Below are 288,358 nucleotides of genomic sequence, written 5' to 3' on the forward strand. Positions count from 1 at the left end.
TGCTATTTTCACCCATAGATGCTTGTGATGGATACCCTGTAATACCCAGCTGAATACTTGGTATAGTTGCTGGTTGTACATTAGGTCTTTCCTGCAAAATTATCTCAGCAGCACGATTAATACCAAAACATCAGGCAAGGATGGAAAACAAACTGAATTCTAGATGCAAGCTTTTAAAAGGAAAGGCAGGCCAAAGGTTGTGTGTCTCTGCATTTGAAAAGGTTAGACCATCACAAATACAAGTGTATACACATGCACACCCTGTAAGGTTACTTCTTGATTGCTGGTTCTTCATGGAATTAAGGTCTACATATTACAGATCACATGTAATTATTCTTCAAGGGCACTTAAACACCTGTGCTACTCATTTGTTCCAGACTTCATTTATAAGCAGTTAACCAATGCAAACCTTCAGAAGTACATTTTGAGGAGTTCATTAGGATTTGTTTGCTGGGACATTTGTAATTGTTTGCAGCCTAATTTTTTTTACTAATATTCATATATTTTCAGTGAAAGTAAAATGGGTGGCCAATTAGTATTTATAACGTTGCTGCAATTATGAGGTATTAACATAAAATCACACTAAACACTTGTACTGCTTGTTTTTTGTTTTTTGTTTTGCTTTGATTTTCAGTATACTCTAGTATGAATCTTTAGGACAGGTGAGAGTCCTGTGTTCTTGTAACCACATTTATTCCTCAGCCCCTTCAATGAAAGCTGAGATCAATTGTGGTGTTGTGAAGGAGCCAAGAGATACTGCAGGTTTTAATTGTCTAGAAGAGTGTTTTTCCACCCCACCTACTTTAAGAGATATGGACTTCAACTCCCAGAATTCCTCAGCTAGAATCCTTGGTTGAGGGTAAGAAACACTGGTCTAAAAGCCTACATTTCACAGATATACATATACATGGGTGGGTTTCTTGGAGCATCTGCAAAACTGAGAGGCCTAACATTTTTACAAGCTTTTCAAAAAGCCATTAAAATACATCCTTTTGTACAGGTTTTAACTGTGTCTTGCAATTATTAATTTTATCTATTTTGCATGTTTTAATTTCTATTTTAACTGTTCTATTGTCTCAATGTTCTTTTTTTTAATTATGGTATAACTAATTATAAATTAAAATAATACATTAGCAAGTTTGAGATATAAAATAATATTTAAATAACAATAAATGAGATAATGTCTTATGATATGACTGTCCTCCCTTCCCAAATTCTTCAAAGATATTGTGAAAAACAAAGTCATTAGGATTGGGCCATAAGATACATGAAACCGTTTTGTTCATATATTGTACATCTCCCTTTCTATCTACTTACCTACAGAATGTATTGCATACAGTACTTATATATTTGAAGGCTTTCAAGTAATACCTCATAACTCAACTCTTATTTATCATAAAACGTCCAAGAATTGTATATATGTATATGCAAGAAAAAAAGTTTCACTATAGGTTGTATGTATTTTAACACAGGATGCCTTTTATATAAAAGGACAGTGATATTTAGTATTTTATAATCCTATAGAAGTTTGTGGTGTTTTTTTTTTCCCCATTAAGATTTGTGCAGCTTTCATAAACAGACAAAAGAACCGATGTGGTGGATTGGAGTCTCTTCTAGACACAGCACAAGACTGAAGACACTAAACCAATGTGCCATGACTATTCCATCAAGAATTTCACAGCTTCTTCAGTACATGAAAATTGTCTCTCCTGCTTGTTATTCAACCAACTTTGCAAAGCAAGACGGGTTTTTTTTCTGTTCACCTCTAAAATGGAGGATTTCTGTCTTTTCATCAAATGTATTCTCTCAGTGTCCTGCAGGAGAATGCCTTCTCCTTTTATTTATATTTATTCTAATACCTGCCTGGTGGAGAAGAACAGCTGTTAACTATCCCTGACCTCTCCACGCTTCCTTTTTCACTGATGAAAGAACTTAGGGAATTACCTCAACAGAAGGTTTGGGGAGCTATTCCTTTAACCTTTCCGCACGCCTTCTTTTCTATTGCAAGAGCTACATAAAGCTATGCAAGTTTTAAATATGGCAAAGTCCTTTTATCAAAATTTGATTTGATTTGATTTGCTGTAAGGCCCCCTTTTATTTTATTTTTTTATATATAAATTTTATTAAATAACAAAAAAAGAAAAAGTTTAAAAACATTGAACATGGTAAATCAGACTTGACGAACATCTCAGTTCATTCCTATTCATAATTAATTAAACTCTATACAATAACATCACTCTAAACTCAATCTTAACTTATCTCATCACAGTGACCTCCACATTTTTTCCCCCACCATTTAGAAAATTTATTCCATATTTGGTAAAAATCCATAACATCCTGATTTTTTGAGTCTTTTAGTTAACCTACCTAATTCTGCACAATGCATAATTTTATAAATTAAAATTTCCTCACTAGGTACAACTGTATTTTTCCAATTCTGAGCGAATACTATTCTTGCCGCTGTAACCACATGAATAAATAAATACATATCCTCTTTACTAACATTTTCTTCAACAATTCCTAACAAAAATGTCTCAGGCTTATACTGAATATTTTGTATGCTCATTTCTGTTACCCATTTCCAAACCATACGCCAATAATCCTGTGTCTCCTTACATGACCACCACACATAAAAAAAGTGTCCCTTTCTTTTTTACATTTCCAACATAAAGCTGAGTATCCTTTATACATTTTGGCTAGTCTTGCTGGAGGGAGATGCCATCTATAAATCATCTTATACGAATTTTCTTTATAGTATGACGCCAATGTAATTTTATTGTTTCGCATCCACTGTAAGGCCCCCTTTTAGAGGCTCTGACATTGATACCAATGTCTCCTCTTCCTGGAGCTGGGAGGACCTGGCATACATAGAGAGGTGGGGTTACAGGTCCAAAAGTAGGCAAGGGAAGAATGCCTGTTTGATGCAGTCACTACCAGAGCCTATTCAACAGGTAACAATATCAAACCTTTCTGTTTCTGAAAATGCCTATTTGACATTTACTAAGCAATTATACAATGACGAATAATTCAGGTCTTGAAAGAGAGAATTTCACATTCACAATCTGAAGTTTACATCTTACGTTCTGCATTCAATATTCCATTTGGGGAAAGCAGATGTTTTAAGTATTTAAGAATCATCTCTAACTGGAGTGGATTACTATTAGGCTGCACCAGTGTGTGGATTGCAAAAAAAGGACATCAAACAAAGAGCTTCTTCTTCTCTAGCTTCTTCTTCCAAGAATGTCAAATCTGTGGCCGCAGACCCATCTGAATCACGTACAATAACCTTCCAGTCATCTCACAGAATGCAGACTTTATATTTTTATGTAACCTTTTAAGCCACTGAAATATTTGATAGCTTTCATATTTACTCCTTGATGAAAAACACAACTGGGGGAAATTGTAAAAAATAGCATGCTCTGTTTTGCAAAGTGATACATTTTGCAGTAAATAATGTATTTGGATAATTTGCTACTTTTTGTTCAGGAATTACCTTTTGTGGAAAGTTAAGGGCATTCATGTTACATAGAGAAAAATGCATGTTCATTTCATAATGCACTGGTATCTTCATAATATATAGTAGTATTTTACATTCTGTTAAATTATTGATTATACACTAATATCAAATCCTAGAACAAAAATAAATTGAAAAATAAAGGACAGGCAATAATTAATAATAATTTGGTTGACAATAAAGGTGAGAGAATCAGCCAAGATCTGATTTGCAATTGCAATTTAATTCAAGCAATTGATTTAATTCTATTTGTTTTTGTTTCTATAGGAGGATTCTATTCAATCCATTAAAAGTATGTGCACGCATTGAATAGTTAAATCAATTTGAAGCCACCTATTTTTTTGTATGCATTAATGTGAAAATAAGGACCTTCTTTATTTACAAATCTCTACCTCTACAATAAGGACTCTTGCTCAGAAAATGGATAGAAAATCACAGAGGCTCCCATACTATGCGTACTCTGATATATTCCTTTTAGAGAGTTAAATGCCACAGATTCCTTTTCTTTTGTCTTTCAGCAGAAGGACAGTAACTGCAACATTTTGGAATAAAAGGTGGATTTTGTTTTCAACTTAACTTTATGCTTACAGAATTGCTGGAGATGCATCTTATCAACGAGAATGTGAAAAGTACACACATACTCATAAACCCCCTATTAAAAATGCAGCCTCTTGGTATGCAAAAGATATAGAAAAGGTTTAGGTTTTAATTCTACAGTAATGTTCACCATTTCTGAAATCATGCCACGTTCCATTCCAGGTTTTCCTACCTTAATCTCTCTTCTTTTCTTTGCCTTTTCAATATGGTTGGAAAAGAGTCACACAGGGCCATGTCAACCAGGTGTGCAATCAGTACACTGCACAAAAGCACCATGACCAGTCATGAGTCATATGTGTGTGTGTGTGCACATGCCAAATGATGGGGATGGTTGTAGCCCAGTGCTACATTGAAGGCCATCAGATTGTGGATTACCTCTGTTTCTGTGTCTGTATATCTACTGTAGAAGAAAAGGGAGAACAAAGTGCTGGGAAGATGCAGATGCCTTGCAGCATGGCTTAACAATGTGGGTGGCAAAGAACATTTTGCAGAAAGGCACATTACAGGTAAGCAGTGGTCCTGGATCCTATTTATTAGCTTAAATGGTAGTGAACTTCAACAAGCAAATATTGTGGTGGCGCAGTGGTTAGAATGCAGTATTGCAGACTACGTCTGCTGCCTGCCAGCTGCCAGCAGTTTGCCAGTTCAAATCTCACCAGTTCCAGGTTGAGTCAGCCTTCCATCCTTCCCAAGTCTGTAAAATGAGGACCCAGATTGTTGGGAGCAATATGCTGACTCTATAAACCTCTTAGAGAGGGCTGTAAAGCACTGTGAAGCAGTATATATGTCTAAGTGCTATCGCTATTGCTATTAAACCAAAAGCAAAGCGCACATACCCACTATGGAGCTGAGGATTGCATTAAGACCCTAGGTTATCTAGTATATCTGTAAAAGTGTCCTGAATACCAACCTTTTTTGATCCTCTTGATACAACTAGCAGTAAGGGCTTGGTCAGGTAGGATACCCCCCACCACCACAACACTACACAAACAAGGGTGCTCATTGAAATATGTAATAACTCAGCTGGGTATCTCTCCTTCCTACCACAAAAGTAAGTCGGCTTAGGTTTGGCTTCATTTACTTAACAATGAAAAAATGTTTCCAAAGACGACAAATAATCCTCGGCTTATAACTGTTGGTTTATTGACTGTTCAGATTTACAGCAGCATTGAAAAACCTATCTCCCATTCTCACCCGCATAACCATTGCAGCATCCCCACAGTCGTGAGGTCCAACTTTGGGTGCTTGGCAACCGCCATGTATCTACAATGGTTGCAGCATCCCACGGTCCTTGGATTGCCATTTGCAACCTCCCAGGGAGCTTCTGACAAGCAAAGTCAACGGGGGAAGCCAGATTCACTTAACACTGAATCACAATAGAGCTGGAAAGGACCTTGGAGGTCTTCTAGTCCAGCCCCCTGCTCAAGCAGGAGATCCTATACCATTTCAGACAAGTGGCTTTCCAGTTTCTTCTGAAAAACCTCCAGTGGTGAAGCAGCTACAATGTCGGAAGGCAAACTATTACACTGGTTAATTGTCCTCGCTGTTAGGAAGTTTCTCTTGAATTGCTTCTCTCTCTGATCAGTTTCCAACCATTCTTTCTTGTTCTGCCCTCTGGTGCTTTAGTGAATAAAGTGACCCCCTCTTCTTTGTGGCAGCCCCTCAAATACTGGACTACTGCTATCATGTCTCCCCTATTTCTTCTTTTCTTTAGACTAGCCACACCCAAATCCTGCAATCGTTCTTCATATGTTTTAGTCTCCAGGCCTTTGATCATCTTAGTTGCTCTTCTTAGTACTTTTTCCAAAGTCTCAACATGTTTTTTGTAATGTGATGAAGACCCAAACTGGATGCGGTATTTCAAGAGTGTTCTTACTAAGGTTTTCTAAAGCAGTATTAATACTTCATGTGATTTTGATTGTATGATTCTGTTTATACAACCAAGGATTGTATTAGCTTTTTGGGCTGCTGCCGCACACTGCTAACTCATGCTTAAGTGATCATCCACTAGGGCTCCAAGGTCCTTCTCACAGTTACTGTTTTTGAGCCAGGTTTCATCTAATCCAGTGCTTCTCAACGTTTGTGTGACGGCGACCCCCGTCACACAAACGTTCTGTGCATGCGCGGCGCCGTGAAAAATGGCGGATCGCCACCTTTGGCGACCGCCGAAAAATGGTCGATCGACCCCAAATGGGGTCGCGACCCATAGGTTGAGAACTGCTGATCTAATCTGTACTTGTACCTTTGGTTTTTCCTGCCAGGTGTAAAACCTTGCTTTTCTCTACATTAAATTTCATGTTGTCGGATAGGGCCCATTGTTCAAGTCTATCAAGATCTTTTTGGATCCCGAGCTTGTCTTCTGGGCTGTTGGCTATTCCTGCCAGTTTAGTGTCATCTTCAAATTTGATGAGTTCCCCTTCTATCCCCTCATATAAATCATTTATGAAGGTATTGAAGAGTACTGGGCCTAAGACAGAACCTTGTGGTATCCCATTGCTTACTTCCCTTCATGTAGATGTAATACTATTAAGGACTACTTGTTGAGTACGGTTTGTCAGCCAGTTACAAATCCATCTGGTGGTGATGCTGTCTATCCCACATTTTTCTAGCTTACCAAGAAATAGGTTGTGGTCTATTTTGTCAAATGCTTTGCTGAAGTCTAAATATACTATGTCTACAGCATTTCTCTGGTCTACTAATTTAGTCACTTTGTCAAAGAATGAAATAAGATTGATTTGGCATGATCTTTTTTTAAGAAACCCATGTTAGCTACTAGTTATAACTTTATTTGTTTCTAGATGTTCACAGATCTGTTTTTTGATTATTTTTTCCAGGATCTTCCCAGATATTTATGTTAGCTGATCGGCTGTTAGCTGTAGTTTCCTGGGTCTGTTTCCCCCCCCCCCTTTTTTTTTTTTTTTGAAGATGGGAACCACATCAGCTCTTTTCCAATCCTCTGGTAGTTCCCCAGTGCTCCAAGATTTTTTAAAGATATGACACAATGGTTCTAAGATAACATCTGTCAGCTTTTTCAGACCTCTGGAATGTAATCCATCAGGTCCCGGTGATTTATATTCATCAAGATCAGACAGGTGTTCTTTTACCATTTGCTTGCTTATTTTAATTTTAATTTCTAGTCTGTCTTTTATAGTTACGTTTTTGGTATGTTGGGCTATAGTTTCTTTTTGCATGAAGACTGATGCAAAGAATGAGTTAAACAGCTCTGCTTTTTCTCTAATGCCTGTTACTTCTTTGCTATCCTCTCTCTTTAGTGGACTGACTGTTTCCTTGACTTTTTTCTTGTTATTCATATGTTGAAAGAAACTTTTTTAATTATTATCTTTGATTTTTGTTGCAAGTCTTTATTCATTCTGAGCCTTTGCTTTCCTGACCATCTTTGCAAATTCGAGCTATCTGCCTTAGTTATGTGTCCTTCTTTCCATTTTTTGTACTTATCTTTTTGTCTTTCAGTTTATCAGAGAAATCTTCATGCAACCACGGTGGTTTCTTCTTGGATTTCTGGTTTTTCTTTTTTTAGTGGTATTGTGTTGGACTGGGGTTTTATGATCATATTTTTTAGAGTTTCCCATGCTTCTTGAGTTGTTTTCCCCTTTAGGACTTTTATCCATGAAATTTTGCTTAGACTCTCTCTGAGTTTGTTAAAATTAGCTCTTTTAAAGTATAAGACACTTGTTGGATTATATTCTATTGCTTGTGTTTGCATTATATTGAATTCCAGTATGACGTGGTCACTCTCCCCCAAGGTTCCAACAATTTCAACTCCTTCTATCACTTCTTCTCTATTAGTAAGAATTAGGTCCAGTATAGTTTTTCCTCTAGTTCCGTCCTCTTCCTTTTGGATGACAAAGTTGTCAGCTAAATTGGCTAGGAATCTGTTCAATCTCTCACTTGCTGCAGATTTTGCCTCCCAGTTGATATCAAGGTAGTTAAAGTCTCCAGTTACCACTCCAGTTTCCTACATACATTTGTTAATTGATTAGCAAAGAGTTCATGTATTTCTTCTGTTTGGTTGGGTGGCCTGTAGTATACACCTATGATAATGTCATTTTTTCCCCTTTTATATTGACCCATATGGATTCTAGGACATTTTCATCCTTGGTTTTGTGGATTTCTGTAGAGATGTAGTGATCTTTTATTTATAATGCAACTCCACCTCCTCTTTTGTTAGATCTGTTTCTTTTAAATAGTTGTATCCTTCCTTCAGTACATTCCAGGCTTGAGATTCATTCAAGTTTCAGTAGGCAACTATCTCATATCTGGATTCATGTATTAATACTTCAGGTTCATCCTGTTTCTTCCCTAAACTTTGCAAGTGCCTTGCTTAGCAACTGAAATGTTGGTCTCAGTTGTGGTCATAAGTCAAGGACTACTGTATAGATCAGATGATAAACCCATCATCTCTAGAGGTCAGAAGAATTTTGAAAAATGCTGTGGGTAGAAAAGTAGCACTTCCAAAAATATGACCCAGTAACTGATACCTCCTTTCACCCTACAAAATTAGTGGGACTCAGTGAAGAATGCACTTTGAATTCTTCCCTGAATCCTGGTAATTTTGTAGGGTGAAAGGAGCCCCTAAGATCCCCTTTTCAAAGCTCAGACAACCCCACAATTAGCTGGGAACTGAAACAATATTTTACTTTTCTAAACTTATGTAGTCCATTTCATGGAACTCAGTTCCAGTTCTCTGTATTTCCACTTCTGTCTGGACATGAACTAAGATATGTGTTTAAAGGCCAGAAACAGCTACATCAAGAGTATAGAACTTCTACCAGCCTTTGGAAAGCATATTGAGGCTTCAGGCTTCTCTCTTGAGACAACTTTTAAGGAGCTTTAAGATGTGTCTCATTTTAGAACATGAAACATCTGTAAATGTCTGTAAACCTTTGCTGTAAACGTCTGCAAGATGTTAAAAAATGAAAACAAGGAGGATCCAACTTTTGATCTCACTCTGTTTTGGATGTTACAAGAATTGCTATTGGTCTCTGGTTTTTAGTTTTTCATCCTTTGAGATGGATAAAAGAATGTGAGGTAAACTTCACGAGAAAGCATGCTCCTCTAGTCCATTCTTTTAATTTAGCTAATTTGCTGAAAGCAAACGGAGAACTAATGCAAACTCTACACCTATCAGTACAAGTAACAATAAGCTGGAGCTCCTTGGATGAGAATACTGTAAATGCAGTATTTTGAGCTGGCTAGTTCAAAATCCAGAGCCAGCCAGAAGAAAGGCATAAGTACTGGAATAGTCACAATGAACATCAGCAGAAATAATAGCAGGAAAATCTTAATCAGTCCTATGAGGCTCCTTTCTCCTGGTGGTTCCACTGTAAACACTCTTTGTACCAATGTCCCCTGGACAACTCATCAAAATCCTGGATACTACCTGCTGTTTGGCTTCCAACCGGAATTCCTTCTGCCCAAAATCAACTACTAACTTTCCTTCATAAAAATAAATCCATCCTCTGTGCCCTAAAACTTTGATTGAGCATCAATATTTAACCATAATCTAGCATAAGGCTGGTAATAAGTCAAAGCCAAGTTGCCCTATGACTTCCTGAAATGGCTACAGCACAATCACTGCCAAACACCCATCTGCCTTTGCCTTAGGGACCCATCTTCTCAAGAGAAAGACTCTTGACATTCCAGAAAAGGAAGTGAAAAGGGCAAGAGTTCTTGAAATCCTGAAAGTCTGGAGAAATATACTGCATTGCTTCTGCAATCTTCTATAAACCTTACACAGTTTAGAACAGGGGTCTCCAACCTTGGCCACTAAGATTTATGGACTTCACTTCCTGGTTGGGGAATTCTGGGACTTGAACTCCACAAGTCTTAAAGTGGCCAGAGTTGGAGACTTCTGCTTTAGAATCATTGTAACATCCTTTTCTTAGTTTTGCAATTTCGGCTTTCCTAGAGGTCCAGAAAGAATATTTTAAATATATATTGCAGGGAAATCCTTGAAGGCAGCTAGCTGAAACTTGGCTAAATGTCAAGTTAATTCAGCGTAAATATGGTTGGTAGCATCCAAAGGATCTATTATCTCTACTATTTTCATCCTATTTGTCAAAAAGTAAAAAATAAAATAAAAATAAAACAGCTTCCTGGGTTTTGGAGTTTCCCTAATATGGCATTTGGACCAATCTCCTTTTGACCTCAGATCAAATTGGATTGATTTGACCACACACCTAGATAAAGCCCATTTTAAATATCAGATCTCCAATATGAACTGAATCAAGACCTAGGTTCCAACTCTTCAATGGCTCTTCAAGGAGTGAATTATTCCTCCATCAAATGATTCCTCATGTAAGAGGAATTCCTCATGTACAGTTTTTTCATGTTCATACAGGTTCATCTAAGGCAGGGGTTCTCAACCTTGGCAACTTTAAGACTTGTGGACTTCAACTCCCAGAATTCCTCAGCCAGCAAAGCTGGCTGAGGAATTCTGGGAGTTGAAGTCCACAAGTCTTAAAGTTGCCAAGGTTGAGAACCTCTGATTAAGGAGCACACTACAAAAGATTCTTCTCCGATATAAGGAATCCTATATTTCAATTAGTACAAGGATAATTAGCATTATCTCATTAAGGTAAGACCATGACACCAATCTCAACACTGTGTTTGGTGTCACTTCAAGGCTCCCAGAACCTTCTGATATGAGTTGCAGGTGTGCATCAACCTTTTTCAGTGTTTTCAGTAGCTGATCACAAGTGACTTCTTCTAGCCCTCTGCAACTACTACCCAAAGAGGTCTTCTAAGCAAGACAAGCAGAGCAACTTTCTTTTTTCAAGCAGGGGGCAATTATCTCACAGATCTGTATTGATTCAATCAAATCATTTTTGAATCTAACCACCCCACCAGTCCTAACAATGTAGTTCTTAACATCTGTCCTACTTAGCAGGAAGTTCCACTTGATTTTGCCCTGCACTCACTGAGTTCTCAAACAGCAAGTGATTTTGTTTATCAATCAGCTTGCTGCAGAGATGCTGAGAGAAAATGTTTGATTCAAGGTGACCCAGATGGCTTCTGTGTCTAAGGGGAGATTAGAACTGGTTCCCCCCCATTCCTATGCAGCACCTTAATCAGTACACCAGATTGGCTCTTTCGCACAGACCTACTAAATACGTTAAAAGTTGAAATGATCATGTATGACCTCTATTTTTAGACTGTCCCTGATACTAATTTTCATCTCTTTACTTGGGTTAACTTTTCATTTCTTGAATAGTATTAGTAATGTGAATATAGGGCAGTGATGGAGAACCTTTTAGAAACTGAGTGCCCAAAAACTGGCCCCACCCCTGCTCCACCCCCTGCCCCACCCATGCCCCACTCCCATTGCACCCTGTCACCCACCCCGCCTGTTTGCAGGGCCACTCACCGCCTCCAGGGCCCACCACAGATCGGCCAGGCAGCCCAGCAGTGCCATGGCAGCCATGCCCCCTGCCCATGCCCCACAGCATCAACTGTGCGGGATGGGGTGTGAGGGCAGAGTCTTGTCTACACTGCCTAGCTGCCATGTCCTTGGCTGCGCTGCTCCGTGTGGGCCACGCTCGGGGGCGACACTCCTCTAGGGCGGCTGCTGGTGAGAAGGAGGTCATGGGGGGAGGCAAGGCGGGGGCAATAGCATGTGTGCCCACAGAGAGGGCTCTGAGTGCCACCTCTGGCACGCATGCCATAGGTTCGCCACCACTGATATAGGGAAACCTTTATTTACCAAATTTCATTGTAATAGACTTTTCAAGAATGGATCAATTTTCTGCACCAATTAATGTCATCTGGACTATGGTGTCATTAGGCAAACAATGTAAATGTAAATGGATAATGATATTGTATGCACATGATAAAAATGGATACAAATGATGTTATTTGATGTCATTTCTGTAATGATGTCATTACACAAACGACATACATCGTTTCAAATCAAATGAGTGTAATGATAGCATTATGCAAATTGCTGTAGGTGAGTGCTATCTCAGCTTAATGGACATTCACTAATAGTCAACATGCCTTCCCTCCAATTGGTCTATTAAAACAAGGTTCACTGTACATCAGGAGCATCACACTATAGTGGATTGTGTGGAGTGGCTAAAGAAAAGTTTTCTTCCATATGGAGGAAACCATCCCATAAGAACAATTAGCTTCCAGCCTCAATAGCAAGTCAATGAGAAACATCCTGTGTAAACCAAGTTGCTGCATGAAAGAGGATCAAAGGCAACCCAGTCTTTCAGGAGTCATGAATAAGAGGCCCAAGAAAGCGTTTGAGGTGGAGATGGAGGGCAGGAAGGCCTTCGTCTAGCTTGAGTTAGTTGTCAGTTATGGTCCTATCTAAAACAGGACTTTCTGGAAACATCTACTTCATACCTTTGTTACCTTGTTACTGGATCACCGCAATAAACTGCACATGAGTCAGCCTGTGAAGAGCACCCAGAAACTTCAACAGATGCAATTGTTTGTGTGCATATTTGCAATCATCATATTGTTATGTGACACTGCTGTTATAACTACATTAAATGTGATGAATTTCCAAGTGTAATTCAAAGTGTAGTCATCAATAAAGTCCTATACATCTTGGGGCCTGAGAATATTACATACCACCTGCCTCAACTTCATTCTGCCTTTTGAGCCCAGGTGAATAAGGTCCCCTCATATCAAGACATCATAATGCAAGAACTAAAATTAGTTTGAGGAAAAACTGCAGCATTCTGAATGAATGCAATCCAGGAAAAATATTATTCTGCAGGATAGGATGAATGGATGGGTTAGAACGAGATGGGAGAGGGTAGTAAAGTTGGTCTATTCAGATAGCCAGAAATGAACGAGAATGGTGATTGATGACTGTCAGCTTAGAAAATGGCTTGTTGGCCATAAATAAGTACTTTAAGTGTATGCCTACTTATACACATAGATAACAAAGGAATCGGTATTAATCTAAAAGCATGACTGATTTTATTATTAAAATTCAGAAGAATCAATGAAGGATGTTATCATTTATGGCTTGGGACCAGGTTATCTGAGGGACCGTTTCTTGCCGTTTACACCCACCCGAGCCACTAAAGTGGGGATGAAAGGACTGTTGCAGGTCCAACAAACCTTGATTCACAGCTAAACTCAAGCAACTATGTTGTGTCAAAGAGGAAGCCTCCTGTACAATCAGGCCAGGAATGTATTAACAAGGGAGATTAGAGCAGCAAAAATAAGCTACTCTGAAAAGGTGAGGAACCAGCTCTCAACAAATGAACCAGCAAATGTGTAGAAAACCCTTAAAAATATCACTGGCTACAGCAAACCTCCTTCCCATGACGAAGGGAATCAACAACTGACAGATGATCTGAATCTGTTTCATTGTAGGCTTGAGAGGAAACCACTGTCAACTATCACCACTCTCTCCATCTCAAATATACCAACAACAGCCAAATCTCCTACAATTGACTCCATCCCTCTAGGCCTCCCACCACTGGTGATCACAGTGCCTAGGAAACCCTCCATCAAGGAGCTGAATGACTGCAGACTGGTTGCTCTGACATCTGTAATTATGAACACCTGTGAAGGGCTAGTGCTGGCCCGCCTGAAAACCACTACAGATCCTGTTAGACTCCTTGCAATTTGCCTACCGAGCAAATAGGTCAGCAAATGATGCTATTAATATAGCACTGCACTACATCTTACAACATCTTGAATTTGCAAGGACCTATGCAAGGGTCCTTTTTGTAGACTTCAGCTTGGTGTGCAATACCATCATTCCAGATATTCTTCTCACTAAACTCATTCAGCTAGCTGTGTCTGACCATACTTGTAAGTGGTTCATCAGCTTTCTAACAGATAGGAAGCAGCAGATGAAGCTAGGCAAAATCACATCAGATGCCTGTACAATTAGCACAGGTGTCCCCCCCCCCCAGGGTTGTGTGCTCTCTCTGTTGCTCTTTTCTCTCTATTTCAACAACTGCATCTCAAAAGATCCCTCCGTTGAAGTATTGAAGTTTGCGGATGATACAACAGTGATTGGTCTCATTCAAGACAACAATGAATCTGCATACATACAGAAAGTTGAACAACTGGCCTTGTGGTGCGGCTGGAACAATCTTGAACGAAACACATTCAAAACTATAGAGATGATAGTAGATTTTAGTAGAAGCCCTTCTATTCTACCACCTCTTACAATACTAGACAACACAGTAGCAACAGTTGAGACCTTCCATTTTCTAGGTTCTATAATATCTCAGGACTTAAAATGGATTCCTAACATCAAAAATGTCATCAAAAAAACACAACAAAGAATGTTCTTCCTGCGCCAACTCAGAAAGCTCAGGCTGCCCAGGGAGCTGCTGATACAGTTCTACAAAGGAATTATTGAGTCTGTCATTTGCACCTCTACAACTGTCTGGTTTGGCACAGCAACCAAACAAGACAGACAAAGACTTCAACGGAGAGTTAAGACTGCAGGAAAAATAATTGCAGCCAGCCTGCTTTCCATTGAGAACCTGTATACTTGCACGAGCCAGAAAGAGGGCTGTGAAAATATCTACAGACCCCTCACATCCTGGGCATAAACTGTTTCAACTTCTTCCCTCAAGACGACGCTATAGAGCATTTCATGCCAAAACAACCAGAAATAAAGACAGTTTCCCCCCCCCTGTGCTATCACTCTTCTGAACAACTGAAGAACAGATTTTGAGAAAAATGGTCATGGAATAAAGAAATAAAAGTAACAGTAGAATGACCACGGAAAGTATAAATCTTCCATAAAAATATATTATAAAAAAGATTGCTTATGAAGTTGCTATGTAAATTGTTTAAAATGTATGGTTGGTTAGTTAAGTAATGTATTAATAGATAAATATATAAGGAAGGCTTGTAGTGACGTTATAGGTATGTTGGCGGGGAATGTGAATATGTAAGTATTTCTGCATCAAGACAGTTCTGTCATATGAAATGAGACCCTGAATATTTGCATTGAATGTTACGTAAATTTCATGATGTACAGTAATGAGGAGACTGGATCTGAAAATTAATGAAGGATCAAGATTATTGACAAGAAAAAATAGAATAAATTATCACAAGTTAAGCATGAATGGTGAAAAACTAGAAGCTTGGGAAACAGAATATTTACTGAAGATGGAAAAATAGAAATTACAAGATTGCAAAAGTTGACAGTGAATAAAAGAAATAAAACTGGCTGAGTATAAAGGAATTTCTTATTTTCTTACAATAGAAGTAAAGTTTGGGTATGTCAGAAGAAAATAAAAATGGGTTGAATGAAGCAAGGAGTGGGTGTATTAAGACGTACCATGTGTGCATTAAAACAAAAGGCAGGATCAACAGTGAATGGATGCTGAATAAATGTGCCCAGAATACAAAAGTAAAAGTATAACTGTATGAAAAAAACCCACATTGAAATGATTTGGTCTTACAAAGAGAATGAATTAGCAATGGATTGAACTGCTAAATATATATACATATGTGAAATATAGAAATGTACATATATAAATGATGAAAAAAGTAAGGTTCTACATTTAGGCAAGAAAAACCAAATGCACAGGTATAGTTTAGGAGGTACCTTGCTCAATAGTAGTAACTGTGAGAGGGATCTCAGAGTCCTAGTGCAGGGCTTTTCAACCAGTGGTATGGGTACCACCTGTGGTACATTGGCACCTGACAGGTGGTACGCGACCATCCTAGAAAAATGGTAGCGGGGGAGGGGAATGAGCTGAACCGGTGGCAGCACCGCACAAGCCTGAGCGAGAGATGGCTGGAGCTGCTGTGTTGTCAGGGCTCAGCGGAAGGGCCAGGATCAGTGCCAGGATCCAGCTGGAGCTCTGCGCTGATCCTGGCACTTCTGCTGAGCCCAGAAGCGCCGATCAGCTGGAATGTTGCAGCATCTCCAGGGTCTTGTGATTTACATTCAGATGCTTGGCAACTGATTCATATTTATGACAGTCACAGTATCCTAGGGTCATGTGAAGTGACCAAAACCTGCTGCAACCATCCAGCAGACAGGGGGAATAAAAACCAAACAGCCCACCACCCCACCCCCGCTGCTCACAACAATGAAAACCTCGGACAGAAGGAAGAGTGCCACTGAGTGGGCAAGCAGGTGTCTTGCTCAGCTGTGGCTTGGGAGGCACTTTTTTCAGTGCCATTGTAATTTCGAACAGTCACTAAGCGAACTGTTGTAAGTTGAGGACTACCTGTACTTTATCGCTTTTTTCTTTTTTTTTTTTGGGTCATCAAGTTTTTGACACCTTGCTAGGCGACTGGTGGTACTTGGATGTTGCCATATCCTAAAAGTGGTACAATGGGTGAAAAGGTTGAAAAGCCCTATCCTAGTGGACAATCACTTAAATATGAGCCAGCAGTGTGCTGCAGCTGGCAAAAAAGCCAACACAGTGCTAGGCTGCATTAACAGAGGGATAGAATCAAGATCACGTGAAGTGTTAATACCACTTTACAATGCCTTGGTAAGGCCACACTTGGAATACTGCATCCAGTTTTGGTCACCACGATGTAAAAAAGATGTTGAGACTCTAGAAAGAGTACAGAGAAGAGCAACAAAGATGATTAGGGGACTGGAGGTTAAAACATATAAGGAACAGTTGCTGGAAGTGGGTATGTCTAGTTTAACGAAGAGAAGGATGAGGGGAAACATGATAGCAGTGTTCCCATATCTCAGGGGTTGCCACAAAGAAGAGTGAATCAAGCTATTCTCCAAAGCACCTGAAGGCAGGACAAGAAGCCATGGATGGAAACTAACCAAAGGGAGAAGCAACCAAGAACTAAGGAGAAACTTCCTGACAGTTAGAACAATTAATCAGTGGAACAACCTGCCTCCAGAAGCTGTGAATGCTCCAACACTGGAAGTCTTTAAGAAGAGATTAGACAGTCATTTGTCTGAAATGGTATAAGTTTTCCTGCCTGAGCAGGGAGTTGGACTAGATGACCTCCAAGGTCCCTTCCAACTTTATTATTATTATTATTATTATTATTATTGTTGTTGTTGTTGTTGCTATTAAATAAACATATAAATATTAAGGTGAATGAATGGAACAAGAAAAAAAGTTGTGGTTGATCAAATTACTCAGATTGTGAAAAGAGAGGTGAGAAAGAAGTAAAGTGATGATTATTATAGTATAGGGAGCAAGGTAAGAATGGTGTGTCAGGATAGAGCAGGGGTATCAAACCGCAACGTCACATGACGTGTTGCGATGTATCATGACTTTTTTTCCATTGCCAGCAATGGGGTGGGTGCGGTTTCGGCATGACACATCAGGCTCGTGGGCTGGCAGTTTGATACCCCTGGGATAGAGAAATGGGAAACTAGGTTTAGCTAATTTTTGTCTTTATCTCGTGCCTTTCATTTCTTTGGCTTACTATTTCTGATGCCTTTTCTGTGTTCTGCATAATATTAGTTATCTCAAAAGGGAACAGGGAGATGACTAATATATGTGACTGTTATGTACAAATACTATAGAGTAGCAGCTGTTTAGAATAATGAGAATTGTATCAAAATAGATTAGTCAGGCATTACGGCTTCAAAATCTGTAACAGAATATCAAGCTCAGTAAAGCTTTTAAAGGTTATATTGACCAGGTGTTAAGCACTTACTTAATTTCCAATTTGCTGGTTTTCTGGAGCATGGATGAAAATTGGAATGTGCTTGCTACTCTCACCTGACTTTGAAGGACTTCTTTTATTGTGGAATTTGGATGCATTTTATCATGACAATATTTTATCAATTCACACATACCAAAAGAACTGTTTTTCCTAGATACCAAAACACACAAGTAACATGGAATTTTATTGAGAATGTAACTTTCCCTGTACAAAAATGATCTGTGAATCAATATTAACACTTCAAAGATTAGATCCCAGTGGTATCTGTGGGGGTGGAGTTTAAGCTGGTAAGATGGCAGTCACAGCATCACAACTGAAGTATTGTTCTTTGCCCATGCCTGCATCATTGAAGAACATAGAAAAGAGTTGGGGCTTCCATCTCAGTGCTGTGACCATCATCTTATCTGTTTTGACGCCCAGTGGATGCTGCTACAACATTTTTTTCACCCAGAAGATTCCTGAGCCCACATTTTGGACAGGCATTTGGAAGAGGTTCTGACCATGATAACTCTTCTAATAAATTATAGAATGGATCCCTGAGCCTATTTTCATTTACAATCCTAAAATAAATCAAGAGGATAATTCTGCAATGCTACACACACTTAGCTGCAAATTATAATTTACACAGTACAATTTCCTTCTGAGTAAACATGCATTTGTAGTTCACCATATCTGTTACCATCCTAAATCTATTCAGCAGATACAGATAGTTCTCAAATTACAACCACTCATTCAGTGACAAAGTTATAATGGCAATGAATGAATGTTTCTTGTGACAGGTCCTTGGAATTCCAGCTGTTGCAGAATCCCCACATCCACATGCTCACCATTTGTGACCTGCTGGCTTCCCTGCTGGGCAAAGTCAATGGAGAAGTTGGCAGGAAAAGTCACAATTTGCTTTCATAAATCACTCGTACTGCTTTTTATCCTGAGGAGCCCTGCAACAGAGTACAAGATTCCAGGATCTTTTATTCTGTAGCACTTCCATGCCCACCTGTCCACAGCACCACCACCCCACTCACTTGTGCTTTGTAGTGCCTGCCTGTGATGATGATCCATAGCACCTGCTCACACTCTTGCATTCCATAGCACTTGCCTGAGACTCCTGCCAGTTCCTATTTAATGACTCATGTGGTCCTGGAGCTACAATGGCAACCAGGACTTCTAGAATTGCTGTCACTAAGAGATGCAGTCATGTGATATTGTGCTTTGCAACCACATTGCATAGCAATGGAAGTTCCAGTCCCAGCTGTGATGAAGAGTTCAGGAGACTTACTTGTAAGTATGCACAGGTCATAAGTACCAAAGCCCATGAAGTCCAGTTAGAGTTACTGCTCATTAGGCTGGAAATCATGTCCAGTTCCAGGCATTAGTTATCATTAAGATTAATACTATCTCTCATCCAAAAGTACATTTGAATGGGGTTGAAATCATGAGCATTATCCAGATATACGTGGAGCTGGATTCATGGAATCCATTATTATATTGGTATCAATACTAGCTTTTTCGGGCTAAATTATGCAGGGAAAGAAGCTGATCTTTACAGCATTTTAATGGGGTGCATGTACTATTTTTTTCCCCAAGCATCCCAATAGCAAGCAGAATAACATAAATTCCTGAAGAAAATTTATCTCAATTGCACAAGCATTCTCCATACCTACCTCTGCATCCGTAGTATTTCATTGTACTTTGAGCCATCAAAAATTATAACACTTGCCTGATAAAGTGCTTTAATTCCAATAGCACTTTCGGAGTCATTCAGCAGTTAATACTCCTCTTCAGATGCCCTTATTGCTTTTATGAGCTCTTTCAGTTTCTCAGTTACCAGGAACTGCCTGAAGTACACTTGGTGAGCTTTAGGTTCATGTCCCTTTCACACTGACTCATGTAATAAGTGTAGGCACAGAGAGACGGACAGTGCACTTGGAAAAGGTCGTGCTAGGACATTTTCATCCTGAGAAGCAAGAGAGGAAGGCATCTTCCCCAGACTGGCCCATTTCTTTCTCTTCCATATAAAATAAAAATTGTGATTTAAATCTTTTCCTTTCTTTTTTTCATAAGCGATGTTAATCGTGGTACTTGAGTGAATTACTCAGTATAAAGAAGTTCATAATAATTAATCCATTATTAGGACAGAAAAAGACAACCTTTCTGCTCTCTTTGAATGGTCCAGCATGTGCAGAGATATCAGCTCAACTCTGTTTGGTTCACCTAGCAAAGTAAAGTGACTGAAGAACACTTTCCTGCTTTTCTTTTCTTCCTTGGCCTCTCTTTTTCCTCACACATTTCCAGTGATTAAATAGGATGAATAACCCCATGCAACTATTTTGAAAGGGTCATGGGGAATCGACTGCCTTCCTGAAAGGGTGGTGGATTGTGACCTCCCCTTGTCTTCTTTTCATGCTTACAACCCTGTACAGCAATCTTCGAGGCGACAATAGCGTTTTTGACATCATATTCCCCTTCCAAGGTCAGAGCTTTCTCCTCCCTCTTGGAGCTAGGAGCCCAAAGAATCAACAGCCCTGAGGATGCTAACCTGAGGACCTGAGAGCTATGGCTACAGAGCTCAGCAGACTTTTCTAATTCAGGAGAAATCACCGCTGAATGGAAGATGGATCTGTTGTTTCAGCTTGAGTTACTGGCCCTTTTCCAGCTTCTTTTTTCAACCCTCTTATTAATTATGAACAAAATTACAGAAAAACATTGCTGGTTAGTTGAAAAAAAACAATCAATTACTATATGATAATAAACTCTAAATGGACGTGTGTGGCAGACTTTGATCCTAAGGAAGTTACCATCAAGTACCTTTTGAATGCAAAAACTGTAAAACATTCTGGCCACAAATGCCAAAAATTAGTTTTAGCTTTGCATTTAGAACATTAGGTCAATATCAGTCTTGTAGTTCGTTACTTTGGTTTCCTATTCCATAGTGCAGTGTTTCCCAAACTTGACAATTTTAAGGCATGTGGACTTCAACTCCCAGAATTCCACAGCCAGCGTTGCTGGCTGTGGAATTCTGGGAGTTGAAGTCCTCATGCCTTAAAATTGTCAAGTTTGGGAAACACTGCCATAGTGCATCATTCTGAAAAGCAGAAATCTGATGGATGGTGATTTATTACAGAATGGCAAGCTGTTTTCTGCAATATGGGTCCACAGAGTTCAAAGAAGGAACCAACTGGTAACTGAACTGTTGGTCTGCCCAGTAGGCTGAGCGAACACTAGTTTTTAACCTGAGAGTCGCATCTTCCTATGCCATGACATTGTCCTGATTGCCAAAGTTCACTTGGTTTTCTTGCTGATTTCTAGAGCAGTTTTCTATTTCCTTTCCCAGGACTGATTTGATCTCACATCTGTGACTTGCCAGTCATAGACTTTCTGGGCATGCACGCCCAAGTTTTGAACCTTCCCTTTTGATTCTTTTAAAATCTAGCATTAGTTTTAAACATTCCATCTATTAATCTCAATGTGCACTTCTATCTAAAGAAGAATTTGATTCTTTCTGCTGAAAATTCCATATTTACTAATGGTCAACTCCAATGCCAATTTATGCCCAGATGTTTTATGGCTCATTATTACAACTGATTTTTTTCTCTGGATGCAAACATTGATATTCAAATATTAAAGATGGCCACATAGTCTTTTGAATATCAAAAATTAGCAGAATAGTCTCTGAATCTTAGTTAGCAGTATTTTATATCCAATTTTAATATATCTCGTTCCTACTTTGTTACAATAAAATCTATCAATATTTTTAAAACAAATAAGAGAAGTTAATAAATGAACTATGACTACTATTACAAAGGACTGTGTCACTGTAACTTACAATGTCAGTGGATCAAACACCTTACTGAACAAATGCTAGTAAAGCAGAAGTAAAGGAGGAACAGTATTTTCCTTCTCATTCTTAGTTGGGAAGGGAGAAAAACTCAGTTTCCTTACTATTTGGGAAGGATTTACACAGCTGCTGCATAAAGTTCTCTTTCCCATTGTGGGGCCTCATTTTTCTGGTGATAAGTTTACAAACTGTTAGCATGATAATATTTTCATTTAATTGTGCAGAAACTTAATTACTTTTTTCAGGATTTAAGAACTGAATGTGTAGATCCAAAGTTAATCTCTGTGTTTTAGCATTTGAGTATTATATTAGAGGTATAAATGTCAATGGGCTGATGTATTATAATGTGTAATTTACACTAAAGGAAATGAGTAGGAAAAGGTAATGCAGGTGCTGCATACAGTGTCACCACCATCATCATGACTTGCTTCTACTGCATCAGGAGAAAATACAGTAGAATAAGGAATATGGATGAAAGTTTCTTCCTTGCATTGGAAAATTTATCCTCATGCTTTCTTACCAGCTATAATCATTTCATAAAACCTATTTCTATAATCTTAGAGAGAAAGGGAGAAAAGAAGAGAGGTTGATTTTGAAAGCAACATACCATTCCAGGTCCACAAAACTGAAGAGCAACAGTTTGAAAATAACAATTGTTCTTCATTCATTCATTCTCTGGCAGCTGGAAGAAAAAGAAATTTTAAAAAAATCTAGCACAGGAAACAGTCAAAGATGAGTATATTCATTGCAGACTTCCAGTGATAAAAATTAGACAAGGAATCTCAGATACCTAGCAGTCAAAATTATTTTAACTGATCTCAAAAAAAATAGAAAATGCAGTATCAGACTTGCCAACACACGGATGAGAGAACAGTATCAAGAAACATTTAATTAGATGTTTCTAACTAAAGATTAGGAAGAAAAAAGAAGGCCTAGAACAGTGGTTCTCAACCTTTTTAATGCTGCGACCCACAACCGGTCGTACATCGAGGACTACTCAACCGGTCGTAAGTCGAGGACTACTCAACTGGGGCAGCACCGTTTGCAGAATGGGGCTTTTGGCGGGCTCAGCAGGGCAGAGACAGCCTGGACAATTCCTATTGGCTTTTGAAAGCTAACAGAATTAGAGTCTATTCAAGAGAGTTTATTCTGTTGGCTTTCAAAAGCCAATAGAATAAAAGGGAGTAGCACAGCTAAGGAAAAGGGGGGAAAAAATGGCGGACTGCGTTGTTTGGCGACCCCCTGTGAAATGGTCGTTCGACCCCAAATGGGGTCCCGACCCACAGGTTGAGAACCACTGGCCTAGAAGCATGGAATGGCAAATCCAGTCTTTACTGTTGTCAAGAAAACTCCGTGGAGAGATGCATGAAACCACCAGCAATTATCTTAAGGGAGTCTTTACCATTTTTAATGCAACTGTATAAAAACAGAAAAATACAACATAGAATGAATTGAACATCCATCTCCTCTTTATTGCCAAAGCAGAGTCAATGTGGCTAATATTAAAATTAATAAAATACAATATGATTTAATTAAAAACACCATCCATATCATTGTAATTACTGGTAACAGTTAAATCTTTATCCCTATGAAGCAACCGTTGCCGCTCTCAGTTCTCCTGTTGCCCCTGTGATTGGAGCTATTGTAACTCCCTTTCAAGGAAACAAGTAAGACTCATTTTTGTTTGTTTTCTTCCCCATTTTTTCATCTGCTTCAAATAGAATATACATACAAAATCCATCACCCCAGACAGCTGTCTCATTTTCCCTCATGGGTAAGTAACTATCAGTTAGGGGCAATTTGAACAGGATTAAATGCCTGGCCTCTGTCTGTAGTGATCCATTTTAAGTGTACATGCCCAAGAAAAACTTATTTGATTTGTTGTAATTTAATGGTGAAGAAGTTGTTGCCTTGATTTCTGAATAAGGTTCAAGTATAAGCTGATTTCTTTATTCCTACCAACATTCCTGAAGCATTTACTGTTATATGAGTGTTTATTGTGTTGGCAACAGGAGACTTTATTCAAAGATGTTGTAATTGATGAGGTAGATATATTAACGAAGACCCTCTTTGATTCTTTTTTATTTCAGTAAAATGTCAACTCTATTACTGGTATGTCAACTCCATTACTACAGCATCGTATCTATAATCATAAACCTTTTCAGTGCAACAAACCAAACACGCACTTCAGTTGATTATGAGACATCAGCAATAGACAGAGAAGACAATGCTCTACATGTTTGCCTCTATTAGCACTTTTCTTCTTATGTCCTTTTCAGTACAACTGTATAAAGCTATTTTCCTCACATTGTACTATGAGTGCTCTAAGACACAGCCACAAAGATTTAGCTTTTCTTTGTGAACAGAGCAATAATGTTTGCTTATTGTGCATATGTATAATAAATTGTGACACATCTCTCACTTGTTTAAGTGAAAAAAATCTATTTAGAAATTCATAGGCCAGTGGTTACGAACCTATGGCACGGGTGCCAGAGGCAGCACTCAGAGCCCTCTCTGTGGGCACACGCACCGTCGCCCCAGTCCTAGGCCTTCAGCTGGCTTTTATAAAACCTTTTCACTTTAGGCCTCCGCTGCCGTGCGCAAAAAAAAAAAAAGGGTTCAATCAGTCAATTTCAACTTCTTGAGGGAAAAAAAAGATCTTGCAAAGTTGGAATTGATTGATTGAACTTTTTAGTCCCACCCAGTCTGCCGTTACCACTGCAGCCACACCCACCCAATGGGCCACACCCACCTGGCACCTGACGATGCATAAGAGGCTTTTGGGTTGCAGTTTGGGCACTCGGTCTCTAAAAGATTTGCCATCACCGTCATAGGCCATGATTAATCAATCAAAAATCTTGAATTTGTCATAGTGTGTTGTATGTGCATGTGATACATTCAGGGTTGTTTAAATTTGACTAACAGAGACATAAAAAAACTATTAAATAACACATGATCTTAAAAGTTAACATATTTTTGTGATCCAAAAATCGCACCTATAAAAGAAGTCTGTAAAGGGAATATTTATATATCTTTCTTTCATAGATCATATTTTGGGTAGTTAACATATTCCTACTACATCCAAAAGATTGAAAAGTATGGCACACTATAATCAAGGTTCACTGCTGGGAAAATGGGATATGAATTGTTTTTATATACTGCAATCAAAATCTTGGGCATCAACAAACTGAAATGCAGCTGCAAAGATGACTTGCAGTTTTAGACAGTTTGCAGTGCCCCTCCCACCTTTGAAATTGGATCAGTTTTGACATCAGCCTGCTAATACCCAGGAACATGAATCATACCCAGGCCATTGAAGGAACCTCTCCACTGATGCAAACAAATTATACCGTGCAAATCAGCAGTGCTTATAACCATCTAACGTTTAATCTGTTTTCCAGATGAGGCCCTATAAGCATTACGCACCTTCCATTTCATTTTTAGCACTTTGTGTTTGTGGAATCTGTGGAATAACTCACTGTCATCTGAAGGAAGTGGATAGCTGAAAGAGTTGCATTTGTTTCTAATATAGGTCTAGCAAGCTTTATGTTATTCATTCATTCATTCATTTGCTTGCTGCTTGCATTGAGTGAGACACGTTTGGATGGCTTCTGGGATACAGAAAACGTAAGAGTCACTTTCTGCTCATTTATCAAAGCCCTCACACTTATCCTCTTCCAATTAGAAAGAATGATAAGGTAATATTGATTTTTCCAAACTCTTTACAAAAACAATACCCAAGAACTGATGCCTAGTACATGGAGGAGCTGCCTCCTTCTGATTCATAGCCAAGGGATGGTAGCAGTAGGATCAAGGAACTTGCAGCAGACCTGCCATCATACTGAAACTGATCCCACAAGCAAATTCAAATGTGACCCACTGAGATTTTTGCTATGTTGTCTGCCTCTATTGCAAAGCAAGGAATCACAAAGGCTAGATCAGACATTTTTCAGTCTAAGGCAGGGGTGTCAAACTCAATTTCATTGAGGGCCGCATCAGCATTGCGGTTGCCCTCAGGGGGCAGGGGGCGGCCTACTGGGTGGGTGTGGATGGAGTGGGTGTGGCCTACTGGGTGGGCATGGACAGCTCTACATTATTTGCGTAAAGGGTGCCTGTGGGGGCCTGGGCAGGAGTGGGATAGATCTGAGGGTCTCTGGCAGAAAGGGGTGGGACCAGGGCAGAGCCCATCAAGCCGGATATGTGAAGTAGGCAAGGGCCATTTGCTGGCCACTTCCAGGTGATGGTGCATTTCTTCATTCCTCACAAAGGGTGACACCTCCCCAGCATGCACCCAGGGGGTGGGGCCGATGCGGCACGGGCTGGTTCCTCGCTGTTTCCAGACAGCCTTGTGGAGCTAAGACTGAATGCGTTTCAGCATACATGGCCACCACAAAATTGTACATTGGCTCCCGGCCAGCTGGGCCAGACCAAGGCAGCAGGGGCCGTTCCCTCACTGTTTCCAGGATGGCTTCGTGGACCACATGAAACCACTTTGTGGGCCGCATCTGGGCCCCGGCCCTTGTGTTTGACATGTCTGAGGTAAGGGTTGCTGAGGCATCTGCCCCGGAATCATTCAAGCAGCCCTACAAATAGAGGAACAACTGTCACCAACTAGCACCAAAGCTCCTTAGTTGCTGAAATGCAAAAAATCGCTTCAGCAGTGGTTGAAATAGCAAATGCAGTTGGGTATCAGGCAAGCTATCATTCAGAGGACAACTATTCAGTAACATGGAGGATGTAGGTGTCTAGCACATCCTAACATCTAGCACAAACTAACCACTCCTCCAGGACATATCTGTATGCCTCCATCTGTATATCAATGCTGACCATAGTTGAGACAACTAAAGGATGTCTTAAGGTGCTATGGTCTGAAAGGGCAAACTCACACAGCATGGCATCTGTATATGGTTGGACAGTCTGATGAATTCTCATTCTAATGCATCTCCAATATCTTTAGGGAAACCATTAATCTGGTCAATCAACTTATTTGTTTAAGAGAAAAGAAAAAGGGCTCCAGGAACTAGGATTTGGCTTGCCTTTACAACAAAAAGAATACAAAGGAGCAAACATTAGGGACCAGATGGGAGGGGCATTCTCACAGCAGATCAGTATACTCACCTGCTCCTGTGTGGTCAGGAGCACAACATGTTAAAGAGCCAGTGCACATGGATACATATCTTCCATAAGCCAAGAGAACCAGCAGTCACAGCCAATGCACATTAAAGCTATATAGACACCAGCACACCATAAACCCATCCTAAAAGTAGAACAAGGGCCAGCTCTAGGGGCTGCAAGATTTAGGAGTGCCTGATTTCTTGTTAGCTGGGATGGGAGGGAAGAAAAGCAAAGCATCCCTGTGGAGGTAACCTAGAGGACAGCATTTCATTTTCAACAGGAAGGAATGCATGGAGAAAGTGCCGGGGCTGGTGAAAGTATCAGAGTAAACATCATAGCTCTATACTTCAAGCTAGATATTGCTTCAGTAGACAAGGAGCAGACCAGCATAGTTACAACATTATTTATTGATTCAAACTAGAACTGGAGAACTGCAGGCTATTGCCTGTAATTTATACTCTGAGCCCACAGGGCCTTAATCAATCACAATACTTGAAAAACCCACCCAAATATGAATGTTCAAAGTTTCTCTCCAAAACAGTTGGAGTTAACAGTCAGGGTCATCTAAAGGTTAGCTTCATTTTAGCTTCACAAGCAGTTGGAGTTAAGTTAGTCTCACTTTAGCAGGGATTAACACAACTTTATATATATTCAATATGCAACACCTCTTTCCCCTAGGATAGTTATCATCCTCAGTCTGTTCAATATTCATAGTCCTTGAGATAGTCCGGGGGCCCACGTATCCTGGTGGAGTGCCGCTATGTTATTGGAGAGTCCTGTTCAAGTGGAGTATTATCCATCTCCAGTTGAACAGAGCCGTGATGGCCATTTAGGTCGCCTGTGAGTGGCGGAGGCTCTACAGCCCTTCGTACCTCTGTTTCCCTGAAGGCGGCCATGGGTGATATAGGCAGGCTCAGAGGAAAACAGTTCTCTTGTGTGTCTGATAAAACCTCTGGATCCTCACCTGGGAATGGCCCAACCTGCCGATGCCGTAACTGATCAATGTGGTATCTGATCATATGATCATTTTCCAGAATAACCTCATATGACAAGGGTCCCATTATCTTAGTTATTCTAGCTGCCATCCAAGGTGCCCCACTTCTATAGTTCCTGGCCCAGACCAATTCACCCAGCTATAAGTTCCTGGGGGGCTTTGGTTGCCGCTACTTTGTCTGGGTGAAGTCGGTCGAGCTTTATGGTGAGCTGGCGGCCCCACCTCAGCTCCATTGGGCTGCAACCTGTTGCTGTACTGGAGTTGTGTGTTGACACAGGAGGAGGTTTGCCAGGTGGTGATTCCAGTCCCCCGTCTTCATCCGCTTGAGCACCTTCTTTGTGCTCCTGACCATTCGTTCAGCCTGACCATTGGTCGCGGGGTGGAATGGAGCAGAGGTTACATGCTGAATCATGTTGGCGTTGAGGAAAGATTGAACTCTCCTGCCATGAATTGTGCTCCGTTGTTGGACACGATTACCATGTGTGGCGAACAGCCGGTGCAACTCTTGGATGACCCTGGTTGTTGTCATCGATGAGACTGGTGCCACTTCCAGTAGTAGAATAACTGTCTACTACAATTAGGAGCACCTGCCCTTGGAAGGGGTCCGCAAAGTCAATGGGCATGCGAGACCACGGGGGCATGCGTGGTCTCCCAGTGGTGCAATGGTACTTGTGGCATCTCCGGTCGGATTTCTTGGCAGGCCTGGCAACTCCTTACTTGATTCTCAATGTCCTTGCTCAGGCCTGGCCACCACAAGTAGCTCCTGGCTAGAGCCTTTATTCGAACAATTTCTGGGTGCCCCTCGTATAAGGAATCCAGCACCCTGCAGCAAAGACTGGGTGGAATGATGACCCTGCTGCTCCACAGCACATATCCCTTGTGGACTGACAGTTCATTTTTCCAAGAAGCATAGTGATGGAACTCAGGGCCTAGCCATCCCCTTAATACCCAGTTGAGAATGCAGCTAAGTGTTCTGTCCGTGGTGGTTTCAGCTGCAATATCCCCTGCATGTAGGGGTGCTTCAGGCAGGTCCTGGATCACCAGGATACAACAAGCTGGGGCTGGGTGCAGATCAGTCTGCAGTAGAGGCAGTCGGCTTAGAGCATCAGTGTGGCCCATTTCCTCACCCAGCTTGGGGACTAGCCGGTATGCATATGCAGCCATGAAAATGGACCATCGTAGCATTTGCGGCAACAGGATCTGCAGTGTCTGTTTGTTTGCAGTGAAGAGACCAAGCAGAGGTTTGTGGTCTGTAAAGATGGTGAAGGTTCGTCCATATAAGAAATTGTGGAACTTCTTAATACCAGCCACCACGGCGAGGGCTTCCTTGTCTATCTGGGCATAGTTTCTTTCAGCCGATGATAACGTTCTAGAATAGTATGTGATGAGGGCCTTTCTACAATCTGGCATCCTGTGGCTTAGTACTGCCCCAATGCCGTATGGTGAAGCATCACAGGCTAGTGTTACTGGTAGGTTTCCAATATATATTTATAAGTAAGATCTAAGCAGGTTTCCTCCATTTCTATAATATTTGAAGTCATTGTCCTTTTGGCGGAGACTATATTTAAAAGAAATCAGTCAATATCTGCCTCCACCCAGCTGTACAGCTTCTTTATCTTTTTCCTTTGTAATGGTTTGAAGACCAAAGTCAAACTCCAAAAGAAAGAAATAACAGTTGCAATGAGTAGTTTCACCAGAAGATGTCCCCAGAAGAGTAATCAAAGTGATTCAGTTATTCAATCTTTCCAGACACCATAAGAATAAAGGAAAATAGTATTCTCCGAATAGTTAGCATGTTAAATCTCTATAACAAAATCAACGATTAAAAAATATAAATTTAATTTCCTTTTATTCAAAGCAGCGGTTCTCAACCTATGGGTCGCGACCCCATTTGGGGTCGATCGACCATTTTTCGGGGGTCACCAAAGGTGGCGATCTGCCATTTTCCGTGGCACCGTGCACACGCGCCGCGCATGGGGGAGGTGCCGTGCACGCGTGCTGCGCATGGGGGGCGGCGCCGTGCACACGCATCACGCATGGGGCACCACGCATGCGCATCGCGCATGGGGGTGGCGCCGTGCATGCGCATCGTGCATGGGGGCCCCGCCCCCATGCGCGCGCCACCGCACATGCGCAGAACGTTTGTGTGACGGGGGTCGCCGTCACACAAACGTTGAGAAGCACTGATTCAAAGCTTCTCTTTCCCCATCAAAAACGCCGCTTTAACAAAATAGGGAAATGGTTCAAAAAAAAATTTCACAGGAAAGATAAAAAGTAGAGGTAAAAAGAAGTCTCACCAAATCTTCCACGGTGGGTCTATTTGCTTAGATGATCTTATGGCTTATGGTTGGCACAGCTAAATGATTGGTCATTTTACTGACCGATGTTTACTCCGTCGGCCCAAAGGAGTTCACTCAGACTCAGAAGATGACGACACCCTTCTGTAGTCATACGAGGAGCCTCCTCAATGGTAGTCGCTCCTCCAGAGCGACTTTTCAACCCACTCGGGGTCTACCAGTGGAGGAAACTCGGCTGGCAAAGAGACGACTCTCTCCGCTCGACCACACCACTGCGACCCAGACCTGGAAGCCTCTGGTAGGTTTTCATTGAAATGAGCTAGGATGGACTCCGAGAATAACAATGATTTTACCACCTTGAATGCTTTGTCTTGGGTGTGTGACCAGACCCAGGGCGTTTTTTGTCCAGTAGGCAGTGTAGCGGTTCTGCCAGGGCAGCCTTATGCAGTAAGAATGAATGGTAAAAATTGAGCAAGCCCAGGAATGCTTGCAGCTCCCCCTTAGATTTTGGTGTGGGGGCTTGTTGAATTGCCTTTACCTTTGCATCAGATGGGTGGATTCCAGCAACATCGATGTGGAAACCCAGGAGTTCTGTGGATTCCATGCCGATCTGGCACTTTTCCTTCTTGAGTTTTAGGCCTGCCTCACGGAAACACTGGAGTACTGCATGGAGATGTTCCACCAGGACTGCTGCTGATTCCCCCGCGATTATGAGTCATCAAAATACGGGCAGACGCTGGAAATGTTCTTCAGTGTTTGTTCCATAATACTTTGGAACAATCCTGGTGCTACGCTTACCCCAAACTGCAAGCGGCACACTCAGAATGCACCTCTGTGTCTGACGATTGTTTGTGCTTCTGCAGTAGCATCGTCTACCAGTAGCTGCTAGTAAGCCTGGGCGAGGTCTAACTTAGCAAAGATTTGGCCTCTCTGGAGCGAAGCGAGGATGTGGCTCACTACTGGTACAGGGTAAGCATGCTGCTGTAGTGCCTTGTTTATGGTGCACTTGTAGTCTGCACAGATGCATACGCCCCCATTAGGCTTAACTGGGGTCACTATTGAAGTCTTCCACTGGCTACAGTCCACAATTTGGAGTACTCCCTACTGTACCAGCTAGCTTGTCTAGTTCCACATCAATTTTAGGCTTCAACACAAAGGGAACCCTGCACGGTTTTAATTGGATTGGAGTTACTGCTGGATCGAGGTTGAGTGAAATGGGTGCCCTTTTGTATTGTCCCAACTCTGTGCTGAATACGTCAGCATATTGTTGGCATACTGCTGCTAGATCAGCTATTTGTGTTCGATGGATGCCTGTCACCCTGATGCCCAGGGCCTCGAACCAGTCCAGTCCTATGAGGCTGGTGCATGATCCCTCTATGACCACTATGCTGAGGAGACCCTCGAACTCTCTGAATTGTACTCTAATGGTAGCTTCTCCCCTTACGGGAACATGGCAATTCTGGAAGTCCGTTAGCACTAAGCTCGATAATTTGAGCGGGATTCATCATCAGCAAATGTGGTTGAAAGTCATGGAGAAGATAATGGACAGGGCCGATCCAGTATCTAGCTCCATGGAGCATGAGACCTCTTGCAGTCTTAATTGGAGTCTTATCTTTTCTTTGATGGAACGTTGGCCCCCGTGCATTGGATGCTATGCCTTCTTGAGCAGTATTCAACTCTGTTCTGTCCTGGGGGCCATTTCCCCTTGTGCTGCTGTGTCACAAGTTTCGTTTCCCATTGACGACCTCTGCAAACTCTGGCAATGTGCCCTTGCTTTCCACAGGCATGGCATACTGCTGTGTGGAATCTGCACTCTGCTCTTTCATGCTGTCCCCCACAGCTTGTGCATGTCATGGTTCCAAAAAGAAGCAGCTTTTCAAAGAACTTTGAGGCTTATTTACCTTAAAGAATCCTTTTATTTCTGCATAGCTTCAGCCAAAGTTAAGCCAAAACTGAATCCTCCCTCTCCCAATCACCCATAATAAAGCATAACTCACTCCTTCATTTTACAGTCATCAATCACATTCTTCAATTAATGTGAATTGTCCCTCCCGTATGCCTCCTGTTACAGCTGACCTTGGCAATGCTGTGCTGAGATATTGTTATGGTTAGCTAGCATATTTTCCCATCCACTAGGCTAGTATTGTCTGCTTTAACTCTAGAAGTGATATGCAGGTTAAATAAAACATGTTTACTTCTTCATATATGGCAAGCAAGAACATCCCATGTTAGCAGTCTTGACATCCGGCCCCCCTTACAAAAAGGACAGATCCTGGAATGTAAACAAAAGCATAGGTTAAGGGTTATTTTTCAGTTTGTTGGGGTGTTTAACATGAAACCTTTTATCAATCTATCTATCAGCTTTCACTTCACTGGATTTCACCCAGGTGGCTTCAGACAATGGGTATCCCTTCCATTGTACTAGGTACTGCAATTTCCCTTTAAAAATTCTAGAGTCAAGAATACGTTTTACTTCATAGTGGGTCTGTCCCACAACTACAAGGGGCCTAGGTGTCTTCTTTGGAGGAGGTCTTAAAGTGGAGCCCCGATAAGACTTCAACAAACTACAATGGAAAACTGGGTGAATTTTCCCTAAAAGTCTAGAGAGTTTTAGTTCTACTGTGACCGGGTTGATGATCCTTACTACGGGGAAAGGCCCCAAGAATTTTGGTCCCAATTTCTTGCTGGGCAATTTGAGGCATAAATACTTAGTTGACAAGTAAACCTTTTCCCCAGCTTGGAATGTTCTTTGGGGAGCCCTCTTCCTATCAGCCTGCTTTTTATAGGTTTCAGAAGTCTTTTTTAAAGCAGTTTTTGTGTTTCTCCAAACTTCTTCCCATCCTCTCACCCACTGGTCAAGCGTCTGGGAAGCGGAGGGCACCTGAGGATATTTAGGTATTGGGATGAACTCTTTTCCTGTGGCCACTCTGAAAGGTGTGTAGCCGGTGCTGCTGTGCACAGAATTATTGTACGCCACCTCCGCAAAAGGGAGGAGATCGGTCCAGTTCGTCTGTCGGTAAGAAACGTAGCATCTAAGATATTGCTCCACCATCTTGTTAGCGGATTCTGCAGCCCCATTGGTGGCCGGATGAAAAGCAGAGGATAACCCTTGAGATGATCCAGTTGGATTTTCCTCTCGGTGGCTGCTGATCAGATTTCTTTTTCGCTACAGGTCTCGGTCTGCTCTGCTGTTGAGGGTAGGGAACTGGGCAGTTCGCTGCTTGATGTCCCTGTTGTCCACATCAGAAGCACGCAAGTGGCGGCCCTGCAGGTGGTCTGGGTCTTTCGGTAGATGTAGTTGTTGGCGGTCTCCAGGGGGTTGGTTGTCATCTGGGTTGTTCTGGTTTTGGTTCAATTTCAGGAAAGGGAGGCTTCTTATAGCGAGAGAGCTTAACATCCAGCTTCACCGCTGTCTGGTACCACTCCTTTAGCCAATCAGGTACTTCTCGATAGATGCAGGCCTGAGAGAGGTGATTGTCTAACCCCTCGATGAAGTGATGGATTAGGGACTGCTCAGGCCACCCCTCTATTCGACCTGCTATCTTGCGGAATTCTTGCATGTACTCCAGGGCAGGCTTGCCGGCTTGTTTTATTTTGTGGATCTGTCCGGCTGCTTTGAGACCGATGGATGGGTCCTCAAATTGTTCTATCAGACTTAAGAGAAAGAGGTGGGGATTTTCCAATTCGGGGGGTTGCTCACTATATAAATTATTCAGCCATTCAGCTGCTTCTCCCTCTAGGTTGGATGCAATAACATCAAACCATGGCACCTGGGTCCGGATAGTGGTAGGCCCAGTGGTTCAAGTGAGAGCACCCTTGGTTGAGGAAAAAAAATCAGCTTCTCTGGGTCCCCATCGAAGGTTGCTTTGAAGGGTGGTGCAAACACAGGCTGCTGCGGCCCCCACTGGGGCTGTTGCTGCTGGCCCCACCCTGGTTGCTGGTCTAGTCTCCGCGCTTGTGGTGCCTTCAGTTGCTGTTGGCCCCATCCTGCCTGCTGATCCAATGGCTGCTGGGCTCTCTGCTGTTGACATGATGCCCCCAGTTGCTGTTGGCCCCATCCTGCCTGCTGATCCAACAGTTGCTGGGCTCTCTGCTGCTGGCCAGCAGGGGCTGGTGGTGCCCCCTGCTGCTGCAGGCCTCCCAATGGTGGCTATGCAAGTGGGGGTTGTAGTGGTCTTCTCTCCTGTTGGACTGCAGGGGGTGGTGACACTCTCTGCTGCTGTAGGCCCCTCAATGGCTGCTGGACATGCTGGGCCTCCCTCATCTGCAAGGTCACTGGCTGTAGCTCTCCTGGCTTTTGCACCACCCCAAGCTGCTGCAAGGCCTCTATTAGTTGATGTAGGCTCAGAGATGGCTGATCACTCATCTGTGGGGGTTGCCCAATTTCACCTTGCTGTAGGGGCCCCAGGCTGGGGCTTCCTCTTTCTGTGGGGCTAGAGGCTCTGGCAGGGGACCCCAGGGGTTGAAAGCTAATTGATCTGTGAGGGAAGGCCTGGGGGCCTCTCTCAACAGGAGTTGCTCTTCGCTCTTCTAATTCTTCAAATCTCTCTGCCAGGTATTCTAGTGACCCACTGCGAGCTGCAGGTGGGCATTTCCACTCACCCGAGTCTTCAGCGACAGATGGCTGGGCAGCTCTCCACTGTTGGGGGGAAGGTGATATGTAAAAATCCCTTCGTCGTGACTCATGCTCATCTGTTGGCAGGGCTGTATGGAAACCTCCAGAGCAGTGGTTCTCAACCTGTGGGTCGCGACCCCATTTGGGGTCAAACAATCATTTCCCGGGGGTCACCAAACAAGGCTGTCCGCCATTTTTTTCCCCTTTTCTTTAGCTGTGCTACTCCCTCTTATTCTATTGGCTTTTGAAAGCCAATAGAAGAGACTCTATTCAAGAGACTCTATTATATTGGCCTTCGAAAGCAAATAGAATCTATTGGCTTTTGAAAGCCAATAGAATAGACTTTCTTGAATAGAGTCTAATTCTATTGGCTTTCAAAAGCCAATAGGAATTGTCCAGGCTGTCTCTGCCTTGCTGAGCCCACCAAAAGCCCCAGTCTGCAAACGGTGCTGCAAGGCAAACTTTCTGGAAAGCTTCCCTAACAGTTGAGAATCACTGCTCCAGAGCCTTTACTCAGCTTATCCCAGTCTGACGACCAAATCAGCTCTCCTGATAGTTTTGGCTTTGCTCCCAGCTGGGGAGTTTGCAAACTCTGGCAATGTGCCCTTGCTTTCCACAGGCACGGCATACTGCTGTGTGGAATCTGCACTCTGCTCTTTCATGCTGTCCCCCGCAGCTTGTGCATGTCATGGTTCCAAAAAGAAGCAGCTTTTCAAAGAACTTTGAGGCTTATTTACCTTAAAGAATCCTTTTATTTCTGCATAGCTTCAGCACATACAAAGTTAAGCCAAAAACTGAATCCTCCCTCCTCCAATCACCCGTAATAAAGCATAACTCACTCCTTCGTTTTTACAGTCATCGGTCACATTCTCCAATTAATGTGAAGTGTGAATTGTCCCTCCCGTATGCCTCCTGTTACAGCTGACCTTGGCAATGCTGTGCTGAGATATTGTTATGGTTGGCTAGCATATTTTCCCATCCACTAGGCAAGTATTATCTGCTTTAAATCTAGAAGTGATATGCAGGTTAAATAAAACATGTTTGCTTCTTCATATATGGCAAGCAAGAACATCCTATGTTAGCAGTCTTGACAGCGCAGCTCTGTGGGGAAGTTGCTTGCTCTGTGGAGCGTGGCTGTCTGGGTGGCTCTCTCTGCAAGCAAACAATTTCTTCACTCTCATTGGCCTCCCCCAATCCTTCTGCGGTCTTTTGGTGGATCGCTTTGGGGCTAGTGTCTGTTTTAGGTGGCTGGAGAGTCTTCATTACCCCTCCAGCAGCCTCTTCAGCCATGACTTCCTTCAATGCGTCTTGGAAAGTCAGTTTCTCCATGGCGAATAGGCGCTGCTGTAATTCTTTATTATGCAGGCCACAAACGAACCTGTCTCTGAGATGGTCTTCCAGGTCAGGGAACTCTCTTTGGCGTGAAGCTTGGAGAAGGGCTGCTGCAAACTCTACTGCAGATTCCCCGGATCTCTGCTCACATTGCTCGAATGCATAGCGCCAGGCGATTACTGAGAGTTTCGGTTCAAAATGTTCCCTTAATTTTTTCTTGAGGTCTGCGTAGGCCACAGTCTCTATACTTACTGGTGCTATCAGGTTTTCAGCGATATTAAACATGGCTTGTCCACAGACGCATAGTAAGGTTACCATCTTCAGGCCATCGTCTGTGATCTGGTTAGACCAGAGATAGTTGTCTACTCGGGAGATGTATGAGCTCCACTGTTCCGGATGAGTAATATCAAACTCGTTGAGCCTTCCCAATTTAGCCATTTGGGGAGGCCCCTGTGGTGCTGGTTAATGCCTGTACTGCTGTGGTTGGAGCTGTGCTGCACTTTGGGATCCTGGGGACAGATCCCTCAGGTATATTTGTGCCTCCAGTGTGTCTTACTGGTGGCAGGCAGGGCGGGGAGTATGGTCCCACCAGGGCTCTTTACCTGGTCTGACACCCAGTGATTTCAGCGTGTCTCCAGTGTGGCTTATTGGTAGGCGGGTGTGAGAACTAGGCCTGCCAGGGCTCTTTACCCATCCTATCACCCAATGATTTCAGTCTCTTGGTTAGCAGCAGCTGTCTCCTCTGCAGCATCCCATCTTCGTCACCACTTTTGTGTAGTGGGCTTCAGTAGGCAAGGAGCAGACCAGCATAGTTACAATGTTATTTATTGACTCAAACTAGAACTAGAGAACTGCAGGTAATTGCCTGTAATTTATACTCTGAGCCCACAGGGCCTTAACCAATCACAATACTTGAAAAACCTGCCCAAATATGAATGTTCAAAGTTTCCCTCCAAAACAGTTGGAGTTAACAATCAGGGTCATCTAAAGGTTAGTTTCATTTTAGCTTCATAAGCAGTTGGAGAAGTTAGTTTCACTTTAGCAGGGATTAACACAATTTATATTCAATACATAACACTAGACATCTAACCAGCTGTGGGTGATGTGCACATACTCCTTCCTTCTCCTTTACCATCCATACTGTGATGTGGGAAGCAGGAAACATGTGTCACACTTGCTAAAACCCATGTCGTATGAAGTACTATGTATTTAACAAACAATGGAAAAACAGTGCCATCCCCAGTTTACAGTTTTAGATTACTAATCCATATTTACTATAATAAACTGGTTCTTTGCACATGTAGGGGAAGGCTGATCATTGTTATTGTCAACTCTACAATGCTGTGTGAAGATTTAATGCTATATTTAAAAGCTGAGCTGTTTTCCTGTATATATTATATGTTTGTTTTTCCTCCTTTTTCTGTTACTTTTCCCATTTTGTTGTATCCCTTACTTAAATTATATATATTATAGTAAATACTATTTCATGTTTTCCACTCATTTGTTTAATTGGGTTCTCTTTGAATAGTTTTAGGATGTGGAGAACAGGTCATGCTTTACATAATATTTATGCAGAAATATTGAATTTCAAATGGGTTCGCAAACCTTTAAGCATCACTGCAATTTAGTGTTTCTAAACATATCTGCTATGGACTAAATTCCATATAAGGTAGAAACACTTTATTTCAAGAACACACATATATTGAAATTTGCTGTTTTAAAAGCTAGCACTTGTAGTAATATCTTTCTATTAATTCCATTTTGCTGAACAAAGAATATTTAAGCAAAAAAATCACCTTAGATATAAAGTATAATTATCTTTCTTCTTAAAGCTATTTACAGATTTATAGCTTACAAAATATAATTCTATTTATTTCATCAAAGACTAATCTTATGACTAACCTTATAAACTGAGATCCAGATTATGAGTTTGCAATCTGTTCATTCCTGAATTCATGACTATTAATAGTTAAAGAATAGTAAAATAATTCATTATTTATACAACTAAGAATTACTTGGTGTTCATATGTACAACAAATGAAAAAGATAGATGCCATTTTTTTCAGTTAGTAAGCTTAAATATGCAACTAAATAATATTAAAATTAGTTGATGAATAAAAAAATAAATTGATATTTTAAACTTCAGAAAAGAAAGTCAATTTTTACATTGGAGAGATGTGGAAAAAGTGTCCCCTGGGAATAGCATTGCATCCAACATAAAGGATAAGATGTCAGAATGGCCAGTGAATCTTTTCCTGAATGAGACTGCAGGTTCCCAGTGCCATAATGCTCCTTGAACACATTGGATTTGAAACTATGCACCATGTCCCTTCCTGAGCTGGCTGAATCACAACCATTGCAATATGCTTGTTTTCATTTATTTATTTGTTATTGTTGGAATAAAAAGGCAGAGTATATATTCAGTAATAAATAAACAAATCACTTCCTGCTTATGATCAGATAGTCCATCTCTGAGCCCCAACGTAATATTTCCAGAAATGTTGCATTCTGTAATGTATGTACTGTATTTAGACTGCAACTGAAGCCTCTCTATATCAATATGCCACACTCACATTCCTATTTTTATGTTTTGCAGAGTAGGACTATAACTGAAATCTAGCCTGTACAGCATTAAGACAGAAGTGGGAAGGAAAGCCTGGCTCACCTCCAGCTCTTCCTCCAAGGGTCTTCTGGTTTGTAATGAGGGTTTATATCAGTCTTGATCAGTTCTGACCTGAACTGGCCTCCAAACAACTATCACAATGACAAAGCCTTCATCTCCCAGTAATCCCCTAGTCTGCTGGGACTTTAGGTAGATTGTTGCACTATTTCACGTTTCTGGTTTGGGGCAAAGGCCATCATTTCTTTCAATATTGAGATAATTCTGCAGGAAATACATCTATGCTGATGACCCACAGTGCCATTTTTAGACTTATTCCAAAGGACCTTATGACTTTTTATTTGTTTTGTTCTGATGCACCTGCATAGGGAGAAGAAAGAATCCAATTATTTCATGACAATATGTATCAAGCGCCTTCTAAAAGAGTAAAGCCTTGAATAGGGGAGACAAGTACCATGAAGGCTGAGTTCTTTTAACTTTTTTTTTTAAAACACAGTATTATCTTCTTGTGAAGCTTCTGTTAAGGGCAACTGGTTCAGCCCTGGAGACTTTTGCTATCTTTAATGCTATTTTACTGAAATATCAATCCCCTATATTTACTTTCAAATGCATAATTACTGTACTACATTGTATAATGGCATATTTCAGGAAAATGACCTTCATAGTTACCTCAAGGCTTTCTGACTTAAGCATTGAATTATATACTATTCAGTTCTTTAACATCAATAATCCTGCCTGCTTTGACTTGTTAACTTAATAGCTTTACCCAACGAGCTTAGCACTTCTCGATTCTTTTGGCTTGCAATTGCTAACTAGAGATGTTTTGTGAGGATTAAACCTGAGAAAAGCATGTGCCTTCAATGTGTTTTGATAATAGCAAGGACTTGGGTTCCAATCCAGCGGAAAACTCTCTTGGGAAGCCCATGAAGTGAATGGAACTTTTCAGAATTTTGAATCACCTTCTATTATTTCTTCAGCTTCAAGCTCTGTGTGAGTCTGTCCCCTTTAGACAGTTGGCTTTACAATTCCTTTCAGATAAATGCAGTAGAAGGGAAGCAAAAAAATATGTCCAAATTGTGACTAATAGGTTATAATAAGAGGCATCTTTTAAGAGAGGTTGGCCAAAATCTTCTCCAATATAATTAACACGTTCCTTGTAAAAACAACAAGGTGATGAGTCCCAGTTAGGTGTAGGTAAGGCATCTGGCTAGAAACTGAAACACATGAATTCTAGTCCCACCTTAGGCACAAAGCCAGCTATGTGACCTTGGGCCAGTTACTTTCTCTAAGTCCTAGGAAGGAGGCAATGGCAAACAACTTCTAAAAAAAAGTTGTCAAGGAAACTGCAAGGAATTATCTTGGAGAACTGGACATGATTGAATAGGGGAAAAAAATGGGTCACCTTTCAGGAAATGGCCAGAATCTTCTCCTGCTATACTAGCATATTCCCTGTGCCTGTAAAAAGAAAAAAAGAGTTCTGAAATCTGCTTCCAGTGCCCAGCATTTGAGAAAGGGATTTATCCTAAAAATCCTGAGAAAGATGAGATACAAACATGTATTTATAATAAAATCCTAAAGATTTGTGTATTCTGACAGTCTCAATAAATAGTTGGTTTTCCACTGTGCCTAATCTATTCAGAAGCTTTTACTATGCAGGAAAGTGGAAGAGGTGGCCTACACACATCTGAGCTTCTATCTCATTCTCAAAGTAATATCAGTTAGAATAATTCCAGTAGCTTAAAACCATTATTTAAATAATTCCCCCATTGATGTAACTCTCAGGGAGGCTTGCGAATAGAGCAGCCACCCCCCTCCCAAGATAGACATCTATCTTTCTTATCCTGCAAAGTAGAATATGCCAGAAAATTCCCTTTGTTATTTACTTAATATTCACTGCTACTATCCACATGTTATTTTATCCTAGACTTAATATACCATAATCAGATGTATAATTTAGGTCTATCGAGAAGGATGGGTCGTCTTTCCAAGGCTTCTTTTGTTTTGTGTAAAAGTATTCCAAGCAGTCCAACTTGTATAACTACAGCCAAAAAATGTAACTGAACTACAACTTATTTCTCATTGAATATCAGCAAATGCAGGTAGTTTGTTCAATGGTTTTTACAATAAACTGAAACATGCAAAATGATTTCTGGCTTTGTGCTACCTCATGATGGCCAAATTCATAGACAATAGTATGTGTGTTGTATAATCATAATAGCTGATCTCACACATCATGCTAAGCCAAAAGAAAACAAATCACACTATGGCTTAGCATGAAGTATGAACCAGACCACTGACTTAACTAGTCAAGATTTTAAATCCTAAGAATTTAATCAAGGAATTTTCCAAAGAGGGCACCTGGACTTTGTGCCAAGAGACCCTCTAAAACTGGTTCCATGCTACTAACAGATAAAGGAGGATTTGACGAATAGATATTTCTGTAGGTTCGTCTACTCTAAGAGGAAGACAGATCAGTTAGAATTTACAATCTACAGCCTACTGGGAATCCTCAGATGATTCCTGTGTATGCTTATTAAATATTATTGAGTAATGGGGAGGAAAGCTGTATCACTGGATTGCTACATTCACAGGAAACTCTAAAGCACCTTTTGTTCTAGTGTGTTATGCAAACATAGATGGTATGGCTAGCTTATTGTTCAGTGTCCTGGATGAACTAGCAAAATTATCTAAATCTATCTACTATCTATTTATCCATCCATCCATCCAACCAACCAACCATCCAATTTGAAGATCACCTATCTTCCTCACAAAGCGACTCTTGCTAGAGTTTGAGTCAACCCTAATTTACCCATTACTGTGGGTAAGTATGTTTAATTGTAAAGACTAAAATCAGCAAGACACAATCTAACATTGCTTTGACTAGACAGAACCATTGAAATGTGGAGCAATAACATTCCAGTGACAAGGTTCAAAAAACAATGGCTTGAATTCTGTGTTCTGCAGTGTGCAGAGTGCTGCATATGGTATATCATGACGTCTTACTTGTCCAGGCTAAAGCAATTTATCTAGCACTATCAAGTCCTTGGTGACCTGCTGTTATTTAATTCCTGCACAGAGGATTGAATTTCTGGAAGAAGATAGATTTATCTTTCTTTTTGGTCTAAAATCTGATATTGTGCAGACCCCATAATTGCACAACATTATAGATATTTGATTTTGCTCATAAATGGGACAGATTTTGAAGGTGTGATGTTTCTTCTATGTCTTTCATCCAGGAATCTGCAATCATCAAAGGATGTGTCCCAGATCATAACACATATATTCTTTCCCATCCAACACTATAGACCTGTGCAGAGCCTTTGAAAGAGGTAGCCCCTTGGTGCAGGCATATTATTGGCAAGGTTCACAGAAGCTGTTTTCAACTGTGCATACTCACTTTATTCTACTCACATCTTTATTAATTGGAAAAGTGGTACATACGTCATAGGGCTTTTTCCTGCTTGAGCCTGGCCATGGTGCAAACATGCCCAATGTCTTTTTCTGTGCTATATCCTTGTGACAGGACCTTAATCTCATCCCTGTTCAAGCAACTGAAAATCAGGTCATTGAACTTGTCACACCATTATTATTGTTGTTGTTGCTGTTGCTGTTGTTATTGCAATGACTCAGCAGTTAAAGATGCTGAACTTGTCATCTGGAAAGCTGACAACTCAGGTTCAACACCCTGGCAGTGCACAACAACGTCTGCCCACCTAGCAGTTTGAAAGCATGCAAATGTGAGTAGATAAATAGGTACCACATTGGTGGAAAGGAAACAGCATTCCATGTACCTTCAGCATGACCATGGAAAATGCTTTCAGACAATGCTGACTCCTCGTTTCTCCCTCCAAGAAACAGAGGTGAACTCTGCGCTCTGGAGTTTGACACAGCTGGACTAGGAAATCTTTACGTTTTACCTATTATTTCTGACCACATAATTTCAAGCAACCAGCATCTATTTCTACTTAATTTGCATGTTTACTGTAACATGGACCAATCATTCCTTTTGTGTGTCCTTGCTATGAAACAATTAACTTATTCTTAATGGTGAGAAATGGTAAAAAGATATAAATTAAATGGGGGATATTCCTCATGAGAAAATGACAGTTTTTTAAAAACACTGTTGAAATATGATGGGAAATTGTAGAGCCAGCCCAAGATATTTCATTTTCAAAGAAAAATATCCTATCATCTAGGGTATCCATAAATTATGATTTTAAAAAAATGATGACCACAATGGTGCGATTAAAGTTCTACCTATTTTTATGTGCGACACAGATGTAATTCACATTAAAAAATTGGGGAAGAGCTTTGATTACAGTAGCATATTCCCCTCTTGACCTTTTTGATCACACCCATTGGATACTCTTGTTGTCATCAAACCCCATCATATAAGGTAAGATCGGTTATTCTAGTCCCAAAAGGGGAGATGGCATTGTGGATCTATCCACTGGAAGAATAACTTGTTTTGCTTTGTATGATGATGATTTGTTAATTGGACACTCTTCTTCAGGCAGCAAAATTTCTTGGGTTGACCTACAAAAGTAAGGCATCTAAAATTATTTATTGTCCTTCAGAGCATTCAGATCAGTTGCAAAAGGCCATTTTAACTCCTAAAACAATTACAGCTTATTCCTGTTTCTCAACATTTCCCTGGTTCTAGAACAGGTGTTCTCAACCTTGGCAACTTCAACAGTCCACAAGTCTTAAAGTTGCCAAGGTTGAGAACCCCTGTTCTAGATAGACAAAAATCTGCTTTCCCACTGGAGAGCTGCAACCAGAAAGGGCTGTTCAGCAAGGTTCCTGTGTAGTCTCCCTATCCCTGACTGCTTAGCCTTAGACCCTGACTTTCTCATTTTGAGAAGGCAACTGTGGAGGGTGCCAATATATATGCGTGGACAGAATCCTCCGCCCTTTCAGCAAATCTGTTTTCTCTGTGAGGATCTTCCTCGCATGAAAGTGAACAGAAAGCTTCTTCAGGCTTCCTTTTCTAACATGGGAACATTGGTGTGTGAAATGAGAGGCATACTGGGTTCCTGTCCCATTTTAGACTTTAGAGAAAAAGCTCAATACTTATACAGAGTTTCTGCCTTAGTAGTTTCGAAGGGTCAATAGACAATGTGCTGCCTATTCCTACGGTTCTCATTCTGTTGTGTGGGAGCTCATGTCTGGAGTTGTTTCCACCGAAAGAGGGGTAAGGCAAGGGTATATTCTAGCCCTCCCTTTTTCAGTTTGCACACGAATTCAATAATTCAGGACCTTTCGTCTTCTAATCATCACTCTCACGGTTAGCAGGTCATGTAATTCCAGGACTAGCACTGATGATGTTATCTAGTTTGGGTAAACAAATGTCTGCAAGGAATCAACCAAGCTCAGAGAGGATCAAGGACCCCACAATTCCAGCTTTGCTATATGTAGACAATGGAGTCATGTTTCCTGTCTTCCAAGTGGGAATGAGAAGGCATTGAGGGCACTGACTTCCTTTTGCCTAAAAGAACAACTTACAGTAAATTATCATGTGTTAGTGTTTGCACGACATAACAGTAAGTTATATACGTAAATGGCAAATCAGTGAATTTCCCCCCCTCCAGTAGAGCATGTATGTATTTATAAAAACCTGGGGTGTCCTAGGCTTCCTTATCCTGAAGTTCTCTTAACAGGTAAGTGTAACCCAATGTAGCTCCATAGTGTCTTAAGGTTCTTCTGTTGAAAGGAGGAAAGGAAATATTTTAATCTCACAAGGTTTTTCTTGCTAAGATCATCTCCCAGGTTCTTTGTGGTGTTCAATTTGCATTTTTACAAAGTTTAATATCCTGAAAGCTGTCCAGTCCAAATTAATAATAGCAATACTCACAGTTCCAAGATGCATCAAGAAGGCTGTTCTATGGATAGAGATAGTCTGGGATATTGATTTTCAAACCACTTTAAGCCTAGTATTCAACTACACAGTTTATGGATTCTTTTCAAATGGGCCTGTGGAACTGTCTTATCTTCAATTCTAATTCTGAAATTTCATTGTGCTTTCAGCTTGGCCAGTCTGGATGTACTCCGCAGGTGTGGGGACAGTATATAAATATCTCTTTTCAGCAGTGCTTATATCCATGTGGCTCTGGGGACTCCTTAAGTCATATGCTTCTTTGTTGTTCTCTCTACAAGGAATCAAGGAAGATATATATTTATTCCATTTTTAAAAAAATACCCTGATAGAGAGCACAATGTCTATCTGTCACTGCTTCTATTTAACCAGGGCCCTCACATATCTTTCCAGATCGTCTGATTTTGTGCTATAATTTCTTGCATCTCTCCTATTTAGGGTTTAGGTATAGCACAAATTTTGATGATTGCCACTGGCATCTGTACTACAGTTACTGTAATAATGTATTTTATATATTATTTTTAAATTTTATTGATAATTACAGCTGTATTTATTTTATTGTTATGCTTTCTGGCCCAAAGGCTCCCATCCCATTTTAGCCTTTAAAGAAAAAGTTAAATATTTACACACTTTTCATCTTAGTAGTTTGGAAGGGAGCAGATCATGTGTTCTTTATCGCCACTGTTCTCATTCCCATTGCAATCTGCAGAGCACCAACTACAAAGAGAGGGAGAGAAATATAAAGGCAACTGGTATAAATGTATGGGGAAAATTCATTTTATTTCCTAAATCAACCATAAAAATTCCTTTTGGTCCATAAGTTCTATCAATGTAAATGTAGCATTTAAGAACATGACAGAACCAATGCAAGGCCAATCATGTCCAATCTATCCAAGAAGCATAATCCCACCTGACCATATACTGGCATAAGGAGTATGGTCTTACATTCAATTAAAAAGCATAGAAAATAGATAAAAAAAATCATGAAAAACTAGAAGATATATTAAAAAGAAAGCATATATAAAAATAAGAGTCTAAAAGAATGTTCAGGAGCATTCGATTGGTGTAAGGGAGCATTAAGGTTAGTATGTGGAAGACTATATCAATTGTACTTATGAAACATTAACGCTGCAGTCTTACAGCTACTGATTTGAGAATACATTCCACTGAACTAAATGGGGATTAATACTGAGAAAGCATGGGTTTATTTTATTTGACTGGTAAGGCATTATCCAAAAACTATCATCTGAAGTATTTTTAGATAAAGATGAAGTCTCCAATTGAATTCATCTCCTGATGTCTTCATGAATTGTCTATGTAATTTTCTAGGCAGCAGTAAGGAAGCAGTTTGTCATTAACTTCTTCATGAGTTTAACATTTTTTTAAAATGTTCCAATCTGCTTTACAGTCCCAGCGATTGCCTAGTAGTCTCCCACCCAAGTCCTAATTAATACTGCTTAATTTATTCTAGGTGCGAGGAGGTAGACCTCAGCCAAGATTGGCTAACTATGTACTTATCTTTCTTTATAACAACAGGGCCTTATTTCCTTCCCAGTGTAGTCTGTGTTGTGATTTTCCCCATTGATTGAGGCAGCTCATGGGGACAGGGCAGCATTGCAATGCACAGCTAGCACAATTGATTATTAATCTGGAGTGTACCCTTCCTTGGATGAGGCCTGTTTGTGTCAAAAGTCCCAGACAAATATACCCAACATGCTTTCCTCATAATATAGTTGAACTGTTAAATATGTGAACAACTATGTTCTCTATGCTAAAGGCATCTCTTTTTAAGTGTTGTTTTCAGTTAAACGGGCTTTATGCCATTGGTATTAATAAATTGCAATATGTGATGAGATCTTTAAAAATATTATAGAATAGAATAGAAAATAATAGAATTGGGAGGGACCTTGGAAGTCTTTTAGTCCAACCTCCTGCTCAAGCAGGAGATCCTATATCATTCCAGACAAATGACTGTCCAATCTCTTCTTAGAAACCCCAGTGATGGAGGATTAAAACAAACCATTTTTTTCTCAAACTGATTGAGTATTAAATGTTTCCACTCCCCCCCCCCCCCGCAAAGCAAAGGAAGCTTTCAGATTAAGTGCAGATTTGTTGTAGGATTATGCCTCTAGTGCTCTAAACAAAGTAGAAGTGGAAGAAACAATAGGTAGCACTTTTAAGCTACCTCAGTTTTAATGAGAAATCAGCAGACTAAGGAAATATTTTGCTCTGCTTTTTTCAGGTGTAAATTATGAAAAGAAATCTGAAATATTGGAATAAGTAATGGAAAACCTGCCTTTAACAATCAATCTATGGGAAGGAATATGTGCACAGAAAACTCATTTGAGGACATTATGAGAAAGTTAAACTTGTGTATTTCATGGTCCTCTCCATTTCTGGAAAGCAAAACCCCCCTTCCACTTCCTCTTCTTTATCTAGGTGTCATTTGGCCTGTGACACCTTCCCCCAGACATTGACCAAATATGCAACAAATGTCAATACATTTTAAAGAAAAGCTTGACAAAATTGCTTATATAAGTTTGTATTCTAGAGTTTGAGTTTCAGCCAAAATTAAATAAGTTAAACAGTATTCATTCGTTTCAGCAAAATAGTTTTAATATGGGTTTAACACTCTTTTGAGGCGTCTTAAAATATTGGGGGGAGGGGGTGTTCCTGCTCCTCATCCTCAAAAGGACTTAACTCTTGATTTGAGCTCTGTATCAGTTAAGAGCCCTGAGAAAAATAGGCCTAAGTATATTGTTGTGGTGCATTTTTAAACAACAGAAACACCCCTGTCTAGGCTGTGCCACTTCAAACTGTAACAGTGAGAGAAAGCTCCCTTCCACGTCAAAAGATTCTGTCTCTCGGAAACGGAAACGGCACATCTTCTCCTGCCGGCTTTTCTTTTCGCCCACATGTTTTTCCCAGTCAAACGGATCAGTCAAGTGAGTCCCATCTGCAGTCTGAAGTACTGTTGGCCAAACAATAGTTGCAATCTAGGGTTTTTGGGATGTTGCAGAAAAGTTGTTTTAGTCAGAAAACGCCAACAGTTTATGGGTGAAACCCAATGCGGACCTGCATTCTAGGCGCCTCAGGCTGATTCGCCCCATTAGCTGGTCAGCCATTTTTTTTTTTTAACCGCGCACCTGGGCCCCCCGGGAATTCGGGATGGGGGGGTGATTGGAGAAAGCGCGCGAAAGGGGGAACGCGCGCGCTTGTTTTCCACGCGCCTCGCTCCCTCTCGGCCATTTTAGTGCCACCAACTCTTCCTATTTGGGGCCCTGCTCCTTTTCTATGAAATACCGTGAAGTATTAATATTCAGAGAGTTATCTTAAGCTTGGGGAAGGGAGGCTACTTCTTCACTTTTGCATAAGCGGAGACAAATTACAGCACACGGCTTGCTTTCAGAACGGAACGCGGCGCTTGCAGGGCGGCCTGACCTCCGCACCTCTCGTCTTGCAAGCTGAGCACTCTCTCGCCTCTCACGACCGCCAGCAGCGTGGGCATTGCCTTGGCAGAGTTTTCCCTAACCCAAGAGCTGTGACCTTACGGTGGGTCCTTGGTATCATCAGCGCTAGGTCTCCCTGCTTCGTTATCACTCAAGATTACTCCTTGGAATTCGGGAAGGAACTCATCTTCTTTGGTTCATCCTGATAAACGAGAGCAGGACAAGGGGAATCACTCGGTTTTGTTCTCTGCCTATGAATTGGTGTAAAACCCCTCAATCTACGAACGCTGAAGTAGCTCTCCGTGATCCCAGAAGCGGAGGGGACAAAACGGGAAAAAGCACTTTCCCCATTGAGCTTCAGCTCAAGCCAGGAGCCCAGGGTCCGCCTACCTTCACTTCAGGATTAACTTGTCAAACAAAAAGAAGCAAAAGGGGAGGTCCGCTTTAGGTCCGTCTGATTTAGATGCGTAGTTAAACATCTTTCCAGCCACTGGGTCTAGCTCAAGGAATCGTTGACTGTCTTCCCGCTCTTCGGCTGCAAGTTTCAGGAAGTCCAGCTATTTAAATGGAAACCCATTCTTTTTCTCCCAGGGCATTGTTCACCAGTTGTAGCTGGACTTCTGCCGTGAAAGGCAAAGCTGTTTTGCATCCTGTACCCGACTTTCTTCATCAGTGGTTTAATGCACCTCTCAACCTTTTCTCTTTAATAAAAAGAACCGTCTTGTCCAGATTATGGGCAACATTCTGAGTCTTGTAAAGCACGTGCCTTGAACTTCTGGTCGGGGGGGGGTCATTATCTTCAGACCAATGTTTGCTCAGTAACAAATTTATTGTTATTTGTTCATTTATTAAATTTATTTATTAAATTTGTTTTATTTATTATTTGTTTACTTATTAAACAAATTGTTATTGGCGCGATTGGGCGCTGAGTTGTGTGTGTGTGTGTGTGTGTGTGTCTTAGTCAGTCTGGTTCTACAAGGGAGAAAGAGGATTCTCAGGGACTTGGTACAATTATACAATTATCTGCGATGAGCAGAGGTCTCTTTCCACACTTAGAAACTTCAGCGACCGAGGACGTCTTTAGAGACAAGTAGCCCTCTCTTAAGGATAAGGCCAGAACAAAGCCTGTGTGTTACCATGGGATTTCCTCCCAAAGGACATCAGCACCACGAAGCTCGGAGATCAACTCTGTTGCAGACAAGAAGCAATACTGATCTTTGGCAGGATTCCCTGGGTGACAGTCTTGCTCCCTGCCCGGGAGTCTATTGCCTTGTCTCCATAAGCCGGGATCTGAGAGGCTGAGCCAGCGTTTCCTATACATTATTCTCTCGCCAGTGCCAGCCTTCGGTTTCGCAAGGCTGTGTCCGCATTCTTGGGTCTTCTTGGGGCAGTTACTATATACCAGTATCCCACTCTGAAGTTTTCCAGATGTGCGGAACGGCAGTTTCCATCTTACCGAGGTCGCTGGAGCGGAAAGGTCGCTCCTACTTTTAAAACATTTTTTTACCTACCTTCCCCCCTTTTCTTGAAAAAAAAGTCGGGATGGCTCCCCATCTTGTAATCAACTAGTTCAAGCGGGTCCTCGTAGTTCAGCACGTCGCACCCTTTACTTTGTGTGTGCGTGCAGTCTCCTTTTTTGAACGTTCAGCGCGTCAGCCACCACCACGAGAACCCTGTAAGGAAGGGCGGCCTTAGTACCCCAAACTATCATCACCCCTTCGGTTTGCAACGCTTTCCTTTTAACTGCCACGTTGTACTAAGGAGCAAAAAGGAGTGGCCCACCCCCTCCTCGGAGACACCGCCGACCTTCGAGACCAGAGTGGCCAACGCACCATCTTACTTGGCCAAATTCAGGATATTCTGTTGAATACCCTCTAAGCATCTCCCATCGGTGCGGGAGCTGGCAGAAAGACACCCTTCCAGTCGGGAGCCCGACCTAGCTGGGGAGGAAGGGAAGGCTGAAGCTAAAGCAACACTCGTCAACGGACGCGGCTGGAAAGCCCCCCACCCCCGCAAACACCTTGTGGGTCTGTCCTCTCGGCGTGGCGCGCGGGAATGAATGAAGAACTGTTGGGGGGGGGTGTCTGCCAATCTTTTCAGACTTTGAGAATGGAAATTCGGGAACCCCTTCCGCGCTGGAGAGGGCGCCAGGCAAGCAATCCCGGCGGAGGGAGCGCGCGCGGGGGGGGGGCTAGCGGCTGGGGGGCAGCGGTGTGGCTCCGCCCCCCGCGGTATCTGTCGTAAACCTGGCGCCGCCGGTCTAAAATAAACTGCTAGCTAGAGAGAAAGGGAAGGGAGGGCTGGCGCGACGCTGCCACCTCCCCCTCCACTTCGCCCCCTCTTCTTCCTCCTCCTCCTCCTCCTCCTCCTCCTCCTCCTCCTCCTGCCGGGTTCCCGCGCAGCCCCCTTTTTCTCTGGACTCGACAGCAGCGTCCGCCGGGCGATCGGGAAGGGAGCCCAGGGGCTGCCCGGCGAGCCATGTCGCTCAGCCCCAAGCACACGACTCCTTTCTCCGTCTCCGACATCCTGAGTCCCATGGAGGAGACCTACAAGAAGTTCGGCGCCATGGAGGGTAGTCTGGGTGCACCTTTGGGCGTGGGAGTGGGCGCCACCGCCTACCGCCAGACCTCAAGTTCAGCCCTCCCGTCCCAGCAGCAGCACTCCATGGCAGGCCACAACACTGCCGCCTACCACCCCATGGCCCACGCGGGGGTCTCGCAGTTCGCTCACGGTTCAATGGCTGGCTATTGCAACGGCGGGCTGGGCAACGTGGGCGACCTGGCGTCCTATCCAGACAGCGTGCGCAGCAGCACAGCAGCCTCCGGCTGGTATGGAGCCAACCCGGATCCCCGGTACCCCACGAGTAAGCGGGGAGGGGCGAGAGAGGGAGGGACTGGATCAGCTGGGGGGGGGTTCTCTTTGCCAGGGGTGGGGGTGTGCGCTCTGAAGGGCGTCCCATTTGAAGCTCTCTTTGGGGTAATGCTCTTCCTCAAGTGTCTTTTTCCCAGGCCTGGGTGAGAAAATCCCAAGTTTCACAGTGGGAAAACGGAGAATTGTTGGAGGTGCTCAGGGATCCTCTAGAATCCCAGGGTCGAATGGTGAAGGAAAGAGGGTCCTTTTCTGTCTTAGAGGGGAACCACTAATGTTAAAGTTGTTTTAAAATGCCACTGGTGATTATGACCTTCAGAGTGGCCTCTCCTCTGGTTTTTGGCCTTCATGACAACTTCTTTTAACTTGTGCCCCCCCGTGTGCTCAGTTTCCAGGCTGATGGGGCCCTCCGGGGCTATGAACATGGCCGGCATGGGAGCTCTGTCGGGAATCGCGGAGGCGGCCAAAGCCATGGGCCCCGGTCTTCACGCCACTCCGCGGAGGAAAAGAAGGGTGCTTTTTTCGCAAGCCCAGGTCTATGAACTGGAGAGGCGCTTCAAGCAGCAGAAGTACCTTTCGGCGCCCGAGAGGGAGCACCTCGCCAGCCTAATCCACCTCACGCCCACCCAGGTGAAGATCTGGTTCCAGAACCACCGCTACAAGATGAAGCGGCAAGCCAAAGACAAGGCGGCTCAGCAGCTGCAACAGCCACAGCCGCCGGAGGGACCCAGCCTGTGCCCGCCGCCGGCCCCAACGCAAGCGGCGTCTCCGAGACGCGTGGCGGTGCCTGTCTTGGTCAAGGACGGCAAGCCCTGTCCGCACAGCGCCGCCGCCGCCGCCCCCGGCCAAGCCCCCGGCGGCCAAGCTTCCGGCGCCGGTGGCAGCAACGGGGCAGGCGGGAGCGCTGCTCAGCACCAGCACCCGCAGACGCAAGGGACCTCGCTGGGCCAAGCCCCGGACCTGGAGGAGATGTCTCCGAGCCCGCCGTCCTTGCACGGCCAAGTGAGCTCCCTGGCGCAGATGGACGCGGCTGCCGTCGATTATAGCGGCGGCCTGGTCAATGCCAGCTTGCTGTATGGGCGGACATGGTAATAAGTCCTCCTCCCCAGCGAATCGCGAAGTGGCTCTTCTCCCCTCTAGTATTGGGTCCTGGATCGACAGCTCCCCTGGCTTCTTTCCTTCCCCTTCGGGGTTCAACCTCGGCAGAGAATCTTCCCTCCTAACTTGGGCATTGCGGAGGAAAAGGCGCCAGTCCGCCCGCCCGCCCGCCCGCCTCCTTCAGCTGCTCTGGCCACCCGAAGCCAGTAGACCCGGCGACCCACACGGGGCCTTCAATGGCCAAGAGTAAAAAAAAAAAACAAACAGGTGGGGGGACGTTCATAGGTGCTCTGTACAGTAAGCCCCTCTCGACAGCTTCAGGGAAGAGGGAAAGCCCCCGTTTCCTCCGAGGCCAGCCCCGAAGTGGTGAGGGTAACTCCAGATGTCGCTTGGAGCCAGGTTTCCCTGCGCACCTCAGCTGAAAAAAGGCAACGAAAGAAGATCAACCGCCGCCTTCTGAAGTGCAGCTTACTTCTGGCGAGCCAAACCGAACTACAAATAATGCCAATAATAATTTTATCTGGGAACCCCTTAAGTGCAATCTCATTATTACTGATTGAGAGCTGATTGAATTGTAACTCAAGGTCGACTAGCGAACATTATCCGCCATTTTCACAAAAGAGAAGGGGCGACGTTCGCAGAGAGGAGAAGGGAGGGGAGGAGACCTACTTGTATCGTTGTACCCGGTAATGATATTTTTTTTTTAAAAAAAAAAAACAACAACATTGAATCTCGGGTTCACCTTTAAGAGAGGAAAAAAATAACAAAGAGGCTGTTGTTAAATATTATCTAGTAGGGATTTGGTTATATTACTGGCAAACAACTGTATTGCAAACTACAATTCATTCCAATAAAAGGGAAATGGGCTAATGAAATGAAGATGAAATCCTCCGTAGCAAATATAATGTTGCCTCCCTGTGGATTTTTTTTTTATCAAAGGTACAATGCGGCAAGGAGTTTTCCTGAAAGAGCACGAACAAACTCCGGGAAAGGGTGTACCTACCTCTAATTATTTTAAACTTTAATGCTTGTAAAAATGACTGAGCTGCTAAGTGATTTCTTAATCGAAGGAAAAGATAGATGTTGACAGGATGCAGAATCAGTAAAAATCTTGGAATTATTTAACTGGAAGTGTAGAAAACAAATCAAGAAAAAAAAAAAAAAGGAGGAATTAGCCAAAATGCAAACTGCGTGAGAAACTGAAGAGGAAACGGAAAACACTTTTGCATGAGTTTTTCTCAGATTGCATTTCTAAGAAACAGATTCTATGAATATAAATATCATACCACAAAAAGCTCAGATGGTGAGAATAATTAGGCTGCTACCCTACACTCATTTATAGGAGAAATGAATCCTGAAAAGTTCACTTTGGGGTGGTTAGGAAGATTGCTTTTTGGGAAGGGCTGTTTAAAATCCCATTTAATTCTGTAGGGTACAAGCAGTCTCAATTATGTGCAAGATTGCAGCCACATTGCACCTTGATCTGGCCTCCAGCAATGTTGTCAGTCATTATATATTTTTATTATTGTTTATCCGGTTACTTTTTTTAAAAAAATGAAGGTATTTCCTAATCCAGTTTCTATGATTAATTTGGTCTTAATTGTCACAAAATTGGTGAATATAATAATAATTATTTGGTCTGGAACAACCAACAATATTTTTTCCTAGGGGAGGATGCAATTCCATTTGTTTTGAGATGTATATTTTAATACATGAAAAAAGGTTAGGCTGACCACTTTGACCACCTTGAAATGAATACAAATTGAATAAAGTAAAATCAGAATCAGAATCTACTCATGATTTAGTCGGGAAAGCAATTGGTGGAATTCATGCAAATATTAGGAGTATCAGGAATACTTTAACATTTTTAAACTTTAAAAACGACAGGGACAAGAAATTCTTCTATGAAATTTCAGTTAAGGGAGACACCAAAGATCAGAATTTCCTCCATTCCTGTGAAAGTCTCCGTTCCAGGTGTTTGGGGGCAGCCTGGTAATCCTTTAATATTTCAATTTGTGAATCCTAATGGGACCATTACCACATCCCAAAGTATTTTTGATGCTGATTTAAATAGATGTTTCTTCTAGGTAAAGCCATTCAGCATAGGAACTTAAAGAGAATAACTTCAGAACAGTTGTCCAGCTCCCATTTATTTCAAGTGAAGGAAAAATTCCCTTTGGAATGTGCCTTAGGGAACATGGAGTCCATGGAAACACAAGGCTAGAGGGTGCAGGTGGGAGGTTTGTTGAGACCCTGGTTCAGACGAGCTCAAAGTTGGGGATAAACATTTTAGTTCAGAGTAGTGATGTTTACTTCCAAATATGCAGACAGCAGGAACCAATTCCACTGAAATAACTTAGAAGAGGGCCACCAAAATGTTGGATGCATTTGTTTTATATTTTGTTTAAGTTTCTAAATAAAAGTATATGAGATAATATTCACCTGAGAGGAAGTTCCATTGTATTAAATGAGGTTTAACTTTGGAGTATATATGCTTAGGATTTCCCACTTAAAAATAGTGGATTTTAAAATATCACTCCCTGGATTGTGCTTTTTTTTTTTTTTTTTGAAGGAAATTGGATTGTTATCCTATTCAGAAGTAAAAGCAGTGGATCCCAGCAGAACTTCATTCCTTGTAATTATTTTCAGGGTTGTGTAAAACGGGTTTGCGAATTAGTACAATTAATGGGAATTGGTAGTAGAACCAAATTATTTTAAGTTGGACTAATTTTATTGGAAAAGTTTAGGGTCCACATACAAAGTGATCAAATGCCTTACATGTCTCAATATCTTGAAGTTGGATAATAGGAATACTGTTCATAGAATTGCACCGGATTATACACTTCGAGGTTTGTTTGAAATAAATATGGGGCTGCCCTATTATCTGGGTAAAACTTTCTTTGAAAGAGAATCGCAGGCATCAGTTCTAAATAGCTTTAGTCTATAGTTCCAAGCACTTCTAGGAGAAACTGATTGGACTTAGTGGAATTTACTTCCGAGTAATCATGCTAAGATTGTAATCTAAATTTAATCCTCTATTTCTATATACTAGGGAGATACCCTTACTGGGTGCAACAAGGTTTCTTTTCAACAGACACATGTAGGATTGTGCTGTAGTCCAATTATCTTCCATTGTCCTTATTTTGTTATTGTATTTATTATGTTGAATAAATGTTAGACAAAACAATTTAGCTATTTACTTAAGAACACCTCTGTATTTTCTTGTGTAGTAAGATAGTGCACATTTCCTTCGGATCAACTCATCTACTTAAGTTGTTGTGTTATGTGTTAAAGATGTGAGGTTTCCTCCCTCATCTACTTAAGTTGTTGTGTTATGTGTTAAAGATGTGAGGTCTCCTCCTTCCCGTCTTTTTCTAACTATACTGTTCTTTAATAAAGAATAAATACTATTAAAAGAGGAGAGAGAAGAATGTAGGTGAAAAGAAACAGCAGGGAACACATGCTAGGTGGTAAATATATAGGGCCTGGGCCATCGATTATTTTATCCATTAACTTCAAGACAGAAATTTGCAGAATTCAAGTTATTTGTCTACTTTTATGCTATTGCTTTGTATCATAACGGGTGCATTTGCCAAGAACTAAGTTCCTTGGAGATAGTTACTCCTGAGTAAGCACGAGGTTGCAGCATGGATTTTATTTCCTACATATGGCTTAGTTGGCTTCAAACTCAGCTGTCTGAAGAACTCATTTCTAAATACTGCAATGGGGGAATTGGATTGGGATACATATGAACCTGGGAGCCCGTTCCTTAGCATTTTACCAAGTCAGGTTCAGATTGTTTCCTTGGCAAAAACAGGTGAGAAGAGACAAGCAGATTAGTCTCTGCTAAGGGAATGTTGTTAAATTGTTCAAAGAGAAGTCCCATTGAACCCAAGTAATAGAAGAGGTGAGAATATAAATTGCAGCAGACCAAAGCTTGAAACAAGCCCCCTACCTCAGAAGAGACCTAAACTTAAGAAGGTGCGAGAAGTTTTCAATTGTAAGGTTTTCTCTGAAAGGAGTACTGTAACTCATTCACCCAATCTTATTGAAATAGATAGGCCAAAAATTATTGGAAATAAGAGTTTGCTTGGCAAGGAAGTGGTGCCGGTGGGCTAGAGCTGCTGGGCTCGGTGAACATTTGAGCAGCAAAATTTCACAACAGACAATAGAGTTTGAATGGTTTGAAGGTTTTTATGTAGAAATTTTTTTCAAGGCTTTTTCCATTTCGAGAAATGAAGGAACGGAGATGTCGAACAATTTTCTGGTGCCTAATATATTGCATCATGATGTAACATTTGGTAAACCCCCAAGCCATAAAAAAGCATCTTATTCCTACAATGTTTTTTTTTTTTAAAAAAAAATCGGAACAAGAAGAAGCTAGAATGTAGCTGCTAGATGGAAAGGTAAGAAAATGGCGAAACGGATGCTTTTAAAAACAAAATCTTAGTTTTAAACAAAATAATTTAAGTTTATTCAAAATGATAATGGCTATTAAAGTAGCCCCACAATAGCTTTACAGTTTACGTGGGGCCTAAAAGTTTAATTTTAATCCTAGCCCTTTTGTACATCTTACCCAAAGAACCTGGAAGGCTTCTTAATGCTCAAGACGTGGGCGATGGATTGGGGGGGGGGGGGAAGAGAGAGAGAGAGAGAGAGAGAGTGTGGGGAGAGAGAGAGAGAGAGAGAGAGAGAGAGAGAGAAGCGCTGTTTTGCACAAAGGCCCCCTCATGTCAGCAGCCCGGTATATGCCCGCCAATTTAACTTCACATCTGAAACCGATGAAGTTCAGAGGCAGAGTTTCTGGCGACTGGTAAAACCGGCATCAGAACCGAAGTCCCATCCCTTATAGCAGCAGTTAGGCTGCCACTACTGAAATTAGTTCTGGCGTTGCCTCCACGCCTTTCTGTGCGTGTGTGTGAGTAAGCAAGCAAGCAAGCAAGCGAAACCTCGATAGCTACCTCCCCTGAGCCTTTCTTCCTAATTTGCTTTCAAACGTAAAGGCCCTTCTAATGAAAAGCAAAGCCGGCCCGTTGCGGAGAGCTGCGAGTACTTCTTCTCACGAAGCCCAGGGAAAAGCTTTCCACCTATTCAGCTGCAGCATTTTTTCAGAACGTTTGAAAGAAATGGTTTTCTCCGGCAATTAGTGCTCGCCAGGCTTTTAAGGCGAAGACAAGCCGGGCAGCCTTCGCGGAGCTCATTATCTGAAGAGGGGGATAAGTGTCTTTGGAGCGGCCCGGCGAGGAAGGGGGTCTCAAGTGGGAACAAAGAAGCTCCCAAAGTTCCTCTGCAGCGATGGCCGCAAGTCCGCGGCAAATCTCGGGGCCACAGCGCGCGGGGGAGGGGAGGGGTGGGGAGACGAGACTCCCACAGGGGGAGGCGGCAGCCTTTCTTTATGGGAAGAGCTCGATGGTTGTCCAGCCACTCGAGGACCGGCAGCTCGGTCGGCAGAGGCCCCGTCTGCAGAATGGAGGCGGAGGGACCCCCAGAATTGGGCCCCTTCCCTTGCAAGCGATCTTGGTCTCGGCGGGGTTGCCGGGCCAATCGCGGCGGCGGGAAGCAGACAGCGCGCATCTCTGGAAGTGATCGGTTTTGGCGGGAAGATCCCGTCACCGCTGGCGATCGCAAATCAGGGTGTTAAGGAAGAACGACGGTGGGGGCTAGAGCCCATCCTGAGCCCGAAAGCGGCCAACCTCTGGGCCATTTGGGGGTCCTGGCGGCAGACTGAAGACGAGAAAGTCGGTTTTCCCCCGACGAAAGCCACTTCTTGATGAAAGATTATTTGGAAAACTCACAGCTAAAGGGTAACTCGTCTTAAGACGCGCTCTTCGGGGAGTGGCAGAACAGAATAACAGAGTTGGAAGGGACTTTGGAGATCTTCTATCTAGTCCAACCCTCTGTTCAAGGCAGGAAACCCTATACCAGTGATGGCGAACCTTGACCGAGTGCCCAAACTGCAACCCAAAACCCACTTATGTATAATCTGGTGCCAGGTGGGCGTGGTCCATTGGGTGAGCATAGCTGTGGTGGTAATGGCAGATTGGTGGGACTAAAAAGCTCAATCAATTCCAACTTTGCAGAGTTTTTTGGTTTTTTTTTGCACATAGCGACAGAGGCCTAAAGCGAAGATTTTATAAAACCCAGCTGAAGGCCTAGGACTGGGGCGATGGCACATGTGCCCACAGAGAAGGCTCTGCATGCCGCCTGTGGCACATGTGCCATAGGTTTGCCACCATAGCCCTAGACCATTTCAGACAAATGGAGGCAGGTTGTTCCACTGATTAATTTGGCTCCCTCTTCTTTGTGGCAACCTCTGAGATATCAGAAGACTGCTATCATATCCTCCCTTGTCTTTCTCTTCATTGAACTAGATATATCCAATTCCAGCAATTGTTTATGTTTTAGCCTCCAGGTGTGGCTGGTTGCTGCTTTCCATTGGCTGCACATGTATAGCAAACCATTTGCTGCCATAGCATCTTGAAATTGTCAATTCATGACACATTTAGTGTCATAATTTGTACTACTCATGTAGCTGCTCTGAACTAGAGTAACTAAAGATGGAGGACTTTGGTTCTTATTAGTTTATATGTGAATGCAAACATTTACTTGTTAGTCCAACTACATAAATGAGTATTATAGGAGTAAATATGCAGAACACTGCAGTTTTAGGCTTGCAATGTTATGATTTGGTTAAGATTCTCTTAAAGTTTTACCACAGAAAACGAAGTCTACTGGAGCTTACACCTTGCTTGCACAGGTCTCTTAGATTCTCTTAAAATTTGCCCCTAGGTTTCCTGGGCCAAAATTCCAGGATCAAAGAGGTTCCTTGCACTTTGAAATACTTTCTTGAATAGGCATCTCTCTCCCAGACAACCATGTAGGTTGGCAACAAGAAATTAAATAGTTGATGCCGGTCTTGTGAACTGCTGCTATCAATCTGCATTTTTATGGCAAGTGTTTTTGGCAGCTTGTGCTATTTTCACTCTATCCATTAGCCTTCACTGTAAACATTTAAGACTTCCAAGTTGTCTAAAAGGCTATCTTATTCCAGAATGATGTAACTCAGTAGTCATTTGTACACAATGGCCAGGACTCTAATAGCAAAGGTGAAGTGCTTATGTTATTACCTCAAAAATAGAAAAAACAAAGATAAAAAGAATCAATGATTGCTGGAATAGTGAAGGAAACGTTTGTTCACCTAAGTAGTCCATTTTTCTGAAGAACATAAATGTGTTTAGGATGCCTGTCCTGGGGATTTATCTGCCCCTGGCAGCATTCCATACTTTGAAAACTCTCTCCCCCCCCCCCCGTGTTAACTTTTCAGTGCAATAGCTCCCAACTAGTATTTAGGGTATTTTTATAGAATGCTATAAAAATGTAAACTATTTGTAAACAATAAAGATGTAAACTATTTTGGCATTTGTACAAATGAGAATTGATGAATATTTGAATCCAGCCCTGCTTCTATTATTTTGCATCAACCGGTAAGTACAATGTTAGAAATGTTGCCGTTTTTATTGGCTCATATCTTCCATGGCTTGCGTAAATATGCTATCCTGTGGTAAGAGCTGAAGGTACCAGTAGTAAACAATGATTGTGTATGTAAGTGCTTAGTCTCTACTCAAAGGCAAGCAATATGTTAGTCTACAAATTAGCATATAACCACATATGTATTTCACCCCTTTTCATCTCATGACAAAATTCACTGTTAATTAGGTTTCAAAGAGCAAGTATCTGCATTTCTAAGGTATTTCAGTGGAACTGTATATACTATACATCTCTCTGCTTCTCTTTAACAACTGCAATCAGTTCCAGCAATTTTGTTGTTAAGCAAAATGGTCGCTAAGAGAACAAGAGAGAGAGAAAGAGATGCTGTGAAGATTGCTGATTGCTGTCTCATTCAGATAAAATATAAAGTTCTCTTATGCAGTTATGCCAGCATTCACTCTGGCATGCATTGCCAGAAACAGAAATTTGATTTCAGTGTGTGTATTAGTCAGAAAATGATTTTCTTTTTACTCCTGACAAATTTGCAAATGGTCCCTGAAGTAGCAGTTGCTAAACAAGGAGTGACTGTATTTGCTTTCAAATGTTAAAAATTATGCCTACAGATGAAATCATTCCAATATTACAAATATGTCAGCAATTCCTATAACACAGAATGAGAATTTAATTCTAGTTCCATCCTAAATACATTTAAACTCTGAAATCAGTCAAGCAAGGGGAATAATGGAATCTAGAGATGCTAGAATGGAATTATTTTATCTAAATAGAGATTTTTTCTTAGCCCATTTTCTATATACAGATTAAAAAAAAAATCAGTAAAATTCATTGTACCATTCCATAAAACTATAAGAATTGAACCAAGGCCATTAAGTCCCAGGAATTGAGTTCAACTTGAAAGAACTCTACCCCTTTAGCCCTAGAAAAATATGAAGCATTATTGAAAATACGGAGAGTTCATTACCATTTCTGTCGGGACCTGGCTTAAAACCCTTTTTTTTTAAAAATTAAATCTGTGCTAAGAACTAGAAGGCAAAGTGCATGTTCATCATTCAATTTCTCAATAGCTAATTTAGATGGTTATCTAAAAATATATCTAAATATTACTGCACTTGGAAGTGACACCATAGTGCTCTCTTAATCCTGGATGTTTGACAGCTCATTTATAATGTAAGGAAAATTTTTTGAAAGGGAACATACAAATAACTCCAAAGCTATGCAATTTCTTCTAAATTTTAACAGTTTTAAATTGCAAGTTATTTTCAATGCTTTCTTGAAAAAATGTGGGATTCAACTCTGTTACTAGATCTATAGTATCTTTGTCTAATATGTCCCATATAGAATTATCTTGTGCTCCTCTCTGTATTCTGCCAAGAAACATTTTGTTAAAAGACAGTATGTGTAACTTATAGTGTACTTTGAGGCTGTGGACAATGTTTACTGGACAAACAGGAATTTCAGACATTTGCAGAAACAAAGTGTTCTTCAGTATTGGCCATGTAGCTATAGTTATTGGAATAGTAATCCAGCAATATATGGTCAACTACATATTATTCACCTTTGTATTTGTATATACATGCGGTATAAACATCATTAAGCTAGGATAAGTTCTAGATAAACGTAAGGCTCACACGCAGTGCTCTTGACAGGAGTAGAGACAAAAAAGTACATAAAATTATTCTGTATAAAATTCACCAATTCATATTTTTCATGTAAACTGATAAAATACAATCTTGATTGAACTAAAGCTACGAATTCCTATTCTTGTTAATGCTACAATATGAAATAAACAACATGATGCTATAAAAGCTGAAATATTTACTTGGGAATTTCAATAACCATATCTTAAAGGAAGAAATTAAAATGAAGCATTTTAAAAGAAATACTTATGAAGTCTTTAACTCTTGTGCTGAAGCTTTGCAAGACAAAGTCCACAATTACATAATTTGTATGTTTCCAACGCTATTTTTCTTAACAATGCATTCTCTGATGTGTGCACTAATGGCTATCTTGATGTGAACAGCATTGGCAATATAATGTAATAAAGCCTCTACTCTCAGTAAAGACAGACCTATACTCCTGCTTCATCAGATCAGAACATTTGCTCCTATTCTGAAGAACAATTGTAAATCAACACAGCCATAATATCAAATCTTACTAGTAAAAATGTACATATCTTAAAAAGAAAGCTTATCCATCCCAAAATTATGCAGGTGATCTAATGATTATAAAAACAAGAGTGGAAAGTGGCAGAAGCCTAATTCCAGTTGTATCTTCCGGATGAGGGTGGCAATGGGTAAGGCCTTCCATAACTCTGCAGAAACAAATAATACAGTATTATTTTATTATAATCACAGCTTTTACCATAAAAGTAACACCCCTTCAAATATTTATTTTTGTGTAACAAGCAACGACAAGGAAATACAGAAGGTCCTCAGTTAATGTCAATTATTGGGACCACAATTTCCATTGCTAAGTGAAAATTGGAATGCTATATATCATATGACTGCACTGCACTGCCTCGTGATGGCAATTCCAGCACTCCTGGTTGTGTTGTTAAACGAATCTCTGCAGATCAATAAGCCAGAATGTCCTGCAGTCACATGGTTGTCATTTGCAATTTCCTGCAAACTTTCCCACTGACTTTTTGTTCGTTGAAAGCTGGCAAAGAAATTTGCAAATGGTAACCCTGTGATTGCAGTATATTGTAATATAATTGTGAGGCATGAGCCAAGTGCCTGGATTGTGAACACATGACCACAGGTATGCTGCCAAGGCTGGAAGTCCAAGGACTGGTTGTAAGTACCATTCATTCGCCTTCGTTGCAAGTTCAAACAGTTGTTGAATGAGTTGTCATTAAGCAAGGACCACTTGTATCATAAATCTGTTGTTTATACAAGAAGTCTTTGATTTACAACCAAAACTGGAATTGGAGTTTGATTACATTGCGGTTGTAAGCCAAGGCAACCATGAGATTGAAGCTGATTTTTTTTAACATTGTTATGGTTGTTAAGTGAATCATGTCTTAAGTCCGAATTACATGGGTATGTGAATTCATTCTCTCAAATGGTTTTTTTTTTTTTTTTTGCTGGAAACTGGATTGTTTTTTTTTTAATGGGTTTTATGCTATGATTTTTAATGTAAGCTGCCTGGAATCACCTATGTGTTATAAATTTGTTTAATAAATAAATAATGAAATATATTCCAGATTCCCACAAGAAAATTCAACCGGAAACCAGCAAAAAAGTTTCAAACTGAAGTCATGTGACCATGGATGCTGCAACCAGTCATACAAGCCAGCTGCACTGCCTGAAATGTAATCATGTGATCTTGGGGGGGGGCACAGTTACCATTCCTGGAAGTACATAAAGCACCCTTTCCAAGGCTGCCATGACTTAATTTTATATTCACTGATCTTTGCTTATCTAGTCTCATTAAATCAATCACCTCCATGTTTGGAGCTCTTTTGTCATTTAATTAAAAATCTGTGGCAAATACAAATAAAAGCAGGATAAATAATTTATCTTATAGTGCATGTTTAAATGTAACATTCATAGTATTTAGTTAAAGTGCCAGAGATTTATTTGGAGTTTAGAATGAAAGTCTGATTCAAAATAAGCTTTTAAGAATGCAAAGCTGCATTGGACCAGTCCAATGTACTCTGGTATTCTGTTCTAAATGCATATGAAAAGTCTATGAATATCTTGTGAAAAGTCCAAAGGTTCTTACTAGTATCTTTTAGCAATACAATTATTAAGAAGTTTACATCATCTGGAGGCAACATTAGCATCACGATGAATAGCCAATAATAATCTTATCACCCTTGTAAAATTCAGATTTTAACCTGATTAACATCTACTGGTAGTGGATTCCACAGATTAATTAAATGCAATGTGAAGAAATACTTCTTGTACTCTAATTCTCTCAACATTTACCTTATATCCTCTCTTAGATATATTTTTCTAAGTCCAAGTACACCAAGTCTCACTGTTATATGCAGTCTCCACTAGTTTTTTTCTCATTGCTTCCAAAAGTTGCCATTACATTTCTGTAGAGATTCTCAGTCATCCAAGATCATGGTTGTCCCAACGGTGCTTTTTTCAAGAGGCAACTGGACTTTCTTGTTTTTCTTTGAAGACATTTCACTTCTCATCCAAGAAGCTTTTTCAGCTCTGACTGGATGGTGGGGAATGGAAAGATTCATATTCCTTGCAGACAGATGATCATTTGCATTATTTTAGTGCAGGGATTGCCAACCCCCGGTCCATGGACCGGTACTGGTCCTCAGCATGCCAGCAACTGGTCCACACAAACAAACAAAGCCCCATCAGTGGGATGCAGGCAGCATACAAAACCATGCACTCTCCAGTCCGTGGAAAAACCTTTCTCCATGGAACTGGTCTCTGGTGCCCAAAAGGTTGGGGACCTCTGTTTTAGTGTGGTTGAGGCCACTTGGAGGTTTATCTGTGTCCTCAAGTCACCTGGGTAATGCAAATGGGTATGCAAATGACCAGCTGTTTGCAAGGAATATAAATCCTTCTATTTCCCACCATCCAGTCAGAGCTGAAGAAGCCTCTTGGATGAGAAATGTCTTCAAAGAAAAACAAAAAAGTCCAGTTGCCTCTTGAAAAAGCACCTTTGGGATTGCCATTAAATCATAATTTTAGCTGTGACAGAAGAAATTATTAAATACTTGGAGAGTCATAATATTTAATTCTTATGAAAACAGGTTCATGGTAGCAAATATTTCTATAAATGCTAAGAAATTTGTTTTATAATTTCACACCATGATCATTAAATAATGTTTATATCTGTGAATAGAAGGTCTGGGAACTAAATCAATGAGCTTGCTGATGCAGCAACTACCTTCCCAAGAGGCAAGTAAATAGATTGTGGATCTACTAGTAAACTAAATGATACAGCTTCCTTTTTTATTTATAATTATGTTAATCATCTGAGCTTGACAGTTAATTTAAAACAGAGAGCATCCACAATATTTTAAAATGTTCCCTGTATCTGATTTCAGATTCAGATAGTTTTAGGATACAGTAGATAGCTTTAGAAACTGACATTCTTTGGGGGAAAAAATGAAATGAACAACATATGCCAGTAATAATCAGTATTATTCTGCATTTCCCACATCAATCAGGAAGCAACAGCTAATGATAGCCGATGACACAACATCAGCTATTCTAGATACTGGAAGAAGCTAGCATGCTGTAATTCAGGCATGTCAAACTGCCAGCCCCATGAGCTGGATGCATCATGCTGAAACCGAGCCCACCCCATTGCTGGCAATGGGGGAAAAGTCCCGATACGTCACATGACGTCATGAGTTTGACATGTCTGCTGTCATTTCTTCTCCACAACTTTGAGATGTACAGTATTTGTGTGCACAGGACTTCAGCTTTCATTATCAGCACCTTAACTGATATAGACAGCAGCTTTTGAACTATATCCCAGTGATTCTTGCTCTCCTTGTAACTGGTAAGAAATCTCTACTACATGCATGGATAGCTTGTCAACAGTTCGCTACAATTTCAATTGGTACTGTATTCAGTATGAGGTGTTCAAGGCAGAATCTATTGCTGATATACTTGTACTTCCACGTAGTCATCCTGGTAATGCACACATGCAAGGCAAAGATATCACTGGATTACTAAGTTTTGATGCTAGGAACGAAGTGTCAATGGATAAAGCAAGCAGAAAAAAAAAATCAAGATTAGGAATACATTTTTCTTTCAGACTGAGTCCAATTTTAAGATAATGATTACAAAATGGACTTTTGTAGATAGTCTACCTACAACTGGTAGTGGAAAGAATTTATCATCCTAAATTTAGCTACATGAATCCATATTAGGAAAATGTTATTCAAGAAACAAACGTTTAAGAACCAAATTCAGCAGGAAGGGAAAGGGTAGAGGCCTTTTATGATGCTATTAATTTCTGGTTGCCTGCTGTTACAAATGCTATTAAATTCAGTTTGAAGTGGAAGTAAAATGGTTTTCAGCTTTGGTAACAAAACTGGTAAACAGGTTTATGCGTTAATGCTGCTGCTGCTGCTGCCAACTCAGTCCAAATACTTTGCAAGATGAAGCTATCTTCATTGAAGATTATGGATCACAACCTACCACTTTGGTCCAGTACAGGTTGATAGATATTTTTCAACTTCCTAGTCTAGGAGTAATACAGAATGACAAACCCAAAATCACCCATCTGGTTTCCATGGCTAAGGGAGGACTAGACCTGGATTCTCCTCATTCTTAGTCCAGTACCTTAATTACCACACCACACTTAGCATTATTGAGATTTATACAATACTTTCCTCTAGGACACAGGTCGGCAACCCGTGGCTCCGGAGCTGCATGCGGCTCTTTGAGCCATATCCTGCGGCTCCGGAGCCTCCTCTGCCATTTGCAGAGAGAGACAGAGACAGAGAGAGGCACTTGCGCTTCCCCTCTCTGTCTCTCTCTCTCATGTGGACTTGCCCCCTCGCAGGGCTCCTGATTGGCCCTGCGCCCGGGTGCCCCGCTGCCTGGAAGAAGGGCGGCCAGGAAGTCCCTTTCCCGGGCTGGCCCCATCCGAGGCTTATGTGGCTGGGGAGATGCGCTGGGAAGCTCTGGGATCCCCGCTGGGAGCGGCCTGCCGGAGCCTCCACTGAGTGGACCAGCCCTCCCGCAAGCCGCAGCCCCAAGGGAGAGCAGCCCCTGCAATGCCCAGCCAGCACGACCGTTGGCCGAGCAGCAGCAGAGCTGGAGACGGATGGTCAGTGGCGGGGGGAGGGAGGGGGCTCCAAGTCCGCAGAGTGCTACTGTGAAGCGGCCGTGGGGCAGGTGGCGCCACCCGGCTTACCTGTATCAGGCGGCAGTCCCGGTGGGGGCATTGCTTCCTGGGCCATCCCCAGGCTACCGAGCCGGCCATGTGTTTACCCGGGCCGGGCGGCAACGTTGGCTGGGGCAGTGGGGGCATCACTTCGTGGGCTGCCGAGCCGGCCATGTGTTTCCCCGGGCTGGGTGGCAGTCTTGGCTCGGGTGGCAGAGGCATCGCTTCGCAGGCTGCCGAGCTAGCCATGTGTTTCCCCGGGCTGAGCGGCAGTGTCGACTGGGGTGGCAGGCAGCCGAGCCGGCCACGCATTTCCCTGGGCCGGTCCATGGTGCCCCGGGTGCCTTCTGCTTCCTCCTCCCCTCCATACTTGGCCTTCCCGGGACCTCTCCCCATTTTCCCATGCCCAGAGCAAGAGAGGAAGTGCTGCTTTCTGGGCATCGGAAGGGGCTTCCCCCTCCCAGCCCCCCGTCCACCGGGGCTGGGACGCTCCTCTGGACCGGGATCGGGGCTGTGCGAATCGCAGCGCGCCTCCTTTCCTGTCGCCCAGCCTAGCCCGGCTCACCCTCCTGCAGGATTTGGCCCTGGAAAGGCCGGGACAGCCGGCCGGCCGGGGAGGCTGAGCAGCCCCGGCGAGGGAGCTGCTCCTGCCCCATGGCCGGCTGGCCAGGAATCCCGTCTGGCTTGGGGAGCTCGGGGGCCACCTGACCGCCGCGGGAGTGTCCACATCAGCTGCCTCCTGGTGGGCCCGCTAATTGTGGGCTCCTGGCTGGCTTTCTCCGTGAGTCAGGTGCCCAGGACTCCGCGAAACCGCCCCTAATTGCGCCTCGCAAGGGTCAGACCGAGCCCTGTCCTCCGAAACATCGCTTGCCTGATTTCTTTCTGCCTCCTGGGGGAAGTTGCGCCTCATGGCCCAATTATTGTGGGCGTCATTATTGTGCGTCTAATCACCAAACACCTTTGAAACGCGGGCCAGGAGAAATCTCATCCATCCCGCCACTGAACTAAGTTGGGACCGAGGGAAAGGAGGAGAAAAAAGGAAAGCAGGCAGCACTTTGCTAGAATGGAGGGGTCGGAGGCTTTGGAGCAGGAGTGTCGACGGGGGGAAAGAGAGACTCTGCTTTTCAGGGACGCTGCCTTGCAAGCAGCCCAAATCTCGGCTCCGCGTTCGGCCGCCCCATGTGCGAAGGCTGCCGCTGTGGCTGCGTTCACACGTGCAATGCTTGGCTAGTTTTCTGTTGCGGCGTGAACTCAGCCGCGTCGGCTTCCTGGATGCCACCACCGGGAAGCTGTGCTCGATTCCCCTGGAGCTATTGCGGGGCGCAGCCAAGAGCGAGCCCCGCAGCCGCCTCGCCTGTCCCGCCCTGCCAGCAGTGCCCCGCCAAGCCTTCGCCGCGAAGCCGTCTCCCCCCTTTGCCCCACCTGAGGTCCCCCAAGCAGTGTCCAACCAAACAGCTAACAGAAGCACACGAGGCAGCCTCGTCACTCAATATATCGGTTTCTTTTAATATAAAAAGTGTCTATTAAAAATTCCTTCCTAAATACACAAAAAAACTAATTGGGATGCGGGAGAGGGAGCAGTAAAAGAAAAAAAAAGAGTGGTGAGGGGGGGACTCGGGGGCTGGACAAAGACGATTTTTTTGGGCCAGGGAGAGGAATCAAGCAAGCAGCAGCGGCTTAGATGGTGCCAATCCGGAGGATTTGAGTGTGTTTGTCTCCAAGCAACCACCAAGGCTGGTATATTTGCATAAATGGACAACACAAAATGGGGTGTTTTTTTTCCCTTTTTTTTTCTTTTCTGCACGATCCACAAAGCTGCACGGAAGTTTCCAAAACAGGAAAAGGAGGGAATAGAGAGCAGGACACAAGGTGGGCGGGGGGAGCGGGAAGTCGCACACATGTGTACACGTGCACGCACACACCCTGAGCTCAGCACTGGCATAAAGGGGCGCCCGCGGAGGAGGGAATACTGTACTCATTTGGGCTTACAGGTGGCCAATGAGAACTCAGAAAACTTCGCTCCCTTTCCCCCCTCCCTCTCCCCTTCTTCAGCAAAAGGGTGTATTAGCTTGTCTATTTTTTCCCTAGTTTTTTTTTTTAATATAAACTTGGGTCTTTGGGTGTGTCCTGTCAAAAAAAAACCCCAAACAAACCCAAAACAATTTTTTTAAACTCCCCCAAACAATAGAAAAGCAACTGAAAACCTCAATGAAACCCATGCTGAAATTTGCACATCACAAAACCACAGCAGATGTACAGATGCAATAATATACAATTCATGATTTATAATAAAACATTATATACAATAAATAAGTTCTTGTTACTTTTTTGTCAATCTGCAAATAGATTTCTCAGTGCATATCCAACACAATTAGCTTCTCTCTTGCTTTGACTCTCTCGTCTTCAAAACATTTCAGAATTTTGAATGTGTGTGTGTGTGTGTGTGTGTGTATGGGAGTATACATCTTGGTGTTTGCTCTTTTGTAATTTTTCTTTTTTTCTTTTTACATTTTTGAAAAGTATTTACAATTGCTGGTTTTGTGCAGACAGAAAAGGCCCGTTTCCCTCAGCCCTCCCTCCCTCCTTGCTTCCAATGGAGAAGACTTGTGAGCTTCTCCAGGTCAGATCCATCCAGCACTAAGGGAGCAGAGAGGGACAGTAACAGAGGAGCTCGGGGGTTGCTTGGGGGTTTTGTGGCTCCCAGTGTTTTGTTTTTGGTGGGAAACGGGTCCAAGTGGCTCTTTGAGTGTTTTGGGTTGCCTACCCCTGCTCTAGGACATTATGGTGGAGTACTTGGCACTACTCCATTTTCCCCCCACAATACCCTATGAAATAGGCTGGGCTAAGCACCAGTAGTGATCCCAAAGCCACCCAATCTGCTTCTCTGCCTGAAGATGGATTTTAATTTGGCTCTGCCTGATTCTAGGCCAGTGGTTCTCAACCTGTGGGTCGGGACCCCATTCGGGGTCGAATGACCATTTCATGGGGGTCACCAAACAAGGCTGTCCGCCATTTCCCCCCCTTTTCTTTGGCCACGCCCCTGGCACCCGGTGATGTATAAGTGGTTGGGGGTCACCACAACATGGGGAACTGTATTATGGAGTCGCGGCATTAGAAAGGTTGAGAACCACTGTTCTAGGCTAATACTCTACTTACTGCACCCTACTACATTTTGAGCCTGTAGGAATTGCTGTAATTAAAATGAATGTGCTACCCAAAATACTATTTTTGTTTCAATGCATACCGATCAAATTAGATAAGGAATTTTTTCGAAATTTTAACCAAATCATACTCAAATTTATTTGGCAAAGTAAAAAAGCAAGGATCAAATTAAAATTATTGCAAGATTCTAAGGAGAGGGGCGGATTCGGTCTTGGAATATTTAATTGCTTTATAATTAATAAGACATTTAGTATTATTGGGACAGACATTTTATAAAACAAAAGTGGCTAGATGTTTTTTTTTTTTCTATTTGATGTAGGTGGCCCCATATTTATGTACAGGTAGTCTTTGACTTATAACCACAACTGAGCCCAACATTTCTGTTGCTAAGCCAGACAGTTATTGAGTGAGTTTTGGCCCATTTTACGATCTTTCTTGTCACAGTTGTTAAGTGAATCACTGCAGTTGTTAAGTTAGTAACATAGTTGTTAATAAATGAATCTGGTTTCCCATTGACTTTTTCAGATGGTCACAAAAGGTGATCACATGACCTCAGGACACTGCAACTGCCATCAATATGAATCAGTTGCCAAGTATCCCAATTCTGATCACATGACCACGGGGATGTTGCAATGTAAAAAATGGTCATGTCACTTTTTTCAATGTCATTGTAACTTTGAACAGTCACTAAATGAATTATAAGTTGAGGACTATCTATATTTGTACAAAAAATCAGTTGATAAGATGAGAATGCATCAATATATAAAGCACAGCTGAAGTCATAAAAAACTGAAGTAAAATTACAATTCCAATGACCAAAATTAATTAGGACAGTCCTGTCATTAGCATTTAAATGCCTTGCAAAATAAAAAAAACCTCAAGTGTTAAAAAGTTGGGGAGCAACCTATATCTCAGTAGGCAAGGTACTTCAGAGTGTAGCATTGTAGGATATTTTGGAATATTCCAGAAGGAATATTTTTGAGTCTCCGACCCCTTAACACTACACAAGGTAAATAAAATAAATAAATCTAAATGCTGCACAAGGTTCTATTCATATTCTATAATTTCTAATTTTCCACTGATACTTCAACTTGGGTTGAAATAATCAGGAAACGTTTGGTTAACAAGAATGTTGTCTGACCTGTGGCAATATGTGTGTGTGATATATAACTGGATAATCATATTCCTTCCTTATCAAAGAGAAATACAAAGAAGTGTTATAGCAGTTATCATAGAGTTTGATTAATTAGCATTTGTCTTTTGAAGCTTAGAGTCCTATTGGTATTAATACATTTTAATATCAGAGTCCTCATTTTATCCATTTGCTTACTGAGGACTTGGCTGCACAGTTTTGATTTGGAGTTCCATCATCTATTTACATACTACTAAAACTCTCATTGTCATGACTTTTAACAGAGTGAAATGGTGCATCATAGGGCAACAATTTTACCTCAAATGGTCTAACTTGCAGAATGTGACCCATGACTTCTGAGGAGATGAAATTTGGGGAAGCTGTGGCTGCTTCAGTGTTACTGGCTGCTGCTGTGGTCATGTGATCTTCATTTTCAACTTTCAGTGACAGTTTCCCAGCCAGACATGCAATCCCTTGCTCCTTCCCCCACCCAGCAGCAAACACTTATCTACCTGCTGGAAAGGGAAAGAAAGGCTTCCGATGCTTCCTGCCAGATTCCCACAAGGAAACTCAATCGGAAAATCAGCAGGAAGTCAGAAGTTGTTCCTGCTTCCATTGCTTTTTTGCCCTCCCTTAGTCATTCTGTTTCTCTGTTTAGGTAAGAAATATCTTTGAAATGAGGAATCAACAGGACCTGTGCTGTCTTGTAGATCAGTGGTTCTCAACCTGTGGGTCGGGACCCCATTTGGGGTCGAACAACCATTTCACGGGGGTCGCCAAACAACGCAGTCCGCCATTTTTCCCCCCCTTTTCCTTAGCTGTGCTACTCCCTTTTATTCTATTGGCTTTTGAAAGCCAATAGAATAGACTCTCTTGAATAGAGTCTAATTCTATTGGCTTTCAAAAGCCAATAGGAATTGTCCAGGCTGTCTCTGCCCTGCTGAGCCCGCCAAAAGTCCCATTCTGCAAATGATGCTGCACCAGTTGAGTAGTCCTCGACTTACGACCGGTTGAGTAGTCCTCGACTTACGACCGGTTGGGGGTCGCGGCATTAAAAAGGTTGAGAACCACTGTTGTAAATAAATAAATAAGGCTAGCCTCAGAGGCATAATAGTTTTAACAAACATCGTAAGTGATTGAACAGATGAACAAGCTGAACACTGACACATCCTGTAATAGCTTCATCCCCATGCATGACAGCAATGGTAGGAATCAGGAAGCCAAGTCTAGAAAAATGGGGCCAAATTTATACCACTGCTCACCTTAACAGAACTGATATACCACAAGTGACCAAATTCTGCTAATAGTATTTTAAAGGCAAAGAAAAAAAAAGAGGTATCTTATTCATAACATCCAATGCTCCAGCATTTGTCTTTGGTATGAAGTGATTACTCCTCAAAATCAGACTGCCAGTTGTAAACTGGTTCTATCACCCAAGTTATTTTTCTAGTAGTTGATACTATATTTTGGAATGGCAGATGCATTCAAGTAGATTCTTAATTCATCAATCCAAAAATAATTATGACATTATAAAGATGAAATAGTTACAGTAACCATATCTCAGTAATTAATATGACTTATTAATGATAGTTCAAGTTTCTATGGCTTATTAAACCACTAATTCATTGGATTTTTGAAGCATCTTGTAAAATACTGAATGTTTAACATACCTAATATGGCCTTATATTATATAAAGGACAGTAACACCACATCCTATCACAATGAAGAATTGAGATGTTGCTTTTTGAAGTATTTCTTAACGTATTTCTTTAGGGGGCTACACAGAAATCACACTTTGTAAAAATGTACCTGTCTTCCACGTTCCATCTGATCACTGGGCCTTTGTGTGTAATTCATTGGTCCCCCTGGACCTTGGTACTGATTTTGCTGATATGGTGATCCCTGGGAATGGGGCATGCGGTTCCAGGCAAGAAGAGGAGTGGTTCCAGGATTTCTGAAAGGGGCAAAAATAGAGATGGAGATGATAGATGCTGTGCAGTGTAATTATTTTTATTTATTTGAAAACAATAGCTTTGCAAATAATTAAAGTTTGCTGCATTTTTCAGTGCTGATTAGCATACAGCTAATTTATACAATCATTTTGGAGCCTTTTTAGTTCATTAGAATAAGCTCACTCCTTCCTTATTAACAGAATGTGAAGTGAATTCAGAAAAAATAAATGTTCTATGATATTTTTCTACTTTCACATATCAATTAGCAACAAACACAAGGATTTAAAAATCTTTCATATATCAAGTTCTTAAAGACAATAGGAACTATCCATCACTGGCTTTATAACATGTGTCTGTACAATGATCTGAAGAATCGATTTAGGATAAATCACATTATCAGAAAATAACATATATCAAGAATAAGCAAGTGGAATAGTAAAGCTTTATTCTCTGGACATTCAGACCAGATGTGAGAATAAATTCTTTCTAATTAATTGCAGATTGCAAATGAATTCTTACAGCAGAGTAGTTTGAATCCAGGGTAGGAGCATTAGTGGTTATCTCCACGCATCTCTATTATTTTACTCGATATGTCAGTTCTGATCAAGAAGAAACCTTTTTAAGTTCTATTGATGTCAGTTTCAATTGACCAGTGACCTAGCAACGTAAGCACTAATTGGCATAGACGGATCAAATTTGCTGTACAGTTTATATGGGAACACAAATGCACTGTCTATTATCACTGAGAATACTATACTAAATTGCTAACAAGAAATGATTCAAGTGTCCAGATCAACAAGTGTATAAGCACAAATATGACTTATTAGAAAAACACACATAACACAAACCTCAGAAAAACAGATTAACACCAAGAGCAACCTGAGGTAGGAGTTAATCAGTGTGACCAAAAGCTCATTAAAAAAACCAAGCAAAATACTGGATCATTAAGAGTGATTAATAAAGTTGATTAATAAAATTGGCTAGCGAGGCAATTTCTTACAACTGCAGAGTGTATTGTAGATACCAATATACACAGTGCTTGGAGACTAGACATCAGACCGCATCTGAGAATACATTCAAACAATTGCTATTTGGGTCATTATTTAATCTGTAAGAAATTACCTGTATGTGGTATAAGAAAGCGTTAATATTTTTTAAAGTTCCTTGTGGACCTCTATAAAACTAGGTGACTAAGAATTCAAATAACTTTGAACTTTTTTCTTTGGTGAATCAAAGACAGCTTTACAACAGATTGAATCCAATGACATCACTCTATTAGTGAATGATCAATGAAATCGATAGAACAAATTCTAAATTCTGTCTCCTATTTATATACAAACCATCCTGGAAGGAGGTTTGAAATGTGGGAGGAAACATAATGTTAGCATGTAGCTTATGTTTCCATTAAACAGCAGCAAAATATTCTAAACTGTTCTATGCACTTTTGCTTTTTTCACCAAGGAGAAGCTAGTTGAAGTACAATCCTTGTGCTCCAATTCCAATATCCCAACAGTGCATGCCCATTAAAAAGAATTCTTACAGCAGAGTAGTTTGAATCACTGGTGAGCAGGTAGGGATTATTGCTCTAAGAAGTGGTTATTTCTCGGGGCAAAGCTATACTAGAAAGTTATAACATCCATAATATTTCTAAGCCTGTTAATGAATCTGTATTTTATTTTTTTGTGTCTATATGCTTTCTGATGTATTTTCTTTAAAGAGTCTAATTAAAAATACTGCATCTGATTGTATAAGAAGTCCAATAATAAAACAATTTAATAAGGAGCCAAAATACCACTACTTCATGAATTGTTATGTATTATATTTCTACCCTACCATTCTTTCCTCATGACTTCCATCCAAGTACTGACTAAACTGAGGTAATTGATGTGTATCTGAACCATTTCATTTTGGATAATCACAGACCATTCATTTGGCAATGGTTACATCTGGAATTGTTTACCAAGTGTTTTTTTAAAGAGAAAACAATGGATATATATATATTTGACCCACCAATATCATGCAGCCTCAACCTAGAGAATATACAAGAAATACCATACTTTGGAATATTCCATTCTCATTGTTCTGGAATTGCATGTTCAAAATGGTATCCATAACAAAATGGAAACAAAATGAAAAATATAATACTTTTAAACTTTTAGATTACATTTCTGTTTTAACATTGAGGCATGTGTCTTCTGTGATTAACTACCACTTTCTTAAATACATTTCCCCCCACTACTATTTGAAAGAGTACAGCATACTCTTTTTCTTCTTTAAAAAGTTCTTGGTAGGTAGCTAGGAAGAAAACTGCTGAAATAAAGTTTCTGAAAATTATATAAATTAATAAATGAGTTTAATGTATAATTTAAAATTATTTATCCTGAGAGAAACAAAGACCTCCCTATCATGAATACATGCAATATGGTTAGCATACAAATAAATAAACAAGTCCCCCAAATAAAACAATACTAACTATATCTTTGTATAAAATTAAAATCTTAATTATATGTCATTTCCTCTATATTTTATCTGCTGACCCCAATTTTACTCAAGTCAAGACAACTTCTTTGTTAAATGTAAAAAAGCTCAAGAAAAGATTACGGTAAGCTTGTCACAAAGAAACTCACAATGAAAGCATCAGAGAACTAGTATTTCTTGGATTCAGTTTACTGATGAAGAAATTCCAGTTCAGAAATATTGTATTGCAGTAGAAACATATCATACAGAAAAATTAAATCTGGGATTCACTGAATAAAAATTGCAATGAATTAATTGGGAAGTAAAGCAATATATTTTGTTATGACTTTTCTTTTACCATGGAACAATGCATTAAAATATGTTCAAATTAGCAATAATTTTAAGTGCATAATCTTATTCTATACTATGGATATAAATTATTGACAGATACTTTTCTGCAAACTCCAGGATATCTGGTTTTAAGGGCACACATTCAGCTTCTCACTGAAGAACACATATATACAAGACATCCCTTATTATCAAACCATGTCACATTCTCTCTGTTCCAAGGTACTTATTGGACTGCAGATTCCTTAATCCTCCCCAGAGTCCCTCCTGTATTTAATTCAGTTCAGTCTTAAGTAGTTAAAGAAACTGTTTTCAGTAGCAACTAATAACTACTGACCTATAGTGACACAGCACTACAATAGACTCGTCAGGCCTGAAAAAGCTGTACCAAAGAAGCTGATTAGGACTTCAAGAGGTCTGTAGCAAGAATCAATGGCTGGTCTGTGCTAATACTCTGGTGTTCCAACACAGAGATGATAAAAGTGGACCACCATTAGTTATGCCTCATTAAGTTCCACAACTCTACTAAAAAGAAATTTGTTTAGCCTGTCCAGAACCCAATGCAGTTCTGAGCTGCCTGTGTTGAAATTCAGTGCTGTAAAAGCTTAAATGAAATAGGGGCCAAATCTGAAGAATGCTACGTCCACAGCAAAGTTAGTGATATATTCATGGAAAAAGTTCTGATATATTCATGGAAAAGGTTTTCCTTTAGAATATTTCCCCAAGAACAACAAAAACTAGAGACAGAAAGAAACTATGCCCATTAAGAACAAAAAAATAGGAAAGGTGAAATTATAATTTACGCAAAACTTTCCACATATCATAAAGGAAAATAGTTATTTAAAACCTAAAATATATTTGGCAGAATATATATTTCATCATACCTGTCAAATCTTTGTGGTGGTTGTTGAAATAGAGGTGTAGGACCCAGCCAGGAATCTTGGGGCCTAAGATCTATAAACAAAACAAAACAAACAATGTAACATTAAATAAAATTAAACATTAGCATTACATTTAAATTTAAAATACAAGCAATGGCATATTTGGGTTATTATGTAGAATGTAGAAATCTGGATAACCTTTAGAAAACTGTAACTTTGTTTTATGCTGATTTATAACCATAATAAAGATTTGATTTGGTTTTTAACTCTTTGCAGCCTGTTGATCTTGTAGCTGTCCAGATTTTTCAGTGCAGATACAACAATCGCAAATATAACAAAACAAACTCCCCAAAGCAACAGTGATCAATGAAAAATCTTACTTGTATTTAATGGTAATTCTTATTGTAAGAACTACTGCCTAAAAGTTACATTACTATACTGTATACTGATGGCAAATGACAATGACTGTTTAAAGGGCTACGTTGTGGTCCATGTGGAAGCTATTGTCCACTTAATCCCTTATTATCCATCCTGTTTTTTTGTTTGAGCTATATAATAAGATAATAAGTAAACACATTTTGATCTATTCTGAAAAACTATGAGCAAAGGGTTAAGGTATATATTGGATGAACTATTGCTAACGACATACAATAGTGGCCAAAACTGTGGAAACCTTTTGGGAAAAGTGTACAGTAGAAATGCCACCTTTGGTTAAGTTTCCACCAATTTTTCTTCTAATTTCTTTATAACTGTAGCATTGTTCACTTAATAATATTATTTTACATCGCTTTCTGGGCAACCAGTCAACTCTTTGCACCATTACTTTAATTTTATTACGTTTTACAAGCTCACTAAATGAAAGAAAAAAAACCCCAACCAACTTGATGTTGTTGTTGTTAGTTGCGAAGTCGTGTCCGACCCATCACGACCCCATGGACAATGTTCCTCCAGGTCTTCCTGTCCTCTACCATCTTCTGGAATCCATTTAAGCTCACTCCTATTGCTTCAGTGACTCCATCCAGTCACCTCATTCTCTGTTGTCCCATTCTTCTATTGTCCTCAATTTTTCCCAGCATTAGACTCTTCTCCAGTGAATCCTTCCTTCTCATTAGGTGGCCAAAGTATTTGAGTTTCAACTTCAGGATCTGGCCTTCTAAAGAGCAGTTGGGGTTGATCTCTTCTAAGACTGACCAGTTTGAACGCCTTGAAGTCCAAGGGACTTGCAGGAGTCTTCTCCAGCACCATAGTTCAAAGGCCTCAATTCTTTGGCGCTCAGCCTTTCTTATTATGGTCAACTTTCACAGCCATACATTGCAACTGGGAAAACCATGGCCTTGACTATACGTACTTTTGTTGGCAGGGTGATGTCTTTGCTTTTTAGTATGCTGTCTAGACTTGCCATAGCTTTCCTCCCCAGGAGCAAACGTCTTTTAATTTCTTGGCTGCAGTCCCCATCTGCGGTGATCTTGGAGCCCAGAAAAATAAAATCTGTCACTACCTCCATTTCTTCTCTATTTGCCAGGAATTGAGAGGGATGGACGCCATGATCTTGGTTTTCTTAATGTTTAGTTTCAAGCCAACTTTTGCACTCTCCTTCTTCACCCGCATCAAGAGGCTCTTTAATTCCTCTTCACTTTCTGCCATTAGAGTGGTATCATCTGCATATTTATAGGTTGTTGATATTTCTCCCGGCAATCTTAATTCCAATTTTTGATTGATCTAGCCCCGCCTTTCTCATGATGTGCTCTGCATATAAGTTAAATAGGCAGGGCGACAGTATACAGCCTTGCCGGACTCCTTTCCCAATTTTGAACCAATCAGTGGTTTCGTGTCCAGTTCTCACTGTTGCTTCTTGACCCGCATATAGATTTCTCAAGAGACAAATAAGATGGTCTGGTACTCCCATCTCTTTAAGAACTTCCCACAATTTATTGTGATCCACACAATCAAAGGCTTTAGCATAGTCAATTAAGCAGAAGTAGATGTTTTTCTGGAACTCCCTAGCTTTCTCCATGATCCAGCGTATGTTGGCAATTTGATCACTAGTTCCTCTGCCTTTTCGAAATCCTGCCTGTACTTCTGGTAGTTCTCAATTCACATACTGCTGGAGTCTAGCTTGTAGGATTTTAAGTATAACTTTACTAGCATGTGAAATGAGTGCAATGGTGCGATAATTTGAACATTCTTTGGCATTGCCTTTCTTTGGAATTGGAATGTAAACTGACCTTTTCCAATCCTGTGGCCACTGTTGAGTTTTCCAAATTTGCTGGCAAATTGAGTGTAGCACTTTTATTGCATCGTCTTTTAAGATTTTGAATAGCTCAGCTGGAATACTGTCACCTCCACTAGCTTTGTTGTTGCTCAGATTTCCTAAGGCCCATTTCACTTCACATTCTAGGACAGGGTGTCAAACTCAATTTCATTGAGGCCGCATCAGCATTGCGGTTGTCTTCAGGGGGATGGATAGGTGCGGCCAGGGTGGGCGCGGTCTACTGGGTGGGTGTGGCCTACTGCCTGCTGAAACCCCTCCCCCAGAGCCCATCAAGCTGGATATGTGAAGTAGGCGAGGGCCATTTGCTGCCCATTTCCAAGCAATGGTGCATTTCTTCATTCCTCACAAAGGATGACATCTCCCAACTGTGCGCCCAGAGGGCAGGGCCAACATGGTAGGGGCCAGGCCCTTGCTGTTTCCAGACGGCCTTGTGGAAGTAAGACTGAATGCGTTTCAGCATAGATGGCCACCACAAAATTATACATTGGCTCCCGGGTGGCCTGGGCCGGGGCCAAGGCAGCAGGGGCCATTCCCTCACTGTTTCCAGGATGGCTTCGTGGGCCACATGAAACCACGTCGCGGGCTGCATCTGGCCCCTGTGTTTGACATATCTGTTCTAGGATATCTGGTTCAAGGTCAGTGACCACTCCATCGTGGTTATCTGGGACGTTAAGCTTGTTCTTGTATAGTTCTTCTGTGTAGTTTTGCCACCTCTTCTTAATCTCTTCTGCCTCTGTTAGGTCCCTGCCATTTTTTATCATGCCCATCTTTGCATGAAACATTCCCTTCATATCTCCAATTTTCTCGAAGAAATATCTGGTCCTCCCTATTCTATTGTTTTCTTCTATTTGTTTGCACTGTTCATTTAAGAAGGCATTCTTATCTTTTCTAGCTATTCTCTAGAATTCTGCATTCAATTGGGTGTATCTTTCTCCCTTGCCTTTTGCTTCCCTTCTTTCCTCAGCTATTTGCAAAACTTCCTCAGACAGCCATTTTGCTTTGTTGCATTTCTTTTTCTTTGGGATGGTTTTAGTTGCTACCTCTTGTACAATGTTGCGAACCTTAGTCCATAGTTCTTCAGGCACTCTATCAGATCTAATTCTTAAATCTATTTGTCACCTCTACTGTATATACATCAGGGATATGATTTAGTTAATACTGAGTGGCCTAGTGTTTTTCCCTAATTTCTCCAATTTAAGCCTAAATTTTGCAATGAGAAGCTCATGATCTGAGCCACAGTCAGCTCCTGATCTTGTTTTTACTGACTGTATAGAGCTTTTCCATCTTTGGCTGCAGAGCACATGGTCAATCTGATTTCTGATTTCTTGACCGTCTGGTAATGTCCACGTGTAGAACCGTCTCTTGGGTTGTTGGAAAAGAGTGTTTGCTATGATCATCATATTCTCTTGACAAAATTCTATCAGCCTGTGCCCTGCTTCATTTTGTACTCCAAGGCCAAACTTGCCTGTTATTCCAGTTATCTTTTGGCTACCTACTTTAGCATTCCAATCCCAAATGATGATAAGGACATCATTTTTTGGTGTTGATTCTATAAGGTGCTGTAGGGCTTCATAGAACCGGTCAATTTTATCCTCTTCAGCACCAGTGGTTGGGGCATAGATTTGGACTACTTTGATATGGAATGGTTTGCCTTGGATTCGAACTGAGATCATTCTGTCATTTTGGGGATTGTATTGCTTTTCCTATTCTTTTATTGACTATGAAGGCTACTCCATTTCTTCTGAGGGATTCTTGCCGCAGTGGTATACCTGATGGTCATCTGAGTTAAATTCACCCATTCCTGTCATTTTAGTTCGCTGATTCCTAAGATGTCGATATACAGTCTTGTCATCTCTTTTTTGACTACGTCTAGCTTGCCTTGATTCATGGATCTTACATTCCAGGTTCCTATGGAGAAAAGATCTTTACAGCATCGGACTTTCCTTTCACCACCAAATGCATCCACACCTGAGCATGCTTTCGGCTTTAGCCCAGTCGCTTCACTCTTTCTGGCACTACCAGTACTAGCCCTCTGCTCTTCCCCAGTAGCATATTGGACACCTTCCGACCTGAGGATGCTCATCTTCCAGCATCATATCTTTTTGCCTTTTAGTACAAACTTGATAGCAATCACATAACACAGACAAATGTCCTCCTCTCAGCTTCAATACGACATCAATAACTGAATCCTACTGTGATCTGATTGGCTCATTGGCTCACAAGATGACACCTGATTGGCTCTCTAAACACTCATGCTCATTGGCTACAATCAGATGAAGGAAAGCTACCTGATATCAACTTAAGCAAGTTGTGCTTCATTTTTCTGGTTAGTTGGCTATAACTTTTCATAGAATACAAATACAGATAATTGAACAAACTATGTTGCATTACATTCTTGATTAAATTATCTTTCCGTTGATATATAATTTTATGGTACTATTCCCAAAAAAGTAGTGTTATTAGCCATCAAACCTCAAAAATACACTTTTCCCAAAAGGTTTCCACAATTTTGGCCACTACTGTAAAGCATTTCAGCTATCTAAACCACTCGCTACTATTTTCTTAAACTTTTCTTTTACAAGTAGTCCTCGACTTGCAAACTTTTGTGTAGTGAAAAAAGTGACTTATGACCGTTTTCACTCTTACAACCATTGTAGCATCCCCATGGTCCCGTGATCAAAATTCAGATACTTGGCAGCTGGTTCATATTTATGACAGTTGCAGTGTCCAGGATCATGGGATCACCTTTTGTGACAGTCTGACAAGCAAAGTCAGTGGGGAAGGCAGATTCACTTAACAATTGTGTTACTAACTTAACAACTGCAGTGATTCATTTAACAAGTGTGACAAGAAAGGTCGTAAAATGGAGCAAAATTCACTTAACAAACATCTCTCTTAGCAACAGAAATTTTGGCTCAATTATGGTCATAAGTTGAGAACTACCCGTATTATGAATATGAAATATACAACAAAAATATATGAGAAGAATATCACATTAGCAAGCTGGGCTATTAAATGTATTTATGACAGTTGCACTGTCCTGGGGTGGGTGGGTCATATGATCATTATTTATAACCTTCCCAGATGGCTTCTGACAAGCCAAGTCAATGGGGGATGTCTGATTTGCTTAATGACCACATGACTCACTTAACAAGTGCAGTGATTTGCTTAGCAACTGTAGCCAAAAAGGTCATAAAATCAGGTAAATCTCACTTAATTGCCTTGTTTAACAATGGAAATTTTGGGGTTGATTGTGATTGACTACTTTATTGCACCTATTAAATTGTTAATCTTTAAGGACCTCAGGGCCTAGTGATGACTTTCTAGAATGTCACACTGTCTTTGTCAACTGAAACTTTAAAAACATGGAATCTCTGGAAGAAAACCTGAGCAGCTTTTGTATGTTCTAGAAGGTTTATATCTGAATGAACTGACCTGAACAAAAAGGCTTTTATAGAAGTACTTGAGAGAACCGCATGCAGAGCAGAGATGACTGCAACTTATCTTTGCTGGATGAAACTGAGTGTAGTTCACTTTTCAACAATAGCAATTCCCGCTTTGTGTATTATTTGATCAAGGTAATTTGCGCTCACAGGCAAAACAACAACTTTTTAGAGTATTTCTCATTACTCTTTTGTAGATATTTGAAAATTAATAGCATCTTCATAAGCAAAACATGGGAGAGCAATGACTATTACACAAGGCATTTCATTTCTAGAATTTATTCCAAAATTGATCCCCAATTCTGAACAAAATCCATTTTTGAGAAGAAGAAAAGAAAAATAACTAAAATAAAAAACAAAAGCTGTCCCACCCACCTTTGTAATGCAGTCCTGAGAATGCTATACAAACCATCAGAACTTGCATATCCTAGTAGAGTGCATTTTATTCTGAAAATACCTACTATGAAATGTACTATTCCATATTAAAAGACAACACTTAAATATAGTTCTCAGTTGAAAAAAATATATAATGAGAAAATAAGGATAATAATGGGAAACAATTAATACCCAATTTTGGACTATTCATTACAGCTGGGAAAGAAAATAGAAGGAAACATAAAAGTGAGAAATGCAGACCCATAATACAGCTCATGACAAAAAAATGTAGCTAGGAATTCATTGGTGCATAAAATATACGCAATTCCTTGAACTATGCTGCGATTTAAACTGCTATTTCTAGTAGCAACTCAACTTGTGCAATCAGTATGGCAATCAAAGATTTCATGTTTACCAATTTAAAAACGCTCTGCCCCCCCCTTGATTAATAGAAAGTCAGCTAATTGACAAGTTTCTGACTGAGATGAAAGTAATACAATCATACTCAAGATAGCAAAAACCAAACCTGTATTCACATAGTGCTTCCAGACTCCACTTGACTCTTACAAGCTATCAGCATATAATTATTCATCAACTGAAAATTGGCACATCAGTATCAAATCATGGAATGCCACCAACCTCCATTGCTAACTGAGACAACTTAAGCTGAAATGACTACATTTCTTTGCCATATTTTAATACTGATTCATGTATAAAAACACATTAAGAAAACCAAATGTGAAGTGGAATTGAATCTTTTTTCCAAATAGGTTTCGAGCTGCATCTTGACAAGCCAGTAAAATCAACAAATATCTTTAACATGATTTTTCAAATAAACCCCCCCTTCCCACAGATACATGAACAAATACTGTATAGGTATATAATACTGGTTTTCAACAGTGTTACTAGGAATTGCGGAGTTTAAGACTAATCTCTGCAAATCTGGTTATCTAGGACACACTTGCTTATTTTTATTGACATTTCTTTACAGAATGGACAATCTGCAGCCCTAAAGCCCTTTTTCAGTTTACCCAGAGCCCCCATAACTGCAGTGATGTCTTTCATTGGTGTGATTTCCAAAAACAGATTTCATGTGTTGCAAAGCATACAAAATTTGAGAATGATCTGATAGAGTGGCCTCTTCTCCATTCCATTCAACACCACCTTCCCACCCCACCCCCCATGGAAAATTGTTGTGCCCAAGAAAGTTACATAAGGTTTAGACTGAGATGTAATATACTTATATTGCTCTCAAAGGGGAGCAACAAAAATGCATTAAATAAATAAAATAAAATAATTAAATAAAAAACAAATAATAAGAGCTTGAATTACATCTGTGCCCTCGCTGGACCTGTCTTTTGATTAGGCAGAAGAGAAAGGAGTGCCAGGGCCATTTAGTCCTGAAGGGTGATTGCAGCAGTGCTGAGGCCAAGCGCTCCCCTTTGGCTGAGGCAGATCTAGCAAGCCCCATGATTTCCTGCATGCACCCGCTGACAGCCTCTCAGGGTCTGGGGTTCAGCCCCTCCAGTCCTAAGCAGAGACCTGCTTGAAAGATATAACGGCAGATGGCTAAGCACGACAGGTGAGACCGACTGGCTAAAAAGCAGACTTGCAGGACAGTCGAGTTAAAGGAATCCTGTGCTTCAGCTATGCATCTGCATGGAGGCTCAGTTTGGCTTGGCTTATTTATTGGCTTCCCTCCCTGGGACAAAATGCGGAGAACTTTTCAAATCTTGGCATTTTTCTATTCACCTTGTTCTGTCATGTGGTGTCTGGATTCTGCCTCACCATGTCTCCTTTCTTTTTCCTTGGATTTGTTGCTTGTTTATTGGATTAATGGACTCAACCTCTGCGAAGGGTGTGATTGTATTTGTACTTGTTGTCTTAAGATCCTGATAAAAAAAGGACTCTTCTACTTAAGCTTTGCTACTGCTGGACTAAGCAAACATCCAGCTTACTATCTTACAGGTTAGCAGTCAGTAGTGCTGACACAAAAAAGTCAGTTGCAAAGCATCACAAAAAACATGCATCTTGCGATTTCAGTAGTCCAACCAGAGTAGGCACTAATTAATCTGAATCTGATCAGCATACTTTCCACACATCTTTATCCCAAAACATGAAACTCAGACCTGAATCAACAGAAAAAATTCGACAACTCTTAGCAAAATCACAATCGCTTAGACCAGTGGTTCTCAAATAGTGGGGCGGGCTCCCCAGGGGGGGCGTGAGGCTTCGTAAAGGGGGGCTCGTTTGACCTCGGCAAATACTGTCATATTGGACGCACGTGACACACGCAAAGGACCCGATTGGATAGACAGTCACGCGGGGGGGGGGGCGCGAAATGTTTTCTTCTTCCTAGGGGGGCATGACAGAAAATAATTGAGAACCACTGGCTTAGACCAACAATCAAGAAGTAAACAATACCCCAATCAAGAAACTACTAACACAGACAAACAAGCTAATGGTTAATAACAGCAAGGAACCACTAAGAATACTTCTAGTAACACTGACAGGGCAAGCCACAAATATATAAAAATAAGAGCAAACCCTACTCCCTTTTTTTTTTTTTTTAGCACTGATGATGTTACCAAGTTTGGTATTGAAATGTCCACAACAAAACCACTAAGTTCAGAGAGCACCAAAGACCTCACATTAGCATATTATGTACCATTCTATGATCTTTCATGGAACTGTAAGTGTTCTTTCAAAGTATCAGCTGCTACCAAGAATGAGAGGGGGGTACTGCTGCATCATCAAGTAGGATCAAATATAAGGGTAATGTTCATGTTTAGGGTAGAGCCATCCTGGAGCAAGAATTTTATAGCTCTTTTAGTGTCTTATGGGGACAAAATAAACTTCAGGAGAAGGACCTTGTTGTGCCCTCATACATATTTTCCTGGGAACATAGTTTCTTTAGGGAAGCACCAAAGATACAAAGACAATCTTTCTGAAATATTAAATACCACAAACATCAAATAGGCTAGATTCACACAACAGCTGCCATTAAAAAACTTTGATTAATACCAACCAAGTTTAGCATGCTGAGTGAATGCAACCAAACGAATTGGGTGAACATAGCCAACTTATTGTGAAAATTATTTCCCTATCAGTGGGGAGAGCCGTGTATACCACCCAATATATTTTCGAAAAGCATCTATAGTATTTACTCAAAATTTGCTATGTGCCCAATGGTACAAAAAAGTGCAATTCCCACTTCTAAAATTGGCTGGGTTTGATTACCAGGTTTATTTAAAACATGGAGTTGGAAAACACAAGATCAGGGGCCATAAATGAATTTGTGCTTCAACTGAATGGGATAATTCTCAATCATCTTCTCATCCCTAACAGAAGAGAAGCTTTCTGTGAAGAAATGCTTAAATAGCGTAAAACAGTCTCAAGAACAAAAAGCTACTATCATGTCTGTGACATCGACAAAAATGTTTTATTCAACAAAAAAACTTGATAGAGAAGGCAAATGAAACAAAAATAAAATACTTACTTGACAGCAATTTGGGAATCTGATGCTGTGGTCTGCCTAGCAATGATCTATATGTGTTTCCTTGACTGTAAGCTCCAGGGGGACCAATATTACTGTATACTCCACTTCCTGATTGTCCTCTGTCCCTTGACATTGTATGTCTATAATATAAGGAAGAAAAACAAATGAAAGTATTAATTTTCTAGGAAATAAGTGAATCCAAAGGAAACTCACCTCCACAGATTCCATGAAGGAAGAAGTTTGCGTTTCAGACCAGCACAAAGGTACGTTCCTAAAGCTCTGGTCAAATGGAGATATTACGGACTCAGAACTATATTTATTTTGAGTCATGTACAACTGATATTGTGTTGGATTAGAGCCAGGAAGATCCAGTACATCTTTAACCATGAAAACTCACTGGATGATTTTTGGTCAGTCCTCTCTCTCAGCTCCTACCCCATAGGTTTGCTGTTGCTGAGATAAAATGAATGGAGACCCTGTGCCTTGAGCTCTTGGAGGGAAGGCAAGATAAAAATCTAACCATACACGTATGCATTATGCATGTCCATCACTATGGGAAACCCATCTTATGTAAGCAGCTTTCTGCACATCAAAATATATGCACACTGATTTTATAAAGTATTCCTCTTCCAAAGTAACAGGAAGGAAATAAGAGTAATACAGTATAATAATCCATATAACTAAAATTATATGTGACTCTTTACATAAGGGAGAAAGAATGCATGATTCCATTTGCCCTACCAAATGAAAAAAGATTACAGGGCCCACTAAAGTCTAAACCTTGATTTAAGTTACTTTACCAATTAATAAAATAATACAACAATAGTTATTTCAAAGGATAGTGAATTTTGGGAGAATGATTCATCACTCATTTGCTTCTTTTTTGCCTTCAAGTTATCCATGATGGTTGTAAATCATGGTTCTTTTCATGGAACAGGTTCACGTATCATGCAAATAAATGATGACACATAAATACAGTATCATCTTAGGAGAATTTTGCCATTAATAAGGAATAATTAAAATAAGTACATTATAAATAAAAAGCAGTCATATAACAAATTTCATAGAAAAGTAGATAGTGGAGGCTTGCTTGAGTTTTTACACACACACAAGATGATTTGGAATCTTCCTGTGCAGCAAGAAGCCCAGTAAAAATCTTAGGAAACAAACAAAACAAAGGCAAGAGCAGTTAGTGCTAAAATACTTCAAACTTGAGAATACTTGGGGGGATTCAGAGAACATGCTTATTTTGCAAAGAGAGAATCTTTACAGTTTACTTGATGCATACATATATATATATACCTCAACTTATGTAGATGTTTAATACTAATTAACAATAAAAAAGCTTATAACTACTTACCCTAATGTTCTGAATGCTGACTGGTCCAAGTGAACCTGCCTCCTATCACGATTAAAGCCAAGCTGTGGCTTCCAAGATTTGCCATCATAATTTGTTTTCTCCCAGTCACCTGGTTTCAGAACTGCTGCAGGTTTTCTGATTAATTAAGACAAAATTATTTAGTGTAATACATGTCAGAACAACAGAAGACACCAAAATCATCTGGCCCAAATTTCAGCTTGGTATAGTTACCTACATTTTATTGTACACTAAATAGTTCAGAAATATTTTCAAAAAAAGAATACTTACTTTGCCCCAGATAATACAACTGCCTTAAAAATATAGTCTTCTTGGTATTGTGGATCTTGAAAGTTGACACTAGGAACAAATTTTTTTTGAAACAATTGTGAAGATTTAATAAGACCAATAATCCAGCTCTATGAACAGTTCTCAGTATTCCATTCCTTTTTAAGATAAACATTTAACCAAATTAATCAGAAATCAAGTTAGGCCAGTCAAACTTATCACTTGCAAAGACAAATGTATCCTATCAATCTCTTTTCCTCGCTCCTTATTTTGCAAGGAAATGCAAGATGTTTATCAGTGGACAACACCTGAATTAAGGTGTGTCAAATGCCATAGACTAGTACAGTGGTGGCGAACCTATGGCATGAATGCCAGAGGCGGCACTCAGAGCCCTCTCTGTGGGCACACACGGCATGCCCCGGAGATGGCAACCGTCCCTCTTCAACCAGCCACCCGCTAACTCACCGAGGTCCCACGTGGCCGGATGCATCCCGGCATGGTTGGTTTCCCTCCCCCCTGTCCCGTCCCTCCTGGCCTCGCATGTTCTCTTGCATGTTCTCCTTTTCCCGGACACGACCCACTGCATCACCTCCTTAGCTGTCGGCCAGCCATCCAGCTCAGAGGCAGCTTCTGTGAACTGCTGGTGGTGGGCCGCGGAGCCCCAGATTGCACTGGTTGAGGGGCCGGCAGGCTATGACTGCTGATGTACACTGTCGGCCCCCATGTGCTCGCTGGCTTCTGTGTGTGGTGGCTGATGGTGTCAGGCAGCAGCTGCCCTGGCCCGACTCACCTTGGCCTGCGACAATGGCACCCCCGCCCTGCTTTGCCTTGCCTCACCCCACAGGACGAGCATCCTGCCCACCGCCCCACCTGCCAGAGACCCCCCGGATCTCCCCCAACCTTGTCTGGTCCCCACAGGTGTCCCTCCCCATGAGCAACATCAAGGTGACCACGCCTACCTTGGTCACATCCACCCAGTCTGCCATGACCACAGCCACACCCACCCAGTGGGCCATGCCCACCTGGCACCCGGCGATACATAAGTGGGTTTTGGGTCGCAGTTTGGGCACTTGGTCTCTAAAAGGTTCGCCACCACTGGACTCATATTTAATAAATGATGTAATTCCATGCAGATGCTTTCTGTGACTTTTCATTCAATTACATGTACAGAAACTTTACAGCATATACATAGCCTTCATCTCACAGAGATCTTCTCATAAGATACTACTGTCAGTTGTATTGGCAGACCCAACAGATACAAGGATCTAAAATGGACCTATTTCTTAAGCCTATCATTCCAAGGCTTCTGACCTTCTTAATCTATTACAGATTTTTTTCTAGCAAATGAGAAAGGAATATTCAGAAACACAAACAAGAACATAATTTGAGGAATCCACCAGGAGTGAATCTTAGAATATTTTAGGTCAAATATTGGTTCCTAAAAATGCACACATTTTGAATATTTTTTGGGGGGGGGGGAGAAATCCCACCTTTTAAAAATGCCAACTTCTTTGCAAATCAAATATGAATCATCACATAGGCAATCTAGTTAGTAAATGCATTCTTCTGGCAGTCCAGAAGTACTACCATTTTTTTTTGTAAAACATGGATTGGGTACCCATGGCACATAACTCCATTTTTAATATTACCCTCTAAATGTGTCACAATTTGGAGATAGCATTTTCTGCTATTTAAGAAACTTTCCTCAACCCCCTCACCAAAAGCCTGGAAAAACAAGGATGCTATAAAGCAGGGGTGTCAAGCTCAATTTCACTGAGGGCCGCATCAGCATTGCGGTTGCCCTCAGGGGGCCAGATGGGTGTGGCCAGGGTGGGTGTGGCCTAATTGGTGGGCATGGATGGAGTGGATGTGGCCTACTGGGTGGGTGTGACCAGCTCTACATCGTTCGCGTCAAGGGTGTCTTGTGGAGGCCTGGGCAGGAGTGGGATAGATCTAAGGGTCTCTGGCAGAAGGGGGTGGGACCAGGGCAAGTGCCAAGGCATGGTCCACTGGAGGAGCCTCACTATTCCTTTCAGGCCATGCGGGGGGGGGGGGCTTATGGAGCTAAGTCTGAATACATTTCAGCATAGATGGCCACCACAAAATTGTACATTGGCTCCCGGCTGGCCTGGGCCAGGGCCAAGGCAGAGGGGGCCGTTCCCTCACTGTTTCCAGGATGGCTTCGCGGGCCACATGAAACCACTTCACGGGCCGCATCCGGCCCCTGGGCCTTGTGTTTGACATGTCTGTTATAAAGGATAAGGTAAGTCCAAGAGAAGGAACTAATTCTCACCATAAAAAGTTTTCTGGTGAGCACAACAGTAAGACTTGATTTATGTTTTATGGATCTAACAATTTGAAATTAATGAAGTATGTTGTCTTTGAGTCAAAAGGTAAAAAGCTTCAAAAGGTTAATTAGCTCTCTGATGCAGCCTCTCAAGCTAGAGAACACATCTGTGCAGGATTGGTAACATATGCCTTTAAACATATTTTAATGTTTGTATGTTTCATTAAATATGCTCTCTTTTTATTTGTTTTTATGTTCTTACAATATATTCTGAATAAAATAAAACAAGTGGGTTTCTTTGTCTTTTCATTTACTAATTCTTCAAAACACAGGATAAACGGAGACTTTATTACATAGTCTATATTTTGGGAGATTGTGGGAAACTGCTATAACAGATGTGCCTGTTTGTGTGAGAGCATTATCTACTGCAGCATCAGGGCGGATTAAAAAAAGCACCAGCATATGGTCCACACTAGAAGAAAGGTTGTTCAACCGATACAACAAACATAATTATACTATCCTGTAATCAGTTCAGAATAAAAGTTGGACTTAATATAGAGGGTCTTTTGGGTCACTTAAGGTCGTGCCTGGCAGGAAAGGATTAACTTCTCTTGTCTTTGAGAAGATGGAACACTTATCACTGTAACAATGTACAACTTAGATAAAAAATAAGGAACTAAAAATGTAAGAATAAGGATGGAAGAGAGGATGCCCTATCAAAAGTGAGAACTACACAAACATTTTATTTTCGGTCTGTTCTCTATTCCAGTAGGAATGGGAAATTCCACAGCAAATTCTCTAGCTTTGGCAAAAAAAATAAAATTAAAATAAATAAAAATAAAATAAAATGAGATTATGATAATCACTGAGGGCTATATGGTCACAAATTACTTTGGGAGAGAAGTACTGGTAATCTTCAACTTAAATTCAGAATTTTGGTTATAAGTTGTTGCTGTTGTAAGTTGAATCGCTATGTGACCAGATTTGAGTTTAGGACCATGACCGGAGAAGCAAAGGAATCTGTTGGGGTTGGGAAATGATTTAGTATCCTGGTTGAGATTATTTGTCTTTCTTTACCACAGTTCTGACTTAGAGGGACAAGACAGCAAATGCAACATGGGGCAAGTATAGTATAAGCAAGAACAAGTATAGTATAAGCAAGAATAGTATAGCTATTCTAACACCTCTGAATTCATAAAAGGGAACCTAGCTTCTAGTGTCTACCTAACATAAGATCAGCCTGTTGGCAGCCTGATCGCTTGGCAATCTGATCCTGACAGCCATTTTTCTTCCCATCAAAAGATTACTGCAGGAGACAAACAAAGACTAAGGAGTTATTGTGCCTGGATAAACTTTGTTTAAGGCTTAAGACTTGCCATCTCATAGAAGAAAGGAATTATTTTTTTCCTATGGATTCAGGAAAACATTGTTTTCTCAATTAAAATGGAAGACACACTTCAGTCCCACAGTAAATAGATTTACTTTTACAGAGTATGATAGAAAAAAATGACATAATTCAGGGGGCAACGGTCTATTTCTACATGAGTCACAGAACTGTACTTGTCTCCTAACATGAACTAAATAAGGCCAAAGAAGTGAATGATCTATGGATTACAATTAACGGAGTCTTGTATAGATTCTCTGAGAGAATCATTCATGTTATTTCATCAGATTCACTAGTGTAATCTTATGGGGAATACAGAATGTAAATAAATATACAGCAGGATTATGAAGTTCCTAGATGACAAGATAAAAACAGAGATAGGCCTCTAATCACCATCCACATATGAGATTAGCAAAGAAATTTATGGAAGTGCGATCATAATTATTGCTGAACAGAAGGCAAATTATTTTCTAAGGTTTAATATTTCAGTTGACTGTGAACCCAAAACACCCAAAGCCTGTAATATAAGGGGATCACCTCTTTATTTTCTTTTTTACCTATCTGTGACATATAGATGATAAACCAGAATTGGTAAAGAATAGTACATTATAACCTGAATTTTATAATTTACCTTATTGCAGAATTCTGTGTCAGATCACGCAGCAGCGGTACAGGAGATTGCACTGCTCTGATAGTTAAGGGAAAATGGAAAAACTGTTCATTTCATAAAAAACGCAGAGAATGGTGGAACACAAATATAAATTGTCAATGGCCATAATCCAGAACATTTGCCTTTTGTGTAAAAGGACAGTTAAATGGTCTAAGTAACCAACACAAAATAAAATGTACAAATATTTTAACATTCCTAAGATAAAATTCTCAGGCAACATGGTTTTAAGTGTGCGCTGCTACACAAAGATTAAAAGAGCAGCAATTTGCCTCAATTCAAGCAAGGGAAAGGAGGGAATTAATACTGAAATTAATATTTCAAAATGTCAGAGCTGTGATATTTCATTTTAAGAAAAAACTAGCACACAAAGTGGAATAATCAACATTCATTTTTAACAGGAAAAGATAGAATTTAATAAAAATAGAACACTTAGTGCCAGAGCTTCACATCAACTCAAGTTAGTTATTTCTTCCTCTATTATTTTTTAGCATACCTAAAGTCCCAACTTCAATCCCATGCTGCAAATAGTCTGTTTGTGTATCTTCATTCTATTTTCCCATTTACTCTCTCAATAAATTTTCTATGCCACACTTTCTCACCTTATACAAAAATTTTTTTGTATTATGGCTTAATGACACTTCTTTCTATTTTATCTTTTGAATTTTCTGCTTTTATTTAAAAATCACGTTCTTTATATATACTCACTATTTTGTTCAGGAATTAATTTAATTCTTTTTACTTCTTATGATAATGTAAAGGTTGTAAATGCTGGAAGGGCTTAAACTGCATTAGTCATACAACTGATTTTAATAAAAGAGAATGTATTTACAAGATATAACATGATCCTATATTTATAAATCACCTCTCTGCAATTTTTTTTAAAAAATGCTTACATTTCAGCAAATTTTTCACAAGATTAACTAACACTAGGATCACACTTATTTTGGGCTTTAACTATAAGAATGTATCTTTCTCTTGCATTTACATATCACCAGAATCAAAAGATTCAGATGGTTTATAATATTAAAGCATAAAACAATATAGGCAAAAAGGCAAATAACACTACAATATATTTATCTTTATACTACCAAAACTTTCACTGGGCAAAACAATGCATCATAAGGTAAAACTCTGTCAACAAAGATAATACAAATGGGCTAACTTACAAAATACAGGAACCTATTACTCCCAAAGGAATGAAATTTGGGGAAGTTATGGTTGCTTCAGTGTTACCGGACTGCTGTGGTCACATTTTTAATGTTCCATGACAATTTCCAGGCCACTTATGCACTCCCTCCCTCACTCCCCTTCCCAGAAGCAGCCACTTACCTGCCTGCTAGGAAGAGAAGGGAAGGGAGAGAGGAAGGAAGGAACAGGGCGGAAGGGCTCTTGTCACCCACCTACTCAGGCAGCAATCAGAGATTCAAGTCAAACTTCCTATCACATTCTCAGGATAAATCCCAAGCTCTCTCTGAAACCCTGCTGAGCCCATCAGTTTGGTGGGGGGACTAATCAAATAAATCCTCTTTCTCTAGGAAAGGGGGCAGTGCTACCAAGCCAGAAAAAAATCAGAAGGCATTCTAACTCTTGGAAGCATTGATGGTAAGATCCTTCACTCCTTCATCACATTTTGTCCTGAAACAAAAATCAGATCTAACTTATACTGGAAGAAGAATTTGTTGCCTACTTTAGAAGAATGGGTACTCAAGGTTTCTAATCTAGCAGAAATGGCAAAGATTTCTGCTTATCTAAAGGATCATACACAAGAAAAATATATTAGGGTATGGAGAAGATGGATAGATTATATTCAGAATAAATATGGAACTTTAAAGTTCCATTTATTTTATGATTAATTTTTTTCTTGAAAGAAATAATAATTATTATTTATAGAATTTTATAATAAATGATTTATAATAGGTTTGTTTATATTATTATGAAGTTAAAGTTTAGAGGGAGTTAAGGGTTAAGTATGAATTTGATTATTGTATAAATTTTTTGTTTTAAAAGTTCTAGATTGTGTTTGTTTAGTTTACAATAACCCTGTATTCTGCTCCGGGAAGTGGGGGGGGGTGAGGGGGATGGGGGGGATTAAGTAGGTTAGATAAATAGAAATGTTAATGTATAAAATAGGTAGAGGAATTTAGAGAGAGATGCCTCCGAAGAGGGATGAGTGGGGAGGAGGAAGGGAGGGAAGGAAGTAGGCTGGGAGGAAAGGATGAGGGGAGAGGTGAAGAGAGGAGAGAGGGAGGAGGGAAGGAAGGAAGGAAGGTAGAGAGGGCGGATGCAGTTGGGGGAGATGGACGAGCGACACCTAAGGTTTTATGTATGAATTTATTTCAAAGGTATTTTTTTATAATGTATTGAATGTATCAAATGTATTGAAAAATGAAAAATATTTTTTTTTTAAAAAAAAAATCAGATCTAACTTGCATTCGTTGTTATGTGTCAAGCCTCCAAATAATTTGGGTTCATGATTCCCATAAACTCTTGAGGTATCTGGACACCACACTGCTCATAAGTAGACTGAAGTCCCAAAGAATAAGAAGATTTCCTGCCAACTTGGAAACAAGAGTGGCTCCATCAGTAACAGGCTTTTGGAAGATAGTTAAAACTTTACTCTTCTAGTGGGCTTCTGGTTAGTCCATATGATGCTGCCAAGATTGTATCCTTATATGTATATTGCAATGCAAATATTCTAACTGATATTTTAAACACTTTAAATAAATAAATCCATCCATCCATCCATCCCCTAGTTATTTCCCACATGGGATTGCATTTGGGATTTGGGGGGGATGGTCTTTTAGATTTTATTTTCACTAACGTATATACCTCTTCCCAATTTTCATATCCACAAATGATCTTCCTCATTATTCTAATATGACTAGATTTTTAAAAAAATTCCTTGACAATGAATAAAACAAATCAGTCTTATCATATATATTCATTTGCATTTCATCTACTGGAATAAATTAACAATGAGCAATTTGTCAGCAAGCTAACTGCAGTATAAGCTGTACTTACTTATCTGGAAGGATGGGATTTTCATCCAAGGTAATCTTTCCCTGGATTCCATGACACAGTTCAGGGGCTATATCTACTGGCTATTGAGGAGGAAGAAAATCGTGATTAACTTAGCCAAAATAGCTCTAATGATAAATATGCAGTTGAGACATACTTCATTTCATACATCTAACAAATATGACATACCTCTTTTTCATTAGATTTATACTGTTCAAGAATGAAGTCATGAAGCTGATGATGTTTCCCAACAAAAAGGACATCACCACCAAGACTATTTCTTCTCACTAGAGAAGAAAATAAAATAATAATACTTCATTAATAGGAATGTCTAAAAGGGGTAAGACATAGCAAAAGTAACAGTTTATTGCATTTGCAGTACAATACAAAACACCATTTAGAATACTGTAAGACGTTTGCCTTGATGGTGTGTGCCTAGTTTACAGTGTAATTCAATTATGCTCTGGGAGGAGGAGAACATTTACTATTCTTAAAAGTAATTTCTGTTTCTTAATCAGTGAGATGGTTAATGCCACAAAGTAGATTCACGACTTCGCAACTAACAACAAGATTCTGTCAAAGAGGTGCATTATGAAGACTTTTTAAAACAAATCCAAAAGCATGGAAATCATACACAAGGACTTCTGATTACAGAGGAGTCATGTGAATTGTACACCACTTTTCTAAAGGACATTTTATACTACTTTTATAAAGGGAATAGGTATTCAGGAGAAACTTGACATCTCTCTCCTGCACTCTCCATCAGTTGTGACTGCTTGTGAATCTGAATAATATCATTATGTAATAAAGATACTTAGATGCTTGTCAGAATACCTAAAGACCAGGTCCGTATTCTGCTGTTTTTCTTCATTATCTAAGTATTTGACATGAATAGCTACAGAAGGGTACTACTTTCCACAATTCTGAGTACAGATTTTATCATTTTTTGCCACTGAAAGGTAATATACTGCAAATAGTTCGTATGTCATACAAAAGTGACAAATTGCATGTTTATGTTGAAGTATGTCAGGAGCAAAGAATCAGGAGCATACGTTAAGTTCCAGTTAAGAAGATTTATTGCTCAAGCCAATACAGAAGAATCTAGTCAACTAATAGTCAGCACTAAATTGGTGCTGGATAAGAGTCAATGGAATTCAAAGCGGGCTGGAGCTGAAATGTTTGCGGACACCTAACAATCCTAGGCTGAGTCCTCTCTTGACTCCGCCCTCAGACTTTGTCTCTTCTCTTACAATTTGTAGAATTATTGTGTTAAACATGCAAGAATAACTTAATTTCTCTCAGAATTTGAGTTGAGTATTTGATGTAAACTTGACCAAAACGTGATTCAAACTTATTCTAACAAAAAGAATATTCAACTTAAATTGTAATATGGGTGGATAGTAGATATTTTATACTATAGACAATTAAAAGGGCCAAGATTGGAGTAGTATAAGATGGCATAAATATTTGCTGACTAATTTCTTGAGAATGAAAAATGTAATTGATGTATTTATATATAAAAATACCAAATATACCAAAATGTTATGTTATCAAAATCATTTTACAATCCTGCAATTCTTACTTTCTTCAGAAGTGAGGTTGGGATACACCTGTGCCAGAGCAGCTCTTAGACGGCGTTCATCAACAAAAGGCAACAGAGCAACCCCTAGGAAAATAAGCAATTGGAACTTACATTTATCTCTAACATTATCAAGGAAAAAATTTTAAAAGATAGTTGGGCAAACCAAAACATAATACTGGATTTCAAGAAGAGATAAGTAAGCATATATTTAGCTCTTCCACTAAAATCAGAGCCTTGAAAGATTTAACTTAAGGACATTGACTTTCCCTGAGGGTGGGAAAAGAAGGAAAAGAAAATGCATGCACTTACCCACTTTTGTTAATTTTACACTTATAGTATATCAACCATTTCTCTTCCCAGAAATGCTAGAACAATTTTCAATAATATTTTTAATGGGACTAAACTGGCATTCATCTCTCTAACAGATCTTTTTTTTTAAAGTTTTTGTCTTATGTGAATAATCTGTAGAGCTAAATAATAATAATAATAATAATAATAATAATAATAATAATAATAATAATAATATACAATCTAAGCAAATGTAACAAATGTTCAGTACAATCTGGAGCCATTTTAAACCACATTTCACTACAATTTCAAAACCTCTTGAGTTTGGATTATGTTCATGACTGAAGTTAAGATGGATGGTAATACACATAAAAACATGTAAAAAAGGACAGCTTGCAGTTGTACCTATTGCAAATACTGAATTTCTAAATATCCCAGTAAAAATACAAAGTAATTGCAAAATCTAGTAATTTATTTTAGAGTGACATTCGATAAGCTAATTTATCAGTGGAGGAACACTACAGCCAAGCACATTTCCCAGCTTTCTCCAGAGGAAAAATGGGTTGAGGAGAGGCAAAATGCAACTGAAGAAGAGGACAGCAAAACCCTACTGTACAAATAGTTCTCTTGCATGACCCTGGGCAGAACATATAAAATACAGCACTTCATACTATTTTTTCTATTATAAAAACCATTCAAGTAGCTTATTATTAAGTATCTAAATGTTAAACGGTTAATCAATTTTATTTTAGTCACAGCAATAACATTCCATATAGATATTGCTGAAATTACTATGTATCACAACTTATCTAATCTATATCATTTGCTATTTTTAAAAAAATCATTAAGGAAAACAGGACATAGAAATCAGTTTAGCAACTGTTAGCAAACCTGGAAATGGAACAAAATCTTTCCTGTTTTCTTAAAATTATTCTCAAAACTAACCATATGAATATTGTCTTCATGATGAAATACTTACCTTGCCAAGCATATTTTTTCCCATTCAGATCAATAGCAAAGTCCTCAGGATAGAAGTCAATTATACTTGAATCCTGTTTTAATAAAAGTATTATTACAGTGATTTAGAAATCTGTGGAGTGTTGGATGAAGCTACTTATTTTTTTTTCTGAAACATAATTTAAAGAACATTTTTTTTAAAAAAAAAAAGTTTACAAACTATTCTAAAACAGCAATTTAAATTTAAAAAGTACATTTTCAATGTGTAAAATTTACACTTTTTAACTTTAAGCCCTGAATCAGGGTCATTAAACTAGGCGCAAAAGCATATGTATGCAATCCGCAAACTCTTGCTTCCTATGTTTCACTCCCTCTTTCTCCTCCCAAATTCCCAGCCTGCTTTATGATAAAATAAATAAAATAAAATAAAATAAACCTTCTAAGTGCTTGATAATTTGGGCACACAGGTCTACATTAGAACGCAAAATACCAATAGCAGGGGTAAAGCTGGTTTTTGTTTCTCAGCACGAAAATGCTGAGAAATTCACAGCTTGATGCAAACAGAGCTCTCATCCATTCAAAGCAAGAGGGAGGGGGCATGATTAAGGAGAGAATATACCCATTGCCTAGTTACTCTTTCACTTTCATTCTATTCAAACCTAATCATCCCTTCAACCATCAACCAGAGACTGAAAAATCATCACCCTTTAGTCAAAAAAGAATATCTTTCCAGCCAGGAATTGGCACAGAAACCATTAAAATTCATTAGCTCCTGCATGAATGTTAATATGATTAAAGTTCCATTTTATATCCTTCTCGCTGTTTTCTATCCAATGTTCCAACAAAGAGGGTACCGTATTTTCCGGCGTATGATGACTTTCTAAAGCATTCAAATCGAGGCCGAAGTCGGGGGTCATCTTATACGCCGAGTCGTCTTATACGCCAGAAATTACGGTAGTTTCCGGCGTATAAGACAACTTTCTAGGCATGCAACTCGGTGCTGAAGTCAGGGGTCGTCTTATACACCGAGTCGTCCTATACGCTGGAAAATATGGTATATTCCCATTATGCAAGCAAAGAAAAAAAGCCCCTTGTTTTTTTCCCTTATTCATCCCTTGGTTTAATCACTATAGACCTCATAAACAAAGTTCTTGTTTAAAAATTCAAATATTTAAAAAGTGGAGATAAAACTGGAGATATTTCCCTTCTTCCCTCAGCTAGGGCTGATATTTTGGATGGCTTCATTAACTATGTGCTGAGGTCAAATAAGGTTGTCTTTTTAAAGACAACAGCTAATTAACTATCAGCAAACCCTGGAAAGTTAAATGAAAGGCTTTGGCAATCTTTTCTCTGTCACTCTCATTTTACTTATGAACAAACTTTAGTCCAGAAAAATGTAGTTTCAAGGGTGGTTAAATAAAAATAAAATCAAGGTATCATTATGAGAATCCATATAGTTCATCAAAGTAGGAAAAAGTAGGACTGGTCAAAGTAGGAATCCATTTATTTCATAGGATAGTGGAGAAATAAATTAATTGCTAAGTACAGTAGTTTAAATGTGGCAGCCATTTTGTCAATATCTACTCAACCACAAATGTTACTTTATATTGGAAGACATTTTATACTGATGCTCCTCACATTTTCTCAGAATTCAGAAGGTCTGTCCCAAATGCTGCCTACTGTGGCCAAAAACCTTTCAAGCAGTTGCAGCAATTCAATGATTTTTTTTATTTTTAACCTTAACATTCCTTTGTGGGCATAATCTCATCGCTAGAATCTAATATACATCAAATTAAATTTGGAGTGAACTGTAACATTTAAGACCACACAAATTCCAACTGAAAGATCTATAACAGATAGTTAAATAAATAAATAAATAAATAATATCTCTATTTTTCAGACAATTAGTGAAATAGTTGGGAGAATATTAACGTGAATATTCAAATAAATAAAGACCCTTTAATTTTCTTACTGGATCAGACATAAGTTTCCGCCATGTTAGTGGGAGGAAATTACCACTGGCAGCTGGGAAGACTCCCATCAGTTGTTCAAGAGGTTTGAACTGTAAAAAGAAAGGTAAATGGTAGTAACTGTTTAAATTTTTAGTTACTAAGATTAATTATAAACAGAAATATTAAATCTTACTGGTTTGGTTCCTTTCTCAAAGTCCGAGACCAGGTCTGCAATACCTTCAAAATCTGAAGCAAATGGTGCATAGTGGAAAGGATAATACCATTTCCAGGAAGCACATCCCTAATTTGGAAAATGAAAGAATAATTTAAATCAAAGAAGATTCAGGAAACTTCTCTCTGCATTTAACTATTAAATAACAGTAAACCTTAACTAATCTAGTTGAATTATTAAAGAGGGAAGTGTAAGCAATCAATTGCGTACATTTTTTTTAAAAAAAAATCATCTTGAAACACTGGGCTACTGATATTAAAATACACCTATAAAGTAGTAGCTGCAAACCTTTGCTCTCTCCAACAAGTTATTTTGCATTATTATTGCCATAATGAAAACCCAATGCAGAATATTAACTGTAATAATTCTAAAAGAATATATATGCTTAAAATATGCTTTAAAGTTTTTATCAACATAGCAAATGAGTAAAATTACACTTAGCAATTTCAAACAATTAAAATGCATATGGATAGCTCTGTTATACAAAAATATAAATGTTATTTATCCTATACTTATATAATGTAATTCAGTTAATTATTAATTATTTTTCCAATTTGTGTAGGCTGATCTTAAAAATGCCTTAAGACCGCCTCCATTAGAGTCAGGTAAACACCTCTTGGGAGAGAATTTTAGTTACGGATGGGTTATCTGAAAGACTTTGCCTCTGCACTCTTTAATGTTTTCATTCAAATCTTTTTTCCCCATTGGAACTGACACACATATTATTGGGTATCACTGTATCTGGCCATATGGCTGTAATAAATAATTTGATTTGCTACATAAATCAACTTATTAAGGTGCTGATCAAAAGCTGTGGTTGAACTAGCATTACACGTTTGTAATGGAAATATCAAAATATAAAGGCAAGGAAGTATGTTTTCCTCCTACTGACTCCATGATATATTTTTTTTTGACAACCCATGCAGAAGAAGTTTGCCATTGCCAAGTAGGTGGAAGTTTAAAGACAGAAAGTCCTCTGTATGAGATCTTGGGGGAATAAAAATAAAATTCCAAAAGTTAGTACCTGATAATAGTATCGGAGAACCCAGCAAAGTCCTTCCACATAAGACTGTACAACTTTACGACGAAACTTTTTATCATTCACATCAACATCAAATTTGTTCTTGTAATAGCGCTGTTTCCAGCCAGCTTCCCATAACCTTCATAAAAACAATAGTGAATCCACATAACGTGCAATTCAGATTATCAAATGCTTTCAACAAAAAAAGTAGAATAGACTTACTTCACCAAGAGTGGTGTGGTTTAAATCATGCTCCCATGTAATTGTATAAGATGACTGTAGTCCTTGGATTATGACAGCAGTTGGGACCAGAATTTCTGTTGTCAAGTGATGCAGTAGTAAAGTGAGATGTCATGTGACTGTATCACTTAGTGATGGTAATCCTGGCAGTCTGGGTTGCCATCATAACCCCGGGACTGCCTAAGTTATTGAGGAAGAGGTGGGAGTCCCAGACAGGAAGTATGGGGGGAATTGAGGGGAGGGCTGTAGGCAGGTGCTAGGGAAGTGCGGAAATGCAAAAACCACAGGACGGTATTGTGGTTATATGCACCTTACAGAGTGTAAGCGGGTGTGGGGCTGCTAGTGAGTATGAGATCTCTCATACTTCGTAGTGGGGCTTTTCAGGAGGAAAAGTGGCGGGAGATACTCATTGCTACCTGCAACCTTCCCTGTTGACTTTCCAATTGACTTTGCTTGTGGGAAGCTGGCAGGAAAGGTTGCAAGTAATAATTGGGCGACTGCAGGATGCCGCAGCCTTGCCAAATACCCAAATCATGATCATGTGAGCAAACAGGTAGTCCAATGGTTGGACCTTCAAGGACTGGTTGTAAATACTACTTGTTCATCATCATGGTAACTTTGAACGGTTGCTGAACTAGTGATCATAATTCAAGGACTACATGTAAATTACTACTAAAATTACTACCAGTTTTCCCAAACCGTCACCTCAAACTGATCCATCTATGATATTAAGATAGATGTATCAATTTTCTACTACTGCAGCAGCTCATAACCCAAAGAGACTCTGAGAGGTAGACCAGATAAAGAAATAGACTCCACAGAAGACTAAAAACTATTTTTATTTAGATTGACCATCCTCCCCTCCTTCCTCTTTTATATTCATGTGAATTAGGCGGATGACTGCCTGTGCCATATTTGCAATCCTACCACACTGTTTGGACATAAGCAATGTTTCTCTTTTAGTTGCTCTGGTAATGGATCCATCCTCTATCCATCAATATCATCCCCTTTACTCTCTACAAATGCAGACTGCTTTCCAGTTTGTTTCATTTTAATACACTTGGCAGAACAGGCAAAGTTAACGTTATAGAGCTTTGTTAATAAGGATGAAACTTTGGCAGCCATGTGCCTCTGCGTTTCAACTTGCCTTTAGATCAGTGGTTCTCAACCTTTTTAATGCTGTGACCCCCAACCGGTCGTAAGTCGAGGACTACTCAACCAGTCATAAATCGAGGACTACTTAACTGGTGCGGCACCGTTTACAGAATGGGACTTTTGGCGGGCTCAGCAGGGCAGAGACAGCCTGGACAATTCCTATTGGCTTTTGAAAGCCAATAGAATTAGACTCTATTCAAGAGTCTATTCTATTGGCTTTCAAAAGCCAATAGAATAAAAGGGAGCAGCACAGCTAAGGAAAAGGGGAAAAAAATGGCGGACTGCGTTGTTTGGTGACCCCCATGAAATGGTCGTTCGACCCCAAATGGGATCCCGACCCACAGTTGAGAACCACTGCTTTAGATAAAGGGGGGGAGGTGTTACTTTCAAGTGGGTAGATGGAGAAACGAAACTTCTTTGATTTAGCTGCAGGCTGTGGGAGCCTGAAGCCTTGTCAAGGGCACCAGAACAGGTGTGGATTTGAAACAGACAGTTCCCATAACAAGGTGGACCTGTTGATATGGATTATGCAAGATGTTGGGGTTTGGCCGGGAAAACTATTGTTTAAGTCTATGAATTGGTGTGGGAGCCTCAGAGTTAGTTTTGCTTCAACATAACCACACAGAGTATTTAATAAACAGAAAGATTTTCAGAAACAAAATTAATTTGGAGTTTTATTTGGCTTCTTGTGCTGGATGTTGACAGAACCAGTCTTTTAGTCCTAACTGGTAGTCACTTTCCCAGATCTTAAGTTAAGTATCTTGAAAACTGATCCTGAGAATTTTTTAAATGGAAGTACTGAGAACTCCCTTCTAAATGCAAGAAGCCTGGGATATACATAATATATTCTTCACTAATAGACAATAACCCCTCACAAAACTAAATCATCTGATTATAGAACTTTAAGAGTTAAACCATTCCATTTATGCTAGCAGAATGAGATTCTGTTCACAGAGACTGAGCTGAATACTGAACCTCTAGCCAATCTGGTGTTTAGTCTCAAAGGGAGTAACAGCTTTTAGTAAGAAAACCAGCATGCATACTAATGGAAACACTTAAATTTAACAGCTACAGCCTACATATCTCACTGGAATTTACCGAGTATCCCAACTCTCCACATTAATTATTGGTGGATAAAAAGATCAAGGAAAAACATTAGAAGGTGTGGCAGTTGCAAGGTAAATAGCTTTAATGAGACATTCTCTTTTTAGACAACGCACTAACAAAGTGTAAAATGTGGTACCTGACATTATCTTCAGGCTCCGGTTCACTGTCACTGTCCTCTGTTTTTCGCTTAATTCCTCCTGTTGTGGATGATGTACCATCAGACGTGAAGCTTGAATTAGCAGAAACTGAAGGAGTCTGGGGATGTAGTTAGCATGTAGAGAATTAGTGGAAAGGTCTCGTTACACTTACAAAAATTAAAATTAATGGCTTTGCCAAAAAGAAGAGAAAAATATATGCATCTACTTTATTTAACTGTAGATACAGGAATTCAAAAGAACAATATAGAAACTAGTTCCAATGCTACCAAGGGGATCTGGAATAGTGTTACTCAGACAATAACATTTCATGAAAAGTAATAAACCACTTTTAAATTGATGAACTTTCTAAAGCAGAGTCTGATATAACAATAGATCCTGATATGCAAAAGAAAAGGAAAAGCATCCTATTAATTGTCAGATGGCTCCCCACACACTCATTTTTTTAGTAGTCATATTGATGTATTTTCTTTGTTTTTTCCCTTGTTTATTTTATTATTCTATTATTTTACTTTGACTTTGATTAAACTTCCTTTTTATTTCTTCATTTTTTATAACCCATTGGCTAAAGGGTTGGTGTTGCCAAGAAAACTTTGGTTTCCTGGATCACGGACTGCATTTCCTACATGAAGGACTCTTGGCAAGAGATGGGCTACATCTCATGAAAACAGACAAAAATGTAATTGGAAAAAGACTGGTCCAGCTCATCAGGAGGGCTTTAAACTAAAATTGAGGCGGGAGGGTGAGCAATCTCTAGAGTCTCTAGAACCCAAAAACAATCACAAATCCCAAGAAAACAAATCAAACAATGAGGTAGACAGTGATGAAAAAAAGAAAAGAAAAACTCAAACAATGATCATGAGATATAGGAAACACACCCATGGACAGGCATAAAAGTCTTAAATGCTTATATACCAACGCTCAAAACTTGGGAAACAAACAGGGCGAACTAGAAGCAATAGTACATGAGGGAGGGTATGACATAGTTGGCATAACAGAAATCTGGTGGGATGAAAGCCATGAATGGAATGGACTGATGGATGGATACAAATTGTTCAAAAGGAACAGGTCTTCAAAAAGAGGAGGGGGAGTTGCACTATATGTAAGAGACCACTACATATCTGCAGAAATGCACATGGTCAAAAATAAAATCTCTCCAGAATGTACATGGGTCAATATAAAAGAGAAAAAAGTGACATTAACATAGGTGTATATTACAGGCCACCCAACCAATCAGAAGAAATAGATGAACTCTTTGCCAGCCAGTTAACAAATGCATGTAGGAAGCATACCACAGTAGTATTGGGAGACTTCTACTATCCAGATATCAACTGGGAGACAAACTCTGCAGTGAGCGGGAGATCAAACAGATTCTTAACCAACCTAGCCAACAACTTCGTCATCCAAAAGGTGGAAGAGGAAACCAGACGTAAAGCTATACTGGACTTAATCCTTACAAATAGAAAAGAAGTGATACAGGAAATCGGAACCTTGGGTGAAAGTGACCATGTCATACTGGAATTTAATATAATGCAAACAACTAGCATTAGAAAACAATCCAACCAATGTCTTAAACTTCAAAAGAACCAACTCAAAGGGCGGTCTAGTTAGAGCCCGAAGAACTCGTGGCAGGTCCCAAGAAGGATACCTGTGCACTACAGGGGGCTTCGTGTTAGTAGCACCCTTGATGAATGAGCGGATCAAGGGATGATGACCTAGGGAAACCGCGGAGTCACAGGTAAGTACAATGGAGAGAGCAGTGACTTGTCGGCGCAACGTATTTGGAGACAAGCCCCTCTCCAGACTCTGTAAAAGGTAATCCAATATATGTGGAATTGTCAAGTCTGGAATGGTCAAGTGGTGGTTCGAGCATCACGAACAAAAGTTCCTCCACGTGGCCTCATAAATATGGTTGGTAGAGGACCGACGGGAGGCCTGGATTACGGTAATGACCCCCGGCAAGCAGGACTCCTGGGACAAGATCAAGCGCTCAAGTGCCAGATGACTAACTGGAGCCATTGGGGATCTGGATGAAGAAGGGTTCCCTGGCCAAGTGAGACCTGATCTGGGGGAATCCTCCATGGGGCCACTAGAGAGAGGTTCACGAGGTCGGTGAACCATGGTCTCCATGGCCAATACGGGGGCACTAGAAGAACTTCCGCATGTTCTCGAAGAAGCTTGCGGACAACTGTTGGAAAAAGAGGAAGAGGAAGGAAGGCGTAAAGCAGTCCCTCCGGCCATGGGCTCCGAAGAGCATCCGCCCGTTACGCCCCTGGAGATGGAAAGAATTGCTGGAGATGAGCGTTTGTCGGGGAGGCAAAAAGGTCTAGATCTGGCAATCCGAAGCAGTGGCAGATCTCCCTGAAGATCCTCGGGTGCAGGCGCCATTCCAAATGGTCCACCGTCGCCCAGCTCAGGAAGTCGGCCTGAGTGTTTGCCTCCCCTGAAATGTGGTCAGCCTTGATGGAGGCTAGGTTGGCTTCTGCCCAGGAGCCCAGCAGGAGCGCCTCGGTCAAGAGTGCACGATATCGGGTGCCCCCTTGCCAGTTCACGTGTGCCTTGGCAGCCACGTTGTCTGTGAGGACCAGAACGTGACGCTTCGCCACTGTGCTGCGAAAATGACAGAGGGCCAGGTATACGGCCCTGAGATCCAGCCAGTTGATATTGTGCCGAAGGTCGGAGAGGGACCAACGGCCCTGGGCCCACTGTGAGCGAAGGTGCGCTCCCCAGCTGAACAGGCTGGCGTCAGTCGTAAGGGTGAGTTGATCAGGCTCCTTGAAGTAAGACCCCTTGAGCATGGCAAACGAGAGCCACGTGAGGGATTGCGAGACGTGAAGCGGAAGTCTCACCCTTCGATTGGATGAACTGATGTTCAGTTTCTGGAAGGGGAGCAGGAACCACTGGAGATTCCTGGAGTGGAGCCTGGCCCAAGGTACAATCGCAATGGCCGAGATCATCTTCCCCAGTAATTGGGAGAGGCTGGTCAACGTTACCGTTTGACCCTGTGCAATTGGAGAATCGACTCCCTGATGCTGTCCTGGCGTTCTTGGGATAAATAGACCTGCCATTCCACCGTGTCTATGATGGCCCCTAGATGTAATAACCTTGTTGTGGGGATCATATGGCTCTTGGAGAAGTTTACCGAGAACCCGTGATTCTGGAGCACCATTATCACCAGTTCGAGATCCGCCTGAGTGGCCTGGATTAGAATGTCGTTCAGGTAACACTGGACTCTGACTGGTAACACTCTTGGGTGAGCTGCTAGAACCGCCAGGATCTTGGTAAAGACTCTTGGAGCCAAGGATAGGCCGAACTGGAGTGCCCTATACTGATAATGGTGTCCCCTGTGGGCAAATCGTAGCAACCGGCAGTGGGTGAGAGAGATGGGGATGTGAAGGTACGCTTCTGTGAGGTCGATGGACATCAGGAAGTCCCCCCTTCTTACGCTTCCCAAGATGGGCTGGAGCATTTGCATCTTGAATTTGCGGTATGCAAGATGATAGTTTAATCCCCTTAGCTCTAGGATGGCTCTCCATCCCCCTGACGCGTTGGGGACGATGAAGAGGATGGAGTAAAACTCCCGACCTCTCTGACCCAATGGCACCAGATCTATGGCCCGTATGTTTAAGAGGTAATGAATGGCCTCTCACATGAGTCTTTCCTTTGTTGGATTTCTTAATTGGGGATAAGAAATGAAGTGATTCGGGGGGTTGGAGATGAACTCCAGGACAGTCCGTGCTTAGGACCCATGCATCCGTGGTGGTGGCTTCCCACTGGTGGGCAAAGAGAGAGAGTCTGCCCCTGATGGGAAGATCCACCTGAGAGTCACCTGGATCGGCGGAAAGGGCGGCTGCTCCCGTGAAAGGGCTGTTTGCAATGAAATTGTTGCCTGGTTCTGGAAACCTGTCTGTCAGATTGTCGGTCCTGTCTGTCCTGTCTGATAAAGACCGGTTGGGCTGGGAATAGTTGGACCTGGTTCCTGCACGAAAGGACTGCCTCCATGAGTAGATGTTGGGATGTTTGTCTGATCGTTTAAGGAGGTGATTAAGGACCTTACGTTTATCCTTATTTTCAGTGAGGTAAGGATTCAGGGCTTCACCAAACAATTTTCCTCCCTGATAAGGGGCTGCTGATAAGTGCCATTTGGACTTGGCGTCAGCGTGCCAGTGTTTCGACCAGAGCATATGGCGGCCAGTGACGTTGGATGCCATGGCTCTGGAGGAAAATCTGGCGGCCTGGAGGGTGGCATCGGAAGCATACTCTGTAGCCGCCACCATCTTATTCAGATCTTGATGCATGCGGATATCCCCTGTCGGTATCCTGGCCTGAAGCTGTCTAAGCCAGCGGAGAGCAGACCTGTTAAAAAAGGATGCAGAGGTAGCTGCTCTGATAGCTCACGCCGCAGCTTGATGTGTTCTGCAGTAAGAGAGCTCACATTTACGGTCCTCAGCCTTGAGGGCCTCAGAAACATCGCCAGGAATGACGGTTGGAGACACAAGGAGACCTAAAGGTTCATCTACCGCGGGCACCTCCAGAGCCTCCTCCAGGTCATGGGCCACATTATAAAGCCTTTTCTCATTGCTACTTGGAAGGGGAAAAGAGGCCGGGGATACCCACTGCTTTTGGACCGCATTGAGATACGTGGGTGGGCAAGGAATGCAGTATTGTGTTGTTACTGGTTCGGTGAAATTCGGAGCTGCCTCCGAGTCTGGAGTAACTGAAGTTGCCGGCGTGGAAGGATCGGGTTCGAGATGTGCTGTGCAAGTGGCCTTGTGAAGCAGGGGGACAAAAAAAAAGAAGGGTTAAAGAGACCGCTAAGTGATGGTGTCTCAGGGGGAGGTTCTTCCTCCTCAGACATCAGAATCTCCAGATCAGCCTCATACTCACGAGATGACGAGTCCCTGGAGTAGGGGGACTGAGAAGGGGAAGAGCAAACCAGATAGAACCAATCCTGCTAAGTAGGCTGTGAAATGAATATATTACAGACCTGAGTGGCTGTGGAGATTAAATACTGACTGAGGTCTGACAGGCCTTGGAATGGTGTGGAGACACCACTGATTAGCCAGGTAAGGTTGTATTTAGAGCAGATGAAGGAAGTAGGCCTGAGGAGTCCACCAGGTCTGTTCTGAGGCAACAGTAGTCGTGCAGGGTCCCTGTGCAAAGTGAGGCTCCAGGGGCCTCAAATGGTGACCGCAGGGGAGAAAAGAGCGCAGAGCAGGCCCCAAGATGGTGGCCTCAAGAAAGACCCAGTCCCAATAAGGGACACAAAAAGGCAGCCACACCCAAAAAGGCTGCCACACTCCAAATGGCAGCTCAAAATGGCGGCCACACTCAAAAAGGCGGCCACACTCAAAAAGGCTACCACACTCAAAATGGCCACCACAACCAAAATGGCCACCACACTCAAAATGGTGGCCACACGAGGTCTGGGGGTATTGTTGCCAGCACCCCCTTCCACCTTCACAAAGAAAGGCTGGAAAAGAAGTAATCAAACTGTGGAGGGCTGAGGAGCAGCACTGAGCCCAGTGCTGTCCAAGAGGAGAAGGAGAGCTGTGTTACAGAGGGGAAGCCTTTATGGTTGGAAGTGGGGGAGGGGAGGGGGAGAAATGAAAGCCTCCGTTCCTTGTTAAAGGCAAACAGTTCTTCAGCCAACTGAGAGGAAAAACACAGTGCTGAATACAGCACTGTCTCAGAATACTGAAGAGAATAGAGAATAAAGAATCCACCAATGGAAACTGTACCTGCCTAAGAGCCAACTCTCTACGTCTGTCTTGGGCAAGATCAAGTCGAGACTGGGACACTCTAGCCCAGGACAGATGTTGCAACTTTTGTTGACTTGATCTGATTGGGCAAGAACACAGTCTAAACCTATTGCTGGATTCTCCATCTCCAGTGCTGGAGAAACAAGAAATCCAAGAAGAAACCAGCATGGCTGCACAAAGATCTGTCTAACAAACTGAAAGACAAAAAGGACAAATACAAAAAATGGAAAGATGGGCACATAACTAAAGCTGATTATCAATAGACAGCCAGAACAGGCAAAGATGAAATCAGGAAAGCAAAGGCTCAGAATGAATAAAGACTTGCAACAGGAATCAAGGACAGTAAAAAAAGTTTCTTTCAACATATTAACAAGAAAAAAGTCAAGGAAACTGTAGGCTCACTAAAGAGAGAAGATGGCAAGGAAATTACAGGCAACAGGGAGAAAGCTGAACTTTGCATCAGTCTTCACACAAAAAGAAACTATAGCCCAATATACCAAAAAACCCACTGCAAAAGACATACTAGAAACAAAAATTAAAATAAGCAAAAAAATGGTAAGAGAACACCAATCCAACCTTGATGAATATAAACCACCGGTATCCGACAGATTTAATCCCAGAATTCTGAAAGAGCTGACAGATATTATCTCAGAACCGTTGCACCATATATTTCATAAATCCTGGAGCAACGAGGAAGTATCTGAAGATTGGAAAAGAGCTGATGTGGTCCCCATTTTCAAGGAGAAAAAAAAAACGGACCAAGGAAACTACAGACCAATCAGTTTAACACCAAAACCTGCAAAGATCCTAGAAAAGTTAATCAAAAAACAGATCTGCGAACAACTAGAAGCAAACAAAGTCATAACTAGTAGCCAGCATGGGTTTGTTAAATCACTCATTCTTCGATAAAGTGATTAAACTAGTAGACCAGTGAAATGCAGTGGACGTAGTATACTTAGATTTCAGTAAGGCATTTGACAAAGTAGACCACAACCTACTTCTTGGTAAGCTAGGAAAAGGTGGAATAGACAACATCACCACCAGATGGATCTGTAGCTGGCGAACAAACTGTACTCAATGAGTAGTCCTCAATGGCACTATATCCACATGGAGAGAATTAAGCAGTGGTGTACCACAAGGTTTCGTCTTAGGCCCAGTACTCTTCAATATCTTCATCAATGACTTAGATGAGGGAATTGAAGGGGAACTCATCAAATATGCAGATGACACCAAACTGACAGGAGTAGCCAACACCCCAGAAGACAAACTCAGGATCCAAAAAGATCTTGCCAAACTTGAACAATGGGCCCTATCCAACAAAATGAGTTTCAATGTGGAGAAAAGCAAAGTCTTACATTTAGGCAGGAAAAACCAAAGGTACAAATACAGATTGGGCGAGACCTGGCTTAAAAACAGTCACTGAGAGGGACCTTGGAGTCCTAGTGGATGATCGCTTGACTATGAGCCAGTAGTGTCAGCAGCAACCAAAAAAGCTAATACAATGCTGGGTTGTATAAACAGAAGCATAGAATCAAGATCACGCAAAGTATTAGTATTGCTCTATAAAACCCTAGTAAGACCACACCTGGAATATTGCAGCCAATTTTGGTCACCATATCATAAAAAAGATGTTGAGAGTTTGGAAAAAAAAATTCAGAGAAGAACAACTAAGATAATCAAAGGCCTGGAGACTAAAACATACGAAGAATGTCTATGGGACTTGGGTTTGGCTAGTCTAAAGAAAAGAAGAAATATGGGAGATATGATAGCAGTATTCCAGTATCTGAGGGGCTGCCACAAGGTAGAGGGAGGCAGGTTGTTCACCAAAGCACCAGAGGGAAGGACGAGAAACAATGGTTGGAAACTGATCAAAGAGAGAAGCAACCTGGAATTAAGGAGAAACTTCCTGACAGTGAGGACAATCAACCAGTGGAACAGCTTGGCTTCAAAAATCGTGGGTGCTCCATCATGGGAGGTTTTTAAGAAGAGGTTAGACACTCACTTGCCTGAGATAGTAGAGGCTCTCCTGCTTGAGCAGGGGGCCGGACTAGAAGACCTCCAAGGTCCCTTCCAGCTCTATTCTATTCTATTCTATTCTATTCTATTCTATTCTATTCTATTCTATTCTATTCTATTCTATTCTATTCTATTCTATTCTATTCAGTTCGCTTATTTAATAGACAATATATTATCTATAAAATTCTTCCCTCTGCACCAACTCGTTTTGTACAAGTAGTTGTTAAATGGACTGCATCATTGCTTTACTCATTACTTTGAGCTGTGGACATTACAGGCAATGTCAGGAAATGGAATTAAACTTCTATTCTTTCAAGGCTTTTTCATTATCTAGAAAGATTAACTGCTAACATTAAAGTGTTTAGGCAAAAAGTGTTTTTTTTTCCTAATCAATTATTAACTTTTCCCAGACTGAAGGGATCCAGAGAATGTATGACTTCTAATCTCGCTAACCTGACTCTGGACTGAACCCGTGGTTGCAACAAATAGAGGATATGATGGAGTCAAAGCAGCAAAGGAAAGGTGTATATAGTATGTATATAAGTTTCGGCTTTGTAGAAACTGAGCCATCATTAAGTTATTTTCCATTCATTACCTTATCTATATTTATTTTAAAAATAATCACTTACAGTGTTTTGTCTGTCCTGCATTCTCATTTCATAGGCTGTGTGTCTTGGATTACTAATTGGCTGATGGCTTGACCTGTTTCCTCTTCCCAATGGTTGTGGGGTGTATTGTCCACCAAGCATGGTATGTTGTTCCCTCTGAAATGAGCAGACATATAAACATAAACGTTGCGCATCAGCTATGAGAGCAAACACTACACAAATAGCTATGTTTATATTACACAGGATATTAATTTCAAATGAATATGCAATACTTAAACATCCATTCTGGCATATTCTATTTGGCTCATTAATTGAGTAATCACAAGCCTACGGCACTGACTGAGATAGAAGTGCGCCTCTGCCAATAGAGGGTGTTTGGCTAGAGTTCAGAAAAATATATTGATGAAATAATTTATCTTAACTGATTATAAAATTACAACTTAAAATCTATTAAGGAAAATTGATTGGCATTAGTTCAGTTTAAAACTATGGTCAAAATATAGTCATGTCTTATTTTTATTTCAGATACTTATACAACACATGTCCATTAATATGCTCAAGTAGTTAACATATAGCAATAAAATAAAAATAATTAGTATGATCATAAGCATATTGAGAACACTTAGAATAACATACTAGTGCACAGAAAACTTCAGATGGTTATCAGAACAGTGAAATTATGTTATATTACAATTAGCTTGGCAGTTCCAAATTTATTTAACTAAGAAACACAAATAAAATTTTATTAAATTAACAGCATCAGTCAAAGCATGTTCTGTATATAAAAAAAGGTAATTTGTATACATATATGGTTCACCTTGCAGAATTATTAGTGCCATTGATGACTATGGTAGCTGGAGTTGATAACAGGGCACCAACTGAACAAGGACAACTCAATTATTATGAGACATTTTGCATCAATCTTAAAAGCTAACTCCTGAATTAAGCTGCCCTTTACTCATTGGTATACAGTACATGAGAAAGTGGTAGGACTGAGGTAGAAGGGTCAAGGTAATGGAGAGATAACAGGAATTTTCAATTATTTTCAAGCAGCAAGCAAACATATTGCATTTGCATTTTAAAATTATCAAAAGGCAGCAAGGTTGGGAAAAAGATGCAAATTTGCAGAAAAAGGAACGTGAATTCTATCAAATCAATAGAAGGCCAGATCCTGAAGTTGACACTCAAGTACTTTGGCCACCTAATGAGAAGGAAGGACTGACTGGAGAAGAGCCTAATGCTGGGAAAGATTGAGGGCAATAGAAGAAATGGACGACAGAGAATGAGGTGGCTGGATGGAGTCACTGAAGCAGTAGGAGTGAGCTTAAAGGGACTCCAGAAGATGGTAGAGGAAGGAAGGCCTGGAGGAACGTTGTCCATTGGGGTCACAATGGGTTGGACATGACTTCGCAACTAACAACAACAACTTTATCCATAATTTTATTTGGAAAATGGGACTTCTGAGAAAATATACAGAACATTGTCTTTTTGTTTTTGTGCCTCAGATTTAAATTAGGATCTAAGGACCATATACTGAATGTGTTTGTGTATCCAAATAATATTTTAGATTAACAATGCAAAGCTTAAAGTTAACATTATAAATGAATAGGAATTGATTTGTATTCACCTTCATTCTTTTTCTTTTTTCTTTTTGTCTTCTTTTGAAATTTTCCTATGTGCCCCATAAAATACATAGAAAGTATACATTAGCATTTACTAGGAAATTAAAATATTCAAACAGATATAGTTTATTTTTGCTAAACAACCATTCTGCAGAAGATTCCTTTTCCTGCTACAAAGTATGTTGCTCTTCTAAACCAATCTGGAATCCTATTAAACTATGGAATCCTATTAAAGTACATATACATAAACTGTCAATTACCTAATTCACAGATTTTACAAAATGGGTCATATTCAGATCTAACTTCACTGGATGCAGTTAACAAACTAAGTATATATGTTTGGAATGTTATATCAAGCTAATGGTTTTTGTATAACCCTCACAGAAAAAGAAGGAAAATTAGCACAAATTGGTAATAAAGGAAGCTCTATGCCCACAAATACACACAAATACACTTTTTAAATAAGTATATATACTTATTATATACTTATTGGTATATATACTAATTTTAGACATACTTTTTCCTAACTAACCAACACTGCTTTATGTATGTTTCTCCTTAAAACTCTCAATTCATGTTAAATAAAACTAACAGAAAAACAAAATGTTGAATCCAATACAAATTTATTTTCATCTGATTTGTAGGAAATTCTTGATTTACAACCACAACTGAGATCAGGATTTCCACTGTAAGGGATGTTTATAAGTCAAGTCATTCCTGATTTTATGACAGTTTTTCGGTGGTTCTTAAGTGGCTGTTAAGTGAAACCAGCTTCCTCAATGGGTATTTTTTGCTAGAAATCAGAAAAAACTTGCAGTCGTGTGGCCACAAGACATTGCAATTTGTTGTAAATATGATCCAATTGACATGTACCCAAACTGCAATCACATGATCATGAGTGTCATAAGTGCAACTATAGTTGTAAGTCATGTTTTCCTAACCTGTTATAACTTTGAAGCATTGTTAAACGAACAGGCATAAGTCAAGAACTACTTGTAGTGTAGAATGGAATAACCATATGTATTCATTGTTAAAAATGTTGTTAGAGAAAAACACACACAACAGAGTTTCATAATAGCCCTTTCACCTCATCATCTTTCCGCTTCTTAAAAATACTATCTTCAACTTCTCCAACAGCCAGCATTATCATCTGCACTCTTTCCAAGTTGACATAACCATTTTCTGTAAGATAACCCTGTAAATTGCAGAATACAATTGTAAGTAACCTTTCTCTTTCTTATGTTACTACATGAAGTGTTTGGAGGAATCACTTACTCCGGTTTTGTGGACAACATTTTTATATATGTTCACCAGGCGATCAATTGCTCCTTCCCTGCAATACAAGAATAAAATCATTTCACCCATTTTTTGGATGGTCTCACTGAAAGAGTTATATTCAAGTTGCTATCCTAGTGATGGTATGACATCTACTGGCAGAACAAATTCTTCCTCCCTCTTCCATGCCACAATCTCTAAATATATTCTGGAGGGTTGGGAGATTTGGGGCACACAGAGTGAGGAGAGCAAAGAAAAACTGTACTGCCTATGAAGAAGTATGCTTGTACAACACTAAATTTAGCAGAGTTTAAATCAGTATTTAACTATTAATATGTGAAGTTGCTATTGCCTGCTATTCTCTTCTATAATGTTTACTGAATCTAGAACAGATAAGAATATAGATAAATATTTAATTTATGCACGAGGCACTTTAAATCCCGTGTACAAGACAAAAAAGCAACAAGCCTACAAATAACTAAAGACCATGCTTCTAATTTAGGGAAATGAGCCAAGATTCATGAGAGACAGTGAGCACAGTCTCAAAAAAGCTAAGAGCTGTCATGCGCCATAAATAAGCAAAGCAAAATAGCAAGGTATTTGAAAGTCATGCTTTTCAAAGCCTTATAAAGTTCACTGATTTGGAACAGCTTTTATCAGCTGGATCCAAATGAGTGAACTGAAACCCAAGGGAGCTTTGGACTTGTGTTTCTCAAACAGCACTCTCCATTACACAACAAGAACGTGCAAATCTAAAAAGTAAGGATCATTAATAATGACCAAACTTTGTTTTTTTTAAGTGCAATAATCAATACCTAACAACATTTAAGTGTTTCTAGATATAAAGTTGTTTCTCTTACCTGATCTCTAATGAGGGTAAATGAGGGAGAAAATCATTTCCCACAAAGAAACACATGAAAACCCAGTCATCGATGCTTCTTTCAACATCAAAAGTGAAAGGCAAGCTGGCCATTGTTAGCTCTCTTTCCAAATACTAGAATTTTTTTAAAGAGAGTGAGTGAGAGAGACACAAAAATGAAGCATTTTCTCAAGCATTAACAGAAATCAAATGTCAGATGTCTAGTGGGGATATTGTGAATGTGTGTCTGAGAACATAGGAAATATCTTTTCCTTTCTACCAAGCAAGCGCAGTCCATCTCTTAATCAGAAGGCTAGAAGCACAAACAGTCATGTTTCCCATCAGCTTGAATCTCTATAGCTCTCCTTCACTGGCAAATACTTATTCCAAATCAATTCCTCTCCAATAACCTCGCATATTTAATATGTCCCCATCTTCCAACGCTTTTTTTTAGTAGCCTAGGGCTTGTTTGTTTATTTTTGCAATCCATTACTTTCAGGCTTCATTTGCACTAAAACACTGTCCAGCCAGCATCTGTTTTCAACATGTGATCTAAAAAAAGCTGCGAAAGGAATCCTAAGCAGCATTTCCATCCTACAAAAAGGTCCATTCTAGACATTTCTTTTTTCACTACAGGATGCACCTTTACAGACAAGACTAGACTTGGAAGAGAACACCTTTCAAGGTTCAGGTAGTTCACAACTTATGACCATTCACTCAGAACCTGCATATCAGTGCATTTGAAGTTATGGTGATACTGAACAAGGAGATGTTTGAGTGTTCCCCAAATTTATGGCTGATGCAGTGCCCCTGGGGTCATCTGGTCAAAACTCTGGTGCTTGGCTGTCCATCCACTCTTACAAATGCTGTGATGCTTCAGTTCCCCATCTCTGCTCTTTTGCCCCCCCCCCCTCAGCAGCTCCTGTCACCCTAGCTGACCTTCACCATTTCCTTGCTTTCTTCCCAAGGTCATGCACAGCAATTTCCTCAGGAAAACTAAGGAAGAAGGCCACACGTGGCAAGGAGCGGCCTCTCAAGGGCCATGGTGGCAGGTCAGCAGTGGAAGAAGGCAAAGGCCAGCTGAGGCAGTGAAGCGCAGGGCTGCAAGAGCCTTGGAGTGCAGGTTGGCAAAGGGAATTTCAGCTAGTTCTGGGCTTGGGTGGCTGGGGCTTCCTGGGGTGATGTGGCATCTGGCCACTTTGGGGACTTTCCAGGATGCTAAATTTTGCATTGCGCTGCTGGGCCAGCCTGCTATGGCTGAGGCTTCCTGGAGCAGCTGTGACTTTGCGCTGTAACTCTGGGGCTTTTTGTGGCTCCAGGGCCACAGTACTCCAAGATGCCTTTGAGTTATAGTGTGGAAAAGAGCCCCAGAGCTGCACAGTTCTGGGGCTGCTGGCCACCCCACAAGACAGGGTGCAGGAGGATCAAAAGAGAGAGATAGGCAAGCAGGGGTAGTAGGAGGTAGTCCCTTACTTTTCTGAGGTTCAGGGATGGGAAAGACCAAACCCAGAATGGATTGGATTGGGGTGGTTCCTCAATTGATGACCAGTGGCATTTGCTTAACGATGGCAATGGAGAGTGCCAGTGCTAAGCAATGTGATTACATGACACTGCATTTTAGAACTGCATCACTTAGCAACAAAAATTCTGGTCCAAATTGTGGTTGTAAGTTGAGGATAACCTGTAAAGAGTCAGAATGAGGAAGATGCAGGAGCTAGCAAATGGATGACTTAGGAAGCCAAAGCCAGCTGCAGCCCTGATCTAAGAGATATAAAAGGGCTACTATGAAAGAGGATTAAAGGTAAATCAACTGTGGCAGAACTGGATTTACTGGATGAAAGGTTGCATGATTTTTTCCTTAATTTATTCTAAATATAAAATAGGCATAATTGAAAATGTTACTGTCACAACCCCAACATTATAAGCTTAAGCAGTTTATATATATTAGTGATGGTAACATCCTCCCCCCCCTCTCTCTCTCTCACACACACACACACGCTTCCTCCCCCCAATATAATATTTTAAAGAGAGCCAGTTTGCTGTAGTGGTTCAGTTATCAGGCTAGAAATTGTAAGACTACGAGTTCTAGTCCAGCCTTAAACACAGAGCCATCTGGATGACCTTGAGCCTCTCTCTCAGACTTGGAAGAAGGCAATAACAAACCACTTCCAAAATCTTACCAGAAAATTGCAGGGACTTGTTCATGCAGTCACCAGAAGTTAAAAACTGACTCAAAGGTGCACACACATACACAAATGGTATCTTAAGTGTGTAGAGTTATTATATTGTTTCTTGTTCACTCAGAGGATCAAGTGTTTGTAAACTTTATTTAACAACTACATTGTATGAACAAATAATATGAAATACCAGTTGCTTCTGCTTTTTCCTTTTCTTATTCTTACTCTGGTCAGCTGTCAAATAGCCCCCCCCCTTCTCATACATCTCTCAAGTTCTCTCAGCTTCCCACCAACTACCCTTCCCTTTAGTAGAATTCAAGTAATTGGCCATTTCCTCATGATCGAGGAGCATCTTGCCTTAAGGGCACCTTTAGCTGCTTACTGGGGAAAATGCTGACAATGAACAAAAACAAGGCCAAGACATCTGGCTTCTCTTAGCTGACTGTCAGAATTAAATTCTTGGCTACCATGGCAACCTTGTTTGCTGACTGCTGCATAACATCTCTGTGCATGTTTACTTAGAAGTATCTCAGTGTGTGCAATGGATCTCGAGACCCATTGTACAGCCTAGCTGTCTTTGTTCAAAATATATACTAATATTACTTACTTCTCTCAAAACACATAAGCGAATAAATATGAATTCTTGTTCCATACCAGGAGGACAATCTGCAAACTGATCGTGCTGCAAAGGTGAAAAATGACATGCCATTTACACTAAGATTCATTTTGAAATAGTTTGTATTGACAGAATTGCCCTAAAGTAAACCTAATAAAAATTCCTCTAAATTAACTAGCATTTAGGAAATGAGTTTTGGACTCTGGTTTCCATTATAAATTTAAGTGAAATCTTTTTTTTTAAAATAGTATAAAGTTTATTTTAAAAAAGTCCACTTTTGTTCAACAAAATTTATTCTTAAAGTAAATGTATTTAGGAGTACAGGTAATCCTCAATTTAAAAGCACAAGTGGGACTAGAATTTCTGTTGCTAAGCAGGACGGTTAAGTGAGCCACGCCAGATTTTACAACCTTTTTTTTAACCATGGTTAAGCAAATCACTGCAATTGTTAAGTGAATTACACGGTTATTAAGTGAATCCAGCTCCCCCCTAATTTATTTTGCTTGTCAGAAGCCGGATGGGAAAGTCGCAAATCACAATTACATGACCCTGGGACACTGCAACCATCCTTAAATACATGCTGGTTGTCAAGTACCTAAATTTTAATTATGTGACTGTTTCAGTGCCACTATAACTTCGAACTGTTGCTAAAAAAATGGTTATAAGTCGAGGACTACCTGTACACTGCTAATCTTCTAATATTGATCCACCCTTTGTTTATTCTGGTCCCACCATATTTATGACATTTTGCATTTATGCAAAGGTAGTTCTCCCTCATGATCCACCAATCCAGGATAAACTCTGTTTTTAGTAGGTTTACTTCAGAGCAATACTATATTCATACAGAGAACAAATAATGGCTTAGCACTATGGCTTATTGAGAGCAACAATCACAGCTTGTTTTCCCTTACCTTTTCTGCTTATTCCCAGGTAGCATACCAACTATCCCAGTAGTACAAAAAAGCAGGATAACTTTTATCATATCATCCAGTCTATCTATCTTGGTTGGCCTTAGAAACAGCATGGAAACTTTTTGGAATGGTCCACATACTCATATAAGTACACTTCCCTTGTTCCTTTCTTAAACATATCTTATTGGGGGCTTCCCAATTATGTTGCTTTATTTTTACCTGATATCAGAAATAGCAACTGAAAAACTAGTAAATGTAACTGTAGTTATTACTTCCCAGCTTTATAGTTACCTATTATATTAGAGACTGATTAAAAACAGAATTCTTAATTCTAATTATCTAGAGTAAAGTATAAATTCCTTGAACACAGCTGATTTTCTATCACTGGAAACTGGCCTAATGATCAGGTGCTCTGGGAAGTTTTGTTTTTAATTCATAATTTCAACAACTTGAAAAAGTTTGAATAGCTCTGCTCTAGTGACTATATGGTAGATAAACAAACTGGGATGCCTAGATCAGTTATAGTAGTTCCCTGGTGGCAGATATTTGTCAGCTTAATAAGTAATTTGGGTAAAACAAAAAGAGGATGGCATGGAAGAGTGAACAATGAAGTCAAACCATGTGCAGGCAAGGGATTGCCTGTTGTCCATGAGAGTTTGCTGAGGCACAGGAACAAACTAAAAATTAGCCACCAATGCTGTATTCAAGCATAATTGAAAAATAATAACATCTGAATCATTGTAGAAAACTAGGACTCATACTTTATCTTCAAACCTTGGTTTCAAATGGAGCTTTGCTGCTCCCCCAAAAAATCAAATTTATTGCCTGGAGTAGATTTATTTATTTATTTTTCATATTTCTAAACAGCCCACCTCTCTCAAAGAGGGAATTCATCATAACTCAAGACAATAAATACTGCTGTGTCTTTCCTTACAAATGCTACCATCCCATGATATATGTAAGATAAAGCAACTATTTATCAAAGGTAAGCTTTATGATTAAGCCAGAAACTCTATAAAGCACTTCTCAATCTTTCACTTTGAATAGCATATTAGTATAATGAAAAGGAGTTAAGTAAATTCAACCTACCTCCCCTTGTTTTTCCTTTGGTAGGCCTTGGCAGTCCTTAGTTTCATGTCCAAATTGGTTACAAAGACCACACGGTTTAGGTTTATTAGGCTTAAATTCTTCTCTGATTATAGTAAAATTTGGTTCATGTGTAGCTAATCCAAGCATAATAAGGTCAGCTACAAAAGAAACAGAACAAACCCCAACCATTAATAAGGGCTCAGTTCTGATGAGCCACCAAAGCTCTGAAGCGACTAAGCATAAGATATGGGCTTGTTGTTACATTCTCTTCTTCCCAACTTTTATGCCCAATTTACCAGAAGGGGCGTTGGTCTTACCTGAACGCCTTTTCTCAGTACGGAGATGGATAATCCACGGATGGGTTTTCTCTGTCTGCCTGCTCTTGAGACCAAGTAGCCAAAGCTTGACACGCCCCCACTTCCTGTGGAGTCCATTCTTAACGAGGGCGAATTGGCTGATGATTGACGAGGTATTGGCTCTCAGCTCCCTACTAGCGGCCTGCTGGCCTTGGGGTGGGTGTGGATTATCCATCTCCGTACTGAGAAAAGGCGTTCAGGTAAGACCAACGCCCCTTCTCCAGTACAGGAGATGGATAATCCATGGATGGGACGTACCAAAGCCTCACTGTCCCAAGGGGTGGGAAACAGATAAGGCCGGTAGATTGATCTCTGAGACAACTTGCTGGAGGACCCTCCTACCAAAGGAGGCATCCGCCGATGCAAAGCGGTCTATCTTGTAGTGTCGTATAAACGGGGAAGGCGAGGACCATGTCGCGGCCCTGCAAACTTCCTCGATTGACGCCTGGGTAGCCCATGCCGCCGAAGTTGCAGCGCTTCGGGTGGAATGGGCTGTGAGATGACTTGGGGGCGGCAGGGATGATACATTGTAAGCTTCTGCGATACAGCTTCGGATCCACCTTCCAATGGTGCCCGCGGAAACTTTCCGCCCCAAGGTGCCCGCTTGGAAGGACACAAATAGGGCCTCCGATTTGCGGAAGGGTTCTGTACGCTTTATATAACGCCGCAAGGCTCTGCGGACGTCCAATGTATGCCACTGCCGCTCCCGGTCATGTGTTGGATTTGGACAGAAGTTTGGGAGAATTACTTCCTGTGTCCTGTGAAAGAGTGAATTCACCTTCGGTATGAAGGCAGGATCTAACCTAAGGACCACCCTGTCCTTGTGGAAAATGCATAGGTCGTTTCTGACTGACAGTGCGGCCAGTTCCGAAATTCGTCTGGCCGATGTGATGGCAATCAGGAACGCCACCTTTAGCGACAGGTGTCGCAAGGAAACGGTCGCCAATGGTTCAAATGGTGACCGAGTGAGTGCGTGAAGGACTCGCGGTAGTTCCCAGGACGGGTACCTGTGAATTACTGGAGGTCTGGTGTTATAGGCGCCCTTGATAAAGGCGCGGATCCTGGGGTGGTGAGCTAAGGGAACCGAATCCGTGCAGGTGACGGAGGGTGGACAAGGCCGCCACTTGCCTGCGGATGGTCGCGGGGGCGAGGCCTCTGTCTAGTCCCTCCAAGAGGTAATCTACTATCTGAGGGATGTAGAGTTTGTGTAAGTCAAACTGCCGTTCCCTGCACCAAAGGCAAAAATTTTTCCAAGTGGAGTCATAAATGCGGTTTGTTGCCGGACGGCGTGAAGCTTGAATTATGGTAATGGCCCCGGGAGAGAATAGTTCCTGTGCCATTATCTGGCGCTCAAGTGCCAGGCGGTCAGTTGTAACCATTGGGGTTCCGGGTGACTGATGGTTCCCTGGTGTAGGGACACTTGATGAGGGGGAATGTTCCATGGGGGCGACTGAGACAGGTTCATCAGGTCGGCGAACCACGGTCTCTGTGGCCAATATGGTGCTACTAGGATCACTTCTGCCCGCTCCTGAATCAGCTTTCGGATGACCGCCGGTATGAGTGGTAGTGGGGGAAAGGCATAAAGCAGACCCTGAGGCCACTGAGTTCTCAGAGCGTCCGTCCCCTCTGCTCGCGGGTTGAAGTAACGAGAGTAAAATCTGGGGAGCTGGGCATTGTCTGATGATGCGAACAGATCGAGGATCGGGTACCCGAACTTGCGGGAGATGTCTAGGAACAAGTTCGGGTGTAGCCCCCACTCCGAAGGGTCCACTGTGGTGCGGCTTAGGAAGTCCGCTTGCTGGTTGTTGACCCCCGATATGTGTTCCGCTTTTAGTGACTTCAGATTGGGCTCTACCCAGCTGAATAGGAGTCGTGACTCTGTCATCAGGGTTTTTGATCTGGTCCCCCCCTGCCGATTGATGTGCGCCTTGGCTGCTACGTTGTCTGTTAGGACTAGAACGTGGTGGCCTCTGATTCTGTCTTTGAATTGTTGCAAGGCTAGGTGGATAGCCCTGAGTTCTAGCCAGTTGATGTTGTTTCTCAGATCCGTGGCGGAACAACGTCCCTGTACAAACCGGGAGTCCAGATGGGCTCCCCAACCATACAGACTGGCGTCTGTAGTGATGGTAACTCTGACTGGTTCCTTGAAGGGTGACCCCTTAGTCACGGCCCGAGAGCACCACCAGCGTAGCGCCCTGCGGATTTGTGCCGTGACCCTGACTAGGTGGTTGGATGCGCTGGTGTTCTGCCGTTGGTACGGGAGCAGAAACCACTGTAGTTCCCGTAGGTGGAGCCTGGCCCAGGGTACAATGGCTATGGCCGATACCATCTTGCCCAATAATTGGGAAAGTGTTAGTATCGGAACTGAACGTTGCCTGTGAACCCAGCGAGCCAGTTCCCTGATGCCGGCCACCCGGTCTTGGGAGAGATAGACCATACAGTTGGTTGTGTCTATCATGGCCCCCAGATGCAGCAGCCTGGACGAGGGAACTGTCTGGCTCTTCTGAAAGTTTACTGAGAATCCGTGTAATTGGAGGACACGAATGACGGTCCTTACGTCCGCCTGAGCTGTCTGTAGGGATGTTGCTTGGATTAGTATGTCGTCTAGGTAACATTGGACGCGTATTGGGATTTTTCTCAGTTTGGCGGCTACCGCTGCTAGTATCTTGGTAAATACCCTGGGTGCCGAAGATAGACCGAAGGGGAGAGCTCTGTATTGGAAGTGTTTTCCCCCGTAACAGAAACGTAGGAACCGGTGGTGGTTTGGGTGGATGGGGATGTGAAGGTAGGCTTCCGTGAGGTCTATCGATGCCAGGAAGTCTCCTTCTCTGATGCTTCCCAGGATGGACTGAAGGGATTGCATCTTGAATTTTTTGTATGTGATGTAGCGGTTGAGGTTTTTTAGGTCCAGGATTGCCCTCCATCCTCCTGAAGTCTTTGGAACCACGAAGAGGATGGAGTAAAATCCTCTGCCTCTGTATTCCGCTGGGACCGGTTCTATTGCTTGAATGTCCAACAGGTGTTGGATGGCCTCCTGCATGAGTTTGCGTTTGGTGGGGTTCCTGGAGACCGAGCAGTTGATGAGTCGGTCTGGGGGTGTGACCAGGAACTCCAGGGACAGCCCGGACTGGATGGTTTGTAGTACCCAGTTGTCCGTGGAGGTCTGCTCCCACTGGTGGAAGAAGTGAGCTAGTCTTCCTCCAATGGGTAGGTCTATGTAGGAGTCATTTTGTCTTCCGGTACGGACGACCCGTTCCACGAAAGGGTCGTCTCGACTGGTTTTGTTGTCTGGGCTGGAACCCCGGTCTGTCGTAGGGGCGGCCGTACGGTTTGTTCTGCCTGGGAGTGAATGGCTTGGGTGCCTGACTGATAGGCGTGGTTGTCGGTTGGCGAAAGGACTGCCTACGAAAGTAAGGTGTGGTACGTTTGTCTGACCTTTTGTTCAAGTGTGCCATGACCTTCCGCTTGTCTTTGTTCTCTACAAGATAGGGGTCCAAGGCCTCCTCAAACAGACCGTTGCTTGAGTAAGGGGCGGTCGCTAGCCGCCACTTAGCCTTGGTGTCAGCTTGCCAGTGTTTTAGCCATAGCATTCTCCTGGCAATTATGTTGGATGCTATGGATCTGGATGAAAAAATGGCCGATTGGAACGTTGCGTCTGCAGCGTATTCCGTGGCTGCTACCATCTTAGCCAGGTCCTGGTGTGTTCGTATGTCCTCCATAGGAACTATGGTTTGTAGTTGTTGCAACCAGATGAGGGTGGCCCGGACAAAAAAGGAGGCCGAGGTGGCTGCTTTGATGGCCCATGCCGCTGTCTGGTGGGTTTTGCGAAAGGCTTGTTCCCACTTTTTGTCATCTGCCTTAAGGGCCTCCACTAGGTCCCCAGCCATGGCTGTCTGGGAGACCAAGGGGGTCCAGGCTTCATCTACTTTAGGAATTTCTAAGGCCTCATTGAGGTCTGTGGCAGTGCTGTATAATTTTTTGTCCGTACCACTCACTGATGGGAAGGAAGCGGGAGAGTCCCATGGCTTCTTGATCCCTTTCAGGAAAATGGCGGGGCAAGGTATATGGTGTTGCGTTGTCACCTTTTCTACGAATACGGGTCTGGATGTGGTGGCCGGTGTCGCTTGCGGCTGAGAAAACTGATCCGTCCCCATGTCCGCAATGGCTGTGGCCTTGCGTAGTATCGTGAGGAAGCGGTTGGGATTAAATAATCCCCCTGAGGGGGGCTCAGGGGGAAGTTCCTCATCCTCTGACATAGAGATCCCAGGTTGATCCTCCTCTTGTGGTGAAGAATAACCACTCATGGAGGACTGGGCCGGGGAGACGGGTTCCTGAATGCCTGAGGACTCTGAGGGGAGTTCCGAGTGTGGCATGGCTGAGATGGAGGGCCCCTGGTCGTAGTGGGCGGAGCGCTGTGCTAGGGCTCGGTCCACCACTTTGGTTAATAGGGCCTCTAGCCATCCATCTGCCCAGATGTCCCCTATGTCATTACCTTTGGGTGTGGTGACCGCAGGTGGAGAGTTGGACTCAGTGGTTGTGCCTGCCGCCGTGGTTGTTTGTTGGGCTGATGTAGATGGCGGATCCAGTGGTTGCGGTGTTCCTGGAATGGACCACGCGCTCTGGGTTGATGTGGATGGACCCAATGGTAATTCCATCTCGGTGGCCGCTATTTGAACCAATTCCAATTGGGCCTGCCTCTGCGCTCTGGAGAACTCCTTCTCCAGGGCCTGGTGCCTACGGCTGGCTTGCTTTTCCGCCAACTTGGAGGGCCTCTTGAGCGAGTGTTTTGTCTTCGCTTTGCACTTGCCTGCCGCCTTCTGGTCAGAAGGTGTGTTGCAGCCGTAATTGGGAGGTGGAGGGGTCGTGCTCATGGATTGAGGCAACGAGGGTCCCTCCATTCCGCTTGAGCAGTCCCAGAAAAACTGAGAAGACGCTCAGGCAGGCAAGTATTGGCGGGAGCGAAATTGGAACAAGTACCAGGACTGTTCCCCTGATCACCCGACCACAACAAAAATATTCTCTCTGGGCTAAGGTCACGGTAGCTGAGGGAGGTACCGAAGGCACGTTTGGAACCACTCTTTGGGTTCCGCCCGGAGGCCTTAGGTGACCAGGCAACGTGCACCAGTAGAAAAAGGAAAAGGGAGGCAAAAAATATCAGTGGCGACCTCAAAAGGGTCTGTAGGCCTGACTTAATACACAGCAGGTATCAAATGGCGGTCACCTAGAGCGGAATTTATTCTTATTAATACTATTACTATTATACTAATAATAGGAACAACAATAATAATAAAATAATAATAATAATAACAACAACAACAATAATGGTGATGATGATAATATTGTGTGTTGTGTCTTTAGGCCTGTTGGCCCTGCAGTCGCTTAATTTTTAGCTTTAAAAAAAAAATTTTTTTTTAATTATTATTATTTTTGTTTTTAAAATTTATGTATCTATTTTTATTATTATTATATTTTGTCCTATTATTATATGTGTGTATCGGGGGTGGAGCGCTGGTTGTGTGCTCCTATTCCGCCTCTATCAGTGATTCCAGATATGATGTAGAGCTTCCTTAAGCTCGGTTTGCCTTTCTCTGGCAAGAGATGGCAGCCACAGCTCGTTTCTCCCTGAAAAAGGGCTTTGCAGATCCCAGGAGGGTTCTCTAGCCTCCGTTTCTTGGTTGGGGCTTACTCCCTTCCTGTGCTTCGTTTCCCTCTGAAGATAAGCTCCGCAGCCTCCCAGAAGCTGCTTGTGCCCGGGGATTTAAATTTGGCGCGCTGTGACGTTTTAAGGGAATCCCAGCCAGGGATTGCCTTTGTTGTCTGAAAACGGCAACTAAAATGGCGCCCGCGGTTGCCCTGGGCTGCTAGGGAATCTCCGATGATCCGAATTCAAGTTTGAATCCGGACCTGGAGATTGTTATTTTTTCCCCCAATTTGAGGAAAAAATCCCTTGGAAGGTTGGGGAGAAAAGCTCAGCAAGTGGTCTCTGCTGATGCCTTTTTTCCCCCCCTTTTCCACCTCCAGAGCCCTGGGGCTGACTGGGATCCGTGGGGAGTTTTCCCCCCCCACACCCCCTTTTTCAATTTTAATATAGGATCAGGGATGATCCCAAGGAAAACTTAGTGGTTGGGGAAAAGGTTCAGCAAGCAGTCTCTGCTGATGCCTTCTTCCCCCCCTTTTCACCCCCCAGAGCCCTGGGGCTGGCTGATATCTGTGGGGAAATTTCCCTCCCCACCAATCCCCTTTTTAATTTTAGGTTTGAGATCAGGACTGATCCCCAGAAAATTTTGTGGTTAAATTCCTATAGGTGGAAATTTTTTGGGAAGGGGAAGCCAATTATCAAGGGATAATCAATCAATGGATTTCTTGTCTAACCTGATAAGCTGAGAGCCACGCCAAAACGAGTCTTCTCCGAGCAGAGACCAAGTTAAGAATGGACTCCACAGGAAGTGGGGGCGTGTCAAGCTTTGGCTACTTGGTCTCAAGAGCAGGCAGACAGAGAAAACCCATCCGTGGGTTATCCATCTCCTGTACTGGAGAATTACCAATTTATTGTTATAATTAAATGTACTGAGAACGATATATAGTAAGTAGAAAATAGAGGGAAGCCATGTACTAAGAACTACAGGAAGAAAATGTAATTAGGTGGTTCATCTGAACTGACATAATATGAGTGGTAGTTTAATATTTAACTCAGACAAATGAACTTTTATTTAAAATGATACCATGCACTGAACTGATTAACAAACATTCTCCACATAGTCTTCTTTTATTACTAATTGAGAAAAGCCTAGAGATGGACTTACCATCAGCACCACATAAACAGTGATGAGTATTTGGATCATGGTTTGGCTGGGCTAAAACAAAAGGACATTGTGTCATTATAGAATTCTGATATTTCTCAGATAAGATACAACAACACATTGTTTAGACTTTACTTAACTTATATTTAAAAAGATACTATAGCATTCATAAACGCATCCCTGGACTCTGAAGAAATAAGAATGGCAACAAAAAAAATGCAATCTGGAAAAAACAATAAACTAGAAAGATTCACTAGAAAGTATTCACCAGAATAATAAACACAATGTCTTATTAGCTCCAATTACTGCCACAATGTTATTTACTATTTTGTCATTTAATCAAGTTTATCAGTTGATTATGTGCCAGCAAATTTATGTCAACTCTTAGTTGCCACAGAATTTTTCTCTATGATACTCTGCTCCTAAGTTGGTCCTTCAGGTCTTCTATCCATGTAAGTAAAAATATAGGGGTGGTTTACCATTTCCTTCTTCTGCACAGTATGAATTGATGCCTTTGCTGTTGTCACTAAAATGATTGTTTTTCTCTAGCATCTTCCTATATCACTGCTCCCAATATAGATGTGTGCTCATTTTACCTAGGCAGCTGGGATTCATGTCTTAGGTAACCTAACTGAAAATACAGTGATGTGAAAAAAAAAATACACCCTCTTTGAGATCTATGGTTTCATATATAAGAATATAGTAAAAATCATCTGAACCTTAGCAGTTCTTAAAAGTAGGTAAATGCAACCTCAGATGAACAATACATGACATATTATACCATGTCATCATTTATTTTACAAAAAGGAAGCCTAAATGGAGAAGCCATGTATGAAAAACTAAGTATATCCTTACTGAAGTAAGGGGTGGCGGTACCACAAGGTACTATCTTAGGCCCAGTACTCTTCATAAATGACTTAGATGAGGGATTAGAAGAGGAACTCATCAAATTTGCAGATGACACTAAGCTGGCAGGAATAGCCAATACCCCAGAAGACAAGCTCAGGATCCAAAAAGATCTTGACAGGCTTAAACAATGGGCCCTATCCAACAACATGAAATTTAATGTGGATAAAAGCAAGGTTTAACACCTGAGCAGGAAAAACCAAAGGTACAAGTACAGATTAGGCAAAACCTGGCTCAAAAACAGTAACTGTGAGAGGGACCTTGGAGTCTTAATGGATGACCACTTAAACATGAGCTAGCAGCAGCAGCCAAAAAACCTTAATACAATCCTTAATTGTATAAACAGAGTATAATATCAAAATCACATGAAGTATTAGTATCACCTTATAAAACCTTATTAAGACCATACCTGGAATACTGCATCCAGTTTTGGTCATCATATTATAAAAAAGATGCTGAGACTTTGGAAAAAGTTCTGAGAAGAGTAACTAAGATGATTAAAGGCCTGAAGACTAAAACATATGAAGAACAGTTGCAGGAACTGGATATGGCTAGTCTAGAGAAAAGAAGGACTAGGGTGCTATGATAGCAGTATTCCAGTATTTGGGGAGCTGCCACTAAGAAGAGGGGGGTCAACTTATTTTCCAAAGTACTAGAAGGCAAGACAAGAAACAATGGATGAAATCTAATCAAGGAGAGAAGCAACCTGGAATTAACAATGAGAACAATTAACCAATGGAACAACTTGCCTTCAGATGTTGTGAGTGCTTTATCACTGGAGGCTTTTAAGAGACTGGACAGCCAATTGTCTGAAAGGATATAGGTTCTCCTGCTTGAGCAGGGTGTTGGACTAGAAGACCTTTAAGATCCCTTCCAGTTCTATTCTGATTGATACTTCTTTAGGTATGAAGAGCTAAATAGCTGCCAGGTGCTGCTGATCAAGTGCCTTTGATCAATTGATCATCAGCCAAGTGTGACAACCTCTATAAAAGATGAAGTTTTAGGAGTTTGCTGATCTCCAGCACTGAGATGTACGTTAACACAATACCAAATGGGAAAGATATTAGTAATGATTTTAGAGATGCTACCCATCAATTTGGGAAGGGTTATAAGGTCATTTCCAAACAACTGAAAGTCCATCCTTCTACAGTGAGGAAGATTATTCACAAGTGGAAAACATTCAAGGCAGTTGTCAATCTTCCCAGCAGTGGACATCTCAGCAAATTCACCCCAAGGTCAGACCATACAATGCTCAGAGGAATTGCAAAAAAAACCGAGCGCTTTATCTCAGATTCTACCGATCTCAATTAGCATGTTAAATGTTGAAGTTCACGATGCTACAATTAGAAAAAGACTGAACAAATATGGTTTACTTGGAAAGGTTCCCAGGAGAAAGTCTCTTCTCTCTAAAAAGAACATGGCAGCATGGATTAGGTTTGCAAAGTTGCATCTGAACAAATCACAAGACTTCTGGAACACTGTCCTTTAGACAGATAAGACTAACGTGGAGAGGTTTGGTTATAATGCACTGTGCCACATTTGGCAAAAAACCAAACACAGCATATCAGCACAAACCTCTCATACCAACTGTCAAGCATGGTGGTGGTGGGATAATGATTTGGGCTTGTTTTGCAGCCACAAGACCTGGGCAACATGCAGTCACTGAGTCCACCATGCACTTCTCTGAATACCAAAGTATTATTGAGTCAAATATGAGGAGATCTGCCCGACAACTAAAGCCTGGCCGACACTGGGTCATGCAATAGGACAGGGGTGTCAAACTGCCGGCCCGCAGGCCAGGCGCATCACGATGAAACCGCATCCACCCCATTGCCGGCAATGGGGAAAAAGCTCTGTGACGTCACGAGTTGACATGTCTGCAATAGGACAATGATCCCAAACACACCAGCAAACCTACAACAAGATTGGCTGAAAAAGAAAAGAATCAAGGTGCTGCAATGGAACATGTTGTTGTTCATCTGAGGTTATATTTACCTACTTTTAAGAGGACCAGATGATTTTTACTATGTCCCGATACGTAAAACCATGGAACTCAAAGAGGGTGTATTTTCTTTTTAATATGACTGTATATATTTTTGGCACACACTCCCAATGTTCTTCACTACAGGTAGTCCTTGACTTATGACAACTGAGCCCTAAATTTCTATTGTTAAGCAAGGCAGCTAAATGAGTTTTGCCCCATTTTGTGACCTTTTGCCACAGTTGTTAAGTGAATCACTGCAGTTGTTAAGTGAATCATAGCCATTAAGTAAATGTGGCTTCCCCCATTGATTGCTTGTCGGAAGACAGCTGGGAAGGTTACAAATGGTGATCATATGACTCCCAGACAGTGCAAGTCTTATAAATACATGCCAGTTGCCAAATACTCAATTTTGATCACGTGACCATGAGGATGCTGCCACGGTTGCAAAGGTGAAAACTGGTCATAAGTCACTTTTTTCGATGCCATTTTAATTTTGAATGGTCACTAAACAAATGGTTGTTAAGTTGAGGACTACCTGTAATCCCTCCCAGGAACAGTGTCCTGCCACAGCAGGACTTGGAGAAGGGCTGATGGAAGGAAATAGCCAGGAGTTTAATTTCAATATGAGAGAAGAATCAACATAATCTTATAGATCCATTTCATTTTTCATCATATAGAACCATAACAGCTAGGTAAGCAGCTAAGTATTTTTCCAAAATATTCTGCATTTATATAATCAAATTGATTTTGTGTAATTCCCACATATAATTTAATGAAAATGCAGTACAATCAAATCCAATGGGATAAAATAATTATTGAAATACATTAAAAACAAATTAACAAATCCAATAGTAGCAATGATATATAAAAAATAGGACATATCAACCCAGTTCAAAGACATTCAGAAGAAACAAAGCATGTATCAATGTATCCAGCTAGCCAATTTACTAAGCATATAGATATGAATTTTAAACTCTGCTGCATGGTTTTTCCCGCCCTGTTCTTTCTGTAGATGCAATAACTTCCCTTTAAATAAGGTGATGATTATTGTTACGGCCAACGGGGTCCCTACCATCACATGAACAAAACTGGGTGCTTGACAATCCACCCTTACAACTGACACTGTTTCCCCCCCCCCGCTTATCCCAGGGCCTTCCCACCCTGAAGGCAACGCATGTTCTGCTTAACAACTTGTAACAGGGAAAGCAGAGATTGTGGTTGTTAAGTGAGGCAATTGGGTGAGCACCTCAGGTAATGATTGCCATGACTTCTGACCATACTGGAAAGTCTAGGACTTCCCGTACTGTAAAATCAGGCACATAATTTAAGTTGCTATATAGACTAAAGAGCACTAAGCCAATTTTTGTATTTTTAAATTTTGATTTTATATCTTTAAGTTGTACGTGCACTAAGCTATTATTACAATCATGTGAAACTCTTATTGCTCTGCACACATTCAATGAGTGTTTTGTCAAATCCTGTTGTATAAAACAATAATATATTAATCCAAACTGTTCAAAGTTATCCTACTAATTCTACTAAACTGCATATTCTCCTGTAAAAAACAAAATATCCCTACCTCTTTGCCTACGGATGTAATCCATTATTTTGTGTTCACCCTCACCTGGAGCACTTGCATCAGATAAAATAACCTATCAATAACAAAAAGAAGCAATATAAGATGTAAATTGAAATACTCAATACAGCAGAGGTCCCCAACCTTTTCATGCTGGTGGCCCGGAGGGAAAGGGAGCAGTTGTAAAATTTGCACACATGCTCATGAGCACCCATGAACAGGGCCACACACGAACCCACACAGGGCTAGCATCGTGTGCATGTGTGAACGGGCCGCGAAATCCACATGGCGCTAGTGGCCCTGTTTGCGCAGGCGCACAGGTACTAGCTACCGCTGCTAGCACTGCGCACATGCACAAATGGGCCACCCAAGCCACATGGGGCTAGCAGGCCTGTTTGCACATGCATGCATGTGCTAGCCGCTGCCTCTGCAAGCGCCACACGCATGCACAAACGGGTCTATGGGCTCTAGTGCGAGTGGAGGTAGGTGCGTGCACTGGCCAGCCTGTCCTGCGGCCTGGTGGCCAATAGGCCACAGCCCAGTAGTGGGCTGTGGACCATAGGCTGGGGACCTCTGCAGTACAGAACATCAGCATGAAAATTACTAATGTACATCTGGCAAATATTTTCTAAACTTTTGATGCCTTGAGTAATTTCTGAAAAACAAAAACTGGAAGAACACTGTTCTATATATTCTCAGAAATATATTCAGATCTGGAACTTCTGAGGGAGGGATGGCAAACTGAAGATGTCTCGGTGAAAGCAGAGCTGATGCCCACAACAAAGACTGAAGATCCAGTGACTCTTTCTTGGTACCTTCCAGACAAGGAAAGGATGGGAGAGACCCATGTGAATTGGATGGCTGCTCCTCATGAGGAGATTGCAGGACAGGAGTCTTCTGTGGGTTCAGGAGCAGGAGATGAAGCTATTAACTATCTTGCTTACAACTGTGGCAGACCCTTTTAAAGCTTTTTAAAAGACACTAAGTTCACAAGCTATACTTTCTGGTCAATTTCAGAAATTGCCTATTTTTTTATTTATAAAGTTTATCTAGATGGGCTACAGTCGTAAAAGATTTATGTTATGTTGTGTTGTGTTATATATTTATTAATAACCTTAAGGGCATCAAAGACCCTCGGAATAACAAATTAAAAAAATTGTCGTGAGTTTAGTTTCAACTCTCAACAAAAAAATTAATTACAAACATACAGATGGAAAGAGTTTTAAATAAATAGCATTATATATGAAGGAAATTATGTACATTTCCTAAGACTGATATCTATGCTTCCTAAACTGTGTATCAATAAAAAAAACTTGACATTCTATAACTGGATTGAAATATCATTTGATAAATACTTAATAAAATGTATTTTCTCCCCAAAATTACATATCCTACATAATATATGGGTGAAAAGTTCCTCAACAATATTTAAGAGTTTTCCTACCTAAAATTCATTTACATTAGAATTGGAATTACAGTCAAGAGAGTGAAACTTGCCGTTAAGTTTTTCCATCCAGGATCATTGTTTAAACGATCAGCAATATAATAACGAAGACATTTAGCAAGATTGTCCATAAATTCTGTTCCCTATATACCAAGAACATAAAACAATGTTTAAAGGCAAGATTGGGCAATTTTTTAAAATAAATATTTTAAATAAATACAAATATACACTAGCTTGAGTAGGTCAAAGCTATATCAAAAACATTTGCAATTATATCAGCTGTAGTAGCATGAAGAGTGAAAAAGGAAACCACTGACAAATTTATGACTAAATCATAAGCTAAAGTTAACGTATTATCAGAATGTGCCCCAAATGCCATCTGAATTAAAAACATTAACTGTCATCTTTTCTGCTGTTGTCTTCTTTAATAAGATATTCTCAAATTGAGCATTTTATTTCTGTCCTAAAATGGGGGGACATATATGTTCAAAATAATAGAGATTTTAAACTGACAGATAATCTATCTCTACCCCATAACTATGTTTACCTTGGGGGCACCTATAGACAGAAGAATTGTCTTTCCTCTTTTCAATCCATTTGATTAATCTAACATTTTCTCTTCCGTAAAAATGTCATTATGCAGTAAGGTGAGCTGATCTAGAATATTCTTACCCTTTATACTCTGAATCTCACAAAATCCTGTTTCCAGATTTATAAAATATTTCACTGCTATTATGACATTATCCATCAGAACTATGTTTCTGTGCAAACTTGAGTTTTGAGAGTAAAAAATTAGGTTCCTATTTTAGCAACTGAATTATGAAAAACTTCTGTTCGTTCTCTCTCCTCATACAAACCCAGCCCAAAGTTAATCTTGGGAATGCTTTTCTCAAAAGCATTATTGTCTTTTGGATGACTTTGCCCTTTCACATGTAGTTCTTAGGAAACATATGGCAAGGGAAGGAGAGAAATGCACATAAGAAGAATTTTAGTTATATTATGCACACTAAATTTAGAGATAGAGAAAAAACAGCACAAGTGTACTTAGAGATATATCTTTTGACATTTTATTCTTCCATTTATGTCTTGCTACAAGTTTCTACTTAGACTTGACACCACTACTACTGCAATCAAAGTAGCATCCTGAACTCCTGAAGATTTTTCCTAATTAGTTCTGTAATGTAGCATTTTAGGTGGCATCTTCATCCCCTGGAAATGCCAACAGTCTTCACAAAAATATTTGATAGATATTAACCTGCAATCGGAGTCTGAGATGACAGTTATAAACCCACTATCAAGCAGTACTTAAACAACCAATAGACTGTGACCAAAGCTATGTTTGGGAGATAATAGTAGTTCTACTTACTGGAGTTATGCAATTGCTATCAAATCTTTCTTTAATTTCTTCTGGAGGTAGAAAGCCACCTTTAAAAAACATGTAACAGAACTGAAGACTAGTGTAACAGGCAAAATTATAAGATAGAAGACAGACATATATTTCATATCATTAATTTTTAACCCATAGCATTTTACTTTACTGATATCTCTATTCTGGAATTCACAATTAGATCTGATGACCACTTAACGATAATGGTTCTAATCCAATTTAGCTGTTTACTCAATAAAAATTTCTTTATTATTTGGTGGATTTTCTCTCAAGACAAGCTGACAAAGAATTCCAGGCATGACATTTCAAGTGTAAATTAGAATATACTTAATAGAACCTTGTGAATAAAGATAACACAGAAACTGTGCAACTCAATCAATCATGCATTTGCATGACTATTTTGCTTTACTAGATACAAGAATAAGTAAGGACAATAAAAAGCAGGAAAGAACCCCTTCTTCAAATTACTTATTAATGAAAAATATTAGATTATCAATTTACCTTTCTCCATAATTTCTTGTCTAATTCTCTGCTTCTCTTCTACACTTTCCATTCCTTCTTTTGATGCTCTGAATCTTCTGGATCTCTGTTGATTCATCTTTGCCCTGGGAGCCTAGAAGAAGAGTATTAGCATTAACAATTTAAATGACATTTTTCTTACTTTTTGTCTTCCTATTAAAGGGGCGTTGACTTACCTGAACGCCTTTTCTCAGCACGGAGATGGATAATCCACGCAGTGGGTTGAGACTGTATTCCTGGCCAATCAGATCAGTCAGCCAAAGTTGCCACGCCCCGTCTTGGACCATGATCCTCCAGTCTTGACTCGAGCGCAGCCATTGACTGACAGTAAGACGTTTTGGCTCCACTAAATATACCCTATTATTCTAGTCTATAAGGGTGGGTGTGGATTATCCATCTCCGTGCTGAGAAAAGGCGTTCAGGTAAGTCAACGCCCCTTCTCCAGCACTGGAGATGGATAATCCACGCAGTGGGACATACCAAAGCCTATTGTCCCTTGGGTTGGGGAATAGACTGGTCCCGTGTGCAACTTTGGTCTAGCACCTGCTGGAGAACCCTCCTACCGAAGGAGGCCTCTGCAGAGGAGTACCTGTCGATTTTGTAATGACGAATGAATGGAGAGGGCGAGGCCCAAGTGGCTGCCCTGCATACCTCTTCAATAGAAGCCTGCATGGCCCATGCTGCTGAGGTGGCAGCACTCCTTGTGGAATGGGCCGTGATATGCTTGGGGACTTGCAAGGACTCCGCCTGGTATGCCCCCGTGATGCATGCCCTAATCCACCTACCGATGGTAGAGGACGAGACCTTCCGGCCCCTAGTAGCAGGGTTGAAGGATATGAAAAGCGCTTCCGAGCGTCGGAATTCCGCTGTGCGTGAAATGTAATGTCTTAGTGCCCTGCGTACGTCCAAAGTGTGCCATTGTTGCTCCAGGGGATGAGCTGGGTTTGGACAGAAGTCTGGTAGGACTATTTCCTGTGATCTGTGAAAAAGGGAGTTGACCTTTGGAATGAATGAAGGGTCTATTCTTAGGACTACCTTGTCCCTGTGAAAATGGCACAGGTCCTTCCTCATTGAGAGAGAAGCTAACTCGGATATCCGCCGAGCTGACGTGATGGCTACCAAGAATGCTACCTTATGGGTCAGATAGCGAATGTCACATGTTTTGAGTGGTTCGAAGGGCGCTCTGGTAAGAGCTTGTAGTACTCGTGGTAGTTCCCACGATGGATACCTATGCACGGTTGGCGGTCTGATGTTTGCAGCCCCCTTGAGGAAGGATCGTATTAAGGGATGCTTGCCCAAGGATTCACCGGGGCTGGCAGAAAGTATAGTTGAGAGGGCGGCGATTTGCCTGCGCAGTGTGTTTGGCGAGAGGTCCCTCTCTAGGCCATCTAGTAAAAATTCTAGGATCTTGGGAATTGTGATCCCTTCGAGTAACAATTCCTGTTTAGAGCACCATGATTGGAAGCTTCTCCACGTGGCCTCGTAGATACGGTTCGTGGAGGGGCGCCTTGATGCCTGTATGACCCTAATTACACCCTGTGAGCAAGCCCCCTTGGCTAAAATTGACCGTTCAAGAGCCAGACGGCTAGTTGTAGCCATTGTGGCTCTGGGTGGGAGATCTCCCCCTGCTTGAGGGAGATCCTCTCCGGAGGAATCCGCCATGGATTCGTGCGGGAGAGACTCCTCAAGTCTGCGAACCAAGGTCTCCTTGGCCAATAAGGGGCCACAAGGATTACCTCGGCCCTTTCCCGCAGAATCTTGCGTACTACCGCCGGAAGGAGAGGTAAGGGTGGAAACGCGTACAGGAGCCCCCTTGGCCATGGGCTCCGTAACGCGTCCGTCTGCTCTGCTCCCTTGGATGGGAATCGGGAGAAGAAGCGAGTTAGGTGGGCATTGGAAGGAGAGGCAAAAAGGTCCACCTGGGGAAGCCCGAAGCGGTGACAGACCTCCCTGAAGATCCTCGGGTGTAGTTGCCACTCCGAGTGATCTATTGTTGATCTGCTCAACAGATCTGCTTGGATGTTTGCCTCCCCCGATATGTGGTCGGCCTTTATGGAGGCCAGATTTTGTTCCGCCCAGGCCCCCAGTAGGAGGGCCTCGGCCGAGAGCGAGCGAGAGTGTGTGCCCCCCTGACGGTTTATGTGGGCCTTGGCTGTCACGTTGTCCGTCAGGACCAGTACGTGCCTGCCTTTTATGCTGCTGTGAAAATGCCTTAACGCTAGGTGAATAGCCCGCAGCTCGAGCCAGTTTATGTTGTGTCGGAGATCCACCGCTGACCAGCGGCCCTGTGTCCACTTGGTCCCCAAGTGGCCTCCCCAGCCGAATAAGCTCGCATCTGTTGTGACTACTACTCTGTCTGGTTCCCTGAAGGGGGACCCCCTGAGGAGAGCTGGAGATAGCCACCACCTGAGGGAGTGTCGTACTCTCAGAGGTATGCCTACCCTCTTCCGGGATGCACTGATTTGTTGTCTCTGAAACGGGAGCATGAACCATTGCAGTTCTCTTGAGTGCAGCCTTGCCCAAGGAACTATTGCTATGGTCGATATCATCTTCCCTAGCAGCTGGGAGAGGCAGACCAGCGTCACTGACTGACCGCGGCTTACCTGTTTTACGGCTTTCTTTATGCTGCTGAGGCGTTCCTGTGATAGGTACACCTTGCATTCCTTTGTGTCTATGACCGCTCCCAGGTGGAGTATTCTCGTAGTTGGGGTTAGATGGCTCTTTGGAAAGTTCACCGAGAAGCCGTGGTCCTGCAGCATTTTTATCACTAACTTTAGGTCCGCCCGAGACTGCTGGGCGGACGATGACTGGATTAGAATATCGTCCAGGTAGCACTGGACTCTGACTGGTACGTTTCTTAGTTGTGCTGCCAGAACCGCCAGAATCTTGGTGAACACCCTGGGCGCTGATGACAGGCCGAATGGAAGTGCCCTGTATTGAAAATGGTGCCCCCTGTAGGCAAACCGTAGAAAGCGGCGGTGAGCCAGAGAGATAGGGATGTGCAAGTATGCCTCCGTGAGGTCGATCGATGCCAGAAAATCCCCTTTCCTTACGCTTCCAAGGATGGAGCGTAGTGTCTGCATTTTGAATTTGCGGTATTTTATGTAGAAATTTAGCCTTTTCAAATCCAAAACGGCTCTCCAACCCCCCGAGGGTTTTGGGACCACGAAGAGGATAGAATAAAACCCCTGGTCTCTCTGGTTCATAGGCACCGGCTCTACGGCCCGTATGTTTAGAAGGTGCTGAACGGCCTCGTTCATGAGCCTTCTCTTTGTTGGGTTTGTGGGGCAGGGGCACGGGCGGAAGCGGTTCGGGGGCTTTGAGAGAAATTCTAGATATAGACCATGACGTATGGTGTTCCTGACCCATACGTCCGTGGTGGTCTCTTCCCACTGGGGAGCAAACCCTGCTAGTCTGCCCCCTATGGGAAGGTCTGGGCGGGAGTCATCTGGTACGGCGGAAGGGGCGGTTGTTCCCCCGAAAGGGCCGTCTTCCCTGTGTTTGCCTATGTCTTGTGTTCTGTCTGTCCCCCTGTCTTTCCCTATCCTGTCTAGCTTGGAAGGGTTGGGAATTTTGAAAGTAGTTGACCCTGGCTTCCGTACGAAAGGATTGTTTCCTTCCCCAGGAGCCGGGTCTCTTGTCCTGCCTTTTAAGCATGTGTTTAAGGACCTTGCGCTTGTCCTTGTTCTCTGTCAGGTATGGCGTTAGTGCCTCACCAAACAGCTTTGCCCCTTGGTACGGAGCCGAAGCCAATTTCCACTTGGATTTGGTATCCGCCTGCCAGTTCTTTAGCCAGAGGATGCGCCTGCTCGTGTTGTTTGCCGCCATTGCCTTGGCTGAAAACTTGGTCGCTAACAGTGTTGCGTCCGACGCATATTCCGTGGCCGCTACCATTTTGCTGAGTTCCTGATGAGTGCGTATATCTTCCATGGGAACCCGGCCCTGTAGCTCACGGAGCCAACAAAGTGTGGCTCTGGTGAAAAAGGACGCGGAGGTAGACGCCCTGGTAGCCCAAGCTATTGCCTGGTGCGTTCTCCTGTAGTTGGACTCACTCTTTCGGTCCTCGGCTTTAAGAGCCTCAGCAAAATCTCCTGATATGGCCGTGTCCGATATCAGGGGACCTATGGGTTCGTCCACCACCGGCACCTCTAATGTTCCCTCTAGCTCCTTTGCTACGTTAAATAGCTTCCTCTCCGCATTGCTAGGAAGCGGTAGGGAGGTTGGCGCTGCCCACTGTTTCCTTATTGTGTTTAGGAACATGGTCGGGCATGGTATGCGGTGTTGAGTGGTTACCTTTTCGGCGAACGTCGGCTCAGCCTCCGTGTCAACTGTGACAGGCTCCGCTGGTGTCCCATGCCCCAGATGGGCTGTGGCCTCAGCCTTGCGCAGAATAGTAACAAAAAGAGAAGGGTTAAACAGGCCGCTGAAGGACGGCCCTTGAGGTGAGGTGTCCTCCTCCTCCTCAGACATTTGAATCCCTTGTGACGTACCTGGCTGGTCCAGGTAAGCTTCCTCAGAGACCGACGAGTCTGAGACGGAGGAGAGGTCCTGATGGTCCTCCGTTTCCTCCCGATGCCTCGTTCTAAGTCCTAGAGACTTGGCTTTTGAAGTTTGAGCCCTGGCCTCAAATGCACGGTCCACTGCCTGTGCTATTAGGGTAGCTAGCAGATCCCCCGTCAATGCAGGAGGAGTGACCATTGCCTGGGACCCTGCAGGTGCTGTGGTTAGCATGGTCCTCGGGGTTTCCTGCAACCTCCGTGGGGAGGGGGATCGGGAGAGCGATGAGAATTCGCCTATCCCACCCTCTGTTTGGGACTGTGATGAGCTCCCTAATGACCAAATGGCCCGTGGGGATGAAGGGAGACCCAGCGGTAGATCAGAACCTATTCCCCCATTCTGCCTATTTTCAATTCTGGCCCTTTTCTGGGCTCTGTCGAACTCTTTTTCTAGGGCTTGGTGTCTTCTGATTGCCTGTTTGTCAGCCTTCTTTGATGACTTCCTTGCAGCCTTTCTAGGGGCTGCAGAGGATTCCGAATCCTCTGAAGCAGGTGCTCCAGAGGATGAAGGCGGGGCTCCAGTGGAGGGAATGATTGCTTCCTCCATTCTCCACTAACGCTGGGCCGCGATAGGGGGGACCCAGGTAGTAGGAGAGCTCCAACTTTGAGTAAGGACAGGCGCACTACTGGGGGCGTCTGGAACTCAGGAGCAGACTCTGCCAAATTGTCAGAGTTAGTCACTGTGCACGGATAAGAACAGGCACGCTAATGGGAATGCCTGGAACCCGGCTTGACTATGGTGGGTAAGGACAGGCACGCGACTGGGGATGCCTGGAACCCACCACTAAATCCAGAGGCGTACGGGCCACTAATGGGGGACCCGAAGTCTGGAAGGAGCCAAAGGCAACTAAACACAGTTAGTTATGAAAGGTTCTTATTTACTTTAGGTAGAAGACACCAAGTCCTGGCATCAGTAGCTATGTGTCTGATTTGAATGTCTCTGAATGACTAATAGATGCTTTAGTACCCCAGTACTGCTTGCCTATTATTCACTCCAGCGGCTGAACCTAGCTTCCTTAAGGAACTTTAACTCCCCTGTTTGGACAAAAAATATGGCCGCCGCTGCCAGGAAACTACTGCGCATGTGTTAACAAGGCTGCCTATGCCACGTGCGGTTGTAACAAAGAGCTGCGCGTGCTTCCAGCTGTGCAGACAATGGCGCCTCGTTTAAAAAATCCTGAGCAGCCTGGAGTGAAAAGACTGCTCCTTCGCACGCCAGCTGTTTCCCTTACTCAATCTCCCTCCCAGCATGCGTCCCCTTTGTCCTCCGCTTCCCTCGCTAACTGCTTGCCTTTCTGTCTTTTTTTTTTTGTTTGTTTTAAACGCGAGGGGTTGCCCGAGCCTCCCCCCCGTTTGTTTAAGGCGGCTGCCGGCTGTTGGAAGGTGGCTGGGGTTGGTTAGGGAGGGGAGTTAGGGATTTCCCCCTTTTAAGTGGGGGAGGTTTCCCCTGTAGGAATCTGACTTCCTGAGTTTTACAATTTAGCAAGGAAATTTTTGAGTGGTCAATTAAATTGAATTAAATTATCTCTAATTAACTTTTAAACTAAGCAATTTCAGCTACTAGAAAAAATCCCCCCCTAATGGAAAGGAACTATACCTGCCCAGGAGCCAAAAGTTCTAGATGTGTCTTCATGGCGAGATCAGTCAAGACTGGAGGATCATGGTCCAAGACGGGGCGTGGCAACTTTGGCTGACTGATCTGATTGGCCAGGAATACAGTCTCAACCCACTGCGTGGATTATCCATCTCCAGCGCTGGAGAACTATTAAGTTTTGATTGTATCACTATATTTGAAAGTTTACATACAAATTACACAGACGCATACATTCACACACATACAGCAATATTTATAGACTGCTACACTATGAACAATTCTGGGAAATTTTAAAATACTACTAAATATACAATATTAATATTATTTTATATGATTCAGTTAAATGAGAAAAAATGTATTTGTTACTGACTTTCCCACACGTACAATCTCCATAAATAAATGTGTAATAATGAAATATTGTAGTCCACTGTGCCTCAAGGTTTTGTCACATGTACTGAAGTATTGATATTGGCTAGTTAATAGAAATGAAATAAACATTAAATTAATGTTAAAATCCCATTTTGCAAAGAATTATTTTTGCTAAGTCTCATACTATTGTGATTTTTTTTTAAAAAAAAAACTGAATAATTGAGCAATTTGTTTTATACTTACCACTCCATCTATTGCCATGTAGAGAAGTCTCCTTGGTCTCACAATGTTGAATAGCCTGTCAATATACTCAAAAATTGCAACCATCATTTCATCTTCATTTTTGGGTGCTGGCCTGCAGTGTAAAGTATCACATTAATATTTCAAATACCACAAATGCTGACTCCTTATTTAAGTAAAAATGCCACTCACTTGTCCTCAGGATGTGTACAAGGATGGATAATGCCATTCATATCCAAGTATAAATTATCAAATTCCACTTCATTGGGATTCGGCTTACTGGTGTCAACTGGAATTTTAATACCATTATATTCCTTAGCCTGCAAACAATAAATGACTGGTGATTCTGAAATAGTATTATCATATTTCAAGAAAATAAACCACATTCAAGAAAACCAAGTTGTCAGACATAATCAGGACCATACTCTAAGTTGCAGTTAAAAAGATTTATTGCTCAAGCCTATACTCAAGAATCTAGTCAACTAACATTCAGTACTAAACTGGCGCTAGATAGGAGTTAATAGAATTCAAGAGGCTTGGACTTAGATTAATTGTGGGAAGATAATAATTCTGGGCTGATTACTCACTTAACTCTATCTTCCTAGGCCAAGAATGAAGAAGATGTACAACCCATAAGGAAGGACATTTTTATATATTCTTCCTAGTACAATGCAGGCCCACTTTTTTCGGATCACTTGAGTGTTGATCATTTGATTGCAACAGGAACTGACTGACTGGCTTGCTGCCTGAACCTGATGTTATGGGCTGAAAGAATGACTGGTCCAAAGTCAGGTAGGCTTTCATGCCTAAGGCAGGACTAGAGCACTCTTCTGGTTTGTATCCTGGTGCTTTAACCATTATATCAGACTGGTTCTCCTGGTAAATTATGATTTTAAAAGATAAAATTATTTTATATCCAGACTTTGACCATTTTAAAGCAACGCATATACAGTATAACACAAGCTATATTTCATATATAATCTTTGTTCCAGAGAAGCACATTAGATGTGTACATAGACACACATATCCACACACTCCTAAAGCAGCACCATAAACTTTGAAAAAAAATCAGATTTAATTATTCAAATAAAAGTCTTCATATGCACTCTTTACTTACACTAACATACTTCTAAGGATTTGCATAGTGTCAATAAAAACATGTAACAGCAACACTCAGATTAGCATGTTTCTTAAATCTGACAAAGGTTTTATGCTACTAATTCATAATAATACATATTACTGGAACATCCAAATTTGTAGATGTTTATTCCTCACTGAAGAGATTTCTATCTGCAATCTCACATATTTTTATACAATAACCTAAATTAGAAATTAGTCTTTCCTGGAATTGTCTCAGAGTCTAATAAAGTACTTTGTAGCCAAGAAAGCTGAGTATGGAACCCAACTTAAAATTACTACTACTGCTATATTCCTATTAGGTTATTCATGTTCTGGGAATTTATTTATAAGAATAAACAAACCTTCATATGTCATAATGTCAGATTTTAACATGCTGAATATTAGAACACATTCCCCCAAGAATCATGTTTGTGAATTTGAATTTTTATGTTCTCTATTTAGATTCTAAAATAGATTGTTTTTGTATCTATAAGCATGAATAAAAGCACATGTTTTACTCTTTCATCTTCCACTCCTGAGCTTCCCTGCAGAGACAGGGAAGGCTGAAAAGTTTAATTAGTTTAATGTGTATTAGTTTACTATTTTGTTGTAACTTTGGTTCAGCAGTAGCTGGTTATTGAAGTTATATGTTCTCCTTTTCCAAGATTTACATTTGAATGACAGTTATGAGTATCTGTATCTTTTTTTTATTATTATTAAATTTTTTTAAAATTTTACAATAAAAACCCTTTCCCCAATCCCTCCCCAAAACCCTCCCCCATTCTTCCCAGAGCTGAATACAGGCTTAACTAGAACTTAAAAGAAAAAAAAAAATTTTTAACCTCAAATAAACCTTAAACTAATATCATTAAACTCAATAAACAAATTATAACATACTTTAACTCCATTATATGTAAAAAACAAAAAGGAGGATAAATAAATAAAAGAAAAAAGAAAAAAAATGAGAAAGTAAAAAAAATTAAAGAATAATAATAATTATACTTCTACATAAATATCTTAAATTTTAAATATAAATTATTCAAAAGCTAGATGGTATTTTCTTATATCATACTTATATTGTATAAAATTTATCCATCTTTTCCACACCAAGAGATACTTCTCTTGCGATTGGTCTTTCAAGAAAGCCGAAGTTTTTGCCATTTCCACTAAATAAGATACTTTAAAAAACCATTCTTGCAAAGTAAGCAAAAATTCCTTATTCCAGTATTGCCCTATTAACAGCCTAGCCGCAGTAATTAAATTTAACATTAAAATAGTCTCTTTATCATCACAATCCGAAACAATACCCAACAAAAACAGTTGTGGAGTAAATTTTATCCTTCTTTTAAAAATTCTTTGGATATTCCACCATATCTTAATCCAAAAAGCTTTTATACTTTTACATAACCACCAAATATGATAATAAGTGGCATCCAAGCAACCACATCGCCAACATTTAGGCTGCAGGTTTGAATACATACGAGACATTTTTTGTGGATCAAGGTGCCATCTATAAAACATTTTATAAAAATTTTCCCGTAGATTTTGGGCTTGTGTAAATTTGACATTCCTCACCCAAATAATCTCCCATGTGTCTAATAGAATCGGTTCATCAAAATTTTGTGCCCACTTAACCATACAGTCTTTAACTAGCTCAGCTTCTGAATCCAATTCCACTAAGACACCATAAATTCTTTTAATGTGAGTTCGACTTTGATCTCTGATTTGTTTTAACAAATTCTCATCCTCTCTAAACAGGCCCACCTTATAATCTATCTTCCACCTTTCCGATAGTTGTCTATACTGAAACCAAGAATAAATAATATTTTCTTGTAGTAATTCATCCATAGATTTTAATTGCCAATTTTTACCATCCCACTTAAGTAATTGTGTATAAGAAATAGTATCCATCTTAACTCCTCTCCTTATTCCTTCTATTGCATGCCATGGAATAGCCCATAATGGAATTCTTGAATCACTTCTATAATATTTCTTCTAAACCCGAAGTAAAGAAATTCTTAAAATATGAGATTTAAAAACTCTATTGACCTTTTTATTATAAATTAAATAGGCATGCCATCCAAACAATAAATCCCATCCCTCCAGAAGGAGTATATCTACATTTGTTAAGTTAACCCAATCACTAATTAATGTCAAAACCACAGTGTCATAATACAATTTCAAATTCGGTACCTTGAGTCCACCTCTCTCTCGTATATCTTGTATAATTTTAAGTTTTACTCTTGGTTTTTTCCCTGCCTAGATAAATTTATTGATGCCTTTCTGCCACTCATCTAAATTTGCTTCTTTCTTTAAAATAGGTATCATTTGAAATAAGAAAAGAAATTTTGGCAAAACATTCATTTTAATCGCTGCTATTCTCCCCAAGAGGGACAATTGCAGCTTTTTCCAATTAGCCAAATCCTTTTGTATTTTAACCCACAACAGAGTATCCTGTATCTTGAAATGTGTGCAAGGGCAATATTAGGGCAATTTTACTAATATGAACTCAAATGTTCATCCCTGCTTCAGCTGACTGGATGGTCATGGATTTGATGTTGAGGACTTTCAGAATAATCTAAAATGCAGTCTCAACACACCATTGGTTTAATTAACGTAGCAAGACCTGCTTGATTTGATTTTATCAGCCAGACAATAAGTAGCAAGTGGTTTCTAGATCAGTTTTTATGTCAGCTTCATTTTCATGGTTATAAAACTGTATTTCAGCTCTCTCATCTCATTCAAATCATGCCAATACAGGAAATCTACTATTACAGTGTTCCCAGATAAAGCCTAGGTCAGTGATGGCGAACCTTTAGAGACTGAGTGCCCAAACTGCAACCCAAAACCCACTTATGCATCGTTGAGTGCCGGGTGGGTATGGCCCATTGGCTGGATGTAGGCCATTGGGTGGGTGTGGCCCACTGAGTGGGCGTGGCTGCGGTGGTAACGGCAGACTGTGTGGGACTAAAAGGTTCAATCAATCAATTCCAACTTTGCAAGATCTTTTTTTTCCCCACAAGAAGTTGAAATTGACTGATTGAATCCTTTTTTTTTTTTTTTTTTGCAGACGGCGGTGGAGGCCTAAAGTGAAAAGATTTTATAAAACCCAGCTGAAGGCCTAGGACTGGGGCGACGGCGTGTGTGCCCACACAGAGAGGGCTCTGAGTGCCACCTCTGGCACCCATGCCATAGGTTCGCTACCACTGGCCTAGGTGATCATCTATTTTAAAGAGTCTAATAAAAGAAATCCCACCACTTTATACGGAAGTCCATTCCACTGTAAAACATTTCAGTTCATCAGAATCAATTTTATAAGGTTAAGCAGAGTATGTATCTTGTAATCTGATTTCATTTGTTTAGATCCTAATATATAATACAACCTTTGTTCATATCTTAACTTCTAAAACAACAACATTTTCAATAATGTTATCTAACTCCAGGGGTGAGAAGTCTATTTCTAATTCCCCCCCAAAATGGATTACCCAATACACTGAATATTGACATTTCACAAGCAGCTGATGGTATAATAACCAACAACTGATACTGAATAAAGCCTGTGAAGTTCCTTGGATTAGCCTAGATATTACGGCAGGCATGTCAAACTGCTGGCCCACAGATTTATGATGAAATTAACCAAACACAAGAACTCTTTACTGAGTCTATGTTATAGTAGTGAAGATTATTTTTTCCCCAGAGGTTTTGTGTGCTTTCAGTATTATTCAACAAAGCTTTTCAAAATGGTCTGAAGCCTTTCTAATAATCATAAAATACATATAGCTGGAACCCTTAGTAGTATGATATGTTTGCTGATTGCTTGTATGTTTCATTTTTGCTTCTTAGGGCAAATTTCTTTAACAAAAAGATGAGTAGTGGGTATGGGACATGATATAAATTGTTTATAAAAGGATTGAATATGAGCTTATTTAAAAGAAGGTAGCAATTAAATTGCTATTGACCCAGAGGAGAGCTATAGATTAATATATTCTAATATATTCTTTCTTGGCAAATACCCAAGCAGTTGGTAAATGACAAGCTCTAGCATAGACACTTTTATCTAGATTCATTTCAATTGACACAGAACTCTGAGATGACTCTGGGGAACGTTATAATGTTAACATATTATGTTAATATTCCCAGAACTATCAACATCTTCAAAGAAATAAAATTCACAAGGGGAGAAAACAACAACACAAAACCCTTCCTGGATATCCCTATCAGTAGAGGCAACAATGGCAAATTAGAAACACAAGTCTCTATTGTAAAACCACCCACACCACCCAAGTAGGACAAGCAGGCAGAACACTAGCATAGGGCATACATGAACACCAAGTAGCAAATTAGAAGACATGTTGAAAACTCCTTAATCTTGCAGCAAAAATCTAAAAACGCTAGAGAACTAGTGGAAGCCTGGTACTCAAATGAGCCCACAACAGACACATAGAGCTAAATGACATCTACATACCATTCAAAACAGGCAATCAAAAAAGCCAATCAGGAGACAGAAAGACCAAAACACCTCCTTGCCAGCAATCAACACCCAGACAAGCAGAGAGTAAGACCAAGATTAATATTAGACCAATAATTAAGTAGTAAACAATACCCCAATTAAGGAATTACCAACTCAGACAAACAAGCTAACAGTAAAGAACACCCTAATCAAGGAACTACTAAGAACACTCCCACCAATACTGACAGGGCAAGCCACTAGTATATAAAAAGAGAGCACTTCTTGCACTAATTATGTTCCTAGTTTGGGTATGAAAGCTTGCAAGAAACAACCAAGCTCAGAAACTACTAAGGACTCCAAGTACACAATTTTTTTGAAAAAGGACATCCATTAATTCCTCTGATTCAAGTATTTTTTTAACCCTGTTTTTAGTTTCTAGATGCTCATAGCCCTTTGAAATAGCTAGAATCGAAATATTTTGATAAAATGAAATGTGTCATGTGATCTCCTCAGACCCATAACTTATTCAAAGCTTCACTAATAGCTTTCCTACATAGATGTTTCTATTTCAGCTGATAGAGAATTGCCTTTAAAATGTATTGTATAGGTGTCATAGTGTGCTCAATTTGGCACATTAAAAATCAGTAGCTGTTGGAATGTTCATGAGCAGGAAGAGTCATGTGGTAACTCAGTCAGCCAATGTGAAGAAAGTGCTATTGAGTCTGTGTAAAAGATATTGAGTTAGGAGCTGAATTTTCAGTCTCAGGTTTGTCTCTGTATCTCTCTGTAAGAAGTCTTCATTAAGCTATGTTGCTGTAAAGAAGAATGTATGGTATTGTAAATATTTTGATATGAATATAAAAAGGTCATTTGAATCAGCTAAATGCAGTCAACTGTGAGAGCTTCTGATTTATTTTTCACCAACAGAGAAATTAAAATTCTCTAACAGGTTATGGGCCCAGAGCTTACTAAGGACTGCATTGTAATTTAAAGCTGGAAGAAATTGTCTCTGTTTAGAAAGTATAAGAACAAGGCAGAATTAGCAGAATGGCTGCCATGGAATTTAAGGAAAGCTCTGTGCCTCATTTGGGTTAGAAGAATTACACTGTGTGGGCTGCAAAAATGGAATGTTTGCTAAAAGCTAAAGAGCTGTGGTATATCATAGAAAATCCATCACACGTGTTTGCAGCTGCTGATCAGAAAAGTCATGATCAAGCAATGGCTTATCTCATCTTGAATTTAGATGATGAACAATTTCTAAATGTTGCAAATTTAAAGACTGCAAAGGAGATTTGGTTGAAGTTGAGAGCTGTGCACGTGAATGTTTCTGCATGCAATATAGTGCAATTGTCAAGAAAGCTTTACAGGGCCTGTTTGCAACCAGGCGAATCTGTGGAACAGCATTTAAATAAAATGCAAAGTTTATTTTTGGACTTAGAACAACATGGGATTAAATTCCCTGAGTCCCAGAAGGTTTTATTAGTGTTGAACAGTTTAGATAAAACTGGGACACAGTTTCTGCGATATTTGAGTGTAAAGAAGAATAAGACTTAAATTTTGAGGCTTTAAAACAGTGGTTCTCAACCTGTGGGTCGGGACCCCATTTGGGGTCAAACGACCATTTCATGGGGGTCGCCAAACCATGCTGTCCGCCATTTTTTTCCCTTTTCCCTAGCTGTCCTACTCCCTCTTATTGGTGGCCACACCCACTTGGGGGTCACCACAACATGGGGAACTGTATTATGGGGTCACGGCATTAGAAAGGTTGAGAACCACTGCTTTAAAAGGATGTTTGCTAAATGAAGAAGAAAAGCAACATTTTAGGAACAGCCATGAGGAGGTGAAATTCCTGAGGAGGGGGTCCAGACTGCAAGTCTCCAGAGAAGAAACAAGCAGATGGGACCAAGTTGCATCAAAAGAGAGATTTTGCAAGCAGAGGGCTCAGCAAGAAAAGAATTGCTACATTTATGGAGCAAACACACAGCTGAAAAGGAACTGTTTGCAGAGGAACAATTTGCAGCAAAGGACATTTGTGCAAGCAAAAAGGACTGATTTGCAAAAGAAACATTTTGGTATTGCAAAAGTTTGCTATAGCAACAACAGAAACAAGTGGCTAATAGATAGTGGGGCAAGTCAAACAATTGTTAATGACTCTGAATTATTTTGCAGGTTTTGTTCCAGTAGTACAAGAAGCTGTGGCTTTGGCAAATGGCCAGAAAACAAAAGTCATCGGAACAGGTGATGTAAAAATTCCATATTTGGAATCAAAGTTTACCAATGTGCTTTGTGTATCTGAGATGGAACATAATTTGTTAAGTGTGTCTAATTTAGACAAACAAGGTTTTGAGATCATTTTTGTAAATGGGAAGTGTCTCATCAAAAGAAAATGGGAATATTTGTGCAGAAGGCATAAAGGAAGATAACCTATATGTACTACAGGGACAAAAGGTTCAATGTTCCCATATATTTAAGAATGTTGCAGAGCATGATTCGTGCGTTCATCTTCTACATAGAAGACCTGGCCATGCAAGCTTTAAAATTTTGCAGCAAATGCAAGAGTTTGCAGAAGGGCTAAATCTGAAGGGATGCAAAACATATTTGGACTGTGCAGTATACAAAGCATCGAAGTCAAAGGCATTCCCAGTTAGTAAATATAACACAAGACAAACAAAAAGAGCTCTAGTGCTGGTCCATGCAGATCTGGTGGGACCTATACAAGCCAGTTTGGGAGGAGCAAAATATGCACTGGTAATTGTTGATGATTATAGCAGTATTCGTTTTGCTACTTGCTTAAAGGTAAGACAGAGGTGCTACAACAATTCAAACAGTGGGTACGTTTTGTAGAGAGAAGGTACAGACAACAAGTGTGTCAGTTGCAAACTGACAGAGGTACTGAATTTATGTCAACTAAATTCCAACAATGGTTGGGGCAGTTGGGGATAAGACACAGTACAAATCCTTACACAGAAGCCGAGAACGGTGTAGCTGAAAAAAGGAATAGTGTTTTGCAAACAATGAAAGATTCATTGTTAGAGGATTCTGGTATGAGTAGGTCATATTGGGGAGAAGCCATATTGACTGCCAATTATATAGTTAACAGGCTGTGGAGTTCCTCCATTAATAATACTCCATATGCCATTCTATATGGAAGAAAGCCATCACTGGCACATTTGAGAATTTTTGGAAGTACTGCATGTGTACATATTCCAAAAGCAATCAGAAGAAAGGGACAGCAAAAGGCAAGAAAGCTCAGGTTTGTGGGCTATGAGCCAGGATCAAAAGGATATCGCTTTAGCGATGGAGGTAAAAGAATTGTAATTTCAAGGTCTGCTAATTCTGCAGAACAAAATTGGGACAGAATTAATGCAAATACTGGGTATCTCACTTAATGACGGTGATCTATTTAACGACAATAACTCATCTAATGATGGAAAAATGATTATTGAAAATGTCAATGTTCAGGGAGGAGAGGCTGAACAAGACATGAAACCAGAAAGACTTGAGACACAGGAGCAGTTAATACCACGTAGGTCAGAGCGATGTAACAAAGGAATTCTGCCTGACAGGTATTCTGCCAGAAAGGTAAAGGTTTGCAATGTGTGATATGAGCCAAGAAGTTATAAAGAAGTGTTGGCATTACCAAAAGCTGAACAAGAAAGATGGAAGGAGGCCATGGATAAAGAGATGAAATCCATGGGAGACCATGAAGTATTCAAATCAGTGACTTTGCCACAGGGAACCAAAGCTGTGGGTTGTAAGTGGGTATATAAGAAAAAGGTATTGCCAAATAATGATGTACAATATAAGGCCAGGTTAGTGGCACAAGGTTTTTCACAATTAAAGAATGTGCACTACGATGAAGTATTTGCGCCAAGTGTGAAAAGTGAAAGTATAAGATTAGCACTGGTGTCGGCAGCGGCATATAAGCATAAAATCTGGCACTTTGATATCACAACTACATTCCTCAATGCTGAGTTAGAGGAAAAAAATTATATGATCCAAGCACCAGGGTATGAAATTGCAAAGCCTAACATGGTGTATAAATTAAACAAGGCTAATTATGGGCTGAAGCAGTCAGTCAGAAACTGGAATATCTGTTTAGATACTGCTTTAAAGGGTCTTGGATTTAAAAGTTGCAAAGCTGATAATTGTATATATACTGGACAGTTACAAGGAGGGAATTGTCTACTGTTATCATTTGGGGATGATCTTTGCTTCATCGCAAAGGATGCATCACAAGTCAAGGAATTTGCTGATAAATTAGGAAATAAATATGAATTAAAGAATTTGGGAGAAATAAAAAAATATTTCTGTGTAGAGATACGGAAAAATGAAAAAGGTAGTTATATTCTCAGTCAAAGGAGAAAAATTGAGCAGTTATTGGAAAAATATAATATGAAAGATTGCAATACTGCTCCTACACCCATGAGTATGGATTTTTATAATAGTTTAAGTGTAGACAAAGGTGAAACCTGTGATCAAGAGATATATCACTCAGCAATAGGGAGTTATATCTATCACAGTGGTCCAGACCAGACATAGCTTGCGCAGTAAGCATGTTGAATCGTTTTACTGCTGCACCTACAAAGTTACATTGGATGGGTGTAAAAAGGGTTCTCAGATATTTAAAGGGAACTATAAATTTGGGTCTTTAAATACAGATTACTGAGGAATTGAAATTAAAGTGTTATGTCGATAGTGACTATGCAAATGACATAAACACAAGGAAATCAAATTCTGGGATTATAATATTGTTTGGAGGGCCTCTGATTGGATGGAAGTCCAGAAAACAAACAACTGTTGCTATTGCAATAGCGGAAATAGAGTTTATTGCTTTATCTGAATTGTGTTCTGAAGTAACATGGTATGTACAATTGTTGCAAGATTTAAATATTAATGTAAAAGAATCTGTAAAGGTATTTGAAGACAGTGCTGCCTGTATAAAAATGGCAACTGGTGACAGAGTGAAGAACAGAAGTAAACATGTAGACATTAAGTATTGTAATGTCAAGGAAGCTGTAAAAGGAAAATTGATTAGTTTACATCATTGTTCTTCTGAGGATAATTTGGCAGACATGATGACTAAACCATTGGATGGTGTTCACTATGGAGATTGTATTAAGTCAATAGGTCTGATGTCTCTTCCTGTCATAAAGGGAGGAGTGTTGGAATAATCATGAGCAGGAAGAGTCATGTGGTAACTCAGTCAGCCAATGTAAAGAAAGTGCTACTGAGTATTAAGGTATTGAGTTAGGAGCTGAATTTTCAGTCTCAGGTTTGTCTCTGTATCTCTCTGTAAGAAGTCTTCATTAAGCTATGTTGCTGTAAAGAAGAATGTATGGTATTGTAAATATTTTGATATGAATATAAAAAGGTTATTTGAATCAGCTAAATACAGTCAACTGTGAGAGCTTCTGATTTATTTTTCACCAACAGAGAAATTAAAATTCTCTAACAGTAGCATTGTCTGACTAGCAGTGCACTGTAAAGTATAAACCAAATTTGTTCAAACAAAAATAGTTTCGGTTGGTAGAAATACAGATGGACAAGTTCATTTATACTTAGGCAGTGATATTTTCAGGGAGATGGTAGCCTTGCCTAGTCGCAGAACCCAATTATTAGCATGCTAATAACTGATAATTCTGACTGTTTGCTCTTTATTCTCATTTAAAAAATGCATGTGTAGTTGGGCACTGACAATAACTCTTATATAGAGTATCCTTTGAAAATTCTGAATGTCTACTCTGACTGAACAGACTAACTCTAACTACCAAGAGGAATAAATTGCAAATCATTTGGAATTGGGATGCAGAAACTCATTAGCGTGATTAGAAAAGGGAGAACATTAAGATATTTGTATAAAGAAATAAGCTCATTTTAGATAAATACTGAACTATTTAATTTCTAAACTTCATATGCAATATTGAACTTCAAACTTTATGAAGAGTTTGCTGTTGTGAACTCCAGTGTGCAACCCACTACCCAGTATTCATGAACTAGGCATGGGGAAAGGATTTTTTTTTTAACCTTAGTTGTGGTATCCATATAGTGCCCAAGGATAACATGGAAGTCATGACACCTCACAAACTTTTTTAAATAGATAACATTTTGCAGTACAGTACATGAGGATTCAGATAGCAACAGATGGGTTTGAATCCATTTAGGGGTTCTTACAACATTATACAAGATTGTATGGTATTACTAGTACTGCATCTGGATTTGAAGATTTAAACACTTTCAAAGTAATCAGATATTCCCTGCAATCAATTTCTAGCTTATTAGTCAGCTCAGTTTCTCTTAAAATCAAGAACTCCATAACCATGTAGTCCAGATACCCTCCTAACATATGGCCTTTTCACTACAGTCATATTTTTGGAGGCATTTCAATTTCATTATGTATTCTTTGCTCTTTTTATAATACTATAAATACTAATAATATTTGATGTCTCATTACCTGAATATGTTATTAGTTACACTGAATTCTACTTGTAAGTTGTATGTGTATGTTCATCAGCAGTCAAATGACAAATCCAGTCTGTACATCTGTCTGTGTGACAAACCAATGTAATAATATAAGAAATATTCTGTTTGCTTAAAAGGGTATGATATTATGAATTTTGATGGAATTAAGGCCATGATGCATTTTCCCCCATTTACAATTACTCAATATTTTTATTCTTTTTAATCCCAGTTATATATTGTGGAGTTGAACATAACTTGAAATCAGGTGAATAAAGTGACCTGTAAGTCCTAAAAACTAGATCAAGCAAGTGAAAGATAGTTAGCTACACCAATTCCTACTCATATCTTTGTACAAGACTGATTTTCCTTAATAAGATTAAGCTATTTACCCTCAACTTTGCATGATTTTTAAAGTAACATACTGGCACAAATATCAAGCAATGATTTTAAAAATATATGACATCATCATACAAATGATACACTTTCTTGATGGGGGCGGAATTTTTTCTGCCATGCTGAATCTTCTATCTTGTCTGTGGGATTTTCATGTATTATTCACAAATCAAGTTCATTATTATATTTTCATATACAATAGCAGCATGTGACTGTGAAATCTTATAAGTCAAGACATAAAGTGACTACAGGTCTCAGTCATTCACGTGTATTACCACTGTTCTTACATTAAAATCTCTACAGTATTTTACTCCAATTTGCAAAGCAGTTTATACAAAATGAGTTTCTGATATTAATTTAATATACCATAGCCTTTCCTTCTCTACCTTGTAAAAATTTAAATTATTGAAACTGTGAACTCATAGAATGGGAACTCACATCCCATTCTATGACTAAAATTTATAGCACAGGAAGTTAAACATGACTTGGATTAATGACTCATATGATAAGAATAATGAAAGGATACAATCTACTCAGAGTAGACTACAAAGAAGGAAAGGTTGCACTGTACATTAAAAGTATGCATGTACAGAAATCCAAGCAAGTAATCTTGGTAATTCTATATAAAGCAGGCATGTCAAACTCGCGACGTCACAACGTATCGGGCCGGTTTTGCCATTGCTGGCAATGGGGTGGGCGTGGCTTCCACATGATGCGTCCGGCTCGCGGGCCGGCAGTTTGACACCCCTGATATAAGTTTGACACCCCTGATATAAAGTATCTGGGTTAAAATGAATAAAGAACTGCAAACTACTGTATTAAAGCTCAAAAAACCAATCAGAAGGTATTGGTTCCATGGCCTTTATTGACTATAAACTAATGTTCAGGGCACAGGAAATATCAAAGGAATATACCTGTAAATACATTTTAATAGATGAGACAAGAGACATTGTGGGATGAATATAAAATTGGAATACTGCAATTAAATAATACATATATTTAAAAGGAGCAAAAACAATACACTGGATGAAGGATGTTATTATATTTTAAAAAAATCTACTTCACATAGAACCCCCACTTAGTGGCACTGTTATGAGCACTTATATTGAAATAAATTGAAGAAGAAATAAAAGCAGCAACTTTGTACCATTGACTATTCATTTGTTCTGACAATATCGGTTCCAGAAGCAAACTGCAGATAATCAAAAGGGGTTGATATCATAGCGATGTAATCCTTAATTACTCCAATATTTTTGGGAAACAACGCTAGTTCTTCCAGAGTAATACTTGTCTGGCTGACATCTTCTCATTCATTGAATGGTGGAATATATGACAGGTTCAACTATCCTTCAATTAAGCATAACCAATAGGGAACAGTTGGTCAATGAAGTGGAAGAAACAGAAATACCAAGGGAAACTGACTACCTGTGGAGTTCTTGATTTTAAGGGAAACTGAGCTGACTTATAAGCTAGAGCAGTGATGGCGAACCTTTTAGAGGCCAAGTGCCCAAACCACAACCCAAAACCCACTTATTTATCGCAAAGTGCCAGGGCACTGTGGTGCCCTCAGGGGGAGGGCATGGGAGTGTGGCCCACTGGGTGGGCGTGGCTGGGGTGGGCATGGCCACCTCGATGCTGCTCATGGGGGGACACCTGTGGGGGCCGGGCAGGGTTGGGGGAGATCCGTGAGGTCTCTGGTGGGTGGGGCGGTGGGCAGGAGGCTCACATAGATGGGGGGAGGTATGCAATCCTAGCTGGGACTGGGGGGCCATGGCGCTGATGGGGATCCGGCTTTCCCTGCTTGGGGTGGCCTTTGGCTTGCTGGATATGGGAATGCTCTACCATCTCTACTTGAGCTCGCTAACTGGCCGCTTTGCGGCAGCAGCAGCCTAATGGACCTGCGCAAGCTGCTGGCAGTGGCAGCACACATGCCCACAGAGAGGGCTTCGAGTGCCCCCTCTGGCACACATGCCATAGGTTCGCCACCACTGAGCTAGAGATTGATAGCAGGGAATATCTGATTACTTTGAAAGTGTTTAAATCTTCAAATCCAGTTTTTTTGTGTTCTTAAATTATTATTTTTATGATACTCTGGAAAAAATGCTAGATGAAGAAACTACAGATTAATCAATAGCCTGGGAAGATCATAGTTATTCACTTTCGTAGCACACATGCTAAAAGTGGAACAGAAAAGATGAGAGGACTGCAAAACACATTGTAATGTAAATCAATCTGCAAGCACTTTGAAAACAATGTTGTACCAGAAATAATTACAGGTAGTCCTTAACAACTGGAACCAGAATTGACACTACTAAGTGACAGTCACAAAAAAATGATTGCCTGTGATGGTGGCACTTAGTGATAACAGTTCTGGCAGTCCCAGTTGTCATTAAGCAAGGACCCTGTGTGACCATGACTTCTGACTTCCTGCCAGTTTCCTCAGTGACTATGCTTGTGAGAAGCCAACAGAGAAGATAACAAATTGTGATTACATGATTATGGGTTGCTGAGACAGCCAAAACTCCAAATTCCTGTTGTAAGTTCCCCTTGTTCAGTGCCATCACAAGTTTGGATGGTCACTAAACAAATGGACATAAGTTGAGGACTACCTGTATAAATGTGTTAAAACAAAGTCCATATTCATTGTAAGGAGGAAGGTATTCAGTATCAAAAGATTCATGCCTGGACTCTGTATTCCCAAATCTTTTATTATCTATATAAGGAGATGAAGGGAATGTTTATCAGATTTACAGAGGATATAATGATGATCAGGATAGCTAACTCTTTGTAAGAGGAAAAGAAAATTCAAAATTATAATATCTTCGATATATAGCCTAAAAATACCACATAAAGTTATGTGTTTAAGAAACCAGTTAGATAGATACAGAATGGGAACATCTGGTTTCAGTAATTCTAACTGAAATAAAAATCCATTCAATGTTTCCAAATTGAATGAATGAATAAAAAATCACCAACATAAAGAAGGTAGATGCATGTTTAGATTGTATCAACATTAACATACTTTCTAAATCATGGGTATGTCTAGTTTAATGAAAAGAGGTCACATGATAGCAGTGTTCCAATACCTCAGGGGCTGCCACAAAGAAGAGGGAGTCAAGCTATTCTCCAAAGCACCTGAAGACAAAACAAGAAGCAAGGGATGGAAACTAATCAAAGAGAGAAGCAACATCTGTAACTAAGGAGAAATTTCCTGACAACTAAAACAATAAATCAATGGAACAACTTGCCTCCAGAAGTTGTGAATGCTCCAACACTGGAAGTATGTAAGAAGAGATTGGACAATCATTTGTCTGAAATGGTATACGGTTTCCTGCCTGAGCAGGGGGTTGGACTAGATGACCTCCAAGTCTATCCTATCCTATTCCAATGGTCCTACTAAATTGCCCCTGCATACTGAATATAATTCTTGGATTCACACTTTAAGGATTCTAAGAAATTAGGATAGATACAAAGACAGGTAAGAATGATCAGACTATGAAATAAATCTATCTGAAAAGATTGAAGGAACTCTATTAAGCCTTGAAAAAATCACTATTGAGAAAAACATAAGAGCACTCTTCAAGTACAAAACAAACATACCTGTCCCATATTGTCACAGCTTACAGAACATAGAAAAATAGCTTTAAGTCAGCAGAAGATTTCAGTTACAAACTAAGAAAAACATTATATTCTCCACTGCTAGTCTGATCTTATTGGATTAACATTGGAGAGAAGAGGGCTTGATGACATAAATGATTCCTTCCAATTCTTATTTTATTACTGGGCTAACCAAATTGTTGTGCCAGACTTTTACGAAAGCAAGAACAAAGAATAGAATGTTTCATAACAGATTTAACTTGGAAAGTTTACAGTGCAACACCTTAAGCAGCAACATTTTATTAATAGGATTGACAGTTATGAAGCAAGTGTGTAGAAGGTAATTATTCATATATGTGCAAAAATTAAGTGGTACATATGCCTATTCAGGTATCCATTTTATTTAGAGCATTGGCTTTACCAAACTGAACCGGATTCAATAAAACTAGCAATCTACCTAAACAATTATTTTCTATGAATCATATTTTATCAAAATGTGCTACAAGCCCGATTTTAATCTCCTAGCTTATCAACATGCACATATTACAATCGGCCGAAAGCGCTATATTTAAGTTGGAAAAGCCTGTTTTGTTTGGCTTCTGAAAACCAAATCATGCTGTCCATCTCTGCTGTATAAAATCAGAACCACCATTGCGAAGCCTAACAATCCGTTCCACGAGAAAGTAGAAGCAGTGATTCTCCCCAGACGTAATAACATCTCGCGAGAGAAATAACAAGTCGGGAGAGATCCGTCAGCTCTTCCGTCTTTTTTTTTTTTTTTTTCCGGGCCCAAAGCAACGCGGGCTCCAAAAGCCGCGGCAACGCAGCGCCAGCGGCCGTCCCGCCAAGCGCCCTTTTTTTCTCGCTCACCTTTTCCTCAGTGCAGGACACGATGATGGAGGGATATTTGCGGCTCAGCCACCGGAAAAACGCCGGGACCCCCATTAGTCGCCCCGGACCCTTGGGTGCGCAGACCTTTCCTCGACAAAACCGGCGACGAAAGATGTCCGGGTCACCAGGTCACCCCTAGTACGATGGGTAAAAAAAGACGGAACTGCGCAGCGCGTAGGGGAACGTAGCCAATGACGTAATTTCTCCAACTCCCCTGCTTGGCCGAAGTGACTGGAAAAGCGGTTTCGGTTTCGAGTGGCTGCTGGAGGAGCTGGGTTGTCTCGTGGCGGGTGAAGGCGGGGAGCTGCGTTGGGTACTCATTGAGAGCTAGTAAATTTAGTGAGAATAATATTGGTTGGAGGACATTTTGGGGAAATCGCCAGCATATCCGTCGTTTTATTTTTGCTCTATTTTGCTTTTTCAAAAACTGTTTTTTCTAATTTTTACCAACTGGCGTTCCCTCCATACATCCGAATTTGGCATATTTGAACTCCGTATTTGAAGCTGTAGCCCACTAGATTGTACCCTTCGTCAATCCGACGGCCCGCAAGTGAAGTGACTTTCTTTACCCATCTATTGGAATTTTTGGTATGGAGGTTCCACACATCTGGCATGGAACCAGATTGTAGAAGGCTGCTGTATTGTGTGTTCATTGATGGAATCCGATTCAGTGATAAAACACTTTTTTTTTTGCAACACTTTTTTTTTTTTTTTTGCATACTCAAGATCTGTATCGGAATCTCCCTTGACTGGAGTTTTTGTAGAAAGAGCTTTGCTAGAATGATGTTGATGGACAAGAGACCTACTAACGAATTAACATGGTGTCCTTCCTTTCCATTATTTGTTTGTAATGGGCAGGGAGACATTGGGCACACCGTGGGAACAGTCCATTTGATTACACAGTTAATCAAATTCATTTAATTTAAGGGGAAAATACTATCCATTTATTTAGTCCATCACGGAGTGCATTGTAGGGCAGAGAAATCTCAGTTACCTGATTTGCACATCTTATTTCATGTTATATATACAATAAATTAACTGGCATGTTGCATATATGTTGTGATTAGTTAGGGTAGTCAGATATGGGCTGCCAAACTCCAGGTAATCACTAGATGAAGGAGTTTTCCTATTTCTCTACTATCAGAGAGAGAATGAAACAATAGATCTTGTAAATCAAAAGGCTATTGACCATCCTTATGTTTAAATTACTTCTCTCCCTTGATCTTTATAAACACTGTAAATTTTAGCTGAGGAGGGGAAGATGAATGCTTTCTCCCACCAGAATTCATTCAGCTCAGAGTGAACACCCAAGCCTATGAAATAAACCAGGGATTACTAGGAAATGGAAAATTCATCTTTAATCTGATCAAATATTAGTAACATCTGATTATCAAGCCTAATCTATGGCAGTGATACAGGCAAAAATTAAATGTTTTCTTCTACCAGTGTCTAGGTAATCTTAAACTTTCAACTGTAATGGAGCCTATAAATTATCACATGACCAACCCAATTTTATGGCTTTTTGGGTGGCAGTCATTAAGTGAACACTGCAGTCATTAAACAAATCCATTGTTTGCTATGAGACATTTTTATCCAAAACCTGGAAGTAAATGCTGGCTTTGGGCAACAAGGTAAATTGTGGGATGCTGCAAAATGGCCTTAAATGTGGGCTGTTGCTAATGAAATGTCATGTGACCATTTGGGGCCAGCCATCAGAACTTTGGAACTGGGTCATAAGTACCTTTGTAATAAGTTTGAATGGTCACTAAGCAATATAAATCAAGGGAATTTGTATCTACTTTATTCCATCCAGTGGAGGCATTGTGAGGGCCCAAAGTCTAGAGGTTCTTGTTTGGGGAATGGTCTAATACAGCGGTTCTCAACCTATGGGTCGCGACCCCATTTGGGGTTGATTGACCATTTCTCGGGGGTCGCCAAACAAGGCGATCCGCCATTTTTCCCCCTCGGGGGGCGGCGCCACGCATGCGCGCTGTGCATGGGGGTGGTGCCGCGCATGCGTGGCACGTTTGTGTGACGGGGGTCGCCGTCACACAAACGTTGAGAAGCACTGGTCTAATAGAATCCTTAGTAGTTCAGTGTGACATGTTTGTAAAACACTTTGAAGACAAAAATAAGATTGCAAACTGTTCTGTGACTCAATCACCAATCTTGCATGAGACAAATACTTAATACCATAGCTTACAATGAATTGCTGGATCAGAACAAATCTTTTTTGACTGTCAAGATCCTGTTTATTTCAGTGTGCAAGGATTATTTAATTTCCAAATATAAACAAAAGATGAGAACAGTTTCTTCCAGGTTTTCAGCAGTACACTTTATTGGGAGTATAAAAAGACAACAAATATAATATCTTGTGTTGTCCAAGCTAAACTAAGGGTAAGAAGACACGTTTACAAACTTGATTTCTGAAATAATATGCTTTACTTATATAGTTAAAAAAATATAGAGCTAAGCCAGAAATGCCATTATTCATACAATTGCTCTTTTTGTGAAATTTCCTCATCACTCTTTTAATCATGCTTTTAATTTTTTTAACTACTATTTCCATAACTAAAAGCTTCCCTCCTGATGCAAGCAGTAGTAAACAATTAAAACTACAAATATGAACAACATCCCAACCCTATCAGTTGTTTTTATTTAATGTAAAATTCATAATGGCATTAATAAACATCGTGGTTGCTTTGACCTGAACTGGATCCATTAGTTTGAAGGCCATTCAAGTATATGAATACACTTTTTTCAACAAAGCAACTGGATCAAGGAACAGGTATAGGAGGGAATATATAAATTAAACGCCTACAGTTTTCCAACTCCAAAATTACTCTCCCTTTCTCTTCTTTGTACTTCAGATTTCAAGCAAATCCAGGTGTAAATCTTAGGTTGTTGGGATTTTGGTGCTCTTTGAGTTTGGTTTTCAGAAGACTTATAATCATTCACAAAAATATTGGGTAAAAGTAGGAGAAAGGATGATTTGGTGTGGCTAAAATGGTAAGGTATATCAGGATATCCATTCCATCAGGGTATCCATTCCAGATTGACCTTTCCTGAAACCACTTTCCTCCTTAAAAATTGCTACTGGCTTTTTATCATTTGTAAGTGAGTATCAAACTAGGTCTTCAGTCATAGAAATCACTGAATCCATCTTCTTGTGAACAGTGTTCCTGGGGGCGTAGGGCTGCTTCAATATCAGAATTGCTGTCATCAGAATCACCCCAAAAAGCTGGATTGGGAAACACATGGAAGAAATAACAAGGCATAACAATTTTAAAATAACCCATGATATATGGGAATATTAAGCCTTCAATGAATGTCAACTAGATATTCAATACTACATGACCCCCATTTAACTGAAATCATAGCTGTAAAATTTTGGTCTATGGATTGGACCTGGTCCATCTGATTCATCATCCCTATCTAAGGATTTGTGAAATTGTCACTTTCATTAAACATTTTTTTCTAGTCCCTTATCTTTGTTTTTTTGAAGAAAAAGACAAAAGGGAAAAAGTTTCTTGAGTGAATACAGGTGAAAAAATTGAGTGGGACTAGGCAATTGTCAGCATCATTTGTAAAGAGATTTTAAAAAGGCAGAAATACAAGAGAGCCTCAGACTTAGACATAGTAATCCTGAAGAAGCAGAAACTGCCAAAAAAAAAAAAAAAATAGTTTCCCATTTTGGGCAATGACAATTTCTCAGGAATTACCCACTGTTGTCACTATTAGCATTTGGTATACAAAAAAATGGTATCCATATTATGATTGACATAATAAAACAGGTTATTCTGCTTAGGATAGAGCAGGGCTTTTCAACCTTTTCACCCATTGTACCACTTTTAGGATATGGCAATATCTGAGTACCACCAGTCGCCTAGCAAGTTGTCAAAAACTTGACCAAAAAAAAAAAAAAAAGGAAAAAAAGTGATAGTAGGTAGTCCTCGACTTACAACAGTTCGCTTAGTGACTGTTCGAAGTTACAATGGCACTGAAAAAGTGCCCCCCAAGGCACAGCTGAGCAAGACGCCTGCCTGCCCACCCAGACAGCGCTCTTTCTCCTGTCTGAGATTTTTATTGTTGTAAGCATTTCTGTTGAGGATTGACAGCGGGGGTGTGGTGGGGGTGTTTGGTTTTTATTCCCCCCGTCTGCTGGGTGGTTGCAGCAGATTTTGGTCACTTCATATGACTTTGGGACTCATAAATGACTCATAAATATGAATCAGTTGCCAAGCATCTGAATGTAAATCACAAGACCCTGGAAATGCTGCAACATTCCAGCTAATCGGCTCTTCTTATGGCCTTAGCAGAAGCACCAGGATCAGCGCTGAGCTCCAGCTCTGACACCCTGCAGCTCCAGCCCTGACACCCTGCAGCTCCAGCCATCTCTCGCTCAGGCTTGTGCAGTGCTGCCACCTGTTCAACTCATTCTCCTCCCCCGCTACCACTTTTCTAGGATGGTCGAGTACCACCTGCCAGGTGCCAATGTACCACAGGTGGTACCCGTACCACTGGTTGAAAAGCCCTGGGATAGAGGAAGACAATCTGTGGGCCGAGGGCCACTTGCAGTCCTCTGGTGCTGGTTTTGTACCGTCAGAATTTCCATAATTGTTGAAAACTGAAGATGCCATTTATCACCATGTTGATATATGAAACAAAACTATAGTATAAGCTCTCAAAATAACCATAGTTAAAAACGAGGCAATCTCTTTTCCAAACCCTATCCTTGGTCTTGGGATAAGGCCCTAATACAGGGGTCTTCTAATTTGGCCCTTTTATGACTTGTGGACTTCAACTCCCAAAATTCCTCAGCCAGGCATGCTGGCTGAGGAATTCTGGAAGTTGAAGTCCACAGGTCATAAAAGGGCCAAGTTTGAAGACCCCTGCCCTAATGTTTTGCTATCCTCAAAAATGTGGCTTTTGGATACAGAAAGGTTATTCACCCACGATTCAAGTTCAGAAGAAAATGTGAATGATCTATGGCCACTTTAGGTTTTGGACAATCGAATAAAACAGGGCTCTTCAAACTTGGCCCTTTTATGACTTGTGGACTTCAACTCCCAGAATTCCTCAGCCAGGTACCCAGAATTCCTCAGCCAGAGCCAAGTTTGAAGACCCCTGAAATAAAAGTTAGAATCAACATAACTTAAAGTAGTGCAATCACAGTGTGAATGGTATATATTCTGCTGCTTATCTTCAAAAAGGCTTCTGTAGAGCTAAAAATGATGCAGAAATCCCTTGGCTCAGGCACTTTCCTTATAATTAATGGCTAGAAACCTGTGGCTCTTCAGATGTTGGATTCTGGCCTCCATAAGTTTCAATAATAAAGGCCACTGGTCAAGAGTAATGGAAATCCAATTTCTGGAGGGCTCACATCTGAATTAACAGAGTTAGGATTTACAGTGTAGAGATAAGGTTAAATTTGTATAATACAAAAAAGAAGTGCTTTTTCATATAATGTGTAATATATGTGGAAGTCATTGACAGAAGATGTGAAGAAGCAGCATCTTCAGGGTCTGACTATTTTCAAAATAATGAAAGGAGGTTGCAATGTAAAGCCTATTATTGGGGGAAGGCATAAGTATTGAAATGCACATAGAAAAGGGATGGATCTTGTATCACAATGCTGTTTACATGACTGTGATCCCATTTGCTCCTCTTTGTAAATGCCACAGATATGAAGATAATTATTAGCCCTCTTTCAAGATTTCTTTACAGTCACGATCACAAGATGAAGACTTATTTTGCAAATAACTAAAGGTAATTTGGTGTAGAGATTAAAGGTGCCTTGCTAGGAAGTGAGAGATTGCTTTTCTAGTTCCACCTTGCCAACTGGGTAACCTCTCTCTCAGCTCAAAAAGAAGAAAAACACCCTTTCTGAAAATATTGCCAAGAAAATTAGTCCTGGCAGTCCTCAAAAGTCAAGACTGACTTAAGGGCACACATTTATGTTCTTTCATTCTTTCTTACAGGCTTCTTAGACTCAAGATGTTACTACATGGACTACATGAACCCTAGCAAGATTCTCTATTGCCAGAAGGAAAACAGAAAAAATCTTGAATTGGATTAGGTGACTACAACTGATGAAAGCCATACCTTTAGATTTTATTGTAGATATTATTCCTCTTTGATTTTCATCTCTGTAAAAGAAAAAGATATATCAGTGCTGATATAGGGCAGTGGATATATTTGGACATAATTTAAGATTAGAATGAATTCTAAGAACAGTGAACTTCGCCATTATTAGGATTCAGTTTTAATCAAAGCCAACCCCACCCAAAATGATATTTGTATTTCACAGTTTAAGATTCCTAGTTTCAGACCATTTTGCCATTTTCTCTGGATTAAGATTTTTATTCATTTTCATGTATGTTTATACAAAATATTCAGCATGTAGCAAACTAACATCATAGTCAGAAAAATAACAGCAGGAACAATATTTTTAAAAATTAGCAAAGAAACACAAGCTTGTAAGTTGTTTAATAAAAGTATATATATATTTATGGGAAATTACTAGCTTGGAGGAAATAAATTTCCACTGAAAGTAAGTTATATCCATAGAACATCTAACAAAAGTTACTATGTATTTCATTGATTACAAAAACACCTTCAATTGTGTTGATCGCATCAAGCTGTAGAATGTGCTTAAAAAAATGGGAATCCCAGCACATCTCATTGTCCTCATGTGAAACCTATGTCAGAACATGGCAAAACAGAGTGGCTCTATACTCTCCCTTTATTTATTCAACTTATATGCTGTATATTTATTATGAGAAGTCTACTAGTAAAAATAAAGTACAATGAAAATAACGGGACTAAAATAAAATATGAAGGAGACCAAACCAGTGACAACAGGTAGAACCACTAGCCTTTAAATATACAGTGAAAATATTGAAATGGTGAATAGCTTCTGCCTTTTAGAACCAGCTATCAATATAATGGAACAAGCAGTCAAAAAAGTTACCAAGTACAACAACAGCCATGAATGCCTTGGAAAAGATACTCAAATGCTGGGATGTGTCTTTATCTACAACAGTGGTTCTCAACCTTTTTAATGCCGCGACCCCCCCCCCAACCGGTCGTAAGTCGAGGACTACTCAACCGGTCATAAGTCGAGGACTACTCAACTGGTGCAGCACCGTTTGCAGAATGGGACTTTTGGCGTGCTCAGCAGGGCAGAGACAGCCTGGACAATTCCTATTGGCTTTTGAAAGCCAATAGAATTAGACTCTATTCAAGAGAGTCTATTCTATTGGCTTTCAAAAGCCAATAGAATAAAAGGGAGTAGCACAGCTAAGGAAAAGGGGAAAAAAATGGCAGACTGCGTTATTTGGCGACCCCCGTGAAATGGTCGTTTGACCCCAAATGGGGTCCCGACCCACAGGTTGAGAACCACTGATCTACAATGATCAGATTTGTGCAAGCAATGATATTCTCTGCAAAGCTCAATGGAAGTGGAAGCTGGAATTTAAAGAACCAGAGTAGGAAGAGCATTGATGCCTTTGAATGTTGATGTGGGAGAAAGCTTCTATAAATACTGTGGATAGTCAGGAAAACAAACAAATAGATCATTGAACAAATAATCTCAGAATTCTCACTATAGGTACAAATGACCAGGTTCAAATTATCTTACTTTGGATATACTATACTTAGACCTAACTCTCAGGAGGTCTAGTGTTGGAAAAGCTAGAAGGAAAGAGAAGAATAGGACGAATAATTTGGATGGATTCATTTACAGTAAATAAGAGTGCATTGTTGGAAGACCTAAAAGACCAGGTTAGGGACAGATTATCATGGGAAAAAAATGTCTGATTAGGTGTTCAGATGGCAGCAGCACTATATGAAAGAGTGTCCAACTGAAATAATGTACTTTTTTCAAGATTTCCACAGGACTGCTATAAGCTTATAGAAAGAAATGTCATACTTATTGTAAGATATCTGCATAAATAATGGCTAACATACGAAAAAATGCATATTGTACAATGGTGGTGCAGCAGCGTCTGAATTCATATTTTTAGATTCAGAAACTTCTCTTTGGATATAATAAAAGTGCTTATATTCATAGATGTATGTATATGAAGTGGGAAGATAGGAAATAGCATAAACTAAATGTATAAATATACATATATATCAATTCAGTATATTAAAATTATGAACATGAGTGATACTTCAGACCATTTTCTTAAGCTTCCGGGTCTTCCTTTGCCACTTCTGTATAGCCATAATCCTGATCACAAACATCTAATTAGAGTTAAACAAATGACTGCAGAAAAATCTTCCATAATTAAAAAATTATCTCTGCAATGTTCTACAATAAATCGTCTATCAATTTGTTTTATGAGTTCTTAACCATAAGTGATGTGGGCACAAACTACTGCTGAGTTCAAAACTCTGTTCATTTTCCAAAGAAGTTTGGTACATGCCTATTTTTTCCAAAGATAGAAGTAAGCAGTTTGCCATAATGTCACATAAGGCCATTTTGTATACAAGCTTTATGACTTCTTTATTACTGAAACAATATCTTGTCAATCTTCAAAAGCTGATTATATTACTTTGTCTTATGGATTTTACACTATTTACATAAATCTTAGTTGGAGAAGCTAAATGAATCCAGAAATTCAAGAGGGCTTGAATAAGGAATTGATTCCTACTCAAACCACTCAAAAGGAAGAATTATCTCCCTACCATGCTTTTCAATAAAAATATTATTTCATAATGTATTCTACTGTTGAAAAGTTTAATTCCTTTATGAATTACTCTACTTTCTATAACATTCTATAGTTGTGCTGTGTGAAGAAATACTCATTTTTTTCAGTATTGAATCTTCCACTATCAATGCACAATCACAAGCCAAAATACAAAAAGCAGATGCTTATTTACATTAAGTTAATGGCAGGTACTCCATGGATCTTATATACACATACCTTTTGCAAGCCCCTAAAGTAAGACCAGCCAGCATTTTTAGATATGGGGGGGGGAGACTTATTTTTGTTTTCGTTAAGTGGGGAGAAAAATGAAAATATTTCCAAATCTTTGCATGATCTCACCAAACATGCCAGTATTTTTCAATGTTACCATATCTCTTTCAACAATTCTTATATCAACATTTAGCTAAAAAAATGGAGTATAACACCATCAGAGCATTAGTTCTGTAAACTTTCTTTTAAGAACTTCAGGATCTTAACGGTTTTTGCATCCATAAAGCATTCTTTTTTTTATCACCAACCATCTATACATAAGTATTTTAATAACTAAGTTTGCACTTTAAAAATCTGGCACTGACATTGCCCCTTAGAATTTTCTTCTAGTTCAAGAATTAGTGTACACACAGAAAAGTTATGTTTAAAGTCCAAGATAATTTATTTGTGATAACTCTTAAAGAACTATTTAACTTTCCTCCTTCTCTAATTTGGAGCTGATGTTCATGAGCAAAGCCATTGCCTTTCTAAAATTAATTTCAAAATTCACTACCTATCCATATTTTAATATGTCTCCAATGATCAAAGGAAAAAGCTTATTTAGCTTAAGCAGTATTAAGGCAATGTCATCTGCAAAGTCATTCGTCCACTTCTATCTATCAGGCTTATTACTTTTATCAGTGTTTTGAACTGTGCTGTAGTTTCATTAGAAATTGTGATAGGACTAGTGCCACAATCACACTTTGGTCACATTTATTCAGAAGGCTTAAAGAAAGAGAAGAATAAGAGTGATGACTGTCTCATTCCTTTATATTGCTAATATGGGGACAGTATAGATGAGCAACAGGCTGTTTATAAACTGCCAGAAATCTAAAATTATGATTTTCAATTAAAAATCAAGACAGCACGCTTAGTTAATTGAGCAGAATTGAAAAAAATCAAACCACTTTAAATATCTGGGCTATGTCTTCCATGAACAGGGAATCCAGGAAAGGCCATCTTGAGCATTTTATGCAAATGACATCAAAATCTACAATGACCATCAAAAGATTCTTCTACTCTCAAGAATATAAACTGATACCAGCAGCACTGAAGCTTTTTGAAACTAAAACTTAGCCCAGATTTGAATAGTTGCTAAAATATAAATTTCAAATCGAAATAGACTGAGAAATGCAACTTGAATTTAGCAAAGAAACAGTGACCCCTTCTGGTCATTGTAGTTATCTGAGAAGATTAAAATGAAGCATTTATCAGACGATATACAGTACTTGAAATCATCAGTACAAACAGCTTCAAGTAACCAGCAATTTATTCAAGTGAACAAAATATTTAAAGAAAAAGACACTTCTGTTTAAAAAAAGGCAAATTAAACATCAAATCAGATAAGAATTTTATGAAACTCAAAAGCAAATCCTATTGTCCTTAATCGATAGCCTGGTAAATAAGAATATACTGAAATCTTAAGGCATACTTGAGGAAACTAACTTAAATGTTTTGGGCTTTATTTTTTACATTCAGATGTTGCAAAAGAAAAGGCTCTAAGAAAAGACATTGCATCTAGCCCAAACCTACAAGGACAGTCTGCTACTGACATCCACTGGCTGATTGTATTGCTACAGAGCAATCAAATGCCACACACATTGCTGCAACCATTGGTTTGATAATTATGCTATAACTACTAAGAATATGTTACTTTTGGATCATTTGTTTCATATAAATATTTTTCCTTTGAATGTACTGTAGTAATTAAATTAGAAACTTTGTTTCCCAGTTTAAGTATGTTTGTATTAAGCAGTGGAACTCTGGCAAGAAAATTGTTTTCAGCTAGGTTACAACAGGGTAATATTTGCTGGAAAAGAGGAAGCTGTGGCATGCATCTCCATACAAAAGGGAACAAGTGGCCTTCAATCGGAGAGCAGCTTCCTATTAAGACTCACTCCTTCGTACATTATGCCTTTCATCCCCACTCAACCACAAAATGATTTTGCTGTTGGACACACAATGGTGGAAAAGATTTACATTGAAAGAATCTTTAATAATAAACTGTTGCAGGTCTGCCCACTTCCCCCACAATTTATAATACAATAAACATTGGATTCTATTAAGTCTCGTGCACTGAAGTTGCACTGGAAAAAAAGAATATGAAAGCACTCAATTCTTCCCATCTCCAGTGCCATAATAGTGAAATGAGCATGGATAAATGTGCTAAGAGTATCTCTTTGCATCTTTTATGGCTTGTGTGTATTAATCTGTAAAGCTTATTAAGAAAGTCATTGCTATGCAAAGCAGCACCCAATCTCTTTTACTTGCTTTTCAACAGAGTGCAGTGTTTAGCCAATAGGACTTGTCCACTGCCCCTCATTCTGCATTCATAACATGCAACATTTGCACAATGTATCTCTCAAAGACTGCTGAATAAAAGCCTTAATACTCATGTAAACAACTGCAAACCAATTACTTAATGAATCAGGTCCACGCATAATGAGGTGCCAGACAAAGAGCTATAAATGCATTTTTGCGCCCAAGCCTCTGCTTTAAAGTAAAATCCCTCAGCTGTAGTTTGGGCTTAACTAGCACATCATAATTATTGTCTGTAGGACATCAGTGGAAGCCATTTTAAAAAAAAATTAGGTCCATCAGGGTATTTCACGAGTCGCTCATCAGCTCAGTGACTAAACACTGTGAAGGGGGGGGGAATTAAATGTACCACAGCGGTACTAGACTGTTATGTTTATTTTCAAGTACTGATTTTCAAGACCACTTGTAATAGCAAGAAGGTGCACGAAGTAACAATAAGTGGAATTTTTAGACATCAGCCTGTAAGAAATTTTTCTGTATCTGAACTGCTAATAAATACCTGAGCTTTATCCCTTCTTTCACACTTTATTTGTACTTTATTTGTAACATCTTTATAAGATAAACATCCAATATAAGATTGGAAATGTTACTAATCAATGTGATTTTAAAAGGCCTTTATTTTCCTTATAGAGAAAATTAAAATGCAAGTGTTTTAAAAATAACTATTAATTCATGTTATACTGTGCAATAAATTTTCCCCATTAGAATAAGACTGTTTTGTTCCTTGCTTCTTTATGCTAAAGAATGTGTTATATGAACAGTAATTTAATATATAAGAAACTGCTTGTTCATATTATAAAAGCATGTTTCCAGAACATTTAAAAAATGTTGATAGTGTTTACAATATGCTTATTCTTTTTATATAGCAAATAGTATTTGAAGATACTTCTTTGGCTTATTATTCCTTCAAATAGCAATAACTATTTGAAATGAAAACTATATGAAACTGTAGCTAATATATTTTAACAAATTAACTTCAGATAGTATTATTCTCCAACTTCAGTTCCTGAAAATCAGATAAGAAAATTATTGCACTGTACAGTGTACAAAGTGCATTACTATTTATTCTATTGGCTGCTCAATTAATTTTATTCCATGACTACAGAGTACCAATTTTCATAATTATATAGTTAAAAGTAAAAAAAAGTTATAAATATTACTAAGTAGGGATATATTATTGTATAACAATAAAAATATCAGAAAATACAAATGAAACTTTCAAACACAGAGCAGCACAAGATGAATCAGGCTATGGAAATGTGTTGAGAATTATTATGTAACATTCTAAAGCCAATTTAAAATTCCAGAATTATTTACTATGCTTCATTGACTTATACCTCTTGATTGCTAGCAATTTGAATCATGCTGCTGACAGAAAAAAAAGTGTAACGCAAAATCACCCAAAGAACAAGGATTGGGAGGGGGGACAGATAAATTGCATCTCTTTAGGAAAAACAAGGGCATTAATTAAACACTCTCAATTTGAAATTACAAAAAAAAAAAAAAAACCCAGATAATCTAGCATTTTAGTGAATACAAAAAGAGGTATTGAACAAGTTCATTTACATCTCAACTCCATCCAGGAGATGACACACCATTTTATTTCTTGAAGACTTGATGTTTTACGTCTGCCCTTTTCTTGACAACTTCCATTGTCTGGTCTCTAAGTAGTCCTACTGAGAGCAGCTGTACATGCTAATCTGTGGTTCACTGAGATGTCAATGGAGTCTTAAAATAAAACAACAGCTGCAAAACAATACCTGACTTTAGTACAAATATTTTCTAAGGTGTACTTGTCTTTAAAGTTATTATTTTAGAAAATCACAAATCTGAACTGTAGCCCAGAGATCAAAATATTGTTGTCAGCATTCCATGAAATTCCCAGAGGCATTTCTCAGCAATAGCTGAAACAATTCACTAATGAAACACTTTAATGATTTTACCTTGGCAAAGAACTTTTCCTCTCCAGAGATGAAAAACTGGGCTCAGAACTGGTTCCATTACTTTTTTGTTCCTTTAAGCCACTGATGTTTAAACCTGAAAGATAAAAACCAAACACTTCATTAGCTGTTGGTTAAAATAAATGAGAAATTATAATCTTGCACTATAACTTCTGGTCTGAAGACTCCATAATAATAGATGCACTGTAGCAACAAAAGTTTAAAAATATATTTAGATTTTACAGTGTGTTATTAATAAACATAGTTCACTTTAGTACACTTAGGCAATTTAATGGTTCCCCACAAATAATGTACCTACATTTTCCACTACTACTTTATTACTATACTGTATCAGAATAATATATAATGGTAGAAAGGAAGGTGGAAGCTTAAAATAGTGTTTTTATAAGAGTTTGTTTTCTTGTTAACAAAATATTCTAACATTGTAGTTTCTTTAAAATAATGATGCTTTCTGTCCTGATTGTAATTTGAGCTTTGCCTAGAATTTATTCTTCTTTATACTAATGTTTGATACTTATTTTCAGATGCAGAAATGGTCTTAAATCTAAATTGATGGTAATGCATTAGAAAACATTTGTGGTAATTTAACATCCAGCATTCGTCGGGCTGTAATAAACAAATATTGTACATAATAGTAGAAAACAAATCACAAATATTTAAACTAAATAGGAACCTAAATAAAGAACATAATATTATGATGTGTATCCTCTAGAGGACATAATATTGTAATTTTATTTAGCATTATACATTGTCATGTCCTTATACACTAAGTCATATATTGTCAGTGAGAAGACACATAAAGATTATAAGACCAAAGAAGACACATAAAGATTATAAGACCAAATCCCATTCATAGTACTATATATTAGTGTAATTAGTAATTAATACCATAATTATACTATATAGTAATATATTAAACCAGAAGCTAAAAATTGCAAAATAGTTTATAATTCACAAAAACATCTTTATTTTGACTGATTTATATAAAACTTTTGGATAAATTTTTGGATTAATACTTATAACCAAAACTGTTCTGAAATACTTTTGTTTTTTGCCTATCATTATAATACATAAAATATGTTTCACAGAATACATTGGGGATTGAGATGAAATAAATATATTTGTTGGAGTTTTCCTAGCAATTGTAATCTGCCATAATAATACAGGTAGTGCTGGTATTTCCTTTAAAATCATCTATATATAAAAACATTCTGATGCACCACAACATATTTAGTGCAGGACCCAATTTCCTTTTCTCTCCATCTTAATGTGCGTTCTATGACCCACTGAAGCAGCTACCAGCATAGTTTTCCCTCAATTTGCCAGACCCTTGAATATGACTTCATTTGCATACTCAGTGCTGAACTGCCAAATATACTGAACCAAATCTCAAAAAATGTGAAACTCAAAATGGAATATTGCTTTTTTTCAGTGTAGTCCCCCCCCCCCGAGTTTTAATTGCTTAACATACATGAATTCTTTGTGAAGTCCTCATTTTATTGGATAAGGTACATTTGTATCTACTTTCTCTTTAATTCCCTCACCATACATTAAAATTAATATTTTTTTTTTATTACCAACAGCAGAAGACATATGTAAAGGATATATCTAGTTAAACAATCCAATTTCTGTCCATCCCACATATATTAGAATAATTTTCTATTCATCCTTCATTTACAAATATATTTTAAAAATTCTTTCCTTTTGCTATATTACATGCAGTTAGTGGCACAGTAAATTTCAAAAATTCATTAAAATTAAATAATACAAAATGAGTTTTTATTTTAACTGGCAAATATTTATCAAATTTTTGCTTATACCAAAAAGGTGAATCAAGGAAGCAAACAACTAATAATTTAAAAGTTGATGAGTCAAAATGGGAAAAAAATCTCATTGAATAAATGATCCTTTATTATGTTTCTTAGAGTTTTCAAAATGCAGGCATTTAATGCTACGATTCAAGTCAGATCCTAGCTTTAAGGCATACTGTAAAGCTGAAGGTGCTTAGATAGCCAGAAAATAGAATATTCAGAGAGGAAAGAAAATAGTAAGAATTTACAAAAATATCTCCTCCTCTAATCTACAGGAAAAATGACTTCAGATAGACCTTGCAATTAAAATTAGAGGTGAGCACAATAAATCTTTTTGAAATTCTTATGGGAAAAGATATTGGGTGACATACTTACCTGGCAGGGGAGATACCATTGGGTGGACAATTTTTCTGAACTTCTCAAAGGATAGATTCATCTCCAAACATTTCTTGGGGGAAAGATTCTACTGTAGTAATGATAGTAGCAATGCTACTTAAAAAATATTTCCTCTGGGAAGCCAGAGAGATGCGGAATGCTAAAAAAGATGGTTATATAATAAAAGGATACATGAATTGCACCCACCCATAGGCTTTTAAAAAGTTCCGACCATAAGCAAATTCTCTTTCCTAAAATGGAATGAGAATTAATAGTAACAAATGCAAAGGATTTTTTTCTGCTAGGCCAGTGGTTCTCAACCTGTGGGTCGGGACCCCATTTGGGGTCGAACGACCATTTCATGGGGGTCGCCAAACGCAGTCCGCCATTTTTTTCCCCTTTTCCTTAGCTGTGCTACTCCCTTTTATTCTACTGGCTTTTGAAAGCCAATAGAATAGACTCTCTTGAATATAGTCTAATTCTATTGGCTTTCAAAAGCCAATAGGAATTGTCCAGGCTGTCTCTGCCCTGCTGAGCCCGCCAAAAGTCCCATTCTGCAAACGGTGCTGCAAGTTGTCTGCAGCAAAGGCAAGCTGTCTGGAAGTTTCCACCCCTCCCTGCTGAGCAACTACTAAAAATGTAAGTAAAAGAGAACCAGGGGTGGGAGGTGGGAGGCTGGCGGGCGCAGGGAGGGTTGCTGGCACGCATGGGGCCCGGCGGGTGCCTTACCTCCCTTGGGCTGGGCCAGCTGGTGGCCCAGTCGGTGGTCGGCCTGCGCCATCTCTGCCGCTTGCCAGCTACGTCTCGGCCGGCGCAGGGGGCAGCACCACGCATGCGCAGTACTCCCGGGCAGGGAAAGTCCTCAACTTATGACCGGTTGGGTAGTCCTCGACTTATGACCAGTTGGGTAGTCCTCGACTTACGACCAGTTGGGGGTCACGGCATTAAAAAGGTTGAGAACCACTGTGCTAGGCAATAATTATTAGGACTACACAACACTTTAGATTTATAAACAAAATGATACTTTAGAATGCCTGTAGCACCTGTATGTAACTTAAAACCAAACCAAATCAAATCAATTAAATTTAAAAAAGATGAATTTAAGTAGCTTAAAAGTTCAAATAGAATAAAATCAGTTTGATTTGATTTGAACTTCTTAAACTTCTTAAATTCATCTTTTTTTCAAGATCACGAAGCACCTTGAAGAAGCTGCAGACAGACACTATGCACCCGTATTAAGCCAGGAAAGGAAGCCCTCCAAATAGCATAGAATTCAGTGGGTGAAAGACATTAATTACTGTATATAGAATGTGCTCTAAATGTTTCTCTTGTATGCTTTTTGAGGTGGGCTTAACTATGAGGAGAGTCTAGAATGAGTAGTGATGTACAAAAAGACTCCTATATAGTTCAAGAGTTTTCAAGATTACCTATTAAGTAATATAATTTTACCATGGGTAAAGATAAAAGCCAACATATTAAGATACTGTGTTAGTTATGATTCTAAGCCATATATCTCATAATACAGTCTCTAGAACAGGGAATTGCCAAGAATTGGACATAACTGAATGGATAACAAACAATAAAGAAATAGTTTAATAAAAAAACAATGGCACAATTCAGCCACAAAACATTGTTGACTATTACCAATTTTTATAAGGGCGGCCAATTACTAGTATTGAGAATAATAATTTGGGTTGAATATTGCTTCACACTTCAACAACTATTTTCTTAGGTAAGTCTGCCTATTATTTTTCTAGAGTACAGATAACCGGGTCAAAAATGTTACTGGAGATTGAAAGAACAGCTATGAAGCTATCTAAGCATGACTTGCAAATGGATATTTACTGTGGCTATAATTGCAGTTTAAAAATCCCAGTCCTTGCGTGGTTTGTATAACACTTCATTCTCTTTATATTTTTCTGCTAAATGTATTTAACATTTCTAAAAATAGGGATGATAAAATGTGCACTTAATTTTTCAAAGATGGCATAATTTTAGGCCTATGCAATACTTTGGATTTGAAGGGGAAAAAGTCCTTCGAGGCATACAAAACTGGTCATTATTGAGAACTCCTCCTTAAAGTACCTCTTTTTTCCTAAGATGGTATGGCTCCGTTCCAGAACTTAAAATTGAACCAGGAAAAGATCTACTTTGTTTTAAAAAATGCAAATGGATGCTAAATGAACACTAGCATCTGCTTCGTATGACCTTTTTATTTTTTATTTTTTGCCTTCAATATGCTACACAGATAAAACAGAAAAGAATTTGCTGTCAAGTTTATTGGTACACCTGAGGGCAGCTTTATAAAACTACTATTTTAATCCAGCAGCTTCTTTGCTTTTTTTGCTAAGATTAAGTATAATGTACCTTTAGAGAGACAGTAAAAGATCTCTGACTAAATCAGACAAGTAAATAAAGTTATTTAGTTGCTAGTTAAGGCTGTAGGATCACACATGAAAAGCATAGCTATCCCAAATTTTCTGATGATTTGTAAAGGAAAAAAGGTAGTACTTTACACCCAGAGACACAGACACACACAGAGAGATGTTAGTTAAAGTTTATGCATTAAAACACAAATAAAATCTTTTTATATTATATGATAAAGTGGATATAGAACTGAAGCCTAAATTATTCACAATTATTTCTATCACTTATATTCATAAATCAATAGTCTTGGAAAGGCTGTAGTATTTTTTATCATGCTTCCTAATTTTTAATAAATTAATTGTATTTTGTTCAGTCAATTTATTTCTAATGTTAATGTATCTTCATCGATATATTTGAAAAATGTCTTAAATTGTCCCTAGGTTTGCCAAATTTATATTTCATTTCAACTGAACAGGTTACACTGAAGTAAGTTTCAGTTCAAAATGTATTTATTCTAGAATCATAGAATTAAAAGAAGACGAGAAGGTAAATTTCAGTCTCATTGAACAAGAATTTCACTAAATCAACTATCACATATTTTATAAATCTTAGTTAAGAAAGAATTTTACAACATGTTATACATTTCTCATTTACTTATAACTTGTCACTAAAGAAAAAAAAACTATTATATGTTATACTTTTATCCTCCAAACTTTGGTAATGCATTTAATATGCTTAATTAACTGATTCTCATAATTAGATATATATGACATAACATAATTAAAAAGTATATACCTAAAATCAGCATTTTTGTATTTTGAATGTTTACTATTTAAAAAAGCCTCATTTAAAACATTGTGGTGCATAAATAAGTGCATTTTAAGGTACTCCAACATTTGGAATAAGCATCAGTTTAAGAAAAAACTCAGCAGTGAATTATTTTTAATACTAAAAACTCTGAAGCAAATGCTCCAGGAATTATTAATTCAGATGTATTAACAATACTTATTGATGATTCAATAGTGGGTTCTCTTATACACAGAAACTAAAGTGGTTGTTACTGTTCATTAGATTTCTGTCAGCTTTTCTCCAGGAACTCAAGATGGCATACTATATTTTCCAGCGTATAAGGCGACCCGGCGTATAAGACGACTCCAGACTTTGGCGCCGAGTTGCATGCCTAGAAAGTCGTCTTATACGCCGGAAACTACCGTAATTTCCGGCATATAAGACAACCCCCGACTTTGGTGTCGATTTCAACACTTTAGAAAGTCGTCTTATACGCCGGACAGTATGGTACTTATCAATTAGGTAGATTGGACTGAGACATAATGACTGGGCTAAAGTCCTTTGAATTTTTCTGGCTGAGGATGAATCTAGGTTAGTTTAGTTGAACACTTTAACCCAACGTTTCTCAATCTTGGAAGCTTGAAGATGTGTGGATTTCATTTCCCAGAACTCCCCAAGTAGCATGCTGGCTGGGGAATTCTGGTAGTTGGAAGTCCACACATCTTTGAATTGCCAAGATTGAGAAACACTGTGGTGGCACAGTGGTTAGAATGTAGTACTGCAGGCTATTTCTGCTGACTGCCAGCAGTTTGGCAGTTCGATTCTCACTGGTCAAGGTTGACTCAGCCTTCCATCCTTTCCAGGTCGGTAAAATGAGGGCCCATATTGTTAGGGGCAATAGGTTGACTCTAAACTACTTAGAGAGGGCTGTAAAACACTGTGAAGCAGTATATAAGTCTAAGTGCTATTGCTAATCATTACAGCTACAGCAGTGTACCACATTTCAACTGGGTAAAGTTTTCCTACAGGTTGAATGGATTTTCTAATATATTTGCCAGATGCATTGATTAATATTTTGCTGCTTTGCATCTTTTATAAGGCAGAAATCAATAACTGTATATTATTCAAGTGTCCATGATAACTGTTTCAGTGGGCTGATTTACTGACATCAACCCATATGGATAACTAAAATTTTTTAAAAGACAGGGACACAGACATGAGTTTGCACAACGAAAACTTCACTGCAGTAGAGGCATCTGCAAAAGCTTTTGTCAAAATTATGAAATCAGCATTGTGCCATTGTGATGCGACTTCTGCTCATTAGACAACAAAATGTGTACAAGATAGGCAAAACTTGAGTTGTCATGGTGTGAATTGCTTCATTCTCACTTTCTTCTACACCTTTTCCCAGCTTCATATCTGAAATTATGTTTGGAGTTCAACTCCAGCATAAATTAAAGTTTAGTCGTACTGGCCAAGACTTCTGAGAATTGGCATGTGACAGGAGACTGAGAAAATGAAAGATAAAACACTGTAGGGCTATTTCTATGTTACAAAAACATAGTTGTGTGCCACAACATGGTATTTTGCATTTACTCAAGAGTTTTTGGAGGGAAAGAACAGAAAAAACTAGAACAAAGAAATTATAAAGATGGGATTAAGTCACAAAGAAAGACAATACTGAATACTATTAATATGTAATTTCATCTTAATCAATGTTCTTCTTTTAAGTTTAGTTTTGACATCCAATCAATGAGTAACCAGATCAATTGACAAATTTCTTCATATTCTTTAGCAAATACTTCTAAGGCTGTATTTTGCCCTTTATCGTTCTAATGATAATGTTTATAATACATTGATCAATGATAGCAATCTTACATTTTTTATTAAATATTCTTTTACTTTATTAGTTGTCTAGTTAGCACTAGCACTAGCTATAGCACTTAGACTTATATGCCGCTCCATAGTGCTTTACAGCCCTCTCTAAGTGGTTTACAGTGTTGGTATATTGCCGAGCAACACATATATATTGTATATATGCTTTAGGATGAGATGCATCACTCTAATATAGTAAGTATGTTTATTTTCATAAACATTGCACATAAATAGTTGATAGTTGAGGTCCAGGATATCTCCTTTCAATGAACAACATTAGTAGATGTATTGAACTCTATAGGAAAAAATAATTTCACTCTTGCTCTTCAAGACTTTCCCCCAGCTGTTGACAGTGCCCACTTGAAGGAGAGATTGCTATGAACACTTCAGCAGCTAGATTCTAGCTCACTATGATTGGTAACAACTTTTATCAGGTGCACAGTTGAGTTTTCACAGCTCTACCTGGAGATGCAACATAGCTCCAAGAGACTAAACTGTATTTAACACAGGGCCATTGTGTCTTTTGGCCAGCAGTGACAAAACAAATTGGATTATCTCTCTCTTCACCATTAAAGTTGTTGCTGTTTTATGCGTTTTTCCTCTTTGGGAGTTGGTCTATTGCTTTTTATATTTCATTATTCCAAAATATTCATTTTATCATTATACTTATATTTTAACTGCATGTTCTCTATAACAAAATTCTTGGCATATTTGTTCTATTTTTTTTCTTTAGCCAGCACATAACTCTGTTCCACAATTTATAATAATGCCCTGGCTGACTAAATTTCACTTCTCCATCTTTTATTTCCTATTACATTCCTGATGTTATCGAGCAAGATCTTTCAAGCTGCATTCATTCTGCTTGAAGCCAGGCACTGGCAGTAAAGAATTATTTTTGCAAAACTATTCAACCCATGTTTTCCCAGGATCCCAGAGTCTGCTCCTTTGGTGCATCCCAATCACTCCAGAAGCGGTGAATGCTCCAACACTGGAAGTTTTTAAGAAGAGACTGGGCAGCCATTTGTCCGAAATGGTATAGGGTTTCCTGCCTGAGCAGGGGGTTGGACTAGATGACTTCGAAGATCCCTTCCAACTTTATTATTATTATTATTATTATTATTATTATTATTATTATTATTATTATTATTATTAGCAGTAGTAGTAGTAGTAGTAGTAGTAGTAGTAGTAGAAGCAGCAGTAGTAGTAGTATACAAAAATATGGTTTTTCCAATACTCTTGAATTTGTCTATTTATCTGAAGTGGTGTCAGCACTTCAAGATAGACCAGATTAGAAAATGGATTTCTACAGGAAGACTACTACAGGTAGTCCTCAACGTATGACCACAATTGAGCCCAAAATTTATGTTGCTAAGTAAGAAATTTGTTAAGTGAGTTTTGCCCCATTTTACAACTTTTCTTGCCACATTTGTTAAGTGAATCAATGCAGTATCATGGTTGTTAAATGAATCTGGTTTTCCCATTGACTTGGCTTGTCAGAAGGTTGCAAAAGAGGATCACATGACCATGGAATACTGCAACCATCATAAATGCGAGTCAATTGTCAAGCATCCAAATACAAATCACATGACCAGGGGGATGCTGCAACGGTCATAAGTGTAAAAAATGATAACTCACTTTTTTCAGTGCCATTGTAACTTCAAACGGTCACTGTTTGCGAACTATTGCAAGTTGAAGACTACATGTACATTTTATTGAAAGAGGCTACACATTACTATTTCAATAAAGTGTAGTTCTACACTTCCTATAGAATCTGTTTCCTGATCTGATTTATCTTATCTAAATGTAAACTTCTTTTTCCAAAATGATAAAACATGATTATCAGACGCTAGGTGGTGCTGCAGTTGAAGTAGATAAAAAGGGATTTTACCTTCTCAATAATACAAAGAAACTGTCTACATTACTCCTTCAAAATCTAGACACGGCTATCACAAAACAGCAACTGGTTCCTTTGAGCATCCAATAGTCTTTGAAATCCTGAAGGTTTTCTTTTATAGTACAGTATTACCTTTTCCAAAGAGTGAACAAGCAGCAGAAATTCTTCAGCTAACAATTTAACATTCCTATTTTTAATTATGAATGCATCTTAGAGTAAGAATTTTGCTTATAATTATCATGCTCTGAAAACAGTGAAAAAAAATCAGTTCTAGTGCTGCCACTTCTTAACCATAATAATTTCAAACACTCTAGAAAGGGGAAACACCATTAAGTGATTAAGTGACCAAACATATTCATTGATAGGGCAGTACAAATACTTAGCTATCAATTCTTCCAAATAATTTATACTGCAATAATTAGCATTTAAGAGAGAACATATGTCCCTTTGTGTAAAAATAATCGAATGGTACAAAAAAGTGCACACTCCCTTTATTTCTTACATGAAAATAATCTTGAAAAATATTATTACTATGGTTATATAGGCATGAGAAGTTTCATCTCCCAACTTCTTCAATAATTCCTGACTGAAAAGCCTGATTAAAAATTGGGAGACTGCTATGTCAGTTCTATAAATAGATGCACACTTGCTTTCTCTTAAAAACACATATGCATGCACACAAAGTTTTTATACACATCTTTCTACACATCTGGCATTTGTATTAAACGTTATTACCGTTCCAGGTTTTCTTTGAACATGCACATTTCTTTATGTCTATGGAAAAAATTAGATATTCCAATTTTAAAAAAGTAATTTCAAGCTATGAAATAAAATTATGAAAAAATAACTATACTAACATGTTAATGAATGTTCGCATGTTCAGTCTTTTCAAAATACTGCAGTAAAAATAAAAATATCAGTAGTGGAAAGAATGACAACATATTTGATCTGAGTACATAATTCTGTTCTCAATTTCTCTCTCTCTTAAATGCCTTCAAAAGGCCATTTTCACTTGAAACTTAGTATTCCACATTTAGCAAGTGTATTTTAAAAATTCTAACCTATATTTTAAAATGCCTTCTATATCATTAATATTCAGCTTTGAACACAAAGATAGATACTTAGTCCTCAAGAGCTATTTTTAGGTTGCTTCTACAATCCACAATATTTTCAGGGTTTTTTTTGGGGGGGGAGGAGGGAAATTGATATAATTCATTTAGTTATTATGAAGATATCTAAATAATATCACTACTAAACTACATTATAATATAGTGCAATATCCAATTTTCGTAGCAATCTACACAAATACAACCGACCTGTTGCTATTTTTCCATAAAACACAACTGTATTATCCTTACATTGCAGCTAAGTGGAAGGGGATCCAATATGATACAAACTGAGACTAAGAGCATGTATACAGAGGATAAAGATCTATCAACCATCAACCAAATCAAAACAATGTTACATTTTTAAATGCAGACTGAGACCAAGAACATGCACCAAGTACCATAATAATAAACAGCTTATTAAGTCAACAAGCCAAACAAAATCTTTAAAAATCAAACCATAGCACAGTAACTTACCTTCCATCCAGACAGTCAGGGCAATGGCACAAAGCAGATGATTGTCTCTCCTGTCTCCCTCCTCTCTGAGCTGTGCAACATGCTAGCCAGAGCAACCATGTTCTATTTGTGTTATTGTGACCTCAGAGCCAGCACATCTTGTATAACCGAGGTGGGTCACCGATTGGGCCCTGACATCATCATCCTTGGCTGTGTGCAGGTGGGGGTCAAGGTGCAAAGTTGCAAAGGTTCCCTCAAATGTTTTTCTTTCACATCTTTTCTTTAGCAGCTACACTTATTATCTTAGGAATATGGTACACTCATTCTCAGTTGAGAACACCAACAGATTTGCCATGCTTGGGACAAGTTGCTTTTTGCATACATTTAAATGTAGAAAATGACCTCTCTGCAGTTGCCACTGTTACAGGGATGGTTAGAAAAAGTGGGCAAGCAGTACAAACTTCAGTAAAACTTGAAGACACGGCATGTTTTTTCTATTCTATTTTATTCATGCACTACCCAACTCAGTCAGTAGAACCACCTGACTGCTCTGAACTTTCTTGCCAATATCTTCTATGCATAAACAGAGGAAAAACTGGAACTTTCATGACATTTTTATAAACATATTTTATAATTGCATCCTAGGCAGAAAGAAAGTTCACTCTATATGTTGGATACTTGATTGTTTCAGATTTCACATTTAACAACATGTCTAGAAGATCCAACAAATCTTATTTTATAAGAAGACCAATTATAGAGAGTAAATTTTCACAAAATCCATGTGAAATATATTATTCTGTCTATAATTTCTAAGGAAAAGGAAAGGGGTCTCTGCGGATCTTACTCAGTGAATCATAACCAAATATAAAGGGTGGCACTCATTTCCGTTTCAAGAGCGGTTGAGCTAGAGCTGTCCAAGGCATTCTGTGACCATGAGGCCAGCATGACATCACACAGTTTTCTCCCCACTGAAGCGGTAACCTCTAAAGAGCAAGTTAAAACGAGACGAGATCACTGTGACACAGATCATTCTATCATTCTACCTGCCTCTAAAACAGTGGTTCTCAACCTTTTTAATGCCGCGACCCCCACCCGGTCGTGAGTAGAGGACTAAACAACTGGTCGTAAGTCGAGGACTAAACCGGTCGTAAGTTGAGGACTACCCTACTGGTTGTAAGTCGAGGACTTTCCCTGCCCAGGAGCGCTGCGCATGCGAGGTGCCGCCCCCTGCGCGGCAGAGACGGAGCAGGGCGACCACCGGCTGGACCACCAGCTGGCCCAGCCCAAGGGAGATAAGGCACCTGCTGGGCCCCACGCACGCCAGCAACCCTCCCTGCGCCCGCTGGCCTCCCACCTCCCACCCCTGGCCCTCTTTTACTTACATTTTTAGTAGTTGCTCAGCAGGGAGGGGTGGAAACTTCCAGACAGCTCGCCTTCGCTGCAGACAACTTGCAGCACCGTTTGCAGAATGGGACTTTTGGCGGCTCAGCAGGGCAGAGACAGCCTGGACAATTCCTATTGGCTTTTGAAAGCCAATAGAATTAGATTCTATTCAAGAGAGTCTATTCTATTGGCTTTCAAAAGCCAATAGAATAAAAGGGAGTAGCACAGCTAAGGAAAAGGGGGAAAAAAATGGCGGACTGCGTTGTTTGGCGACCCCCGTGAAATGGTTGTTCGACCCCAAATGGGGTCCCGACCCACAGGTTGAGAACCACTGCTCTAAAAGCTTTGAGCAATCTATTCTAGATTCTAGGTTCTTGAGCAGTATCGCTTGCAAATCAGTAGCAACAAGGATCTGATGCTTCAAGAATCCATTTTTTTTCTTTTTAAGTGAGGTTAGCCACAAGCATTAATCATCTAATCACTCATTCTGTTTCCTAGTTGAAAAAGCCAATGTGCTGGGCGGTGTATTTAATCACAAGTCGAAGAGCAGAGTTACTCTTGTTGGACTTGCACCCCAGATTTGTTTTGTGGCTATATAATCAGACTGCTAGATGTTTCTCTCCCTTGGAGATGGACCAGGTGGATGGTCTATTTATGAAACGCCCAACAGCCACAGATTCATTAAGATGAGCTCCATCTGTAGAAAATAAGGCAGCATCAGCATCACTACTGTCCTCTTGGCCTTTTACTGAAGAGGCATGTACTTTGTTTTGGTCAGTAACAGATGGTGTAAGTAGTTGTCTGTGATTCAAAGGGTCCCTTTGGCCTGTAGGAAAATCTTGGGCGGTCAAAGTGCTACTGAGTGAGTGCTGTGTTTCATTTTATTCCTGATCACAATGATTACCATCTTCTATTCTTTTCCTCACAGTGATTTCAGAAAAACAAACTAACTTTGGGGAGTTCTACTGGTTTCTCTTCCTTCCTGTTTTCTGTTTTCACTTATGAGCACCACTATAAAAGTTTTGCGCCTTTTTCCCACTGCTGCTTGAAGTTGTCATTTTAAAGTGGTCTAGATGACCATCCTTGAGTGTCTCAGAATGGAAAGTTTCTAATCCAACTCTCAAAACCTTGAAGGAAGTTTATTAATGGCCTGTTGTTCTAGGCCACAGCCAGTTAACTATTTATATTATATTATTATTTTACATTGGATGATTACATGTTTTCCAATCCCAGTCAAATATTTATTTAATAATTTATGGTTAAACAACTCATGGCCTAATGTAATGTGGGAATCCAGTATTAGTTTTATTAGCAATTTATGATAAAAGCAGCCAAATTAAAAAAAAAGCTTCTGGTGCGTGTGTGTACTTGTAGACATAAAATACCCAGTAGATGTAGGAGCAAATGGACCCCTTAGTCCCCCAGAAGAAAGCTAGCTTCTGTTCAAGATAAGCTAAAACTTATTCCTGTTCCAAAGATATAATCATACAATTGTACTAAGAAAAAAATTAAAAATGAATTATAAGGACAACACCAATAAGTTGATAGTTATGAGAATGAGCACCTTCCTTTGTTTACATCATATGAGAATACATTTATCAATTGGGGTTTAAAATTTTGTCAGGGGAGGTGAACATGGCACTTTTACCTAGACTATGGCTTTTATTAAATATTAGAATTTTATCACAATTTTCCTCACATTGAGGAAAAACAGTACAAAAGGCATTGACTGGAAAAATCTGAATTTCTCCAGTTTGGTAGATGTTCATGAAAATTGGAAATTGTACCTTTTTCTGTCAGCTAATGGAAAAAAATCTATACCAATCTTCTTTGATGACCTTTAATAAAGTCAGAACATTATTCTTTATAGAAGGTAATCAAGAGTTTACTGCATTGGTTTAGTGACCTCTTTAACACTGTTAAAAGAATTCCAGCTGATGACTGTAGAACTTGTCCTACAGTTTTTTTTAAAAAAAGCTAAACAGAAATATACATGAAAATATTAAAGCACTTTTCATATTTTTTAAAAAATCCAATACTGTAGCTTTTAATATTTATCCTTCAACTTCTCCATGCTACTTGTTGACACACGGTTACATATTTCTATATTTACGTGCAGTTTGTTTCTTTTTTAAAAAAGGAAAGGATTGTAAAATGTTGACTACAGATCTGCATTTCTTACAGGTACCAATATACACTACAAACTTGCATGCACACATAAAAGAAAAAATGAGAAGAAGAATCTGCCATGCTATATTTCACATTCTTTTTAAACAAACATAATACCGTTACCAGAAAGAGACTGTAACAGGTTCTGATAAGATCCTATTGCAAAATATTTTAAATTATCAAAATGCTTTCTGAGTCAAAAATCCTGCTTTTGTCTGGCACTTTTTCCTGTGCTCTTACTCTAATGATACACGTTCAATTACTGCTGAAAAGAAAAGAATCAAATCAGGAACGTGTAGTTTGCCATATAATTACTGATTCTTCCCCATGGTGACTGACCTTTGTAAGACCGATACCAAGACCTGAAAGGCTAAAATGATAAATATTCACAAGGCTTAAAACATATAACACAATTACAAAGACTTAAAGCGGGCATGACATAAGCGTGGACCTTATGTTCTTGCATTTTATGTCTGAACCCAGAATGTAGTAGCTGGATTTATTCAGAATGAGAGTAATTCACAAGCCACTGAAATGCAATGTTTTATTGTATAATAAAGGTAAACACCACATTTGAGCCCATTATACAGCTATTACTTTAACCTGTAATATTAACCTTTTCTAGGAAGTTTTTGGGGTTACTCTCATCTTCACACCAGTTTGTGATTTTTGTATGTGAATACAAACAATAATGAAACACATTTCAAACTCACAGTGATCAGACCACTTTGTTTTCTTTTCAAGTCCCATTCCCTTTACTTTTTCATTTTTTGTCATCTCTTATTTATTGATCTAAACTGTCCATTACAGTTCATTACAAAGGATCCTACTGTGAACTTCAGTAAAATACGCTGTTACTCTCTGTTTATTTGCCAGAGAAAGCAGCAACTTTATCTTGAGGCTCTGTATTTAAAGTCAGCAAAAACGTGCCAGCAAAACTTAACCAACTTCGCTATTAATCCCAAGAGAATACACAGACACAGGCACAGACACACAGACAAACTAGATCTAGATAATTATTTTAAATCATTGCCTCTCTTTTAATGATAGCAATAGCAATAGCACTTAGACTTACATACTAGTCCATAGTGCTTTACAGCACTCTCTGAGCAGTTTGCAATGTCGGCATATTGCCCCCAACAATCTGGGTCTTCATTTTACCGACCTTGGAAGGAGGGAAGGCTGAGGTAACCTTGAGCCAGTCAGGACTGAACTCCTGGCTGTGGGCAGAGTTAGACTGCAATACTGTATTCTAAGCACTGCCTCACCAAGGCTCTTAAAATGATAAAATTCTACTAAAGTAATCGATCAATGATTGCTTATGAGTACTATGTAAATGAGTCTACAGATAGTCCTTGACTTATGATCATTTGTTAACAAACATTTGACATTACGATGGTGTTGAAAAAAAGTGATTTACAACTGGTTCTTGCATTTACAACCATCAAAGTGTCCCTTGGTCACATGATCAAAATTTGGGTGCTTGGCAACCTGTATATATTTACAACAGTTGCAGGTCCCAGAGTCATGTAATCATCATTTGAGATCTTCCAGAGGTTTCCAATAAGCAAAGTCAATGGTGGAAGCTGGATTTGCTTAATGATTGTGTGATTTGCTTAATGACCACGCAAAAAAAGATCATAAAATGGTGCAAGACTTACTTAACAACAGCATCCCTTAGCAAAGGAAGTCCCGGTCCCATTTTTGGTTGTAAGTCGAGGACTATTTATAAATTCTAATTGTTTGTTTCCTATGGCCTTTGCTGAGCACATCATCATCTTCCATTTCCAAAATTATTTCCTTCAGCAGATAAATTTATCATAAAACCCAACAAACCCTTTTCTTAGTAAGAGACTTTCCTTCTAAAACATGGATTAATCTGTTTCTTCTTTGCTAACAAATTACAGATATATTTCTAAGTCTTTATTCTCCTATGCAAAAATATATGTTTTACAGAATATTATTTTCTTTACTCTCTATATTCTGAATGTTTACCTTGCTTTTCTGGGCTATTTTTCGCTCGTGAATTATAGGAGGTTTTATCACTACAGGAAAATGATCTGTCTTCACAATCATCTACAAAGTCTTTGAACACTGGAGAAGTCTAAAGCAAAAGAAATAAAACAGTATTTAAAAAAATTATTCCAATATTTTTGCAGAATTACAATAGTAAATGCGAATTCTGAAATGAGCTTCTCTCAGCTCCTGCCTTAATATATCTTGAAATTAATTAACCAATAGACATTGTATTGGTTTGACATTTTTATTTGTGTGAGAATTCTGAAAATTGAGATCTCATTATTACTGTTCTTTCAGAAAGTCTACAAGTCCCTCACATCAATTGCTCATCAAAGACCTAATGAGACCAACATTCATTAGTTTTAGGTTGGTGTAAATTGTTTGCCAAAGCATGCCTCACAATCCATTCCTCAATGTTGTGAAGAAGCTCAGAGATCTTCCTGAAGAATTGCTTTGGCCTGTGCAGAATATTCATAAAGCACTTGAATAATGTGCATAGAACTATTCCAGATCTGTAAAACACTTGTTACTAATTGATACCAATGTCTGAGTCTGAACATTCAGGAGATACTTGGATTATTCTGGTTTCCAGATGTTAGTAATAGCCCTAGAAAAAGCAAAAACTAGCCATTTCTGATAAAAGAGATGTAAGCAAATACAGCCATTTACTATCTCAACAAGATCTTTTTCAAAATGGATACAGTTCTGGAGTAAAGTATTAGCCTCCTTGTATTTTCTGAATTGGGGCATATTATTGCAGAATACCACTAAAATGATTGCAGCACTAATGATGTTACTAGTTGGGTAATAACACGTTTATCTCCCAGATAAACCAGACAGGAAACACAACTAGATGAGCTAATTCTTACTTATGATAAGGCTACATTGATAAAATCTTGCCACTATGAAGGTATAAACTTTCCACTGCCACTTTTATCCCTCTGAACAATAAGGGAGGAGCCTTCCTAAGCCTTAATCCATCAGGAATGCCTGCCTCTCTTGTCTGATTGTTTCTTAGGCGGCATCTCTCTTCCTCATCCCCCAAGGTCACCCACACAGTCCATTATATGTCTGCAAACAAACAACCAAGCTTAGAGAGCACCAAGAACTCCAATGAATGTTATAAGGATCTTACTGATAAATAAAAGGAGTGACTTGAGCAAATTAAAGTAAAGTTTGCTGCTTGTTTTATTTATCTCATAAAAAAGTCATCTACTGAGCAATGCGCCTGTATGAAAAAAGCAATTGTTCAATCAATGCCATTAAAATGATAACTGGGGCAGTTGTGTGGGTATTTTTTTAAACAATGAGGGCAAAAACAATCTTGCCTGATATCAATCTCTCAAAATCTGGTTCTTTTCACCCCAATGATCATTCACCCAAAATGAATTTCTGAAGATTCACATTAAAAAAGTATGTGATGCCTAATTGTCTTGAAATGGATACAGTCTTATTTCAAAAGTTCTGGGACTTAATTGGTCCAGGAAAGTGGAGATTTAAAATAATGAATTTTCTCAAGAATAGCTATCCTGTCAAAATCATTCCGAAAGAATAGACAAGTTCCACAAGGAACTTCAGAATATCCAGAGATCAACAGGGTATTTTTATCCTGGCTGAAGTTAATATTTATATTTTCACTATCAGAAAAGCACCACATATAAAAGGATTCATGAGAGAAGGGGCGTTGTCTTACCTGGATAATCCACTAATGGGTTAACTTAATCCTCCTGCCCAATCAGATCAAGTCAGCCAAACTTGCCACGCCTGTCCTGGGCCTGTTTGCCCCAGTTTTCGACGAGGACGCAGCTGACTGACTGACAGCATGACGTGTTGGCTCACAGAACAGACCCTAGGCCTAAGGACCTAATTGGGTGGATGTGGATTATCCATCTCCGTGCTGAGAAATGGCGTTCAGGTAAGACAACGCCCCTTCTCCAGCACTGGAGATGGATAATCCACTAATGGGACGTACCAAAGCCCACTGTCCTTACGGGAGGAAAGCAGGCAAGTTTGGAACCGTTTTGCAGGGCACCACTAGTTGGAGGACCCTCCTGCCAAAGGATGCCTCAGCGGAAGCGTATCTGTCCAGTTTGCAGTGCCGTATGAATGGTGACGGGGAAGACCATGTGGCTGCCTTACATAATTCCTCGATTGAAGCCTGCGTGGCCCAGGCCGCCAAGGCGGCCGCACTGCGGGTGAAGTGGGCTGTGACATGGGGCGGAATTGGCAAGGAATTGGATTGGTATGCCCCCGCAATGCAAGCTCTTATCCAACAACTGATCGTGGAGGCCGAGACCTTCCGACCCCTGGAAGAAGGTGAGAAGGAGGCAAAAAGAGCCTCGGAGCTACGGAAGGAGGCCGTCCGTTTAATGTAATAACAGAGAGCCCGTCGGACGTCCAGAGAATGCCATTGACGTTCCAGCTCATGGGACGGATTGGGGCAGAAATCAGGAAGGACGATGTCCTGGGTCCTATGAAACAGAGAATTAACTTTGGGAACAAAGATGGGGTCTAAATGAAGAGTGACCCAATCCCAGTGGAAGATACACAGATCTTCCCTGACCGAGGGCCGCCATCTCAGAGATGCACCGGGCCAAAGTAATGGCCACCAAGAAGGTGACCTTGAGGGATAAGGACCTCATGTCGCATGAACTGAGTGGCTCAAAGGGAGCCCTGGTAAGAGCCTGAAGGACCCTAGGTAATTCCCACGTGGGATACCTGTGGACCACAGGTGGCTTGGTATTTGTAGCTCCCTTGAGAAAGGAACAGATCAAGGGGTGTTGCCCCAGAGAACTAACATTGTTGCAAGACAGCAAGGTAGAGAGGGCCGCCACCTGCCTACGCAAGGTATTAGGTGCCAATCCCTTATTCAGTCCCTTCAACAAATAGTCCAGAATGTTTGGGATGGTCAATCTCGATAAAGGTAGTTGACGAGTGGAACATCACCGGCAAAAATTCTGCCATGTGGCCTCGTAATGCGGTTCGTCGCTGGTCTACGGGATGCCTGAATTATATCAATGACCCCTGGCGAACAGGACTCCTGGATCAGGATCCTGCGTTCAAGTGCCAAATGGCTAACTGGAGCCATTGAGGGTCTGGATGAGTCAGGTCCCCCTGGATCAGTGATATCCTGCCTGGGGGGATTTTCCAAGGACGCGATTGGGAAAGACCGACGGGGTCGGCGAAACAGGGTCTCCGCGGCCAGTAAGGGGCTACCAGGAGGACCTCTGCCTTCTCATATAGGAGCTTGCGGGTGACCACTGGGAGGAGGAGAAGGGGCGGAAAGGCATAGAGTAAACCATCTGGCCATGAGGTCCAGAGGGCATCTACTCCCTCTGCCCCCCGAACTGGGTACTGCAAACTGCGAAAGGAACTGTGGGAGCTGCGTGTTTGTCCTGGAGGCAAACAGGTCTATGATGGGGAGACCGAATCTATGAGTGATTTCCCTGAATAGCCTCGGGTGCAGACGCCATTCCGAGTGGTCCACTGTTGACCTGCTCAGGAAGTCTGCCCTCTTGTTTGCCTCCCCCGAGATGTGGTCTGCCCTGAGCGAGGCGAGGTTGGTCTCTGCCCAGGAGCCCAGCTGCTTCGCCCCGGCCAGGAGCACCCGGGACCAGGTGCCCCCCTGCCTGTTCACATGGGCCTTTGCTGACACATTGTCCATAAGGACGAGTACATGCTGTTTCGCTATGCTGTGGCGAAAGTGGCGGAGGGCCAGGTGTATGGCCCTGAGTTCCAGCCAGTTGATGCTGTGTCTCAGGTCCGCCCGAGACCACCTCCCTTGGACCCATTGAGACTGATAGTGTGCTCCCCAGCCGAACAGACTGGCGTCCGTCGTGACCGTGAGCCGCCTGGGCTCCTTGAAAAGAGACCCTCTGGTCATGGCTGGAGAGAGCCACCATCTGAGGGAGTGTAAGATGTGTGGTGGAATCCTTACTTCTTGGGTGGAAGTGCTTGTTCCCTGCTTTTGATAGGGGAGCAGACACCACTGGATGGGCCGCGAGTGTAACCTGGCCCAGGGAACGATCGAGATGCACGATTGTTTACATTTTTTCATATGCAGCTCACATCAAAGTATTTTGTTAAAGATTTTCTGGGTAGTTATGTTTTTACTTCAGCATCTCACATGTCAGATAACTTTATGAATTAAACGTAATAAAGACATACATCTTTCAGAAAATAATCAGCTAGATGCCAAAAAAGTCTTCTCAGCAAGCACATAATATGATCTATATGTAAAATTATTACTATACATACATAAATACAATTTCTTCATCTGAAAATCATTCACCAGATGTCATTCCCTGGCATTACCCAACTACGCAAGAGGTTAAGTAACATACTGACCGGGCTTTCTTCTTTATGATTCTCCAAAATCAATAGGGTACCAAATATGTCTTTCACTTCTTGTCTGAGTAAAATGTGATGCTTTTGCAAGAATAAGATATGTTTGCTTAAACGTTCCCAAATCTTAGTAAAATAAGAAGTCAATTCAGATCTAGATAAAACAGAAAAAAAGTTTTCACTTAAAATGCTCAAAAACAGCTCAGTTGACATGAGATATTGTTTTTGTTTTTTTTTATAAAGATTTTATTGTTTTTTTTATCAACATATGTTAATTTTTCCAATCAACAAGTTGTCTGGAGTTTGCTATGCTAATATATGTTCAATTCCTAATCCTTCATTCTTTCCTCTAGCCAAGAATAAAATAGGTTCCAAATTTGATAGTAGTCTATATCTTCTTTATCTTTCAACCTCATAGTTAATCTGTCCATCTCTGTACATTCCAATATTTTCCTGATTGTTTCTTCTTCTGATGGCAATCCTTCATTCTTCCAGTATTGTGCAAAAATTATTCTCGCTGCTGTAGTAATGTGTAAGATTAAATATAATTTCTGCTTATTAGTCTTTTCAGGCATAATACCTAGTAAAAAAAGTTCAGGTTTAAAATCCACTTGTTCACCCAATATTTTTTCTAACCACATATTTATCTTTCTCCAATAGGCCTTTGCCTTACCACATGTCCACCAAATGTGCCTATGTTATGTTTACATTTCCAACATCTATCTGACATATTTTTAAACATTTTTACTAATCTTGCTGGCGGCAGGTGCCATCTATAAAACATTTTATACAGATATTCTTTATATGAAGTTGACATTGTTAATTTGTAGTTTCTCTCCCATAACTTTTGCCATTTTTCTAATTCTATGTTATAGCCAAAAAGTTTTGCCCAATGAGATATTGTTTATATAGAACTGAAATATGGAATAAAATATGGAATCATCCCAGTCGGGCATCCCCCCCCCCCCAGTGTGCACATAAGAGGTAGCAAGCGTGCGGCGGCTGACAGTGTCCAGCAGCAGCCATAGCCCATTGGCCTTTTGGCTGGCACACTCTCGGGCTGCGCATCCTGTGAGTTGATTACTGTCCAAGCAGCAGGCGGAGGCAGGCAATCCGGATGCGCTGCGTGGGCATCTTGCTCATGGGAAGCTCATGTAGCAACATCGGCAGCAGGCAGAGCCAGAGGTACAGGGGGGAGGCAGGTGATCCGGATGTACCACGTGGCTGCTTGGCTCATGGGAGGGTCACACGGTGGTATCAGCAGCAGGCAGAGGCACAGGAGGGAGGGCAGGGGATCCTGATGTACTGTGTGGTCTCCTGCCTCAGCACAGCCATGGGAAGCTGAAAGACGTTGGGATGGAGTGGGCAGCATGTCAGGATCGCCTGCCTCCCCCTCTGTGCCTCTGCCGACTGCTGGTGCTGCCATGTGAGCCTCCCACAAGCCAGGCAGCTGCACAGTGCATCCGGATGTACTGCCTCACCCCCTGTGCCTTTGCTTAGCCTGCTGCTGGTGCATCCTGCGAGCCAGGTGGCCACGAAGCATGTCCGGATCTCCTGCCTCCCCCCGCGCCTCTGCTTGGAGGGATGGTCTGGTGGTCATAGCGCTTGGACTTACCTGTGCTGCACGGGCTATGGCTGTTGTTGGATACTATTGGCCCCTGCTGGCCACGCCCAACCCAGGCTTATTTTTGGGGTGGGGCTTATTTTAGGAGCATGCTAAAATGAGGCTAGGGCTTATTTTCTGATTGGGTCTTATTTTCGGGAAATACGATTTTTATAGAAAAATGAAATTAGATTGATTAGGTCATTGAGATGTTTGTGCTTTTATTGTGTTTTTTGTTTTATTTTTTGCTATCTTTTTTGTGTTATGGTGTACATTGCCAAGATTCACCTTCTGAGTTTGGCAGAATATAAATACAATGCACACAAAAAAGGCCATGGCTGGCAAAAACTAAACTGAGAGTTTTACCATTCACTTAATAGCTATGTAATCCAGTTATGCAATCGGTAGTTGATTTATTGTATCTTTTGGTGTCTTCCCAAGAGTCTTAGTATTAGCCTTTCAAGGCAGTCCAGACCAGAAGCACAACCAGGAGCATCAGCATGATCTTTACTGTAAAGTTACATTGAACAGAATCCTACAAGACTGAAAATATTTCTCCCATCCTCTCTTTTTAGTCACCAGAAAAGTAAAGAGGGTCGTCCCTTTTGAAACACGTCTCATGTTTTCCCCCCACCTGCAGACTGAGCTGTCTCTTATCACGTTGTCCAAGCTGCGGATCTTCCTCCTGTCTCCCAAGGTCATTCCCACATACCATCACAACTGAGAACATTATTCATTAAGATATTTTGACATATTATTTTGGATTGAATTATATAATTCAAATGACTAGAAATATCATATTTTATCCTAAAAAGGTTGAACAATTTTTGAAAGAGGTGAAATAGCTGGGAATTGAAACTAGTGCTTATAGAACAGTGGTTCTCAACCTGTGGGTCGGGACCCCATTTGGGGTCGAACAACCATTTCACGGGGGTTGCCAAACAACACAGTCCACCATTTTTCCCCCCTTTTCCTTAGCTGTGCTACTCCCTTTTATTCTATTGGCTTTTGAAAGCCAATAGAATAGACTCTCTTGAATAGAGTCTAATTCTATTGGCTTTCAAAAGCCAATAGGAATTGTCCAGGCTGCCTCTGCCCTGCTGAGCCCACCAAAAGTCCCATTCTGCAAACGGTGCTGCACCAATTGAGTAGTCCTCGACTTACGACTGGTTGAGTAGTCCTCGACTTACGACCGGCTGGGGGTCGCGGCATTAAAAATGTTGAGAACCACTGTTATAGAACATTCAGGCAAAGCAAATACATAGGAAAATGCATAACAAACTAATTCAGGAACATGGACAGATAGTCAGTGGGGAAACTGGCAGGAAATTGTAAACCCCAGTCATGTGACATCGTGCTTAACAAACAAAAAAAAGTTGCTTAAGAACCACAACCAGAATTGGCATGGTCCCATGATTTTTGACTTTATGACTACAATGGAGTTTCTGGTCCCAGTTACGGTCATATCTGTACTTTCAAGTAAATTATCAACTAAAGCTTGAGTAGATAATCAAGAAATGAAAATGCCTATAATTTTGAAATCTGAACACATAGTTAAACCAATTAGGGCAGAATCTCAGAAATATTTATTATTCATCAAATGTATATGATTGTCCATCTCATAGAAAGCAACTCTTGGCAGCATACAACAATCCAAATTTCCTTCCCTCAGCTCCCACCCATGGGCTGTCTCTTATCTCTTGTCATGCACACTGAACTTCTGCCAGGTTTGTTTCTCACAATCTCTCTCACATGAGTCTATTTGAGGAGAACTATATGTGTAATAATGTATTTGAGGGCGTTTTATGTGTTAAGAGTAGTGAGCTAGTAATAGATTAGGTATATGTGTATGTGTGTTTACCTATGTACTTGCTGACAGATGCACTGCCAAAAGCCTAAGTTAACACTTTATGTATTCTCAGACACCTGAAAGCTTCCTAGCCCTGGTCTTAGCTATTGCTCTTTGCTTATTATCTAGGGTTTTCTTTTTCCCATTCATCTCTTTCCTTTCAAATCTCCTATTCTATACATTCTTACCTGGGAATAAGTCTCACTGAACTCAGTGAGGCTTGCATCAAAGTAAACATGTACAGGATTGTCCTATAAAACATATTTAATTTCTTTATTTGGAATAGTTAAACTATAACCTGATGCATGCAACTCTCTTGAAGTGCTTTGGTTTCATATCATATACAGCATGTGATTTATACGAATGATGACTCTGTGAACATTAAGTGATCATACCTGCTTTGTTCTTCATTCAGTCTTTCCCTTTTGTCATTAAGCATTCTATCTTGTAAAAGGCATCCATTCATTGTATTTTGCAATAATTTCTGAAGTTGATAAAGGACCAGTGCTTGACATGCATCAAAGTTTTCTTGTGCCAAATTGCCACTTTTATTACAGAGTCTATAAACAAAACAGGTACTTAAAAACAGGTAGTTAATAATATTCTATTTTTATCAATGAAATTTAAAATTATTAATATATTGATCAAATATGAATAGGTCAAGGTGTATGCATGCACCAACTACTTCACCTGCACCACCCGAAAAACCAAAGAAACTGATATTTTACCCAGCTGAAATAATAGAAATAACTGTGATACACAGCTGGGTAAAATGAAAGTCTTTGTGGAAGAATGTGATAGACCACGGGTGTCAAAGTGCCAGCCCATGGGCTGGACATGTCACGATGAAACCGCACCCACCCCAGTGCCGGCAATGGGGAAAAGTTCTGATATATCATGCGACATTACGTGACAAGTTTAATATTAGGATCTTTTTCATAGTCAGCATTTCTGTTTCAAGATCTGAGCTCACTACCTCAAGGTAACACGTGCAAAGCTAGACTATGAGCCTGCAATGCCAATACTGTCAAGTGTGAAGAATATATAATAATTCTTTCAACAATTCCTAGGAGGAATGAGGGAAAAAAGAATCCTGGACTAGAGTATGGTAATGCAAACACTCTGGGTCTGACTTGTAATCTACCAAAATAAATCAGAATAATGAAAACGTAATTGCATTGCCAAACATAAGGTCCTTTCCATTTAACAATTTTTTAAAAGTATATTAATGAGGAATCAATGACTTTAAAACAATCAAATTGTTCCTGCAACGTTGTTATAAAGAGATCATAGCCACAGATTACTAAATAAGAATGACCATTCCAAAAAACAGATTATTTACCTTAAATAGAAGGCAAAGTTACTAAATGTTATAGTGAGTTCCCAAATTTGGGAGGGAAGTGAAAGGTGCCACACCAGTCTGTGCTTTCCTATCTTCCTCCAGTTTAACAAAATAATATTGTTCTTTCTCCAAAATCAGTGATAATTATAAGTGCTGAAAAGCCTTTTTTAAGAGCTCTAATCATTTGAAGTCCATTTCATATGAACCCTGAAATATACTATGCATGCCTCGTTGTTAAAACATCTTTACATTATTCTTCCAAACAGACCAATTTTGAAATGAGAACAATCCAGGATTTTTGTGGTGGAGGAGTAATCCAAAATAAATTCAGATGACGTTATCAAAACCACAATCAGAATAGTTATATAGGTAGCATGCTAACATTTCACATTAAATGAAAATAGCCTTGACCTTATAAGCTTCTCTAGTTCTGCTGTATTAGCAGTTTCTCTCCGGTATAATGCCGGGCATTCAGAAGGTACTTTGGCCACCAGTTCTTCTATGAAAGTTAAGACATGACAAAATCCTTCAAATGATAGACATTCTCTGCAGAAATAAGAAAAAATGCATTTCATGCAGTAGCAAGAACATATTGTTTAACAATCTACTAAAATATTGGTATTAAAATAGGGCATAGTAATATAAATGGGGAAGTAGAAACATTTTTGCTGAATTTCGTTGTATATATATATATGCCTTCTTTGCATTATACCAAGAAGCATTGAGCTATATCACCTGAAAATACTTTTGCTCGTCCCTTTTTTGTGACATTTAAATAGGGACACAACAGTGTGATAAATGTTGTATGAGGCAACACTATCATATTGTGTAGGGTTTATCTTCACGAGCAGCAATCAACAAAGCAGAGATAAGAAATTTGCAACGGGAAGCTGGCATCGTATATATTGGGAATCCCTAAATGTCAAAGGGGGAAAAAAAGAATGAAACATACAGACCTGTATTAACCATAGCTCAAGTTTTCATGTCTGGATTATATATCATAAGTTTGCAGAATTCATGTAACTAGTAAAACACTGTCCTGGTTTGGTGTATAAAAAGTTCTGCTAGACTATTGTAGCACAAGTAATTTATCTGATAATGTTTATTTCTATGTATAACATGATTAGCAAAGAAACTTAATAAATTTTAGGGCCACATTTGGCCAATAGTGCAATGATATTGCAAACTTTGTTTGAAGCAGCTCAGCATTTGGTTATTTTTAATTTAAAACAACCAAAACGTATAACTATGTGAATGTAAAAAGCGAATGGATCCCTACAGGTGGAAAACATAACTGCGATTTAAGGGGAATTATAATAACGGGATGCCTCTATAATGATGCAAATTAAGATTTAAGGATTTTAACAATGGAGTATTGCTAATCCTTTTATAGAGGTGTAAATAGCTATTCAGATTTTTATTTCAGACTGCCAGCTTTGTTCAAGCAGAACTCTATAAAGCAAACACACAGCTGGCCTATAAACTATGGTACAAAAACTATATTCAGAGATCCTACCAAGCTTCTAAAATATTTACAACTTTAATGCATAGTGTGCACGATTCACACAGCACTGTAAAATATTTCAGTTACTGAAAATGATTCCCATAACAGTAAGGGTGAACACTGAAAAATGAAGATGGTGTGGGAGTGAAGTTTTGAGTTTTAAACCAATACACACTGAACCAGTAAGAACACACAGGCAGTTCAACGGGGCTTTTCATTGCGCTGAAGTCTTACAAAATCTCTATTTCAGCTAGGTCATTCCCTATTGTGCTCCTCCCTCTGGGTGGTCTTTCCAGGGTGCCACTTGAAGGGAATACATTAATAAAAAGAAGGGGAAGGAAAGGACACATAAATAAAGAAAAGCAAAATGGATGACATGATGCAGCAGGCTATGGATCAGGGGTCAGCAAACAAGGGGTCTTTCTCTTTACAGGTTGCTTCCTGGAAACAGTCTGATTAAGCTGACAGCTTGAATTATGTGTTACATTTTGTAACGCACAATCCATCTGTGCTAAGTCCTCTTGAATGCAGCTGAAGCAACACAAGCAAAAGGTCTCTGCCTTGTTCCTTCTTAAACCTAAGCTTGAAATACTCATTATTTTCCTAAGTGCGAAGTCGAAGAGTCTGGACTTGCTAAAGCTCTAAATGAAGCACAGGTTAGTGATGGGAACTGACAAAGGGCAAAACAAGGTTCTCCCTCAGTTTGACAATACTGACACATCAAAAGTTTTGAAAGATCATACACTATTTAATAGATTGTTCATTGATTTATTTCCCATGGTAGAAGTAGCAATATTAATAGGCCAGTGGCTACAGGGTAGCATGAGACTAATAAGTTCTCATAAGATGTCATTATGAGGCTTATTGCTGGTTCCACTCTTAAATTTTAAAATAAAGATGTGGTGGTAGGATAGAAATCAGACGGATCAATAGAGGTATCTATGAAAACCAGCAGCAGAACTTTAAAAATATGTGTGGAAAAAGCCCAGTGAACAAGATTCAGAGAGATTCAATTTAGAGAGATTTAATTACAATTCAGTATATTGTTAATGCTGCTTTAGGAAATGGTCTAGTTCAATACCTAATTGCAATCTTAACTAGTACTGACTGGGGGTGGGGGAATGCATATTTAAAATATATAAAATTATAACAACTTACATGAAGTGTTACTGTCACTTGCAACAGTACACCATTCTGACTGACGCAGAAAAAAATATAATAAAGGCTATACAGGTAGTTCTCGACTTATGATCACAGTTGGGAACCAGAATTTTCAGTGCTAAGCAAGGCGGCTGTTTAGTTAGTTGTACTCAATTTTAGAACTTTTTAGCCAGGGTTGTTAAGCAAATCACTGCAGTTGTCAAGCAAATTGTGTGTTTTTCAAGCAAATCTGACTTCTTCCTTTGGCTCTGCTTGTCAACGGCTGGGAGGGAAGGTCACAAATGGTGATCACATGATCCCAGGATGCTGTAACCATTGTAAATACTCGTTGGTTGCCAAATGCCTGAATTTTGATGGTTGTAAATGTGAGGACGGGTCACTAAGTCCCATTTCTTTAATGCCATTGCAACTTCAAACAGTTGCTAAACAAATGGCTGTAAGTCAAGGACTACTGTATATAATAAAAGCTACATATATAAAGTATTATTTTTATTTCTAAATGATATCTAGCAAAATGTAAAATACTAACTGAACTATGTTTTTAACATCATGAAAGTTAATCAGTTCTTTAATTCCATTCAACCTTAATTCATAAATACATTTGTTTATTCCATTTACATCTTGCTGCAATCCAAAGTAACTCTTGGCATGTCTATCACAGTGATTCAGTTATAATTAAAGAGATTTAAGGAAGATTTAAGGAAGATGACATCTTGTATACTATTAATATTTTCAACTCCCTCATAACAAATCTGAAGTTGCTTGTCAACACATTATCTTGCAAATACAATTTTAAAGGGTCAGAAAAGAAGGAAAATAAATATAACCAAGTAATTATAAAGTATAAAATACACAAAAGCCACAGACATAGGTTTCATATCAGCTCTAAATATATTTAACTGCTAAGATTTAATGTAAGTTGATGTTAGGAAATAACAATGTATTGTTTTAAGATACTGGTCCTAGAAAAATTTGTAAACACTTACAAGACAGAGAATCTATTATACAGGGGAGTTAGGGTAAAAATACCTAATAAAACAAAGAGAAAAATCTAACTATTATCCACATAAAGATTCAGAATCTTTATAGAGAGAAAAGCACTACCTCAAACCAACCCTAACTGGAGGACTATCTGAGTAGTTGTGTTAAGCTGAACTTAGGAAAACAACACAATTTTAATCTTGGTATCTCTCTGCCATAACTAATTCTGGTATCTCTTTGCCACTTTTAACAGCTTTCTCTATAGTGCAGAGGAAAAACAGATCAGTTGCTCATAGATAGTACCATATCTGCTAAAAGTGAAAATCTTAACATAGGAGACTAGGATTTGCTACACTGGATGACGAATTAAATAGGCAAGTAAACTTAAATTACACTAATCAATAGGAAGGAAAAAATCCATACCAACTGAAAGGCATATATCATCTCTTATACAAAATAGATATCTATGCTGTGCACTCATTAGAGAGAACATGCTATTGAATCTCTAAGGTCTGTCTTCTGGCTGCTGTTTTCCTCACTTCGCACTACAGACCTTAGAGATTACCCCTACATTACAGAATATATTCCCAGAGGTACATCTAGTCGATCATCGTTGACATTTAAGAAAATGCTAACATTTTCTTTAACATTTATTTCTTTAAATAAGTATTTACCAACTAATACCTAGATCACGGGTGTCAAACTCGCCGCATTACGTGACGTGTCGTGACTTTTTTCACATTGCAGGAGCTGGGGTGGGTATGGCCTCTGCATAAGGCAACCGGCCCGCAGGCTGGCAGTTTGACACCCCTGACCTAGATGTTGGATCATCTCAATGTTAGTCTTATACTATTATTATTATGTTTAATATATTTAGTTTTTAATTGTGAGGTGTTTTTAGGCACCTATTTTATTATTACTGTACACTACCCAAAATTGTAGAATGAGCAGATATAACAATAAACAAAACAAATACAAATGAACATTACTGGTTTAGTTTTACCTTAGCTCGAGGCCAGAACATGAGTGTTCAGTTGAAAAAAACATTTGAGAATATTCTTCATTATTACATATTGTATTGTCAAGTTTGCAATCTGTACTGTTTAGATTTTGTTGTAGTTTCAAAGAAGTTGATTCCTCCTCCTCCTCCTCCTCACTCAATGAAACAGTAAGATCTGTGCTGCTACTTAAACTTTTATCTTCCTCCTGCAGTATATTTTTGTCCAATTGTATGGTGCTCCCCAAAACTGTAACAAAAACATTTTTTGAACTATTAAATCTAAATATTTATTTATAAACAATTAGAATAATGTCCTGAACCTGTCTAGAACATTATTATAGGGCAGAAAACCTGTTTTTTTAACACTGAGTTTCCAAAATAAAAATAAACTAAGCTGGCTAAAGAAAGGCATACTAGATAGTTTGTAAAACCACCCACCATGATAAATTTAGGACAAACCATCTCACAATATACCTATTGGAGGAATATTTTAGAAAACAATACTTTTTAAAATTCTATTTAGAAATTACAATACCTGGAAAGAATAACAAAAGAATAACAGAATATTTTCTTGCAGCTTAATGAGATTAATTTTTACCCTCCATTTTAAATTGTATACATTCTGAATTGTCCTAGAGAGAACCTAAAGATGAAATTGCAATTCTTCAATCAACAGAACTACAGCTGTTTCGTTAAGATTTCATGAGACAAGAAATGCTTACTTTAAAAAAATTAACAAAAACCTAACTTCAAATCTATAGAAATCTATTTCTATGCTAACAAAATACATACCTAATATCAAAGGTATGGAACCATTAGATATTTAAAAAGGCCAAGTGACTATATATTGAATAATAATACTATCCTTTTTACAAAGTCTTTGATTATGCTCTCTTACACTTTTATACTCTTGTAAATAATAAAAGAAAACATGAGAAACATCTCTGTGGCTGAGTTCTCAGAAAACAATTCCAAATAAAGCAAGGTTACAAACAAATCAAACATAATGTAAACAATATAGTAGTTCCTAACTGCATTCCTATTATCTTTTGCTATTCAAAAAGTACATTTTTTTATTCATAGATCCTACAGTTATGGGACAACATCATCAAAACTACAGCTGAAAGATGGCTTTCTTTTTCTTTATATCATCTTTATACCTGGGAGTTTTTCTTCTGAGCACTCATTGGCAGAAACAAGTAAGTCAGGATCACCGATCAATGAGATGGGCTCTTTAGTTCCTTGTTCATATTGTGAAGAATGTTCACAGGTCAATGATTTGCAGGAACTGTAACTTTTCAGACTGGTGGATCTGTTCTCAAAACTTAATTTTCTGTGTAGCAGAGATTTAGGTTCAGGGTGGGCATTGTTTTCCACAAAATTATTGCTGTCATTATTTGCTATACTTTCCCCCATTAAACAAGTTCTTTCATTCTCATATGATACACTGGATGTGACTGGCATTTCTTCAGCTTTCAGCAGAGATGTCTTCCCATCTATTTTGTCAGACTTATTTGAGCACTGTAGATCACTATTAGTTTGAACTACACAGCTGTCTGTCATATAGCAGCTCTGTGATGGTTGTCTATAGGAATATGGGTCAGAAATTGAAAAGCTCTTTGTGAGTTCAGATTTCTGCAGTGCACCGAAATCTTCAACGCTTGAGACAGCTGACATTTGGCGACCCATAAAGATAGTTGCTGAATGATATAGTCCTCTTGACATGGCTGTCCTGGCATTAATTCTTGACTGCCTTGCTTCTGGAACCATCTGAAAAACAGTTGGAAATCAAGAAACTGTTTTCTATTTTTTTCATTATTATTATAGTAGATAGGAATTGTTTGAAAAATACTCCTTTTTAAAAAAAGATTAATAATAATGCATTAAACCTCTGTGCCATCAGATTCTCAATGACTCTGGTTGGCTTACAAAAAAATACAATAAAACATAAAAAATAAAGAAAAGAGATGGCAAGGGCAATGAAGTAAGGGCTCTTCACTCCATTGAACATAAGCAGTATAAAGCAATGCAACATGCATTGTCAGGTTAAGTTTCAGATGTGCTCTGAGGAGGTTAGCAACATAGCTAGCAATAGGTCAGCACACATTCATTGTCTGACAAAGCACTACCTGGAAGAAATTTACGCTATAGATGTGCAAATTATTCCAAGTAGGAAAAGTGTCAAGTTCAGTAGTTACAACAAAACCTGGTTATTTTGAAAATATTATTTCAATTTGCAAGTTCTATGATTGTTCTGTTATTTTGGGGTTTAGCTAACAACAGCAGTAGCTACAGTAGTTAAATTAGATTAGAAATGAGAAGGAGTGCCAACATGCTGGGGGGGAGGGGGGAGGGAAGTAATGTAAACATGTTTGAAGGCCAGTTTGGATTTGGCTTTACTACTATAGAGGGAGGACCAGGATATAGCAACCAACCAACACACACTGACTAATCTGCTCTATTACTGAGATTGTTGAATGCTTCAAGCACCTCCCCCATAGCAATATTTTTGCAATGTTGTTTAGATTTATGGCAGCATAAGCTTCATTAGTTAGAGCAGGGGTTCTCAACCTTGGCAACTTTAAGACTTGTGGACTTCAACTCCCAGAATTCCTCAGCCAGCTGGCTGAGGAATTCTGGGAGTTGAAGTCCACAAGTCTTAAAGTTGCCAAGGTTGAGAACCCCTGAGTTAGAGAAACAAAAAAGACTGCCCTTTCCCACCATGGGTTTTCAGTTCAACAAATGATAGAATTAAGTGTTAGAGATCCTTTGTCTGAAACCTTGTCGGGTATAGGAATCCGGGATTCACCCTTTAAAGTTAAAACACCTTTTGCCCTTTGCCTCAATATGAAAAAAATGTTTGCTTTAATTAGGGGAAATTAATTCTTCCAGTGAGGTGTGCGTACTAGGTTGATAGCACAACAATATTTGCTGGGCTGTACATATATGCATGCACATACCTTATTAGAGTGCTTTCATTTTAAATCACGCTTTACTTTTATGGTTTAATCCTCTCTTCCCAGCCTCATGAGCTAGAAAAGCAGAGGGGAAACTGAGAGGGACAAAGAGAGAAGGCAGAGGCTTATTGATCAAGAGGGGTGGAAGCATCACTCAAGTGTCATTGCCACCACTGCAGTGCACAAATTCTCCTACTGACTATTAGTAGGGTATCTTAAGCAGAACAAAATACTGCCTTAGTGGGTGAACCAACATTGGTATGCAAACATAATACTTCAAAGGCATGCTATTGCACAGGTAATGACTTTATATAACTTTCAGCGCCTCTAAATGGATATTTTCTTCCACTACAAAATGGTTATCTCTTCAGCAAGCAGGTTGAGCCCTTTGCATAGAAAATGCTGGAATCACTGTAAGCAACAGGACCCCAATAAGCATGCACTGCATTCCAGACACATGGCTTACTTGAACATGGGTTCGCGCTTTTTACCTCTTTTCACCTTGCACTGGTGCAGTAGCCACCCACAAGAAGGTACTGGTTCAGAATGAGGAACTTTAGGTACTTACATGAGGAGAGTATGACTACGATGCATTGCAATGAGAAGTAGCTATCAGTGTGGCAAAACCAAACGTTTTCAAGATCACAAACAACAAAAACAATCATCCACAGTTTATCTGTATTAGCTGTATTGCCTCCAAACAGCAAATGTGTGGGATGGTCTTGGCAGGATGGAAACCAACATAAACATTACGCCTTTGGCCCGTGACTATTGTCACCTTTCACGTGGCTATACAAATGCTACTTCAGCACCTCATCCCCCAAGAGACCATCGTACATTGGAACTCTATCTAATGTTGGCACTGCTTGAACACATCCAACCAACCAGATGCATTAGACAAGTGTTCTGAAAATCCATACAGGTAATTCTTGATATACAACCTTAATGGAGCCTGCCTATTACAGTTATAAGTCATGACAATTTCCAATTTCCAATTTCCAGTTCCAATTTTACAATCTTGTTGCCACAGTTGTTAAGCAATACCGCAATTGTTTAGCAACCCATTGTTCACTATAGGGCATTTTCTTTTGCCAAAAAGGGGAACTAATTGCTGTTGTTAGGAGAAATGTCATAAATTGCAGTCACATGATCACAGGATGCTGTAAATGGCTGAAAAAACAGGCTGGTTGCCAAGTGCCTGAAATACCTGTGGTTGCCAAGTACTTGTGGTCACATAACTATGGGGGAGGAGGGGATGGTGGAGCCATCAGAACTTTGGAACTGGATTGTAAGTACCTTTGGGGGGGGGAGAAGCCATCGTAATTTCAATGATCGTTAAGTGATTGATTTAAGTTGAAGGCTACCTGTATGCAGCCAATAGACCTTTCAAATTGCTTGGACAGTCTTATTGACTTCAACTTTAGTGTCTTGCTTATGCTGAGCTTCAGGTGGATTTAAAATGAAAACACATCAGCACTTGTTTAATTGATTTGTTAAACTTTGAGATACACATATATATAGTGTTGTCCATGATCTTGCATTCTATTAACGTTGAGTTCTGATTGCATTTAAAAATAAAAAATCACTTCAACACACATGACAGGGCTATGTTGAATTTACTGAATGATCTGCAGAGTTCTAATATGTGAACAGCTTTGCCTAAAGTTGTTTGAATCTCAACAGTGTCTAGAACACAAGCTGAGGAGGAAGCATGATCAAATTCTTGCTTCTATGCTTAGAGAAATGTTTATGTTTCTGTATGCTGTTATTTGGATCCTAGCCAGCATTTGTAAAAGCTATCACCCTTATACAGAGGATTAATAAATTTAAAATGAACAATGACAGATCACAAACAATTCACAGTATAATACTATAATAATCTTAAAGTACTCTATGGCTTTTGGATATCTAATGTAAAATATTTAAAAAAAACATTCAGATAAATATTTTATGTGTCGTTGTATAAAAATGGACATGCGGAAAATCAGTATTTTAGAATTCTATCCATACTGTTTCATAAATATATGAACGGAATGAATGTTTATATTATCTAAGTCTACTTATCTAGGTCAAGGTTGGTGAAGCTCTTTGCTCTGTATATAAGGAAGAATGGTCTAAATTCAAGGTTTCAACACCTTTTTAATCTACAACCAGGAAAAAAGAAATCTATAACCTCAGATTAACAACTGCTAATGCAATGAAGAAAACCTTCCTGCCACTATTAAACACATCTCCCCACACGCACACACATACACACACATGAAATAGTGTTGCCTCTGTTTCTTTCCTGATAAGAGTCTTAAATACCAAACAGTTAAATGCATAATAACATTTACTGGCAGCAAGACAGCCTGCTTAGCTGATACATAAAGCAGGTAAAAGGAGGAAAAGTTAATTTCTTGGCTGAATGATTCCATCGGTAGCTATAGGGCAAACTAGAAAGTCTTTCAGTAAAGTAGCAGTTGATTCTTCTATCAATCTGCAGCACACATACTCTTCCAAGGAATGCATTAAATATGAAAATCATATCCTGTTATCATCTGTTTCCAGCTTTCAGCCCAGTAAGCTTTCCTTAATGAATGTTGTAGCCTAAGGGACAAGCATGCTGTTGGCTTTTCTGAATAATGGAGTGATGCTACCCATTTTGGCTTATTACAATATCGACTAGCTGAGGGGGTTTCACATATAGTCACAAGTGACTACTCTTGCCAGCATGCTCCAAGTTATTACAAGATGTTTTTAGTCATTTCATCTAAAAGAGCTTTCCTGCTTTTAGGGAAGAAAAACCGTTCTGGTCTTGAACTGTATCATTTATATGGAGATAGGAGGGGGGGGGGATTAGAAGGCTGCATTACCACAGATACATAGCGGAATATATTTGAGTATTACTTCTCGGCTTTGTCCATGGTTTAGGTATGCAATCTTTGCTTTTTAGAGGGACAAGAAAGGTCAAAATGTATGAAATTATAAATTCAATGTATTTCAATTAAAATTTACAAGACTTTGCCACACTATTTTGAGTCTAGAACTTAAGAATACTAGATGAATGGAATGCTGAAAAGTGAGGGTTTCAATCACTATTTATTAATTTCACAATGAAAGCCTTTGCTTCTTACCTAAAATCATACTATTTATATGGCATGTGAGAACAGCAACACAAGCTTTACAACCATTTTTTTAAAAAATGCAAAAACCTCCTAAATTAAGAGATTGTGTCTTCTATTCCACTGAGTCAAAAAGAAATATAAACATGCCTAAATTTTCCCAATGAAATAACTGGAAAATAAAGAACAAGAAAAAATAAGGAATACAAACTAAAAAGTGAGAAAATATAAAATAAGGAAAATGAGGAAAATTATCTTACATGCATTAAGAATTTTCACATACCTGACATTTAGGACCATCTCTCATCTCATGTTTTAACGTATCTTTTCTCTCAACTAACAGCCTATTTTTAATTTCTTTTTCATATTCTGCCTAGTATAAGGAGAGATTATAAATAATCATTAAGCATTCAGGTTGTGATGTAGCCAAAGTTAAACAGATGTGTCACTGATTCCAGTGGAAACCAATTAAGTATATGTTTTACCTCTTCTTTTAAATTAAGTATTTTATATGATTGGATTGTTTTGATGTAGTAATATGTAGTATACAGTATAAAAAATCAACTTGTTTAAAACGATTCTGAATAACATTCTCATTTAAATACGCTACACATATTAATTTTAATCTTATTGAATATTGCATTTACCTCAAAATGTAAGAAGATGCTATAAATATGAGATGATTAACCAGAAAAAAAATACCATTACTATATTCTCATGAATTTAAAACAACCCTCCAATTTTAAAGTTAATTTATTCAGAAATAACTATGCTTACATTCAGAATACAGTATATAAAATGGTTCCAAAGCTAAAATAATGTTTATGTAAAAGCTTCCATTTTATTTAAAATCAACTATACTAGTTTATTCAAGTTTTTCATTAGTTCTTTATATCTTCTAAATAAACAATCATAGCCAAACTGTATACTTTTATACTTTTACATAAGAATTATCTAAAACTACATAAAATGTTTTAGAACTTTGTTAATTGCTTCTCCAGATTTTGAAACAAAATTCTGTGTTTTAGGTAGTATGTTCATAACAGACCTTTCTTAGATTCAAAGTTCATAAGAACTACGAATTAAAATGTGTATATTTGGCAAAACGCAACGAAATGATGATATAGTAAATTCAGTATAAGACCTTCTAAAACATAATGAGCATTTGAGAATGATTTAATAGCTATTAAAAATCAGATGCTGCAAATGGGGTAGCACAGAATCACAAGAATTTGAAATAAAATGAAATGTCAAGAAGTGTTTTCACTACATTCTTTTAGGTCCTGTTTCACTGATATCACAATCAAATTGCATATTTAACAATTAAAGTTCAGGTAGCTAAATAATGTTGCAAGAAATATTCAAGACCCTTAAGCTCTCCAGCCCTACCTCATTTCCAAAGCTTTAAGAAGAAGAAAACAGAACTCTACTGCTATCCTTACAGTACCTATCAACTTATGTCACATAAGATTTCCCGAATAGGCAAAACAGACTCCTTCAAAGTAATTGTTACTTTATTACAGCTAGAACACATCATACCTTTAGCTTTTGAAGGGACTCTGATCTTGAAGCAAACTTCCTAATGTGAGCTTCAATACAATCAAATTCTTTTAATAAATCTTGGTTTCGGAGCAGAGATTTCTTCTGACGTTCACATATTTCATTTAAATATTTTTTTAGATTTGCGTATTTCAATTTAGTTCTACACAGGGAGAAGCAAAAAAGTCAACCATAAACTGTAACAGCTTATTTTTGCAAAGAGAAACATTTCTTAAATGTACACAGGATTATCAGAAGAATATTTAATGTTAATGGTAGACAGAATTATAAAAACTAATTAGAATCAATGTTTGAGGTTATTCCCTTTTACTTTAAATATGAAAATTTACTTCTTCAAGACAATAATTTAAAATTTCTCCAACAAAGTATAATCCAGTTACAATCTGAGTGTACTTCCAGCCCAAGATCATCTCACTTTGTCTCTCCCCTTTCTTGCTTGCATAAGTTCAAGGAACAAAAACACCATTGCAAACAGAGGTAAGTCTAAATTAATCACGTCTGTCATAGTCAAATTATACATGCACTGAGGAAGATGGGACTAGCCAGACTCCTAAAATAGGACTTGGAGATGATAAGAATTAAATACACCTTCTTCCTTTGATTCTTTCAACCCAAAGTTTCTATAGAACATACTGGTTAGCATCCATCTACTATCTTTAAAAAGACTAATTATTAAATCTTTCACACAAAGTGTTTTGGATTACTTAAGAGCACATGCAAAACTTTTTTAAACTATTAAAGACCTGCATTTTTTTTTCCAAGCTCACAAAACTGCTTCAGAAACTGCTTCTGACCGACTCTGCATAATGACATGTGAGCCTGTGAAAAAGACATGGTAGCTTAATTCGAAAAGAGATGTTTTATACCTGCTGCCCACACATTTCAAGGAATCTCTTTCAAAAAATTTGCATAGGTGTCACTCTGAACCACCACAGTATTGTGGAGTTGTTTGGTTCTATGTCTGGAGATGGGCATATCAGATGTCATGCTTCCTTAGGGCAAGTTGCAATTCATCACAGCAAAGAACACCTTACTTATTAAATAGTCATTAAAATATATGCATGCCACAAGAAAGTTGTAACCTTAAGAAAGAATAGAGACCCATGGGAAATATCCAATGTCAGTGGGTTAAGTTATGTTTGGACAAGGAAAATTAAGTTTCATCCAGGATTATAGCCATTGGAAACTGTAAGTATCTGATTCCCAAATTAAGATTCTGCCTACCTTCTAAAAAGTTTCAACAATACTGTAGTCTTTATTGTAAAGTAAGACTCTAAAAATACCAGGAAAGTAGGCTGCTAGTATTCTAGGCAAGTGGTCAGCCCAATATATTTGCTATCTATTTCTTCTGGTCAACTTTATTTATTTTATTATTCATTCAATCAATCAATTTCTGTAGCCACCCAACTCAACCAAATGACTCTGGCAGGCTTGCAATTCTAAAATTATAAAATAATTAAAACAATTTAAAAATCATTAAAGCAATAAACAACAAAATAAATAAACAGCAGCTATGATGATTAATCACTAATAGTAAAGCCAAGAAATAGGATTCTTAACACCTTCTGAGCCTTAGGTCGATAGCCCAGGTATATAGCCAAGTTTTTTTAATCTTTGCGAAATGCCAACAGGGTTGAGGTTATTCTAATCTCCGAGGGGAGAATATTCCACAAGGCAGGGACTACAGCAGAAAAGGCCCGTCTTCTAGTTCCCACCAGTCAACACTTTTTGGCTGATGCAGCATGCCCAATCTGAATTAGACTGGACAGGTATGAACTCTTGGAAAATGACCATCCTTCAGGTAAGCCAGTCCCAAGCTATGTAGGGCTTTAGAAGTGACAACCAGCACCTTGAATTGCACCCAGATTTAGAGGTCCAATATGATAACATGAGAAATGCTTTCTTCCGAATAGTTGAACTGCATATTCTTCACTTTTCCATACAATTAAGTAATTTCAAACATAGCGGCTGACATGTATTTATATTATTATTTTTCTACATCATCTGGTCTGTTTTTATCCAGTAGTGAATCAGATTTAGGTTTTGCTTTCCCTGGGTGCCTTCCCTCCATTCATCTTCCCAATTCCAATTTTCAATATACATGAATCCATAAAAATCTAACTATACATGCCAATCGGCACTGTAATGCACCGTACTGTTAAATAAATTTTACACATCAATATTTCCATGCTATACATTATATAATAATACATAGTAAAACTAATACAACTACATGCTGATTTATAAAGCTTACATGGAAGTATCAGGTGTGCTGTATTCAAGCATTTTTCTTTCCAGTTCCACCCTCTTTGATTCACTAAAACAAACAGAATGAAGTTACTGTATCTTCTATATACCGTAAATAATTTTACAGTACACAAAGGGAAACTATACAGCATTGTAAAGCTTCCAGAATTTTGGGAGTTGTGTGGTATATAAATCTATATAACTTCATAAATAAACGCTCACAATGACCTTAAGACTCCTTTCTATACCACATGTCCCAAATATTGATAATTATTATTAATCAAAATGCATTACAATTCTTATCTAGGCAGAGTTATTAGAGATTACAATATCATGACAGATAATGAATGATTACAGATGAACATTTACTCTAGAATTACCTTTCAGAAATCACAAAATGTAAGAAATGTTTATAATATCTAATCACATAGCACTGGGATTATGCTCTACTGAAAGATGTCAAATTAAATACACACATTAAGAAGTCCTCTGGCCCATATGTTGCAGGCAACTGTCTTCTCACATATTAATGCTATACATGCCCTAGTAACCAGAAAATATTTTAACATATTATTAAGGATATGTCTGGAAGGACAACTATCTGCAATAACAAAAGTAAATTACCATGTTGTTTCCCAAATATAACAAAGTAAAAAATATGTATATCGCTGCAAACATTGCAGAAGCCACGTTCTTTTTTTCTTTCCTGTTTCTCTTTCCTGAATAATGACTTCAATAAATAAAGAGGAAATAGTGATAAACACGAGGGCAGAAAATATCCCTGAAAACCAATTTTTTGAAACTATTAGGAAATCTATGCTACTTTTTTTTAAAAAATAAACAATTATAGTTTTATATACAATTTAGCACAAACCGCAAAACATTTTGTTCTAATTTGCTTTCAAGTTTATTTTGTATTTTAATGGTTTTAGATATTGCTGTCTTATGACATTGTATAATTTTAAGTAGTTTATTTGATTCATCGCTTAATTTTTTATAAGCTGCAAGCTATGATGAAGTGTATTTTATTTATTTATTTATTTATTTTCAGTGTTTATATGCCGCCCAATCCCAAAGGACTCAGGGCGGCGTACAAAGTTAAAACAATGATAAAACAATAAAATAAAGCAGTCATACCGCGAGTCCGATCATATCCCGGCCCCCCGGGGACATCAGCCCTAGGCCTGCCGGAACAGGAGGGTTTTAACGGCCTTCTTAAAGGCCGGCAGGGTGGGAGTAGTTCAAACCTCAGGGGGAAGTTGATTCCACCAGGTTGGAGCCACCATAGAAAAGGCCCTTCCCCGAGGGCCCGCCAGCCGACATTGTCTGGCCGACAGGACCTGAAGGAGGCCCAATCTATGGGACCTCACCGGTCTCTGGGAGCTGTGTGGCAGAATGCGGTCCTGTAAGTAACCTGGCCCTATGCCATGAGGGGCTTTAAAGGTGATAACCAACACCTTGAATTGCGTCCGGAGACCCACAGGAAGCCATTGCAGCTCGCGGAGGATAGGTGACACGTGGGCGTACCTTGGCGCGCCCACAATCACTCTCGCGGCTGCGTTCTGAACCAACTGCAGCCTCCGAACGCTCTTCAAGGGTAGCCCCATGTAGAGCGCGTTACAGTAATCCAGTCTTGAGGTGACAAGGGCATGAGTGACTGTGAGTAAAGCCTCCCGGTCCAAATAAGGCCGCAACTGGTGCACTAGGCAAACCTGTGCAAAGGAACCCCTGGCCACAGCCGATAGATGTTGTTCCAGATTTAGCTGTGAGTCCAGGAGGACACCCAAGTTGCGTGCCTGCACTGAGGGAGGTAAATTTGCCCCCCCCCAGGACTAAAGATGGACCATCCAGTTGGCCTTTGGGAGGCAAGACCCAGAGCCACTCGGTCTTGTCAGGATTGAGTCTAAGCCTGTTCACCCCCATCCAGACCCTCACCTCTTCCAGGCACCGGCACATCACGTCGACTGCTTCACTGAAAGGACACGGGGTGGAGATATATAATTGGGTATCATCCGCGTATTGATGATACCTCACCCCGTGTTGCCGAATGATCTCACCCAGTGGTTTCATGTAGATGTTAAAAAGGAGGGGGGACAGGACCGAGCCCTGAGGCACCCCATAATCGAGGCGCCTAGGGGTCGATCTCTGTCCGCCCGCCAACACCGACTGCGACCTGTCAGAGAGGTAGGAGAACCACCGCAATACGGTGCCGCCCACCCCCACCTCTCCGAGACGACGCAGAAGGATACCATGGTCGATGGTATCGAAAGCTGCTGAGAGGTCAAGAAGCACCAAGATAGAGGAATGACCCCTATCCCGGGCTTGCCAGAGGTCATCGGTCAGTGCGACCAAAGCAGTCTCAGTGCTGTAGCCGGGCCTGAAACCAGATTGAAAAGGGTCCAGATAATTGGTTTCATCCAAGGATCGCAAGAGTTGAGATGCCACCACCTTCTCTACAACCTCCCCCACAAAGGGGAGGTTGGAGACGGGACGAAAGTTCTTCAAAACAGCTGGGTCCAGGGAAGGCTTCTTGAGGAGGGGCCTCACCACCGCTTCCTTTAAAGGTTGCGGGAAAGACCCCTCCATCAATGAAGCATTGATTATCGCCTGGAGCCAGCCTCGTGTCACCTCCCTACTGGCAGAAACCAGCCAGGAGGGGCACGGGTCCAATAAACAGGTGGCGGCATTCATTGCCCTCACGGCCTTGTCCACTTCATCAGGGGTCACAGGCTCAAACTCGCTCCAGATAATATGACTAAGACCAGCCCCTGGCAACTCGGCTGGCACTGCCCAGTCAGAGTCCAGGTCCCTCTGAATCTGAGCGATTTTGTCCGAAAGAAACTGAACAAACTCCTCAGCTCTCCCCTGCAAGGGTTCCTCCGCCTCCTCCACTTTAAGAAGGGAGCGGGTCACCCTAAACAAGGCGGCCGGGTGAGATTCTGCGGACACAATAAGTGCGGAAAAGTGAACATGCTTTGCCGCTCTTATCGCCACTAAATAAGTCCTAAGATAGGCTCTTAATAGTGATCGGTCAGATTCAGAGTTACTGGCCCTTTTTTGAAATTTTTGTGGCAAAAGAAGTCTTATAGCACTGTAAACTAAGCTACCACACATGGGCAAAAAATCTGGATGAACAATATATTGCAAAAAAGTAATACAGCAAATTATTAATATTTGCTGTCATTCCATACTCATCTCCGTTTTTGCATCCCATACATAGTGTCCCTACTTAAAGTCTAATTAAATGTATTATCACATAAAAATTTGTTTGGAGCATGATCCTGTATATATATTAAAATATTATAAATACAATGAGCAGGTACAAACACTGACTTGTATCAGAGAAAATAAACAGATTTTTATTTCTATTTGTGCCAAACATATGATAAAGGTAAGATTAGTTGTGTTTGGTTAAAACTGGAAGTCTCAGTGGAAATATAGATTTTTAAACATGCTAATAGAGAGGATAAGCATAATAAATACCTACAGTATCTATTGCCAAGAATAGGAGTAAAAAAAATTAGACCCTTGCAGATGTTGTTGTGCCATAATTCCCATCTTCTTTGGTCATTGTCCATGTTGGCTATAGTTGATGGAACTGGAATCCAGTATTAGGAGCAGGGCCTGCGCACTCTTAATGTAAAGGAGGCAATGTAAATTTAATATAAAGTTGCCAAAATGATTCCTTCTAAAAGATGCTTAACATTTTCAGACAGGAATCAATAGTATTTCTACTCTATAAAATTGCAGTATATGGCTTTTAAGATAGTATCAGCACAGTAAAAAAAAATCCTTTGATAAGTCATTAAAGTATAAAGATGAATAGAACTTGATACTGCAGGCAAACTATCATAGCCTTTTCAAAACTCTTCCTGCTATTAAGAAACATTGCAGCCAGACTGAATGGCAACCTAGATGCCCCTTAATGGATAGAGTGAACAGAAACTCAGACAATAGTTCCAACAGGTAATGAATGAGTTCAGAAACCAAGTCTCTCAAAAGCACTCCAGTGACTAACCCAAAGATAGACTACACTGACTTACATTAGAACTAGAAAAGGCCACCGGTTCAAGCAAATGAGAGAAACCCTGGCTAAAGTCATCAAGCTTGAACAACACTACGCTTGTTGTTAATAACCTAATTAGAGCAGAAACAGTTAGTGCTCAAAAACTTGTTTGCTAAAAGGATGGTAGAGTTGGAACCAACATGCTAGAATCAGATGTAACACAGACCTAATTAAAGGCAGCTGAAGCAAAAAAAAAACCTCATATGAAATGAAAGGCAGCTAAAATAAAAACAAACTAGTTATACTAAAAGAGGAGAAGGAGGCTGTTTAAGTCACAGTAGGAACTGAAGCACTCAGATACACTATAAAACCTGAACATGGGCTTCTTCCTGAGGAACTGGCTAAAGCAAATCTTCCTCATAGGGATATCTTATCACACTGATTCTATAACCATAGATCAGGGGTGTCAAACTGCCAGCCCGCGGGCCAGTTTCATCATACCGGAGCGCGCCCACCCCATTACCAGCAATGGCAAAAAAGCTCCAATACCTTGCGCAACATCACGTGACGTCGTGAGTTTGACATGTCTGCCATAGATGATATTGATGTCCTTGATGAGAAGCCCACCTAGTAACTCTCAAACATCATATGAAGGTTTATAAATGCAAACTAGGACTCCCACATACTCTGATGGATCAAGGAAATATGTTTGGAATAAGCATGCCCACCTAATGTCTTCCAAGCCACAACTCACCTTGACAAAAGTCTCAAATCAAACAGAGAATTTAGAAGCACACCTGGTTTTTCCTGTTAACTTCTTCATTTCTTTAGCAAGTGTCTGGGCCACGTTGATCTTGGAGACCTATATTGCTATGGATGTCTCTTGACACAGGACACTTTTTATAATAGTTTTTCCTGTTTTCTAGTTGAGGGTATTTTGTTTCAAATTTCTTGTCAATTTGCTTCATCCATATTTTCTTTCATGCTGTTTTTTGGACCTTCCACTGGGTGGGCCACTTTCCCTATAGCTGAGTGTTAAAATAAAGGCTGTCTTCTGCCATTCTTCATAGTTGTCCAATCTTTAGTCAGCCCTTTTTAGTTCATCCTGATATGGAGATTGTTCACAATATCTTATGATATCAATTTTCTAACTGTCTTTAGGGAGATTCCAGTACATTCCAGTATATATGAGGAAAACATTAGCTTATTTAGGTACATTTTAGCTAGGTGAGAATTCATAACTTTGGGACTTATGAAATTCATTGATCCTTCACAGAACTTGGAGGTGCAGCTTTTATTAATCCCACCTCCTAGCATCTAACTCACAATTCATCAGAAACAATCAAGGCAATGTTTTGAAATGATCCAGAGAGAGAGACCTGGATTCAGACTGGGATAGACAACAAACTTGATAAAGTGCAGCACAGCTGTTAGAGATTCCTCTCAGAGATTTAATCTTGCAGATTTTAAAGTACTTTCCAAAGGTAGCAGATTGTGATCTCTTCAAGATATGGGAGTTGTATGACATATTGACTAAAGTGATATCAGACATGACTCATAATATGCATACCTACAAACAAGGGTGCTAGAAAACAGTTGAGCTTTCCACTCCCAGCCACATTCACAATGTACTAAATTTTATCTCTGTGATCAGCACTATCTCCCCAAACAAAGAAAATCTCTTTCTTGGGTATCAAAATGTCCACAAATCAGAATCACTGGACCACATCTCTCAATCCATTTCTGCAGCCTAATATAAGTTGACAAAGAAATTCTGGAAAAAAACAGATACAATCCCATCTGAGCAACAAAGATACAACAATCCCGAAGATTCAAATCAAAATGCCAATGTCTACCCAGATGCCATCTATTCAAACATGTATGCCATTATCTGATCACTAAGAAGTACAGCATTTCAGGTAAACGTCCTCTCACAAGAGATGGCATGAATCATCAATTACACATTATCTTCTATCCTTATACCAAACAAAAACTCCAAAGAATGTTGCTTGTGTCAATGATGCTCCAAAGCTACACTAGAGCAGGGGTCTCCAACCTCTGGGCCGTGGACCAATCAGAACTGGGCTGCAGAAGTGGCAGGCAAGTGCACATGTGCGCACAGCTCCACTTATGTGCGCAGCAGGTGCATGAGCACAAGCACAGCACCATTCGTGGGGCTCATCCACTACTTGCCCAGAACCATCCCCTCTCTCCCCCCCGCGGGTTTACAAAGCCAGAAAGGTTAGAGACCACTGCACTAGAAAACTAAGGCAGAGAAAGTGATCTTGTGCAGGGTATAGAACAGTGATGGCGAACCTATGGCACAGGTGCCAGAGGCGGCAATCAGAGCCCTCTCTGTGAGCACGTGCGCTGTCGCCCCAGTCCTAAGCCTTCAGCTGGGTTTTATAAAACCTTTTCGCTTTAGGCTCTGCTGCCATGTGCAAAAAAAAGGGGGGGTTCAATCAGTCAATTTAAATTTCTTGCAGGAAAAAAAAGGTCTTGCAAAGTTGGAATTGATTGATTGAACTTTTTAGTCCCACCCAGTCTGCCATTACCACTATAGCCATGCCCACCCAATTGGCCACATCCAGTCAATGGGCCACACCCACCCGGCACTCGACGATGCATAAGTGGGTTTTGGGTTGCAGTTTGGGCACTCAGTCTCTTAAAGGTTCGCCATCACTGGTATAGAAAAAAGCTATGCTCAATAGCCATGGAGAGGAACAATATTACTGAAACTAGTTCTGATGAATCTGAGTCCCTACCTCAACAAAAATAGTCTCCTTAGAAGCAGGTAACCACTAGGACCAAGCCTAATTGGTCAAACACAGCATTAACAAACAGAGCCTAATGCCCGTGTTTGGAAGTTGGACCTATAAAACAAGATAACATAAAGATTGGTGATACTACTTTTAGACAGCAAATATGCCTAAGCTTCATCTATATTTTACTGCCTTACCTTACCAAGTATTACGTTGCCAGAAATTGTGAGACATGTAGTAATCTGACATGTGTAGCCAAATTTTCATGTTAGCTGATGGCAAAATATGCTACCTACATTAGTTATAACTATCATGTCAGAGCTGGCTAAGGTTTATACTAGATGAAATTCAAATTGCAGATGGAAATGTTCAGCCTCCAAGATGCTAATCTGTATATATTTTAGGACCTCATAATCTATCCAGTTCAGCCTAGATTGCCCTATTTATTTATTTATTTTATTAAAAGTTTTATAAATTTTACAAAAAAAGAAAAAAAAACAAAACAATACAAAGACGAAAAACATATACAAAGAAAAAACTAAACATTACACAACAAACCCTCCCTTCCCCAACCTCCCCCAAGCACCCGCCCTTCCCCCCCCCCGAGCTTCCCAGAGCAGAATATAGGCTTAATTAAAAAAACAATTAGAAAAATTATATTTTAATATATATATATATATATAAGAATAAAAATTAAGAAAAAGCTATATAATATTTTTTAATATCCATTTTAAACTGTATAAATTTTATCCATTTATCCCAAACAGCAAGAAATTTCTCTTGCGTTTGTTGCTTTAAAAAAGCCGAAATCTTTGCCATTTCCGCCAAATTGGACACTTTAAAAAACCATTCCTGCAGTGTAGGCAAAGATTCCTTCTTCCAATATTGTCCAACTAACAGCCTTGCAGCTGTAATCAAATTTAACATCAATATAACCTCCTTTGTATCACAATCAGTAACTATACCCAACAAAAATAATTGCGGAGTAAATTTTACCCTCCTTTTAAAAATTCTCTGGATATTCCACCATATCTTAATCCAAAATGCTTTTATCTCTCTGCACGACCACCAAATATGGTAATAAGTAGCATCCGTACACCCACATCTCCAACATTTAGGTTGTAGGTCAGGGTACATAAAAGACATTTTTTGTGGATCAAGGTGCCATCTATAAAACATTTTATAGAAATTCTCCCTTAAATTCTGTGCTTGTGTAAATTTGACATTTCTCACCCAGATAGTTTCCCAGGTGTCCAATGGAACTGGCTCACCAAAATTCTGCGCCCATCTGATCATACAATCTTTAATTAGTTCCGTTTCTGAATCCAATTCAACTAAAACCCCATAAATTCCTCTTAATGTGGGTTTGTCTTTGATCCTTCACTTGCTTAATAAAATTTTCATCTTCTCTAAGAAAACCCACCTTGCAATCCACCTTCCATCTATCTGCTAGTTGCCTGTATTGGAACCAAGAGTAAATAATATTTTCTTGTGCTAACTCTTCCCGTGATTTTAACTGCCAGTTTTGTCCATCCCACCTAAGTAACTGTCTATAAGACACCATGTCCATTTTAGCACCTCTTTTTATTCCTTCTATCGCATGCCAAGGTATAGCCCATAATGGTACTTTAAAATCACTTTTATAATATTTTCTCCAAGTCCTAAGTAAAGAAATTCTTAAAATATGAGATTTAAAAACCCAATCCATCTTTTTGTTAAATATTAAATAGGCATGCCACCCAAAAAGTAAATCCCATCCCTCAAGAAAAAGTATCTCAGGATTTGTCAAATTTACCCAATCACTAATTAGTGTTAAAACCACCGCATCATAATATAATTTCAAATTCGGTACCTTGAGTCCACCCCTCTCACGGAAGTCTTGCATAATTTTAAACTTAACCCTTAGCTTTTTCCCTGCCCAAATAAATTTATTAAGGCCTTTCTGCCATTCACTTAGATTAATCTCATTCTTCAAAATCAGTAACATTTGAAACAAAAAGAGAAACTTGGGTAGAATATTCATTTTTATCACTGCAATTCTTCCCATGAGGGATAATTGCAACTTCTCCCAATTCTTCAAATCATTCTGTACCCTAACCCACAACCTTTCATAGTTATTTTTAAATAGTTTTGCATTAGAAACAGATAACATCACCCCCAAATATTTTACCTTATTAACAATTTCAAAACCCGTCGAGTTAGCCAAAGTCTGCTTCTCCTGACTAGTCATATTTTTAGGTAGAATTTTAGTCTTATTAACATTAATCTTGAAACCCGAGACCAAACCATAATAATGAATCAACTGTAATAGCTTTACTGCAGAATGAACAGGTTGCGACAAAGTAACAACCAAGTCATCCGCAAAGGCTCTTAACTTATATTCTTTTTTGTTAACTTCTATTCCTTTAATTTCCTGCGACTCTCGAATTTTAAGCCCTATTTATTGTAATGGCTGTCACTATAGTCATTCTTGACTTATGACCTCCTCCGAGTTCCTTACAAACCACCTTTGAAGTTACAATGGACTTCCTCAGAGCTACTCACAACCTGGTTTTGAAGTTCTGACAACCACCTCCCCTTACAGCCATATGATCACATTTTGGCCACTTGGCAACTGGCCCACTATTTCACAACCACATGACCATGATTTTTTTACCATTTTTTGCCAGAAACTAGTGTTTAATTCGGGTTTCCAGCAAAAAAAAACAAAAAACCACCAGCCATTGGTTAAAATGGATTCATTTAACAATGCCAGCGTTCACTTAAGAATTTCAGCATTGCTTAATGACTCTGAAAATAGATCATGAAATTGGGTATTATCATGTGGTGACCTGCTTAATGACTGCCATAACTTACAACTGTAATTCTGGACTCAATTACAATAGTAAGTCAAGGACTATCAGTACTTTCTTCACAGCTGTTTAAATCCTAAAATCCTCTGGCAATTAGTCAAGCCTGGTTGTAACCTGATGTAAAGAGATCCAAAATGTTCTGCATAGATTTGATGACTCAAAACTCCACTTTATTAAAATATGATTATTAGATATTAGCATCTATTCACACTAGGAAAGCTACAACTTCTAACCTTATCATTCCTTAAAATCTATTCATTTTTCAATTAACCTTTATATTTGAATCAGTAGCTGTTCACATGAAATCAGACTATATAGATATATCAACTCCATTCATGTAACAAACTCTCAATTTGAACATATAGAAGAGGATAATTACTCTTTTCTGGATTTTTCCTTTAATCAGAAAGGAAGTAAACATGGGCACTCAATAGTCTGATACAAGAGTAATAGCAGTTCCAAGAAGATAAAAAGTCAAAATAAAAACATTTCAATTTAATACACATTAATATACAATTTAATACATTACAATTTAATACATTAAAGAATTAAGCAGAGAGGAGTCCAAGATATTTTCTTTTTAAAATCAACAAAACAATTTATACAGCTATCTAAATCAGTGGTTCTCAACCTGTGGGTCGGGACCCCATTTGGGGTCGAATGACCATTTCATGGGGGTCACCAAACAAGACTGTCCGCCATTTTTTCCCCCTTTTCTTTGGCTACACCCCTGGCACCCGGTGATGTATAAGTGGTTGGGGGTCACCACAACATGGGGAACTGTATTATGGGATCGCGGCATTAGAAAGGTTGAGAACCACTGATCTAAATGGAACCATCAACTTAGAAAATATTTTCATGGGAACTCCCTAAAACTTTGAAAAATGATTAGACCCCTGTCAACCACTTGGAGACAAAGCAAACCTTCATCAAACAGGAGATTCTAAATATAATTTCCAAGATTATTCAAGCTTCCCAGTCAATACCTAAGATGCTGCCTAGATAACTTCTATAGGATCCATTTAAGAAAGAGTTGAGTCATCAAGCAAGTCAGTAAGTTCTCTAAAATTTCCTGCTCCCAGTAAAGCAGGGGTCTTCAAATTTGGCCCTTTTATGACTTGTGGACTTCAACTCCCAGAATTCCTCAGCCAGGCATGCTGGCTGAGGAATTCTGGGAGTTGAAGTCCACAAGTCATAAAAGGGCCAACTTTGAAGACCCCTGCAGTAAAGTCTACCTTCTTTCAGAGGTAAGCAAGAGTGGCAACAAAAATAAAAGTACTGTTACACCTATGTTATGGCTGGAATTTTCCCTCTTGGATATCAGTCTCTTTGTTTGGCTGGCAGAAGCTCCCTTGTCTTGTCAGCTTCCACAAAAGGAGGATTTGTCCCACAGTGGTTCTCTTCTTTCTCCAGCAAATCTTCAGACCAACCCTGAATATAGTCATTTCAAAAATCTTGCTCAAGCTCTCTTGGAAAACAAACCTTCAAGAGCCAAAATTTAGATCCATCTTTGCCAGTTTTTTTATCTCTCTCCTCCATTCTGCCCAGGCTTTTAAGTTTCCATCTTAAGAGTCTTCACCCAGTACAGCTTCTAGGAACTTTCAAAACATAACATCCAACTATAATGTTAGACTGGAAAACAATTAAATGCACACATTTTGAATAGCCAGGTTTATTATGTTTAAGGTTAATTAAATGTGACAGTGAAATAGAGTGACATTTATTTTTGTCTTGGACTCACTAATATTTGGAGTATAGCCCCAGATACTGACAAAGTAGACCAAAGACTACTTCATGGTAATACAGAAAAATACAGAATAGACAGCATCACTACCAGAAGGATTTGTAACAGGCTGACCAACCGCTCTCAACATGTACTCCTCAATGGAACTACATCTACATGGAGGGAAGTAAGCAGTGGAGTACCACAAGGTTCTGTCCTAGGCCCAGTACTCTTCAACATCTTCATAAATGATTTAGATGATGGGATAGAAGGGGAACTCACCAAATTTGCAGACAACACTAAACTAGGAAGAATAACCAATACTTTAGAACAGTGGTTCTCAACCTGTGGGTCGGGACCCCATTTGGGGTCGAACAACCATTTCACGGGGGTCGCCAAACAACGCAGTCCGCAATTTTTTCCCCTTTTCCTTAGCTGTGCTACTCCCTTTTATTCTTTGGCTTTTGAAAGCCAATAGAATAGACTCTCTTGAATAGAGTCTAATTCTATTGGCTTTCAAAAGCCAATAGGAATTGTCCAGGCTGTATCTGCCCTGCTGAGCCGGCCAAAAGTCCCATTCTGCAAACGGTGCTGCACCAGTTGAGTAGTCCTCGACTTACGACCAGTTGGGAGTCGTGGCATTAAAAAGGTTGAGAACCACTGCTTTAGAAGATAGGTTCAAGATTCATAAGAATCTTGACAGACTTGAACACTGGGCCCTATCCAACAAAATGAAATTTAGTGGCGAGAAAAATAAGGCTTTACACTTAGGCAGGTATAGAATAGATCAGGGGTCTTCAAACTTGGCCCTTTTATGACTTGTGGAAGTCCACAAGTCATAAAAGGGCCAAGTTTGAAGACCCCTGAAATAGATAGTACCTGGCTCAATAACAGTAAGTGTGAGAGGAATCTAAGAGTCCTAGGGGAAAACCACTTAAATAGGAGGCAGCATTGTGCTGCAGCTGCCAAAAAAGCATGTGAAATGTTAGGATTGCTTTATACTGCACTGGTAAGACCACACTTGGAATCATGTATCTAGTTTTAGTCACTGTGATAGAAAAAGTGGTTGGAGCTCTCGAAAGAGTGCAGAGAAGAGCAACAAAGATTAGGGGACTGGGGGCTAAACCATTCGATTAATATTTGCAGGAACTGGGAATGTCGAATCTAATGAAGAGAAGGACTAGATGTGTCATAATACCCTTCCAATATTTGAGGGACTGTCAACCTATTCTCCCAAGCATCTGAAGGCAAGACAAGAAGTAATGGATGAAAGCTTAACAGGAATTTACAATTCATACTCTGTATACTGTACATAATGAATGCAAATTAGGAACAGAGTAAACATAATAAAGTATGGAAAGGTAGTATTGGCATATTTCTGTTTTAGAATATTTATGTTTGAAATATAATTCAAAGTTTAAAAAGCTAGCAGTTATTGTATAGAACAATACATTCCTATACAATGGAAAAGCAACATCTGTATTTGGTAACATTTCAGATCAGTTAAATTAGATTAAGTATAACATATGAACAACAAAAATAATGTTGCTCTGGTACATTTTAAAAAATTAAGTACACTTCAGCTGTTACAATATGTTGAAACTCATCTGTACAATTATTTTAGAAGAGGGACAAAGGCATGCTACAATCACCCCAGAACTTGTTAGGTAGTATTTTCTCAATACGTTAATATAGTATTAAACCATCCATTGGGGATCAAAAGAGCTTAATAAATTTTAGTAGCGCCATAAGAATATCGCAGCATATTCTAACCTAGAAGTAGGATTATTTTAATAACCTTTCAATTAGGCAATAATTAAAATTTAAAAGTAAAAATTACTTCAACTGACAGCTAGACAGACACCACTGAACAGTCCTAATATCATGGTTCCGACAAAGACAAATAAAGCAGAAATAAAGCTCAAAAGTTGACACGTAGGGTGTGACGGTCTTTCTCTTACATTCTCATACTGTAATATCTGAATCAAAAGCTCAGAAATGTGATTCAATATAAAACCAGCAAGATTTCTCACGATTATGGCCAGACAGGCCTAATCTACGTGACTTTAACCGCACCTTTATAGCAATTATACATATTGGACAGAATCGGTGCGTGAAAGTATTTCAAATAACAGGAGAAGGTATTTCGTTTTAACGGTTTAACTTTCTCTACCCCGCCCTCCCCCTTCAAATTTGAACAACTTTCAAAATAGAAGCGTCTTGAGGGAAAGTCGGGCAAATTCTGCCGTTCCATTTAAAAAAAAAAAAAAAAACACCTTTGCCCAACACGGCATTCTTCCCTAGTAGAAAGCGTAACTTGTTTTAGCAGCTGGAATTTCCCCCGGTGCACAGTTCCACGTTCCAAATCCACAGACCTTCAAAGGCGTTCTACCTGCTCCGTTGCTTAGCAGCATGAAAAGGAAGCCCCGCCTCCAAAGCTACCGGCAATTCCCGACTATACCAAGTGAGTACCGGAAAAGAGGAGGAAGCTGTTAGGTCGGAAGTTAGCCATGTTTTCTCCAGGGTAGATAAAGAAAATAAAATAAAATTGCGCAATGACCTCACCTGTGCCGGAGATGTGCCTGAATACGTCGGATTTGTTCATCATAATCGCCTTTCTCGCAGCCAGCAACAGTGGGGTTTCGGGCACCGCACACATTTCCAGTCATCACACAAACGCAGCAAATAGGCCTAAGCTCTCTTGTTTATTTTCCGTGGTCTCCAAGCTACAAAATTTGTTCCCGACATGCAGCACGGCCAAATCACGTCTCTAATTCGCAAGCCAATCATCGACGAGGTGAAAGCCACGCCTTCTCTCCCGTGTGCTGAAGATACCGTAAAAGAAAGTGGCAATCCGCTTGTATTCCAGTATAATTAATGAAAGAAATCTCGGCTCAGATCAAGGGTGTTAAATAAAGGTAAGTGTGATTTCAGTGGCAGCTTGCTCCATTGGCAATTACTCAAAAGTCAGCAGTAGCGAGTTTAGTCTGTAGTAAGTATGTTATTGGATAAAATTAATTACATTTAAAAGCAACTAATTGGATTAGCATGGTGGTTTAGCGCACATGGATTGGTGTGGCACTTTTTTATCTATAAATAAGTCTGATGAATTCAAAGGATTTAATTTCAAATTAGCTTCAAGGGTTGTTCCTTAATTTGTATGCATTATTATTAGGGATGTAGCAGAATCATCTAGGTCTTGACTAAATCACCTATTAGTCAAAAAGATGTAAAAACAAGCGTTAAAAACTTTTAGTTAAATCTGAGGTTGTCAGCTAGATCTGCAGACAGCTTGAAATAGCTGGACTTAAATTTGTTTTTATCTTAGAAAACCTACATACCGTATCACATTCCCTTTGTCAGTATATAGGATTCAGATTATTGTTAATTTTGTGGAACGCTAATAATAAAAGAATTTAGATTCCAAATCATTTTGTTCTCCTTGTGAATGAATACGTCCTTTTCACCACCCTTCTCATAATCCTACCTTTGAATTGCGTTCTGTGAACTCATATTCTGTTTGCTAATGGATCAAATTGCTTGACTTAGAATAGGGTAATAATCACAGAATATTCAGTCCTTGTGCAGATTGCAAGCGTACACATTATAAAACAACAGTGGCTGAGTCCATAATTTAAGTAATCCATGGTTTGTTTGAAAGTGGTTTATTGTGTTTGCCACTGTGGGTGGATTTTCATCATGGTTTAAAACCACAATAGCTGGATTCACATAGCATGCTAAACCAGAGCATGCAAAATGTGTTATGTTGAGTACAATATGTAAATTGGACATACTTTACATTTATTTTGCAATAATTTTAACAAGTAATGAAAATATAAGGAGGTAGACTGCATTCCTCAACTTTGTAGAATGATGCTCCAAACTGGAGTAAATTGAGATATAAAAAAAAACATGGATCTTTATTTTTACTTTTCCTGTTGACAAAAGTATATCTAAAAGAAAGGTGAGAAAGAAAGATGAACTGAAGTAAAAAATAATCTGTTGCAAAAATGACATTTTTTTAAAAAGTATGACAGATAATAACATTGAAAAAACTTTTATTGTTTTAGTTTATTATCTTTTTTCCTGATTCCTCCAAAACATAACAGTTACATTCAAAATCTGTTGGAGTCAAGGAACTATGTAAGTTCATTACCATGTTTACTCATGAAGATCCAGAATCAAAGCAAAAGGAAGCAAAAGTCCTGTCAAGATGGAAAATCACTACCTACTGAATTTTAACTAAAATTTCCATGCTCTATCCCATTTTCTTTCCTCTAGGAAAAGCACTTTTGGTCAAACTAAAAAAGGTCTGCATCTTGAATATTAAAAAAAACAAAACCCTGAGGATATTCTACTTAATTCAATCATCCATTGATTTATCTATTGTATTTTTATACTGTTTTCCCTCTAAAAGAGAAGATAAAAGCATTTAATATTGTTACACAAAAGTAAGTACACTAATTTCACAGGCCTGAAATATCTTAAACACCTAGTTAACTGAGAATAAAAATGATACTAAACCAAATTAGTCTATAATAGTTACAACATTCACAAGATTTAGTAACAAGAAATAATAAAATTCCAAGTAAATAACCAAGCTCAGAGAGCACCAAGGACTCCTCAATAATAAAATTCATCAACATTTTAATCAAACGCTTTGTATGTATTGCAATGATGGCAAATATCTGTAGCTGGGGTGTAGGATGAGGATGAAGGTTCATTCTCCGAACTTGTGGGTTGGTTTCTGAGCATGTCATTACCAGGCTAGGTAACATCTTCAGCAGCGTTTAGAGGATGTCTGTGTCAGTGCTCTTCTGTTTATAAGGGCTTCAGGTGTGGGTGTGTCAAGTGACGATTTTATGATGAGTCATACCTTTTTAAGCTCTACAGAATTAAATTTAAATAATATATAATAAATTTGGAATATAACATTGAAATACCAACCTTGCTCAGTTAATGGTTTCAGGTTGTAAGGAATGTTAGATATACTTCATATGATTTCAAATATACTTATGTATTTAAAATATATAATTTAAAAGATTACTTATTAAAAATTGTCATTTCTCAGCCTTTGAACTGGCTTTTATACTGAATAAGAGGCCAAAGCAATTAACATAGTCTTGGTTCAATTCACTGTTTTAAAACTGAATGATAACAATTTGTGTTAGTATAAAATTAGGAACCTGACAATATAAAATAGATGAAAATGTGATTTTGAAATTTGACTTTTGTAAACAATTTTTTCTATTTCCAATATGTCTCTTTATTTTTTCCTTATTTGTTTTTAGAATTTGTTTCTTTTTTAATGTTCCTGGTGTTTTCTTTTTTTCTTTTTCATCATGTAGTAAATTTTACAATAGTTTTTGAGTTTATACATATCTTTTATGTATATATTTATGCTGAAAACCTCCCAGACAGCCACTTTGCTGGCAATTCCAACAGGAATATTGTCTGTACATAAATATGGACCTGTAAACAATTAGGGGCACCTTTTGCAAAAAAAGCTACAATTGTAAAATTCTTCTATCAAATGCTTTTCCCCAGCCAATAAACTTACAGTATGTGTCATTAATAAAACATCAAATAGTACTTGTCAAGGAAAACAGTCTGTGACACTCCATTTGGTACTTCCAAATTTAATAAGAAATAAAAAAAGATAACATTTTTGGAATATTTTTAAGCTGGATGTGGTTCGATCAAATAGACATTCTATCAGCCTGTACTTAATTAGCTTACTAATCAGAATGTTTATTTATTTAAAACATTTATATAGCCACCCATCTTATATCAAATTTTGTTTGATGCTTTATCAAATATTTCACTGAAATTAAAATATACTACGTCTACAGCATTCCCACAATCTATTAAAGTTAGCTAATAAAAAAATGAGAGTGGTCTGGAGAGATTAGTTGACCGTTTCTAAATAGCCATCATATTGTTAGCTTCTTCATATTCTATCCTGTTATCAAGGATAGATTTTGGTCTGCTTCAAATCTTTTTCTGTTTATTGTTTGTTTTGGAAGGTAAGAATAGAATTTGCTCTCTTCGGGTTGTCTCTCATATTAACTTTGTTCAGGATTTCTCACTAATATGTAGAAGTTTGATCAAACCATCAATAAATTCCTTCTATATCCTAGGATACATTCACAATTAATTTGGTTCTCGAAATTTAAACTCGTTTAAAGTAAATACACCCTACAAATTACTACAGTTATCTCAGAGCTATTCTTCACAACTGCATAATGAAACATATCGTAGGAAAAGTCTAAGGCAGAATTAAAGCTGGGTAGTTCTCCCTTTCTTTCTCAGTATCCTGCCATTTTCATTGAGCAATTGATATTACAAAGGGCCTTGAAGTTATGGATTTCCCTCCAGGCCTTTGGCAAGGATGATTGATGCCCCTTTTCTTCATTTTCATCTTTCCACCTGGGTTTGTTTTCTCTGCTGTCTTTGTTCCTTTCATTTTGTGTTATTTTGGGGAGTTTTTTGTATGTTTTTAACAATTGATGAACTGCACAGGGTTGCTGGGAGTCAGGTGGCATATATATTTAATAGGTTTCTCATAGTGAGATTCAGATCAGCAAATACCATTACTAAGCTCTACAGTTGCTAAATGGAAAATCACATCACTACAACAGGTTTAAAGCCTCCATCCCCATCATTCATTAAGGGAAGCATTGCAGTCATTAAGTGAACAGCATAATATATGTATATGTATGTATATGTAGAAAGTTTTTTCAGACAGAGCAGTCTGATTGATTACACCTTGGCATTTTGACTGCTATACTGCAGTTCTACTTTTTATAATCTCTTTTGCCTTGCAGCCCCACAACTAGAGGCGTTAAGCAGGCTCAAGTCGCCACTGCAATACATTACAAATTCAGATATATTTTTTTGCCTAACATGTAGACTGCCCAGGTTCGAATCCCATAAAGGGTGTGGCTGGCTGATGAAGATAAATGAATCCAAAATAGCTATACTGGTCTCCCACTTAAATCTTTAACTCTTGTCAGCAAATATCTGAGTGTGTGTGTGTGTGTGTGTGTGTGTGTGTGTGTGTGTGTGTGTGTATCCTCTCCAAGTATATTAAGGTTTCAAGGCTGACGTTTGGCAGCTCGAACCTTCAGCGCCCTCTACAGATTTTCTATGGGATTAAGGTCTTGAGACTGGTTAGGCCAGAGGTCCCCAACCTTTTGGGCACCAGGGACCAGTTCTGTGGAGAGAGGTTTTTCCACGGACTGGAGGGTGCATGGTTTTGTGTGTTGCCTGCATCCCATGGATGGGGCTTTGCTTATTTGTGTGGCCCGGTTGCTGGCATGCCGCAGCCCAGTACAGGTCCATGGACTGGGGCTTGGGGACCCCTGGGCTAGGCCCCTGAAGGACCTTAATGTGCTTCTTCTTGAGCCACTCCTTTGTTCCCTTGGCCATGTGTTTTGGGTCATTGCCATGCTGGAATAACCATCCACGACCCATTTTCAATGCCCCGGCTGAGGGAAGGAGGTTCTCACCCAAGATTTGACGGTACGTGGTCCCGTCCATCGTCCCTTTGATGCAGTGAAGTTGTCCTGTCCCCTTAGCAGAAAAAACACTCCCAATGCATGTTTCTACCTCCATGTTTGATGGCGGGGATGGTGTTCTTGGGGTCATAGGCCGCATTCCTTCTCCTCCAAACACGGCGAATTGAGTTGATGCTAGAGAGCTCAATTTTGGTCTCATCTGACCACAACACTTTCATTCAGTTCTCCTCTGAATCATTCAGATGTTCATTGGCAAACTTCAGATGGGCCTGTACATGTGCTTTCTTGAGCAGGGAGAACTTGTGGGTGCTGCAGGGTTTCAGTCCTTCATGGTGTAGTGTGTTACCAATTGTTTTCTTGGTGAATATGGTCCCAGCTGCCTTGAGATCATTGACAAGATCCTCCCGTGTAGTTCTGGGCTGATTCCTCACCATTCTCATGATTACTGAAACTCCACGAGGTGAGATTTTGCATGAAGCCCCAGACTGAGGGAGATTGACAGTTATTTTGTGTATCTTCCATTTGCAAATAATTCACCAACTGTTGTCACCTTCACACCAAGCTGCTTGCCGATAGTCTTGTAGCCCATTCCAGCCTTTTGTAGGTCTACAATCTTGTCCCTGACATCCTTGGACAGCTCTTTGGTCTTGGCCATGGTGGAGAGTTTGGAATCTGATTGATTGATTGCTTCTGTGGACAGGTGTCTTTTATACAGGTAACCAGCTGAGATTAGGAGCACTCCCTTTAAGAGAGTGCTCCTGATCTCAGCGCATTACCTATATAAAAAACACTGGGAGCCAGAAATCTTGCTGGTTGATAGGGGATCAAATACTTATTTCACTCATTAAAATGCAAATCTATTTATAACTTTTTTGAAATGCATTTTCCTGGATTTTTTTGGTTATTCTTTCTCCCACTGTTAAAATAAACCTACCATTAAAATTATAGATTGATCATTTCTTTGTCAGTGGGCAAACTTACAAAATCAGCACGGGATCAAATAATATACGTAATATATATGTGTATATGTATATATTAACCAATCTTTGTATATGTATTTTGTTTTATTGATAAAAATAAATTGCAAAAAAAACCCATATATCCAACATCTAAAGATTAAGATTAAGGCTAGCATGCTTTGCTCTACTATTCAATTCCTATTTTTATCAAAAGCAAATTGCTAAGTTGTGCAAACGGCCCATTTCCCCCTTAACCATATATTTGATGTTTGTACATCAGAAGAAATCAATTATTAATATCAAAAAACAAACTGTGAAGGAATGTGTATTAAACTTTACATGTTAAATCCAACATACTAATTAAGATAGCATTCCATGAACTGACACTGATAGGAAGAAGTTCAACCTTCAAGTTCAGGCCTTCATTTCCCAAGGAAAAGGCAGGAGAAGTTATTTAACTGTAGATGTTCTACAGGAGAAGCCACCTGACTTGGAGGATTCCTTAGACGTGAAGGAAAATGGTGCCTCTGAGACATCATGTGTACTTCCATTACCAGTTTCATGAGAACTGGAGATGGAGAAGGAAGAGTTTTATGGTAGAAAATAGTCCAGGAGGGAGGAGCTGTATTCCAGAGGGCAAAGAGGCAATGAAGCACAAAAAGTTTAAGTAGGAGGAAGATAGTTAAAGATATTTCCTAAATATTCCCGGAATATAATTGTAGTTATGCAAATACAGGTAGTCTTTGACTTACTACCAAAATTGAGCCCATAAGGCAGTTGTTAAATGAATTTTGCTCCATTTTATAACCTTTTTTGTCACAGTTGTTAAGAGAATCACTGCAGTTGTTCAGTGAATCATGTGGTCATTAAGCAAATTTGGCTTCCCCAATTGACTTTGCTTGTCGGAAGCCAGCTGGGAAGATTACAAATTGTGATCACATGACCCTGGGATTCTGCAACTGATGGGGTCCAGGAGAAGAGTTTTTTCTGTCACTGTATCTACTCTCTTGAACATCATATCCCTTTAGATCAAGGCTTTTCAACCGGTGGTACCCATACCACTTGTGGTACATTAACAAGTGGCAGGTGGTACGCAGCCCTGCTAGTCAAGTGTAATGGGGGAGGGAAATTGCCAGCGCAGGCAAGGACTTACTGTGAGAGAGTCCTCTGGAGCTGCAGAGTGGCTGAGACTGAGCCTCACCCCAAGCTCACTTCTGGCTCACCTCCCCCGTGAGAAAGGAGGAGGAAGGGGGCAGAGACAGGAGAAGCTATGAAAGGCAGTTTGGGCAGGAGAGGGAAAAGAAGAAGCAGCCTCTGGAGGATGTGGAGTCAGCTCTAGCTGCACCAAAGGGGAAGGAGGAGGGGGGGAGGAGAGGAGATCAAGGAGTCCAAGCAGGCCGGACATGAGCCGATCTACAACTTCTGTGGCAGCCACATGTGCTGGCAGTAATAAACAGGCAAGAAATGCAGCAGGGGAGGGGTTGCCCTCCAGGAGGAATGAAGAAAGGTAACATCAGCTGGAGGTAAGACAGGAAGGGAGGGAGGGAGATGAGTGGAAGGAATCTTATATGCTTTTGTGACTTTGAAGTTCTGGGATTTGTGCAATGTGGGCTTTGTGTTCTTAAGGAGTGTTTGGCAATTTCTATTTGGCTGATGGCTGATGTCTCCTGTTAGCTTCTATTGTTCTGCTATTGTTAGCTATAAGTTTTGCTGCAAGGGATTTTGAAGTATTTTTATCCTGAATGGATTTTGCCTGTCACATTCCTTTACTTATGAATGGAGCCATTTGGGAAGGCTGCCTTAGCCGGCTGCGCTCATTAACTTTCCTTTCTAGCCAGTAGCTAATTCTTAAAGGGGAATGTGCCTTTTTAAGCTAGTTCCCTCAGCAGCTTCACTTTTCTGTCTCTGGAGGCTTTTCCTTGTTTGATGAATATATTGAAGAGGGAAAATAGGGGGGGTTCAAATTTTTCCTTCAGAAGGAGGTGGACATGAGAAAGAGGGAGGCAGGGAAGGAGAAGGGAGGGAAGGAAGGAAGTCCCACCTTAGCACTTGGCCACTAGCAACCCTGCCATTGACTTTGCTTGTCAAAAGGTTGCAAAAAGGGATCATATGACCCTGGAACACTATAATCATCATAAATGTGAATCAGTTCCAAGCATCCAAATATAAGTCACATGACCCTGAGCATGCTGCAATGGTCATAAGTGTGAAAAATGGCCATAAATCATTTCAATGCAATTGCAACTTTGAACAGGTTTTTTGTGTTTTTTTTTTTTGTTGTTGTTTTGTTTTTTTTTTGGGTCATCAAGTTTTTGACAACTTGCTAGGTGGTACTTGAATATTGCCATAGCCTAAAAGTGGTACAGTCCGTGAAAAGGTTGAAAAGCCCTGCTTTAGATAAGATCGTGTAGGAACAGGGTTGGCAGAGCTAGGAGGAGGAGGAGTAAAAAGCATCTGCCTAGAATCATTACATAGTCACAAACAAACTAAATCCAACCCACCTTAATTGCCAGTGAATGTTATCTAATGTTATCTAACAGTAACCAGGTGCTGATCTTTAGTTGAGAAAATACCTGTGAATAGGGTTTTAGCAATAAATCAGTTAAATTGTACCTTCAAGTGCAGATCTTGTTTTCATGCCTGACAGATGTGCTCTCACTTTTTTGACCTTTTTAAAGGTCTTCAAACCTAGCTTTGCTGATTGGCCTAGGGCCTGGATAGAAGCATGTACCCGCTATCTTAGCTATTTTTTAAATCAATTTTAATGTATTTATTATCTTACTTTTTATAATATAGTTTTATCAGATTGCAAAGCAGCCCAGAGTCTTGTGACAGCAAGATGGGCAGTGAATAAATTTAATAAATAATATCACATAAAACATTTTACTTATCTAGGAATAGCAGGTAAGAAATTTATGGTAAAAAGGAATTTGGATAAGGAATATGGATTTTTGCTTTAAATGCCACCTGGAATCACAGTTTATCAGTTAAGCAGCCATATATCTTGTGATTGATAAATAAATAAAATAATTTGATAGAATCTTCTCAGGAATATTCCAGATTTATACAAGAGGAATCATTGCTTATGGCAGACAATCTCTCTCTTTCTTTCTCTCACACAATACACACAAACACACAGAAAAAGCAATATGAGCAACAGATTATTTGTATAATAATAGCCCTAACTATTATTTCAGAATCAGCTCATCTTGATTCTGTGAGCAAATTTATCATTCACCTTTGGAACAGGTGTTAAATGGAATTAGTTTGTACAGTTGATAGGAAAAATATTTACAGTAATAGTAACTACTGCTTGAGAAAGATGGAAACAAAACTAGGGTAGATTTTTAACAGTGCAGTTGTGGATATTGAGAGGATGTAAACCCCACTGTATCTAATAAGACTTATTCCTATTTAAAGTTTTAATTCTATAAACATTTACCTGGACAAAAATCCCACTGAATTCAGTGTAGTAATTTGTTTCTAAATAAACATTTTCTTCTCACCCCTATGGTAATATTGTAATCTTCTCTACCAGAGGCTTGGGAGTTGGCTACTCTTAGCACTGCAGCCTTCTGGACAGAAAGCTCTGGTGTTGTTCCTGAGATCTGTTGGAGCCCCGCTCCCACCTTAGGAGTCACAGCCCCCAGTGGTATGCCTCAGTGTTGTATTTTAGTTCACTGAATGAATGTGTGTGTGTGCACACGCATACACATACACACACAGGAGTTTTCACTGTGAGCTTATAGGCTTGCCTCATCTTTCTGAAATAATTCTTTTTGAGCATAATGGGAATTATTTTTTGGTTGATATGCACAGATTGTATTACAGAGTTCAGCAAGACTTGAATTGGAAATTTGCGACTTAAGTTTTTTTTTTTTAAGTAATTATATTTTAGCCTGACAAATAATTGTTTTAACATGATATCACTATGACATTGGATACCTTGGAGATTTCTCAATATTTATAAGAATGATTGAAAACAGCTGTTAACCACTATAAAGCAATGACACGAGGTTTCATGCATCTGTGATGATGACATAATTAAAACTAAGAAGTTTGAGGAAATAACCCTTGAAACAATGCTTGATTTTCTTAATGCCAAATGTCTCAGTGGTTCACTAAATTATCTGAAGAATGGCATAATCAGAACAAAGAAACAATTTTAAATATATTGGGCTGCAAGCATGACCATTTCAATTTTCTGCCAACAGTTTAGAGAAAATAGTTAAGACAATAACATGGACTGCATATAAAACACAAATAGGAAACAACGACCGGGGAACATAGGGACAAGGACAGTTGTTATTGCTGGGTGCCTCCCAAAATTCACAGCCTTGGCATTCTCTGGAGCCTGATGCTCTGGAGCTCCATATTGCTGCCTTTGCCTGTTTACTTAGCCTCTCCAGGCATACAAACAATGAGAAGAATAGAGTACCTTTCCTTCATCTTTCCAGCTTTCTGTCTTTGAGAAATTATGTGGTTTATGTTTAAGCAGAGAGAAAGTGGATAGATAATTATTTTTTGAACAAAGGTGGGCCCAGTAAAGGAATCACGCCCCTAAGGCTCACAAGTGAGTAGCAATTTTGAAGTGAATGAATGAGCCAAATGCAGATGATAGACCTTGACTATGATCATTTGTTTAATGACAGTTCAAAGTTAACTCATCCTTGAAGTTACAATCATCATATCATCCCTGTGATCATATGATTGCAATTCAGGCACTTGGTCACCGGCTCACATATATGATGTTGAAGCATCCTGAAGTCATGTGATTGTGTGACTTACTAGCCAGCATCCAAGAAGAAAAGTAAGCAGGGAAGGTGGTAAATCATAATCAAGTCATGTCTCATTTAACAACCAATCATTCACTTAATGACCATGGCGGAAGATATAAAATCTGATGCAGCCACATGATGCCCCACTTAACAACTGCACCACTTAATGATGAATTTTCTGATCCCAATTGTGATCTCAGGGACTATCTGTATTTTCCTATTGTCTTCCTCTTGAATAAAGATGCAGAGAGGAATTGTCCCTGTAAAGAATGGATTATGGCAGTGACCAACAGATTTCCCCCAGAACTGGGTAAGATGCAACAGTAAGGATTGAAAAGGAAAGTCTACAAATAGTATTAAGTGGGAAACTCCCATTTGGAATAGCCAGAGAGGACAACCTATGCTGTATGTGTGTGCAAGAGAATGCCCCATTAATGGAAGGATGGTAGGATTCCACCCCAGAATCAAACAATTTAAATAATAGGTAAAGGGAATCTTAAGTAATTAATTTGGTTTGTAAAATAAACCACCCTTTTGTGAAGACTCTGATGAAAGAAGATTGCAGTTGGAAGTACAGTTCCATGACTATGATAATATTGCAGTGAACATGGTTTTTAGATACGGCAAATAAGTGCCCAAATCTCTATTTATTCCTTTCCAACATGAGGCCTTGAAGTTCTCTCCAGAACTGGAGAGTTTTGGCAGTTCTCTGACCCTACTGGAATCGCTGTACCCAATAGCTACTGTGAGATTGAGAGGACTTATATTAGAACCAAGTTTTATAAGGCCTGGCAATAATTCCATTAACATTCCTCAATCATTTGCTAGTTCAGCAAGACTCATCTGACTTCTGCCTGAGTCTCTGCAACCTCTGGTTGCCCTCAAACACCAGACTACGTTGGAGGAATAAGGTTTGTTTACATTTCTATCAAGGGAAACAGCAACACAGCAAAGTTTAACTAAAAGACTACTTTTTAATTCAAATAATATTCATGCACTTCAGCAAGCACTCATATAATTCTTAAAATGCTCATTCCTGCCTGATTGAACCACCCCCTCTTTGAAGTCTTAGGCAACTATTGTAGTGTAATGCTCTGGCTTAGGTACTAAGCTGTACAAAGTAAGGAAGATGAGCTTCACAGAGATAGGCCAGATCTATTACCAAACAGACAAATATAAAAATATGCCTAAAGTCAGTTCTTGATTTGATCTTCATAGTGGGCTGACATTGACAGACAAATAGGCTTTTCAGAAAAAATCAGTATAGTATCTTTAGCCTTTCATCCCCAGCAGCAATATAATACTTTGGAGGTAGGAGATCTTTTGTGTGGGCTCTTGTATTTTTTTATGTACCGTATTTTCCGGCATATAAGACGACTCGGCGTATAAGACGACCCCCGACTTTGGAGAAGATTTGCATGGTTAGAAAGTCGTCTTATACGCTGGAAAATACAGTACATACAAGTACATAATATGTACAAGTACATATTTCAACGTATGCCTCTTGTGTAAAGGTCTTTATTTTACTACCCAATATTGCATGTAACCTTTGGGGCTGAAGTATTATCTATTCTAGCCTATGTGCTATGTGCTGTTTACAGTTTCTTATCTTTCACAAATCTCATAATTGTCCTAATATGGTGCTGTCTCTACATACTGGAAGATATGAAGGCTAGTTGAAGAAGATGCCATCTGTTCATCAACCCAGAAGACCTAATTCAGTTATCAGACAATCCCCACAAAGATGCAATATTTAAAGTAATAGGTGAGATTAACCTCATTTTTGTATAAAATGTCCATTTCAGTCTTGTACTGAAATATTAAAGATATTAGCATAAGATTTAGCACCCATGAGGAAAATCTGATTCACATAGGAAAAGTCACAGATGTATCTGTCAACAATTCAGAGATCTCTGGAATTAATAAGCATTATATGACTGATTTAATGCCACATATTCCTAGTAATGTCTAAGGCACATCATTGGACCACCTTTGCTTTCAAACTATATGTAGCATACTGAGCAATGTTCTGCAACATTATATCTGCTGGAATAGCATCCTTCACTAAAGAAGAACTTTAAAAAACAAAATTATCACTCTGGAGCCAGTATTATATAGTTAATATTCGTAACAGCCGGTCATAATGAATCTAGCAAAACATACATACTCTTATTAAAGTCTAGATATGACTTTGTGTTCTGTGTGGAACCTAACATATAGACTAAGGATATAAGGAGCCCTGGTGGCACAGTGGTTAGAATGCAGTATTATAGGCAAACTCTGCCCAGAGTGTGGAGTTCAATCCTGATGGGGCTCAAGGTTGACTCAGCCTTCCATCCTTTCAAGGTCAGTAAAATGAGGATCCAAATTGTTGGGGGCAATATCCTGACATTATAAACTATCCAGAGAGTACTGTAAAGCACTATAGCAGTGGTTCTCAACCTTTCTAATGCCGTGACCCCATAATACAGTTCCCCATGTTGTGGTGACCCCCAAGTGGGTGTGGCCACCAATAAGAGGGAGTAGGACAGCTAGGGAAAAGGGAACAAAATGGTGGACAGCATGGTTTGGCGACCCCCATGAAATGGTCATTCGACCCCAAATGGGGTCCCGACCCACAGGTTGAGAACCACTGCACTATAGGGTGGTATATAAGTCCACGTACTATTGCTATATACTAAATGGAAGTACAGTTCAGTGGAAAAGAACTAGAACTCTGCATACAAGTAATATCCTATTTGTTTCTATTTATAGATTCCTAGAGTGATTCGCACAAATTACCATATTGGGATAGCTTTCTTATTTAAGCTCAGGATTTTCCTCCATCAAACAGGATCATTTTTTTTCATAGGTATCTGCTGCTGTTACCTCATGCTTTTATAATCACTGACTGTCTCCCACTCTAGAACAGGTTTAGTGCCTGATATTCACTTTTTGAGATTTCCACTAAGCCAGCATTAACCATGGGACTTAGTTTTTACAGGATATTTAGTTATCTTGTAATTAATGGATTACAACACATATGCAAAAATATTCTGTTGTCCTGTTGTTATGGTGGTTGAATGACCAGAATAGTTCCATAATAAAAGCCTTGTGGGGTCATAGAGATATAATGAAGTAATCAGAGCTTGTACTAGCTTTATCAGCTGTATAATAAGCAAGTTGTACCAACATTACATAGGAATACTGTTAACAGTTATGCTTTTAAAGCTACATGACTGACAAGCACAGCTTTTCCTGTCATTTTGTCTCCATTCTGAGATACCCATATCCATTTTCATATCTAACTGCCCCACATTTTTGAAAGACATGCAGGCTTTGAGAGGGTAAAGACAACAATCTTAGATAGGGATAAGTACTTTCCTATTGGCCGGTGCTGATGATGGCTTTTCTATACGAATATCTTTCCTTCTGGAAGTTGTGGATTGGATTGATTGTGGAGAGACAAGGATATAATCCTAGATGGTGCTCAGCTGCTGAAAGAATTGTCCAAGTACTGAATAGTTGGCGGAGTGAATCACTGTGAAAAGTGTATCAACATCTTCTAGAGCAGGGGTTCTCAACCTTGGCAACTTTAAGACTTGTGGACTTCAACTCCCAGAATTCCTCAGTTGAAGTCCACAAGTTTTAAAACTTGCCAAGGTTGAGAACCCCTGTTCTAGAGGATTGTCTACTAAATTAAAAACTTAAATTGAGCTCAACTGTTGATGACTACATTCATTTGTCTATGTAATTTTCTTAAGAATAATTCAAAACTGGCTTGCCATTCCTATTTCTTGGGATATTGTTTCAGCTATCTAATCTAACCTGCAGTTTTAAATTTTCCTGGTGACCTCCCATCCAATTTTTAATCAGATATGAACATACTTAGCTTCTCAGTCTTAACAAACAACAGGCAAGTTCTATCACCTGAGTAGGATTTCTAAGTAATACGGGTGTGAACTTTATAGAAAAAACTTCATACCCGTTAACAACTCATCAAAGATAAACTTTTCAAAAGGTTACAGTGTCTTAAGTAATGGACTTATATCATTTTTTTATGGGACAGAGATTTAAATTTTCATAGGACAAAATACAGATACTCTCTATCTTTTTAGAATGTTACCAAATCTATTACAATGCCTAAGTCAAAATTCAATACATGCTTAATTTAGCCAATAGAATCTGTGGATTTAAAAATATCTTAAATATAGCTTGTTTCTTTCTCTTCTATAAAAAATATTAATTTTGAATCAAAGTTTTGAAGAATTCAGATTGAGTAATGATAGGCAGAAGGAAATACAGCAGGCGATAGGTTGAGTTTTTCTCAGTCAAGGAGACTAGGTCTTTTAAGTCTAAAACCAGATTTCTTTGTCTATTTGTTCATTGGGTCTATATGCCAGTCCAACAAAACACTGAACAGTTCTTTTTTAAAATACAATATTTTTATTTTGTTCAAGACAAGGTTAAAATACAAAATACAAAACTCAAAAAAAATATATCCAAAAAACCGTCCAAAGCACAAAACTATCAAAACATTAAAAAGGTACATCAAAAAGCAACTCACACATACATGTTATCCCCTCTAGTTGAATACTGATTAATATATTAACTACATTAGTTCCCACCTTTTACGAAACAGGCCCTCCCAAAATTTTTAAACTACTAAATATATTTGAAAATTGTTGACTTGTCTTCTATATGTTATATTAGTGATGAAGAAGTGATGAATAATAGTAAAACAAAACAAAATTAAAGTTTCAGAACTCTCCGTTAACAAACTGTTATTGTAATACATTCATAGAAAGTTTACCATGGGATCTTATCTATCCCACATCATCCCAAAAGTTATAAATAGTTTGTCCTGAGCCAAATATCCATGTTTGTTTCTTAAACTATCTCTCATCAATTGTTGTTTAATTAAATATAATAAATTCAATCTCCAGAATAAGTCTATCTTCTGATCAAAGTGCAAACAGAAGTAGTTGCCAGTTAACTGTAATAAATCTATCCAGTCTCTCTCAGTCTTTGTAGAAGAAAGGAATTTGTCACTTTCCCTGTCAATCATCCCCCGATATTGAAGGAATATGCAGACTTAAACTTCAGAACAACAGATGAAATCTATTTTGTTAGTTCTCCAGCCATGAGAATATCTCTTTGATCTGGAACTGGATCAAAGTCCTTTTGTATACCTTTATCCAAAGTTTTATGCCCTAACATTTTTTGCACAATCATTTTCATTTCATCAAACTTTATGAGAGAAATCCAGCTAGAAGCTGCATATTCCCCAACCCTCCTTTCAGTTCAGCCATTTTAATCTGTAAAACTTAGTCAGGGAACCAAGAAGAAAGTATGTTTTCCTCTATATTTCAATATTGTAAAAAAAAAAAAGATGGAATGGAGTTTGGATATCAGAGTTATTCCCTCTTTAACTTTGGATGGGGATCCATTGCTCCATGAAGAACTGCCTTGTAACATGTGCATCTTGGACTTATAGCTGCTGCTTGAAGAAAAATGGCAGCAGTGGATAGGGTCTTTTCACATCTAAAGTGATAGTTATGACTTTCTTGAATTGGGAAGACTCATTGTCACTCATGTTGAGCTAGTTACCTCTTACCTGGATATTGCAATGAACTTTGCATGGAGCTGACTTTAAAAAGTACCCAAAAGCTCCACTGTAATGATGGAAACATCTTAAGTTTTCTCATGTACCAGTTTTACTATAAGAGCTGCAGTTGTTGCCAGTTTCCTTTCAGGTGTAATTCAAGATGCAAGTTATCACATTTAAAGCCCTACATAGCTTAGGATCTGGAAAGCTACAGGATTACCTTCTTATAGTGGCTTCTGCCTCCGCTAGAAGATTGAGACAGGTGCGCTGTCTCTAGGCCCTTTTTTAAAGGAATGTCATCTACATGCACCATGAAGACAAACGTTGGTCATGGGCCCCCTTCCCTAGAAAAATATTCCTCTCAGAGTCATAGTAGCTCCCACCTTATTGGGTTATCGGAAAGCCATTAAAACCTGGAAATTTCAAGTGTCCTTGGCCTTGGAAATAGATGTGTGGTGAAGGGGACCTTCATACTATGTGTTTGGAAGCTGTGTGAGCTGTTCTTAGGCTGAAGTTGTTTTTAACAATTGTTTACTTCAATTATTGAAGTATTTTATAAGGCCTCTTAGGTATTTCTTTGAATGAAAATGACATAAACTATGGTAAGTTAGTTGGCTTTCATTGTCAGATAGTTTCCAGTAGTAAAGATCAGTTGGGTCCATCATGAATTAACATAATTCATTTCTAAATTAAGTATAAGCATCCATAATTTTGTAGTTAATACTGTTTTTAAGAGAGTGGGATACCTTTTGTACAACAAAAGAGCAAAAATGAAGATGATTAAATAATATTTAGCATTTACAAAGTACATTTCAAAATTCACATTATATAATTTTGAAAAATTAGATTGGATAGAACAAGTGAGAAAATGGCTAAGAAGATTTAGTAAATGCTTGGCAAATTGAGAAATTGAGCAAATTTTGTGCCTGTGGGAGAGCTATATTCAACTATTAGTTAGCTATTCTACGAATTTGGATAAATACCATTTAAACTTAGAGTGTAATAATCAAAATACAAGACACATGTTTGAATTGTTAGTGAAAACAGGTTTTTTTTTATAATATTGCTGCTATATGGGATGGTTATATTTTTCACACAGCCTATAACCTTCTGCTCTCCTTGATCACACAATCAAATCTAAAATTTTCTAATGAATATTATAGAAGCTCTGATAGTTAAAAATATTACAAAGAAGCTAGTAAGTAATTCTCATCTTGAAACTTTCCACCAGCACCATTCACGTTACAGATTCATTCGTGATATAGGATAATAGTTACAGATGTTTCTTTAAAGATTACTGGAACCATGCAAATGAAATACGCAAAAACTCTGTAGAAATACTAAGTGTGTTAATATTGTTAATACAGCTATAACATATACATCCACAATATATTGGGAGCAGGTATGGGGATTTTCCCCCGCTGATAAAAAAGTTAGAATCAACAAACTGAAAATAATCAATGTTAGAAGTTGAAAGCCTTAAAATCCATACATATATGCATACTGTAAAAAATGTTTTATTTTTCTTGCAAAGAAAAAAAGCTGTGTTTTATAAGAACACATTCTCAAGGTTCATTTTTACAACAGTTTCAGTTTATATTCAGTTTGTATTCACATTTAATAGAAATATGATTGATTGAAGGTCTGATAACTTAATACCAAGTGTAACTCAATAAGCAGATGGGATTGTGGGAAACAAAAGCATGGCTTTTGGTTTGAAAATTCTGAAATATTTATGGAGTGAGGTCGGAGAAAGGGAAAGAATATTATAAGGATGCTCACCCAGGATAATGCACTGGATGACATGGATTTTCTGGGTGGTAAAAATGCTTTGATCAAAATTTCCTGTCAATACATAAAAGAAAAGATAATAAAACTAAGGAAATCTGAGACTGGTTTTGGCCAGGTATCACAGAAGGTTAAAAAAAAAAGGAAAAAGCTACCAATTATCAGACCCCATTTTTATAGGTGAATTAGGGATCTCCATGTTTTTATGTATGGGTTCTTTCTGATGCCTCTAGGAAGGCAGCATATACCAGCATTGAGGGCACTGAAAACGTTTGGAAGTGAATTGGCATATCAGTGAAGGGAAAAGAAAGAATCCAAAATGTTGTGCAGGACTGGGGATGAGCACCACTTTAACTACATTACTTTGTTTTTAGTCCTCTGACATGCCTGATGCTTTGTAATGTATAGTATACCACAAAAAAAGTAGATCCTTGTCTCTACATAGAATGCAAACAGAAGTAAGGGTGGGAAGGCAGAGTTATTAACACAAGGTGATTAGGCCCAAATGCAAGTACACATCCTTTGGCATTGTTTGGACAAAGGAGTTAAGCTGTCAAACCGTCACTACAGAGAATTATCGAAGGGGCATGACCTTTATCCTCTCCCCTCCTTGGGGGTCACCCTTCGGGGTCTGGTCCTATTCCCAAGAAGATCACCACTGAGGTATTGATGGCAGGTCAAACTTTTGCTGACGTTTTGCCAGAGACCCCTTTTCTTCCTCATTAGTCACTGAAGGCAACCTTCAGACTAATGATTACTTTTTCTGGTGTTTTAAAAGAAATGTTCAGAAAAAGACATAGTATCTTTGAAAGCAGAGAAATTAATCCCAGAGGATAAGAGTACTAAATGGGGAAAGTGTCAAATCCACCTCACACCCAGAGACCCTGGTTCTCTGCAAATGCAAGCTTCTGTAATCCTTCCTGTTGAAATGGTAATTACTTAGGGGAGGGCAGGAGGATGGTTGTGGAACATGATCACTTAATGATTTATAAATATTCTATTAAATGATCAAGTTAATGTTCAGGATAGCAGATATGTTTTTCTTATCCCCCCTCCAAATTAGTGTTTGAAACGATGTTGTTCATTTACTTATTCAGGTATGAATAGATTCAGGTAGGTTTCTTTTGCATTTTACCACTTTTATGTATTGGTGGGTTTACTTCATTCTTGATTGTCTTTCTTTCTCTTTTCTAAAACATGGTAATGCCACCCACTCTCAAGTTTTGTAAGAAAGGCCATGCACATTGTTGGACCACTATAAAGAAGAATGAATCAGGCAACCCAATTGAAACTGTAAGGACCTACCTCAGCTAAGCCTCCCAAGAAAGCAGAACTCTTGAAACAGGCATTGTCTCAAAAGGGACTTTTATTAGGGGCTAGTGACAGCAGGGAATCAAGGTGGAATCGAGAGAAAAACCCGCAAAGCAAATGTATTAAAAGCAGAGCATTTCAGGGGCACTCAGTGCAATTTAATCCCAGGTTCTTCGATGTGAGTTAAACCCATGTAAATCTGGGCTGTAAAATTTGATTTAGGGGTGGGGATGGAAATAATAGTCATAGTTTCATTTTGTACAAAACTATTTAAAATGAGACGCAGATTTGACTTTAAAAGGGATGCACTTAAGAAATGTCACTCACCTTTTTGAGGGTTTATACCTAATAGATCTCCTGTATCTTCCCTTCTCTTTCTCTCTTCTTTCTGTTTTAACATGCCAATACTACTGGAAAATAAGTCTAATAAATATCAGTGAAATTCTAATTAAAGGCCCTGTGTTTAAGATTAGACGTAGGAAAACAAAAGCTGTAATAAGAAATAAAATAATTTATCATTATTTTTCTCACCAAAAATAATGCAGTAAAATAGAATTCTTAGTTCACATTTTGTTTGTGTCCCAATTTTGTATATGCTTACTTATATGTAAAGTCCATTATAATTAATTAGGATTACTATACTTACCATTGAGTATAGGAAAAGAGGTAGTAGATTGAAGACAAGAAAAAAAATGCACAGCAATTTATCAGGAAGCATAAAGCTCCTCAGAATATATTATGTATAAAATGGTGAACAAACATCTTGAATCTTGGCTAATAGTATTATCCAAGGAGGGAAGGATAGTGCAGGGTTGAGAAGGGCTACACAAAGCCCACTGAAATGAAGTGAGAGTGTTTCAAGAGACCTGAGCAAAAGTAGCTTCCATTTACTTTAATGGGGCTGCAGTAAGAAGATTGTGCACATCAACTCATTACACTGATTAGTAAACATCATTTATTCAGAGGATATGCATATCTATTTGGTGTTGTCTTAAGGATATTACTATAAATTAGATCAAAATGATACTGTATTTTAGTACGTGCAATCATATTACAAGGACAGAAATGCAGAGAATGTCGACGTTGCAATATGATTCTCTAGCTTTTGGGTCATTTTTGTACAATATGTGCAAAAAAATGAAAAACGCATACGAAGAGTGTTCACTTCAATTATCAATGGCCATCAGTGTTAGGTATGAAAAAGAGATCTGTATATGTAATTTCAGGCATGTACAAGTAAGTGGGTAGTAACAATGCTGCATAGCTTCTATTGACATGCAAAGAGACAGAGAGATTGTGAACCTATAAGTGTGCATATAAGCAGAGCAGGCAACTATCCACGCACACGGGGACTTTATTAAAATCTCAGGCTCCCAATATGTCCTGGAATCGCTAAACCAATTTGCATTCCACAGTTTAAAAAACAGATGTGTATCTGTTTCTCACTGAAGAGTGGTGGGAAATTCTTAACTTTTACAAAGCAAAAACCTAATTCTGCCATTTCCGCAATAAAGATCCCTTTGCAAGAGCCATTTATTCGCTACAGAATAAATGGAGATTCCTGAAAATGTGGACAGCTCCGCGATTTACAAGGACACGGTCCGCTGTTTCCTACGCTTAATGCCGCCTGGAGGAGAAAACCGTTAGAACAGCCTGTTTCACAGTACCATTTGACTGAAAATACTGCACGCAAATTGGATTCTTGGTAAATAATTGTAAAATACGTTTTTAAAACATATAATAGAAGGTGGTAGAAATTATGGTAAACCTGTGTCAATCTATCTGTACAGCTCCTGTCCAAATGATTTTTAAGGGTTTCTGTTTTTGTTTTTTGTTTTAAGTAAATCGTTAAGTCTCCAACCAGGAAAGGTTGAGGGAACTGAGAAACAATCCCTTTTTAGAGGTTGTGGGAAACTCCAGTTAAAATACAAGAAACCGTACTGGAGTGCGGGGGGGGGAGTCTTTTTACAACTCTCCACCCCTAAGCTTTAAAATACTGTAGCGGTTTAAGTTAGACATATTATTTTAATCAAGCTGAAGGGAAAACTGTTGAGATCAACTTCATACTATACATATCTTCAGCTTTATTTTAATGTCAGCCTTTTGTTGTTGTTTTCGGATAACTATTTCTTATCCTCGTTTTTTATGACAACTCCCAAATGTAAACTAGAGGAACAGGTATTCAACGGAAGGACGGGAGAAGGTGGTTTTCCCGCCTTCGTTTCTAAATGAAATAATCCTAGACTAATGGACACTTCAGTTGCTTCAGCAAGGAAAATCACCGAGACTGTGAAGACAAGTCCGGGAATCCGTTTAACCTGCTAAAATGCCTGTCACCGGGGTCCCTTTTTGTATCGTTATTATTTCGACCAACACACATTGCGCACACACACCGATTTCTTTCTGTCTCTCCCTTTTTTAGTCCTCTGCTGACTGGCGTTTAAGGCCAAGATTGGGGATAATGGAAATAGCATCAGGAGACAATTACCCTTTTCAGAGTATTCACTTCCCCTCACAGACACTGTCATTTCAGAAATAGGATCATTTGATTTCATATTGCACTAAATAACACCCAGCCGACTTAAATTGCCAGCTTTTGAAAAGCTACCCTTCGGAATAAAATTGCGGGAATCTCCTGCTTTAGTTTTAGTCAGGTTTCAGAGCAAGCAGAAAGCCGGAGCGCGGGCGCGCCTTCCGCGCAACCGTGGGGGAAGGGACGGGGCGCCGCGCCGGGGTCCCGCGGGAGCTTCGATTCGAAGGCAGGGGCGCCGGAGCCGCTTTTCCCAGGTGGGAAAGGTGCTGCCAAGTATCGGCGGTCAGCATGGTTCAACTCGAAAGCTCGGCCTGAAGGCTTGGAGGGGGGGGAGGGGAGGCGGGAGATAAGCGCGCGGGAAAGGGCGCGCGGCACCAGCCAGCCGGGCTCCTCCTGACCCGCAGCAGCCCGCCTCTTTCGCCTCAGCCCAACCCAGCCCAGCCTCGACGCCCCCCCCCCACACTTTCTCGACGAGGCTCACGCTGGACTGGGAGACGGGAGAGAAGGTCCCGCGTGCAGACGTGTCGCCGGCGGCGCAGCGGGATGCTCTGGTGGCGCGAGTGCCGCGGCGGGCGGGCCTACCCGGCTTTTTCTGATACGGGGGCTCCCTCGCGCGCCCTACAGAATATGGGAATTGGCTTTCCTCTGCGAGTCCGCCGCGACGAAGGCGGCCGTCGGGCTTCTTCCTTCTTTCTTCCATTCCGGCGCGGTCTGCTGCTCCCTAAGCAAAGAAGGCAACCCGTCGAGCTCCCCCTCTTGCTCACACTGCCCGGGTGACGCTGCCGGGTCGGTCGGCGCCGCTCGGCAACATGCCGAGGTCCCTCTTCGAATGGCTACGTGGCTTCCCAAACTGACTTTTCCCTTATGGCTCGCCTTCTTGACTCGGGATTCGGCCTGGCGTCCTTCCCTCAGCTCTCTCGGAGCCCAGGCGGGGGGAGCTTCCTCCTCGGAGGTGCTCCTGACGATCTCACGGGCTGGCATTCTTTGTCTTAACTTAGCCCCCCTCCCCTTCCCCCCGCTCCCCCCCCCATTACTAATTAGATGGGGAGAGAAAGCAGGCAAGGAAGGAGGCTCTGGGATCGCTTGCGCGCTCGTCTTGGCGGCTGGAGGAATGGTTCCTGGGACTTGAGGTGGCCAGAGACACCGTGGAAGGCAGGCGACGCCCAAGAGGCTTCGAGTACAAGCTTAAGCATTTGCCTTAGAAGTTGTTAAGCCAAATTGTATTTTCCCTCCTCTTTCTCTCTCACAACCCCCCCCCCCGTATATGTGCTCGTGATGGAAGCTCTAATATCAGCGTAAATTTCATTTAAATTGGTGGGACAGATGGATTGATGAGTGCAGCTCGATCTAAATTAGGCTGCAGTCGGATGCATCTCAACTTCAGTCTGACGTTGTTTGGTATAGACATGCATGGGGTATAGAGGCACCAATTTGTTCTTGCTGGTCTTTCTTTAAACACAAACTTTCTCTGGGTTTCCTGTCCCTATTTTGAGCCAAAATGATTCAAGGTATATATTTTCTTAAGTATTCCAGTGAAATAATTGAGACATAAGAGTTCGGGTAAGAACTAGTCACTGATATTAAATAATTTCATTTAATCCACTTGCTTAGAATTGTAGATTAGATCGTATTCCTTTCTTAGAAGTAAGCGTCTCAAACCAAAATCAAGGATTGCAAAATTAGTGGCACTTATTTCTAGCTACTGCTAATTATACATCCACTTCCTTGAGTTCCACTGAATTTGGTCGAATTCAGTTCAGTGATATATGTAGGATGGCTGCTAAATCAATGTTTAGAATCAGATTGTAAGAATAGTTCTTCCCTGCATCCAATTAAAAATGAAACATAAATATTAACTATTGGATCCAATTAAGTAAACTTCTTTTATAATACTTGGTTTTCACAGTTTTCTTTCCATTTTTCACATTTTGGAAAACACTGTAGCTCAGCCAGGATAAGAAATGTATACATTTTCCATTTTGGGTATTTTGTAAGCCACAGACCAGATAAGCAGCTTCCAAGCAGATGGATTGTGATCACTATGGAGCTTATAGAATTTAAGAATGCTAAAATAATCCAGGTTAGCTCCAAGCCTGAAATAGTTTTGCAAATGGAAGTATTAACAGTCATATAAAATAGTCGTTCTAGTGATAGATTTCATTTGTTACAAAACTGTGAATTTTACTTTAAAAAGTTCCCAGAATTCCCAGTACAACAACCTAAGCAAAATAGATAATGGAAGAAATGTGTGGCAGTAGCTTGGCTTACAATATTAACCCATAAAGGCATTGGAATGATCATCTTTATTGCTCTTCCCATTCTTAAACCATTTGTATCTTATCTTTATTGCTCTTCTCATTTTTAAGAATGAACCGTGTCTTCTGTTCTTTGATGTTCCATACTCAACTTATCCTCAAGGTAGGATGACTTATGAATCTTCCTTTCATAGTTGTCCAGGATCTGTCTTAAAGATGGCACTGAATTTATTTTAAATTTGCAAATTATTATATTTTGTGATAATTTATATAGTTTCCATGCATGATCTCTTGCACTAGATCAGTGGTTCTCAACCTGTGGGTCGGGACCCCATTTGGGGTCGAACGCCCATTTCACGGGGGTCGCCAAACCATAATGTCTGCCATTTTTTTCCCTTTTCCCTAGCTATCCTACTCCCTCTTATTGGTGGCCATACTCACTTGGGGGTCACCACAACATGGGGAACTGTATTATGGGGTCACGGCATTAGAAAGTTTGAGAACCACTGCACTAGATGAAGCTTTTATTTTCCACCCAGTAAGTGTGTTGAAGTTGTTACAGAAACCATTGGGATCAAAATGCACTTTCTTTTAAAAGATGTATATACTATGCAGACTCCACATTTGTGGCCACTTACAGCCTGGTATCAAAGAAATATGTTTAAATATGTGGGCCTAATCCATTGCAGAGCTGTCCCACAGAGCCTCATTACAATTAGTGGAAGTCACTGGGCTCTTATGCTGCTCCCACTCAAATCAATTAGGCCCCTGCTGGAGAACTTTCCTAAAAAGCAGCAGGACCAACACAAACTGCAATTTTCTGTCTCCACACAGCAACTTGAATTCATTTTGCCAAAACCATTCACAATTAGAATAAAGATAGTTAAACAGCTGTATCAGTGGCACTGTTGATCTCATCTAACTCGAGGCAAGTGCTTAAAAATATTTTTCCAAAGACTGTATACAACTCATATTAGTGACCATCATCATCGTCATCATCATCATATCATCACCACCACTAGCACCATTTGACTAGCACATAGGTCTAAATAAACATTTTAAATGTATTTTTAACAAAGTTAAAGGAAATGTGAGATATTTAAAATGTAAAATTTTATTTTAAAACATTTTTCTTCCTTGCCCAGAATAATAAGAGCATCAAAAATAAACATGAATACACTCTGTTCAAGAGTCTGACTTTCTGCATAATCTAAAAAGTTGCACAAAGACAAGAAACTGCAGGTCTTTTTTCTGCGCTTAGGGTTGCACTGGGCAATTTTTAATTAAAGTAATGATGTTTGCTGAAGAGCATTGGTTAAAAAGCAAGTTCTTTGGAACACTGTACCCCCCCTAATCACTCAGATGATAGGAGTGAATATTAAGAAAGCTTTGCAGAAAATTCTTCAGTTCTGTATGGGAACTAAGGTGTGAAAATCTGGAAACATTTGTTCTAAGTGTCAGTACAGATGTTATATGTGCTCAGATGCTTTCCACGATAATATTATGATAAACCATTAACAAACTGACAATAACCAGAATGACTGGATAGTCCTCAACACACTCTGTATTTGAATCTAAATCATCAACTCATTCACAGGCCTGCTATTTAGAAGAAAATATGCTGGTTTCCTATAGTAGCAGTTCAACAGTTTTTATCACAAATCTTATTGTTGAGATACTTCAATTTAGCTTTTTGAAGACTCAGAATGCATTTTTTCTATTCTTCAAATGAACTCAGAACACCAAGGAAAGGTTGCCCCCTTTGGTCTTAAGAATTTGCCCTCCTTGATCTTAATACAGCAATAGATAAGCTGAGAGACAGTGATCTGGTTCACAAATCTCATTTTTGTGGTTTGGTTAATCATGATTTGCTGAATAAATTACAATTGGCTAGGCTTTCACAACTCCTAGGTCAAATCTACATAAATCCCATTATGATTTAGTGCAACTCATGAGTCATAACATCAGGACTCAGGATTTGAACAGAGGCCTTAGTCCCATTGCGTGTGCATACATGCACACATATGCACATACCATTCTTTATTCACACTTATATTAAGAATCTAGGAAATAATTTAAATAAGACCAGAAATGCCAACATAATCAGAGATCATATAAAGAGGTCCTTCAGAAACTGCTGGAGTTTCTGAGGATTCTCCCCTATAGCATACAGGCCTTCTATTATCTGCACATTGTGGTTCTAGTATAGTATAGTATAGTATAGTATAGTATAGTATAGTATAGTATACTATACTATACTATACTATACTATACTATACTATAGCATATACTATAGTATATACTATAGCATACAGGCCTTCTATTATCTGCACATTGTGGTTCTAGTATAGTATAGTATAGTATAGTATAGTATAGTACAGTACAGTACAGTACAGTACAGTACAGTACAGTACAGAGCTGGAAGGGACCTTGGAAGCCTTCTAGTGCAGCCCCCTGCTCAAGCAGGAGAACCTATACAGTCTCAGACAGGTGAATGTCTAGTCTCTTCTTAAAAATCTCCAGTGGGAAGGGAATGGGAAGGAAATCAGTTATCCCCATGTGTGCAATGCTCTCAATAACTTGTGATTACAATCCAGATGTAAATATATGATCAATAAACTTATAACAATCTATCCTTTTGTGAGCAAGCAGGGAAAATTAATATTTGAGGAGTCGTCCAGACACCTTAAATGGGCCAGTCCATTCAAGAGAGCTTACTCTTAATTAAATCTATTTAGGATTGATTCTAAAGGCTTTGAGTCTCCTAAAGCCCACACCTCCTAACTTTTCACCTCCTCCATTCCAGCTCAAAATTCGATCAGTATGCTATTTTCCTGAAAACTGTGTAAGTAAGAGAAATCCGTATCATAATCTTCATTCTATTGTGGGCTGAACCTGAAAGAAAGGGGGATTTCTTAATTTCCTTATGTGACTTCTTGGGAGGTGGGATTCTAAGAAGCACCTTCCAGATCTCTTTTGCCCACCCTGAGATATCAGTATCTTTAGAACTAAGAGGCAAATACTTCTAAGATCTGGAGAAACAGATTCCCAGATGAATGACAATTTTTTCTCTCCTTTTTTCCCCCTCGAACCAAAGAGGCTACAGTTATTTTCATTTCAGTTTGACTAAAGTAGTGTTCTACCAATGTTTCTTTTACCAAAGACCTGACTGTTTAACTGAAAGGCAGCATTGAAGGTAGACACCGGTTTTAAAGCCCCCCCCCCCAAAAAGACCATAGACATTTGTGTAAGCAACTGCGGATGTATTTAAAAATACCCAGAGACCGATCAGCTCCTTGTGAAGCTACTATTGAGGTTGGGCGTTGCCTTATTATTTCCAGCCACAAATTTGTTACTGAGCTGTGTCTAAAAGAGAAGTGTACAGTTTCTGCCAAACTGCAATATAAACTGGCTTGCTTTACTTACAATAGATCTGTAGAGAACCGAAATCAACCTATGCGATGCCACACTTGCATATAAGGAATGAAGGGCTGGATTCATCCATGTGCTATATAAACAGGAGCATCTGCGCACTGTGTCCTCCAGCAAAATATGCAAATTGGCTTCAACTGACCTGTAAGAGTTTATTATACATTCCCTACTTACTGTTGTGACAACTCAGCACCCATCATTCAGGCCCACTGCTTTTCAGTAATGTTTATTTGGGATTTCATTTCAGCCACCTAGTCTGTCACTCTATCTGTTTCCTCAGAAACATCAAAATCCAACTATATGTAATAGAATAGTCAAAGAAAGAACTACAGATTTCTAGTAATTAATAACACCACAGCAACCCATTTATTTAGCTGATTTATATCCCACCTTTGCCATACATAGAATTCATACTTCCAGTCCCCCCCCCCCCCCGAAAAAAACGCATCCTGGTTGAATAGGTTGGCTGAAAAGGTGAATGACTGACTCACTTGAATTACCAAGCAAGATACAAGCCTGATCACATTCTTGGGCACTGAAGCCTTTTGCCAAAGTTTTACACCCGTAGAGATGGGTTTTGAAACACATTTTGCATAATCAGGTTCTAAAGTAAACTATTTTCTGCATATCACTATCTCTTTTTTCCTGACCCAGGGTGGGTGTGACCAGAGTTGTATCTTGATGCAGAGAAGATGTAATAAAGCCCTCCTCCTTTGGATCCTTACATATACCAACTCTCGACTGACCCAATAAATACTGAGTTGAAAATAATGCAAGATGGAGGCTACAATCTGGACAATTCAATTTATGCCTGCTGGCTCCTTTTACAAAACAGGGAAGGTTGAGCAGCACATTAAACCAGCAGTGAGGAAAGACATGTTTATTCAGAAGTTCCTTTATGCCCCATGGGGCTTTCTCCCAAGTAAGTATGAATAGGACTAAAATCTTAATCACTGCTGTCCTATTAAAGGGAGAGGGGGAGAGACAGTTAGCGACAGGGGATTTAAAATGCTTCCATTGAATAAAATAAAAGAATCATGTCTGATATTTTTAATCTACTGTGCACATTTATTTATTTACGTGGAAATAACTCCGAGTGTAGCAGAAACTGCAATGCTGTGCAGTTGCTTAAGTCAAGTAAATCCTATGGAAAATCAAGAGGAGCCTGGTTGAGAGTAGACAGGCACCGGCGCTAAAATGCTGGTCAGGTGTATGTATGTCTTCCTCCTGCTGCAAAGCTTAAATTTCCGCTAGTAGCCTCGTAAATATTGCTTAGTAATAAAAGTAATAATGGATTTTAAAGTGCTATCAACCTGGATCGTTCTCTGTACTACCAACAATAACAACAACAACAAAATGTAGACGCTGCCCCGAGAAATTCGTAGGGCTTTGCGTCCGATTCTTGTTCGCTGGCCTGGTTTCGATCCACCAGTCCAAATCGTTCCCGCTTTACGGCCACGGTGCTCTTTAAGCCTGATTCTTTTCCAACAGACGCTAATCAAGTAATTTCCCCATCCCAGCCCCATCAAATTGCTCTTTAGCTGTTGAACTGTGGAGTTTTGCTCCGCTTTTCTCATGCTAATCACCCCCATTCAGCAGCTCTCTTTGAGGCTATTTGTAGTGGAATAAATCTCCTTGTTTGCCTGCCGCATGATTAATTGATATTGTGCTATAGCGGTCGTGGAGGGGGGGGGGCGGTGACTATGCCGAGCTGAAAAGGCAACGCAACATCGGAGCCCAGCAAAGCCGTTGGAGAGACAGCACCGCGCCGCCGAGGTGTCGCAAAGGTCGTCGGAGGGGGGAGGAGGGAATAGACGGATCGCGTTTATTTGGTTCTATTTATTTACCCCTTAATAAAAGATGCGGTGAAAGGGGAAAAAAGACAGAAAGTCTTTAGCTCAACGCCCTTTACATACTGCCCTGGGGATGGGCATGGTGTCCTAACAATCCTCCCTCCCCCCCTCCATCAATAATCTGTCTCTTCTACCCACCAAACCCCCCCCCCTTTTTTTCTTCAGTGGAAAAAAATAATCTTTTGTCCACCCAGGTTGCTTGTGTCCTGTCTGGAATGACGTCATAATCGACCCCGTTTCAAAGGCCCGATACAAATCACCGCATCCTTTGCGTGCGCGGCTGGCTTCTCACATGGTGCTAAGTTGTAATTGGTTTAAGCATGGTTAGTCAAGTAAGCCGCAGCCTCACGGCCAAAACAAACAAACCGATTTGGCTCAGTACCATGCGTGGAATCTGCCACCGTGGTTGTGCAAACACTAAAACTTTCGCTGATCTGCCCCCAGTTGTAAACATCAGTTCCCGCGGTTGAATGACATGGAAAGGAGAGAGATAGATGAAAGGCTTTCCTGCAGATGCCCCTTCGCTGTTCTTTAAAGTGAAGTAAAATTCATGAAAGGGGGGGGGGGAAACCCCAGGTAATCAAACGGAGCCCGTTCCACGAGAAGCCGCCTTGCCGAGGCCCAGTGGCGGGGTCGGCGGCGCAGGGACTAGCGAGCCCCCTCCGCCGCGCGTCCTGAAGTCGCTCAGAAGGTTCCCCGTCTCCGGCCCAGCCTTGCCATGCGGGCCCTTGAGGCAGCTCGGGGCGGGGGGGAGGCGTGAGGTGGAGGCTGCAGACTTTTCCTTTTTTTCCCCAAAGAGAAGTCAGCCCGTCAGCGGGTCACGGTCATTCAGGCACCCGTAATGATCCCGCCGTAGCCCCTGGAGAGTAGAGGCGAGGCGAGGCGAGGCACAGCTTTGCAGGGCTCGGCCGCCGTCCCCTCCTCGCCCTTCGTCTCTTCGGCCGCGGCCGGCCAAACCAGGCTCCTGCTTTCAAGCGCGGAACTGCAGCGCGGCGCTTCAATTAAACAAGCCCGCCCTTTGCTGCTGGCTTGATGGCAAATATTTTCCTTTTCTCAAAAGAAGACGAAGAAACTGTTCCCGTCTTTCTTCTTCCTCTCTATGCGGGGTAATTGATAGGCTCTAGGAGAGGTCAGGATTAGCATAAGAATTAAGAGCAGTAAATTAATTTAATATTCCACGCACGTCTTCAATTGTTTCTCCAGACCTTTGTCTCCGCGGATGGCAGCGAGAAGGTTCAGCTGCTCTTCAGCCAAACAACATCTGTGCAGTTAATAATTTGATAAATAGCTCACGCAAATAGTTTCTGAATTATCTGCCAAGCCGAGACTCTTCAGGGCTCGACTCGCTTTGCCAAGGCCGCCCGCGCAAAGGTTTGTCTGCGGCTGCTGGTAGCCGCACCGCCTCGGCTGGTCGGTTTGCCCGGCGTGAGTCTCTGTCTCTCCCCTTTCGCTTCAGCCGCGCCTTTTCTGGGAAGCTCAGAGAGGCCGACTAAAAAGCACAAAGTAACCAGCCGCGCCCGCCAACCACTGATAGTAGATCTGGCCTGTCTGGACGGGGCCTCGATTCAGGTTCCTTCTGCGCTAGGAGAGGCCTGGACTGGAGGAAACAGCGCAGCGCCAAAGCGGGTTTCGAGGGAAACGTCGCTGGGGAAGCAATCCGAGCGAGGTGACTCCCGGTTGTTCCCAGACAGACCCTCCTGTCTTTGGAAAACGACCTTGCGGAGGATGTTGGCACCCAATGAATGGGCGACTAAGTTGGCGAATATTTATAGTGGGACTTACTGAAATGCCGCAAAGCACTATCAGGCCGAGTTAGTAGAAAGCCATTTCTGCTTTGAAGACTGAATGAACATCCCGGAAGAAATACCCATCACTTCCAATATCAATTTCTAAAGAGGACTTAATTTATGCCTTCTGCCATCAAACATAAAGAAAATATATCTCTCGGACTCTGCCATATGTGAAACTTTTGCTGTTTTCAAAATTTAGAGTTATCAACTTAAATTGGACTGTATATGGATTGCAGAAAATCAGACCGATGCTAGATGGCAGCAATGACGACGTTTCTATATCAGCTGCCATCTAGAGGTCATCAGGATTTTTACCCATACTAGTAAAAATATACTAGCTAGTATATTCATACCTTAGGTTCAATTTCCTCATTTTTTTTTTTTAGACTTTCTTTTGTTAAAATGAAATAAATTTCTCTTGGGTTTCTTATACTGACTTATTATTTGATGAATACAATATCCTGTGGTGACATTAAAATTATAGATTGGACTTTGATGTAAGTTAGTGTTAATCACAAACATTGCTTCACTGTCGATTCACACATTAATCTAGGAGTAATCCAAAGGTGTAATTAGATGGTGTATCTTAGAGATAACTTACCACATAGATAATTTTAAATAGCAACCTTTAAAAAAATTAACAGAATTAGGATTTTTGTGGACTACCACCCACTTTCCACTGATTCTGAGATGATCCAACATTTTAACTTTAAAATTTCAATCACAGTAAATCTATTAATCCAGTGCTTCAAAACAATTTGCATTTTTGGTGAAATGACCATTCTACCCCTCTAGCTTTCCCCCAATAATAAGGACATATTATTAACTATGTATTGAGAGCAAATTGAGAACAGTCCAGTTATATTATTCATTTATCTGAAGTGAAGATGCTTAACTCTTCTAATGAAATTACAAAGCTGAAAGTGTTTAATTGGATCAGTTGTTTAGTTTGCCCTTAATATTTTATTTAATTTGTAGTTAACTCAGATACAAATTCTTCTCTCTCTTAAATATGTTATTGACCAGAAGGACTCTTGAAAATGCTGAAAAATAAGAGTGGTCTTGAATAAGAAGTAAATAACTGGATGTCCTTGCACTTTATTGGGAGCAGACTAGTGTTGATCCTTAAATACTGGCAAACATTCTTCAATGGCTTAATAACAAACCACTTCTCAAATCTCTTTTTAAAAGATAATATTTTCAGGCATGTGGCTGAATGAGAGAAACCTAGCTTATTAGAGCTTGGTTTGTATCACAAGAAAGAGAATGAAAGAAAGAAAAAGACAGAAGTGTTTACTTGAATTCTGGAAGCTGTCTTCAGTCTCTCTTCTCTATTTGTCTACTATGGCCATTTGAGAATCGTGAGATTTCTATGAACACCAAAGTTAGTGCTCTTAGCCTTAAATAAGATATTTGGCTAGAAAGCAGATAATATTGTTTGGGAAATGAGATCCAATAAAAACCCAGGGGAAAGTATTTCATAAAAATGTTTTTCAAAATCTAAGCATATAAGCAATTTAGAAAAATAAGAGAAAAGCTCTGACTTTGCAAGCTATCTGGGCAGTTTAATTCAGTGCAATTCAGAATCTTTGTCTGAATGTAATAAGTGATTCCTTACCTAATTTAATATGTCCTGCAATGGGATTGCAATCTTTAAGTATTTTGTTAATTTGCAATACAGAACTTAAGTTCTCTCTCTCTCCTCTCTTTCTTTTCTTTCTTTCTCTTTCTTTCTTTCTCTCTTTTCTTTTATTTTCTTTTCTTCTCTGGGATTTTATGGTTAAGCCTGCCATCCTAAGAATGAGATTTCCAGAAAAGTGATTATTATATCAAAACCAACCTTCCTTTATAAACAAAAACTTTTTTGAAAAAACAAAACATTATTTTGCCACATTTTCCCCAGTGTTGTAAAGAACTACGAGTAACAGAAGCATATTGAAACATTTAATATTAAATCAAAGCACTTCACCTGAATAAAAACATCCTTTTGCCATCCTATCAAGATATTTAAATTCAATATTTAAAAGGACTATTTCCTATTTTCCTATTAGCATTCTGGAGTCTGTAGCCAATCTATTAACCTGGGTTTTATTCTGGATACAAACACTATCTGCCCACTGCTGATATATGTCAGGCAATCATAAAATATTCATTTAAGTATCTCAGACCAATTTTTATTACTATTATTTTCATCTTACATCACTTCTACAGATTTTTTATTTTGAATCACTGAAAGCTATGCAGTTTCTATGCCTTTCAGGTTACTTCACAAATGATTTTTATGATGCTTGTTTCCTTACATGTTGACATATGCCATAATCCAAGATTTCAATATATGAAGATAATGACAATTTGAGATTCTACACTCCTCTGCAATCTCAATAAAACTATTAAACTATCTAATTATCCATGGCTGAATTTCTATACAGTCCTGCATGATATTATTTTCAAAACTTAACGTATTATTGAGGGTTTTGGTGTAGCCACATTGAGATATATTTGATACTATTAATTTAAATAAAATAAAATAATTAAGTAATTTTTTTATGTTTATCCTACTAAAATTTATGGAGTTTAAAAGTCCCGAATTATGCCTGTTATATTAATTGCTTAATCTGAAGATATTTAACTCCACTTCTGTACTAGCTGAAATATCAGGAAAAAGAAAGACTTTTGTTTTATTTTAGTAGATTTTTTAAGCCTTTCCAAATCCAGAATTTACATTTATCCCTTTTGGATAGCTTGGATATGGCTGACTCTTTCTATCTAGCTCCATATCTTCCACTTTTATCTCTAAATTCAGAAACAATTCTTGATATCTTTTTGTGCCAACCCTCTCTATACTGATCTCTTGAGCTCCTTACTTGCCAGCTGTTGTATGCACCAAGGGTTTCCCTTAGCCGTAGCTTGTTTGGAGAAAACATGCACCTTTTTCTATCACTTGCCTTTGACAGCTTCCATGATTCTCTTCTGTACTGCCTGAATATTTGTATTATTTATTCAGACCTCAAAGTTTCTAAAGATATTCTGGAAGTTAATGTCACCTGAGCTAGGCTCAAAAGGCATATATTAGCACTGTTCTGTTATTCAGTTGGTAATTATTGTTTCTGGAAATCTGAATTTTTCTCAAGGCCACCAAGCTTTGGGAAATAAATTGGGTAGATGTGGCAGGCATACAGTAGTACCATCAATGTGCTAAGAAGAGGGGAATGGTTTTGGAAAGTCTCCTATGCAATCTGAAACTTGGCATTTTTTTAGAAATAGGAAGATTTACTTCTATCAGGATTGGATTGTAAGGCCTGTATTCATGTTATAAATATAAACTAGATGGATAATTATTCACCTTTGTGAGTAATGGGGAGCTATAGTACACAATTTAAAGATCTCTGGTTCTTCTCACAGAACTGCAATTCCCAGTATTTTCGGAGGGAAGAGAATCCCTGGCAACCATTTTAAGTCTACAGTATGTATATATGATATAACAAAATATACCCAGCAGAAATCAACCAGGCTCCAAGAACTTAGAAGCATGAGACTGATATGTTAATTGGTAGAAAATGCATTATCTAATTGTTAATCCTTAGGTAATCTAAATGGCACCATAAATATAATACAGGCCTCATACAAGTTAAAACTGACAAAATTTGGACAAAATAGTTATTCCATGAACAAAGTAGAAGGAAGTTACCTAGCAATTATATTCACAATTGGTACTATCAATGTGAATATTCTATATTGATATGTTTCTTAACAGCTTATATTCTTTCTCCTCCTTCTCAACATGTATATTGTATAGCATTTTAAATCTATGTACATTATTTTCCTGAAACCCTTACAATGTATCTGGACTTCCTGAAGAACAGATAAATTCTCTTTAAATGACTGCAGACCATTTTTCCTTCACTGTATTTTATTTGGAATTACCCTCCTCCCTTTATTTTTAATTCAAGGACATTTTGGATGGGGTATGTATTTAAGATTTCTCCTTAACTTAAAGACAAGCAAAACAGACATTTGTTTTGATCTCTAGCATTCTGCTTTTCTTTTCTATGGAGAGAACAAATTGGAGGAACTTTATGGATTTTCAGCATTGAGATTCATAGATTATAGGTTTCCCTTTCAGATTTTCTTATCAGTGTCCAGATACATGCACTAGAATTGATATTTTGCCATCTTTTTTTTTCTTGTCCAGCCACATTGATTGCAATATCACTTTTGTTAGTTTTTTAAAAAATACTTTGTTAGTTGTAAACAATGAATACTAAGTACAAGAATATTGGCTCCTGAAAATTACTATCACACTATGGAAATTTTATGATTTTCTTTGTAGACAGCAGGCATCTCTTTATCCAGATTTTTTATTCTGTCATCTAGCAAACTTAACAATAAATATTTTTTATTATTTATGGTAAGCATTTTTTTCTGATTCATTTGTTATTTTAAGCACACATATGCATTCACATGGTTTTGGGTTATCCACTGAATACTTTATATGCTAGACCAGTAGTTCTCAACCTTTCTAATGCTGCGACCCCATAATACAGTTCCCCATGTTGTGGTGACCCCCAACCACTTATACATCACCGGGTGCCAGGGGCGTGGCCAAAGAAAAGGGAAAAAATGGCGGACAGCCTTGTTTGGCGACCCCCGTGAAATGGTCGTTCGACCCCAAATGAGGTCCCGACCCACAGGTTGAGAACCACTGTGCTAGACAATCCACTTTGGGCCCCTTTTAATATTTGGATTTGTTAAGAAAGAATTATATAAGATGGAACCAACACATTTTTAAAGCTAAAACACATAGTCAAGAAACAGATATCCAGCTTGTTAGCTGTACCGTTTCAGACTATAATTAGATCACATATCTGAATGTTATAGAGGGCATAGAAAACATTCTGAGCTTTAAGTAGCCTGAGCTGCAAATGGCCATTTTTAATGTTACTCTTTCAGAAGAAAGTACCACATTTTGGCTGATGTAAAACCTCAAAATAATCCTTGAAGAAATGCTCTAAGACTGCAACATGATGGAACAACAGGAAGAAGTCCTATTCATGGCCAGCATTGGCTGGAGCAGATTGGACAGGTTGGGTATGATGGGAAATTACTTAAAACACATGTTAACTGAGAATAATTGTGATAAGAAAAAAGCAACTGCTGCCTCTGAGGTAAGTTTCAAGTAAGTTTGAGGTATTTGTTGTGTCCTATACAACATTAGTATATTGTTATTGTCCTCTTATATCTTGTGATCTCTTTTTCAGGCAGGTTGAGTGATGCAAAAAGATTTAGTTGCATTATATGGAACACCGCTGTCATGTTAAGCATTGCAGAAATTATCTTGCTTGTTTGTTAAGCTTGGCACAGATTGCTAAATACAAAAGTGGGCCCTGTGCAAGTGCATTACAGATATGGTTTATATGCCATGGAGATTCTAGGTTTCTATTTTCAGATGAAAATCAATTTTGTTTTGCCAGTTGAATTCTGCAAGCAGCCAATGGCAAAAAAAATGTCCACAGTGCAAGACTGTGCATAAAAAAACCCTTCACCCAATAGCCTAAAAAGCTTATTTTTGCTCTTGATGCATATTGGGATCATAAATTGTGTTGTTGACATGAATTCCTTTCACGGGTCTTTTGCCTTGCTTAGCTTTACAGTTGACTGTTTATGTGGATACAGGTTGCATAGTTTGATTTAGTGGTTAAGGCACCATACTAAACCAGGAAACTGAGTTCTAGTCCCATCTTAGGCATGAAAGCTGGCTGGTGACTTTGGGTGACCCACAGTCACTCTCTCTCTCAGTCCAGCCTACCTCACAGGGTTGTTGTGGAGAAAATAGGAGGAAGGAGAGGTATTAGGTATGTTTGTTGCTTTGAGTTATCTATAAAAAATAATAAAGGCAGGATAAAAAAGTGGATCTAACTGTTGCTTTCATTGTTTATTTAGAAAAAAAGTAAAGGTAGTTCAACATGCATTTATTTACTTATTTACTTACTTACACACATTTGTGGAGCTACCAACTCAACCATCTCTTGGCAGCTTGTAATAAAAACAGTTATACTCTACTTGGAGAACAATACCATTAATAAGAACAAACATTTTTTAATGCTCCTCTGAACACACCACTCAAGAATTTTTCATTCAACTTAGTAAAGAAGTAAATATTTTTTACTTTCCATTAATATTAAAAATTTGAAAGCAACTTTCAGAAAGGTTCTGATGGTTGAACCCATAGAGGCTACATGTATTCCTTCTTAAGTCTTGGGAAATCTAATGCCATCTCTTATGACTTATATCATGTTTGTTGGGTCTGGGACATTTTCTTTGACTACATGCATTCTCTGATATCTGGTTTCCTCCAGACTTTTTCTGCTTTTCATATATGTCAGCTGCCACTTATAAGCAAAAGATCAGAGACTTCAGTAGGCAATGTTTTGGGCTACTGTGCCGTCCGTTCATATGATTAATTTATATAAAGCCTCTGAACTGTTCTAAAGGTCATGAAGTTGGAATCCATAAAATGCATAAGAATAGTATAATAAAAATAATCATTTACGCTGAGAAGTTCTGTGGGTCCTCCAATCATTAGTGAATTCTGTTCCTAACATCTGGAACCTTAGGCAAAATGAATATATATCCATTCCATTTTCAGACTTTTTTTCCACATTTTCTTCTTGTTATTTAACTCTATCCCATTTTCCTACTAAAATTTACCTCTGGGATCATTACTATCTAAGGGCAACAGCTTTAGATATAATAATTTGGAGGAAATGCCCAAGCTTCCTTCTTTAACTCTATAATCCTATTCTGAATCCTACACTGCACTTGTCTTTCATTGTTTAGTAAAATGTTATATGGCATTCAGAAAACTTAGTACTTCAGTGCCTAGTAACTCTTTAGAAAGGTTTCTCTTTCTCTTTGCAGGTGGAAAACACTGGTTTATCATTATACACCCCCCCCCAGCTCCCAGCTGCTGATAACATAACTATAGATAACATAATTATAACTATTTTAGCATCTGATTAAATTTTGAGATTCCCCCGAAGAAATACAATCATTAACTAAAGCTACACAGTTCATAAAAGAACTCTATCCTTATAACACTATATTGTGTATCTGATTTTATTGTATAATTAGATTTTCTGTCATGACCTCAGTAGCTTTGCTTGGGAGCACAAGGTTCCTGGTGTAGATAATTAATATTCAATTGAGCCTGTTGACATCCCCCCCCCAAATCTTTTGGATCATCAAATGCTATAAAAGCCCAAAACATTAGATCCAGAGAGCCTCAAAGGAATTAACAATCTGCAGTTCTTCAAATCAATCATCATTTTCAATGTCATGCAAACTGATCTTCTCAGCATTTATTCAGCTGGGGCATGGAACCTGATTAAATGAAGTGATAAACTGTTTTCAACTTCCCCCTGGCAAGATTATACATTGAAAAATGTTTTGCCCCCCTGAGATCAAGGCTGGAGCATTCTCTTTCATTGGGCCTGCTTTACAACAGAAAAATTAACTTGGAAATAGCTAACTGGTTATATCCAGGCACATTTTATCAAATTGGGTTTTTTTATTAAAAGATTTTCTATGCTACTTTTGGATGACTATTCAAAACACCTAGTTGTGTGACTAATCTAAGAAGTGAGATATAATCACTTTATCCAGCTTCCTTTTTCCTATTTAGTTTGCCACATTAGCCCTAAGGTCTCTTCAACATAACTATATGAGTTCAATTATTCATAGAATAATAATAGTATGAATGTGTCATTTACAGCAGCTCACAATCACGAAAACAAGATTCTTACAGATCTAGAAGAGGTATTAAATATACTCACATATATGCTCAAGGAGGTGGAGCCAACCCTCAAGTTTTTAACAAAACTATCATGAAAAATGTACCATTTGCAAATAAACTCACAATTTTCATGATGCTTTATCAATTTGAGGGCTGCTTACCTAGGTATGGGCATACCTGGTAATATACATTATTTGAGAAATATAGGCACTTTAAAAATATTACCATATGTACCTGCAGCTAAATCCATCCTCAGATCAGCCAAACCTGGTTTTAGGTGCATTTTGGCAGCTAAAATTCTCAGCTTATACATGAACATATACAGTAAGTTTATTACAAAGTGCCACCCCGGAATATTACTGGCTATTTCACAGAGTCAGGAATGTCTCCCACCTCATTTTTCCTCCTTTTCTAGAATAATACCTGATAAAAATGCTATAATACTATTTCTCCCTTACTAGTCTAATGGTAATACATGCCTTATGTCCAGAATGTCCTTGGTTTGAAGCTGTCAGAAAAATTTTAATTAGTATTTTCCCCCCTTGGGTTTTTTTTAAGTCCACCACTCAGCATTTTTGTGATAAATTTACTTACACAAGAGAGAATATGGTCAATAAGACAACACACAGGAAGAACCATGATAGGCAGTTCTCTGGAAAGGCAGGAGGCAAATGGAACAGAGAACTGTCCCATAGGGTTTGCATGAATAGCTAGCCAGTTTCTGCCAAAACATCTCTGTCAGGAGAAGGTGCAGTATGGGTATTATGCCTTCAGGGAATGGTGTAGTTGAGAATGGCCTTGAGCCTGGATCTTCTTTAGATCAACACCTTAAACATTATACCAGGCTGTGTTTCGTTATGTACAATGATACGGCTTCATTCAAATATTCACACTGCTGCACTCATATTATCTCAGTATTCCTTAGAACATGGCTTTTCAATCGGTGGTACATCGGCACATGGCAGATGGTACGTGACCCTGTCCAGCCTAGCCAAGTGTAGCGGGGAAGGAGCTAAACTGGCACAGCGCAGGACTTGCCCTGAGAGAGTCATCAGGAGCTGCTGGGGTGAGACAAAGGCCCCAGGATTGGCACTTCCGGCTCACCTGGAAGAGAAAGGAGGAGGAGGGCGGAGACAGTTTTGGCGGGAGAGGCAGAGAAAAAAAAAGACATCAGTAAAAGAGTCAGAAGAGAAAGGGCTTTTGTCAGAGAAGCGGTGTGAGAGGCAGAGAGGAAAAGCTTTTGGGGGGAAGTGTGTGTGAGAGGCAGAGAGGAAAGGCAGAGAGGCAGAGAGGAAAGGCTTTTGGGGAGGTGTGTGTGTGAGAGAGACGAAATGTTTTTGGGAGAAGTGTGTGTGAGAGAGGGGCTTTTGCGAGCAAAGGGTGAGAGAGAAGAAAGAGAGAGCAAGGGCCTTTTGCCAGCGAAGGGTGAGAGAGAGCAAGGGGCTTTTGTGAGTGAAAGGTGAGGAGAAAGAGAGAGGAGAGGACCAGCCACCTGACCATCGAGGTAGTGGTGCAATAACAAATGAATCTAACCACTAAAACCCAAATCCCCCTCCCTTTATTTTTAGTCATCACGTTTTTGACACCTTGCTAAGCACTGGTGGTACTCAAATATTGTCATGTCCTAAAAGTGGTACAATCTGTGAAAAGGTTGAAAAGCCCTGCACTTAAAACCTCAGTGAAAGGTGGGCTGACACCATGATTTGCTTACTCCAGACTGAGAAGAATGGACTGACAAATTCCTAGCTGAGAATTTCTCTTCTCAAAACATAACATGTCACCCCAATTTTTTTTAATACATTTCCAAGTGCATGTGTTTGAATCAAAGGAAAATCTATAAAGGCTACCTAATCCTGTAATCATACCTCCTAACACAAACAAACCCTGCCTACTTGTAACTGATTTGGAAGTTGTGTTTTCCCTACATACACACCATAAATTCAGCCACGTGATTCAATATTTCCCCTTTTGCTCTTCTCCTTAGGCTTTAGATTTACTCATGTGTTCTATCTCAAATGTAATAGGACATACTCTTCTAAGTGTTGTCTTTGAGATACTTGAAGCATACATGATTTGCTACCTCCATAACGATGAGCTGTTTTTACACATTATTCCATGCAAAGGGCTGAACAAGCCTCTAGAAGGACATCCAATCTGGTTTCCTCTGAGCGTGTGCAGCTAGAGGACAAACTGAGGGAATGGTTGTGCAGTAGCACATCTCCTTTAATTCAGGAGTAACAATAAGAGTGGGAATGGAAGCAGACTGCCCAATGTTGCCATGTCATAATGGTTATGAATCAGAGGGAGTGCACCTGTCTATAAATGCTGGGCAACCTAAAGCACAAAGTGCTATTGTGCTTTGGCCCCCACTTGTGCTTGCAGTTGGCGCCTACAGTTGGGACAGTATGCTGGACCAGAGGGGGCGTTTGGTTTGGTCTGCCTGGCACAACTTCTCTGATATACTTAAAATGAGGCACATATTTATTTGATAATAATGCAAGCCACAAGAGGAAAAAAAACCACAGACACAGAAGGGAAAAAGGCATTTCCTGCGTGGTAAGTTATTGGACTTTAGAGCCAGGCAATCAGCAGCTTGTGGAGGTGGGGGTGGTGGATTGTTTCTTGCCTTCTCTCTTGCTAATAAATCAGTGGTCTTGTGCAGCTTTTCTGGAGCCGTGCCTGAATAAAATAAAATATGACAGGTCTCTGTCATCAGGCCTATGTGTGGCTCTGTAACAAGTCCCATTACTCTCTTGCAATGCAGCCTGACTACAAATTGTGTAGGTTATCATGAGACACAATAAAAACATTCCTTCCCCCAACTGATTATGAACCTCATGCATAGCAAATGACAGCACAAGAACGCTCCCGATTTCCTGTAGCGAAGGTAAGAAAACAAATTTACACACTGACAGGCTAATGGATACTTTCCCAAAGAGCGGTTAGAACGAAGTAGTAAATGGGACTGCACTGATGCAGGGCAGCAGCCCCGGTCAAGGATCAAGACACCCAGCAACATATCGGATAACACATAATTGGCAGGTCACATCCAAATAAGTGCAGTCGTGCATCCTGTGGATGGCTTTTGCCAGCAATAAAGACACTTGTAAACAATTCAGTCACTGAACATAGCAATAATATGTTGATCCAGCATGTAATGAGGTGTTCCTGGAATCAATAAACTAGTCATGAAGAGCAGGGAGCAAGGTCAGTGTCTGCCTGTTTGATGACCTTTCCTTGCCAGTAAGGACATCATATACTCTGAAGAGGCCTTTTTCTCATATTGCAGAAAAGCGCCTGAGTGTCAGAACTTTCATTCGCAGCAAGCAAATGAACAAGCAGCCTCTGCATGCTAATGAAGTCCAGGCTATTTCCCACCTTTTCATCTGCACATTATGCTCTTGACTTTGGAGAAGGTGGGAATTAGGTTGGACCCTGATGTCAGGCTGCCTGATGGCTCGGCTCCGGGAAAACTGGTAATTGAAGCTGATGACTGATGCAGAGGAGGCCTGAATTTGGAAATAAACAGTTTCAAGCACTGCATGTCATTGCTAGAGAGACTGCTGAGTGAATGGAAATGAGCTGTGTCCCTTGAATCTAATGCAATCTCTCAGCAGGAAAATCGCCATCTTTTAGGCAACAGTGTCCGTCATTAAGATTTAAATGTTTGGCTGATAATGTAAGGAATAGCTGTTGCTTTGACAAACAGCACTTATGTAAATTCTCTTCAATTCCAAGACCAGCATTTAATCCACACCCAAGAAGAGAGCACTGTTTAGTCAGAGAAATGTCTATATAGCCTTTCTTGGAAGTCAAAGGGAAACAGTGACATAATTATTAGTCCTCTTTTGTCAACAAAGAACGAACACTTTGTGCCTCAGAAAACAGCCCAAGAATCATGGGCAGAGGGAAAGAGAACTTTGGTTCTATTGGGGTACAGCATGGACTAAAATTCTTAGTGCTGCTTTTTAAATCTATACTCCACACACTGATTTATAGGTAGGTACTACATATATGTGGCCACAACTACTTGGAATTGCATGAGTGGCGATTCAGACCATTGAAACTAAAGGCTGTGGCAGAACACTGATCTCTGAAGGCTGTTCCTTGATCCTTAAAACCTAGTGCCTTCTGACTAGGGAATGGATTATATTATCTGTCAGTTGTCTCAAAATACACACTGGAAATGTCATAAACTGTTTTTAAATCTTATCTGATCATGTGAAACTAAATCTAATGACTTGCTCCTTTATGCAGAAAAAGAGTATAATCCTAGCCCAATTTATGTTAGAGATTTAGAAATTCTTCTTCCAAAGTAACTACTATTCACAAGTGGATTTATTTCTTCTTCTCTACAAACTCACTAGTATGAAAGCATTTATCTACTTGAATAATTGCCAATTAGCTGGCAGGGGTTTTTTTCCCTTGTTTTTGCCAGCGCTAGAGTAGTGTGAGTCCTCCCTTGACAGGAAATTGTATGATTGTACCCTGTTAACAGCCAGCTCCAGATAATATAACTGACACATGAATCCAGTGGCTTCATTGTATAATTCCTGTTTTACAATAGGCTGACTTCATGGATCTCTATAGAATCTAACTGGCATAAAATTAGAGTGATTACATGGTAAATTAGGCCTATAGCTGCTTGGCAACATTTAACTAGACTATACATCTAGCTTGACTCCTAGTAGAGCCAGTAAAATAATATTTATAATTGCACTGAAAGCTGAGTCAAGTCTATATCTGTATATATTGTTCAGATATATCAAAGGCTTAATAACATAGAAATCCATTTTAATTATGTGGGAAATATAGGGTATAGTGTTGTCCTTACATATATGTCATTTGAGAATTATAAATATATTGGTAGTGATCCAATGTAGAATTATGAGCATATTGTTAACAATGCATTTTTAAATGTGTTTGATGTGGCATTTGTAATTTCCCTCTCTCAGATCAGAATAGAGTCTATATATGGGTTTCAGACTTTAAAGGATAATTCTTTAAAGGGGCAATCATACTGAATGGAATATAGAAATGTTTATAACCTATATTTATTGCATTCAAGAGAGTTTACCATATGAAATGATCCTAACAGATGTAATTTAGATCCAAGTACATTTAGTCAGACTATGTTCCCATTGAAATCATCAGGATTTATATAATAACCAATTGTCCTATTTATTTTTAGGAACACATCAACTAATGTGAGCTGCAATTTTACATCCATTTATCTAGGAGAAAAATCCACTGCACTCAGATAGACTTTCCTTTAAGCAAGCATATATAAGAATGAATTGTGAGCCTGAATTCATCACAAATTTTCTCAACTATGTTCCTAGTCAAAATCTAATTGTATTTGTGACCTACATGCTGGTAAATTTACTTCCCTCATTATGCAGGATAAAAGCATTACATTTTGAAGAACTATATAGATGTTCCTATTTTCGGTGGAGAATCTGCTAAATCATTCTACAGTAAACTTGAGATTTGTTCCAAACATATTACTTGCCACAGCTGAAAGTTTACTGAATGCACACTTATTTATTTATATATTTATTTTTATATGTCTGTTTTGAAACTTTATGGGATATCAAAGCATTCTAGGTATAGTATCCTACATCTGACTTAGGATATTTATTCCACTGATGCTCATAGCAATAGCACTTAGACTTATATACTGCTTCACAGTACTTTACAACCCTCTAAGTGGTTTATAGAATCAGCATATTGCCCCCAATAATTTGGGTCCTCATTTTACCTACCTCAGAAGGATGGAAGGCCCAGTCAACTTTGAGCTAGTCAGGATCAAACTCCTGGCAATGGGCAGAGTTAGCTTGCAATACTGCATTCTAACCACTGCACTACTACAGCTCTTAGAACTGCATGTTACATAGGACTATTGGCTCTTATAGGTATCATGTCTCACTATCCCCATTTCCCAAAGGAGTTTTAATGTACGTGCAGACTTATTTACATTTGAAATTTATTGGTGTACTTAAAATAAGGAAACCAGATTTTACAGATTTCCCAGGAAGCAGATGCATTTGAAATCATTAAAACTTATCTAACTATGTTCAGGGAAAGAGAGCATTGGCCACCCAGCTGGAAGAAAGCAATGACAAACCATTTATACTTTGATACCAAGGAATTACTTCAATTTCTCAAGGGTGTCTTTGCTTTTTTAGTGGCTAATAAAAAATGGATGATAGGAAATCACACCATTACTCTGGAAATCTGAATGGCTTGTTATTTTTAGATGTTTTAATGCTGTTTCCTTTAGCACTGGAGTTTTTTTAAATGTAATTGATTGACATAGAAGATGATGAAGATGACAAAATACTGATGTTGTGCACCTTCATAAATAAATGTTTTTTGACTTTCTAATCTAGAGCTGAAAGAAGGAGCTTCTGTGCCTAGGAGAGAACTAGAATTTTGGTCTTTCTTAACTATTACACCAACTAACTTCCAGTGTGCATGCATCATCTGGTTATTACTATTGTAATCTTGTTCTGTTTTTAAACCTGATTTATGAATGTAAGGTATGCACATCTACAGATATAGCTTATATGCCACTCAGAATCTTCTGTAATTGGAGCAACATATAAGCCCAATACATAAAAATGTCAACATTGCTAGATTTTAGCTAGAGAGTTCTAAATTTAAATTCCCATTCAGCCACAAATTCACTAGTTTATCAAAACCTCTCACTTTTCTTTGTCTAGCCTAAAATTAAGAAGAAATTCATGTATTCTGTTTTAAGATACTTGGAATATTAGGGTGAATATTTTGGATTACTGTAGGATATTAACTGACATTTTAAATAGCATAGTAAAATTAATACAACTTATTTTTGCATAACATAATAAGAATCAAAGGCTGTTTAACCAATTAAACAAAATGCATTTAGGGCAGCTCATTTTGGTAGTTCTACAGTTGTTTGAATCCAGCTTAACTCCTCTATAAATCAATGAGTACATGAATACATGCTTTAAATAAATATAAGAATGTGTGAAGGCCACCTTATTGCTGTTAAACTATTGTTTGGGTGAATGTTTGACTTTCGATGTTATTTGCTGAATACTACTTAAATATGATCTTTCTGATTATCTTTGCTCTCAAAGCATTCCATGCTTTGTTACATTACGGTAAATATGTATCAGAGAGTATTGTTGTTTATACCTTATCCCCATGAATACCACATATTTTCTCTTTATTAGTGAGTCTCAGACTGTGGTCCATCAGGTGATCTCCTCCATCCATTCATTGCCAGTCAGCTGGTCATAATATGCTTGTCAACTAAGTGCCTGCTTTTCCACATTTACTACTAGGCAGCTAGTTCGTAAAAATAGATTCCTCAGTGAAAACTGGTTCACTGAAGTATAAAAGTGATAATAAAGTAGCAACTTGAATACTATGGTTGAGAAATCTGACATTAATGGACATACCTTAAGTGCAATTACTGACTATATATCCACATATTTGTGTTAAGTAGAATTGTGATCTTATACAAGCATCTTTGGAAGAATAGTACTATTATTGTTGTTGTTGTTGTTGTTATACCTTGAAAGTCTTCTAATCCAACCTCCTGCTCAGAGAGGAAACCCTATATCATTTCAGTCAAATGGCTGTCCAGTTTCTTCTTAAAAACTTCCAGTGTTGGAGCATTCACAACTTCTGGAGACAAGTTGTTCCACTGATTAATTGTTCTAACTGTCAAGAATTTTCTCCTTAGTTCTAAGTTGCTTCCCTCCTTGATTAGTTTCCATCCGTTGCTTCTTGTCCTGCCTTCAGGTGCTTTGGAGAATAGCTTGACTCCCTCTTCTTTGTGGCAGCCCCTGAGATATTGGAACACTGTTATCATGTCACCCCTAGTCCTTCTCTTCATTAAACAATGAAAAAAATGACAAAGATAGACAGATTTCATTGGACTGGAGATCCATGTACTCTTATCTTTTTATTATTCAGATATTTTTACTGAAGAATTTTCAGTAAAATATTCTTGATTAGCTTATTTCTTATTTTGCATGGGATATATAAATTAATTCAGATGATAAAATAAATAATATTTGATTTTTTTCTAGTACAAATTTTAGTTTACAGAGTTATTTTAAAAATGGAGGGGTAACTAGAGAAGTGAATTTGGATAGGATTTCTTATAAGGAATTACTTGATTTGGTAGGGAAGGATTGGCAATTAAAATCTTTAGCTGAGTTGAAGCAAGAAAATATTGTACACTCTTGGTTTCAATATAATCAATTGTTAGGTGGAGTTTAGATCAAAAGGTTGGCGTTACTTTAGAGGATGCGAATTTGATAAAACAGATTAAAGATCAAACTCTAGCTCATATAAAGAGAATTTATAATGTCTTAATAGAATTGGATTCTGAAACGGAATTAGTTAAAGACTGTATGGTAAAATGGGCACAAAATATTCAAGAGCCGATTCTATTGGATACATGGGAGACAATTAGGGTTAGAAACATAAAATTTACTCAAGCTCAAAATTTGAGAGAAAATTTTTATAAAATGTTTTATAGGTGGCATTTGGATCTCCAAAAGTTGTCTTGTATGTATCCTAACTTGCAGCCCAAATGTTGGAGATGTGGTCGTTTGGATGCAACTTATTTTCATATTTGGTGGACTTGTAGAAATGTAAAAGCTTTTTGGATTAAAATTTGGTGGATTATTCAGAATATTTTTAAAAGAAAGATAAAATTTACTCCTCAATTATTTTTGTTGTGTATTATTGTAGATTTTGATGTTAAGGAAATTAATTTGATGTTGAATTTAATAACAGCAGCAAGGCTGTTGGTAGGGCAATATTGGAAGAAGGATTGTTTGCCTACTATAGAAGAATGGACCCTTAAAGTGTCAAATTTAGCAGAAATGGCTAAGATTTCTGCTTATTTGAAAGATTATTCACAAGAAAGATACATTTCGGTTTGGAGAAGATGGATAGATTATATTCAGAATAAATATGGGACTAAAAAGTTTCATTTATTTTATGAATAAATTATTGAATATTATTATTGCTATTATTATTAATAGTTTAGTGTAGTGGAATCTTTATTATATTGTATTGGTTATATTATATTATATTGGGATTTTAATTTGATTATATGATAAAGTTCATTTGTAAATTGTTTATCCTGTGTTAAAAGAGAGTTAAAGTGCATTATATTTGTTTATCTACGTAGTTGGTTAATGCTAGTTAGATTATGATTATTATATTTGTTACCCTGTATTCAGCTCTGGGAAGTGGGGGAGGGGGGAGGGGGGGTGGGTTTGGGGTATATTTTGTAATTTTTGTAAAACTTTTCAATAAAAAAAATGGAGGAGTTTAGAAGGTTTGCACAAATGCAACTATAGTCATCATCTTATTTATCAAAAAGCATAAATGTACATATTCTTAAAGATGAAAACATGGAGCTGTATATTTAGTTGGTAGTATATGTATTTTTCACTTGTTTAAAAAATTAAGGTCTATGATTGTAGAAAATGTGTGTGTCTGTCTCTGTGTGTGTGTATTACTGATAGAAATAACTTTTTTAAATAACTTGTTTTTTTAAATATGCAATTACAATAATTAGAACAAACCCATTACAACAGATTCTGGATACTCAAAGATGCTGTCCTGTAATTTTTATACTTTTGCTAAACAAAGTTCTTTTTTAAATGAACAGAAGCTCTAGTTTCTAAAATCTGTTGCCATTAATCAGGGTGTTGTTTATCTCAGTACCAAAGAAAGAAAAAAGGATGCACTAATCTCACCTTTAATTAGGATTTCTGTTTTTCTGTTTGTTTATTTAAATAGCATTGTCTTCATTGTTTACCATACATCTAAATGTTCCAAATAGGACTAGGGTCTTAACAGAAAGCACTGATCTAAAACAGCTTGTTCCCTGTTGAATCAAAACTGTTTATTTCCAAGGATATTTCTTCCTCAATACAATCTTTAAAGCACAATTTTTACAGGAAATAATCAACGAATACTGCAGATCTGAACTATGAAGTTACTTGGGGTATGCTTCTGTTTTCTGAAAGTTTTTAAGTCATTGACAGCATGAGTAGAAAAGACTGGCAGCAGAATATTATAATTAAATATTATATTTGTCTTGGCTGCATTGCTGCAAAAAGTGAACAAGGTTTAAGTATCAAATGGTATGGGAATTGCTTAAAATTAGATCTCACACTGCAATACCATATTCAGAGTACTTTAATAGTAGTAATTCTTTCAGATACTCTTTTCATTATATTTTATTATTTTATTTTTATTTGTCAAATTTAGATGTAGAATTTCTCCCAAAATTTAGTACTCTTTTTGTAAGGTATAAATATTACGGCAATATTAAGCTGCATCCTTTACTTATTTCAGCGAGGTCTGAGGATATTTTAACTTCCACATCAGAAAATAACAAGGATTATTCACATGAATATGAGTTTGCTATCTCTGGCTTACGTCTGTTTCTCAAGTCCTGTGTTTGAAATAATGCATATTATTCAGATACCCAATTTCATCAGGTGTTTTATGTTATTGGATGTAACACAGTTGCAGGAGAGATATTCATTCTATACATAAAAGGCACATTTTTCTCTTGGCTCTTTTGGAGTGAGCTTATTGTCTTAGGAGATTGGCTTTTCACCCTCTGTGATCATTCTAGGCGAATGGAGCAAGGGTACCATCCAATATTACAGTGTAGGGAAATGTGCTTATTCAAAAGCAGCATCTTGCATTAAAATGATAAAGCACTTCTCACATTAAGGTGCACTCATCTGCTACATAGTAAACACTATAGAACTGGACAGAGTTTCATACTAGACCAGTTTAGGACTACGCTAAAATGTGTTTTTTGTTATTAAGAATGTTTAAATACAAGTGAATATTTTCTTTGTAACAATTTCATATTACTTGTAATCACTATTGAAGATGATACTGGGGTTTTTTTTCTAAAGCAAATTTTTGCAATTGAGTTTTGTATCATGTTTACTTTTTGATGGTTATATATTGTTTAGAGAGTCGGGTTTCTCTTTTCTTTTTGCTACATGCATATTGAAAAATTTCAATGGAGGCCAAATGCATTCAGTGTCTGAATCGGGGAAAAAAGTCCATAAACTGGTGGAGCTTTGAGGTTTATAATGAACAACATGTATATCAAGGAAGTCTGAGACTGAAGAAAGCCTTTTTGCTTTTGTCCTGACATAAAAACCTCTTCGTGGTCCCCAAAGTTCATTAATAATGTCCTTTTCTAGGCTACTATAACAAGAGAATTATGCAGACTATTTATATTTCTTTACAGGCAGAATAAGCTGATGACACGAATCAACCATTAGCGATGCACATGGAGGAGTCAGCACTAATTGTGCAGAATGTAATTAGTGATTATGTAATATCTAAGCTCTTGCAACTGTCATTAATGTCCACTATTCACTGGAGATAGTTCTTACTGAATTAGAGAATGATTACTGCATGCTAAATCTACTTAATCATAAATATGCTAATTAACACTGGGTGCACTTTAGCCAGTGGTTAAAAGCGCTACTCACCTCAAAAAAAAAAAAAAAAATTGGTAGCAATGATTTCTTCTTTAAAAGGTAAATGTAGATAATTAAATGGTTTAGTAAATGCTAAGGCAGAACTATTGACTACAGCAACCTAAACAAGCCTCTTCTGTAATCGATATTGTTAAGCTTTGAAGCAGAGGGTGCTCTCCATTCTGGTTGGGTTCAGAGGATCAGCTTCTCAGCTTCTGGAGCCACAGGGCAGGTATTTACCAAGCTCCCCCTCAAATATCAGGGGGATGAGTCAGATTATTAGTGAGTCTCAGATAGCAAAATACAAAGCTAACCAATACAGGTAGAATAGCCTTCCTCAGGTAGTAGAAAATGAATGTATTTGGAGTCAGACTTTAAATACTATATAGCACAAACATCACCCAGTTTCTGAAATCTTTTTTCTGTTCCTTTCATTATGTATTCTGCTTTTCTATATAGAAGAAGAAATAGCTGTCAGGAGCCTCTAGGTCGGATAATATCAGCTAGTGATTTATGAGAACTCTTCCTGCTTATATATTTTGTATAAATAATAAACACTCCTGCACGTATCACATAGCACTCATTCATAATCAAAAGATGCACAAGCTATAAAGTGTTTTCTGAGTATCATATTTAAAAATTATCATACACAATTGGATAACTCATACAGCAGGAACAAAATAAGCTATAGTAACAATACACCAGAAAGAAAATTAACAGCATAATGGAATGCTTGCCTTTCTTTTATCCACAGACCAAAAAAAAAAAAAAGCTAACAAAGAGTACAATTCACTGGGATTTCTTCTTCTGTGTTGGCTCCAAAGAAATTAAGAGGTTGAATATACACAAAGTGATAACACAAAACAGCATCCATTTAAAAAGAGATGATGATGATGGGGGATAAAATATAAATTAAGCAATAGCTATAATTTACTTGGGCAGATTTAACCTTTGCAATAGAGTTGGTGGAATGTCTGGAATATATTGAAGGTGATAAATATTCTAGAAAACTGCATAAATGGATGAGAAATTGGTAATGTCAACAAAGGCCATTGCTTTTCTCATCACCTCTTCTTCCATCCACGAAGTTCATCCAGCAAAGCTCAACGGGGGCAGGAGGGGGATATCAACTGCAGTACTGCAACTATTTGTAGCATATAATACGACACACCTTAAACCAGCTTAATTACAATGACATTCTTTCATTTTAATCAGACACCTATTACAGTGCTTTTGTTCTACATATAACCAATTTTATTTCTACTAAATGTCATTTGGCATTCTAATGCAAAGGGATCTAATATTTTACTCCCATTTACACTTTAGTGGTCACCAGTAAAGGGCCTGGGGAGCCCTGTGTTTGACAGTGATGCCAACTAACTATTCTTGTGAGATTGTCATTTCTCCTTTTATACATTATTGTTATGCTTTAGGATTTTCACTGTGGAAAGTTCAGTATTCCAACTACACTAGACATGAGAGCTAGAATACAGTTGTTTTTCACTATGCAACTTCAATTTCTCTTCTATTTTATTTACTTTAAAACATCATCAGTGCCTATCTGCACCCAAAATAACTGAATTGTCAGTTCAAAGAGGAATGTTTTAATTCTCCTCAAGAAACCATAGAAACTTATTTTATAAATCTGTAGGCGGGGAAAGCTGCCATTTGCTGAGAATTCCACTTCCAACACTTTCATGTGCAGATTTGGTGCACAGACTGTCTTGATCTCAATGACTCTGAAACTTCAAGTGAAGAAATAATTCAGATTACAGAACAAGAGCAAGTCATCTTTTGCTCCAGAGCTCTTCCTTTGGAATGTATTGTCATCCAATTAACATTATCCAAGTGGACATAGCTGTAATTTCCTGACTGTTTTGGAATGGATTCTGTTGATTTGCCACTGATGTTTTGACCTCCTAGCTCAGGGGTAGGCAACCTTGGCTCTTTTATGACTCGTGGACTTCAGCTCCCAGAATTCCTGAGCCAGCCACGAGTTGAAGTCCACGAGTCATAAAAGGGCCAAGGTTGCCTACCCCTGAACTAGCTTATCCAATGATTATCTCTATAATAATGTAATTTGTCACATTTTTCAAATATTTTTCCTCAATGAAAACCACACAGAATCTAACCTCTCTTTATCAATAGTTTGTTACCAAATGTTAGTGACCTGATTTTTAGGAAATTTTACCTATAGAAGAAAATATCTGTAGCTCAGGGTTGAACTGTGGATCCTTGGGAGAACTGATGAGGTAACCTAGTTTGGTAATTAAATGTCTGCAAGAAAACCATCAAGCTCAGAGAGGACCTCTGGAGATAGATGCTCAGCCTTGCGATACATATTGTGAGCATATACAGTGTGATTGGCATGGAACTGCCACTGGCAATTTATACAACAGGCTTTCAGCAGGCTGTGAACAAATGGGAAAAAACATAGTTTTATTATTTAGCATTTACACCAACGCTAGTAAACAAGATAGCTTTATTAGGCCCTTTTGAGTGCCTTTCTGCCTATTTAGTTTTACTGCTTACAGAATGTAAACATGCTCAGAATTTGTATTTCATTGATATCAGTGGTAATTGGCGTGGGCTTAGTTAAAAAGATACACAGGTCTCATATATGGAAGGTTTTACATTTGCATTCATCTAATGAACATTACAAAAGATTAATCATAAATCAGGTCATTCCAATATTTTGTCACAGTCTCAGCGCTTGCTATAGATTCCATATTGATATTGAACTGATCATGAAGTGGAGTTGCTTTCAAGTAGCATCTCTCTATTGCCTCTTCTGCCATCCTGAACGTATTTCCCCCCCCCCCCAGAAAATACCGTATCCTTTATTTCCTTCTTAATTCCTTAAGCCAGGATGTCCAGTATACAGAGTAGTGGGCAGGGCCACATTTTGAAGCAACTTACATGTTCCTTTTTTTGGTTGCTGAAAGGAGAAGAGATGGTATATATATATATATATTTAAAATAAAGCTCTCTCCCAGCATTACTTCCCTGAGAGATTATGAATTCTAGGCGGGAAAATAGCCTGTGGGGCAAAGGACACATGCCCCTGCTTGGATACCAGCTGATAGGGAATGAGGCTCAGATCAGGCTTATTCATCCTCAGGGCTTCTCTGCATCCCATTAAGCATGAACAGTCTTTACTATTAGCTAAGAGCAGGGCTATACAATTGAAAGAAAGGAACTGTATATACATAGGGAGGACCTGGCTCAGTTCCCAGGGCTCCTATGAAATTCTGCAGAAAAGGGTACACAGAGTGCAGTTTGTGAAATAACTAAAATGGAAGAAAAACCTGTTTCTTATAGCAGATATATCATAATTAATTTTAGATCCCAATAATCATGATATTCTGATAATCATCAGCGCTAAGGTATTCTTCATGCCTTCTTATTGACATTGCAAATGGGGACAATGTGGTGTGACAATGCTGCTGGCAAAGACTAACTCCCCATGGCTTCTCCTTAAGTTACTTCCCTTCAGGTGTTCCTTGTGAGGAGGGGTGGGCTGACCTCCTCCCAAGTAGCCTTGCAGCCCTTCTCTGGGCATACCTACACTCCACTCTCCCTGCCCTCATCAGACGAGATTGGCTGCCTATCAGCACCATGCCAGTCAGTAACCGATCCTCCCCTGTGTCTGTGCAGGCAGGCAGCTCTCTGTCTGGTCAACTGCCTCCCCCAATGCCTGATGGGCCCAGGACAGCATCGTCCTCAGCACCTAGCGTGCCTTCCCTGTCGGATGATCCCAGCTCCAACTCTTCCTCCTCCTCCTCCTAACCAGCCTCTGAGGGGGCCATGACACTTGGTTATCCAGTCATGTGGCAGGAAGTCAAATGCCTTCTTGTAATCAATTCAAGCTAATACATTCAAGATGTTCTTCCTTTACAATTTTCCAAAATCACCTTATCTGATAGGAGCTGATCTTTCGTATCTCTGCTGTTTGGCTGGTTTCCTTTCTACACAAATGGAAAGAGTTTATTTTCAACCAGATGCTGTTGGATTCCATCAGCCACCAGCCACCATACCAGTTTAAATTTGTTGGTAAGCAGTTAATTGGCCTGTGGTGCCCTGATGCTGCTCCTTTTGCTGGATCTTTCATTATTTATCAAGTAGGTTTTGCCAAATGTTAACCAAACTTTAATTTCACTTCCTTGCAGTATGTTGTTATACTATTTGGCAGTGAATGAGTGCAGGCTGGTCAGATATTTCAATCAAAACCATTGCAGTCCTGAAAGGGCTTAAACTGAAATTCACCATTGTTCCTTGCATTGTTTCAACTTCACCGGTTTAAAAATAGTTGTTTTATTTTTTTTAAACTCACTTTTATGATTGTTTAAAATATTTCCATATGAAAAACATAACACAATGTATTGCCTTAAAACACTGTTTCAAAGTAAATGTTTGTTAAAATCTGGAATTAATCCTCCAGAAAAATAGCTGAAAATGAAAATGTTTTATTTAGTGGCATGAGAGTCTTCACAAATATAAAAATGCTTTTCCATTGTCTAAGCATGCCCCTAGCTGGCCGATGGGTTGAAGGAGACTGGGGGAAAACAGGATGCTTCAGGGCTGTCCTGGATCTATGAATAATAACTGCATTCTGTACCCAGAAGACACATTATTGATACAGGAAAGTCATCCCGAATAAAACTGCTGATTACTCATAGGATCTATTCATGAATGGCCTTTTAGACTCTGCTTGAATATTTTTACAGGGCTTAAAAAGTTGAATACCTTTATATTTAAGTTTTAATAATATTCTATGCATTGAGCGCAATACAAATCAGCATTTAAAAAACAAATGCAAAGATCTGAAGAATGTGTAGCTCAGTGTATATGTAAATATCTTAAAGGAGCCAGGAGAGTCTATGTCCTACCATCTACATGACAGAAATAATTCAGAGCTGATGCTAGAGGAGGTCATCTTGAAACACTCCTGCTTTACAGGAGCCAGCAGTTCAAGATTGCTCCTTACCACTCAGAGAATCAAAACCATGTTCTGAGATGACAAGTGGTGCGATACTACTGCAAGAAATTCCTTGCTATGAGATACTGCTTGGTTGGATAACTTCTCCAGTTTTGCAGCAAGCATGATTTCCCTTTGCCTTGGTGTACGACAGATTTAATTTCTCCGTTGATGATGGGTCCTAGCTTTGTGGCTTCAGTTTTGCAGAAACGAGAAGGGGAGGTACAATAAGACAAGCGGTGGAAAGGTGTATTTTTGAAACAGGTGTCGAAAGGGGTGCTTTGTTCAATGTCTCCCATTTTCCAAGACAAAGAGAGACTCTGTTGTTAAATTCTCTGATTAATTTATCTAATTACCACAAAAAATTAAAATAAATATGAACAAGCCACATCAATTACAAGTTTAGCCACATTATTGCTGTTATAGGGAGATTTTAGTAAAAATGTATTACTCTACATATATTTTGATACAAACAAAATAAATATTTTAAAGGAACCAAACATCTCTCATACTTTTTTATTTACTGAATGTGAGTATGTGTAAGGTAAGTGTTTGAATAGATGTAAGTATAAGTGTGGGTGTTAGTTTGTTTTAATTAATATCACTGAGAGACTTCTCCTTCCTGGTTCTAATACTAAAGCAAAGAGATCCCTAATTGCTTTAAAAAAAATCTGGAATTCTGCATGAAGAAAATAATGATAAAGGATATCATAATAGAATTTAAATACTGTTGTTCTGGATCATGTTTGCTGTTGGAAGTAAGGTCCAACTTCTGGGGAATAAAAAAGAAAATGTATGGATCACAATTCAGGACCTGTATGCTTAGAAAAAAGAGGAGAAAATTGTCTACTGTTTTCTCAGCACTGCTAGCCAAAGTCATGCATAATGACACAAACACATCCCAAGTGTGCTTTTTAGACCTAGACAAATAATAAATCAATCTTCCTGGCATACTTGTACATAAAGCACCCCAGATTTTCCAAGAGTGGATTGGCCTCCTGAAGTACAAGCATTATTTGTCTTCCATTACTGTAGAGCCTCCATGGAGAAAAAAAAAAACAAGGATGGAGCTGAAAGAGCAAAGGTGGCCAACAATTGACCATCACAAAGCTTATAGACAAGTCCAGGAAAACCAAGAATCTGGGACAAAACCATTTGTCCACAGATGTGAGATATATGATTTGTTTACATAGCATATTCCTATGTTATATATTTAATATTCTATACTAGCTTCTGGAGATGCATAGCATGATCACCACCAGATGGATCCGTAGCTGGCTGACCAGCCATACTCAGCATGTGGTCCTCAATGGAACCGCATCTACATGGAGGGAAGTGTAGTGAGGTGCCCCAGGGCTCTGTTCTGGGCCCAGTGCTCTTCAACATCTTCATCAATGATTTGGACAAGGGGATAGATGGGGAACTCATCAAATTTGCAGACGACACCAAGCTGGCAGGAATAGCCAACACTCCAGAAGACAGGCTTAAGATACAGAAGGATCTGGACAGATTTGAACACTAGGCACTATGTAACAAAATGAAATTCAATGGTGAAAAAAGAAAGGTTTTACATTTAGGCAAGAAAAACCAAATGTACAGATATAGTATAGGGGGTACCTTGCTCAATAGTAGTAACTGTGTGAGGGACCTCGGAATCCTAATGGACAATCACTTAAATATGAGCCAGCAGTGTGCTGCAGCTGCCAAAAAGGCCAATACAGTGCTAGGCTGCATTAACAGAGGGATAGAATCAAGATCACGTGAAGTATTAATACCACTCTACAATGCCTTGGTAAGGCCACACTTGGAATACAGCATCCAGTTTTGGTCACCACGATGTAAAAAAGATGTTGAGACTCTAGAAAGAGTACAGAGAAGAGCAACAAAGGTGATTAGGGGACTGGAGGCTAAAGCATATAAGGAACGGCTGCTGGAATTGGGTATGTCTAGTTTAATGAAGAGAAGGACGAGGGGGGACATGATAGCAGTGTTCCAATATCTCAGGGTCTGCCACAAAGAAGAGGAAGTCAAGCTATTTTCCAAAGCACCTGAAGGCAGGACAAGAAGCAACGGATGGAAACTAATCAAGGAGAGAAGCAACCTAGAACTAAGGAGAAACTTCCTGACATTAGAACAATTAACCAGTGGAACAACCTGCCTCCAGAAGCGGTGAATGCTCCAACACTGGAAGTCTTTAAAAAGAGACTGGACAGCCATTTGTCCGAAATGGTATAGGGTTTCCTGCCTGAGCAGGGAGTTGGACTAGATGACCTCCAAGGTCCCTTCCAACTTTATTATTATTATTATTATTAGTCATAGTAGTAGTAGTAGTAGTACAAAAATGGAATTTATTTTATTTAAACAATTGATGATGATCTCACAGCAGTGATTCCGAGTGGTGTACAAAGATGAAAACCACCATAAAAATATAAGCCCTTGACCTTCTGGTTAAACAGTATCCCAAAAACAAAAAACAAAAAGCTACACTACCAACATAGTTCACCTAACAGTCTCTGAAGTCCTGGCTCTTCCCCCAGGCATTTGGGCCAGCCAGAGACTTACAAAAGGTTAACAAGATCTGATCTCAGAGTGGATGGTATTCCACGGGGATTTAAGTTAGGTTAGATTAGGTTGCTATATATAAAATTATATTATAATTTCATTTTCATTTAAACCATTTAGAATGGCAAGGGTTTGCTATGTGATAAAGTGTTCACGACAGAGATCATATACTGTTGACTCCAAATATTCCCTATGAGTAAGTATCCAGTAATACAGGGGTCCCCAACCCCCGGTCCGTGGACTGATATGAGGTAGCGGCATGCCAGTAACCAGATCGCACAAACAAGCAAAGCCCCGTCCATGGGATGCGAAAAGCACACAAAACCGCGCACTCTTCAGTCCACAGAAAAACCTTTCTCCACAGAACAGGTCCCTAGTGCCCAAAAGGTCAGGGACCTCCACAGTAATAGGTTTTCCTGACTTCCAGTTTATTACAATAGTCATTTAAACAACTTCAAACCTGTTTCCATTTATCCCTCTTGAATGAATAATCAAGCATCAATAATATGGGTGGAAGAAGGCTCCTTTTTGTATTTTTCTTCTAAATTCCATCCTGATTTTAAATTCTAACCTCTCTGTTTATTTATTTGTTTAATTTATATAGCTGCCCATCTTACCAGGAGGTAACTCTGAGAGTGTACAACAAAACTAAAGCAATGAACTCTTCTATGGGTAAATATGAATATTGTGCTTTTGTTATATTCCATTCTTTTCATTTTTAATGTCCTTTTTGTTTCCTAGTTTATTAGAAAGCCTTTTATACAACCACACTGATTTTATCAGGCATATTTCATTTTTCTTTCTCTTTGGTATTGTCTGTAATTAATTGGCCATAATTCTTTCAGAATTTCCCAACCCTCAGGATTGTTGTTTTTTATTCAGAACTTACAATCATGGAATTGTTACTATTTTTTTTTTAGCTTACTGAAGTCAGCTTTTTCACAGTCTAGAACACTAATCAGATTACTTCCAGTTCTCCCTGCCCCCAATATAATGAATTCTAGAATCAGATGGTCACTTTCTTCCAAACTTCCTACAATATCTTTAACCATTTCCTCTCTCTTAATGTTAAATTCAGTACAGCTGATTCCCTAGTTCTCCCCTCCACCTTTTGGATGATAATGTTGTCTGCAAGACACATGAAGGACTTGTTGGGTCTCCCCCTTGCTTTGATCCTCAGTTGATATGAGGAATTGAAATCTCCCATTATCATAGTAATGAGGTTCTAGGGCATCATGGTCATCTGATTTGTGAAGCTTTCATCTATATCTTCTGTCTGATTGGGTGGCCAATATCACATGCCTACAGCAATGTCTTTCCATCCCTCCCCCAGTTAATTTTCCCTGGATGCTTTTAGCAAGATTTTCACTCTTAGTGTCATTAATTTCCATATAGTAGTAATAATTTGCATAGAATGTTCCCCACCGTCTCTTATTATTGGGTCAGGTTTTTTTTTAAAACAAAATATACATTCTGATCACAAGGTAGATCCCACCAGGCTTCCATAATATCCACAATGTTATATATGCTTTCCCCATCAGGAGTTCAAATTCTCCATTTGTTTCCCATTCACTATGCATAGATTTCTTTTCATTTGCACCTAATTTGTTAAAAGGACATTTTAAATGATGTCAAGGATGCCAAGTAAACTTATGTTTTAAAAAAGTGTGAAAACAAACTATTTATAGTATTAGATAAGATCTGGGTTAACAGATCAGTAGACAGACCAAGGAGAGCCAGTTTTGTGTTGTGGTTAAGGCATCAAGCTAAAACCAGGGAGACCTGGAGTTCTAGTTCCTTCTTAGGCAAAAAGCTAGCTAGATGACCTTGGGCCAGTCACTTTCTCTCAGCCCTAGGAAAGAAGCAATGGCAAACCATTTCTGAAAAGCCCTACCAAGAAAACTGCAGGGACTTGTCCAGACAGTTTCCAAGAATCAGACATGATTGAACAGAGGAAGACTGTTCAAGGGAAGGCACTCCAAATTTATTCCTCATGCTTGGTACCTGATTATGCTGACACATTCATCCAGATCTAGTTATAGCTCCTGCATGCCAGTAGAACACAACAAATGACTTTCAGAAAGGAGATTCCTATAATTCAGTAAAACTGAAAATCAGATGGGAATAGAGTGGTGGAAGAGGAGATTTTCTATGAGGAACTTTCTCACCTGAATGGTATGGGAGATTGTGAAGCAGATATTATTATTTGAAATTCCTAGGCTGATGACATTCAGAATAGAGTAGAGTTGGAAGGCACCTTGGAGGTCTTCTAGTCCAGCCCCCTGCTCAAGCAGGAGATCCTATACCATTTCAGACAAGTGACTGTCCAGTCTCTTCTTAAAAACCTCCAATGATGGAGCACCCACAACTTCTGAAGGCAAGCTGTTCCACTGGTTAATTGTCCTGTTAGGAAATATCACCTTAATTCCAGGTTGTTTCTCTCCTTGATTAGTTTCCATCCATGGTTTCTTGTCCTGCCCTCTGGTGCTTTGGAAAATAAAATGACCCCTCCTCTTTGTGGCAGCCTCTCAAATACCGGAATACTGCTAGCATGTCCCCCCTAGTCCTTCTGTTCTCTACACTAGCCAAACCCAAATCCTGCAACCGTTCTTCATATGTTTTAGTCTCCAGGCCTTTAATCATTTTAGATTATGGGTATCAAACTGCTGGCCTGTGGGCCAGACCTGTGATGCGGAAGCCACACCCACCCCATTTCTGGCAATGGCAAAACAGTCCCAATACGTTGCGCGACGTCACGTGACGTCGCAAGTTTGACATGTCTGTTTTAGATGCTCTTCTTTGCACTTTTTTCAAAGTCTCAACATCTTTTTTGTAATGTGGTGATCAAAACTGAATGCAGTATTCCAGCTATGGTCTTACTAAGGCTTTCTAAAGCGGTACTAATACTTCACATTATTTGATTCTATGCCTCTGTTTATACAACCAAGGATTGTATTAGCTTTTTTGGCTGCCGCCACACACTGATGACTCATGTTTAAGTGATCATTCACTAGGACTCCAAGATCTCTCTCACAGCTGCTGTTTTTGAACCAGGTTTCGCCCAATCTGTACTTGTATCTTTGGTTTTTCCTGCCCAAGTGTTAAACCTTGCTTTTCTCCACATTAAATTTCATTTTGTTGGATAGGGCAATGTCCACAGCAATTCTCACAATATTATTTGGCCCCTCCCAACCTTCACCACAAGCTAAATTCTAGGTGGTTTATGGATTTATTCTATTTTTTTAAAATGCTCATACTATGAATACAGGTCACACAAGCATCTCTTTTAGTCAGGATCTTTAAGAAACTGGTATGCTGCTCTCTTACAAATACATAGCAACCAAGCACCTCTCATTCACCTTGGCCATAAGCAATGGCACAACCTATGGGACTACTTCAAACATCGGCAGAGAGTATAAGCCCATAATGCCACAGAAGCATGCCTGAGATGAAATGGTGAGAGCCAGGTGAAAGTTCAAGTGCTACCAGTATCTGAGAAGTGTGTCTATGACACAATGATCGCACACCCTGAAGTGTGTCACTGTGCATATAAAATGCTTTTTAGGCATAATAATTATGGGTAATGTTTTCATTAATGAGCTGAAACCAATTCAGGACCAGGCTCACAATTACACGGTTTGGAATTTCCTTTAACAAACCTGATTGCGACATCAATCAAAGCAATTATACAATGCAAGGAGGAGTCTGACTGCATGTTGATGTGGCAAATTTGCACAGTATCCACACCATAAAGCATTGCTGCTGTAATTCAGGTCAAGGTCTAAAAAGCAAATACAAATAATTTGGAAACAAAAATCCTATACTTCCACATTAATTCACCATCTTTTATGTGAGTACATTGAATAGGATTTTATTTTAAGCAGTATGCATTAGAGGAAAGAGTACAATATATGTATTGAGAAAAACACTGAAAATGTAGGCATATAGAGAATCATACACTTGGATAGCATTCCTTGGAGCTGTACTTACCTACCTTCCTCCCTCTCAATTCTGTCAACTCTCTATTATGTCATTACGAAAACATTTCTGAATTTCTCTATTTTAGAAGAAAATTCAAAAGGTTTGGACAGTTGACACAAATTCGGTCTCAGTATTCTCTATCAATGGCTCAAAATAGAACTTTGTATCAGCTTCCATTTCTCCATATTACCATGTAATAACATAAGCATTAACCAGATCAAGTAATACATAGGTATCCATAAAACACATATATATATGTGCCTCAGAATACAATTAT

At 39.4% G+C, this 288,358-nt stretch overlaps 3 protein-coding genes and 1 long non-coding RNA gene across 8 annotated transcripts; 1 reads left to right on the top strand and 3 right to left on the bottom strand.

Moving 5' to 3' along the window:
- Positions 1–38,235: 38,235 nt before the first annotated feature.
- Positions 38,236–46,358, bottom strand: LOC120300265. The gene is made up of 4 exons (XR_005554612.1): positions 45,042–46,358; positions 44,391–44,685; positions 39,939–39,991; positions 38,236–38,896 (listed from the first exon to the last, which is right to left on the bottom strand). It is a non-coding gene; the product is annotated as an uncharacterized LOC120300265 (long non-coding RNA).
- Positions 46,359–50,318: 3,960 nt separating this feature from the next.
- Positions 50,319–51,888, top strand: NKX2-4 (NK2 homeobox 4). Its single transcript, XM_039326080.1, has 2 exons — positions 50,319–50,723; positions 51,117–51,888. Exons 1-2 carry the CDS (start codon positions 50,339–50,341, stop codon positions 51,818–51,820), a joined length of 1,089 nt encoding a protein of 362 aa, XP_039182014.1. The 5' UTR covers positions 50,319–50,338; the 3' UTR covers positions 51,821–51,888.
- Positions 51,889–59,972: 8,084 nt separating this feature from the next.
- Positions 59,973–159,089, bottom strand: XRN2 (5'-3' exoribonuclease 2). The gene is made up of 30 exons (XM_039325971.1): positions 158,923–159,089; positions 142,224–142,351; positions 142,035–142,146; positions 135,255–135,366; positions 134,733–134,791; positions 133,420–133,509; positions 131,926–131,998; positions 127,460–127,510; positions 120,301–120,458; positions 118,292–118,366; positions 115,509–115,642; positions 114,649–114,706; positions 114,461–114,568; positions 113,379–113,423; positions 111,773–111,907; positions 103,347–103,465; positions 100,712–100,847; positions 99,649–99,756; positions 99,476–99,565; positions 97,526–97,598; positions 96,259–96,342; positions 94,866–94,963; positions 94,680–94,759; positions 91,620–91,676; positions 87,321–87,389; positions 87,033–87,167; positions 85,673–85,812; positions 76,087–76,156; positions 72,255–72,399; positions 59,973–61,643 (listed from the first exon to the last, which is right to left on the bottom strand). Exons 1-30 carry the CDS (start codon positions 158,995–158,997, stop codon positions 61,587–61,589), a joined length of 2,874 nt encoding a protein of 957 aa, XP_039181905.1. The 5' UTR covers positions 158,998–159,089; the 3' UTR covers positions 59,973–61,586.
- Positions 159,090–159,642: 553 nt separating this feature from the next.
- KIZ (kizuna centrosomal protein) lies at positions 159,643–226,225 on the bottom strand. 5 transcript variants are annotated; one of them, XM_039325972.1, is made up of 13 exons: positions 225,994–226,225; positions 212,093–212,155; positions 209,818–209,980; positions 208,562–208,651; positions 203,378–203,987; positions 202,221–202,464; positions 197,983–198,117; positions 196,625–196,789; positions 192,781–192,931; positions 188,410–188,518; positions 172,172–172,265; positions 165,049–165,092; positions 159,643–162,184 (listed from the first exon to the last, which is right to left on the bottom strand). In XM_039325972.1, the coding sequence occupies exons 1-13, from the start codon at positions 226,095–226,097 to the stop codon at positions 162,081–162,083; spliced, it is 2,076 nt and encodes a 691-aa protein (XP_039181906.1). In that variant the 5' UTR covers positions 226,098–226,225; the 3' UTR covers positions 159,643–162,080. The 5 variants fall into 5 exon arrangements, with proteins under 5 accessions (XP_039181906.1, XP_039181910.1, XP_039181908.1 ...); XM_039325976.1 differs by lacking the exon at positions 225,994–226,225 and adding an exon at positions 225,804–225,838; XM_039325974.1 differs by lacking the exon at positions 225,994–226,225 and adding an exon at positions 225,705–225,801.
- Positions 226,226–288,358: the final 62,133 nt, after the last annotated feature.

Source organism: Crotalus tigris, unplaced genomic scaffold (genome assembly GCF_016545835.1).
Source record: "Crotalus tigris isolate CLP2741 ecotype Arizona unplaced genomic scaffold, ASM1654583v1 scf7180000024339.11422700, whole genome shotgun sequence".
NCBI classification, from domain to species: Eukaryota; Metazoa; Chordata; class Lepidosauria; order Squamata; family Viperidae; genus Crotalus; species Crotalus tigris.

What these genes read in the sequence shown, in the direction of transcription:
- NKX2-4 (XM_039326080.1), top strand. Translation starts at nt 50,339, where the DNA reads ATGTCGCTCAGCCCCAAGCACACGACTCCTTTCTCCGTCTCCGACATC. An exon ending in GGATCCCCGGTACCCCACGA is followed by an intron (nt 50,724 to 51,116) that starts GTAAGCGGGGAG and finishes CCGTGTGCTCAG; the next exon opens with TTTCCAGGCTGATGGGGCCC.
- XRN2 (XM_039325971.1), bottom strand. Translation starts at nt 158,997, where the DNA reads ATGGGGGTCCCGGCGTTTTTCCGGTGGCTGAGCCGCAAATATCCCTCC. An exon ending in AAAAAAGAAAAAGAATGAAG is followed by an intron (nt 111,908 to 113,378) that starts GTGAATACAAAT and finishes TGCTCATTTCAG; the next exon opens with AGGGAACAACATACCATGCT. An exon ending in TCAGCATTCAGAACATTAGG is followed by an intron (nt 85,813 to 87,032) that starts GTAAGTAGTTAT and finishes CTTATATTATAG; the next exon opens with ACATACAATGTCAAGGGACA.
- KIZ (XM_039325972.1), bottom strand. Translation starts at nt 226,097, where the DNA reads ATGACTGGAAATGTGTGCGGTGCCCGAAACCCCACTGTTGCTGGCTGC. An exon ending in TGTTCTGGCCTCGAGCTAAG is followed by an intron (nt 198,118 to 202,220) that starts GTAAAACTAAAC and finishes TTATTTCTGCAG; the next exon opens with AGAATGTCTATCATTTGAAG. An exon ending in GAACTAGAGAAGCTTATAAG is followed by an intron (nt 196,790 to 197,982) that starts GTCAAGGCTATT and finishes TTTTGTTTATAG; the next exon opens with ACTCTGTAATAAAAGTGGCA.